Source organism: Notolabrus celidotus, chromosome 13 (genome assembly GCF_009762535.1).
Source record: "Notolabrus celidotus isolate fNotCel1 chromosome 13, fNotCel1.pri, whole genome shotgun sequence".
NCBI classification, from domain to species: Eukaryota; Metazoa; Chordata; class Actinopteri; order Labriformes; family Labridae; genus Notolabrus; species Notolabrus celidotus.
This window is the reverse complement of record NC_048284.1, coordinates 20,790,112-21,054,559: the sequence shown is the minus strand read 5'-3', so window position 1 is coordinate 21,054,559 and position 264,448 is coordinate 20,790,112. Positions and strand designations below refer to the sequence as shown.

The 264,448-nt window shown below is 40.8% G+C and overlaps 13 protein-coding genes across 19 annotated transcripts; 6 read left to right on the top strand and 7 right to left on the bottom strand.

Annotated features, from left to right (window-relative positions):
• Positions 1–46,009: 46,009 nt before the first annotated feature.
• On the top strand, positions 46,010–55,588 carry dll4 (delta-like 4 (Drosophila)). Its single transcript, XM_034699482.1, has 11 exons — positions 46,010–46,472; positions 46,592–46,852; positions 47,182–47,239; positions 47,893–48,162; positions 50,161–50,221; positions 51,556–51,686; positions 51,876–52,045; positions 52,133–52,352; positions 52,814–53,543; positions 53,917–54,025; positions 54,524–55,588. Exons 1-11 carry the CDS (start codon positions 46,419–46,421, stop codon positions 54,527–54,529), a joined length of 2,070 nt encoding a protein of 689 aa, XP_034555373.1. The 5' UTR covers positions 46,010–46,418; the 3' UTR covers positions 54,530–55,588.
• Positions 55,589–64,962: 9,374 nt separating this feature from the next.
• Positions 64,963–67,533, top strand: chac1 (ChaC, cation transport regulator homolog 1 (E. coli)). Its single transcript, XM_034699483.1, has 3 exons — positions 64,963–65,624; positions 65,747–65,782; positions 66,829–67,533. The coding sequence occupies exons 1-3, from the start codon at positions 65,454–65,456 to the stop codon at positions 67,210–67,212; spliced, it is 591 nt and encodes a 196-aa protein (XP_034555374.1). The 5' UTR covers positions 64,963–65,453; the 3' UTR covers positions 67,213–67,533.
• A 4,173-nt stretch (positions 67,534–71,706) lies between these two features.
• On the bottom strand, positions 71,707–120,700 carry ino80 (INO80 complex ATPase subunit). 4 transcript variants are annotated; one of them, XM_034699581.1, is made up of 37 exons: positions 120,554–120,700; positions 118,618–118,682; positions 118,095–118,286; positions 117,741–117,907; positions 117,544–117,611; positions 117,205–117,351; positions 116,970–117,090; positions 116,678–116,883; positions 116,518–116,571; positions 116,134–116,337; positions 115,799–116,003; positions 115,491–115,558; positions 115,180–115,398; positions 114,918–114,998; positions 113,462–113,557; positions 112,614–112,673; positions 112,285–112,427; positions 110,277–110,361; positions 110,075–110,192; positions 109,798–109,883; positions 107,009–107,176; positions 106,534–106,667; positions 106,197–106,264; positions 105,996–106,089; positions 105,538–105,757; positions 101,355–101,495; positions 100,439–100,664; positions 90,529–90,656; positions 83,432–83,526; positions 82,755–82,827; positions 80,112–80,270; positions 79,922–80,024; positions 79,736–79,824; positions 77,872–78,027; positions 77,255–77,426; positions 73,934–74,149; positions 71,707–72,421 (listed from the first exon to the last, which is right to left on the bottom strand). In XM_034699581.1, exons 3-37 carry the CDS (start codon positions 118,244–118,246, stop codon positions 72,213–72,215), a joined length of 4,731 nt encoding a protein of 1,576 aa, XP_034555472.1. In that variant the 5' UTR covers positions 118,247–118,286; positions 118,618–118,682; positions 120,554–120,700; the 3' UTR covers positions 71,707–72,212. The 4 variants fall into 4 exon arrangements, with proteins under 4 accessions (XP_034555472.1, XP_034555473.1, XP_034555475.1 ...); XM_034699582.1 differs by having other exon boundaries at positions 117,747–117,907; XM_034699584.1 differs by having other exon boundaries at positions 71,707–72,460; positions 117,747–117,907; positions 120,554–120,692.
• A 1,623-nt stretch (positions 120,701–122,323) lies between these two features.
• On the bottom strand, positions 122,324–128,953 carry vps18 (VPS18 core subunit of CORVET and HOPS complexes). The gene is made up of 9 exons (XM_034699585.1): positions 128,504–128,953; positions 128,211–128,352; positions 127,923–128,014; positions 126,477–126,727; positions 125,943–126,296; positions 124,576–125,838; positions 124,227–124,436; positions 123,311–123,547; positions 122,324–123,203 (listed from the first exon to the last, which is right to left on the bottom strand). Exons 1-9 carry the CDS (start codon positions 128,604–128,606, stop codon positions 122,907–122,909), a joined length of 2,949 nt encoding a protein of 982 aa, XP_034555476.1. The 5' UTR covers positions 128,607–128,953; the 3' UTR covers positions 122,324–122,906.
• A 1,448-nt stretch (positions 128,954–130,401) lies between these two features.
• On the top strand, positions 130,402–133,729 carry rhov (ras homolog family member V). The gene is made up of 3 exons (XM_034699720.1): positions 130,402–130,735; positions 131,358–131,416; positions 131,836–133,729. The coding sequence occupies exons 1-3, from the start codon at positions 130,531–130,533 to the stop codon at positions 132,280–132,282; spliced, it is 711 nt and encodes a 236-aa protein (XP_034555611.1). The 5' UTR covers positions 130,402–130,530; the 3' UTR covers positions 132,283–133,729.
• A 28,339-nt stretch (positions 133,730–162,068) lies between these two features.
• On the bottom strand, positions 162,069–164,889 carry pigh (phosphatidylinositol glycan anchor biosynthesis, class H). The gene is made up of 4 exons (XM_034699448.1): positions 164,371–164,889; positions 162,977–163,186; positions 162,763–162,846; positions 162,069–162,621 (listed from the first exon to the last, which is right to left on the bottom strand). Exons 1-4 carry the CDS (start codon positions 164,548–164,550, stop codon positions 162,550–162,552), a joined length of 546 nt encoding a protein of 181 aa, XP_034555339.1. The 5' UTR covers positions 164,551–164,889; the 3' UTR covers positions 162,069–162,549.
• A 2,521-nt stretch (positions 164,890–167,410) lies between these two features.
• On the top strand, positions 167,411–174,774 carry zfyve1 (zinc finger, FYVE domain containing 1). Of its 2 annotated transcripts, none has more exons than XM_034699028.1 (13): positions 167,411–167,681; positions 168,102–168,597; positions 169,521–169,764; positions 169,851–170,111; positions 170,222–170,436; positions 170,533–170,639; positions 171,059–171,167; positions 171,254–171,351; positions 171,640–171,757; positions 171,886–172,056; positions 172,180–172,360; positions 172,530–172,643; positions 173,294–174,774. In XM_034699028.1, exons 2-13 carry the CDS (start codon positions 168,109–168,111, stop codon positions 173,524–173,526), a joined length of 2,340 nt encoding a protein of 779 aa, XP_034554919.1. In that variant the 5' UTR covers positions 167,411–167,681; positions 168,102–168,108; the 3' UTR covers positions 173,527–174,774. The 2 variants fall into 2 exon arrangements, with proteins under 2 accessions (XP_034554919.1, XP_034554918.1); XM_034699027.1 differs by having other exon boundaries at positions 168,072–168,597.
• On the bottom strand, positions 174,380–180,780 carry wdr21 (WD repeat domain 21). The gene is made up of 13 exons (XM_034699029.1): positions 180,346–180,780; positions 180,083–180,231; positions 178,336–178,493; positions 178,070–178,152; positions 177,525–177,627; positions 177,246–177,389; positions 176,953–177,002; positions 176,767–176,846; positions 176,539–176,631; positions 176,344–176,441; positions 176,039–176,215; positions 175,670–175,784; positions 174,380–175,368 (listed from the first exon to the last, which is right to left on the bottom strand). The coding sequence occupies exons 1-13, from the start codon at positions 180,456–180,458 to the stop codon at positions 175,136–175,138; spliced, it is 1,596 nt and encodes a 531-aa protein (XP_034554920.1). The 5' UTR covers positions 180,459–180,780; the 3' UTR covers positions 174,380–175,135.
• Positions 180,781–181,290: 510 nt separating this feature from the next.
• Positions 181,291–210,637, top strand: dpf3 (D4, zinc and double PHD fingers, family 3). Of its 3 annotated transcripts, none has more exons than XM_034699030.1 (12): positions 181,291–181,382; positions 190,692–190,852; positions 193,810–193,917; positions 196,618–196,751; positions 197,308–197,403; positions 198,536–198,608; positions 199,054–199,095; positions 201,138–201,275; positions 201,445–201,573; positions 204,991–205,103; positions 206,676–206,757; positions 206,916–210,637. In XM_034699030.1, exons 1-12 carry the CDS (start codon positions 181,351–181,353, stop codon positions 206,981–206,983), a joined length of 1,176 nt encoding a protein of 391 aa, XP_034554921.1. In that variant the 5' UTR covers positions 181,291–181,350; the 3' UTR covers positions 206,984–210,637. The 3 variants fall into 3 exon arrangements, with proteins under 3 accessions (XP_034554921.1, XP_034554923.1, XP_034554922.1); XM_034699031.1 differs by lacking the exon at positions 181,291–181,382 and adding an exon at positions 181,658–181,760; XM_034699032.1 differs by lacking the exon at positions 199,054–199,095.
• A 1,651-nt stretch (positions 210,638–212,288) lies between these two features.
• Positions 212,289–219,556, bottom strand: LOC117824377 (protein LEG1 homolog). The gene is made up of 9 exons (XM_034699850.1): positions 219,489–219,556; positions 216,191–216,597; positions 215,875–215,961; positions 215,716–215,789; positions 215,393–215,497; positions 214,108–214,226; positions 213,239–213,380; positions 213,010–213,106; positions 212,289–212,894 (listed from the first exon to the last, which is right to left on the bottom strand). Exons 2-9 carry the CDS (start codon positions 216,483–216,485, stop codon positions 212,743–212,745), a joined length of 1,071 nt encoding a protein of 356 aa, XP_034555741.1. The 5' UTR covers positions 216,486–216,597; positions 219,489–219,556; the 3' UTR covers positions 212,289–212,742.
• A 4,107-nt stretch (positions 219,557–223,663) lies between these two features.
• LOC117824589 (protein LEG1 homolog) lies at positions 223,664–227,731 on the bottom strand. The gene is made up of 8 exons (XM_034700122.1): positions 227,389–227,731; positions 227,019–227,105; positions 226,801–226,874; positions 225,359–225,463; positions 225,117–225,235; positions 224,583–224,724; positions 224,382–224,478; positions 223,664–224,282 (listed from the first exon to the last, which is right to left on the bottom strand). Exons 1-8 carry the CDS (start codon positions 227,729–227,731, stop codon positions 224,131–224,133), a joined length of 1,119 nt encoding a protein of 372 aa, XP_034556013.1. The 3' UTR covers positions 223,664–224,130.
• Positions 227,732–237,796: 10,065 nt separating this feature from the next.
• LOC117824587 (protein LEG1 homolog) lies at positions 237,797–243,065 on the bottom strand. Its single transcript, XM_034700118.1, has 8 exons — positions 242,723–243,065; positions 242,353–242,439; positions 240,916–240,989; positions 239,867–239,971; positions 239,625–239,743; positions 238,452–238,593; positions 238,263–238,359; positions 237,797–238,163 (listed from the first exon to the last, which is right to left on the bottom strand). Exons 1-8 carry the CDS (start codon positions 243,063–243,065, stop codon positions 238,009–238,011), a joined length of 1,122 nt encoding a protein of 373 aa, XP_034556009.1. The 3' UTR covers positions 237,797–238,008.
• Positions 243,066–247,057: 3,992 nt separating this feature from the next.
• On the top strand, positions 247,058–264,076 carry stx7l (syntaxin 7-like). Its single transcript, XM_034700127.1, has 10 exons — positions 247,058–247,157; positions 250,624–250,717; positions 250,839–250,908; positions 251,247–251,337; positions 251,431–251,568; positions 259,060–259,106; positions 259,188–259,278; positions 259,377–259,449; positions 260,720–260,802; positions 261,674–264,076. Exons 2-10 carry the CDS (start codon positions 250,633–250,635, stop codon positions 261,767–261,769), a joined length of 774 nt encoding a protein of 257 aa, XP_034556018.1. The 5' UTR covers positions 247,058–247,157; positions 250,624–250,632; the 3' UTR covers positions 261,770–264,076.
• Positions 264,077–264,448: the final 372 nt, after the last annotated feature.

Below are 264,448 nucleotides of genomic sequence, written 5' to 3'. Positions count from 1 at the left end.
ACACAGTGTTGTCCATGCACTTAATTGAGTTTCTTCTTGGAGAATAACTTCACATAAAGTCCCTCAAGCTGTGTGCAGATTGCAGATCTCAGAGATAAGAATGCACCCAAACAAGATCGCACAAGCAGGACAAGAGATAAGGAGAGTGTCCGTACTGTGCTGCATGCATAGGTCTACACTAAAGCAGGGGAAAAGGAAAGTACCATGACACTGATCTATGAACCATCAGATAGAAATGTCATTGACGTGAGTCTCACGTGGAGACGCAGTGCAAGTCAGTGCAGGATGGCAGCCGTGATGTTGAAACTGTTTATGAAAGACGGAAAAGAAAAAGGAAAATGTTCTGGAGAAAAGAAAAGATGGATACAAATAAGTCTGTTCTTCACTGGGTCAAAAGTGGTGGTCACAGGTCTAATTAGTTCATGTCCTCAAATGTGTTAGAACTTTTGTGACATAAAATTATTTGCTTCTTTATCTGTATAAGCAAATTAAAATTTGCCACTTTAAGCTGATATTTGTGAGTTTTTGTACAGCTCCCCATTTACTTGAAAATAAAATCTATAGCCCCTTTGTACATTTACACTCCTGGGCAGCCTACCTCTTACACCTTCCAAAGTGCCCTTTCACAAATATCCCTCACAGCAAGAGGTTTTCCCCGTCGGACTGGGGGCCAGTCAGGGACATTAAAAGCCTGTCACACTGTAATGATTAAAAGTTATTCAAGATAGCAAAAAAAAAAACAAAAAAAAAAACAGATTAGACCACATTTTATATCAATGAGGCAAGTTGTTGGAATTTAGTTAATTTTCTTGAATGTAAGCTGCTGTGTTTACACACCAGTTCACCCCAACTAAATTTCGCTAGGGGCTTAGCAGGAAAATGTCCAGATAAAACTGGAGTTAAAATTTAGCCATTTTTTGCATTTGCATCTGGAAATTTTCCGAAGTGTAGTCGATGTGTGAAAAGGGCTCACTTTATGTTTTGAATAAAAAGGAAATTCAGAACACGAGCCGAGAACACCATCTTAATCAAAGTGGTGAACATTTTAAGCATCATTAAATCTATGAATTAAACCTCCACGAATAGCTAAATAACTACAGTAAGTTCATCTTACATCAAGAATAGCTGCCACAAAAACTATATGCTACTCAGGTCATGAATATATTTCCACTCTCCCTTAGTATTGAATGTAAAAACACATTAAGTGGTGCCCTGGTGGTCTGCGGCTTAAGGCGCTGAACATTAACCACCACATCCCTGATTCATGTCCGGCCAGGGACCTCAGTTCATGTCATTCTCATTCTCTCTTTCCTCTCATTTCCTGTCCTCTGTCTAATTATGGCTCACAATGCCCTTAAACTTCACGTGAAAAAGACACAGTGCAACAATGAACAGATAGTGTATCTATTAATATGAGTCTACATTTCCTGTAGTTGAAAAATGAAACCTTTTTTTTCTGCCTAATCAAAAAGGATTGAATCTTGGACTTTATGTAGGATATGATCTATTAAGGAAAGGATAGTGTAGACACACAACTTAAACACAGATTAAAACTTTCATTTGTTTTTCAATGATTTATATCCAGATCAGAAATAGGCCTTCTACAGATCTGCAGAGTCAAGTCTGTGGAGTTTAGATGACATCACTTCCTTGTTTGAAACCCCGCGGGCCATTTACACAGAAACTGCTCCTCTGTGGCATTCATTCATCACACAGGCCCCCACAGCACAAGTTTGTTTGTGCTCTGACACAAGTCAAATTAATCTATACTGCTAAATTACCCATGAACAACCACTTCTCAACCTGTAGTTCCTCTACATGTACATTCTCCAGAACACTGGAGGAAACAAGCGATTAGCTCTGCAAACATAATTCTTACATATGAAATATTTGTTTCTCACAGATGGATCGTTATGAGTAAACTGAGCAAGTATTGCATTATATATATGTTTTTTTATAGACTACAGCCAAAAACTGACACATCATTTATCTAAGTGGAACTACTATCATCACATATTTCTGTTAGTGTTACAGGAGGTGTGTTTAATTTTTGGCAGGTAAGCTGAAAATAAATCTATTGCTCATTTGTCAAATTGAAATAATACTTTGTTACAGAGTACACCCTTTTTTTAATAACGCTCCACTATGACTTCAATTCCTGAGTGACATTAGGTGAATTGGACATAATTGACGTTTGCCTTGCCCAGATGGCTGTGTGCGTGTGTGTGTGTGTGTGTGTGTGTGTGTGTGTGTGTGTGTGTGTGTGTGTGTGTGTGTGTGTGTGTGTGTGTGTGTGTGTGTGTGTGTGTGTGTGTGTGTGTGTGTGTGTGTAAATGTTTGTGTGTGTGTTGCAGAGGCCCTGTGTTGCACTGTATGATGTAGAGGCTGTATTTCTCCCACCAAATCACACTCTGGCCAGTGTCACTCTTCTGCCTGGGGGAGTAAATATCCCTGGGAACCAAAACCCCCTTGATGAGGAAAAAAACTCCAAAACTGAACTCACATATGCCAAACCCCAAAACCACCTAATGCTTTATAGACAAAAACATATGTGGATAAACACATTTGATTTGAAAATGTCAAACTTGACTAAGAGATTTATCAGAGGCGGTTCAAACCTCACTTCATCTACAATTAGAGCTCACAGGGACAACACAAAGCATCAGATGCTGAGGTGACCGTGTTGACTCCCAATCAGCCTGCATTGAAATCTGATACGAAGCCAACTCTGTGCACGCAATTAGCAGCCAATGCAACATTTGTTGTTCTCCCAATTGGGTACACAGCCCTGCTTGAAATTAGGCTTCTTTTTTTTTACTTAAGCCCTCTCAGGATCTGAAGATCACTTGGGACCTGAGAAGAAAAAAGAGGGAGGGAGTGATTCACTGAGAGACCATTAAGGGCACATGCCATTTACCAAACAAATGGCATCAAACCATTGCCCATTAAAAGGAAATTACTAGAAAATTACCCCCAAGTCAATTAGGCTCATTATTTTTCCTTCAGCATCAGAGGGGGGTGGGGTACCAAAAGGGAACTAGCCACCTTTAACAGTTGCTTGTTTGAGGCACTGAGTCACAAGAGGTCAGAATGGGAGGATTTAGGATGGGGAGATAGGGGGGTGAAAACACCTGCTGGAACACAATGTGCACACAAGCCTGAGTGCTGTGTAAAGTACCAGAAAATAGTGCCAAGGGTGCAACCTGCCTGAAGCATTCATGTTGTTGATTGAAAACAGAAAGCAAAATGTTGTCGGGGTTGTTGTGATTGTAGTGGAAGATTTCATGAGTCTTAGTTTGTTACAATCCAGACTGCAGTGACAACATCACAGTCTATCTTGATGTGATAAGGCTTCTCTCAGGCTATGCTCCAAACATGTCATCTCTGTTATCTTCTATGAAAGGCTGTCTGGGAGCTGTACTTTCTTTATCCTGTACTGCTTGTAGCATTGTAGAAAAATGAAAAAAACTCAGGTTGTAGGAAATCTTAAGACCATGTGTTTTCATGTGTTTACAAGACCATATAAAGTGAAACAAAGCTATAGCCAAAACTTTGTTTGGTTTCGTTTTTGTCAGTTTACATCATGAGTACTGCGGGTGAATATTAAATCTATCCCAATTTTTTCAGCTGTAGGTGTTATTCACCAGCAGACGGCAGTACGTGTTGTACAGCGTCATGGCTGTCACGTATGGAGAAAAGTAGGGAGAAGAGGACCCAAAGATGAAGATTTAAAAAAAATAAAGAGTTTAATAACAAAACTTACTTTAGAACAAAAACACGGGAGCAACAGAAACAGCTCGAACACAGAAACACAGTGACACAGGCACATGTGGCTGGGTAGACATACAATGATCTGACAAGGGACAGGGGAACCAGAGGAACTAAATACACAGTGTAATTAACACAGGTGTGGAGCACAGGACACAGGTGAAACTAATGAGGTTAATCAACAAGGAGGGAAACACGAGGGCAGAAAGTAACTAGCCTGGAAACACAGGGGATTCAGAACTACAAAACAGAGAACACAAGACAAGACCAAGAAACACCAGAAAGCACAAAAAGAGACATGGACCACAAAACACACAAGGGACACAAAGGACAACCAACACTGAACAAACACATGAGAAACCAAGGCATGAAACACATGGTAAAACTGAACTAACATCAACTCATGACAATAGCGGGTTTCAAATTCTAGAGGGAAATTTTTTTTAAAACTCAACCAAAATTAAGCTTTTTCAAATAGTAAAAGATAAACTAATTGAGAGATTGGAGAGAAAAAATAAAAACAAAGTAAAAATAACCTTGTTGGATACAGTTAGCTTAAGCTAGCATGAAGAACAGACGCAGGGTAAACAGATAACTTAGCTCTCTTAGGAAGTCACTGCTTCCAGCCCATCAATTGACCCCCTGTAAACTCAAATGTTGTTGATTCTTTTTTGTCATTACTAAAAAAAATTAACAAATAAGTTATGAAATGTTTGTTTGAGAGATTCAAGTGCTGGGGCTGGGGATTCAAGGGCACTTTTTTTATTTACTTTGTTGCAAAGCTAGCTGTTTCTGACTTGTGTCAGCCAATGTTTGGCTGAGCTAACTAATGGTTCTAGCTTTAGATGTACTCTTTCAACTGCTACAAGTCTTTTCTCTCACTCTCAGTTAGAGAGTGAGCAAGCATATTTAATGTTTCTTTTTTTTTTTTTATAACCCAGAGTTAAACCTGGTGTTGGTAGTCAGATTTAGCCAGAGTAAACCCGGGAAAACACCAACCAATCCCTGCCATCAGGAGCCAAAATATGAAACCAATCAAATCCTGTCCTGCCGTTCTGCCCGCCTCCGGCATTTCATGTTTGTTTGTGTTTTTAACTTTCACTATGATAATGTTTTGACTTTTTCTTACTGCTGAGTGAGACATGAGTTGACGTAGTGAAAAACAAAAACGATGTGCTGAGGACCGGTTTTGGATCAGTCACAATCATATGGTTGCGATGCACCGGCCCTCGTGCATGTGAGTGGGCTGTCGTTTTGGAGGAGCTCCGAGGGGAGAGGGGGGAGGGGTTAGACGGAGTCCTGAGGAAATGCTACATTCAAATTCATGCTAGTTTTCCGACCAACCCTAGATTTAACATCTAACCCTGTCAGGTTAGCTGTTGGCTAAGGTACTATTCTAAATCTGCAACATGTTAATGTGTTCCATCAGTAATTGTTGTTCTTGTCAACACAGCATTGATTAAAAAAACTGTGAGTCTTCACTCAAAGAGTTCTAGTTAGGGTAGTATAGTATTAACACCAACAATGTGCCGATATGTTGTGATCAATATACATGGGGAGTCAGTATTTACTCATCCTTAAAAGGAGACACATGATTGGAGGCACTTTAGACTATTGAGAAGCACTCTCTGGTTCCCAAATATAGATTCCAGCATTCTCCTTAAGTGCAAAGACAGAGCTATTCTCACTGCTTTCTTTACAGGCACCATACCATTACATTAAGAGAAAAAGGAGAGAGAGAGGGGGCACACTGTGTCACACACAAAAGTAATTGAATCACTTCCTTTCAGCCATATTCGATTACTGCCACTCATAAATGCACTCAGGTTAGCTGTCCTATGGGTCCATTTATCAGGTCAGAAATGCAGTCAGGATGCTCTTAAAGAATACCAGTAGGTATAATTTAGCAACAAGGGATGTCAGTGAACAGTTATTGTCCAAATACTCTGTCATACAAAGGCTTTATATATTGTTACTAGGAGAAGGGGAGGGTTTGTCCTTGTCCAGGCAAGGACAGTGAAGAAAAAGTGCTTTTTTAACCTCAGTATTATTACCTTGTCACATCATGCTCCTGTCTCTGACTCTGACCTTGAAGCACCATATTGGGAACCAAGCATTTCAAACAATCTGAAGGCCATTGTATAGATACAGTATATATCTATATTCTGTAAAGTACAAAAGATTTTTCTTCAAAATATAACTTTAATATACCTGCCTTATTTTCTTTAGTTAGATGGGTTTAGATAGCAGTCAATTGCATTAAGCAGTTTTCAAACTAATAGAAATTTTAACACTTAAGTTCACAAAACCAGATTCTGACAATTTAAATGAAAAATATAATCAAGTCAGAGACACTTTTTTCACCAAAGGTTTGCAATGACAAAGGCCTAAACTGAAGTTTATATTATATCCAGATACTGCAGATGTCAACTGTCATGGATTGAAATTTCAGGCTCTAGCACAAAGAAAATGGCATCATCTGGATCACGAGTCACATTATGAACAGTTACACCAAGACTCACCAGTTCACCTTACAGCCCCTAAGAATAAAAAGAGGGGAAAGAGAGACAATCTTATCTTGGGTTCATCCAAAATGAAAGGCTCAAAGGTGCGTCCATTGAGTAGGTTGACCAACTTTATACAGCTGTAAACTGAGGCCCTTGTCTAAATGTCTGATGAACCTTAAAGGTGACATATTATGCTCTTTTTCATCAAAATATATTGGTCTAAGAGGTCCCCAAACCTCTTTTCACCCCTGCTCAGAACAGGCTGTTTTCTGTGTCTGTGCCTTTAAATGAGAGTGAGCTCTCTGACCACACACCCCCAGGAAGTTGATGTGACCTCGGCTCTCCAGCATGTTGATCTAATGTTTACATGTTGGCTGAATATACACGGCTGCTCACAGACCCGCGTTACTTCAACCCTCTTACTTTGATCCAGAATCTGATCCTGACGGAGAGGCGCCTGCAGCAGGACCTTTCTGAACGATTGTTCACAGATTTAGTGTTTCTTGTTGTTTTATTTATCAGTATGTCGACGTGTGTCTTGGTACACAGATACGAACATGTAGCTATGTGGCTATGCTAACTAGCGCTAGCACTTTTCCATGACAAATAAAAATCGTCCACTAGATCTTCAAATCTGCAGACGTGGGGAGTAAAACCGACCTCTGTGTTTATTAAGACAGCCTACAACTAGCATGCCTCCCTCCTAAGCTCCTTGTTAGCACACGTGTGCAGGTAATGAGAAACAGAGGAGGAGTTGAGTTGTATTTTATACAGTATATGGACTGAACAAGCTCCGAGCTCTGACTTCCGTTAAAGACCGGATATTGTTGTGACGTAACAAAAACACGGAAATCTGAAACGGCTCGTTTCAGCACACATTTACAGAAAGGTGGAGAAATCAAAACAGGGGCAGAATGGATTTTTTTCATTTTCAGGGGGTTTGTAGACATGTCAGGGAAACATATTTCAGGTAGAAAACCATTAAAAAGTCGATTTTGCATGTTATGTCACCTTTAAGGACAAATTTGAATTGCTACTTGTTAAGAGCTTCACACTGGTTCCTCTCTTAGGGAGGACTGTGAGTATTGTAACATGTTTAGGAGGCAAATAACACTACAGGAAACTACGTCCATATTTTATACAGTCTATGGTGAAAACCTGTTTCTGGTGGATTTTGATCAGGTTTGCTCAGAGCAGGAAAATAAAATATTTTTTAGGTTAGCATCTTTGGTTCGCCCTGGATGTATGGTACTTAATTATTCAAGTAAGTCAATGGAGAGAGAATTTAATTGTAACGCATCACATTATTAGGCAGACTGTCTGCCTTTTTCTAGAAGAAAAAGAGAGGAAAGAAGGGGAGATTTGAGTAGGGAGCAGAGGAGTGTCTGCTGTGTCTGTTTGCTGTTTCTGTTCTCCCACCATCATTTAATTCCCCAAATGATGTGTGCAGTAACCCAGCTGCTTTGGTCCTGGGCTTGGATCTGAGAATACAGTAGGCCGCCTTTGAAAGGATCAAGGAAAAGCCTCCTGCTGGTAAATAAACAGAGTTCAAAACCTCCCTGGCTGGAGATTAAAAAACAGGGTAGTTTTCTTGTAAGCCCGACTAATTTATAAAAAAAAACTCAGCTGGCTTTCATTAATGTATATGCATGGAACCAATCTAGAGATATGACAGACAAAGACAAATACAAAGGGAGAGAAAGAGGAGGAAAAGAGACAGAGAATGCATATGCTGAATAACAATCGAAAGAGAAAAGTGTGAAGAAAAAACAGAACTGAAGTTGCAGGGAGCCAAGTTTAGATGCATACAATATCTGTCTTCTTCTTGGGAAGCAGTGAGCAACCTCAATGGCATAACAAGTCATCAAGCCAGCAGGAATTAAAAAAAAAATCTGATGGCTGTCTGTCATTTTGACGGATTCACACATATAAGATTGAGTAAGACCTGGTTATAAAAGAAATAAGAAGTGTGTGTCAGGTGAGGTCAAGAAGCCACAATGCTTATACAAAGGGAGCTCACCTTTCTTGAATCACAACTATAATAAAAACATGTGGTAATTACACAATGTGTGGTTTTCCACCTCCATGATGAACGTTTAATCCATATTGCCTGCACTGGCCTCTGAAAACCTCTGACCTGTTGACTCCGGGCATGACTCCACTCATTATGACTGCTTGTCGATATATAGTTAAGTCAACAGGACCTTGCGTTAACCAGATTTTCTAATATTGTTTTGGTGTCTGATTTCCTGTCTTGCTCGTTCTGATCTGTGCTGGATTGATGCAGCGTGCTACAGCACTGGGCATCAAAAGAAGTCTTGCATACCTGCTGCGGATTGCCGGAGCTGACATGAAGCAGACACGCAATGCACACACATTGACTCAAGTTGAAACCTATCTGCTCAGTTGCTTTGGCAGAGTGGATTCAGATCGAACAAGGATCTGATGGAAGTTGGCCATCAGCTGCAAGTTTTGAGGCCACTGCCTCTGTTTTGCCTTTGCCATGTCTGCCAGCACTGTGCTCAAACTTTTATCCCCACCAACTCCCCAGCATCCACCTCCAGCCTGGGATTTAAGGGGTTCAAGATATGATCTCATCACTCCTGATTTCCATATGTATGATGTAATTTTACTTGAGGAATATTTTTTTTCTATAAATTTGGATTTTTCTAACTGTTTAATCATCAGACACTTGTCTTATCAACATTCATTACATCAAACCACATTTCATCTGTCGTCACAGACTTCCATTCATCTTTCCCAGTTCAAATGAAAATGAAAGGATGAATGGGAAAAAGGTCTCTAAATAGTGTCTAATGCCAGGAAATGAAAGAAGTGTGAGACAACAACCCTCTTAAGATCAATGAACAGCAGCAGAGGAACAGGAGGAGCTTATGTCAGCCAATCCCAGCAGGCCTTGGGGAACACCATCTGAGGCAAAACCAGGAAGCCACCTGATGTGAGAGGGGTCAGATAAACGTAACAGAACTGACGGTCACACGGGACAGGTGCTTCCTTAATGATACACATCACACTCACACACACACACACACACACACACACTTGCAAACTATATTAGGCCTGTTGCTCATCTCCTCCCTCAGCTGTGTCAGAGGCTTTCCCAGACATCCAGCCCACACACACACACACAAAGAAACACATACGCATCCTCAGACGTGAGTGGGAGGGGTGGGGAGGACAAGCAGGCCAAGGAGGACGGAGGACAGGGCACGCACGCAGACAAGCCCGACAACAGGCAGGAAACTCTAGAGAGCAGCCGTGGCTATTTTCTCCTGCATGCTCTCGGTTTCCATTTTGGACAAAACAGGTAGGAAAAAAACACACAGTCATGAATAAAAAAAACTCCCAACGGTAAACAGGAGAGCCACAAAAAAGTCAAATAAACCTTGAAGAAGGTACTAAAAGGAAACTGAACACCGAAATAGGAATGTCTGGTGGGTTTTTTACGTATGAGAGGGATTTGGAGAGCTCATCCTTCCTATCATGTTTCCTTTTTGTGGTTTACAGGAAAGCATACATCGAATACCTGCCAGGCCGCACTGAAACCGGCGCTATACCAAGATTGAAGTATGACAAGGAGAGAGGAATGCAGCTTGTGAAGTGACCATACGTGCAGATTATATAGAAGGATAAAACAATGGGACCGTCACTGCTCTCGAGGGGGTCGTGAGACTGGACGTATGGGGTTAGAGGGACGAGAAAAGTGAGGAAAGGGATAGTCTGAGGTGCACGTATGCAAGGCTGGGTCCACTATATAATACACAACCGATACATACAGGGGCGGATACAGATTTTTTGGCTGGGGTGGCCAACTGGAATACTAACTCATGTAGGGTTTTCACAGGCAGACGGATTGGCAACATATAATCTGCTAAACTTAATTTTTTAAGAACTCAGAGATCAGATGTTTGTCCATAGTTTCAATTGAAATACTTAAAGCTGGGGTTGGTAGTCAGATTTAGATACACTTTTTGTTATACTGGTTAAAATGATCTTTATATCCCGATGGCAATTAATGCATAATGTGTTCTTAAAAAAGAGCAAATCTACAGCCGGAGTAAACCTGGGAAAGCACCAACTAATCCCTGCCATCAGGAGCCAAATTATGAAACCAATCAAATCCCGTCCTGCTGTTCTGCCCGTCTCCTGCGCGTACATTTCATGTTGGCTTGTGTTTTTTAACTTTCAGCGGTTTTTAATCAGTCATGATCATATGGTCGCAAATCAGCGGCAATCGTGCATGTGAGTGGGGGGGGGGGGGGGGGGGGCGTCGTTTTGGAGGAGCTCCAAGGGGAGGGGGGGAGGGGTTAAACGGAGTCCTGAGGAAATGCTAAAACAACCCTAGCTTTAAGACACTTTAGGCAAAGTCCTGCACATGGACAAACTGTCAATAAAAACACATATAACAATTTTTCAGTATCGAAAAATTTCCCAAAAATGTATTTTTGACAGTTTGAAAGTTAATCTGCATTCTATCATTGGTTTTAATGATAAAAAAAAGAGGAGTTTACTTGCAGTTTCTGATTGACTGATTCCTCTCCAACACTCCTATTTTGTAAAATATTTTTTTTCTACAATTTAAAACAGTACTAAAGAAAACAAGCCGCATATACATGAAAAGAATGCTACTAGTAGCCCGTTGCAAACCAGTCCGAACAGTCGATTTTCACATAAGTCCTGCCTCTAACAAGGCAAAAGCCGATTATTGTAGGGTTTATAGGTGGCACCTGGGGTGGCCTGTTAGATTTCAAGGCCCCCCTGGTCATCCCACTGCACAAACCCCTGCATATATACACACAGAGATGAACATTTGGAACTTATTAAACTCCTGGCTGTAGGAGGGCTGCAGCCAAAGACAAGCAACGGCTCATTCTGACCTAAATGCAAGACGTCTCCCAGGATTTACAAGGAAATAAAAAACCATGCAACAATTTAGCAAATCATAGGAAGAAACTAATTATACATGAAAACAGAAGTGCATCCTTTTGTCAGCATGTCATCCCACAATCTAAATGCTAGCTTTGCTTCTGACAGAAATAGGGTTTGGTCACTGAGTTTCTGGTTATGGTGACGACTCTAAGATATGATTACAGCAGTTAGTTCAGTCAGCTCTCCAGGGGGAATATTTGTGGTGAAATGGGGCAAAATGGGTTTGGCAGTAAGTCAAAAAGCTGAAGAAGCCAAAGAAAGCGTCATCGAAATATTTCTCCTGACCACTTTCACCCATGCTCAAACTCTCCAGTTCCGGTTAGATTTCATCAAAGCAAACCCAGAACCTTTGGATAATTTCTTACAACAATGTGGGAGACAGGATAAGACAAAAAAAACTCACAGCCAAGGGTGCTGCACCAAATTTTAAATCATGAATGTTTCATTGTTTTTACAACAAAACAGATTATGCTAAAAACTTTAATGACAAAAAACGAAACAGATTATGCTGGGACCCAGGCGAGCTGGCGATCAGCTGGCTGTTCAAAGTGATATGATGCAAGGCTGCCATTTATTAGTGAGTGTAAGTCAGGCACAGCGGAATGTTTTTCCACTTGTTTTGTTTTCAATGGTCCCTAAACAAGCCAAATAAACCTTTCTTCTCCTTTTTAAATTATATTCTCCTCTCCTGCTCCCTCTGCTAAAGCTTGTTCTCTGGCCTGCCTGCTGTCGCTGAGACTTGTACCCTTGCAAACACTCTGGGATTGTTTTGAGCTGTCTGGCGGAGGAAGGAAAGCGGTGTGAGAAAGTGGCTGTTTTTTTGGAGCGGACAGGAATTGGCCTCACGGCGCACGGTTCCTCTCCGCGCAGCAGGAACAATGCCGTGGCGTCACACCCCTGCGCTGACCCTCGCTGTTTCACATGGAAAAATGTTCCCAGAATTCCGCTCCCATGGCTTGGAGGTATATGGCCGAGAGTGGGGAGAGAGAGAGAGAGAGAGAGGGGGATGTCAGGGAAGGTAAGAGGGGAGAGGAAACCTATGTTGCAAGAGCATTTGTAGCCATAGCGACCTAAGGAACTGCTCTTGAAGTTGATTAGTTGGGTGGAGGGAGAGGGGGTGTGGCCTTAAATCAGGCTCATCATCTGCATGGAAGTTCAGACCTGGGAACTGTAGTATACTACAGCTTCAACTTCTTGCATTGTCACAGTGCCGCCCACTTCACTCCCTTGCTCATTACTACATTGTTGCCCCTTCCCGCTCTTTGTATAAAAACTAATCAGACTAATCAGCTGATACAATAAAAGATGTGATATTGGCACGCAAAGCTTTGCCTCCCTAAAGTGGTCTAAAGAGCCACAGAGAAGTACTGAGCTGCTCCACTGGTGTAGATGTTAGGCTGTGCAAGCTGCTAATGAGGTTGCGGTTTGTACAAACATCACAAAAACCAGCTATTAGCGCTTCGTAAAGTGAGATTATGTTCATTCATAAAGTAAGGTTATGGGAAATTAGTGTGGAAGAAAAAGTTCAGCCACTGATGCTGTGTTTATCATAGTTATTTAGGAAGAGTTAAACCAAAGACATTAGCCGAACTGTCTGCTTGAATCAAAGCCAAAAGACAGCCTTGTGCAATCACTCTAAATGTTTTGTTTATCTGGCTAAACTATCAACTGTTGATGATTTTCTAACCCTTTGAGGTTTAATCACTGTCAGACTCTCTTGTATAATCTAATTACAACCAGTAAAAGTGATGGTCAAACGATAAAAATAAGGCTCAAGTTATAATAAACTAAAATCTGGTGTCTAGACTTTTTAATGGACAATACATTGTACCAAAATTCAATATACAAGGGTGATTAGATCTTTTTTTACAGACCAATGTATACAGACCAAGCAGCAACCTCCGGTCTACAAATATGATAACAATGTGGAAGTGCTAAAAACTGCAGTTCATCAAGGATCTGCTTGAGGCTGGCTCCGGAAGTACCGGAAACCACATACACACCAATTCAAAAAAGACGATCTTTACAGCAGAAATAAACATGTTTACAGCCTGGTACAAAAGACGAGTGTAGTCTGGATAGCTCACTTCTCGATCTGCTCTCACTGATAGGTGGGTGAATTTTTTTCTAACGCGGCAATTCCGAAGCTATTGAGATTACGAGTCTTCCAATGAGAGGCACAGCTGACTGCGGGAACACTAGCTGTTGGCTCGGAGGCTCAAACTAAAATAATAATAATAATAATAATAATAATAATAATAATACATTTTATTTGGAGGCGCCTTTCAAGTCACCCAAGGTCACCTTAAAGAGAATAAAAGCAGTCATCATTAAAACATCATTAAAACAGAAGATCAACATAAAAACAAGTGAAGTACACAGTGTCCAGTTAGAGGGAATATGCCAATTTGAACAGGTAAGTTTATAGTTGGGATTTGAATGATGTGATGGAGCCTGACTGTCTTATATGTGGGGGGAGGGGTTTCCAGAGTCTGGGTGCTGAGCAGCTGAAGGCTCAGGCACCCATGGTACTGAGGCGTGACATAGGGATGGTTTGCAGTCCAGCAGAGTTTGAGCGAAGAGCGGGTGGGAGTGTATCCATGAAGGAGGTTGAAGAGGCAAGCTGGGGCCAGGTCTTAGACCAACTTTTTCCAACTCCAAAATTCACAACACCTTAGGGTCCCTCTATATTTTACTGGAGAGCAGCTGTATCTCGATACATTGGTCCCTTATCTTCTGCTGAGCAACTTCATTTTAAAAATCTTTCTCATATCTGTCCCAAACTGTAGCAGCAGCTGACTCATTTAACACTGCAGAGAGGGAGGGTAATAATTCATTTACAGCAGCCACAAAACTATTCTATTGTGCTGCTTTAATAGCCTTGCCAGTAACATTATATCCCAAGTGCAGCATGTGCTGCCTGCTTCACACAATAAGCAGTTTATATGGCCCTGTGAACCCGGAGTGTTTGCATAAAACTGCAGTAAAATCTGTGCAGGTCTTGTAGAAAGATCATAAAGATGTAGAGGAAACATGGCACAGCTTTTTCATTGGGTTTCTTAATGAGGTTCAGCATCCCAATATGAACTGTGGACAAAGATTTAAAAAATAGGATATTGAAAGTGGCGTACAAACAAAGAGGTTTTGTTTCCATGCAATGTGGTGCAGGGCTGTTCGAAAGAACATTTTGTTGATTTAGACCCATTTTTTTATTGTTGTTAAAATTTAACTTACACTGCATTAGAATCAGAATGCTTAGACTCTGTGAAAGTGACCTGAACACAGCAGTAGAACAGGTTGTATGAGTTTGGCACCCATCACTTAAAAGCCACGCTTCAGAGGCAGACATCGAAACATGCTGAATGGGACAAAAATAAGGGTAATAATGGCAGCAACACAGGGTGGCTTGGTATTTTGATTTGTTGAACATTGACTCTTTAAAGTCAAGGATGACTGATATTGTAAGGGCAATTCTGTGGATCTGATATATATCTGGATAAAGACAGACTGACATCTTCATTCTTATCACAATGAGCCATAACAGATTACTTCAACAGCTGAGGAAAGATGTTTGCTGCTCTTCAGGATGAACAGAGATCAGGACGAGGCATGAGATGAAAGAGGAAGCTGGCTGCGATCTTAGAGGAAATGGGACACTGAATGAGGGAAGAGGAGGGAGAAATGGGAGGCTGCTTCTATCCACCTTCTCTATTTTGTTTCAGGGGGAGTTGGCAGCAAAGCACCCGGTCTGGTGAAGTTAAAGAGTCCCCACCCTTTTTAATGACTCAGGATAATCACTGTGCTGCCAAACTTTCTCTCATTACCTCTGTCTGTTTTCAAACTGCATCCCACTCCCTTCTTTTACAACTGCACAGCTGTATTGTTTTTCCTCTCTGTTTTCTTTAAAATATATTTTCTGGCTCATCCTCCTGAGGAAACCAAGTAGTGCAAGTTTATGAAACATATGTGAAAAATAGGAAGCCAATGCCAGCAGCCAGTTAGCTTAGCACAAACCCCTGAAATGAATGGTAAGAGCTAACGAAGCTCTGTCTGGAGAAAACAAAAACATAGCATGCTCTGAAGCTCATTAATTATCAAATATATCTTGTTTATTGAATCAAAATGTAGAAATGACAAGTTGTGTTTTTGAGGAAGTTTGCCACTTGCTGTTATTAGGCAACCAGCGGAAACTCCAGGAAGTTACTGCACTTGGACCGGATGTAGACCTGCACACAAACCCCTGTGAAACATAACATGTAGTCAAACAAGATGAAGAGTTCCCATGGAATCAAAATGGACTTTTAAGTACCCTTGATCAGATATGTCCTGAATTCGTCATTATATGCCAGTTTGTGGCTATGCAGTCGAATAAAAACTGTATTGGTAGTCTTAAAAAAATGTCAGTTTGTAGTTTGCCTGAAAACATAAAAAATATGGATGACTAATTAGGGAGTATACTAATTAAAGTGCACTGCTTACTAAAGTGCAATTAAATTTGCAAAGTAATATCAGCAGCAGCCAAAAAACAGCCCCAGTGATTCCACGGCAATGGATTCTTCCCTGTTGGTCGTTTTAACATTAAACTGTTCTCTTTCAGCTGTCAGCTTTCACTTCTGAGCTCTGCAATTGACACAACTTTAAAATAAGCAAGGCAAATGTCACAACTATTAACTCTGCTGCTGTCATCACTACCGCTAAGTTTCTTTGTAGCAACCCGTAACTTAAAGTTGCAATCTCAGGCTCCACTGCCGTTGCTAATATTGCTGGACAGGATCCAATATGAAAATGTCTTAAACGGTTTTACCTCACCTTACGGTCTATGGTATCAACAATCATAAGCAAAATAGGCCAGAACTCTTTTCCGCGAGTTGATATCACATGATGTGTGATCAGTTTGCCTCTGGTGTTGCTCATGTTAGTAAAAGTTAGTAAGTTAATAACCGTCATCAAGGGGTTTTGACCAATCAGAATCAAGCATCTTACACAGCCGGAAGATTAGTAAAAGAGCCGGATAATGATATGCTATAAGTCATTTACTAGTTGCCTTTGTGACTTATCAGCATAACAAGGCTTCTGTTTTACCCTTTTCCCAATGTTTAGGCGCAATGAAGCTGACCAACTGCTGCTTATGTATTTAGCATACAGAACACTGACTGTACAGAACATGGAAGTAGTATTAGTGATGTCCCCATTGGCTATATTGGAAGGGCTGGCTCTGACTGACTTCTAAATTTTACTGAATTTCCGCCCCCTGGGATAAATAAAGTATTTCTGATTCTGATTCTGATTGTGAAACACTTTTAAAAGACAATACGAATTTAAAATGATTCAACCCCCTTATAGCTGTCAAGAACTAAGAATTGAGTCACTCAAAGTGGGGCACCGGAGGAACTGCAGTTTTTTGCATTGGCTTCAGTTTTCAACACCTGAGATTGTCACTTGGTTCAGACATGAAGAGGCTGCAGTCTTCTTACAGTGCACAAGTGAATCAGCACATTCCCATACAGTCTAGTGTGTAGTATAACTCAGAAAATGGCACTACACATTCCTTGTAGGTCAGAGAGGGTTCAAAGTGATGCATCATATGTTTCTCTTGAAGTTGGCAGCATGCTTGTGTTCTGACACACTTCCACAATAAATCTGCGTCTGTCTCTCTCTCAACATTTTTGGAAAGGCAGAGACAGTTACTAAACTGTGAGGTGATAACCTCTGTCAAAATAAAATTTGGAGTCAAGCTTTTACAATAGCTGATGGGCTTCTTATGTGAAGTATTAGTTTTTATCCTTTAAAATTCAAACACATACACCAGAGAATATGCTATTAATGTATTATCTCATCACCAAAAGAGAGTCTGGCCTATAAACGACAGTAAAGTGAGCAAAGTCGACAAACTTTTTGTTTATAAGTTCGTCTGCAGTTTATGAGGGATTGCAGACTCCAGACAGAGACAGTGCCTGAACACGACTCAGACATGTAAAATATGTTGCTTTAGGACATTCTCATAAAATCTACTCTGTTCTGAAAAGATTTAACATCCTGGCATGCGGTCAGTTGGCTAGAACTTGAAGAAATAATGAATAAAGGTGAATGCACAAACACCATTTCAGTAAATGTTTCTGTTCGAAAAGTTAAAGAGGCGGCTTAGTCCAAGTACGCTCTGCAGAAGAACAAGAGATGCACATCTAAAAGACACATGCAAACAGCATTTACTGACCATATGCTTTTTCTGTCCTCCACAGCTCTGCTTATATATAAGATTATAAGACTTACTACAGCCAACTTTTACAAGGTCAAAGGTTAAGAGACGGATTCACACTCCTGATAAATATAGCTTACCTTGGTTCCCACACCGTAAACAACCTTGTGATGTCAGGGATGATCCCGGGGCCAGGATGAGGACAATAAACAGGAAGTGGTTCAGCAGCAAGCTGCATCCCATAATATTCACGACAAAAACACAGACAAACAATCCCAAATCACAGCAAGACACAAAGTGACAGATAACACGGACAAGCAACCCCCAGCCTTTGCACAAACTTACAACCAACCTCAAAACAACACGCTGGAGAAAGACAAACAACCCATGTTCACACAGAGGGCCTCACTGCTAGCAAACCAGACAAACGTCAAACATCAAATGCAGCAATTTACAAAATGAAAGACTTGTTAACCTAAACAGACCAGTAAACGTAGAATCAGACATGTAGAAACACAGATGTGTGCTGAGAGGGATACAAGCAAGCATAAACAAAGAGTATTGTAAACACTGCAAAACAAACCGTTAGCTAACATCACAGCTCCTATGTTTGACTTTAAGGAGTGATACTACCATTAATCAAACCTACTTTAAATATATGTAAATTCATGTAAGTGAAACTTGTTTCTGAACTATGAGAAGCTAACTCCAGAAGAAGTTCAATAGGCCTCATCTTCCCAGCAAAATTCCTTCTTCTGTCACCCAATCCATGTCAAGACCTCATAGATCCACTCTGACCCTCTCACTCCGCCTGTAAACAGCTGCAGACGGTGTTTTAAAACACTACGAACACACATTACAGGCTGACATACTATAGGGATCTCTGACTTGCTAGGCCCCATGGATAACCGCAATCTGAGATGAACCATCTGCACACAGTTTCTTTCAGCAGTTGTTATGATTGATCCGTCTTTTTGTTTCCTCTTCATTTCAGAAATACAGAACTGCTTTACAAGTTGTCAACAGCTTATTGAATTGCTTTGTATGATGTTGGAGTATCACCAAAACAAACTCATTGTTGGCCTTCAGGGTGCCAAGTCAGGCAAAACAATCTTTTTTTATTCTGAATGCTTTTTATACTGTATTTTTTCTGCTTTGCAATTACTGTCCAGCCATGCACTGCTCGAGCTTAATAAGCAAATGTCTGAGTACTTCAAAGGAAAAGACAGTATTCTTTGTGCAGAAGTGAATTTCTCCATATGTTTGCAATCAAACGGGTCATGTCCTGGTTCATTTCAGTGCCTGGTAATCTGTGTCTGGTAAGTCTCAGTTTCACTGTAAACAGTAGGCTACACAGAGGCTTCACTCTGGTTTACTTCAGTAGTATGACCTTGGAATAGAGACAGGTATTCAAAAAGTGTTGTAAGTGTCTTGCAGTTTAAGGAGTCATAAGTTTGTTAGAGAAAAATCTCGATGCAGATTTGTTGAAAGTTAAAATGCAAGCTTTGTTGGATCTGTCCTCAAAATGAGAAGAGAACAACTTTGTCGAATGGAGGTCTGATTGATCATTTCTGATAAGAACTCTGGAGAATCTATAGTTAGCTGCACTTACATGCACAAACAGAGATGCACAAATCCTTGTCAGATTACCACCAATTGGAGACATGATGTCATTAGGATGGTTTGAGTTCCACCTGCATGTGATCTATGTACAGATTTTTTTTTTCCATTCACCAAAACTGTCAGATATGTGACACAAAGAAACCAGAGAACTTCCCAAAACAAAATCAGACCCCTCCTACCAGGGGTGTGTGCATAGGGGGGGCAGGGTGACATGGACCAGCCCTTGAAATCTGACTGTCCACCCTAAAATCTTATAATGCTGTTCATTTGTGTGTGTGTTTACATACATATTTCATGCCACCCCCTACATTTGTCAGTGTCCTGGTGGAAACACCCCTATCGCCCATACAGTTTTATTCAGAATCTGTAAATAGAGATGTATCTGAGGCAAGCATTGGCTAGGTCTTAATTTTATTGGCAAATGGTGTGACTGCATTGCTTTAAAGGTCAAGTGCAAAGTCAGTGAGTGACAGCATAAAATATATTTTCTTATCAATGTGTTTCAGTCTTTGCGGTGTGTTTATTGCCCATGTCCATTTTGCACTGAGAAGTAAAGTGATTTATTACGGAGACCCTAATATTGACCCTTCGAACTCCATTCGATCTGCAGAGTCCCTCTCTACTTTCAAAAGACAGCTAAAGACCTAGCTCTTTAGGAAGCACTATGCACTTGGCTAGACTGTTCTCCACTGTTGTCCCCAGTGGCAGATCATGTCTTCCAGCTACAGTTTACTCGCACTGTCCTGCTCTACTCTGGGAATCTGTGTTCAGCTCTTGAGTGACCCAGCACTTGGTACTTTGGTCATTATTGTGGTGATGACAAGTTAATTGTTGATGATGATAATGGAAGGTCTTACATTTTTTTGGTTGCTTCATTGTAGATTTTACTATAATAATAATAAAAAAAAAAAAAATCTTATTTACCTTTGTGCATTGCCTTTACACTGCTTGGCAGTACCTGCATCCAAATAGACTTGAAGCACTTTGTTACTCTTACTGATCTTGTTTCCTCTTGTCTAAATCTTTGCTTGTGTTGTTCTTGTATGTATGTCGCTTTGGATAAAAGCGTCTGCTAAATTACATTGTAACATTTTCAAAACAATACCCAGCGACAAACAGAAAAAGTCCAAGAAGCATGTCTGTCATGATGGTTACCATGAAAAAGTTATCTGTTTTACACTGTATTGATGTTTTTTTGGTCCATTCTTTTATTGTCCTCAACTGATGTAATATAAGGTTCTTCTGCCAGCAGAATAAGTCCCAGGGTGAACTTTGGTTGTAACTCTACTCACTGATGCAGACCTACTTCCATTCAAAGTCAAACAGACTCTGAGTATGTGCAGCTGTAAATCCTGCTCCCTCCCAGCTCCAAGTACTGACCACATCCACTGAGGGAAGGAGAACTTGAAAGGCAACCTCGATGACTGTACTTCACACCTATTTCTCTGCCTTCACACACAACCACACTCTCACACATGGATGTACACACACACACACACACACACACACACTTTGTCTGTCTCCTCTCATTCACACACACAAACACATACACACACAGACAAACATGCAGCTGCCTGGACGCTGGAGATAAGGAGCTGGAGCTGTGAGAGAGACGGAGGGGGGGGGGGGGGGGGGGGGGGGGGTCGGATGAAGTATGTGTGTGCATGTTTGTGTCTGTTTGTGTGTGTTTCTCTGTTTTGATGGAGGGAGGGGGAGGGGGGAGTTCTCTACAGGACGTCCTGAAAATGGCAAGCTTCTGAAACTGGGGGGGACGAGCTGAACACCATGTCAAGCGATACACATGGAAAAGAAATGATCACAAAGCCCCTGAAGGCTGACATAACAGCGTGACAGCAGATGAGAAAATTAAAGGAGAGAAGACCATCCATCACAACTGACATTAAATATGAATAAATTAAAGCAAGGGTATTGTGACAGTCAAATCTTCATCTGGCACACAATCAAAAAGCAGATGTTTATGTAAATGACAGAAAAATATGGAGCTTTAACTGTGGCCAGTGGTTGGAAAAACAGCATCAGCAGCTAAACAGTGTTGTAGGGCCTAAAGATGTCGTTAGCAAAAATCGTGCACAGATGGAAGTGCCTCTTCATTTCCCTAACGACTGCACCATAGGAAGAAAAGCAAGGTCTTCTCAGCATTGATTTTCCTCCTGGGTCCACGCTCTGTGTGTGTGTGTGTGTGTGTGTGTGTGTGTGTGTGTGTGTGTGTGTGTGTGTGTGTGTGTGTGTGTGTGTGTGTGAAGGAGGTCTCAACAGCAGCCTTCCTAATGGGATGTGTTGTGTACAGGGGGGGCCTGGGAAACAACAGTGTAACCGAAGGGAAGAGCAGAAGGAAACAAGGACCCCTCCCTGTCCGACTATGGGACAAACATGTTTGACACACACACATTCACACACACACCTCCTCACCCCCCTTTCAGGCCAATCTGGAGGGGTGCCAAGTTCCTTTTGGACACCTTTCTACGTGTCGTATTTGAAGAAAATCATTGATGTAAGATCAGACGCAGCGCACTGAGGCTCAGCTCGTGCATCCAAAGCTTTAAGTTTTAGATTAAGAGGAAGATGAGGGCCCTGTCTCTTTGTGTATACACTCGTGTTTCATCTTGTTTATTGGCCAACATGCCCTGTGGACGTGAGAGCAAATACAGCCAATGACAGGCCTTAGATGGGAGCTGGCATGGTGCCCCGCTGAAGCAGGTGCAGCCAGAAGACAAGATAAGGAGAACATGCTGACGGATCTGCCAATCAACTTAAAAACACTGATTGAGACGGTTGATGCGAGGCTAGTTTTTGACTGATGTGTTACACAGCACCCATGTGGGTGTGGGTGGCCCTGTTCGCATGGGATTAGAGGTGGGGGAAGGGGGGGTGAAATAAAGCCTGTGTGTGGTTGTGTATGTGAGTCGGCTCTTGTGCCAGGGCTCCTGTGCGACATCGTGGAAAATCCTCCTCAGCGGTTTCCTGTGGGTCTCCATTATCAGGCCTCGTTGATAGACCAGCTTTTCCCCCCTACTTCCTGCCTCTCTTCCTCTCCTTCCACCCCACTTCCCCTCCCACACTCCTCTCAATCACATGAATCACCGCTGCCACGGGGAGGGCGAGGGGCTAGAGGCAGCCATAAACTAGCTCCCAGCTCACGTACAGTCAAAAAACTAAAGATTTCACCATACAATGAGCTCATGACTTTGCTTTGTTAGTCATATGCACCATGCAATAATTCAGCAGCATGATATCTTTGTTCACTTACTGAAGACAAGGGTTGAGTCATCTGTACATGAGGTAATTCCTTGCCTTCCTTGTTGGATCTGAAACCAAGATGCCTGTCAGGATGGAGCTTGCCTTGTTGGTACATCTTTAGCAAGCCTTAACAAAGTGTGTCTCAGCGTAAACAGAACATTTGCCAAGGTTTCAATATAAGAGCTTAAGTGATGACTACAATCATCTCAGACCTGGATATGTTTCAAGAATCCCAAGAAGAGCACTTCTTCAGTGTTCTTATGTTTTGGGCTTCTGAGACGAGCATCTTTGACTCAACAGATTGTCCAGTAAAGCGGAGACGTTGTGGGGCCCAGATTTCTGAAAGCATTTGAATTGCATGCAGCTAGTTAAATGATTGATTTTCACTGCCTGATGCAAATGTGTACAGCACTGTTAAATGTTGTCCTGTTGTGTCTGCATGTGTCTTCTTTAACATTTCCTCATTGCTGTTTCCTGATTTTCTTGCTCCATGTATTTTATGTCCATTGACACTTTCTCAAAGACTGTCATATGATGTCCTTATGTAGCTTTTAGTCATTTATAATCGTATAGTGCTATTTGTACTTTTCTTTTCTTCTCTTTTTTGTTTGTGTTTTGGTTTCTCCTCTACCTTTTTATTTTGATCTTATTTTACCCTATTTTATCTTTTGTTTAATCTTGATCTTTTAAGGGAGTCTTTTCAACATCTGGCAAGGGACTATGGATGTAAACTAGCCTTTTGGCTAACTCTGGCATATTTACTGAAGTGTTAATTAATATGCATGGACCTTTTAAATAATACATTTTTAAAAAAGTCAGCAAAGTCACAAATTTTGAATAGTTTTGAAGACTATCTTGCCAGAGTTTCATCTGTTGTGAAGTATTTTTAAAGTGATCTGATCTGATCCGCTCAGGAGAAGATTGTGGCTGCACTGATATAAAGTTGTAAATATTGAACACATTCAATATTTATTGAACACATTCAATATTTACAATCAGATACCTTGTTGTGTGGGAAGAGCCCCGAGGACAGCCGAGCAGTGTATTGTCATGTGGAACAGAACGATAGCCAACAGGCAAGCGAGCTGACTGAAGAAGGAAACACAACAAACAATGTGCTGACAACACAAAGCATGAAATAGATATTAGAAATGGAGTGAACATATTTTTATTGGATATATCCTGCAAAGCATACCACAATCAAACTGAGAAACACAAGAGATTGAAAGAAAACGCCACCTCAAAGGAACAGGTAGCAAAGCAGCTGGCAGCATTTAGCATGACGACCGCTGTCTGTCGCCTGACATGTTTGTGTACTCTAAAGTCACGTTCGACAGCCAGAGATTTCCAGTTTTTGAACACTATAAAGAATGAAACTGTTGAACTTATCATTATTTGTCATCATGTTACCTACTTTCAACATCTGTTATGATTTTAAAAATCTTGATGTGCGGGTCAGACTTAAGGGTTTTCAAAAACACAAAGGTTTGGGGTTCTTTTCAGGAGTGGTCAGACAACTCTTGGCAGCCCATGATGTTGCCAAGACAACGTCAACAAACACAGTCATACCTGATGATGATTGGGGCTGAAAGATGGCTGATGGTCAAAAAACATACAAAAAAGCGAGCCTTGACTGGCTTGAATTATTGTATTAATTTAGGGAGTTATTCTTTGGAGAAGGTAACCCAAGAATAAACAGAAACTGTGTCTTTATGTGTGAATAAGGATTTATTAAAAGAGGTAGGAGGGATAACATGAGTAATTCAGCTGTCTTCCACAGTTAATCCTTCCCCACGGCCTCCATCAATCGTCCACATTCAGCCAATCGATCTACAGCATGGATCATCACGTTATCCAGGGAAGGTAGAGCTGTTGTCTGGCTACAGGACGTGACACAGAGCATGTGTGGGGGGCCTGATAGAGAGTCAGCAGCCGATGAGAAAAGGAAAGAAAATAAAGACAGGGAGGAAAGGGAAGCACTTAGGTGTGCTTGATATCCTATCAGCGCCCAATACCCATCGCATGCATGGAAAAACACCATGAACGGGATTCAGAGAAAATAAAAAGCTGATGCAGGCTGAGCACATTTCGGGCTGTGGATGGGAGCAGAGATCAAATGGTGGATGGATGAAAGCTTGGAAACAATACCTAGTTCCCCGTGTGTCCTAGAGCCAAATATGCAGAGGCAATATGAGTTCCTTTTTGTTCTTGAAAATGCTCCTCAGATGTTTGACGCAAGACCGCGAGTGGGAGGGGGGTGGAGGGAGACAAAACAAACAGCAATTAAGGTAGTTTGTGAATCCGCTTGAAAGGCCTCACAATCCATCCTTTAGGAAACATCTGCCATATTGATGTATGAGTGCAGGAAAAGACAAATTCCTTCTATCCCAGTAAAACAAACCTTAGCAGTGGCAAGTCGCCTATCTGTCCGACTCTAACCACTCTGTGTAACTGAAGCTTTCATGCAAGCTAACGATCAAAAACACACCAACAAACACACTCACACACAAGGTCTGTTTTTTGCTACACTCAAAAATATCTCCCCCATAAACATTTACAGTCTAAACACAGATAACACCACCCCTATCACTTTGCTTTCAGCTGGAAAATCCAGACAACCATCCAACGGGGAAAAAGGATAAGAACATATCTTTTGAAGCAGAGAGCTTTTCTTGTCTCACAAAGAGACATTTTTCATAATCCAGAGGAAATGCTACAGAATGTATCTCTTGTCTAGATAAAACTTGGATAAAAATAAGAACAAGTATCTCAGCTGTTGGCCAACAAAGTCCTAAAAGTCCCAGAGAGGAACAGAAAAGAAGACAAAAAAAGAAATCTGCTGTGTGAAATAAATTGGAAAGATGCAAATAAGACTTTCTAGGAATTGAGTGTAGACTTTCCTGAGCATGAATGCCAAATGGTAGTAAAATCAGCACTGGAGAAACATCCCCCTTAGGAAGCTCTGCAGGGTTTCGCCAAACTATAAATCTGATAAATCAGGCTCCATGAAACACTCCAATGCAGTTCAGAAATAATGGATGATGAATGGGAGTCCTCCACTCGCAAACAAGTCTGGAATTGCTTTCATGTGCAGGTCACTGTGTTTATACTCTACATTAAACAACACAGCTCGGTTGTGAAGCTTCAAAAAAACTGCAGACAGAGGAAAAATCCAATATGGCGGTGGCTTGGGTGGCTTGTTGTGCAATAAACAGAGGAGCAGGCTGCAGTGTGACTTTGTTTTTATGTCAACACTGAGCTGTTCATCCAAAGGACCAGAGGACTTATCCACGTGTTTTTGTCTTTCCCCTTTGACCCACTACAAGATCTCACCTGCTCTGTAAGTTAGTGACTCAAGTCGTAGCAATTTTGGTAATAGTTTCACATTTTGTAACAGAGGCTCACTCACTCTCTAGCTTACAACTGGCTGAGTTGATAAATACAACTCCCATCATGCAATACATTTGTATCTACAGCTCAACGATTTTAGAAGGGGAGTAAAAGTAAGCCTGGCTGTGTTAGCCGTAACATTATGACCATAAGACTAATATCCCGAGGCCCCTCTCGTGACAGGTCAAGTCCAAAACAGACATAAGGCATAAGACCTCTGAAGGTGGGCTGTGGTTTCTGGCACTAAGATTTATTAGCAGGTCTTTTAAGTCATGGAAGTACTGAGGTGGGGCCTCCATGAATCAAACTTGATTGTCTAAGGAATTTGGAGACCAAATCAAAACCTTTAACTTGTTGTTGTGTTCCCCTAGGTTACCTTATTCAGTTGTTCTGTGGTCCAGTTTTGATGCTCCCCTGTCCACTGTAGGCTTTATCAGTAATGGTCGGTCTGTGTTATGCAGCAACAACAAACTGAACTGCACTGTGTTCTTTCAGAACTAGCATTAGCTTACATTGATCCTGTCAACAGTTTAATATAGGCTGAAGTTTTCTTACCCTGACCACTGATGACAGGCAACACCTAGAGAGAGCTGAAGTTTTTGAGATGCCCTAACCATCACAATTTGTCTCTTGTCAAAGTAGCTCACACCCTTACACCTCCCCATTTTTGTTGCTTGCAACACATCTACTTTGAGGACAAAATGTTCACTTGCTGCCTAACTTGTCCCACCCACTGACAGGTGCCATTGTGACAAAATTACTGATGCAATTCACATTAGTGATGTGTCATAATCAAAAGCTGCGGCTCTGGGAGCCGATGCTTAATAGTGAATCAGAAGAGCCGGCTCGCATCGAGAGAGCCGGCGCCCCGATTTTTCCTTTCGCTGCTTAGCTCTCAATGTGCACTGCATGCCAGGTGGTGGGCGTGACCAAACCAGGATTGGATGCAGCAGCATTGCTGATACTTTTTTGCTTTTGGCAGACAGATTACTTGCACAATAAACAGAAATGTCATGCATTTTGAACGTCTAACAGACCACTCACTAACATTTTTGTCCAGTCTCATCTCGTCAACGAAAAACTCACGCACGTCTCGTCATGTTTTAGTCATCAAAGAGCTATGTTTAGCTTGTCACCGTCTCGTCGTCGTCATGAAAAAAAGGGGCGTCATTTAAATAATTTCGTCATCGTCATTGTTGACGAAAACAACACTGACACAAACCATTAGTTTTTGCAAAGTTAAGGTAAAATATACGGCTACAAAAGATCCTAAATTAAGAGCCGTTCGGGAGTCGAAAGAGCCGTCTCTTCTTTGGGAGCCGAGTCAAAAGAGCCGGCTCTCTGAAAAGAGCCGAACTTCCCATCACTTTTCACATCTTCTGTCAGCGGCCATAATGTTAAGGCTGATTGGTGTACAGAATGTTTAAGTTTTGCAGGTGCAAGTAGAAGGTTTTTGTTTTCTTTAAACAAAAGATCAAGGCTAACTGTAGCCTTTATGCTAAGTTAAGCTAACCAACTGTAGTGTCATGTTTAGACTGTACACATGAGTGTGGTATCAATCTTCTTGTCTAACTCTTGGCGACAAAGTGAATTAGCTTATTCCCCAAACTGACACCTTTGCTGCAAGTGTATTATTTAAGCATTTTTAACCAGAGTAAATGACCATGACATAATGGGATTGAGAAATGATTGTCCCTACATATGTATGCACTGCCCTGTTTAGTGTCACTTCAGGTTTATATCCCTGAAGCTCAAATACACATTTTTATTGTTATATGTTAGCACAACATGAGTCTTACTCTCGCTGGTCCAGGCAATACTAGGAATAAATCATCCATTCCTTTCTGAGTGATAAAAATAAACCCAGAGGACAAACAGAGAGCCTCAAAAATCCCAACAAGTTTGCAGTGTGGGGATAGAAATGTGTTGATGTGTAAAAGGCTTAAAAGTGTTTACAGAGACATCTGGGATACAAGACCAAAGGTCTAAATGTCTGGATGAAATAGATGAAATATGATATTAAAATGTGTAAACATTTCCAGTCAGAAGAGAATGACAAAAACACAAGAAAAAACTAAATATAGTCATTCCTGGGGTTTTTACAAATTCTAGGAAAGTTTATAAAAATACAGAAGTGAAGAAATGAGCACCTCAGACACCAATCTAACAATCTTGATACCAAGGGTCAAATCAGGGCCGGCCCGTGGCATAGGCAGTATAGGCAAATGCTAGGGGCGCCGGCCATCCATATGGGGCGCCTCTAAATGAGTGAGGAAGAAAATTTGAAGATAAAAGTAAAAACAATATTGTTTTATCTAATTTTGGATTAAATTGCGGAATGATGCCAGTAAACATTTAAAAGCTTGTGATTCACTTTATGCAAAGCAGTTTTTGAAGTCTATAAGTGTTCATGATTTATGATTGTTTTTGTTTTGTTGTTGTTTCCTTTACACTTTGGAAGCTGATATCTTAATTACATAGAAAATGTAGGCTAGGCTTAAATTAGCATTTTGCTTCTGCCTTTTCAGTCATCACTTAATACATTACTGTTGCTTTGTTTAAAGTGTTTGCACTGTGAAAATTATTGTGTTATATAATGACTGAATAAATACTACTACTGTTACATTATGCATTTTGAAATTGTATTATTATTTTCCTGCTAAATACCAGTGTTATAACCATTTTATTAATGTGCTCTTAGAGGTTATTTTTATTTTGAAACAAAGGAAACCTGTAGAACATAAAGCTGGATGTCCGTTGTCTTTCAGTGTATATGTGATGTGATTGTTGGAGATGGTTATAATACAAGGGGCACCAGTTAAAATCTTGCCTTGGGCTCAAGAGAAATGTATTCGTATCAACGCTGATGACTGCAGCAAGTCAACAACATGAATGCAGCATCTACCCGTGCAGTTTGTTGTTTGACATTGTAACTGCATGGTGCAACTTAAATATCTTGACACTAATAACTTCAGAATTTGCATTGATCGTATAAAACTGTGCTATATAGCCATAAACATTGTATTTATGTGAGGGGTATTTGCTCTGGGCCGTCCAAGCTCTTGCTTAATCGAAAAAGACACAGAGTAATTTAGCCTGCAGCCCGTCAGTCAGATCAGCCAGACTCAGACAACACTGGCCAAAGCAAAGATCCATCTGTCTGTTCCTCGCCAAGGGGAGCATGTAGGGCATAAAGTGCACACACATATACACACACACACACACACACACACACACACACACACACACACACGCACACACACCTCTCATCACCAGCTGGATCGGAGAAAACAGCACTTGGGGAACCGTTGACACGCTGATCTCTTTAATGGTTACATCCTCCACACCCAACAGCCGAGACACCCGGACACACATACGTACACACATGCTTTCATTAGTTTAAAACACACTCAGAGAGAAAAATGACATATTGACACATTCCCTCCCCCAGATTCACAACACACACATACACACATATACACAGCTCCCGCCCACACAACTACACACTATCCTGTTAACTACCCCCACCTCAATGCAATCAGAGGCTCAGAATAGGAAGGAGGGAGAGGAAGCGGCCCTGCATTCACAGGCTGGGAACAAGGAGAAGGAAAAACAGCCGGAACCTGGAATTTACGGAGGAAAAAACAACGGGCATCCAAAAATACCTCGGGACCATCTCCGCAGATAAACAGAAATATCATTACTCTCATCCTCAAGCTCAGGACAGTTTTCCTTTCTCACTTCCTTCACCTCGTCCTCCTCTCATGAACTCTTCTAACGAAAAGTCAACATTGAGGGAACTGTCGCCAAAGAAGCAGAGCTTTTTGATGTTAGCCCTGGTGTGATTTCCCCTCAGATCTTTCTTTTAAGAATTGCTTTTTCTCACAGAGGTCAGGAAGCCACGCAGAAGGGGCTAACTTTGAATCTCACTGGAGGCTGAGCAAATCAGTGTCAGTAGTACATTCACTTATGCATCAGATACTCCAAAACGTAAGATTTCTGTTGTAAAGTTCATACAAATCTTGCTCAAATCAGTGGATGTGATACGCCACATTCACAGAGTCTGTACATTCTCAGGGGACCCACTGCACCTCAAACAGGCCTTTGGTAGATCATGAAGTGTGATGTTCTGTGGATTATCAATGAAATATAAAAACTATCATGCAGATGTGTGTGTGTTTTTACCATGAAAAACAGACATGTTCAAAACATTTGTTTTGAAGGTATGAAGGTAAGGATTTTTGCATAATTAGGCATAATTAGGCATAATTAGGTGCATGGCTGGCTTTACTGATAGGTGGGCTGCTGTTGGCCTGGTTGGTATTGGCCCACCTCAGCTCCACCTGTTTACCTCTTGCTAAACTGATAAGGTCAGGTTGACTCAGCATTTTCAATATGGTGACTGTCATCATTAGCAAGAAAACTTCAGGTAATCCATGCTTTTCCAATAATACCATGTACAATATTTGAATTGGGGACCCCACAACTACTATCCAGGTATTACTGTCAACATTAGAAGGGACAAAATGGTATCAGAACCTCTGTAATCCTTGTGTTTCCTCACTTAGCATATGCTTGTAAGTGCTAAATACGTTTTTGCATTGCAACAAAGGTACACTTAAAATCTTATGATCTTCTGCTGATATAGAGTGAAAAAATCTATACCTTTATGATGTAAAACTTTATGAGAGGAGCTTCACCGTAAATTAAAACTTGTCACGCTGATCTGCTCCTTGTAGTATCTATAAGTGAACAAGGTTGTCACATCCAAATGTCAGCCAGCGGCTCAGAGGTGGGGTTCACTGACCCTGAGGTCATTTCCTCTGACCTTTTCTTCCTGATTGATTCAATTTCCCAACCATTGGCCTCCTATTAGGATGTTCTAATAGACCCCTACCTCTTTTCCAATATTCCCTTACTTTGTCACAAAAGAATGACTCATTTCTATGCTGTCCGCCCTTTATGTTTCTAACCCTGTTTCATTTCCACATGTGATGTCAGTTAAATGCACAATTACATCATGTCATGTTAACTGCTCTAAAAATGCCAATAACCTTTGTATGACATAATTAACCTTTCAGTGACACTGTGACGTGGTCTGTTGAACTCTGTGCATGTGGGACTGCAAACAGAGGGGAAGAGGGAAGAACATGGTGCAGTTTAGTCATCAGCTTACCCGAGCTTTGAGACAACATAGCTGTACAGCTCTACTGTCTGCTACACTGAGGGGCAACTTATATTTACTGTTAAATTGGTAAGTTATTAAATTAAAATGACGGTTTATATCAATTTGATGTCTTATTTATTTAGTAATCCATAAAGGAGATACATTTTATCCATTCCTCTACATGTGGTAAAATCAAAGTTTACTTGCATCTGATAATTTGTCCATCAAACCCTGTGTCACGATCCACTGGACACACAATGTGACCACTATTTTGCCTTCACACGTTGCCTTTTCATGGCTCCAGGCTGACTGCCGCACAAGATAAGACTACGCAAGAAGGTGGGTTATTGTTTCCTCACATAACATGTACATGTGGTTACAACTCAACACAGTTACACACCATTAATTACGCTCATTTATTTTCTGATTGGGGAAAAAGTTCTCTTCATAACTCGCACAGACTTGCAGTTTTTCATATCATTCAAAGGGTAAACTACATGGGCATGTAGAAAGTGTCAGATGGGTGTTATCATCCATAAACAACTCAACCCAGGTCAGACCTGCCTCTGTGTGTGCATGTAAACATACATGACATCAGAGTGGCTTGAATTTTTCCTTGAGTCTGTTGTGTTCATGCTGCAATATTAGCACTCGCCATCACAAGGCTGTCTTTACATCATTACGTCACAGTCACTGTATAGGGAAACAAATGCCGTACTTATCGGTCGCACTTTGCAATACGGGAAGCCAGGACAGCACCTTACCAGTTAGCCTACCACACAATGAGTCATGGTTTGACTTGGAGCAGAGTGGAGGTCATATGCCTCATTGACATTTGGACAAATGAGCATCTTTGTCAATGAGGCATATGACCTCATATGTTGAGTTCTGGGATGATGCCATGCCTAGCAGCCGCTCTTCTGATGATGCTGAACTGGATGGAGAAATGAGCAACATTAGCCTATTGCTATGTTCATGTTAAATTGGAGTTATAATCAAAATTGCTTAGTAGATGTAGAACTGCATCCACTACAACTAGTGTGATAAGTCAAGTAGCTCTGTATTTCAGTTGCTGCAATTGGAAGGACCACCTCTTCAAGTCAATCTTGTCTTGCTCTACTTCAGAGTGCAATTGTTGTCTTCTTTCAGAGCAACTTCCCCAAACGATGCAGGTGTGAAAGTGCCATCACTGGCTGTTTTCGAAACCACCTACTATACTAGCAGTACATACTGATTTGGCCAAAATTCAATATGTAATATGCAGTATGTGAACAAGAGATCTTACTCGGAGTCAGAAAGCATGATCACATCACCCCAGTACTCCGCACACTTCACTGGCTTCCCGTCACTGCAAGAATACACTACAAAGTTGCACTCATCACCCATCAATGCATCTATAGAAATGCCGCACCATACCTCAAAGAACTCCTCTCCCAGCAAACCCTAACCCGGTATTCACGCTCTCCACATCAGAACCTCCTCCACCCTCCCAGAACCAAGTTCTGGACCATGGGAGATCGGGCCTTTTGTACTGCTGCACCACATCTGTGGAACTCCCTACCACCTAAGGACCCCACAGACTGTTTTAAAGAGGCTTTTAACTTATTTCAAGTACTCCTTTTAAGAAATGTTCAAGTTTGTTTTTACTGTTTGCCTTTAGCACTTTGAGATTTCTTGAAATGAAAAGTGTGTTATAAATAAAATGTGTTATTATTATTAAGAGAAAAATCTGCAGTAAGTCCTACTGATACGGGAAAATTTCTCAGTATGAATCAAACCAGTGTCCCTCACGTACTGTTTCCCACAATGTACAGCGCTCGTTCCGCTTTTTCTTTTATCATCTTTTTTGACAGGGGGCACTATTTTTAGGTGCTGTGAAAATTATTAAATTAAATATAAACCAATTCTCAAATTTTTTATTCATAATCGGATGCTAAAGAAGCAGTTTCGCTATTGGCTTGGCCGTTGTTTACTTCCACTTTCCAAAACCGGAAATCCAGCAACGTCTGGCCCAGCATGCTGCATGACAGATTGAACAGAACAGTCATACTACATACTAAATTCAAACGCAGTATGTAGTAGGCAATACCTACTGCCTACTACATTAGCAAGTAGTATGAAGCAAGCCATTTCGAAAACAGCCAATGTCTTTTCTGCCTCATCCTGGTCCGAGCTACAGAGTCAACTAAAACTGGATTATTGTATTAGATTGGTAGATTTTAAAACTGGGGTTATAGATTGTCTGACTACTGAAGGCACATATTTTGCGGCTACATGCTGATAATACATTGACTAATTTAATATTTACTTGTTATTCTCATGTTTGCTTTGTTCTTTGACAAAAAAAAAGAAAAGCTGCTGTCTCGGCTAACACCCCCTTGTGATGTTGTGTCTCAATATATTCCTGGTGAGATAAAGGTTAGATAAATAAAAACACTGCGCTTATGAGCGCCATCAATTTGAAGTGTTTTGTTTTTTATTTGAATTTGAAAGCCTGAGAACAATAAACCTTTCTTTGTTCTCACGTTGAAGCACAATGGTCTTTTGTCTCACCTCATCAGTAACACTGAAGCATTCTTTATCTATCAAACCGTGGTATTAATGAAGGTACACCAATGAAGATAATCCTGCATGAATGAACTGTTGTTTGACAAAAGCTGCAAACCCCACCATGAGTAAACATCACTTTTGATTTGCTTGTTCATTCTTTCTCCTACACTCTTGGCGCTCAGCCTGAAGCGGGCGGAGGAATATCTTGGTTTTGAGAATTACAGGGATGCTTTTAGGTTTGTTTAGATACACTAGAGCTAACAAACATTCCAGGCTTACTGAATTTAACTTTGGAGGTCTAAAAACAAAAAAGAGATCAGTGATTTCAAGTGAGCCGTGACCGTTTGCTGATGCAGCGATTCCCCTGATTGTGCTCCTGCTTTCACTAAGTGGTGTCTTCATCTGCAGGGGTTTCTGTTTATTAGTTTTAGTGTTTGACATTTTCCCTGCACAACGTCTTATTCAAACAAGCCTGCTCCCAGCACGCTGCTTTAATCACAAACTCCTCTTTTAAGGTAAATACAACTGGAGCGCCTGTCAGATAGGCTTTTCACTAAACTAAGTCGTTAGGTTTGGCATTTCAGACGTGTGCGCAGTCACACATGTGCACATGGAAATAAATGTGTGTGTGTGTGTGTGTGTGTGTGTGTGTGTGTGTGTGTGTGTGTGTGTGTGTGTGTGTGTGTGTGTTGGGCCCACTGAGAGCGTTATTACAAAGAGCCAATAGGAGTGAAGGACCACACTAGCACATCCTGTTTGACTTGACCTCAGAGGATATTCTCCTTTCCCAAGCAAACAAACCGCCGGGCTTTTGGATCGTACCAACGTCGGAGGGGAAGGGAGGGGACGGGAGCAGGGGATGTCTCTGGTGAGGAATCAGAGGGTAGAGAAGAGGTTTTGCAGCAGAGAGAGGCTTAATAATGACTGTTTTTCCAACAGAGCAAAGCGCTTTAAATCTCTGAAAACACACATAGGTAAGTTTCTAAACTGAAGTCACCTACCACACAATTATTGGCATGCAGCTGTACAAGGATCTCTGTCATCCAGGATATGGTGATTCAAAGACTAATCAAAAATGCAACTGGACTAAGTAGAAGTTCTTGCAGATGTTTTGCCTCTCATTGGAACGGCTGCTTCAGAGCATTAGCATATTAACAAAGAAAACAAAGCAAAAGGAGGGAAATAGAGCAGAAACTAGCGAGGGATGTTAAAACATGAGGAGATGAGTGAAAGAGACGACAAACCAAACTGGAGAAAACAGACATGAAGCGGATACAGACCACAACGCAGTGTGGGACTTGTTGCGAGAGGAAAATTTACATTGTGCAATGAGCACCCTGTCAGGTGAACAAAATTTCAAACATGAAAGAAGTTCATCTGACTGGTGGGTGGAGCTGATGGCCGTGATTGGCCATTGTGCCCCCCTTGGACACTGCACAGCAAATGATGCTCGATCAAACTGGATACAGCCCCATTTTGAAATCAGTTGGTGATTCAAATCAGCTTTAACTCACACAGTGTATGTTCAGCCTTAGCAAGCAACCACCATTTTTCAATAATGAACACGGTGCGACCCCCACCCAAAAAAATTAGATGTTGCATTTGTTATATTTTTGGCCCTTTTGCCTTTATTTTATAGGACAGCTGAAGAGAGACAGTAAATGTGGGGAGTAGAGAGCGGGGGAAGACGAGCAAGAAATGGTCGACCTGCTGGGAATCGAACCGGCGACCCCTGTAGCCTTTGTATGTGGGGCGCTTAGACCACCAGGCGACCAGCGCCCCACTGTTGTTGTTTTTTAATCTAGAAAAAGGCATACCGTTTTAAAAAATGACAGTTGCATTTCCCTCAGCTCATGAAGATATATTAAAGTGCCTTATTTAAAATGAAGACCATTTCAAAACCACAAAGACATCCAGTTTACTAACACAGAAAGGACGCAAGCTTTAATTTGAGAATTCATTTTGGGGAGAACTTTGCTTTGAAATCATTCAAACGAGAATTATATTTAAATATTTGTCTCCAGTTATTTTTCCGCAGATTATAAAATGGATACCCAGCTAATTATTGCATGGTGCTGAATAAAAACATGATACCTACTAAAAGAACTGCGAACACACAAACATTTAATCTGTCATTTCAGAGCATGTAACTTATTCTTATCAATGGGGTTTGTTAAGCCTATTTTAGGGTCACACCCTTCAAAACCAGACCCTAATTAAAACACACCAACATTTTAATAAATCGTCCTCCATAATGTCGCTCAGACTGCCCCATCTGACACTATTATATCACTGACATCCTGCGATTTGTTTATTCTAACATGTCGTACAAAGAGACGTCTCCTCCTCTGGCTGTGTCTGATTAATCCATTATTTGGTTAAGTCCCTTCAGTCGCCCCGCCGTGTTTTCCTTCGGCTCACTGTGGGCCAGCCTGGTGCTGTTGCTGCTGCTGGGAGACTACTGGGATTAATGCTGCCGACTGACACTAATCTCATTGTGGTAAAGGCTTTGGAGGGACTGTGTACATCCACTTCACTCTCACTACTAAACATTCACATTTGTGGCAGCAATCCGCTGGGACCTTTATGTGCGGGGAGGGACTTGGGTGTAGGTCCTTGCAATCACTTCTCATACAATATGTGATATGATGCGATTTTTAAATCACTGAAATATAAACTCTTCAGAAAATACCACTTTGTTTAAAAATGATACAAATAAACACATAACTTGGCTTTAATTTAAAAAAGAATTCAATAATTTCTTCCCTTTGAGGCACAAGACTCATTAAGTTTGGTATTATGTGTTATTTTTTATTTCCTATATATTAAACTGTGGTCTTTATTGTAGACCACATAGACTGCAGAATTGATATCAGAGAGCGGTGTGGTTCCTCCACTTATCTGAATAAAGCTTCTCCGCTCATGGTGAATGATATCTGGTGCTTTTATCAACCTCAGGAGCTGCTGCCACTAAATTTAGCCTGTATATGTAGCCTGTGTTTCCATGGCTACAACAGTTGAAGTGCAGTGCAGGCAGCAAATTTATACAAACCATACACTCTGAGATCACGTCAGTAATCACAGCGTGTGTGTCTGACTTTCTAAATCATTGCCACCTGGGTCCCATAATATGATCCTATACATAAATGTCGTTAACTTACCCACACACTGCATCCAATTTAAAGGGGGTTTCCAAAGTGCTCTCAGTTGAAGAAATCCATCTTTGTGTCTTTCCTGAGTAGATTTTAACTGAAATATGAAGTTTCATTTAAATGTAAAACCTGTATATTGCGTTTGGAATACTTCTCAATCATGAGGGCTTTCTGCTTGTTTGATTTTTGCTTAAAGTAGGCAGAGTGACTTCCAAAAAGCACACGGAAATACATCAATTACACCTTGACAGCTTACATTCCTTACCAGCTTCAAATTGTGCTCTTCGCCATAAAGAAACTACGTGTGAACCTCTTGTAAATTTACCAAAGTTGACCTTAACCCTCCTCCTGCTCCAGATCACTGTGTTCTCAGAAAAGGTGACTTTTATTGATGATGACGACACCCTTGCGGCACAGCCCTGTTTGTTCATGTTGAAAGTGTACTCGTTAAAAGGCCAGGTCAGTGCTGGTGCATTTCTGTTTGTAGTAAACATCAAAAAGTCAAAGAAAGGAAAAGAAAGTTCCAAAACAGAGCATACGTGGGGGAACGTTATAAAGGCAGACAGGTCAGATTTAAGGGGCATCATGCTCCTGTGAAGCCAACATGTCAGAGGGAAACGTGAGAAATGTCCCTGGAGTGTAAAAGGTCGCACTACCTTCTGTTTTTGTGTTTATAATATACATTTTAATTGCTGTCATTTTATCAACAAGCGTGCTGCCAGAGAAACCTCCTGACTGTGCCCTCTGCACACTTCAAAACCCGTTTGAGTGTTTGCCGTTACGGCTTCTCTGCTGTGGAAAGACGTGCCTGAGAAACCCCCTACCTGATACATCATCACTTATTTACCCTAATAAAGACTTATTTATATTGAAAGCTTTTGATGTAACTCTATCTTATCCAAGGTGCTGCATTTTTTTCTGCTAATCAACAATTGTCTTCAAGCTTTGATTTAGTTCTGTATGTCGATCCAATTTGAGTCCTTATTTTGAGGACTTGTTACTTGACTAAGACTCGAGCATTGACAGAGGAGGGACTCAGAAAATAGAGGACTCAAACTTATTTACTGATACATATTGTTTTATTGTTTTGTGTGAGTTTCGAGGCCCCAAAAATCTTTCAATTTTGAGCAGGGGCTGGCACGAGGGTCCATCCGCATGCCACCATTATCTTGTCAGAATGTCTAACGATTGTCGCGTATTAAGAGTTTTGCTTTCAAAGATTTTTAAAGCAAATGTACAGATGTACAATCTTACAGCAAGAGATGTGCAACCTGTTTGATATGTAAAACAACCATTGAGGAGACGATTAGGACAAGCTCAAACTTTAACAAAAAGCTGTTAGTTAGCCTACTTGGACTGTTGATAACTTAGCCTCTAAAGTGAGCTGTTTGGTTGGTTAAAACTCTGATTAATAACGGTTGGGTTATGAGACACCTGCAGCGATCTGACCACAGCAGAGATAATGAGTGTGTCTCCCCATTTAGAGATAGGCAGTGCATGTTAAGGCTAGATGCACAATGCTGTAACTTTGTTGACAATTTAAATCTCCAAACACACTAACAGGATCAGTCAAAATCTAATTTTGATAAATTAAATGTTTTCTACACATCCAAAAGGTCAAAAACAGTCAGTCCAGGTTACAATGTTACAATGTTACAATGTTACAATGTTACAATATCATTTGGCAGACACTTTTATCCAAAGCAATGTACATACGAGAACAAGAACAACACAAGCAAAGATCTACACAAGAGGAAACAAGATCAGTAAGAGTAACAAAGTGCTGCAAGTAAATTTGGATGCAGGTACTGCCAAGCAGTGTAAAGGCAATGCACAAAAGTAAATAAGAATTATTTATTTTTTTTGTAAAATAAGGAACATCCACAATGAAGCAACCAAACAATTTAAACCTTCCATTATCATCATCAACAATGAACTTGTCATCACCACTATAATTACCAAAGTACCAAGTGCTGGTCCATACATTGAATATTTTGGGGTGGAACAGCAGTCCTACTTATAATGAATTAAATCAATAATAATAACTCAACTTGAACTGGGGTGATGATGACTTGACTGAGATTTAACTGCATTCTTATCTTGTGACTTGGACTTGACTTTGACATGAACACTGAGGACTCAAGACTCGACTTTGGCTCAAGATTAGGTGACTCAACTACAGCACTGTGGTTTTTTAAAACACTTTGTAATGCTGCTTTTGACAAATATGATACAAATCAACTTAACATTTTTTAAATACTAATGCATCAATTTATCAACCACATAACTAACAAACAACAACCATGTTCTATCCAATGAAATACAACATAAAGGTCTTCAGGATTTTGACTTTTTCACTTGACTCTCATCAAAGACTCCAACACATCTTAACAACCCAACTTTCTGCAGGTCATTTCCCTCACCTGCGACTAGAACAAATGAGAAATCCAGAAGAGTCGGTCGAGATGGCTGATTTTCTCTGACTTTCTTTTTATGTGGGTCAGCGGTGACTTCCTAAAGGAGCTCTTTCAGGTGTGACTCTGAGGGATCCAGCATAGAGCCGGGAACTGAACCTGTGGCTCTGCAGAGCAGATCATAAATCTGCCTCCCTCCTCCGGTCTTACTACTACCCACGTCACTGTCAATCTGCTGCAACATATTGGCCTCCCTTCACTTAAATCAAGATTTATATCGCTTTTACGATGAAGCCCAGCTGGACATCAAACATAAGCTGCAGTGAGGAGAGTAAATATGGCCGAGGGCTGCTAATCAATAGAACAGGTGGCCCATCAAATGGGATCAGATAAATATGACCCACCTTCCAGACCTATACAGAGTATACAGAGACTTTTTAATCTACTGTCATATTCACATAACATAAAGTTTAAATTGATCTCACCTGCTGTGCTGCTGTTACTTTTATTAGTTGTATCAGCAGAAAAGGCACAGAAAACTGGCTAGACCTTTAAATGAATCCACGTGTTACCTGAGGAGGCAGAATCTTTCTTTTTCTCTAACATAGAAAGACACAATTTAAATTATTTGTGTTAAAAAAAAAGAGTTTAAATATGTCAAAAGCAATGGTTACATAAGTTATAAATTCTGAAACTTTTCATATTTGTGTTGTAGCCTCTACTGTCAAGCTAATTACAACCCCTATACATGAAGACCTTGAATCAAGTCTGGTGCTGATTTTCTTGTGCATGATGTTTTAATTTATTTTCTGAGGCAAGTAACGGGTGATATTTAGTGATAGTAAATCCATCGCAATCAATTTGCCCAAATGTGCATTATAATCATAGTTATATCCTTGCTGTGTTAAATGCTTGATTCTGAATGGTCAAAACCCTATAACAACAGAGATTAATTATTCATAGCCTGATCACTCATGTCATCCCAAAACAATCCAAGGAAAAAAGTCTGGCACATTTCATCTCTGCCTGTTGACACTGTGGCAAAAAAACTTAACTCAATGAAGGTCTCTTTCATTTATGGACTTACATTGCTGAATATTTATCACCTTCCATGTGCACGTTTTCTGTTAGTTTTTGGGCTGGTGTGGTTAAACTTTACCCAAAGTTAAGCCAAATCCTGTTACACCACTTGGCCCAAGCCTTCCATTTTGCATGCTGCTATGTAATCATTTCCTATTAATCTTGAGGTTGAGGGGAAATACAATCTTCCAAATTGTTCTACGGATGCAGACTCCAAAGGAAGAGCTGTATTATTGATGTCTTCCCATAAACAGAAGGGTTGAATCTGTTTCTCCTTTTTTTTGTAAAAGTAGGTGATAAAATTTGAGCCTATTGTCATGGTGGCATTCTTGTTTCATATTTAATACCGCAGCATTCTCCACATTCCATCCACAACAATAGATATTCTCGTGTCCACTCTCTCACACATCAACCTGTTTATGTGTCCTTGTCAGAAGATCACAGTTTATTCATGAGAACTGACCAGAATGGTGAGAACAGGAACCGTGGCTTTCTCAACAACATCCCTCAAATCTACAAACAATCAGAAAAGCATCTGTGCAGCAGACTTGAACAATTTAAATCGGACCTACAGACCCCAAAAGTTTTCTCTCTGAGGAACACTAGGCGAGAGAAAGCAGACAGGACACAAGATGCTTTCTTCATGTTCCGCAGCACCCACATCAAGCCTGTCCACACATGCATGCAAACATCAAAGCGTTTAAAAAGAAAGCTTGATTCTGAACTGAATTCTGGTCAGTGGCACCCTGCTGTGTAGCTGAGAAGCAAACAGCTTTGATGCAGTATCTTAATATATGCAGCGTCCCAGCTTGTGGTTTAGTGAATGGGTCCAAACAGTCTCGGTATGAGGCGCATCACAGCAGTCGGTTCGTTGCAGGCTCCGGTTGCTGCCTGGCATTGCATAAGAGTGTACTAATACAATGCTTTTTGAGTGAGGCGTGTTATAAATAAAACCACAGAAAGCAGCTGTTGACAGCAGCTCAGCTCTGCCACAGCTCCTCCATTGAAAGTGTTTGTGACTGCAGACATGCAATAAACTTTAACTGGGCTTCTCTTGTGTTTATTTTTACCACTAAAATATCCTTATTCTTTTATACAATGTTAACTTGACACATCTTTATTTAATTTCTGCTTTAGAGCATTGTTGAGACACTAATTTTTAACATGAGGCGACTTGATTCAGTGTATGTGTTGTTCTTTATTATCGGGTCAGGTTGTTTTGGAGAGTAGGAGACCTTTTCATTGAATATGAGTCCTCTTAAAAACCGCAGGAACAACAAACAATAAAGAGAGACAGTAAACTTACAACCTACAAACTAGTAAAGCTTACATTACGATAGCTAGGCTTGCAGCTCCTTAAAGTTTACCACGTGTACTCTAGTGTCAGAGAAACATTGGCATTTAATTTGAAACAATGTTTTACTGTTCTTTATTAATGAAGTGTCATGCTTTGTTATAAGTAAGAAGAGGGAATGATTTGTGATTTGGTGAGTCAGTTTTTTTACGAGCTAATATCATGTTTGCGTCACAAAGGCAGAACAGCGTTGTGTGTGAAGCTACCTCTGTAAGTTCACATCGTGCCTCTCACACTTCCACAATGCCATAACGCAAAGTAAATCACATACTAGGACACCATTATCACAATACCTAGGCTTACGTGACCACTTTTTGCAATTCCAATTCACACTTTTCTGACTGAAACTCTTTATCATCTGTTTACATGGGTTATGATCTATTCAAATCTGTTGTTTATATGCTCAAGACACTGACCATACCCACTGTACAACGCGACATCACAGCAGTGCAACTCAGGGTGTAGCCCGCCCACATGACATTATAGCAGCTAGACACAATAAAGTAGATGGAGGTCAAGTGTCTTTTGTGTGGATTAGTAGCTTTCACCGTTGTCTTGTTTTTGTTTGTTTTTTTAAGTTATACTTTTGGGCATTTTCGCCTTTAATGGACAGGACAGCTGAAGAGAGACAGGAAATGTGGGGAGTAGAGAGTGGGGGAGGACATGCAGGAAATGGTCGAGGCTGGAATCAAACCTGCAACCTCTGCGACGAGGGCTATAGCCTCTGTGTATGGGACGCATGCTTAGACCGCTAGGCCAACGGCGCCCCCGTTGTCTTATGGACCTTTTCTACCAGCCCGTCTTAGCCCTACTCTACTTGACTTGACTCGACTCTACTTGGTTTGTGTTGCGTTTCCACGGGCACGGTACCTCGTGTCAGATACCAGTTTTTCGTACCTGCTCTGCTCTGGTTCCAAGCGAGCTGAGCCGATACTAAAAGGTGACGTTGACGGACTGCCGGCCACTAATTGGTCAGAGAATGTCGTCACCGAAGAGTCATGAGCGCGACGCCCAACACAGGAATCAAACCCGCCATTTTAAAAAAACAACACAATGTCTGCACGCAAAGCTTTTCCGTGGTCCGTTGACGAGGTTAGGGTTAGCAAGTTCACCGTTGCCTCCATGTGCTCCATTGTTTGTGATTGTTGTGTTTGTGTAGCGTTCAAAATGATGTGAACCAGTTTCGGGCAGCTGTGTTATGACGACCCGCCCACCGTGAGTCAGTACTCGGGCTGGTGGAAAGGGCACCCAAACCGAGTAGTGTCGAGTCGAGTAGAGTAGGTCTGGAACTGTGTAGTGGAAAAGGGCCATTATTTTTAAGAAGCAACATGAAAGAAGCGTGTTGTTACTATTGTGGGCGATGCAGAGGAGAAGGCAAGAAGCTGACTTTTTTGTTGGAGAGATCATTGTTTCTTTATTTTCACCCATGAAGCCGATAAACAATGTGTAGTTCTTTTAAAGTGTCTAAAGTGTTGTTGCATCAAAGCATGTAAACCAATGTACTGCTGACGGGTAAAAGTATCAAGAAGTAGTGACAGTTCCTGCCTTACACCACTCAACGTAAAAGGGTTACATGTCATATCTGCTGTATTTCTGGTGCCGGTATTGGTATCAAAATGATTTTAAAAAAGAAGGTTTTTGTTCTACTTGAACATTTGAATCTATTTTTGACAAAGTTCTTTCAAACTGAACAGGTTGTTATCATAAATCAACATGCGACATGTGTGTCTGGTGTAAGCAGTACAATAAAAGCCAGGGCCATCTGACAACATTATTATGAAGTATAGCTGCTGTAGCCTTGTGGAAAAAAACACACAGCTCAGATGTAAATTTACTTTTACCCAAAGAGGAGAGAGTTTTGTTTTATCAGCTGTGCTCACCTGTGAAACCTACTATAAACTACAAGTATCACCTTTTTTACAGCACTTTCATGGTAGCTAGACTGGAGACTTACAGCCATAAAAGGAGATAAGAGAGGTAATATTCAGCATTAGAGGCTATTACTGGCAGGACAGCAGGGCAATAATAAGGGCAAACCTGGAATCTCAGCACCATTTACCATCCAGGGGGGGGGGACAAACAGATTAGGAGCAGATGAATAGTGGTGCTGTTGCTATGAAAGGCAGAAAACACCCAAAGACTGTTTTTAGGCTGAGATTTAGTTTGAATCTCAAAAGCACCATCATCACTGTGAAGTCAACAAGTGACAGAATTAGTAGCTGAGCAGCAATTTAGACACAGAGAGGAGCTGTGTGGTATTCAGGATCACAAAGCCAATGCCATTGTGTCTATGGGCCCATCAGAGACACAACAGGTGTGTCAATATGACAAGCATTCAAACGATCCACTATGCCTGCCTCGTATAAACACTGAATAAATATAGATGCTTTCCATTTTCACTCTCAACAGTGCACAGCTACTGTAGGAAAACAACAGATGAAAGGCAAACATGCAGAGATCATGTGGAGTTCAAGGCAGAATCAACAATGGAAGAGCATGAAAACTATTTTCTCTTAAGAGACATTCATTTATACATCCATTTTCTGCCCCTATATCTCAGATTAAGTCACAAGCTATTACGTTTTGGAAGTAATATGGAACTTTTAATCTCTTTTCAGAGGCAATACCTAAAAAGATGGTATTGATTTACAAATTTTATAAAGCCTATAGTGTCAAGGGGAGCTTGATAAATTGTTGCCCTACTACTTTACATCTTTGTGTGTTACATATTTGATATTATCCAAACAACTAACACAATTACACAAACAGATAAATAACAACAAAATGTAGCATTTTGGTACCTAATAATGTCTTAAGTTACTTCAAATCAGATTTTACAAAAGCACACTGTATCTCCTCCATGTGCCATGATTGTATCCTGTTGCATTAGGGTCTCTGTGATATTTCCAGCCTCTACAACATGGGAAATAACACATCCTTCAGAGTGTTATTACTGTAGTTCTTCCCGCACAAACGGCGCTACTGATGCCAAACAGCATGTAGATGAACAGGTTGGAGAAAATTGGCTCGCCCCCTCCGTGAACAGACGATACAAAACGGTGCGTCGGGCTGCCAGTCTCCCACCAGATGGTAAATGAGAGAGACACGGGCGATCGAATAACAAATACAACCAATTAGATTACAAAAAAACAACCCATGTGTACGAGAAAAAACACTGAGGTAGAGCTACTTTTCTTGCACAATCAAACCCATAACCACTGCTTGCACTGGACGTCTTTTCTTTTGCGTATTTCTTTGATTTCTTTGGGAACTATCTTTCTCGGGCTGCTCCGCCTAGGAATTTTGGGTAGGATCAAATTCATTAAGATAAGTAATAGTTTAGTTTGAAATAGTAATTATTTAGTGGCCTAAATAATGTTTTTTTATCATTTGAGACTGTGTAAAGTAATTTTGGCTCGTGGCATACTGATCCAAGGATGTTTATTTTCGCGCGCATCACAACTGTCAATTTCAGGCCATCAAATTAAATCTTCTATCTCAATCCGCTGTGCACGTGGGCCCTGTGTCATTCCTATTAGGCTACAGGGATGGATAAACCAATTTTACGGCATGCATGTGATTGTGTGTGTGAGTTTGTGTGTGTGTGAGAGAGAGAGAGAGAGAGAGAGAGAGAGAGAGAGAGAGAGAGAGAGAGAGAGAGAGAGAGAGCTCATTTGCATACAGCTGAATAGTTATGTCTCCCGTCCCGCACATTACACCCGCATGAGGGCGAGAGAGGGGCACGCGCCGCAACAATGGGAGGCACGCTTCCACTAAACCGTAAAACGCATGGGTGGGCATGAAGGGGCACACGCCACCACGGAGATGAAACACACCCTAAATAACATATTAGGATAGCAATGTGGACAGAACGTGGGCCTGTGCACCCGTGCGTAATAGGAAACGTGTTGTATTTCTAACAGTATGATGATTATTTAATATGAGCATTTCAAAATATACATTTTGTAGATAAATGTTGTGACATTAATTTGCGCTATGTACAGAGATATGGGTCTGTTTTGCTTTAAAATACCGGAAAAGCCATAAAGACAGTGGACATATAACGTTCAGTTGGCCTACACCTAATGCTGGGAAGATTTCCCTTTTTTCTAATCGCATTTCTTGTCTCATTGTTTGTGATACAGCCCAAGGGAGAGGCACATTTGACCCCATAGGGGCAATAGTGCGCACGGTTCCAGTGTTGTAGTGGGCACTAATTAAGCGTGCAATTGAGTGGAACAAGGGGCTAAAAGGTGCGAGGAGGATCAAGACAATAATTATAATCCTGCTTTTTATTTTCGAACTTTCAGCTCTCCTTCATTGTCCTCGCTCACTGTCCACAGTGAGTAAACGCGCGTCCGGCGTATTGTGCGCTAAAAATAAGTCAACAGATGTTCGGGCTTGTTAATAATCGCCCAGTATCCATGGTGGTCAGTGAGCGCAGTGCCAGTGGGTATTAAATCTGGATAATTGTTGTTGGGTTGGAAGGGAAGGGGGTTGAATATGTAAAGTGGGCGGTGTCAGTTGGGGTGATTGACAGTTTATGCAATGAGCAGTGCAGTGCAAGTCTATATATCTGGGAGGAGACACACCACGGTTCATTCAGGAGTAATAAGACGAGTGGTGAACATCCGTGGCGCATTTACGCACCAAGTCCAGCACCAAAACAAGCTCTGAGCCGCGCGCACACAGCGGAGGGGACTATTTGTGGAGTACAGTACCATGCGAGGAAGGGACGCCTTCTGACTGACAGACGCACGGCTGGGGATATTTCTCTTTCACTCACCTTTGGATAACTTGGAGATTGGGAACGCTTCCTCTGTACGCTTTTGACGCACGGCAACGAGGAGCTGAGGGAGAACTCCCTGGGAGTGAAGAAGGATTTATACGTGTTTTTAAAAGCTTTCTTCATATTTTCAATTTGTTTACCTTGGTGTAAATACTTTGGAATTGGAAGGTTTTGCTGCTTCATTGGCTGGTGACGCGGCTGCCTTGGAGAAGCGAGAAGGATGGCAGCCTGGTTCACCTTTACAATCGCATTCAGCACCACGTTGATAACACAGGTATACGAGAGGATGAGAATAATGCAGATGGAGAGCCACTTTTTCTTTTTATTTCCAAGATTAAGCAATATAAAACCGCACCGATATTTTCCTTAAATCTCTATCTCTTTCTCTTTTAGGTATTTGGCTCCGGTGTTTTTGAGCTCGATCTGCACGAATTTAAAAACCACAAAGGTTTGCTGGCGAACGGGAACGCTTGCAAACCCAACTGCAGGACTTATTTTAGAATATGCTTGAAAAACTATCAGGCAGTGGTATCGCCAGGTCACTGCATCTTTGGAAGTATGATGACAGGGGTGCTGGGGACGAACTCTTTCAGCGCCAAGGACAGTGGCACTTTACCCAGACCGATTCAGATACCTTTCAACTTTGGCTGGCCGGTAAGCGCATGGAGCATAACATCTACTTTATTTGTTATACTGCAGCAACCGTTGTTATTTTTGGAGCTGCAGTGCATTTGTATTGGTCAGCTCATCTAATCCATCACTTTAGTTAATACTCCCTCTGTAAACAAATTGGAATTCTATAAGACGTTTATTGTAAAATCCACAAGGCCAACATTGTAATTACTTCATGCTTTTTCACCATCATCAGTCTATAAAATACAATGAATGGGTCAAAATGTCAACTTAACTTTCTAAATTATATATAAATATCTTTCAAAATGAGTCTATTAGATTCTAATCGACTGTATGTATTTCCTCCTTAGGGGTCATTTTCATTAATAATTGAAGCCTGGCATTCACCTTATGGAAACCTACCTGTGGGTAAGTGCACCATTTTCAACCACAAGAGGGAGCTCTTCTTGTTCATTTCACACATGAGCCTCTTCAACTACTTGCCAGTTTTGCAAAAAAAACATACACCTGAAAAGAGCAGAAGTGTGGACAATTAAATCCAAATCAAAACCCCAACCTATTCCACTTCACCTCTTTATTGATGGTCATCATTTTCACACATTTTCACACCTATTCTCTCCTTTGTTATGAACTTCAGAACACCTTTTTCATTCTTATACCCAATACAATTGAACTTCCTCTGATTTATTTTTGGCGTGGGAACGAGCAGTGAGCACTGGTGAGAATACACAGTGCCTGCCAAAAAGCCCTGACTGCATCTTCCTGTATTTTACACCTTACTCTGTTCCGCCCTTTGGAAGAAGGGACTGGGCCTGGGAATGTTTTTGCTGACGGAAAAGAAAGAGGAAATTTCAACCTGAGTTTATCTTTCATCTAAGCTGTATGGGGTTTGATAAGGGATGCAGCTTGATAATGGGCAGGTTATTAAATCAAAGGTAGATTACTTTTGAACCTGCAGGCCATTTATGATGCATTTGTTAACATAAAACCTTAATAGTGCTAGAACATAAACAACATATCAGACATTAACTTCTGCTTCTTTTCTCCTTTTCCTTCTTTAGATACCAACAACCCAGACTTCCTGATTAGCTTTTTTGCAGTCCAAAAACAGCTGGGTGTAGGGACTGACTGGTCTCAAGACATGCAGACTGGAAAACAGACAGAGACAGAGCTGAGATACTCGTACCGATTCATCTGCAATGAAAGTTACTATGGAGAAAGTTGTTCCAAAAAATGCTCGCCCAGGGACGACAGATTTGGACACTACACCTGCAACAGGGACGGGCAGCTGTCCTGCCTGGCGGGCTGGAAGGGAAAATACTGTGAAGAACGTAAGAAATATAATAAATGTCTTCTATTAGACCTGCTCCTGGCTGATTTTACTGTACACCAGAAGTCTGGTCTTGTTTTTGTTAATTTGACACTGGAGATTTTGTTATTCAGCTTTGCTTTGAGATTTTTTAACATGTGGGAGTCAGCCAGACTTTTGCAAATGACTTTTATGGTGCCCTAGCAGTTGATATATGCAATGATGGTTACTCTTCTTAGTGTAGAAAGCCTTAAACCAGGTTCTGAAGGGGCTTCTCTTGAACTATGACCTTTGACCGTTCTTTATTTTTGTTCTGGCCCTTGAGAGGAAAAACGATATGTGAGCAATTTCAGATATTGGCTGCTATTGAGCTGTAAAGTCACTCAGGGGTCATTATCATTAAGGCCACAGGATGATGACTGCTCTAACAAGACATGACGTTTTGATATCTGGCAGTTCTGATGGGCAATTTGGGTGTAGAGTGCATTTTTCATAGATATGCGCCTCATATAATTTGTGCAATGTGTAATTCGTTGTGGGTTTGTGAATGCTCATGAATATGGGTTGAGGCAGAGACAGCTTAGCATGACAACAGGCACATTATACATGTACAAACCCACTTGGCGAAAATCACAGAGCAACACTCCCATGTTTTTGGGAGGCTCTGAATGGGGCCTATGTGGAGGCCCGATGCCATTTGGCTCCATGATACCAAGGACCCTTTTCACCAAAACAAATTAATCAAAGAGTAGATTGGAAAGAGGCACCGTGAGAGTAATAGTTACCATGTGCTGGATGTATGCGACCACATGGGTGACATCGGATCTGTCATCCATGTCACCCGGTGGTGAAAGAGAAATTGGCATGTGCTATTTTGACAGTGGCGCCAAATACTAACCAGATGGGCTCACGTGTTGCAATTACAGACACATCAATCGTGAGTGACTACAGAAAATATACACGTGAAAGATAGATGGGGCATCTTTCAGACACTATAATTTTGCCTCTCTTGCACTCCCATACATCAATTTTAAACAAGCCTGCTCATTTTGGCCTACATGCTTGAGGAGGAGGGTGAAGAAACTGAGCATTTAAGCACCATTGAGCAGTAACTTACTCTGTAAGTTTTAGATAAAAATAAACTAGCCTAAGTATGGCAAACATGGTTGCTAATGAGCTCAGATGTAAATGATAATTAGCTTGTCAGTATAGATATGACAGATATGACATTCCATGTTTCAAATCGTAGTGAAATCCAAATTACAGATGACAATTCGTGTTGATATCCTTGAAAAGCATCTTTCATGCATCTCATTTACTACTGTACCGCGCGTGCCCGGGTACATAATCCGCGGGCGAGTGGAAGGAGTGCGCGCGAGCATTGACATAGGAGGAGCTCGGGCGACAGCACGCGCCGAGGTTAATCGCGGCATTATTATCCGCCACGCGCCATCGATGGTTAGTCCCCCCCATTGTTGGGCGCGCGGTAGTAGCAGCTGCAAATATGGTTCTGGCAGACCACAAACAACAATAGTGACAGCTGTCTGCTATTGAGAGCGAGCATCTGTTCTGGACTAAACCGGCCGCTTACCGTCAGCAGCCTGATATGTAGTCCCGAGAATCAGTGTCATGCATGCAAAGACCGGCACGGTATACTTAAAACGGGATAAACAAACCCTCAACAGAGTTCCGTCTGTGACAGCTGGGGGTGTGGCGGACAGGTTTAGATCACATGAAAACTTTTAAAGTTGAGACCGAGTCCTCTTGAACTTCAAAATAAAGGTTCATAGTTTGCTATTTCAGGAGAGAGGGGGTAGCCTTGGTATGAGGGTTAGTTACATTGTTGTAATACTTTTAGATTTGCTTCTAACAGTGCATCTTGTTAGAAGGCCAATGTTTTGCATCAAGTTTTATCAGTATGAAAGTTCTGTCTTTAATATGAAATGTCTGACAGATGATACTAATTTTAAAGAAGCAACAGTCTGACAGTATGTTTATGTGTTTTTCCTCTTTGCTTCAGCGATCTGTCTGGAGGGCTGCAGTGAGAGGAATGGAAACTGCTCCAAACCTGGCGAGTGTGTGTAAGTATTAATAATAATATAGTGTTGAAATAGGTGTTTGCTTGTGAAGCGTTGAACGAAACACATAAGGGAACAGTGGAGTTAAATCCACACAGAGAAGTTTTAGTTTTGTTTATCTACAATCCATTTTCACTTCCAAGATGATTTAACATGATCAAATATTGAATTTAAGAAATTATACAACTAATTGGAGCGGGATGTTTCATCCTTTATCGATGAACATAGACTTGTCTGCAATTTGCACTGTGAAGCCCGTCAGTGAGGCTGAAGTTCAACTAAATTTAATGCTATCCCCTCTCATGTTTCCCTGCATCAGTAACTGACTTCTCTGATTCCTGTGTTCCTTTCTTGTTACTTCCCTGTCTCACTCACTCACAAGCAAGAATATTTCACACACACACACACACACAAACACACACACACACACACACAACACAACACAACACACGCTCACATGCTCACTCACAGACAGACACACTCCCCATGCTGTGAGAAACTCCTCTTGAATCCTATTTTGCCCTCTTTTTTAGACACAAATCCATGATTCCCACCGCTAAAACTGACCCAAATTGGGGTTAAACCCCTTTCGATACCCTACACTGTCACGCTGCGCCCATGCCTTTACTCACTCAGCAGAATATGTTGCAACCTTAAAAGTACATCTTAAGTCCCACAATCTCACAGTCTCACAAGGTTTCTGCACATTGCTGTGAGAAATAGATATTCATGGGAAAAGAGGAAAAAAATGGTTCCACTGTTGGCCGGCTGCCAGACATTTTTAAAGCAGTACTTCACCTTACATTATCACGTTTATCATTACTTATTCCTAATGTGTGGTACATACTTTGATGATATTTTAAAAATGTGTTGGCTGTTTACTTATCCTGTCATTTCTGAATTCATATTGATTGTGTGCGCATTACAAATATCATTATTCACTATGGTAACACAAAAAGATGCGTGTATGCAGTAAGTGCTGTGTGATGATGTTATACGGCTGAGAGAAAAGATGTGCTAGCAATGCCGTGGTGTGATACAGTTTCATGCACTTATTCTAAAATCAAAATTAAAGTGATTAATTAGTATTATTTATCGCTTTTTGGTACTTTTTATGTCTACTTACATGATTAATGGCCCCTTACGTATTGTACTTGCCCTAATCCACGGCAGGGCTAAACATCACAAATGTCTACTCTGCACTATTTTAATCAAAGTCAATGAATATATTTTTATTAAACAGTGGCAGTTTTCAGGTGTGTTATTCATGACAACTCTAAGATGTTTATGTTGAAGAGTCAGTGATTAATCAAGGAACTTGTTTTGCGTTTTTGCAGATGCAGAGAGGGCTGGCAGGGCACTTTCTGCGACGAGTGTAAGAAGTACCCGGCCTGTAAGCACGGCACCTGCCAGCTGCCATGGCAGTGTAACTGTCAGGAGGGCTGGGGAGGCCTATTATGTGACCAAGGTACACCCACAGCTCAGACCACTGCTGCTGGTCCTTTTTAACAGATCCTCTCATGTTACCTACACACTGTTTTCATTTGAATTAACTTGAAAGCATTAGCAAATTAGGTTTCCTCTGAAGCTAGCTACATAGCATTGGTTTTCCTCCTGCAGGCTAGCTGTTAAACAAACACTCTTTTCTCTCTTTCAGACCTGAACTTCTGCACCCATCATCGGCCCTGTGTGAACGGCGCCACCTGTATGAACACAGGACAGGGCAGTTATACGTGTACCTGCCTGCCTGGTTTCACAGGGGTCAACTGTGAGCTAGAGATGCAGGAGTGTGACAGCAACCCCTGCAGGAACGATGGAATATGCACAGTAAGCTAAAAAACAAACATCAGACTTTCTTGTATCTGATTCTCCATGTTTTGATTATCCTCCTAACTTCTCCTTTCTTTTCCACAGAATTTGGAGCCTGGTTACACATGCTCGTGTCCCCAAGGTTTCGAGGGCTCCCACTGCGAGCACAGCTCGCTGACGTGCACTGACTCCCCGTGCTTCCACAGTGGCAAATGCTGGGAGAAGGACAATGGCCGCAGCTATATGTGCGAGTGTCCCCGTGGTTACACCGGACTAAACTGCGAGAAGAGAGTGGACAAGTGCACGTCGCTTCCCTGTGCTAATGGTACGGTCTTCCTCCCCTCTTTGCCCCCCTTTCCCTCCTCACTGAACTTCCCCTCATTTTTCTTCCCCCCTCCTGCAAATTCCTGCAACTGGAAGCAGTGCGGAACAACAGGAATCGGTGGGAACTTGGTGTCTATTGTCCTCCATGTAAACACTCAGCAGCTCCGAGCAGCAGCTTGTAAATGTCGCCACAGCTCGCTGCAGTTGTTGATGAAAGGGGACAAATATCCAGCGCAGCTCGATTTCTGTCTTCTTGTAAACATGGAAGGCTCTGGGGTTGGAAAACAATACTGTGTGCTGTGGTCACTTTGTGGGTTTGATGGAGATGTGTGAACTCAAGAGGCCTCATGGGAAGGTTGATGGAGATAATGCTGTGTCTGATGTTGAAATGCCTGTTATCCTTGTCCCTAATGCTAGCTCTGTTTGTTGATGGTAACTCTTCTCTCCTCCTCTGCTCTGTAGGTGGTCTCTGTCTGATCGATGGTGGCATGCGTGTATGTAGCTGCCGTGCTGGATTCACTGGCCAGCGCTGCGAAATCAACATCAATGAGTGTGCAGGGAACCCCTGCCTAAATGGAGGAACCTGCCAAGATCGGATCAGCGACTACACCTGCGCCTGTCCAACAGGTTTCGATGGGCGCAACTGTGACCGAGTCCTGGATGAATGCTCTCTCCTTCCCTGCCTCAACGGGGGTGTCTGCACAGGAGGAGGCGGACCAGGCAAACCTCCAGCAACCTGCACCTGCGCACCTGGTTTCACCGGGCCTCGCTGCGAGTTCTTTGCTGCGGTCACCTCTCCTGTAGAGATCCAAGATGGCTTCCAGTGGGCAGCAGTTTCTCTGGCTGTGGGGCTGGTGGCTCTCCTGGTGCTGCTGTGCATGGTGGGCTTGGCTTTGAGGCACATCCACAGGCAGGCCCAGAGAGAGCAGAGGGACACAGAGACTATGAACAATATGTCTAATGTGCAAAAAGACAACCTGATCCCAGAGGCACAGCTGAAAAACAACAACCAGAAAGTTGGCCTGGAGGTGGACTGCGATACAGAGAAATCGAACTTTATTCACAAAAACTATCACTTGGACTCGTATAACTCTAAGTCAAAGGAGTTCAAGGATGAAAAATCACAAGAGGATAAAAGTCTTATTTATGACAAATGTTTAGAAGAAAAAATGCCCCTAAGTAGAATGTACAGGTAAGAGAAACCACTTTATCCATATCTGTGCAAAAAAAACATGTTTATAGCATGTGATGTGTGTTAAACTCTGACATTTCCCCCGGCTTCCTCTATCTATGATGTGTACATTTGAACCCTGCTGAGGGGTAATAACTGTTAATGGCTGCTCTCACTCACACACAGTTGTTTGAAACCAAGAATGAGCTCCAATTATGTTGTTTTCAAGCTAGCAAACCACACAGTCGTGATTTGTAATTGTAACACTCCGTTTATATACATCTGACATTTATATATCAAGCCCTATCCTCACTGTATACATGCACGCCTAATGCTAAGCTCTGCCATGTGCTTCTAGTTTGTGTTAACACTCAGTGTGATTTGTGTTTCGCAGTGAAAAGCCAGAGTGTAGGATATCAACGATATGTTCCTCAAGAGACTCCATGTACCAGTCGGTATTTGTTATAGCGGAAGAGAGGAGGGAGTGCGTCATAGCAACAGAGGTAAGAGAACAAAAACTCACATCTTCATCAGCATTTCCGCAGATCCCGCTCCACAGCCTCCCAAATGCACAATCCCTCTTTAATGCACTGAACTATTCTGACCCATGGGGATGATGCTATGTGTAGAAAGGGTGTATTCTAGTATGAGGAGTGAACCTTAGGGAATCCAAATCTTCTGCATTATAGGTTTGTCTAAATTACAGTGGCTATTCTTTATCTTGGCCATATCATGACCTGAAGTCCAAACTTATACTGATTCCTCACACATGTTTGGCTCTGCTTGGTCTCAGAGGTACTATGTTTTACTGCTGTGGCATTTAGTGGAATTTTTTAGGTGTTCACTTCCAAGGAAAATATATTGTTGATATTGGAGCGTGTGACCTCTCGCAGTTCAACAAACGCTGTGAAAACACAAGAGATTTTTCAGCTTTGGGGTTATTTGGGGGATTTTATTTTGAAGGACTCCTGCTTGAATATTCCTCTGCTTTTTTCCCACAGGTATAAACTGTGAGGGGTCTGAAATCAAGGGAAGGAGGAAAACAAGACACAATCGAGGCAGAATTCAATATTCTGGATTGTTTACAAATGCTGAGAAGAGACTGGAGATTGTTTGAGATGTCCACTGCTGCTCTGTAACACTTGAGAACTGGAGGGGAAAAAAACTCAACAAAAAACCAGGACTGAGAAACTTTATGTTGACTGAGTGTTTGTATGCAAAACATGTACAGTAAAGGACCTCTCTCAGTTGAGAAACAGACTGGCGGATAGACTGACTACAGAAATAAGACATTAATTTATAATCTCAGACGATAGGAGGAGGTGAAGGTGGATCGTTGCCCCTTGAGTCTAACCCAGCCTCGTGTGATAATCATGGAGACTTTAACAGCCAACCAATCAGTAAAAAGGTGCCTAAGATTTGACCCCGCCCCCTCCACACTCACTCCTGCCATCTTCGCCTGCTATGCAAGACTCAGGGTCGAGACGAGTGAACTCACCCACTGTCACAATCCAAACACTGAGATTTTTGAATGTCTGAAACTAATCTTCAACTGTCAATCACATAAAAATGACTGGTTGGACTTTTTTTTCCACGCAACGCTGAAGATTGTATGCAGCCCAAATTCACTAGAAGCCTTAAAGAAGAGGAGGTCTGAATGCTTAACTTGTGCCCTTGTCTGTTCCTTGGATCATTTGCACTACAAAATAAATCGAGGACAATACTTTCAATCAACAGGGATTCGAAGAGAAAACCACAGGAGCGCAATAGTCAGTGCTGTGCCAGCAAGATCCAAGAGAAAGCTTGCATAGAAGTGTTTTTTTATGCAAACTGACTGAGGACAAAAAAAGAGACTGAAACACAAGGAGAAGAGACTGTCACACCACTGCCTGCCTATAATAAATTTCAAAAATACAGAACCAATAATGTAATTTTTTAAATGATTATTTCCAGAGTTTAATTTAAATATGACACACTGCTCTTTATATGTTTTATAATATTATTTTGTATATAATGCATATTTATAAGGACCAAACTTCTGAAGAATAAAACTTCCTTGAAAACTGTTTTTAATTTGATGTCAGTGAAAGGAAAAGGAAACTATTTTTGAGGTGTTTTTAAATAATGAAATCAACAACAAATGACAATGAAATGTGTCTTTCATTTATTTATTCCCCCAGGTTTAGCTTAAAAATGTCATCCTGTCCTCTTATACACTCCGAGTAGCTCTTGTAGACCTCATAAAATGTGGGCATATTTATGAATATGAAATCCAGCTGCTCTGCTGCATTCACACATCATATTTTATGTTCCGTACTTAAAGAGGATATATAAAGCTGCCCCTGACTGTGGCATCGCTACCTCCAGTAATTCCTGGAAACGCCTCTGGCTCCCACCAAAACTCACCCACCCCTCGTTCTCTCTCCAGCCCCTAAATTGGCTTGAAATTCAAATCCGTTTCCACGGATACCACCCCCTCAAGCTGGAAATGGCAAAACAAAGCCAGGCGCAGGGCAAAGGGGAACGCCCCCCACCCCTCATAATGCTCACACACACACACATACACACACACACACATACACACACCAACCAAACAGATGCCGTTGGGGGAGCGCAGAGTGAGTCTGCAGTGCCATAAAAACAGCAGCATATGCCAGGCCTCTCGCCCCGTGTGCATGACACACACAGTGCACAGACCTCCCATAAAAAAAAAACACTCAAGCACTTACAGGCTCCCCAACTGCCTGCCTGCCTCCCCTTCAGGGTTAGAGGAGCAATTTTTCAATGCTCGGTTCTGTGCTACCCGCTCCTGCAAACAAAGCTGGGGAGACAACATGGCACCAGAGGGGAGGGGAAACCAGATGGGAGCTATGAATCCACATAAATAAAAAAGATCACAATTTTAGAGAAACTGACTCATCGGCCTGATCTGAACAGCCTTTTGATGTAGGGCCCATGTCTCGGTCTTTAAATCTTCTATTGTGTGTCTGAACAACATCATCAAACACATTGATTTAACTGAAACCCTGAAATAGTCAACAACAAACCCCTAATCAGAAACAATCAACAGCCAGAGCAGAGAATATGAATGCTACTCGCTTACACAATACATGTCAGCATGTTGACCCAGCATCCTAATCTAAGCTCATCTCCATCAATAGATTCTACAGAAAAAGTCAGGTAAAGCTTGAGACTTGTAAACATCACAAGACGATTTGTATCTTTTTGGGGTTCATACAGCTAAAGTAAACCCGAGTGCAACCTCTATGTAACTTAATATATACTGTGAAACTGAGACTCACCAGAAACAGATGAAGAAGCCCTACTCTGAGGCTGTTTTCGAAATGGCCTGCTACATATTAACTACTAATGTAGTGGGCAGTAGGTACTGCCTACTACATACTGTGTTTGAATTTAGTATGTAGTATGACTGTTCTGGATTTCCGGTTTCGGAAAGCTGAAGTAAACAACGGCCAAGCTGATAGAGAAACTGTTTCTTTAGCATGCACTAAGGATTTTAAAAGTTAGGAAGTGGTTTATATGGAATTTAATCATTTTCACAGCACCTAAAAACTGAGTTCCCCCCCCATCAAAATAAGAAGAGAAAAGAAAAAGTGGAACGAGTGCTGTGCATTATGGGAAACAGTACACGAGGAAGACTGGTCAGATGCATACTGTGAAATTTTCCCGAATCAGTAAACATCCAGGGAGTTTTGGCATACTGCAGATTTTGCTCTTGTTCACATACTACTTACTACTAATTGAGTTTTGGCCAAATCAGTGCATACTGCTAGTATAGTAGGCGGTTTCGAAAACAGCCTGAGGGTATAAAGAAGCTAGAAATGATGACGTTGGCTATCAAAACCTGAGCAAATATGGCTTTTAATCTGAACACGGTTGCTTCTTAAATTTAGCTCAGCGAAAAGAAAGACTCTTGAGGATGCTGTTTAACTTCAAAATGCTTGAAAAGTTGGCTATCATGCAAAGAGGCATGTGCAATCATGACACTTTATGGGTTCTGAGAGTGGTCAGTAAAAGATTTTTAAAAAACTGGAAAAGTGCTCTAAGCTAAAGAGAAACAGATGTAATGCAGTGGTCCATGTCCTTTGCAATGTCACCTGACCAACCTTCATCATACTCACACCTCAGGCAAACACACCCTCTTTCACACTTGCTCACAGTAGCAAATACACGCTAGATCTTTGCTCTTTGGCCTCTGGGCCTCCATAGCACAGCCAAGCATTTTCATTGTGTTATAATCCCAGCATCCTGTTTGTGACTCAGTGACATCACTTCCTGACCCCGCACACCCCCATCTTTGATTAAAAAAACTGTAAAACATGCCGGACAGGGCCAAATGGGTTTCTCAAGCATGGCCTCTTATTTAACCTGCAGTCTGTCGCACTGTTGACTCAGGTTTTCAGGAAACAACCTTAAAACAACTGACACAAACATGCTAATCAGCGCAATTTATTCTGACAGCAGAAGAGGGGGAAATGTGAGACACTGATGTCATGAGTGGAGAGGTAGGAAGCTGTTTCCAAAGTATTTATTACTATCTTGTTATGAGGAATGCTGAACTGCTTTCACATAACACTTAGGTTCAAAACTTCTGCTTTGCTAGTCTCCTCTTTAAAGCTGTTTTTTTTTTCACTATAAGCCTCATTTAGCCACGGAATAGCATGTTATTGTGCATCTAAGTGTAGACAGATTTTCGGAACACATAACGATACTGTTTTCTCAACCTTGCCCTTCACTGCTCTTTTGTGGTCTCATTAATTAACACTAGGTGTCAGTAAGAAACCCACACACAGGAAATGACTGTCAGAGCATGCCAAAATAAAAACCCAAACCGGTACAGTACACTCACATTCAGTTTCCCAACTAGTTTGGTGTTTTTCTCGTAACACTGTTTAATCTCTTACTGAAAAATGTACATTCTCCTAAATGCCAATACACTGCAAAAGAAGAGTATGACTCAGTTTTCAATTTGTGTGTCAATATTTAGTTATTGTGTCATGGACTGATTCACTGCTACCAAAATGACACAGTCCTTGAACATTGTACAAAACAAAAGTGGTCAAAGCGGTTTAGTGGTTTTCTCAGAATGACAGAAGACTCTACAACTCAAGCTGCAATCGCAAACATCCTACAAGCTGACACTGACTGACTACTGTGCAAGACTACTATTTGTGAAGTCACTGTTGGAATTGTGTGTGTCAAAGTTAAGACTGTTAAAATAATAACTTCAGATTTCTATGTTTCATAATATACTTTGAAAGTAATGTAGCACTTAGATTTGCTTTGTAATAAAACAAAGGATTGTTGTACTCTGTGACTGCAGTTGTCAACACAACCTACAATAAACTTAACTTAAAAAGCAAAACTGCACACAGCACTGCACGGAACAAACACAGGTATGCTAAAACAACTAGAACCCCAATTCCATAAGAGTTGAGGAGTTCGTGTGAAATGTTGATAAAACAGAATTTGACGATTTGCAAATCATGTAAAGCCTTGATTGAAAATAGTGCAAAGACAGTACATCAGATGTTGAAACTGATTATTTATTTTTGTTAAAGAAAATTATAGGTTAGTCTCAAATTTGATGCCAGCAACGCATTCCAAAAAAGTCAGGACAGGGGCATGTTTACCATTGTGTTGCATCATCTCTTCTTTGAACAACACTGTAAACATTTGAGAACTAAGGACACCAGCTTTAGTGGGAGTTTAGAAAGTGAAGTAAATTTCAGCTCAACAGTTCAGGGTCTCTTTTGTCGTGTTTATTGTGTTATGATGTGTCATATAGTCAAGGTCGGGGGTTCCCAAAGTTTTTAGCCTGCGACCCCCAAAGGTGCCAAAGACTCGTGACCCCCACTGTCCCTCAAAGTGGTTTAATGAGGCTTCATTTAGCTGGTCTGCAGAATGTTAGCCTACCTATATGAGCATGTGGCTGTGTTTCCTGTGCAAGGTTAGCTTCTTTTATGTCGATATTTTTTACTATAATGGATAAAATTAATTTTTTTTAGATAACTTGAAAAAAAAAACATTCTGTAAGACATCTCACAAACCCCCATTTGTGTCTTGCGACCCCCCAGGGGGTCCCGACCCACACTTTGGGAACCCCTGGTTTAGGTGACAAATCGCGACTGTAGGCAAGCCAGTTCAGCACATGGATTACTCTACTACAATGCCATACTGGTGTCTTACAGTCAAAATATAGTTTGGCAGTTTGGCTGTATGCAAGGTCTACCTGAAAAGGTTTTGTCTGGATGGTCACAAATGCTGCTCTTAAACCTGCATATAATGTTCAGCAACTGGTTTTGAACTGCGCACTGAAAACAAGAAGGTCGGTCACTCCCCTGTTTAGGATGGAGGATGCATTTCTGGATCATGTTTATATTTAGTTTCCTCTTTGCATGGTTCAATTTTAACCTGAATTTGTGAATGCAGCAACAAACTGTGTCCACACTCCACAGATGATTTGGATGTGATTCTTAGACCACTCAGTGATTTCCATTGCAGAGTTGTGTCTGTTTATAAGCAGTGCCACTGAGGGCCTGAAGATCACAGCCATCCAGTATCATGTTTTGGCCTTGTCAGTTTTCTCCCGATTCTCTGCATCTTGAAATGATATCAATGGACTGTGTTTTCATATAGTGCTTTATCTAGTCTTCTGACCACTCAAAGCACAATGTGACATTTCTTATTTCATTCACCCATTCATAGCACATTCATATACTGATTGCAAAACCTGCAATGTAAAGCCCTCTTCAGTTTTAGCTAACCCTATTCACACAGTGATGGCACAGCAACAAGGGCAGTTTTGGGATTAAGTGTCTTGCCCAACAGATGTTTTTTGTTTTTTTAGATATACACAACTTTTGTTTGTCAACATTTTACACGGTGTCGCAGCCAAGCGGCAACCTCCGGTCTCAAACGATGAAGCCAATGCAGAAATGCTATAAACTGCAATACATCGAAAATCCGCTTGAGGCTGGCTGCAGAAACACCGGAAACCACATAGACATGAATGGGAAAAAGATGATCTTTGCAGCATTAATAAACATGTTTACAGCCTGGTTCAAAAAAGGGCTTGGACCTATGAAGCTAATCTCTCTGTTGGCACACACTGTACAGGGGTGAATTTTTTCTAACGTGACGGTTCAGAAGATATTAAGATTACCAGTCTTGCCCAAATAAGGACATGACTGACGTGACTCCTGGTCAGGAACACATAGCTATTAGCTAGGAGGCTCACACTATGTCACACTCTGCCTGGTTGAGTTCCGCATTTCCAATATGGCTGTTGCCGTCGATTTGCTTCAAAACAGCTCTCAGGAACAGATGGGTGACGTAACAGATACTACGTCCATATTTTATACAGTCTCTGGTCCCAACTCTTATGGGATTTGGGATGTATCTATTACACAAAAATAAGTCTACTATATGCACTAGTGTTCTACAGTAAAAATAATAATAAAGTTACTGTAGTAACCATCATTGTAATACCCCTCTGTCTGTTTGCAAACCTGACAAGGTTTTTTATCAATCTAACAGACAATATCAGAATCAATATAAAAGCCTCTAATAGAAATAGCAATTTTTCCAGTAGTTGTTCAATTACAGACATCTGTGCTTGGTCTTTGCTTTGATGTGCTAAAATAATTGCAAATAACCACAAAGAATGAGAAACATTGCTTGTGCTGTGCACAAGCATTTAAGAGACAATTTTCACATTCTGTTTAACTACTTCAACTGTCAATCAAGAATAACGACAAAGCAAGTAAAACTGCTAAAAAGAGCACATACACCTTAAAAAATATTGGGTCAAACTAGGAACAACTACACTAGGTTATTTTTTCCCGGCATAACATTTAAATAACCCAAATGCTGTTTTATTTCAACTGAATACTGGGTCAATTGTGCCTTATTTATAGGTTATCGTTATTCATGTTTTCATACTATTACTTACTGTCAAATGCCAATCCAGTCTGTGCCTTATAGGAGCTCAGTGTCAGGATGGAGGGTACAGCCACATCTGAGCCCACAGGAAATACAACGCCATGTTTGATCCAACCTGAGAAAAGGGAAACAAAAGAGGGTTAACATTATGAAAAACGATAAAGAAAATGAAGGATTTAAGCATAATAAAGTGGGATGGTACAATATAAAGGTTGAGTAACATTGAATGGATGATGGTTGCTGATACATTTTGAGCTAGTGTGGTGTTATTGGATAACTCCAGTGTCCCTATGTTCACTCTCAACTCTCCTGATCAGTCTGTATTCTGTCTGCCTCTGTTATTGTTGCCTCTAATTAAAGGACTACTTTTAAACTAAGTGAACTTTAGCTTTAAGCTTAAACAACAAATTGATATCAGCTAACATTACACAGAATTGCTGAAAAGTGTGCAAAAGTAAATTCTTTGTTTTTATCACCCTGCTTTTAAGTGTTCAGCTGGGAATGTGCTGCTTCTTCAGTTATATAGAAGCCAAAAGTTGACAGTTGACAGAAGGCAGACCCAGCGACTGATGTGTATTTATTCTGTTGGCTCACTCATGCTGACCCAGCAGTTAACCCAGCAGCCACACTAAACAGTCTCTCTTAAACTAACCCAGAAAATGACCCAACAAGCACAACCTCATATAGGTTTATAAAATGAACAGATTTGTAACAGTGTGTAACATCCAACCAAAATATGCTTGCTATGTTCAATTCCACCAGATACCCCAAATACTTGGTGCATTCTTTCCTAATGGAATAATTTGAGACTGGTCAAGAAGCGTAAACATGTGCTATGGGCGTTTTCTTATAAGTATGGTCATGTCCTGTAGGATCTACTTTTAGGTGCCACCATCCTGTCCCAGTAATTCTACCACAAGCTCTTGACATACAAAAGAATGTTAACATCATGCTTAAAAAACAACCTTGCCTCTCTTTACATCTGCAGGAGAGACAACTATGCAGTCTATCGTGTTTGTCTGCATGCAATACATATCTTGTGACGTGGAAAACAAGCTAAGTTTACCCAAACTAGACAGACAGTTACTTGCAAAGTCTTCAATGACTACTACTTTAAATTGTTTGAGGTGTGTCCTTGTGATACTAAAACTAGAATCCAGTGGCATGAATGGACATGCAAGGCCATGGTATGTTGGGATGGATCCTTATGCATGACACAGAGTTGATCAAAGACCTAGACTGTCCTGTGCTTTAGATGTATTAAGAGCTGATACACTTGTCTGGCATCTTATCAAGGCGGATAATGCCCCCTATTTATAGATAATCTATCTGTTGATCACACATGAGCCTCCATTATGTATCAGATCCAGCATGGGCGGTGGGCATTTTTGTACGCCCTGTGAAGTATCTGGTCAATTGAGTGGTCCTCAAGCTCAGGAATCACAAAAGTCTGTGATTAAAAGGTACTATTCAAGTAAATTTCAAGACAGACGACTTGTGTGTAGGGTTGCAAAATTCCGTGAATTTTCAAAGTTGGAAACTTTCCAGGGTAATTAAGGGGAATAAACGGGAATACATGGGAATAAACCAGGAATTCACTAAATTGAAGGATGGCTCTTAATAGGAACTTAAATATAGTTTGGGGAAATATATTTTAGCATAATCCTGACTAAAACAACCAGATTTCATGCAAGTACAGTTGAATATCTATGCTGTTCCTCAATCACGTGCACATAGCACACTCCTTACTGCAGGGCTATTAAGACCACGCCCCCTACATGCACTGTGCATTCCTCCATCACATGCACAGATGATTCCTAGAATCCTGCAGAGGCTAGGCTTGAGAAGCTTGAGGGAAGATGCTTTTTTATTTGCATGTTGAATGGGACTTTGTTGGAGGGAGAGGGGCTCTTTTCATTTCACATTTTGAATGAGACTTTGTTGGGATTGAATGGGTTGGGTCGGGGGGGATGAGTAATAAACTCAACATTCATCTTTTTGTTCTTCAATAAAATATTTAACACTTGATAAAGTTCTACTTACAAATAAATCTGTTTTAATTGTATTATTTTGGATGGATGTCTGCTTATAACAAAACAAATATTTATGCTTGGATATGATACCATTCCATTAATTTCCCAGTTAATTCCCATAAATCCCCATTAATTTCAAATTTGGAATATTTCCAAAATTCCCCAGCTTAACCTCCCATGGAAATTTACTGGAAATTTCCACCCCTTTGCAGCCCTACTTGCAACTGTTTGATTCCTGTTGGTGATAAGATGAACCATTTGTGAGCTATAGTCTCATGTGCCAGGTCAAAATGACCATTCTAGCTCGAAATGTCAACAACAGACAAAGCTGTGATTACACAACAAAGAACATTTCTAAAAGAAAGCACCCAGCCTTCTTCACTACAATATTTTTTCTCTCTGACATTTGTACTCCTGATGCATGTTGTGGTTGTGAGGTCGTCTGTCAGTGGCCTGTATCTTGACATTAGATCTTTGACCCGAGGGCCAACATTATATCCATCACTTGTCCTGGCTCATGTAGATATCCATGCTCATTTAATATTTACGTCTAGATTCATGTCTTAGCAAATGCTATTGTCCAGGCATGTTTTTCTGTGTGTGTTATTATTGCTTAAAGTTAAATTAATGCAAATTAATTAAACTCATTGTATGTTTTGGTTTTATTCCATGAAGTATTTCTTGTTTAATAAAATATACCACCACCTGGATCTTTAATTTACCCTTGGACTTTTAGACAGTGGAGTGTCATCCATTATTTACTTTCTTTATTTTGGTCTGACACAAATTTAATATCCCACCTTACTGTTAAATGGCAGTGTGGGCATATATGTATTTTTCGTTTTTTTTTCTCCTGTTTGTTCTTTTATTTTTTTGTCTTTTGATAGCTTTCCATTCCAATGATAAGCGGGCCTATTTCTTTCTTTCCTGTTTATTACGTTTTTTTTGTCTGTTTTCTTGTCCTGTTATACAACAAAAAACTAAAAATAAAGTCCTTAAAATGTATATATATATATATATATATATATATATATATACATATATATATATATACATATATACCACCCTATATGGTCTACTCTGCCAGATAAAATCTGATGCAACGTCTTGGTATGTTGCCTATGGGACTGCTAGTGCGGCCCTGAAATGCCGTTGAAAGTTGCATCAGCCAAATCGAGTCTGAACAGATTGACAACACTGATGACCAATCACAGAGAAAGCCGGTTTGACTGACAGTTTATTGGCCAATCAAGTTGAAAGCTTTAAGCCCACCTCCAGTAACATCTGAGCCAATCACATAACTGTTTAGGTAAGAGGCCCCGCCCTATTTGGCGCACCGAGATATGATTGGCTGAATTCTGGTGGCGCACAACTCCACCTTAAATATGATTGGTCGAAAACGCTGTTGAGGACTCGCCCGTCTAACCTGGACTGTATAAATTCGTGAGAGCCACTTCGCCATGTTATCAAGCCAAAGCTGAGAACCTCTGTCACATCTAGGACGAGAGAATAATCATTGCACGGTGATTAGAAGCACCATCCGCCAACTGAATCTAACCTCGTTGTTTTCTTTGTAAGAATCCGGTTAGTAGTTTTACCGGCCGGCACGCAGCTGGCCGAGACGTTTCCTGACTTTTCCCTCATCGACTAACAGGCCGCAGCAGCTGCCATGGATTTTTAAGGCATAATGCGGCGACTCTAGCAATGGCAATGCATCAGGCAAAGCAAACAGAACTGCGAGATTCCATCCTCGCAACTGCCAAGCAGTTGGGCTCCAGCACCGTCCGCGGTATCCCTGTGAGCCAACCGGTCCCCCTTCTCCTGGACCGGAGGAAGCTAACGCTACCTAGCTAGCCATTTATAGCTTATAGCATCGAGCTAAGAATTATCCATCGATTCATCTAAACGTTGTCAACACTTTCGATCTAAAAAAATGAAGCCTCAAGACCTCATCACCGGGAAGACCAGCCTGTGGATCTTCGGGTACGGGTCGCTGGTGTGGAAACCTGACTTCAGGTACAAGAGGAGCAAGGTCGGGTACATTCAAGGCTACAAGAGACGTTTCTGGCACGGAGACAACTTCCATCGCGGCAACGACGAGTTGGTAAGAAGCTTAGTGTTCGTGCTTACTTTGACACATGCTGGGTTTGGGACTGTTCTCATGTTCAAACTGCACTAGGCGTTGTCAGTGACGTGACCCTTCTCTCTTCCTCTCTCTCTCTGCAGCCCGGAAGAGTGGTGACGCTGATTGAAGACGATGACGTAAGTGGAATGCTCGACTTCCTCTGTCCTTTATATTCTGTACATGGCGGCCATTTTCCTTTGACGTCACACTCAGGATAGTTTAAATGCTGATATGGTTCACTTATGTGCTCCATTATCTCACACAACTTTGATTTGACTGCTTTTTATTGGGCTTTGACCAAGCGGCAACCCTCTGGTCTAAGAATATGAGTCCAATGCAGAAGTGCTAAAAACTGCAGTTCATCAAGGATCCGCTTGAGGCTGGCTCAAACCTGAAACCACATACACACCAATTCAAAAAAACTGATATTTACAGCAGAAATAAACATGTTCACAGCCTGGCGGAAAAACGAGTGTAGTCTGGATAGCTAATTTCTCAATCGGCACATACTGTACGGGGGTGAATTTTTTTCTAAAGCGGTAATTTCGAAGATCTAAAGATTACGAGTCTTACAATGAGAGGCACAGCTGACTTGATAGACAGATGGGAACACTAGCTGCTGGCGAGGAGGCTCAAATCCCGCCTCTTTACGTCAGCAATATGGCTGCCACTGACGATTGGCCTCAAAGCAGCTCTTCAGAAACAGATGGATGATGTCACGGATCCTACATCCATATTGAATACAGACTATGCTTTTGACATGTATGTCAAGATGAACCCATTCGCAACCATTTAATTGAGTCAGCTTTCCTCCACTCAATAGCTTCCACCAACAGTAGTTAGCTTCATATTTCCTATCGCATTGCATTGCTTCATTAAACTATAATGTTAGCATTCAGCCACTTGAAGCTGCCTTACATTGAAGCTGCCCTCGTGTTAATATTAATTGTTGTTCGAAGATAACAAGAGTTCGTATATAATATAATGCTTCACAATAACAATTTGGAAGTGTTGAAATGACAACTTTTGTTCAAACTAAACCTGAATCACAGCAGATTAATTGAATATTAGCCGAATATCCTGAGGATAGCGTCAGAGGAAAATCGTCATTGCCACACAAACATGGTCCAATATTCCGACTGTAACAGTAAACTAAACATGCCTCTCTCCTCCTCTCTTACAGGCGAGCACATGGGGCGTGGCGTTCGAGGTGACAGGCTCCCAGGTAGAGGAGGCCCTAAAGTACCTCAATGTGCGTGAGGCAGTCTGCGGCGGCTACAACACCAAGATGGTGGATTTCTTCCCCGAGGGGGAGGATGAGCATCCAGTTCAGGCAATGCTGTACATTGCCACCCCAGACAACCCCCTCTACCTTGGGCCAGCCAGCCCGGAGAAGATTGGTATGCAGATCGCTGTAAGCAGAGGGAAGACGGGCCACAACCTGGAGTATCTGCTCCGGCTGGCTGAGTTCATGAGGAGCAGCTGCCCACATGTCGAGGACCACCACCTGTACTCCATCGAGGCGGCCGCGCTGACCGTGGTGTCCTGTCTGTTAGCAGCCCAGTAGCTCGTACCCGGTGTCTCACTAGCTTAGATAGTGGATGAATACATGTACAAACAAACATACACAACACTGAGGCTTTCCACCTTTCATGCCAATCCCATGTGTTTATGTTGTGAAACCTACTTCACACTAACATCCGGTGTACTTGAATCGATTAAACACTACTAAAACGTTCAGAGGGAAGCATTATTGTGTGTGGGTTTTTTTCCTGAAGCATGACCTCATGTTATCTACATGGTTGTACATCAGTTAAAATGTGTACGATTACTGGTTTCCTCTATGACTGTAAACCTGTGCTGTTCAGTTTCTTTGTTCTTTTTACAAACAGTTTTATTTGCACAGTAAATTCCGTCCCAGTCTTCAAGACGGTAAATGTGTTCATCCTGGTTGTCAAGTAAAGGAATGGCTGCTGTGGAGTCGAGTTTATCTGTTTTCATGTTAAATCCTGTTTTTAAAAGTTGCCTAAGGCAACTGTCCTCATCCACTGTTGTGACAAAGTCTAATAAAAAAAAAAATTAAAAAAAAAGGAAAACAAAGCTTTGTTGTTGGTGTCTTTCCTGACAATCTAACATGAGCCAGCAGGTTCTTTGCTCTGGAGCATGGACTTCATGAATGCTCTTGTAAAACATGTATTTGTTTCCTCTGTTACTTTTGTGGTGACAGAAAGAGCTGGCAATATGAAAGGGTTTAGTGCATCTGGAAAAAATGTCCCTTTGTTATGCTTAATGCTCATCATTTCAATCAATTGAAAAGCATGGGGTTGATGGTGAATAAGGCCAGTGGTCAAGTTTTACTAAATAGACCTTTTGATTTATCTGGGAGGCAAAAAATAATTACGAGGATAAAAAGAGCAAGGCTTTGCTGCTTTTGACAAAATTATTTTGACCTGCTTCAAGCTTTCACAAAAGAGAGATGTCTAAGAGGAAGGAATTGGACATTTTATTAAGGGCATGCTCCAATAAGAGATTGGAAACCATAGATGAAAAATGTAAATACAGCCTCATAGACGGGTAAACTGCAATATATGCACGTGCCATATTCGACCATACAAGGCCTGAAGCTACATAACTTTCTGGATGTAGTTTTCCCTCTGATAGCTTTCCTAGAACCTGTTTCTTCAGAGGCGGCCCCTGTAAAACACAAGCAGTATACAAACATGCATCTGACACTCCCAAACGTTGGCCGGAGCAGCTTGTACCCTGGATGTGGTTCAAGTCAAAGAGTCTATCACTGAGCTGGGGCTTATATAAGCGCTGGCAGGGAACAAGCTCCGACCTGGAAGTCCTGTGTTTACAATCTGCTCTGCGGTCATGTCAGAGTGCACCAGGAAGAACACGCTGAAGAGGGGGCTCATCCAGATGATATCAAGCTGACCCCACACCAAACCATGTGAAAACATACAAAGTAATGCAGGTGCACTCTGTAGTCCAGTAGCATCAGTTAGTCCTATTATTCAGGATATATCAGTGCCTCATTTAGTACAATGTACTCGTTCTTGTCCAAAAGTCTAGTTCAATCACAAAACCCAAAACAATTTACTTTTGAACAAGGTGGTTTTCATTTTGTGTGCCTGGGTTCTGAAAACCTGGCTCGGAGATACTGTACGTTTTTGAGAAAGAGGAGATCAATGGGATTAGCGTGTGCTGATCAAAACACTGTAATTAAGAATACACTAAACAGCACCATCCTTCCAAAACAATGCTTTTATTACTGAGGTTACACCATGAACCTTTTTTATGAGGGGCTTTATCTTCTAAAAAAAGGGAGTTCCAATGAAAACAGCATAGACTGCTGTTTGTTTTAAGTATGCCATGTAGAGACAGAAGAATGCATACCACTGGGGCAGTATTTTGCAAGATGAAAATATGGTTGTGTTTAAGAGATTAGGAGTAATCTTAAAATATCCATGTCTGTTCCAAGTTAAAAACATATCAAAATGCATGTATAAAGGAAGTCAGGGGGGAAATGATTCAAACATAGTCGAGGGAACAGAACAAGGAAAGGTTTGAAGGCTGGAGGAAAGTTCCCAAAGACTGTTATAATGGTTTTAGATGTGCTTTTGAAGATGCATTAAAAACATCCTCTTCCTGTGTTGAACACAGTAGGCTAAACCCTAGAACACTATTGCCAGGTGATTTTCACCAGAGCAAACACATTTACATGATTTTCATTATGTTGCATTTGTCTGAGTGTCATGGGTCCCTGGGCAGCTTCAGCAATAGTGCTTTTTTGTTTCTCTCTCCTGCAGCCGTTTATGTGTCAGGGAGACTGTGCCTTCACCAGGTACATTTCAAATGTCCCAGGAATGGGTGGACCGAACACCAAGCGTCCACTTTCATCATTTGTTGTTTTAGAATTTTTTGGTCCTGAATTCCAAATTTTTCAGTAATTTTGGAACATTTTTATAGAGTCCCCCATGATACATTTTTTTCATTTTGTTAGACATGGCACAGTTGCCATATGTAGTGTTTTTTGTTTGTTTTGTTTTATTCTACTTCTTAAATTGTTTTTGGTACTTTCATTCCTTTTATTATTATTTGTTTGTTTATTTATTCGGGCTTTATTTGTTTTATTATAGTATTATTTCCATGTGTGCATGTGCATGCATGTATATGTATGTATGTAAGTGTATCCGGATATATATGGACATATATTTGTATTTTTATACTTATTGCTCTTTTACCTTTTTCAATTATTTATTTTTTGATATTCACTTACTCATTGTATTATAGTTTCACTATTCTTTATTTTCCTGCTTGAGTACTTATCAATCTTTTATTTTAAGTTATTATCACATATTATTGGCTTGTTTCTTTATTCATTTACTTGTTTCTTATGCAAAAAGATCACTTCCTTGAATTGTTTGCATTGATCTTTTTTTTGTAATGTGTCAAAATCTAAATATAAAGATCTTTGAAAAAAAAAAAAAAGACATGGCACAGTTTAAAATAAAAGAACACTACTTTAATTTGTCATGTATCATCATATTTTGATATAATTTGATGAAAAGTACTTTTTATTGGGTATATTATATCGGGTAAAAAACACCCGGTGTTAGTGATGGTGTTACTAATTTTAGCGATAGTGTTCTAGGAATAAAAGTTTGTAGATTGACTTGTTTGTGCAAAACTCAGCAAGAGTAACATGACAACAAAAGGATTAAAGTGAAGTCAGAAGAGAAACTAATTTAGCACTCTTTTATTCTCAGTTGGCTCCTTCTGTTAGTAAAATGGCAGATGCTTCTCTTCATATGTACACAACCTATAAAAATAGACAGGCAAACGAGGGGACAACCAGAGGAAAATGTTGCTCTCATCATTATGTACATCAATATAGAACATCATTTTTTATAATCACACTATTAACAAAATAACAAACAAACCTCTAACATATGTAGTGCTCAACTAAGGACACTGATGCAAACCTTTTTTTTTAATCTAAAACATCAATGACATTAAAGAGAACCACAGACTCCTCATCACGAAAAAACAACTCCTGAAAAGTAAAAATGGCTTCAGTACAATTTTTTACATCGCTTTACAAGTGAAAATCCCATTCACAATTATCATGAACTGCCCATTTTTAACTTAACTCAAATAAATTAACTATCAAACAACCAAACAAATTGAGTGAATTCATAAATTTAAGGTTAGCAGCGTTGCTTTGTCATTTTGGAATATAATTTTGACATCACCCATTCATTCATTTTGGACAAAAAAATATATAATCCATTTTGTTTTTCCATCTGTGCGGCAAGAAATGTTCAAAATGCTAAGGCCTACCACGCTGGTTTGGGTGCTAACATCTGTCTTAGAAAAATAAGGGCTTTAGTAGAAAAGCTGTGGACATGTTGTTTGGTAAAGTTTGGGTCTGTAATGTTCACATTATGCACTCTTATTATGCAGATTCATCCACCAGTTTTCACTGTGCATATCTACAGAACAATCAAATAACCTCATGTAATGCACATATCAATAACACCAAATAACGGAAGACTTGGCTCAGTGCACCTGACAGAAACTTCTTTGCCTCTCGACCTCAGCTAGGATTTCACAGCCCTTAAAGCTACATGTATCGCTTCACGTCATAACAAATTAAGAGAGTTTCCTGTCATGGATAAAAAGGTTTGTCCTCTGGAGAAGCATTTGTAAATTACAGAGCCCCTTAGGGTACGTGGAGGGGGGGAAGAAGTTTAACCAGAGAAACATTTGTGAGATCTTGCTGCAGCATTTTCATTCACTCGACCATTGCTTATGTTCTGCTGTGCCTGTGATCAAAAGTAGGAAACAACCTGAATGAAATGCTTCTGTTGGATCTCACGAAGGTTTCTCACAGAAAGTTATCACAGGGGGATTCTCGGGACTCTCATTATAATGCAATAAAAAAAAAGATACTCATGGCTGATTTTGTCCACTAATTAAAATATTAATAAACCAAGAAAGTGTGCAGGCTGGTAGGGGAACTGTGGGTTGTAAAGATCTAACAGGGAACTTCTTAAACTATGTTCCCACCGCAGGAACTCTCCCACAGGACAAGGGATCTAAGAAGGTTTTCACTGAATTTCTACTGGACCAGGGTCTACCCCCAAAAGGTTCCTGCTAGAGTTAGAGCTTTAAGAAAGAACAGGAGGTTTTGGTGTAGGGCTTGCAGCAAGGAACAACTTTGATTGGTTGAGTACTTGCAGCATTCAGAAGACTCTTTCACACATCAGTAGACTAATTTGCCTAAGCTTTACATTGTTAGACCTCGGTGGAAATGCAGACACCATGGGTTGGAGGAACCTTTAATTCATAGAGGCAGCTCCTGTGACTAAAAGTCCCAGCTACTTTCAGTGGAAACGCAGCGTTAGTCACTGAGCCAGCAGACAGCATGGTCCTCCAGTGTCATTTACTGTATTCTCCATCAGTTATTTCAGACGTAGTGCGTCTGTGGAGATCACAGTGAGAATAGGTTAGTTATCTGTTGCAGTTGTGCGTACGTGCACTTATGTATATATGAGTGCATTATCGAGCCCCAGGACCGGCAGGGCCCTTTCCCTTCCTGACTGCGCCGTGGCTGCTGTGGTGGTGATGGTGGTGGCCATGGGCCAGCTGCTTGTGGGGGCTCGGAGTGGAGGCGCCTCCTTTGGCCTGGGGGGAGGAGCTCCTGCTGGGGTTGAAGGCAGGGCTGGTACCGGACCGGCCCACAGAAGGCTGAGAGGCAGAGAGGCCCCCTGGAAGGAAGGACCGATATGGACATGGTCAATGTGTCCCTAAACAAAAATAAATTTGATGTACAGTTTAAAATGTTGCATATTTTCAAACAGTGACCACAACTTACATCAACAGCAGACTTAACCAAGACTTTATTCTCATTTTTCCAGTAACCCAATTAAGGTTAACTCAAAACCTGCTCAGTGTTTCTCTGTTATCTTAATAAATAGAACATTTCCATCTTACTGTCATCAGCATCCTATAAACTGTCCACTATACCCTGATCTTCTGTACTCTAACAATTTGGTAGTTCTGGTGCTTATCATGTTCCCAAACATAAGACTAAAACACTGAGGAGGAGATTCACTGATGAAGGGTAATACATGAATATGGCACAACCTTTACATACAGGGGGTCTGGCTACAGACAGTCCCAGACTGATTACCCCTAATTAAAATAGTAATAACAATGTCAAAGTAATATTAATGGACTAAATGTACATGTACCATTTTTTAGTTATCAAAAAGTTAGCACCACCAACCCTCAGCAGACAGTACAATTTCACTCTTAACTGCATGAGGCTGTTAGCAGCAATGTCTGTGAAATTGACACTTTTTACAGTGAGGCTCATTTTGTGCACCAAATGCAAGTTCATTTAAAAGTACAGTGTGTAGTATTTAGAAATGGAATATAATTATAATTCAGATATAATTTAACATCTTATTTTACCCCCAGTGTTTCTTCATTAATATATCATGAAAGCGTTTCCTCAGTTCATTCAGCAACTCCTTTTTTATTCTTCATTTATTTATTAATTTAAATTGTATTACTATTAATGTTGCATATATTGTGTTCTTAACCTTAGGATTGTGGGGTGGGTTTGGGGTCTGGGCTGGGGTTGGGATTAGGATGGGGGGGTCTTTTTATTTTTATTTTTATATATATTACCATACTAACCATTTTAGAGAAGCAGGAAAGAAACAATAGAATAAGTGCACCAACACATGTAAACCTTTTTTGGGAAACATCACATCAAACAGCCGTTCAAATGTTTTTCCTTTTTCTCACTCACTATTGGTCGTCTTTGTTTGGGTGTTCACAGAAGGATTTTAACAGCTTCTCTAACTTAGTGAAAAATCAATCCCAGATGTGGACAATAAGCCTCTCTTTGCCATGCATCATGTGAAAGTGGTCTGTCAATTATACAATAAAAAAAAAAGTTTTCAGGGAGGTGTCTGAATCTATTGAGTAAACTTCACTCTGTTGTGTTTCCTGATGTGAACTCATTGCAATCTTGAAACCTGCTTTGAATCAGTGTGGAGTCAGGGGCTTGGACACAGCACACATCTGAGCTAATGCTCACCTTCAACTTATACTGACAGCAGATTGTATCCCTGCCAGTGTGATGTGTTTATAGTGAAGCAACCTGTTGTACATAACAGTTACAGTTGAACCTTTCCTAGATACATGAGGCATTCAGAAAAAATCATGCAACCCTCAATTTAAAATCAGATCCAATGTCTTTCACTCACCTTTAGAAACACTGTAACCGTATGCAGCATAAGCTGCTGCAGATGCAGCTGCTGCTCCAGCCATGGCCCCTGCCATGGCTGCTGCACTGCCCGCTGTTGACTTGCGCCCTCGTCCCTTCCCTCCAGACTTCGCTCCACTTCCTGAGCCTTTAGGCCTCCCTCGACTTCGCCCAGACCTGCCCCTGCCAGGACTGGTTGTATCAGAGGCTGAAACACCTGAAGATAAAAGATAAACACATACAAGAAAAAAACAAAAATCAGAATCATGTTTGTCTCGAGATGGATTGGGGCCCGTGTTTTGGCAGAGGTAGAACAGGAATAGTATGTCCTAACCTCAACCAAGTCTTTTAATAGATGTCATGTTACTGTAATATATTTAATAAAAACTACAGTCTCATGCAAAACTAGAAGACATTGCTCTGATTTTCCACACTGTCTGCCAATTAAAAGCCAGTCTGCCTCACTGGTAATGTGCCTAATCCTCCCAGTACCCTCTTCCTTTCCTTTTGACTCCACACTCTCTTCACTCGTCCACATCTTCTTTAAATGTTTCCTTCCAAACCCTGAGGTTTACAGCCCTTCTCAGGGAAAGATGAGCCTGTCCCATCACTAAACACCAACGCACAGACGAAAAAAAACCCCTCCACAAATCCCTCACTCGTCCCCTCCCCTTATCCCCTAATCTCACTCTTCCTCCCCTTTTCACCACTTGTCCAAGTTTGCGGATTGCTTCCTTATTCTAACGTTCATTCCATCTTCCAACCCTTCATTACGATATAATTCACATATCTGAAAGCTCCAACTTGCTCTGAGCCCTCTAGGTCTGTTTATTAGGGGTCATTAATAATCTCTCTGGCAGGAGCCTCTTAGCATAGCGGCAAAAATCCCAGAGGGGTTTCGATAGAGCTGCGTGCATTTAGGAGGGATTACCTCCTAAAGCATCAGAGCACAAATATACAGTTCAGGCAATATCAACTATGGGCTCCCTATTAATCTGGATCCAAGAGAACAGAACATGCTGGAACATTGTGGCTAGGGCAAAATAAACCCTCATAAATCTAAAATAACACATATGAGGGACCAGGCTACTTGTTCTAATGGATGCAAGCCTATTAAAACACAAGTCCTGATAGTGAAGGGAACAGAATGGACCGGAGTTAGAACTGCACGCAGGAGTCTGGTTGGCTTCTCCTACATGATAATACTGCCTCTTAATCACTGAGGTGAGGTTTGATTTGGCACTTATGGAGCTTTTAGACTTTGAACAGCTGCACAGATATCATGTTTGGAAATGATCTGGAATGAAGAAAACATCAAATATGAACATCTTGATGGCATGCCTCGTGCTCCTTGTGATAGAGCTTCAAAGGAATGTTCTTTTTGTGATCTATGTAGTTTTAATATTGGGGGATTTTATCTGCTAATTCAACTCTTTATGTAAACAGTTTGTTTGAATCACAGCAGCAGAGAATCTGAGAAACAGCAGTACATCTTATCTCTTTGCTGATCCTTTCCTCTACATGCGTGTGTAGGAAACGCTCCAACTGCTTCCTTTCAACTTGCCAACATACTTCTGACTGTGAAACTTTGCCTGGGAAAATGTAAACAAAGGCTTGTCTGGACTACGTATTGTACATTGAATCTGACTTGCGGCAGACCTTAGAACAATAACTTGTGGTTTGAAGAAATGGTCTGTCTTCCAGCTGATAGTCTGGTTTGCTATTATATGTCCCATGAAGACATCAGTAGTACATAGAAATTGTTTAAAAACATCTTATGGTAGAAGATCTGCTCAGATTATCCCCATGGGTTAAGCTACAATACAAAGCATGCACAGTTACAGTCTTACATGATGAAATGTTGGTGTTTCAGCAAAAATGTACTCAGACTTAGATTTTAGACTCTTATATAGTACATAGTACATACAAGTTTGTAAAATGTCAGCCATCATATTTCATAAACGATCTTGCTTCATGTTAAAGTTGTATTTAGAAGTGAAGTAGAGGTATAAAGGTGCATAAAAGGTAAGATAATGGTGCCTGTTCGTCCCCATCTCTACTTAAAACTACAGATGTAACGATATATCGCAAGATGGTAAAAAATCGATACAAATAAGGGTGGATTAAAATTGATTCAACATCATTTGTATTGGGATATTATTTTTAAACAGTAAAAGGCGCTACCTGCATTTCACTCAGCTTTTTCAACATAATGAAGTCTCTTACGCTGCTCTCTCGTCACTTGCTGAGTGGAGGTGTTTTAAGTTTAAAGCATGTTTCGATGGGAATCAGCTGACTGCACACAGCGGAGACGCTCAGCTGAGGGCTGCAGCTGACTGACAGGTCTCCACAAGCGCTTTTTTTCTCCGCCGCCAGACTGATTCTGACCCAGTTGCGCTCCTGGCTGACACCGGCTGAGTCCGAAATATGATTCTGTTCAGTTGTCCTGTTGCAGTAAATCCACATGTTGTAGTCTGAGTCTTCACTCTGTGACCATGCATCCACTGAGATCATGAGTCTGCTCCTCACGTTGATATTCAGTTATTAACATTTTGAAAACGTCAATACGATCTGTAGCTGTTTAATACCGTCAGTAATATAAACTGTGTCAAGAAGGAAAATTTGATTTGAAACGCATTTGGCATTATTTTTTAAATGGAAAACGTCAAAGTTTTTTAATGATTAAATGTTAATTGATCGTAACATTTCCAAAGATTGATCACGGAAAAAATTGAAATTTACATCTCTAATTTAAAGATATTTATCTTATTTGTTTTAATATTTAATACTTCCATTTGGGAATTGTTCACTTTCCATTTCTTCATAATTGTTCTGAAATTTTCCAGCAAGGTATTTTTATATGGTGATTTTAGTGTGCAGTGGTTTTATTTGAGTTACAACACGCCTTAAAAATGAAAAAGGATTACTTTGTTTACAAAAAAATATAAGAGAAAAAATACATATTGTAACTGTCCATATCTGAGAATTTAAATAAAATAAGTTATTTAAATTTTGAGTTTGATCCAGTTTTCTTGAAAATCGTTAGAGAATCGTGAGTGAATCATATCGTGAACCAAAAATCGGGATTCGAATCGAGTCGTGGGTTGAGTGTATCGTTGCATCCCTACTTCAAACCTACTTTATCCCAATGAATAAAATGTCTTGCTTAAAACTGAACAAATTCATGATAGAAATAAAAAAAAGGATGTTTCTATTTAAGTTTATCACCTTACCTTACTGCTGTGTGCACCTAAACAGGCACTGGGATAAATATTAGTTCTATTCAGCATTTAAAAACCTGGTTCTTAACTTGCACTCTCACCATTCATGTTGTCAGATACTGATCCAGACACAGAGGAGGGGGAGTTGGTGGCACGAGACTGCGGGGCGGAGGACACTGGATCGTCGACGATGACCAGCATGTCGCTGCTACTCTCGTCTGCGTCGGCATCCGGTGGTAACGAGCCAGGCTGCAGCTCGCTGCTCAGGGAGATCTGACCATGCATGGGAGCACACACAGACATACACACAGGCTGGGGGTCAGCACAGCGGGGGAACATGGGAACCGGGCCGGTACAGCAAAGGGAAACGGTAGAGGAAAAATGCAAGGAGAGGAGAAGGAATAAAAAAAAAACAGAGGAAGGATAGAAGCATAGGAACATGGGAAGAGAGGAAAGGATGGAAAAATAAAGGAATAGGAGAGTTAAAGGTGGGAGGAAGGAAAGTAGAAATAGTAGGAAGATAGAATGAAAAGTGACAGTTTTACACAGAAAGAGGACTCAATCCAAGAAAAGAGTGAACATGAAGAGCAGACAGTTTGTTGATTGATGCTAAAGTAAGTTAATGGAGCCGCGTTTCCCATCTGTAACAAAAGTAACAGTCATAAAATATTTGCCTCTGTCTCCACTTTAGTCAACAATGTCTCCTTGTTTTCCTTACCTCACTGAAAGGACTGGGCATGGCCGAGTCCATCTCCACACTGATGAAGGAGTCATCTCCATCTGCAGACAGGTTTGAGTTGTCAGCTGATGGTGCATGAGAGATGACCAGATTCACCTCCTTTTTCCTCTTGTTCTCAGACTCCTCGTTCTTCTTCTGCAGAAACATTTTGGAACAGGAAAGGGTGATGGGACAGTTTAGGTTGCGTTCTTTAAGCTTTTGATACATTATAAAGCGTTGAGTGTACAGGCCTGTCCGAGTCTGTCACACACTGGAGTTCAGAGCAAGATAACTCAACTAGTATGGGACAGATTGCCATGAAATCTGGTACGTGCTCGGTCCCCAGAGGATGATATCGAATGATTGAGGAGACCCTTTGACCTCACATCTAGCACTTCTTCAATCCACAACACGGTATCTCAAACTAATGCTTGAATGTGCTCTCGATTTTCATGTTCATGGTCCCAAGAGGATGATCCAAATGTTTTCTGTGACTCTCTGGCCTTGTCTTAAATTTACCATTGAGACAAAATCTAAAAGCATTGACCAAAACCAACAAATACTAAAGCTTTGTAGAGTAGATTCATGCTCCTCAGGGGATGAACCTTTTCGCTTTAAGACACTCAATGAGTTTCCCACTTATCCTATCATCTGAAGACGAATATCCACTTTGCACAATGGCCTTAAAACAATCTGTATCACTGTAAACAATCCGAAGCCACTTTAATTCACATGTTTTGGGAATGTCCTGGGTTATCCGATTTTTGGCTGATAATATTTGATGTATTTTACAAAACGACAGGTAGAGTTTTAGAACTGTCTGCTTTTTTAGCGCTATTTGGTGTGATGACACAAAATCTAATTTTGAACACGGACATAAAGTTTTCTTTCTTTTGCCACACTTGTAGCCGGAAGACAAATTTTGATTAGATGTAAAGACTGTAACCCTCCAAAATTTAAACAGTGGATCAGAGACATGTTACCTTTTGTAAAGCTGGAGAAGATAAGGTACACTGTCAGTGGATCGGCTAACAAGTTTATATTGATATGGCAGCCATTTCTGATTCATGTTGATGTTTTAAGCTCTGATAATTTTGGAGATGAGTAACCTTTCATGTCAATGCAAGTAATAAGAGGCATGTGAATCAAACTGGAAGAACCAGATGCCCCTTTGGCTCATGCTGCTGCTCCCCTCCCCTAAGTGCTTGTTTATGCCCTAGATAATGGTGTACTGTTTTAACAAATAACATTTTACTTTGTTTAGTTTTATGTATTTATTTCAATTTATTTATTATATTTCAATTTATTATTATTATTATTATTATTATTATTATTATTATTATTATTATTATTATTATTATTATTATTATTATTATTAATAATTTGTTTTTATTTAATCATATTGTAATGTTTGGATGTTGAGTTATATTCCCTCTAAATGTTACCATGGGTGGGGGTGGTGGGGGATTCTATTAATCAGTATATGTCATACTGTGAATTATTACTGTTGTATTGAAAAATTCATAAATAAACTTTGTTTAAAAAAAACAAAACAATCTGTTACAGAGACTCATGATATTTGATGAGCAATCATTCTCACGGAGGATGAACCAATTTTGAGCTTTCTTTTCTAAGACAGCATTCAGGACAACATTTCTACAATTAAAGTGCTGACAAGGCCTTAATGCCACATTTTAAGCAGCTCCTTGTCTTCCTCCAATACCTCCTTCCGTTTCCTCACTTCATAACTTCTCTGTTTAACGTCTCACATCAATATCTTTCCTGCTGTTTTCAAATGTTCTCCCCCTTTTCATCACTGCAGCTGCTAAGATTTGATGTTCTTATTGATAGTGTTGTACTGTACCTTCTCAGCGTACTTCTCCCGCTTTCTCTTGCGCTCCTTAACCTTGCTGCACTCCTCCTGCTGCCTCTTCTCTTCCTGTCTCTGACGCACTGCAGGGAGAGCAAACACAATGTGTTATGTTATTTCCTGTCTTCTTTGTGGTTATGAAATCAAGAAGATATGTAATTGTAAGTCCCAAACACTCACATTTCTTCTCCAGCTCATCATCGTCCAACAGCAGGCTGACCACCTCTTTGGGTTTGAGTGTGTCTGGTTTGAAGTTGCCTCCAGAGATAACCACTCTTTGGATCTTATTGCACAAAGAGCACAAAGCATGAGTCAGTTGGAGGAACACAGTTGTTGATTTTGTTTGTCGATGAGTGCCTGTATTTCATACCTCGCTCTTCTCCTTGGCCCTCTGCAGGATCCTTTCCTCGATGGTTCCCTGACAGATGAGGCGATACACTGTGACCTGCTTGGTCTGACCGAGCCTGTGAGCTCTGTCCATGGCCTGCTGGTCCACTGTGGGGTTCCAGTCACTGTCGTAGAAGATAACCTAGAAGAAAACATACAAAATGATCTGTCAAGTTTTTTAATCCTGCTGTGATATCATGTTTTATAACACGGTTCAATTTATGTGATGCAAACACACTTTTGTGAAATTTCCTAAATAAATTAGGACATGTTTTCTCGAGTGTGCTGCCCTTTAGCATGACACATGTTCTTCATTAACAGTCACTTGAAAGTAGTTTTCTGAAAAGCTGATCCAATTCGAACGAGGCCACAGGGACACAAAGGGAGATTATGTTAAGATTTGAGAAACAAAAACATGAACCCTAAATTTGACCCCAGTCACCACACGCACACTAACAGCAGTAAATAAAAACATGTTATTAAAGCTTAATCACTGATCACTAGAAACTATCCAGAGTCCAGACCCTAAAAAAACTCAGCTTTTGATCTATTTGGGATGCAAAGCCAGAAAGCTTTCATTTTGTGTCTGTGGAGTGTTTTCCTATAATTTGTTGTTCATCCTAGAGAGCCAGCAGAAGACGGGAAAGACCTGGGGCCTCATGTACAAAGGGTGCGTACAGACAAAAACGTGGCTTACGCTCTTTTACACAGCAAAGATCAAATGTATCAAGAGTGAAATGACTGTGGAAATGTGTAGTGTTTGCGCCACCTTCATGGCTGGCGTACGCACGTTTCTACAGCTGTTGATCCTTGCGCACAAATTAATACATCTGGATATTTTTGTGCGTACGACGCTTGCTGGATTGGAGTGTACACCATGTTTCAGTATGAAATCCACGCAAGTCTTTGTACATGAGGCCCCTGGAATCTACAGGTGGAAGTCAGCCACAGCCATTCCCAGGGAAATCACTCTGGGGAGCTCTTGGATTGCTTGGAATTGATGGCCTGGCAAGGAAGCGGCTCAGAGCCAACATTACAAAGCAGGCAGAGGCAGCATCCTGGTAGATTTGGCTAAAAAAAAGGACGAGTGGTGGCAGAATAAGCCTGGCATTGGGCTAAAAAAACAGCATTGGGTTGAGTGGTTGACAGTGGGGGTAGTTCCAGGACGCTGATGGAGATTTCATGGGTTCAATTTGATGAAAGACTGACAAAAGGGGGGTGCCCATTTGATAATCTGTAGAACTCGATGTTGGGTCAAGAGAGGTGCCTTATGGGGTTGAAGAATGATTCAATGCTGCTGGTGTTGGGGAGAGTACCTCTGAGCTGCCGGACGTGCTGGACTCCAGCGGCAACAGCTTCTACTACTCGTCTCATCACTATCACCTCTCTCTCTTACTCCCCTCTATCCCTCTTTCAAGACCCAACTCAACATGAGTCTGGTTCTGCTCGAGGTTTCTGCCTGTTGAAGGAAGTTTTTCCTCGCCACTGTAACTAGCTAAACATTGCGATGTGCAATGCTCATGATAGATTAAAGTGACATATTATGCTCTTTTTCATCAAAATATATTGGTCTAAGAGGTCCCCAAAACATGTCTTTAAAGTTTATTGCTCAAAAAAACACTTTGAAATCAGATTTTGGTATGCCTGTTAACCCCTCTTTTTCAGCCCTGCTCAGAACAGGCTGTTTTCTGTGTCTGTGCCTTTAAATGAGAATGAGCTCTCTGACCACGCCCCCTCAGGAAGTGGATGTGGCCTCGGCTCTCCAGCACGTTGATCTAATGTTTACATGTTGGCTGAATATACATGGCTGCTCACAGACCCACGTTACTTAAACCCTCTGAATTTGATCCAGAATCTGATCCTGATGGAGAGGCGCCTGCAGCAGGACCTTTCTGAACGATGGGTCACAGATTTAGTGTTTCTTGTTGTTTTATTTGTCAGTATGTCGACGTGTTTCTTGGTACATAGCTACTAACATGTAGCTATGTGGCTATGCTAACTAGCGCTAGCACTTTTCCATGAAAAATAAAAATCATGCACTAGATCTTCAAATCTGCAGACGTGGGGAGTAAAACCGACCTTTGTGTTTATTAAGACAGCCTACAACTAGCATGCCTCCCTCCTAAGCTCCTTGTTAGCACACATGTGTGCAGGTGATGAAAAACGGAGGAGGGGTTGAGTTGTGTTTTATACAGTCTATGGGCTGAACAAGCTCCGAGCTCTGACTTCCGTAACAGACCGGATGGCGTTGTGACGTATGAACACATGGAAAACTGAAACAACTCGTTTCAGCACACATTTACAGAAAGGTGGAGAAATCAGAACAGGGGCAGAATGGATTTTATTTCATTTTCGGGGGGGTTGTAGACATGCCAGGGAAACATATTTCAGGTAGATAACCATTAAAACGTCGATTTTGCATAATATGTCACCTTTAAGGTGGGGTCAGACTGAGTCTTACCCTGTTTTGAAGTTGGGTCTCTGTTCATAATTTCACATAGAGTGGTCTAGACCTCCTATGTTTGTAAGGGCGTCTTGAGATAACGATTAATAAAGATTGGTTGATTGATTGAGTAAAGTTGAGTCAGATGTGATAACTGGATCGTTCTTTTGCATATTCACTCACCGTGTCGGCAGCAGTCAGGTTGATGCCGAGCCCTCCAGCCCTCGTACTCAGCAGAAAAACAAAGATATCAGTCCTACAGGGGGAGGCGAAGAAGAAGAAGAAGAAGGGAGAAACACACTAAATTGAAAAGTATCATTTACAACTGTACAGCATTAATACACACACTGTATCACAGTACAAATTAAGTTAAAGGGTAATTTAAGAAGCAAGCCTGGCAGCAGAACTGGGCTGTGATTTGCAATGGCATAGTTTCTACAGTCTATTAAACTTTAAGAGAAAAGAGCCGTATAAAATGAAACAAGCACCTGACACCAATGGAAGGGCGCTTTAAATAAAGCTCTTTCAATAAAACAGACTCTTATTACCAGTACCAGACTTAAACCAGAGCCTCACAGCTACACAGTAATGTAAACCACAGCGTGTGGTCTTACTAGGAAATGCACACACACACATTTTTGGACCTACAGTAGGTATGTAAGACTAAACCACTCACTTATTGAAGGAATACAGAGAAAGGCTGATTTACAGAAAGTTATGGGACAAGATGGTATTTTGGTTTCCTGTTCATGCTCACACACACACACACACCACACACACACACCCACACCCACACCCACACCCACACACACACCCACACACACACACACACACTGTAGATTGTATCTATGTGTACCCACCGGCTTTGGAAGTCAGCCACCATGTCTCTGCGCTCAGATATCTTGGAGGATCCGTCCAGGCGCATGTAGGTGTGCTTACGATAAACCATGTACTCCTGGAGAGGTGGGATAGAGGAACATTCAGACATTATTTGGTGGTGTTTAGTTAAGAAATAGAGCTAGAAAACATTTGCTTTATCAGAGCTGTCAGGAGCAAACACCTCTGACTTCTTAACATCTTAAAATAAAAGAAGTGGATTCAGTCCTACAAGGAGGTCAAGACTAATGTTTTTGAAAAATCACGGATTTTATGCAGCCAAACCTTTGCTACTGATTTTTAAACCATCAAACCCACACCCTTGTCATCCAGACTTAAGAAACTGAAACCTCAAGTTGTTTTTTCTGGATTTAACACATTGTAAAATATGCTGTGCTGTGTGAGTCTTCCTCCAAGGAGAAGATTAGCCCTTCAGCTCTTCTTGTTCAGCTCCAAGGGTCGAGAAATACGAACTTTAGTCGTCAGATTTTCCTTCCGATCGCAACTTTGTGTCCAAAATATCAAAATCCCACATTTCTTAAGCACATTCACTGGAGTTAAAACCTCAATCTCTGCCCAGAGAGACATTGAGAAATGCAGAATGTGATATTCTATCCTCCCAAATGTCTGCTAAGCTGTTCTGCAAAAAGTGTGTGTGTGTGTGTGTGTGTGTGTGTGTGTGTGTGTGTGTGTGTGTGTGTGTGTGTGTGTGTGTGTGTGTGTGTGTGTGTGTGTGTGCGCGTTAGGTCTGCTGGGAGGGGGGCACTGATGAGGTGACATGTTGATCTCATGAACCCCCGACCTCCTCACTCCAACATGTCAGTGCCCCCGACATGAAACCAACCAACCAGTCACAATTACTGCCACACATCACAACTCACCTCTCACAATCGTTAGCTCTAATAGCAATGATTCCACACTATGTGTTCTGTGACCCCCCCTCCCTCCTCCCCGGACCCCTGTCATGACTCTGGAGGCCCTCCTGCCCTCCTCTCTCTGTGTCTGGCTGTGTTCCCAGCAGCCCCATCTGCTCTGAGTGAACACTACATTAGGGAGCATTAGTCCGCTGCTCGCCAAACTGCTGCTGACCCTGTTGAGTCAAGCTTTGATGGCGTGCCAGCAGGATGTTGCAGATATTGTTGCTCTTACAGAAAGTCTTACTCAGCCTTCCTTATCTTAAAAGCGCATCTCTGCTTAAACTTTCTCTCCTCATTACAAAGAAAGTTTCTGAAGATTGTCTGAAATGCCTCAGCCTTGGGGCTCCATCTGTTGTAATTTCTGCCATGTTTAAATCTCTACTGGGGACTGAAATCTATACCTCAACAGCTGGCAGTTTTCTATCATGTTCTGCTGTGTTAGTGTTAATCAGAAATGACACAGCTATATTTCTGTAGTTTTTGCTGATGCTGTAATTTGCTCTTTGCTAATATTATAAATTCATGTATAGGTTTAGCTTGGATGAATATCTGACAGACAAGGAATGATGTATGGGGGGAAAAGGAAAAGAAATATGCTTAAAAGCCTGATAACATTCTTTTTTTCACTGAGTCAGTACTCTAAATAAAAATCAGTTCTTAGAACAAGCAAGGAGTGGCAGCCAGGCTGTTTTCAACTTCCTGAACAATAATGAGTCCCACCAGTAGAAAAAAAAACTGTCTGAGGAACATGGTGACAGTTTGCATTCATTGCCTATCTTAAGCTGGGAACACTGTGTGCAGGGTCACAGTGTGAACAACCATGGGAATGAAAAGGAACACTGCTTACAGGCACTATAAATATGTGAAGAGGATGAAAGTCTTCTGTATTGTGACAGAAGTCTTCATACTACCATGATGGAACACGATATTACCCAGCTGTGTTAAATACTTAGCTGTGTTACATACTTGATTCTGATTGGTCAAAACCCCATCACTACAGTGATTATTTTTCATCAGCATAAAGGATAACCTGATGTCACACGCAAGCGGCAACCTCCGTCCGGTCTCAAACTATGAAGCCCATGCGGAAGTGTTATAAACTGCAATTCATTGAGAATCCGCTTGAGGCTGGCTGCAGAAACACTGGAAACCACATAGACACCAATTCAAAAAAGACAATCTTTGCAGCAGAAATAAACATGTTTACAGCCTGGTTCAAAAAATGGCTTGGCTCTACGTAGCTAATCTCTCTATCGGCACACACTGTACGGGGGGTTCCAACACAATGGTTCAGAAGATATTAAGATTACGAGTTTTTGCCCAAATAAGGACATGACTGACTTGACTCCCGGACGGGAACACATAGCTGTTGGCTAGGAGGCTCAAACTCTGCATCCTTATGTCACACTATGCCTGGTTGAGGTCCACATTTCCAATATGGCTTCCGCCGTCGATTGGCTTCAAAACAGCGTTGAGGAACAGATGGTCATAGGTCTGACATATTTCACGTCTGCCTGTTGACACTGTGGCAAATAATATTAGTGAAGTTGATGAAGATGATGCTTTTTGTCTACTTTTTCCCCAAAACTTTATTCAAAAAACTTTCCTATATTACATTTTTTTGGAATTTAGCTGAACAATCATGTCCTTAACATCTCTAAATTTGCAGTGAAATTAAAGATGAACCACAATCCAATAGTTTTTGAGTGTAGAGACTGATATGGGCTAATGAGCTATCTGCAGTCCAGCTGGTTTGAGGTAACGCTTACATTTTGACCACAGGATGCGTCGCGTTGCGCACTAAGCAGCTGATACGTTCCCATTCTAGTCAATGCTCTAGGGCAGGGGCGTCAAACTAATTTCACTTCAGGGGCCACATACAGCCCAAGTTGATCTGAAGTGGGCCGGACCAGTAAAATCAAAACATAATAACCTATAAATAACGACAGTTACATTCTGAAAATGTTCACATTTAATGAACTATCTTTCTACAAAAACAGCTGTTGTATTTTTGCCATGATGAGTCTCATAGTGGGCCGAATATTTTACTCTTTAAGCCCTGAAACCTGCTGCGAACACACCAAACACACAGGTTTCCCATTCACCTGACACAGAGTGTAATGTTTACTGCAAAAGAACAGAGAGATTATAATAATGAAGAAGGTAAAGTTGATTATTTTGGACCCCTCAGCTCCAGCATGAAGTTTGCTTGCTGGACAGTGTTGTATGCAGGGGTGTAGTGCTAGTTAGTGGATCATCTTATAGTGCTCTAAAAAGTCTTTATGAATCGACCCCCAGAGGAAAAATTTTAAAATAGTAGTTACTTTTATTTAAAAATTGCAGTTAATGTCTTCTCTGTAATTTTTTCACTTTGCATAGTCGCTCCGCGGGCCGGATTGGAACCTCTGGCGGGCCGGTTTTGGCCCGCGGGCCGCACGTTTGACACCCCTGCTCTAGGGTCCACAGGGCGTGGCATACTCAGTGATGATTAAAGCACAAAAGTAATGGAATATTATTCAAATGAGCAGAAATTCAACCACATAAAGGCTCTGCAACCTGTTGTTTGTATGTGGTTCTCTCTATGCTGGACCCAGCTGATCCTGCCTGCTCTGTGCTGGCGCTGTCCTCCTGTGGACCAGGGCGCGAGCCCTCGGATGGAGCAAAGCCGTGTCACAGCCATAACGTGGCGCAAACACATCCTGTGGACTTTCGGGGTAAGGTTATTGGAGCTTAAATGTAAGCTAGTAAAGTGCTTTTTTTTTTATATATTGTTCAGCGTTTTTGCCTTTTATTTGATAGGACAGCTGAAGAGAGATCGCAAATGTGGGGAGCAGAGCGTGGGGAAGACATGCAGCAAATAGTCAAGGTCGGGAGTCGAACCAGCGACCGCCACAACGAAGACTAAAGCCTCTGTACATGGGGCACATGCCTAAACCTCTAGGCCAACGGCGCCCCATGTAAGGTGCTCTTTTGAAGAATTTCTACATCAGTCAAAGGAAAGCAGACTCATTTTTTCTGGTTTGTTCACAGATAAAAAAACATCATGAGTCCATGATAGAGGCTGGCAACACTCTCCATTCAGCCATAATAGTTGAAAGTTTACAACCACAGTTAGAAAAAACTCCACTTCCCATGAACCTTGTGTAACATTTGAGAGTCTTTATCCTACTTTTATGATGGTTAATAATGAAAAATGGGATCTGACAGGCAAATTCTGCGTGAGCTTTATTTCTGTAATCTGTATTCTTTGATAAAACTCAGCTGTGGTCACTCCAGCAAGCACTGTAATCTAAGTGTCAGACTTACAGTACAGTTAAGTGCTGTCTAAGCAGCCACAGACACACAACTCAAGCAGGAGGGCAGTGGCTTGGCAGACTCTGCTCCGCTATCAAGAACACCGATCCATGTTATTTTTCTACAGGCCACCCGGATCTTTGCAATCCATCACCCAGCAAAGTGATGTCACCAGAGGAACGGGCAGCCGACCGGCGACGAAAACAATGACGCTAATGACAGAGATTAGCATCAGCCTCTCTTTCAATCTCTCTCTCAGTCATAGTCTCATGTTCAGGAAATCAATTCCATCTGCAGAAATTTGTATCCCCGACCAATAAGAAAGATAATACCGTCCATAAAACTGAAGCCAGATTTGGCGAATATATGATTTCATTCTTGGATCTCTTAAACCCATTATAGGAGGCGGTGGTGTCACAGACTCCAATCACTGGATGAGGTCACTTATACAGTAAAAAAGGCTGTAATATTGCCTCAGTAGGTATGGGAATCATAGCTTTGAAAGTGCGCCTACAGGTGGGGACAGTTCGTTAGAAGAACTTTAACACAAACTGACTTGCCTGCATTATCTAAGCCATCTTGAGCATTCCCACCGTTGCTGTTTTTCCTCCTGCCAAGGCATTTCCACTACTTTCCAGACACACAGGAAGACAGTCCTTAACCACCTGGGCTGGGTCCATCTGCCATCAAAAGATCTGGCTGTGGAAACAGCGCTGCACCGTGTGAATGGGGAAGGAATTCCCAATGACATCATGTCAAAGGCGTTCGGCTCCCATAGTGATGTTTGCAACAAATATGGAGGCAACAATAGAGCGCTGCACCGAGGCTGGAGAGAACCGATCGCCTGCAGAGTTGCGTTGCGCCATTGTTTCCCAACGGACAGTTTGGATTAAAAGACTGTTCAAATGATTTAAGCTGTGGTCTCCACACTGGTTGAAGTGGAGCACAGTTACAGACCCTGTCGAAGAGTTTTATGTTCTGGTTTTCTTAAGTATGAAGATAAAAAGCTTTGTTCATAAATTACCTAAACAATACAAAGACAAATCTATGCTGAAACAGTGCCCATCAAAGCAGTTTAGAGCACTTATGCTGTGCAGATGAAATAAATCTATCTGCTGTTTCTCTTTTCTGGCTCTGTGTTATCTCCCCTGATTAAATCCCATCTTATTCCCCCCTCTGTCTGCTACTAGCTTTGTCTCCAATTTTCTGCAGAATTTCTTTCCCTTTTAGCCCAAATTATCTTGCCACTCCCATCTCCCCCTCTCCCCTCACTTCTTACAGTCCTCCCTCCCATCTGGCTGCCTCCCCTGCAGATGAGACCCCTCTAATTAGGCCTGACCTGTTAATTAGCCGTCTAATGATTGCACTAACGAGGGACAGGCAGGCTGATTAGAGGCACAGAAGCTCACTACCTTACTATATATGACGACTAGTTAAACAACCAGTGTAGAACAACGTGAATACATATGCAAATCCTGCATTTACAAGGTAACAAGAGACATCTAGGTGTCTTTGGTTATAAGTGCATCCTCGTATGATACACACTCTTTTCACATGGTCCTGAAGTCTTAAACAAATCTTTGAATTAAATTTTTTACTACCATGCAGGATTTTTACAACCCTAAAATCCTGAGTATAAGCTGCATGTGAATATATGAGAAACAGTCTTCTTCTAGTTTCTCCTAGAAGGGAAAAGGGTATTACCTGTCTTGCAGTGTGCCCATTTCCATGGCGTTTTGCAATGTCAACAATGTCCAGTTCCTGTGCAGCTGTGTAGCTCTCTCTGGCTCCATCTGTTTTCACCATGTGGCGTTTGCAATCCAGCTAGCTACCTGCACACCTAGAGTCCTGCCACCCACCTCTGATGATCGCTAGTTGTTTTAAACTGAGGAGTCTTTTCAATTAAACCAGCACTCCACAAAGTTTATTTACTTAATAATATACGATCACTTTCTTTAAATACATTATTATGACCAAATGAGGCAGAACAGCTGTTAAAAACATTAGACAGGTCCCCTTTCTGATGTATTCCAGCCATAGACTGTATAAATAATGGACGTAGTATCCGTGACATCACCCATCTGTTCCTGAACGCTGCTTTGAAGCCAATCTTCGGCGGCAGCCATATTGGAAATGCGGACCTCAACCATGCATGGTGTGACATAAGGATGCAGAGTTTGAGCCTCCTAGCCAACAGCTATGTGTTCCCGTCCGGGAGTCAAGTCAGTCATGTCCTTATTTGGGCAAAAACTCGTAATCTTAATATCTTCTGAACCGTTGCGTTAGAAAAAAATTCACCCCCTGTACAGTGTGTGCCAATAGAGAAATTAGCTACGTAGAGCCAAGCCGTTTTTTGAACCAGACTGTAAACATGTTTATTAATGCTGCAAAGATCGTCTTTTTTGAATTGGTGTCTATGTGGTTTCCGGTGTTTCTGCAGCCAGTCTCAAGTGGATTCTCGATGAATTGCAGTTTATAACACTTCCGCATGGGCTTCATAATTTGAGACCGGAGGTTGCCGCTTCACTCCAGCATGTTTAAGCAGTTGCTTGCTTCTTGGAGTGCAATCTTTATGGTAAAATCTGAATCACAGTATTTCTCTCTCATACTGGTGTATTGGCTGCACTAGTATTGGACGGAGGAGGACAGTGGACAGAGTAGGGAAGTGGAGGAAGAGAGCAGGTGATGTCATGCCGGGAAGGGCTGCAGGCCGGATATCAAACCTCGACCCCCTGCCTCGAGGACTACAAGCTCTATACATGGGGCGCATGATTTCACCTCTGACTGAAGCCAGCACCCATACACAACAAATTTAACTGTAGTTCAGAAAAAAAATGACTGATTCTGTGTGAATGTGTGTGTGTTTATACCTCCAGCAGGTCTATCATACGCGTCATCTGGGAGTAGATGAGGACTCTGTGTCCCTGGGCCTTCAACTGACTCAACAGGATATCCAAGGTGTGGAGCTTGCCACTTTCTGTGATAAGGCTCTCCTTATCTGAAAGAGAGAGAGAGAGAGAGAGAGAGAGAGAGAGAGAGAGAGAGAGAGAGAGAGAGAGAGAGAGAGAGAGAGAGAGAGAGAGAGAGAGAGAGAGAGAGAGAGAGAGAGAGAGAGAGGGACCAAGAGGTTAAAATCCAAAACTACCTGGATGATGTTTTACATGGTTAGAAAGTCAAGAACTCATTTTAAAGACACAGTGAGGAGCTTTAATTGTGTGAGCATAGCCGTGTGTTGTTTGATGATCTTGTCTTGTATATCTTAAGTGGTGTTTAAAAACATTAAGTCTCATCCTTCTACCTTTAAAAGTGCATTTCGACCAAGAGTTCCGGGGTCTTTTAGCCCCCAGAACGACTTTCCCTGGAACTAAAAGGTTCCTGTGCCCCCATTGTTGTCTGCATTTCAACCACGGGCTGAAGTCCTGGGTGGATTTTACAAATCAGGCCAGTGACGTATGGAGAAAAAAAGAATTATATTAAATAATATTTTGAAATCTCAATAAAAAACGTAAGTAGGATGCATTCCCAGGAACTCTCTCTGTGTTTCAACAACTGTGTAAACTCCACAAACACTGTTACGTTCAGCCGAAAGTCCCAAGACCTTTGAAAAGGACTAACCCCCCAAGCAGGGGCTTTTCAGGGGGGAGATTATCTACCCCTGAACTAAAATTTAGACCCTGGTTCCTCCAGTCGAAACATATGTAATTCAGGGGTAAAGTCCCTAGTTCCAGGGTAAAGTTCCTGCAGTCGAAAAACGCCTTAACTGTCAGACAAATGAACCAGTCTAACTCCTAACTTGAAAAATGGTCTAATTTCTTGCTGATGGTCTTGCTTGCTTTTGTTTCTCATACCAGCTAATAACAAGCTTAAAATTCCTCCCAAGAGCTTTATAATGCCTTTTTTGGAAGCTGAGTCTAAACATGCGAGTGTTCTGCAACCACAGCTCATCATTTCTGTGTGTTTTCACTTCTTGCAAATATTCAGTGTGCTCGCGTATAATCTGCCACATCTGCTCTGCGACAGAATAAAGGAAGCAGTCCGATCCATTCAGTTATTCACTCTCCCATAATCAATACAAGTCCCCAATAAGGCTGGATTTTCTGGGATAAAGATCCTTTCACCACAGCGGATTGGCCTGAGGATCAATCCTCCTAAATCTGTCCCTGATCTGGTGATTGTTTTAATAAAGCTTGTGGCCTTATTGACTCGCCTGCTAATGGAAGCAAAAAGAGCGAGAAAGAGACGAGGGAGGACAAGAATGGAAGGGCGATTTATTAAACAGTTCAGGCAGCACCAAAAAAGAGGGACAAATCGGCCCAGCAGTTGGTCTTCCCGCACAGCATTGGGTGTTCTTTAAACCTTGTATGATTGACCACAAAGAGCGAGCGAGGGGCGAGGTCTGCTGCTCAAGGGGTTCCCTCAGCGTCCAGCTGATGAGGAATTAACGTCATCTGGCACAATGGCCGCCATCGACCCAGTGACAGGCACACTATGGTGTTTGAGCAAGGGGTCACGACCCTGAGCGTGGAGAACCTAAGGCCAGGTCCAGGGTCAGGGGACAGGGTCAGGCCAGGGTTACAAGAGAGTCCCTATGGGAGAGTCAGGCTCGGTCGGTCTTGTGCAAGACTTGGACACTTGTTCCCAAGCCCTTTTGTGCAGTGAAAACACAGGCTTATAAATATTTCCATGTCTTATTTCCTTGCTTTGTCAATGAAATGTAACCAACCGCGCTTAAATCACGTTCCATTTATCCCAAACATGAGGTCAGAAAATTTAAACTGAAGCTGAGAAAACAAATGGAAATGACAAAGTCTGCCACATCACACTTCTGCAAAACCTCGGCATTAAGCCATCTAAACAATGAGAGGAGCTACTATATGCTTGACTATCCAACAAGACTCTTAAAACTGGATCTTTACCCCATTTTGAACCAGAAGCACTATGCTAATGTGTACTCACGCTGAACCCTGATCACTGACCGCTGACCCGACCCGAAATAAAGGTCAGGCCCAGCAGAGGTGTTAAAGAGGAACTAATAGAACAAATGAACAGGGGAAACACTCTCGGGAGGATTTGGAGGGCTCACCTTTAGGTCACTGTGGAGTGGGGTCAGTTTGTCAAACACATAGTCCTGATCACACAGTCACGGAGCTGCTGGTCAAGTGTTGACAGCATGAGGTCTCGGATTTAAGTTTCATTAAGGTCTCAGATTTTGCGTGTTTGGTAGATGGTGGATTAGAGGCAAATTTGCTTTTCACCTGTGTTTCATCTCTCATTGGTTCCTCAAGTGGGAAAAAAACAACTGAGATTGGGCCTTAATTGTGAAGCTCCACATTGGAAGGCAAAATGGAAGAGAAGAAACAAAGAAAAAGGAGATAGAGGGACAAGGAGGGTAAAAAAAAATAAAGCAATAAACCTCAAGCAAATCTAACACTTCAAGTTGTACAAAATAGAGCTGCAAGATTGGCTCTTAACTGTTCTTTTCATACTAATGTGCTTGAGATGTGCAAAAGATTATATTGGCTAACTGTGGAGGCTAAATTAAAATCACTTCTCCTGTCATTTATGCAAACTGTTATATGGAATAACACACCACAGTTCATTTGTGATAGACTCAAATATTCTGGTTTTAATCATAGGTATACGACAGGTCATCTGCTAACACCAAGTCCTAGAACTAACTGTATGATGAGATCTGTTCTTTTTAGTGGTTCCTCTGCCTGGAATCAACTCCCCACCAACATGGTAATGATCAAAAACAGATTTTCTTTTAAAAAGTCGCTTAAACAAATGCTGATGAATTCCTCATAGACGTTGTTATGTAATCACTGTTTTGAAAGTCTTTGTTTAATAAATTTTTTGGTGACAAGTTTGTTTTTGTTTCCATTATTTTGTAGTTTAATGTTACTCATCGTTTATTTGCTCAGATACTTAGTTTATTTTTCATTTTCATTCTGGATTTTTATAATTTGCTGCTATTGCATCTTTGTTTTATGGATAAAGTGTGATTTTAAATAATAATTTTTCTTGTTCTTGTTTTGTTGTGTGGACCCCAGGAAGACTAGCAACCACAATGTGGAAGCTAATGGGGATCCTAATAAATAAAGAAACTATCTATGGATTTGTTGAATGGGAGCAGCTGCTGTACATTTATGTGGCTCACTTTATGTACAAAAGAGACTCGCACACAACAGTCCTTGAGCCACACAAGCACTGGTCCAATAGTGGACTCGTAACAGGCCCTGGCATCAAGAAAGTCAAACCAAAAACTGAACAAAATTGAAAGTAAATAGGAAGCCAGAGGGAGCAGACGATTAGTCATGTGAGGTTTAAGGAAACATTTCCAGACAGAGAGTGAAGGGGGTCCGTGGTGGCTCCGGTCAAATTGAAGCTGTATTAGCACTGTGGCGGCAGTGGCGATGTTGTGGTCCGGATCAGACGGGGCCTCTTTACCACAGGTGCCAGTCTAACCAGGGTCGCTGCTCAGTCAAGGGCGCGCATCACCATCAGGGCGCACAGGCCCTGCTGCCAACTACCGAGATGCAAAACCGCAACTCGGCAATGCATGCATAAAAAAGGCAATATTGCTCAATCTCAGCCGCCAATCTGTTTCAGTTTAGCAGATTAAATATAAGCCTCCAGACTCTGATGTCACCTTTGAAGATGGGCTAAAGCCTCCATCTAAGCGTTTTTGTGGCCAAACAGATCTAAATATTGTATGTATTTAAACTAATTCTTGAAGGCGCATATACCGTAAATCTGAAAATCCCATATTAAGCAGTTGGATGCCATTATTTCTGTATGAAGAGACATGCCAGCCGAGATAATCCTCTTGTTTATGGCGGGATTATTAAGGAGACAGTTGTTAGCTGAGCAGCTCTGCTTCTTAAGAAAGCAACCTTGTGATATTTGACTACGCTGATGATATCTCCTGCATTTAATCTTTATGTCCAGCTGAGTGCACCATCTGATCACTATCAGAGCTAATATTCAGTGCCATTCAGCCTGCAAAGAAATGATTGGGACTGAAAAAAGGTGCTAAATAATCAAAGCAAAGCAAGGACACAGATGTCCAAAAGAAATATTGAGAGTAGCAGAAAAACGGATTTTGCCATTGTAATGACCCCGACTCCCTAAAGCCTGGCTGTGCGGCTTACAGAGAGTGAGAGAGAGAGAGAGAGAGAGAGAGAGAGAGAGAGAGAGAGAGAGAGAGAGAGAGAGAGAGAGAGAGAGAGAGAGAGAGAGAGAGAGAGAGAGAGACAGAGAGAGAGAGGTGGCAGAGTCCAAAACATTAAGTGCAGCATGCTAAAAATCCCTGTTTCTAAATACCGCTGCCATATCCCATAAAGCCAAGCCAAGAGAATGAATAATTACGATTTGGGGCGGCTTTGGTGGTCTGTCTCATTCCAACATTACACTTCAGGCTTACAGTATAAGCTACGTGTGGCTGCAGTGAAACGCCGAACCGAGGGTCATAAATGTGAGCAAAGTGGAGTGGTAATCATGTAGCATGGACTATGGAGCGCTCAGAGGGCTTTAAATGAGTTTGTCTATGCATCTAACGTTTGTGGTGCTGGAAATAAATTGGCCTTTACGGTTTGTTTACATAGCAACGACACATTATATGAGTATAACTGATGGTGACTCAGATATTGAACAGCAGAGCGTTTAGGAGGAGGAATTTCTCCTCAAAATTAAAATCTTCAAGATGCAGAAAAACAACTTTCTAATTCTGGACGAGGAAGCGAAAAGACTGCGTGCAGACCCCACCCCAAAAACACGAGCAAATCCCACTTGGTGTCACACCACTCTGCCGTTGCCATGGATACACATATCAAGCTTCGCCACCTGCCCTGCCCCCCCTTTCATAGCAGGCCCCCCCACCCACCTAAATCCAATCCAGTCTAACAGCGGTATTCAGCCAGCCAGCCCTCCCCACCTCCTCCTCCTCCTCTCCGTACCTCCTGCTGGCAGATTAGACTACACTCCCCTGTCCCCTCCTCTCTCCCCTCCTCTTCTACCACATCCACTGCACCCTCTCCATCCCCTCCCTTTACTGTCTGTCCCCCGACAGTGTAATCCAATCCCTGTAGGGCCAGAGCCAGGGGCCTGACACGGTCCTGACCCAATTAGAGGCCTGCTGCCAGCTAATTAACCCCGGCCCAGCCCTGGTGCCTGGCGCCTGATACTCCCAAACCAACTACGGCGCTAATTTCATTAATACGCCGCTACGATCTTCTGTCCTGTCCTGTCCCCTTTTCCCCTCTGCTACTGATATTGACAAAGCCAAAAGCAGTAGCCTCTCTCACCAGGATGAGAAGCGAGAGAGATTTGATGGAAGAGGAGGAGATGAACTGCAGCAAGATTGCAGATTTAAAAAAAAAAGAAGTGCAGAGCTGATAAAAGAAGACGGATGGATGGTTATGTGAGAAAGAGAGACAGATGGGGGGATCGAAGCAAGCGTCAGCCCCTCACTGTATAATGATACATTACACTGCGGAATCAATAAGTCAATGGGCAACACTTGTTCAGCACTGCTTATGATGGAAATATTACCCTGACACTACTTTGCTGCTGCTGCATGTATCGACTGAAGTTAGACTTAAACTTAATTTTCTCACAGACGCAGCATCAGCGCAGCTAAGAGCCAGATGCCAGCAGGAGGATTGGAAAGCTGGGAGTGAAGTGACTGACGAAGAACTTTTTCACGGCTTCACTTTGGGGTTTTGTGAACTTTCACAGATGCTACCCAGAAATCTGTTTGCGAGTCAAACACTTTGTGTGCACTGTGGGGTTCAGAGAGAGAGAGAGCCAAACACCAAGCATGTATTCCCGTAAGGCCCAGAAATGTGTCTGCGTGACTTCTTGTGACAGGGAGTGAGTGATGGGCCGTGATTATGTGTGTGTGTGTATATATACAGAACATGTTTGCGAATGCATCACTGTCTCCTCTCAAAACATGCGAGGAGAGCGCTTCTCTCGTTCCTCAAGGAATGGTTAAGCGGGAGAAGAGACAGACAGTCTGATGAGGACTCTGAGTTTCGTGAAGGGGGGGAATCTCACCTCACCACAGCACAGCACAGCAGCCCAGGGTGAACTCTGTCATTAAGATAGATTACTGCTAGTTACCCTTGGCCGGCACTGACTCGACACACACCACAGATGAAAGCTAACTGGCCAACGGACAGAGAAAGCTACACATTACTTGGCTTGCCTGCTCAATGATCTCACCATAAGAGGTGAAATGTGGCTAATGTCTCCCCCTTCAGTTTGCTTTAAGACCTCCAAGTATCAGAGAACACTAACGGTGCATTAGCAGCCTTAAATTAGGAGTAGGAAATCAAAACTTCTTTTACACGCTTGACTGGGTCTTTTATTTAGGTTTTTTTCTGCTGGTAAAAATCCCCGCAGACGGGCACCGGTGCCAGCTTTAACGCAGACTAAGAGGGGGCAGACGGTGGTGTGGTTGAGGCAGGGTTGTTTCGTGCCGGTCTATCAGAGAGCCGAGGGAAACTTCCTGCCATTTTGCTGGAGAGCAGAGTTTCTTTGAAGGGGCCGGAAGGCAGGACTGCATTTCCCACAGACTGGTGCTGCAGGCTGCTGGGCCAAACCTGCCTGGTCTGGCCCAAGCAGAGAGACACAAATGCACAAGCCCCGTTTTTTCTGTCTCCTTCACACAGACACAGCAGTGACGGTTGATTCCCAGAGTCGGGGCTATAGTGAGAAGGCCGTCATTTTGTGGAGCGGCTCCTTCTAATTACAGCAAACGACACAAGGGGCCACACAAACAGCCAGGAAGCTTATTTCTGTGTCACACAGGAATGTTCTGCAAATACTGCTAGGGATAAGAACTGTGTACTAACCATGAAATGTGCCTCCGATTGAATATAAAGTGACGGACTGCTGCTACATTTGAAGTATCTAACAAACCATTCTTTGTTGTTGTTGTCATGTACTGGTTGATGAGGAGTTGACTGTTCTGGTGCAGCCACTGCCGAGATTACCCAGCATGCATCTTTCTTCTGTGGGACCAGTCCTCATGAAGGTGCAAATCAAAGTCAGTATCATCAAAGAGTAGATCCCATGATCACATCTTTTTGATATTCTGCTGTCACAGTAACATCATACACTAACAAACAAAATTGGAAAACCTAAGACATTCCAGCCTCGATTGTTTTTTCCTCCTCTGTGGCCTGATTCTTAATAAGTCCTCTGATTAGATTCCTCTGTCGATATCAGCGGGCAGCCATACTCACGCCATGGCGCTCAAAACAAACAGTTATTCAGCTGTGCCATTTGTTCTGGGAGGTGTGGGGCTGTGAGCGCAGAGGAGAGGGAGGCTGGGAAACTTCAGCCGGACTACTGTACATATCTGGGCCTTGATGTGGCAACAATGTGTTCAGCGGAGGAACGGGTGCCGGACTGTTGGGTCACTTCCTTCCTACAGAGGCTGAGAAAGAGGTGGGAGCCCAGACCAGGGCTGAGAGGCCGCGGCCTGGATACTGATTTGAGATCAGCGTGCGGCCCCCTATCTGTCGCTGGAGGCGAAGCTTGTCCTTGGGGTTGTGTGTGTGAAGAAAAAGAGCAACGCTGGCGAGCGTGGGACAGTGCGTGTAGAGGTGAGAGACACCTCAGGCCCCTGTGTGAGTGCTGAATGGACCCGATGGTATATTCTCACACACTCCTACTCTCTCACACACACACACACACAAACACAAATACACACCCACACAGACGGACCATCTATTAGTGTTACCTAACTGAGCACTTGAACAATGACCAGCAGCTAAACTTCCTCGCTTTGTCTGCCTCCGAAGAACTTCACAAGAGCTTTCAGACTGTTCTCACACTGACACACAAATACTTGTTTGGTTCTCACTTCTACACACAAACACTCTGACGAGCGCTTGTATACACTGAGGAGAGAAATCAAACATTTAGGATACTGCAATCTGTGAAGGAGTGTGTAAAGGTTTTAAATGAGGAATGCTTCTGGTTTAAAAAAGGAGGTGAGAACAAGATTTCATGTAAGAGTAAACCAAGTCTTATAAAACAAGCAGAAAACGACAAACATGTCCATTTCTGTGCAAGGATTCTCAGTAACAACACGAAACAAAAGAAGGAGCCGTCATCATCATCCGCAGCAGAGTCCGTTTATCAGAATCTGAGGGTCTGTGCAGGTCAGTGAGAAGGGAAGTGTCGTCTGTAAAACTGCAATGGCCTCCCTCACCCTGGACATCCATCAGCTCTCCGAACCCTGGCAGCTAATCAGCTCCCACTCTGCTCCAGCTGACCCTCACCTCAACGAGCCCAGCTCTTCCGATAACGCGCACACGTACACCCACAATCCTGCGTTCACACCTCAGTGAGAGAAAAAAAAACACTGGGATGTGTTTATGTGAGGGAACTTTTTTGTAGCAGCATTTTATCTCAGTGTGAGATTGTGAGGGATCGGCTGCCTGGCAGACAGACAGGCAGTGACAGAGGAGGGTGATGTGCCCGGCTCTGCCCTGCTGACCCTGGGCTGGCCTTTGTGGATTCTCCCACGGGCCCGTATATCACACTTCTGTCAGAAACTGGAAATCCACCGTTTGATAAAACTGTCAGTTAAAACCACTGAATTTTCAAGCCTGCGATACAGTATCTTCGCTAGCATGACTGTCTTTTCCAATGCATGCCACGTAACCACTCTCACACATGAACTCCAGGACTTTTAAACCCTGATATTTTCAGGAACCTGTCTTTTACACATGCACCTTACAGTGGGGGATTCATCTGAGTTGCATGAGCTCTCAAAACTCAAAATGTGTTCCGTTTAGGTGAGGGGTAGTGGCTGGCTAGTGGCTGGCTAGTATCTGCAGGAGGAGTCTTATAAAGGTGACTGTAATGTGTTAGCATCACTACGGCATGTATGAGGACATTACAGCCAAACAAACTAAGAGTGGGATACAATAAAAAGGGGGGGTGGCAAAAAAAGCATTGAGGTGAAAAACCTGCATTCTTGCGTTCACACCATAGACTGCATATGCAATGGACAGCGTTGCTCGGCCATTTTACAGTTTTGAAGACCGTTCCAGAACGCAGGCATCTTGTATATTTTCTGCAGCCAGAGTGTGCGCAGTAGGGAATTTGTATGTTTCCATGGTAACGAGCTCCGCCCTACACCGTACCATCACAAGATCCTACAGAGTTTCACTCTACAGCAGCTGTCAATCAAAGTAAATCCGGAAGTAAAACCCTGTTTTTTAACCTCTGATAACTAACGAAAAATAAACTTTTCAGAAAAAAGAGGCCTTGAACACAATACAGTCAAATAATAACTACACATCACCACAGCATACAGATGTGAGGAACATTCATACATAGGGGAGACAGAGTTTTTGACCTATACTGCAGTCAGCCACCAGGGGGAGCAGCTCTTTGCAGTGGCCTCACTTCAAGCCGAGCAAGATGACGTCCATTCTTTTTACAGTCTATGGTTCACACATGCAGCCTACCTGGAAATTTGAAGGAGTGTAGTGCATGTGTGAAAGGGCCTCATGAATGTTCTTTACAAATCAACTTGCTCATTTTTACAACTTAGCATTAAAGCAGATGCAGTTGCCTTCAAGCTTCAGATTACCATGACCTGGAAGACTGAGAACCTTCACAGACATTGAAGCAGAAGGTTAACCAGTGCGTACTAAAGCACAACACCAACACATCTGTCAACTTAAGACGCTGCAAGAGACACTCAAGTGTCACAACACTCCAAAGAGGCGAACTTAAACACTCATTTCCTACCAGGTATCCGAATGTAGGACCATCCATGCCGCGGGTAGATGGCCATCACACCCCCAGGGCATTGAGGGTGGAAGGAGTTAGACTTAGTTCGCCAGCCTGAGGCCAGTTCAGGGGTGCCGTAAAGGAAGCACTGTTTGAAGATGGTGCCCCCTCCGGCGCGTGTCACCCGCCACTCGTATTCTGCACTGCGGTCGTCACAATAACGCTCCATGGGAACTGCTGTCACCTAGAGAAACACATCGGGAGGATAAGGGGTTTCTATATTTGAAACAACAGATAATGTGAGGTTCATTTTGTGGCTCAAAATGTGAGTTATTGTTGGCAAGTGGCTATTTAATAGGGTCAATTAACATTTAACTATTACTTGAAAAAACATAACCTGAAAAAACACAGATCTGAACAAAAAATAATGCAAAGCATGTTTTCCTGAATCAGCAGGTTCTATATGTGTGTGTGTGTGTGTGTGTGTGTGTGTGTGTGTGTGTGTGTGTGTGTGTGTGTGTGTGTGTATGTGTGTGTGTGTAGGAGGAGGGCAAGAGGAAGCTTAAGAACTGGTGGCCCTGAGTTAGAAACCCTTTTTTTAGAGCCACTGTTTGTTTTAAATGCAGCTGGAAACCACAGCGGTCACCCCACACCCCAACCACACACATTTACACAAGAACACACACACACACACACACACACACACTTTGTAGACAGGACTTTCTCATTGTTGAAGGTCTATAAAGGCAATGTGCACAGCGCTTGCCTCTTCCCTTTCCACGACCACCCAAATGCTTGTATGTCTTGCACTGGCCAGCAATCACACACACACACAAATTGCCCACACAAACACACAGAGGACTTGCAATAGTGCCTTTATTTGGTCCACTTGCTGCTCTTACACACACATACACAGGCAGACAGACGCACATACCCTGGGTGTGGCAGTCAGCAGGAACTTGGGTGGCTGTGTGGGGTGACAGGGACGCAGCGAGGAGGCGGCAGAGCTTCGACTGTGGATCGTCGCGTCTGCGTGTCCAACAGTGCCGGGCTTGTAGGCTGTGAATATCAGCTCCTGAAACACACACACACACGCACACACATTGACATTACCATCCAGTTTTAATAGAACCAAAACCTCTCCAATATCATGATTATATCTGAGTGGCAGAATGTGCTAAATTGCTAGTTATTTCACAGGCCTCTTATTGACGTTTCTCCTCCAGTTGAAATGATTGTGATTGCTGCTTTTTGAACGTGTCAGAGTTAAAATTACAGTAATTATTAAAATAAAAATAAGCTCCAAAATGTCATAGGTAGAGCATAACAGCATCGACCTAACTGAAGCTTGCAGAGGTGACTGAGTGCATGCCTCATGACTGTATATTTATGTTTCACTGGCTCCATTTCGACACATCATATCAAATTCCAGCCAAATGCTTACATTGTTACATAACACATGTGATTATGCAGCTTGTTTGATTTTCAGTGCATACTTTCCACCTGATGATGAGATCTTTCCCTCTTTAGCCATACATATATTATACATACATCATGCATGTGAAGAAAGGGTGGTTAATGATTCAGAGATAATGCAGGGGGATGTTAAAAGTGTTCTCCTCATCTGAGAGAGTTATGTGATAGTGTGACGGCATAAAATGATGGAGACACAGTGCCATCTAATGGCAGAGTGTATAAAATGAATCCTGGTTGAAATCATCTTCACTTATCTACATTACTGGCTAACACATGTTTCTTTATCGTATCAGCAGCACAGATACTTGTTTATGAAGGTGCCGGATTCGTTTTCAAGTTTTTTCTGCGGTAGACAAATAGTAGAATCTGAGGAGTGAGAGAGTGACAGATTTAGGAGTAAATTGTTCAAAAATAATCACCTCTTTATTATGTTTCTATTTCACTGAGACATAAAGGCTCCTACATACTGCCATTTAGAGGTGGGATACTTGGGCCCTGTTACCCCTCGTCTGCAATGTGTAACACACTGAGGCGTGATGGTAGGGCAATGTCATTCCACCTCTGATCCTCCCTCTGGACCTCTGGAGACTGGCTCCCTTACCGCTGGATGTCTACAAACTATATCTCTTGCACTTCTGTCACGCTGTACTGTGATGAAAAATCCCACTCTGGAACGCCGATATCACAACATTTTGGGGTTAAATGTGTACGTGTATAGGCAAAGTATAGTGGGACTTTGGACCAGAGGTTTTGTGAAAGAGGTTTATATTGCAGGTGAAATATTATATTACTATTAGGGATGTACACAATTAATCGATTCATTGATTGTTAAGAATTTACTTGAAAACATGCATTTTTGTTTTCAATTTTCCGTCACGTGGAACGGACAATATGTGGTCTCATATTACACTCAGCTATCAGGGAGGTGTTTTAAGTTTAAAGCATGTTTCGATGTGAATCAGCTGTTAAAGGTGTTGCACACAGCGGAGACCATCAGCTGGCGGCTGAGGCTGAGTGACAGGTCTCCACATGCGCTTTTTAAAGAGGATCAATACGCAACTGCTGCCAACAACGACACGAAGGTTGACAACTTTAAACAGGACATTTCCACCTTTAGATACAAAGCCAACAGACTGGTGGGAATTACTAGTGCGCTATGTTTGCAGACCAGCAACATCAGAGCCGTCTGGGCTTTTCTGCCGCTGGACTGATTATGACCTGGTTGTGTTCCCGGCTGACACCTGAAAACTGGACACTGTGTTCTGTTAGTATTATGAGCCTTCACATTATAAGACTTTGTCCGCGGAGAATATTTTAATGAGCCTGATCGTTGATATTCATGTTGTACCCGTATTCAATACCGTTAGTTATATGCATTTTTTTGGTGTAGAAAATATCATTTTTGGGGAAAAACGTATTTGGCCTTGTTTTTCAGATAAGAATAATAATGTTTTTTCTTTTTGATCAATCGATAATTGATCATTAACATTTCCAAAAATCGATAACGAAAAATACTTAAAATGTACATCCCTAATTACTATATAATAAAACCGGTACGGTACAATCTAAGGAATTTGAGAGATGTTTAAAAAATCTCTAGATTGTGATTCATAAAGGTATGGACAGAGAAAGAAAAGGATGCAGTCGGACAGACCGCCCATTTGAAGCTTTACCCTAAAGCTATAAGAGTAAAAAAATTGCACAGGAGGTCTTCTTCAGAGCTGCCTTGTTCTCTCAATTCCTCAACAGGAGCAGCAGGATAGCTGAAAGCAACACTGAGCATACTGTTACATACACAGCCAGGGAGAGGGAGAGAGACAGAGAGATATGCGCCAAGCAGGGAGAAGCGGCACTGTTTGCCAGCTTCACACAGCTTCAAAAGAAAAACTAGCAGTTGAAAGAAGTTGCTCTAAACTGTGGGGGTGAGCAAATTCGAGAAGCTGCAGTGGGAGTCCGGGGTCAGCGTGGTCATGCGGTGTACACATGCAGTATAAGATCCCTGGTTGTCTGAAAGTTCCTCTCCGTCTCTCATTTTTGAACTTGCTTCTTGATTTTTTTTTTTGCTCTTTCGTTCTTGAAGACACTCCAGGGGGGGGGCTAAGACGTCAGGCAGCTGCCTGACTAAGAGATGAGGCCAAGGGAGGAAGAGGAGGATGGAATTACCCCCAGAGCATTTTCTCTTGAGGATCTTCCACCAAAGAAGTTGAGTTACATTGGGGAGAGGATGGCAATTTTATACGTATCTGCAAGTTGGTAGCTGTTTGCTGAGAAGAAGACTGTTATTATTTATTTATTTTTCCTGACTTTGCAGAATGACTAAAACCCTCTCGCTGCAGTGACCTCAAGGTGTATCTGCAGGCTGCAGCTGTTCACAAACTGTTTATTTGAACTGGCACCACAGCTTCTTCCCTACGAACAATTGTGACTCCATATTGCCAAATAATAATAAAAACAGAGGAAATTTGTGCCGTCTCAAGGTAACCCTGCTGTTTTGTTCTCTGCAGAATCCAACACATATGAATTCATTTGGATGCAGCAAAAAATGGCTGAGGTGTTCTACATTTATTCTCCGCCAGAATAGGAACGACAAACCAGATCCTGCTGCGTCTCCCATCCAGCTCCTGTTACGAACAGTTCTCAGAAACACATTTCCTGTTGAGTATCTTAGCTTATGAGGTGCTGAAAGAAGAGTGGACAGCCAAACTGGTTTCATATCCCCAAATATCCTGATTCATGCACAATAATCCAGTGACACTGCACCAGTAAATTTTATATTTCTAAGTTAGTATCTGTTCGCAGTCCTTAAATGCTCCCTGTTGGCTGTATATAAGTATCCCAAATGCATCGACCGCAAGCCTATCCATTTCCCTCCTGGACATGTGAACAACCTGTTAAACAGCTGCATTATATTCATGCCATCATCTATTGCCCATTGGTCCGTTTTTGTCGTGCATAGAGAGCAATGTAAACCGACATCAAATTTTATTAAAGCTGAAAAACATGCTGTTTAAATGCCTCTTCATAATGCATCAATGCAAAGCCTACCAGAAAAGGCCAAAGTAGTAGAAAACAGAGGGGATTTCATATTATGCATACGCAAAATATGGAGTACCTGCTCTGCAAGACTGACCAAATATGCTTAAGAAACTGGCTTAAATCAGCCTTTAAATTTCAGATTCCTGTTAACAGTAATGAAAACGTGACTTTCCTCTACATGTCAGGAAAGAGAAGTACGTAAAGCTGGTCTGTGCAGACACAGAGGGTAAGAGGACGGTATTAAAGAGTTGCTGGCCTTCAGCAGGATTGGGTTCCACCCTGCATCCCAGAGGAGGGAGAGGAAGCCCGGGGCAGAGAGCAAGCTGTGTGGCCAAACACCGACTGATACTCAGGGGAAAATTTCAGCATCATCAGCAGAACTTGGCTCACTACCAGAGGTCTGTCACACACCCAATTTCCCTGCAGATGGCCACTAAAAGGATTAATGAACATAGATTCTAGCCTCTGTGTGTGTGTGCGCGTGTGCTTGTGCGTGTGCGTGCGCGCGCGTGTGTGTGGTGTGTGTGTGTGTGTGTGTGTGTGTGTGTGTGTGTGTGTGTGTGTGTGTGTGTGTGTGTGTGTGTGTGTGTGTGTGTGTGTCTTACCTGTAGGACTGAGCTCGTGTGCGTGTTTGGGAAACTGGTGGGTCTGTTTGGCCACAGAATAAGGTCCTTGCGAGACAGACACTTACTCCTGGGCTGTGACCTTCCTCTGTCCTCCTCCAAGTCCGTGTTTGGCTCCTGATTTTCTTCTTCTTCGAGGCTGAAAAGGCGTTGGTTGTGGAGCCGGTACGCCGCTTTTAGAGAGAGAAAAAGGGCTAACCATCTGTGAGAGAAAGAGTGGAAGCAGGCGAGGAAGATGAAGAAGTTCAATATGATAAGTAATCAGACTGTCATAGAGCAAAGTTGACAGCACCTCCTAACTAATGCAAATGTGGTGATAGAGACATTTGGACTTCCTGCTGAAGCGTTCTCTCTTACAAACTATCCCACTCACATATCTGACTTCATAGAAGAAGAAACAAAGAGAGTAACAGATCTGAAAACTTTGGCGCAAGTCTAACCTCGCTAAAGTGCCTTGTAACATGAGGTTGGACATCTCAGCTGGTGACACATCGATGAAGCGCAGGAAGGAGAAACAGCTTCCTTTGTCATCACCTGGAAGAATAATAAACAGAAGAATGAATGGAAGAAATCAGACAAAGAGGGAACAAGTAAAAAAACAGGAAGAACGGACAAATCAGCTCTGTGCGTTGTGTCCTCACCTTTTCTGTGAAAAAGAGACTGCTGGATGTGATGTGGAGAGAAGGGAGACAACAGCACTTGAAGTAACCTGAGGAGGATGCAGAAGAAGAAGCATTCAGGATTTTCCTCCACGGCCAGTCAGACCCATGTTTCTGCTGCTAACAGCTCTAATTGAGATAATAGCCCTGTGTAGCTCCAAAATCCTTAAACATCCACAAGAACTAATATACCAGTGTTTTACAAAGCAATTCATAATGAGAACCAAACCCTAATCAAAACAATGATGGTAGAGATTGTGATGGACCTGTTTTCATTGGATGTCAGGCGCAGTATGTCTGTGAGTGCAGAGGAACTTACTTGTTTTTGGCCTGGTTGTGTGCATGGATGAGGCCGTGCCGGTAGAGGAACTTAGACATGATGTAGGGTTTGAGGTGCATGTGGAAAGGAGAGCGAGTTTCCTGGCGCTCAAACAAGTCGGGGTGGTTACACACCTACACACAAACACAACACAGACGGTGTGTTTAGAAAAATAGGAAAAAGAAAAACCACAAGGTATGCCTTCCTTTGAGTCTGCCAATTCATTGTTTGATTGATTGATTTTAAATCTCAAGCCTTGCTCCCACCAATAAAAATGTAGAGCTATTATTAGTACTGGAACATTAAAATTCCCTTGAAAGCTCAGTGTAAGAGAAAATAATCAGAGTTCTGATAATATGATCCTTACAACGAGCCTCAAATCATTAGCAGAAATAACTGTCATTAATCATACTCAGGGCTGTGTCTGACTAAATAATCAAAGCTCCTCCAGTTGCACTTCATTGTGTTTGCGTACCTTCCTGAACTGCATGACCAGGTTCATGAGGGAGGAGGTGGTGCTGTGGGCCTGCTGGGCTGTGCCCATGGAGGACTGCAGCAGGTCCTCGATGGAGATCTTGTTCCTCAGAGCCTGGTAGAGCAACCGCTGCCGGGAGGTCAGCTGGCAGTAGGTCAGGATCTCGATCTGATGAGAAGAAGAGGAGAAAAGGTGTCAACAAGGTAACGTGCAAGATACAAAAAGTCCCCTTTCAGAAGAAAAAAAATGTTTTAAAAAAAGTATTATCATTACTCTTGTCATGCTTTTTTTTATGTGGATTCAATTATATTAACACTCCTGTTATGTTCGTTTCTCTGGAACAGCAATAATGTTCCTGGGACAATTTGACCCGGGGCATATTCAATTATCCAAAAGTGTCAGAACCCCAAAAAATCCCTATAAACATTTTTTTAATCTCATTATTAACTCCATCACTAACCATTTAAATTAATATTCAGTGCAATAGTGTTCTTTAATCCTCACAGATCATGGATTGATGGGGATAACCGACTCGTTTTTCATGAAAATTCATGTTAAATCAGAATCAGAAAGACTTTATTTATCCTGGGTGGAAATTCAGTAAAATAAAAGTGTGTGTGTGTGTGTGTGTGTGTGTGTGTGTGTGTGTGTGTGTGTGTGTGTGTGTGTGTGTGTGTGTGTGTGTGTGTGTGTGTGTCTGTGTGTGTGTGTGTGTGTGTGTGTGTGTGTGTGTGTGTGTGTGTGCGTGTGTGTAGGATTGGTGTGAAATATGTCACACAGTTGCAAAGAAACAATTAGTATTTGACACTTCTGACTCCTTTTAGCCTCAACCTTGACTGCCGGGTCAAATTGACCCACGAACAGTATCTATATCTATAAATATTAAAGTGGGTTGCAAATATGTGAAATCAACCGTTTTCATTGTATATGTTCATTTCACCTATTTAGCCAAGCAGAGGAAGTTTCATACCGAAAAAATACTTTTAACCATTTTTTAAAAAACTTTAAAAAGGGTCAATTTGACCCGCAACATAACAGGAGGGTTAAACTATCGTGTAACTGTAGTGGGATTTCAGATCCCTGCTGATTTGAAAAAAATCCTTAATTAAATTATCAGGAAAAAAAACACAGGTGTATCGGCATCAGCGAGAAAATGTTCAAGAGTTTTCATATAAAAGATTAGTTTGGATGACAGCTCAGATAAGGGGAATCAACAACAATGACAACAATCCAGAAAAACACAGCAGTATTGAAGTCTGCTGTCAGCTACAGCGAGGGTATTAGCCCTGATTCTCTCAATCGGCTTATCCCTACTATGAATATTATTGGGTAAATTGAACTGTAAAGAGTCTCAATGTCTGTGTTTTAAAATGAAACCAATCAAAAATGGAGGATGTGTGTGAGCATGTTTTAAGCTACATCACTGGAATGTCCTTGTTTATAAGGCGATTCTTAACCTGCTTCCCTCGTATTTATGTGATTTTATTCATTTTAAAAAATACTGGAAGCTAAAGTCTCCGCTCTGTGACCCAGTCACAAAACGAGCGTTTGCTTTCAGTCCCCAGAGTGTGTCTTGAAATTGGTAAAAGAGTTTTAGATACGCTGTTCCTGCAGCCTGGAACCTGTTGCAGGAGAGCCTGGGTTTGAGTGAGCTTGTCTCTTTAAATGTGTTTAAAGGCAGACTCAAGCCTCTTGAGGAAGATGCTTCAGTTTGTAGATGCTTTGACTGATGATGGTTGTTCTGAAAGCCATGTTGGAAACGATATGTGGTAATGTTTTAGAGTTATGTGTTGTTTGTAACTTTTCTGGAATGTGCTGCTGCTGGTCTTGGCCAGGACACACTTGCAAAAGAGATTTTAAATCTCAATGTGGTTTTCTACTGGTTAAATAAAATAAAAAAATAAAAAAGTTGAACCTTGCTGGTAAAGAGGTTTGATTCACAGGGTAACAGTTGGCTGCATTTATAATAAATATGTCGACGGTGAAGACAAATGATTCAGCATTACTGGCATGTTGTTCCTTAACTTAAAATTTTCACATGGGCTCAACAGAAACGGGTGCAGAATTTATGCCCCACATTCTTCAAAACACACATCAAAACCTCCGCCTTTAACTCTTGTGTTGTCTGATGAAAGCAGTGAAACCAAACAGCAACAAACCACAAGCACCAAACCATGAACCACCGGTGAACTCCCCTGGTTACTGTTGGCTTCGGCGTGCAGACAAAACAAGAGAAACCAACATGAGTGGAGGAGGAGAAGGAGGAGAGGAGAGGAAGTGGGCTGGCAGGGCAGTGTGTTGGTGTGAGGGGGGGGGGGGAGTGAAAAAGACAGATGTGTGGGAGCCGTGAACTCTGTCTCCGTGTGTGGAGACTCCCACAGTGTGTGAGTGAGAACGTGTGACAGCGAGAGACCCTGAAGTCCAACATCTGTCAAGAGGATCTGCCAGCACAAGCATCACTCACGAGCTTATTACGCCGCTTTCTGTGTTAATGGGGTGTGCAGGCCAAGCGAGCGGAGGAAGAGTGCAGGTTTTAACAGGAGAGGACAGAATCAGGGCTTCATGGTGCTGACTAAAAAGAGTGTCCCATTTTTTGGTGCTGAATATTGCTCAATAAAATTGTGAGATTTTGCAACTTTGTGCAACAATTTACCAGAAACTACAGTACCGTAGAGGGTTTTTTTTTTCCCCCCGATTCATATTGCTTGAATTTTAATGTGAGATTAAAAGCAGAGCAGGAACACAAACCTAAAATCAGCAAACACAGAGAAGAACTTCTGTTCCCTCACCTTGTCTGATAGCTCATTTTCCACATCCTTCTTTATTCTGCGCAACATAAAAGGCTTCAGGATCATGTGCAATCTGGAAAGCTGGTCTGAAACACAAACATCAAACGATTATTTCACTACAGAGCACATCACATGCATCAGTGAGCGGCGATAACATTTCAATGCTGGCACGCAAAAGATAGAATTTCCGTGCAGATAATCTGACAAATATTCTGTGTCGTTGCCTGGAAAAAATGAACAAAAACTTGAACAAGCATTCGAGAAGGGTTGGACTCACTCTCGTCGATGGCAGACTTGTTTTCGGCGTGGCTTTCGATGTCCTTGGAGAACCACTCGTTAAACTCGTCGTGAGAATCGAAGAGTGTGGGCATGATGAAGTGCAGCAGGGCCCACAGCTGAAGGACAGTTATGACATACACAGTCAGAAAGAGATCTGTCAAGCTCACTTCAACACACACATACATATGCATGTTGCTCACCTCAGCCATGGTGTTCTGGATGGGTGTCCCGGTGAGCAGCAGTCTGTTTCGACACTGGAACTGCAGCAGAATTTTCCACCGAACACTGAAAACACAGAGAGGAAATAAGATGAGATTTATCACCATTCATTCTCCAACACTATACAGCAATGTTGACACATCAACAACTGAGCCTGTGAAGGTGTTAAGATCTCAATCTCAGAACACAGAGGCAGTTTTCTAACGGCATTTGCCTCTGGGCATGGCATCTAACCTCTCTGTATTTCTGGTGTAGCAAGTGGTTAGCCATGACCAACTTCAAGCCTAGTTTGAATTCCAAAGTGGCAACTTGTGCTCTGATAAAAAAAATGCTACAAAATTCGCCATGGATCCGCAAATATATAATAAACACTGTCATTTCATGGTTGATTACATCCCCTAAAGTAATCCCTCTTCCTCTGTTTCTGTAAGTCTCAAAATAAATAGTAAGTTACACTCGGCTTCACTCTGACTTCCTTTCTCAGGATAACACTGCAGACAATATTTGAATTTCTCGTGTTACACTTGCAATCAACCAGTCTTAACTCTGCAGAAATATTAGCATACTACATGCAGTCTCCATTGTGTTTAACCTTTTTATTTGTCTATATTTGTGTACTCACTGGAATTGTCTTAATGATGCGTGGGGTGAACAGAGACACAACAGCAATCTTTTCCCCAGGAGATCCTAAGACTGGAGACGTACTTGCTTTTTACAATGTGTTTTTGAATGTTTTTTCATATATCTATATATTTTCTAGATGGTTTAGCTTTTATTTATTTTATTTTTTTACTTTAAAATGTATGCACTGACTTCAAGCTGACAAGAGCTGGTGAGAACAGTATCTCGTTGCACTCTGGTTGTAGGGAAAATGACAAAAAAATGAAATCTTGAAATCTTGAAATCTTGAATCATGATGCTGATTTGCAGGGTCAGGTCAGTCTTGCTTGCTTGTTGCTTGTTTGTTGGATAAAGAGTAATTTCTGATCCACTCCATGAAGTCAGGAAGTGACGCTGATTAGTTTTCATACCATTATTGCACAGATTTGTCACCCAAGTTGCAATTATTGGTTTAATATGGTTTGTTAACTGCCCTATCTTTAAAGAGATAACTCATATTTAAATGTTGATGTTTCAAACTAAAAAAATATATATTAGAGATTTATTTTGTGGACCTTGGATCGTCCATCCATCTATTACCACTTATCCCATCCAAGGTCACTAGGGGCTGGAGCAGATCCCAGCAAACAATAGGGGAGAGGTAGGATACATTCTGAACAGGCAACAAGTCTATCACAGGTCCGACATACAGACAGACAACCAGACACACTCACCCTTACACCTACAGAGTGACAAATTGACCTATGCATGGCTTTGGTGCCCAGAAAAAACCCACACATGCAAGGGGAAGCATGCAGGAAGGTCCCAGTCAGGATTTAATATCAGGGGCCTTCTTGCTGCGAGGCAACAGTGCTAACTGCTGCAATAATTTGAATCCCCAAATCTTAAGATTGTGTCTGATAAAAACATGCAGGTATGCAAATAGACAAACAGCTAATTCATTTACTGTGTATCTCTCTGGTACTTTTTGTTGATTTAGAAATGTTTAAATAACACAATTGTTATTCTGGATGTAAAAGATAAACGTGATTAAAATAACTTGGGTTGTGTAACTGTGTGCACTGAAGAGGAATCACCTTACAGAGACTTGGACCTCATTGTTTCATTCTAATCATCATGTGTTCTCATATTTTTGTAGTCAAGATGTAAAAATCCCAATCAATTCAATCTGCTGATTTTAGTGTAGAAATGTAATCAATCAGTGTGCAATACTATGAGAAAGATAGGAAAATGCATTGAATTGCATTGTACATAAGACCTCACTGTAACGAATGAGTAAGAACAATTTTATTAATATGCACTATGTTGGTGATATGTTTGAGAATCCAGTAGCACCTGACTACACAACAGCCAATGTTAATGACGTACCTGCTGCTGCTCTTCAGTGCCTGAGCCTCATCCAGGACCATGTACTGCCACTTGACCCTCTGAAAGTACTTGACGTCCTGAACAACCAGCTGGTAGCTCGTGATGACCACATGGAAAGGTGCGTTTTGTGTGTAGAGGGTTTTCTGTTCAAACAAAGAGACAAGGTTATTGCAGAAGATAGAAGCTGTATATGTTTTTTATTTGGAAGCTTATCTTTCATTGGATACATATAGAACTATCTAAAGCATCTAATGCCCAAACAAGAATCTCATAGCCATTTCCACGACTCTCTCTCGGTTCTCTATCCTCATCCAGCATCTGCTCTTTACCTGGCTCCAGAATTTCCGGATCACTTTGCGATCGTGAGGATTCCCCCAGTATGGCAACACCTAAAAAAACAAACAAAGGGAAAGAGTCAATCAGCAAGATCAATCACACCAAAATGATCACTTGTTTGTGTGAATCCATTTGACAAACTTCTCCATAATACTTCACATTTAAACTGCGCCATGAAACATAAACAGAGCAGGGTGATGTTCCCAGAGGAGGCATTCAGGCATAGCATCATGTATGAATCACTGCCTCTGTAGCCGAGTTGTTGATGTACAATGTGATGTGAAAAGATTTACACATCATTACATCAGTCATCACAAACTGGTTTTCCATTGTTTTCAGTCAGTCTTGCTTTGAGTGCTCAGGAAGCTTATCTCCAAATTGTGTAATAGACTCTTTTCACAGCTCATTAGCAACACAGACTGGATTTGATTTATTATAAACTTGTGGAGAAAGCGGGCATAGCTGAGAGTTGAGCATGTCAAAGAGTGATGTACAGTATATCACAATGTGTGAGCGAGTGTGTGCGTGAGTGTGTGTGCACCTAACCATAGTGGACGTATTGATGTGTTTGATAAATGGCTTTACAGCAACTGGGTATGAGATTTTTTTAAGTGAAGACCCTACAATAAAAGCATGAACAGCTTGGATGTGCTCACACGGGCTATGCTAGTGCAACACTGCCCCCTAGTGAACAGCTCTGCTTGAAGCCATTTAATCTTGATAGTTCGAGGATGGATTTCCTAACATAGAGACACAGCTGGGTTTAATACAGGAGTTAAAATTGTTTTGCAGGTGTGTCAGCCAAGTGTGCTCACTCATCTGCAGCGTCATGGAGTCTCACCTTGAATTTGGGCACAAAGCGGGTGAACTCCTGGTGCCAGTTGTTGAGAGTTGATGCAGGAGAGATGATCAGAAATGGACCCCAGATGTTGTCTCTCTGAGCAGGGAGAGAGAAGCAAAGGAAGAGAGTTTAAGCAACAGCAGCCTGTTGCACCAGCTGTGCATAAGTTGTGTGCTAAGATAGGGTGCAAAGTCCACCCTAAACCAAATGTTGAAACTAGTTAGTTTGTAACTTAAGTTGCGTTGTGTTTGGTTTCACCACAGAGACGTAAGATTCATCTTAACTAGTGGACTGTAACGTCCAAACTAACCAAAACATTGTCTAAGATATGGCGTTTACACTTCCAGCAGCCAATCAGAGGAAAGCACCAATTTTGATGCAGAGGTTGCTATACCTGTTATCTTTCGTGCCTCATCGTCTCTGCACTGACCAACAGTTGAAACAAACTAACTAAACAAACAAACTGTGACTGTCGCAGAACAACAACAGGAGGTATGTAAATCTTGATAAAGTGTCATAGAAAGGTAATAACTACAGTCTAAATCCTTAATCTACAGTGTGTATAATAACAGTGACATCGAGTGGTAAAATTATTAACTACAACATTAATACCCAGGGGTGCAAATCTTGGTCATCATATTTTTCCAAAGGATGTAATCTCTTGCAGATAACTAGTTGACGAAATAATATATCTGGGAGAACGCTCTGTATCTCCTCATCCTCCAAATCATCCCACCTTTCTAAACGATGCACCATGGCAACCGGTACTCTACGGAGGACTTTACACCAACTAGGAGCCAAGTGTAAGAAATAAGTTGTAACTTGGGCTGACGTTGGAACTATCTCAGCTGGTGCAACGCCCAAAATGTTAGTAGAGTGTAAACTCCATCCTAAATGAGAAATTACGTTCAAACTAGGCTACATTTGAACTTACACACAGCTGGTGCAATAGGTTGCAGGTGTTTTGTGTGTGTGTGTGTGTGTGTGTGTGCGTGTGTGCGTGTGTGCGTGTGTGCGTGTGTGTGTGTGTGTGTGTGTGTGTGTGTGTGTGTGTGTGTGTGTGTGTTTGAGCATCAAATGATAGGAAGCTGCAGAGGAATAGAGAATGGATCCACACTGAAAAGAACAGGTTTCCCCTTTATTCGACTCTTTTGTTGTTGCTTTGAAAAATCGAGCCACTGAGTCAGCTACCCACAACAATGAAATCAACCATGAGTAGGGATGGGTACCGAATTCGGTACTTTTTTTTCCCCAGGTACCGGGTATCGGTACCGTATCGGTTCAAATGTGAAAGATACCCATCCCTAACCATGAGTCACATAATAACAAAAAAAGACTTCTAAGGATACAGGTGCACATAAAAGCTGCCTTTTCCATTTTTTTCAATAGTTAGTAGCACAAAGTTTTGTGAGAAGTGTGATGGACAAATTAATTTTGTTCTGGTGCTCTCTCTAACCTCTGCCAGGTGTGCCAACAAGGCGATACTCTGCACCGTCTTCCCCAGGCCCATCTCGTCTGCCAGGATTCCATTGATTCCCTGAAGAGAGAGAAGAAAAGAAAGAAGGAAAAAAATCATTCAGTGTGTCTGGAAGAAGCACATAATAATACAGAAGAAACACAAAAGGCGATAGAAAAGGAAGTATTGCAATTCATTGAAGGTACTGAATCATCCCTGCAAATTCAAGCAAGTCTTCAATTTGGCAGGCTGTCCTGGGTACCTGTTCATAGAGGTTGGCCAGCCAGTTCATCCCCTTGAGTTGGTAACCCTTCAGTTTGCCATTGAAGATGGTGGGCTGAGGAATTTCTTCACCAGCATGGATGGAAGGGTTTGACAGGCTGTAGCTCTCCCCAAACCCGGAGCCAGCACCTGAGGAGGAGCCAGCTGTGTGCAGCGACGCACTGCGACTGTCCTTGGCTTCCTCATCAAACATGCGTGTCTACACGAAGAGATAGGAGACATTAGCGGAGCACGCAGGGGGGTTTCTGTGCATATCAGAGGAGGTTCAAAAATGTGATCACATTGACATACTCGCTCTTGATGAATCTGGTAGGCTTCTTTGGCATTCCTCAAGGCCTTGGATTTGTAGTGTTCACTGTCTGAAATCACATGGACATAAACTTTTGAATGAAAGAAAAGTTTGCAGTTTAATACCACATTTATTTCTCTTACATGAAGGCTAAAGCACGAAACTTTATATGTGGATAGAAAAGAAGCTTAAACCCATAAAATAGAAACATAACTGATCTATTTAGCTGTCAGTTAGCCCCTCAAAAGTGACTTTAGACTTACAAGTGTCAAGTTTAAGTTACTCAGCTCCAGGAACGGAATATACATACCATAGTCCTCCTGTCCCATGTTGACCATTACACCTCCTCCGATGTCGATCTGTCTCTGTGCTGCAGTGTCTTCCAGCTTACTTAGAATGTCCTCCTGAGCCTTTTCTCCCTCTGCACCCCCCATACTAGCTTTACCGCCCATGAAATGAGCATACAGCTCAGTCTGCGTGATGAGGAAATTCAGTTTACGCTGCTGACGCTTAGCCTGGGAGAGAAAAAAAATAGGAGAAAGGCACAACAGGCTTTTATGAATTGACTTAAAAGGTATAGATAGATGGATGGATGGATGGATGGATAGAACATCCTTTAAAGACAACAATTTCCATTCCATTTACTTCTCTCATTTCCTCGTCCAGTTTACGCTGCTCAAGCGCCTCCTTCTCCGCCCTCTTCCTGTGCTCCTTCTCCACTTTGTCATACTTCTTCCAGTAGAGCATCATCTCCTTGGTGAGGCGGCGAGCCCGGGGTAACGTCTCCTTGCAGTTCTTCTGGGCCTGGATGGCTGCTCGTCGAACCTCTCTCATACAATGATGAGCCAGCTGACACAGACAAAACAGAGCGTCAATCTTGTGCTTTATCTACAGTGTATTATCAAGCAACCAGGTAATGAAGAATTTGTGTCTGTTGCTTTCCAGAAATAGAAGAATATGGAGAAAAACATGTTAACTAAATGATTTGCAGCATTTTAAATAGCATATCAGTGTACACACTTAACTTACCTTTTTAGCATTAGTCAATACTAAGTTCTTCGCAGAGGTCTTCTGCTTGAAAGTCTGCAATAAAAGCATAAATGGGAAATCAGAGAAATTATAAATGTTGACATTTATAAGTCTTTTCTTTCGTTTCTGATCTCCTTCTGTCTGTGTTGTGAGGACTTACCTTGGGGATTTCCTTTTTAGCGATGGTTAGCCAGACCTTACGTCGACGTGCATTCAGCTGCTCAATGGTGAGATGTTTCTTTTTAACCATGGGCAACGGAGCATCATGGGAAAACTTTGCAAAGATCTTTGTGACATACGGACGCCCCTCCTCCAGAAAGTCTCCCTCTCCACGCTTCTTCTTTTTCTTTATCTTTTTCAGTTTGGCTAAGAAGATGAAAAGCATAATGTTTTAATCATTGCAAAACTTGTTAGTTAATTGAAATGAATCACATATTTTTTCTTGTTGGTACCCTTAAATTTCTTCTCATCTTTGATTTTCTTCTTCTTTGGGCCCAGTAGGTGGCGCTGTTGCTCATAGAAGGGGTCATGAGAGGAGAGGAGGCCGGTGCTGTAATACTGATATTGGTGAAGCTGCAAGAAAAAGCACACAACAACAAAAATAAATCATTATGGTGACATGACTCAAATATCAGGTCAGGTGTATTTTAGTTATTACTCGGCACTGTGTTGTGTTTGAGTAAGTACCTCTCGCTCAGAGTGGAACTTGCTCTGATGCTGCCTGGTGAAGCGATGTAGCCTTAGCATGTCATGCAGCTCCTCCCGAGATAAACAGAAGTCGGAGTCATCTGAGTCTGTGTCCGAGTCTGTGGTGTCATCAGTCAGCAGGATACTCTGCAGAGATAGAGGAATAGGCATGTTTTGAAAGGAAGCTAAGGGATATGTTCATTTATACATGATGCATGAGAAAGGAGGTAGACATAGAACAGCTGTGAAATATTCTAAACCGGTTGTTGTAGTTGTGTAACCTAACCATCTAAATATTCTAACACAAAGTATAAAGGAGAAAAGTGATTATTGACATACCTTCAGCCATTTCCTGTTCTTCTTCAGCTTGGAGAAATTGTAAAAACTAGCTTTATCTGCCTTTTGGTCTGTGGAGAGAGAAAACTCACAAGATAAATGCAGAGGCAAAATATCTTAAATAAACAACTAAATGACACAAGTTAGTGTATGTGTCGTAATAAATAAATAACTCATTAGCGTGTCTTTGTGTGTCTTACCTTTACCTTGCAGCAGAACTCCATTGAGGGGCTTCCCCTCCGTCAGCCCATCCCCTTGCTCACATGGTTCAGTCTTCACTGTCAATGCTGTATGCTGGGCGGAGGGGTCCAGGGAAAGCCCTGATCCCAATGCACTGTCACTATCATCACTGTCATCACTGTCATCACTGGAACATGAGAAACATGATGTGAACAAACCTGTCACATAACAACCGCATTTACAGCACTTCAATCTACATCAGAGTTAGAGCAGTCTTCAAACTGTAATATCTCATGTAACTAATTTAAAACAGGAATAACCTTGAGTCTAAAGGCAAAACAACAAAGCTCTTTCCACCTCCACACTGCCGGTACCTGGTAATGTCTCTGTTGAAGACAGTGGCGGTCTGGCGCAAGAAACTGTCCAACCTCAGAGATCTTTCCAAGCGCTGCAAGTAGAGAGGTTTGGCCAGGCCGGAGCTCCCTAATGATCCAACTTCCAGCCGACCACCCTGCCCTGACGCCATGCAGCACAGACAGCTCTGCCCAGCGGGGCAGCAACTTTTACTGAAGAGAGAGAAGTGGAAAGGAGAAAAAGAGGCAGGCAGATGTCTCAAGGTCAGAATGAGCAGCACAGGACACTGCTTACGTTGGAATGAGTAAGGCTCTGCTGTTATTAAGCATATCACCTAAATCATCATAGCACAAACTGAGGGTATAAAGGTTGATACCACTTAAAGACGTTAGCTGAGAGATGTGGGAGTAACTCTGGTCCTATACCTTTCAATCACTGTCTACATCTCAAGTTTTTACGACAAAACAGCCACTTATACAAAGATTAGACGATTCTGATATATAGCACAATAGCAGCATAATAGAATATGAACAGCAGACCTACCTTCTCAGTAAGGAATGCCATAATCTTTCATTTCAGGAGTAATAATCAGACTAAGGTGACAACCCCTAAAAAAGAAAAAACAACAATCAAATATTGCTATTTAAATGCCAATATGTAAATGTTGGGCCGGTGTTTTAATTAGAGGGGAGTTTATATCATAGTGCAATATTATGAATGTCATAACTACACAATTGCTCTTGTTTGTTACATTCAAATATCCTATACGATTGCCAAAAATATATCAAATTAAAGGGAATTACAGTGCTTGCATCACAACTTTGTATAAATTGTCATAGTTTATTTTTATAATTCAAAGGGGCACAAAGTGGATTGCAAATCTCGTTTTAAGTCTGTTCTGTAAACTAGGGTTGCCAACTGCCCTGTATTAGCCGGGCAATCCCGTATATTGGCCTAAATTAGTTTGATACATATGGAACCTCAATTGTCCCGCATATTGACTATTAGCCATATCCTGCAAAAAAGTGTGGAGAGGATTTTCTCTTTGATGGCCATTAAATGGTCAGACTCAAGAAACAGATGCAGCACAGAGCTGATCAAAAATGAACTTCAAATATCTGTAAACTGTGACTTATCATGTAAGGACTTCTCTCTGGCTGTGCAAAAGGACAAAAAACTGCTTGAGTCAGTCAAGAGCAGCAAAAAGGATCCATGAAAAAAGTAAATTTGGTGAGTCATACTCCTCTTTTTCATTTAATTTTTATTTTGCCTGTTTTTTTTTATGTATAGAGCCAAATTGTGGTTTCTTTAAGGTTTATTCATATGAGGTTACACAATGATTCAGAAAGGATTAAAGGGAATACACACACTTTCTGCATTTCCAGTTTAATCTGAATCTGAATATACACTGAATTCACACATCATGCTCACACCCCCATGGCACTATGCACCTGTCCCTTATTTAGTAGTGAGAAAGTTGGCAACCCTAGTATAATATAAACCCACAAGCAATATTACACCAGTATTACACATTAGTCTCATGTATTGAAAAGTCAGACTGGGTGAGTTTAAACAATTTTATTTAACAAACTAAAAGTGACTTATGCGAGTATAATTATACTGTTTAAGGTTGATAATCCTTGAGTGCTGAGTTGGTTGTGTTCTGTATTGTAAACTTCTTTTAGCTGAATTCTGTAATTACCACTATCTACATATTCACTGTGGTGTAACTTCAGTGCCCAGACTGTGGAGGGTTGGCACATATTTAAACAAATATAAAGTTCATCCTTCCCTAAGCAAAATAAGCTCAATAACTGGGGTCTCTTTTTTAAAAATTTTAAATAGTATTTAGCTCCCTCGGCTATCTCGTCTGTAGCTTGCTAGCATATCCAAGCTAGCGTTAGCTGGTGTGCAAGCTAACCTTGGATTGTGAAGTGAGCCTGACAGCTAACAAGCATTAGCTGCTTTGCTGTAAAAGCTCAGACTGCATTGCCTCCGATCAATGATAGTACAGGGTCAAGGTGCTGCTTTACGCACACTGACAGCTAACAGTAAACCCAACTATGTAGATTTCTGTTATAGTTTGTAACTGAATATTTAGCCTTTGTTTCAGGGCTGCTCTCCCCCCTCTACCTCTTGTCTAATGTAGCTTTTCTTCATAGAGGTTAGCTTATAATATATTAAGGCGTTTTGACTCTCGTACCATTAATATGAAATATTCAAATCGGCCCTGTCTCTTTAAGGCCACCACCTCCCCGCCTAAACAATGTATTTAGATATGATATTGGTAAATGGGAATAGTTAAGGCAGGCTAGTCGTGATGCAGCGACAGCAAGGCCCCTCCGCCCGCGCCTCTCGTACCCTGCGCTGCGGACACGATTGCCTGGTGAACGAATGATCCCCATGTTTTAATTCTCTCCCTCCCGGCCATCTTCCCCCATTGCTCCTTCGCCATAACTACCACCATGGAGTCTCTCACCTCGGCCCCGTGTCCCCCTTTACGCCTCTCTCTTCGTTGCTGCCGACTCTCGGTTCTCTGACTCCAAAATGGCGGTTTCGGGCGCCGAGCGAGTCTGTGAGCTTTGAGTCGGCAGCAACAGCAGAGAGGCGGCCACTTTCTGTTACTGAGAGAGCAGAGACACGACGCCATGGCGAGGGTACAGCAAGGAGCAGGCGTTATAATCGAACTCCGAGAGAGGGACACTCGCGTACGGATGTCTTGGAGGGCGTTAAATGTGATATGGCATCCAAATAGGGTTCTCACTAACGAGGTGATGTGCATTTACACACTTTGTGCCGTTTTGGACCTTGTACACAAACTTATAAAGATTAATCGATGCATTTCCGAAGTCGATTAGTAGCGCCTGCCCATCGCGAAGATTACCGAGCAACGTCTTACGTCATCAGAAGGGAACTCCGTTTTAGGTATGGTGGGGCTGTTGGGAACCAATAATGTGTTTAATTATGTTATTTTGATTTTAAGTGTCATTTTTATATGAATAAATACTAATTACTCACCTGTTCAAACTGGAAAATTCACTCTTACTGGACTCTGTGCACTTCACTAGATTTTTTTTATTTTTTATTTCTTATTTCTTGTTTGTTTTAATGATGTTTTAAAAATGATGAATGTTTTTATTCTCTGTAAGGTGACCTTGGGCGACTTGAAAGGCGCCCCAAATAAAATGTATTATAATTATTATTATTATTATTATTATTATTATTATTATTATTATTACTATGTGATAATAAAATGAAATGTATAGTTACTGGGATGAACACTTTTTATTATAGGGCTAGCAGGATCCCAAACATAAGATAACATAGATAAGATAAGATAAGATAAGATATTACTTCATTGATCCCCCCAGGTGGGATTCAGTTGTTCCAGACATAAGTACAATCAAGAAGAAGTTCCAATTAGTAAAATAAAATAAGTAAAAATAAAAATAGATAAATAAAGATAGAATACAATTTAGATACAGTTGTGCTCATAAGTTTATATACCCTGGCAGAATTTATGATTTCTTGGATAGTTTCTGTTGTCATTATGATATAAAAAGAGTAAACACAGTAGTTTGACAATAAATGGCTTTACCCAACCACTAACCATGGGTAGAAAAAAAAGGGTTTTCTCTTGTCATTCATATTCTCTGAAAAATGGCCAAAAAAAATCACAAATTCTGCCAGGGTATGTAACCTTATGAGCACAACTGTATAGATAATGTTACAAATGGAATTTAGATAAATCCAGATGTTATAAATGGATTAAATAGCAGTGATTACAGGCAGTATTACAAATGTTTCAGTAGTGACAGGTTGACATGGTGTGATTATGGTTGGTAATGACAGATTAAGCAATATAATAAATAAATATGGGTAATATGACCGTAAGTTGTACCAAACAATAATAATGTAATATAACATAATATAATATAGCAAAGGTAATTATATAATATAATGTAATATGCATTTTAAGTCATGATGCCTACTGGCACTGTGGCCATAACTAATTTCTCTTATATACACCACAATTTACCACCACAACATGAAGTACATATTATTGTATGCTACTTATGAGTGATTATGTCCATTTAATGCTCAAGTTCTATGATATCCTTTTCTACCCATGAGCTACATTTTCAGTGTTTGGTGACTGTGATTAAGATTGTCGATTTCCCTCAGTTCAGCAAACAATTACAATCATTTCATAAATATGACACTTTAAACAAACACAACAAACAGACCATCATAATGACAAGCTTTTATTGGCCACAGTTGAATCGCAAAACAGTTAGTAGATGCAGTTCTTTTGCCCCTTCACTCAAGGTAAATGTAGACCCGTAGAGCAGAATGATTAAAACTTAGCAAAGGAATCACAGTCTAAGTGCAGGTTATGTTTTCAAAAGACAAAAAAGTGCATGACCCAGTGAGTTAACAGTTGTTTAGTGCAGTTATATCAGATTTCAGCTTTCTAATCCTTATCTTATTACAGTCAGCGGATCAAGTACATTGTATGCACTGTACTGCCCTGGTAATTCTTCACATCCCAATATGATCTTGTATCATTGCGAGCAGTTTCTATAATTTACAACACATTCCTGTACAAAGTTCACAAGCCTTTAAATGAGCTCCAAATACTGCCAGGACAAACAAGTGTAATCTGTAGAGAACTGAAGCTGATGCTATTTTCTGCATGAGGCACTTCCAACAGGCATTCAGGTGAAGTTAATATCCACAGAACGGTTCAGCACTAACATTGGTGAAGTTGCATTGACATATAAATGAAGGGCTATCATGTCTTTTCATATTTAAAGAAGAAGGAGACGACTTCATAGCCAGCTGGATTTCTCCTCCTCAAATTTCTGCGGGTCAATGAAAGGCTTGTCAATGGATTTGATCATCAGATCGCCGCAGTACACGCATTCTGATGCAATGATGTCATCAATGTCCGATTTTATCTGCTCACGGCTTGACCCCGCACTGCCCTTCCCCAGGCTGGACGAGTCTCCTTCGTCTTTTGTCAGTGTGCGGTGGCGTGACTTGGAAGATTGTGTTGTGGAAGCCAGCTTTTTCTGCAGCTCCTCCAGACGAGTCTGCTTATAGACAGACAGGTGAGGGGTCACTTCCTGTAAGGCAGGGGAAAACCAGGGGCACAGATTAGACCAAAAATCTTTATTCATGTAGTGCATATGTATTTTTATATTGTATAGTACAATATAAAAAGACTTGTTACCTGGAAGAGACAGTCATAGTGGAACATGTGGCCGCACAGGTACAGATAGAAAGGCCTGTTGAGTAATGGAAAGTCACAAGACGCACACTTTTCTTGGGAATCCACAACCCCATATTTGTTCCTCATTTCCTGGATGTCTTCTCTGATGCGTTTGGCGCTTTCTGTGGCCTCCTCCATTTCCTGCTTTAGCTCCTCGATGTGCTGATTGTACTCCTCAAGAGAGCTGCAGATGGCTTCCTGAACACCAACATGAACCAAAGATTAAAAGCAAGTATTTTAACCAATATGCTGGGGGGGTTGTGTTAATACTGAGTATGGCATTACAAAGGGATTGTAGAAAGCATCCAGGTGAGTTTATCTGATTTGTGACAGAGAAACAATGTTGTTGGGTTATGAGTCCAGCACTATCATGATTGCGCACGCCAATCTGTGTTGGGGGGCTAAGAGGAAATCTGGTTTGGGAGGGATAGTGTTGACATTCGAAGTCCCTCTCTCTGAACAGATGTTTACTCTGTGACTACCAACAGCAGCTTTAAGGCCCAGTTCAAAGCAGGACTTTTAAGCCCACCAACTTTTTGCCCTTAGTGTAAAAGTCATAGAGGTGTAATGATGGGACGAAGTTGAGGTGTCACAGGAGTGAGTTGGGACCACTGTAAAACAGAGATGGCAGGGCAACAGCGTTGTATGCATGTGCATGTCTGAGTGTGTGTATGTGAAGCTCCTGCTGCTTGTTTACAAGTTGTGCCTCTTGTGTTTCCACAAAGCTGTAATGCAGTGTGAAATCACACACTGTGACACCGCTATTACGCCTTTGTGGTATTCAATGGAACAGGATAAATGCATAGTGATGGCAGAGCTTTGTCACAGCCCTGTTGAGGACTCGTACTGTACAAAGGGCTTTAGTTTAGACACGCACCTTAAAATGATCGATGGTGACAAAGTCTGGGAAGAAGGGCAGGATGTCCTCAATCTTGAGCAGGTTGCAGCTGGACAGACAGTTCATGGCTTTCTTCACATCTTTCTCCTCCTGCACAACGTGGCGGGCAATCTTCAGCCAGAGCTTTTTCCTCAGCTCCTCATCATCCTCAGGGAGGTCTGCACATGACTTGGCCAAGTCAACATCTACCTATGGACAGTGGGGATTAGATGACTTTTCAATTTCTGTTTAATGTTTGAGATTTTTTTTTCCTTTAGCCATGATCTGGATAATTAAATAATCATTATCTGAAAAAAAAGAGATGATATTTTTAAATGCATTTTCTTACTTGTAAAGAAAGATCCACTGCCTCCTCATACAGCTCCATAATCCTATAAACCAGCACACAGGCCCGTAGGTATCCATGTTCTGCACACAGCCTCAGTGCGTACTTCAGATCATAATGGATCTCTGAGGCGTGTGTTCCTGCCTGCTCCAGATACCACAGCAGAGAGTCCTGCTTATACTTAGCGTAAAGTGACAGCAGGTAGTTGTGGATGGCCTCCTCCGTCACAGTCAGCTCATACACACAGAACTCCATGTAGCGGATGGTTTCGTTGATCTGCTGGGTGCTTCCCATCTGGCTGTAGTTCATCAGAGCTGGGATGAGCTTCTTCGGGTCCAGCCGCTTGCCCATCTGAATCCATGCGTCGACTACTTTTTTAGGAATGTGTTGCATTAGGACTGGGGAGAACTTGTAAAAGAGCTTTTGATCACAGTGCTTGGAGAGGACCTCCAGAGCGGCGCTGAAGTCATCATGCTGGCAGTAGTGGGATATCACTCTCTCGTAGTCCTGCATGACGACTGAGAAGTAAACCATGTCGTCCACGTTCCCGTGGCTGGCCAACAGGTCGTAGATGGTGGTGCGGTTGTTGAACAAACACTCCTTGTGCTTGGAGTTGCTGAGGAAGTGGCGAAACTCCTCACGGGTCTCCTGGAAGATGATGCAGTTCCCGTCGCTCTCCAGCTGGCCAAGCCGGTTCAGGTAGAGCTCAGCTAGCCAGGTGACCAACAAGGTGATCTGTGTTCTCTCGCTTGGTTTCAAATTATTCAGCTTCTTTAGCAAAAACTCCTTCAGGGCTTCTTCTTGTTTGGCTTCTATGAACTTGAGCGCTATCTCTTCAAAATAGTTCTGCGTCAGCGCGTAGCATTTGGCGCTCTCAATGTAGCGCTTGTTCTGGAAGCAGTGCTCCGCCTCCTTAGCAAGCACCATGTCCATACACTCAGGCCGGTCTCGGCAGTACTCCTTGGCCAGATCAAATTTAGTCATGCTCATGTACATCTGCCACACATCTCTGGACTCACGCTGGACATGGTACCGGAAAACAGCTCGCTCAGTGTAGATCCACACCAAGCCACCTATTGGGTCCTTTATCATCTTCTTAAGGGCGCCAAATTTATCAGGGAACACATCCTCATAGACCACCTGTCCATTTAGGGTGCAGATGGCCTTAACCCGGTCATGAAGCAGCAGCAGGAAGTGGAACTGAGTCAACACAATGGAGATGGGCTTGTTGACACTTAAATCAATATCCGGGGTGTACTCCCATACCTGTTTTAATGTGAAGGAGGAAATATGTTTAAAAAACAAGGAACATACAAAGATGAAAGTGGAGATGGTAAAAGAAAACGTAATGAGAGAACAATCAGTGTTACCTGCACATCACTCAGCAGGGAATCTGGCCTGACATAGTCAAGCTGACCATACAGAACTCCATTTCCCATCATCCAAGCAAACGCCTTCGGTGAAGTACGAAGCTTTGAGGTGTAGAAGGTGATCTCGCTGTAGCCCATGTTAGCTGGAAACTCCTGGAAACTGGGCAGAAGGTCCTGATTCTGGCTGAAGATGGAGCTGAAGCCCTGCTGCTCCGACCCTTCGGCCACTTTCCCTACAAACTGGAACAGACGCTTGCGGGTGGTGGCGATGATGAAGTACTTATTTTCAAGGCCGCGCTCCACCTCCAGGCAGCATACGGGTGCAGGTTTCCCATCCTCCTCCAGGGAGTGGACCTATCACAGGCAGGAGTATATGTTGATGTTACTGATCAGCTGCATGCCAAGAAGATGCAGTGTTTCCCACACATAGACGATATTCCTATAGCTCAGCATTTAACTGTCAACATGACCCACCGTGAACTGGACCTGTATATAATATAACAGATACTAAAAATACACCACTTATATTCTGACCTGTCTGAAGTATTGATCTGGATTGGTGTTGAACAGGCTGCCCTCAGTTGCAGAGATCTCTGCCTCAAAGATGATGCCTTGACTGGTACCGACCAGGATCGGCCCTGTGTTGGTCTCGTTGCCCAGCAGCTTGTTCCAGCCTACGCTCTCGATGAGGTGGCCTCTCCAGCGGGACAGACTGCGCACCTTCTGTGTGTTCCTGTTGAGGTAAAGACACTCGCTGGTGCTCAGGCTGATCAGCAGATGGGAGCCTGCAGTGGGATGATAAGGAGTCATCATGAACCTAATCTTCATGACAGTGCTAAAGTAATCATATAACTGATGAAGTGCAAGTTTGAAATGGTCTTGCCCCTGTGTTTTGTTAGTCTTGATATTGCCTGCCTGTGTTTTGTTAGTCTTGATATTGTCTGCCTGTGTTTTGTTAGTCTTGATATTGTCTGCCTGTGTTTTGTTAGTCTTGATATTGTCTGCCTGTGTTTTGTTAGTCTTGATATTGTCTGCCTGTATTTTGTTAGTCTTGATAGTCTTGATATTGTCTGCCTTTGTTTTGTTAGTCTTGATATTGTCTGCCTATGTTTTGTTAGTCTTGATATTGTCTGCCTGTGTTTTGTTAGTCTTGATTTATTCTGCCTGTGTTTTGTTTGTCTTGATATTGTCTGCCTGTGTTTTGTTAGTCTTGATATTGTCTGCCTGTATTTTGTTAGTCTTGATATTGTCTGCCTGTGTTTTGTTAGTCTTGATATTGTCTGCCTGTTTTGTTAGTCTTAATATTGTCTGCCTGTGTTTTGTTAGTCTTGAGTTTGTCTGCCTGAGTTCTGTTAGTCTTGATATTGTCTGCCTGTATTTTGTTAGTCTTGATAGTCTTGATATTGTCTGCCTTTGTTTTGTTAGTCTTGATGTTGTCTGCCTGAGTTTTGTTAGTCTTGATGTTGTCTGCCTGAGTTTTGTTAGTCTTGATATTGTCTGCCTGTGTTTTGTTAGTCTTGAGTTTGTCTGCCTGTGTTTTATTAGTTTTGATATTGTCTGCCTCTGTATTGTTAGTCTTGATATTGTCTGCCTGTGTTTTACTAGTCTTGATATTGTCTGCCTGTGTTCTCCTAGTCTTGATGTTGTCTGCCTGTGTTTTGTTTTGTAATTGTCTATTGTATGATTTGTAGCTGTGAGGTTTTAAAGTCTTACTGTGTCTGTGTTGTGTAAGTACCTGCCTTGGGACTATGGATGAAACGTAGCATCTGTGCTAAGTCCGGAGCATTTACATTGATGCTCAATGCATTAATGTTGATTAATGTGCATTGTCCCAACTCAATAAACAAATAAATGAAGTAAAATAACCATTAGTGCAGTCTGTAATTTATTTCATCCAATGTGATATAAAAAGGCTCAAAGTTTAAATAAGCTATTGTCCATGGTAAGCCTTTCTTGGCATTCATTTTGTGGGGGCCTCACCTGTGGGGTCCAGGAACAGCTTGTGCACTTTGCTCTCATCTTTCCTTCCTAATTCTGTCTGATTAGGCTGATCAGGCTTGGCCAAGTCAATCCTGTAAAGTATAACAGAGCATTACACATTAGTATCAGATTGTTGTATCAGCAGCTCCAGTAAACAAGCTAACAAACAGCTAACCACAGATGAGTACTACCAATCACAGTGAAGTACAAGAGAATAACTAATCAAATCAAACCCATAGAAACAATAGTGAGTATTTATCATCACAGGGTTCTGATAGTGTTATTTGCCTCAGAAGAGTGTCCTTTCCCAGACTCATGCAGAGCTGATTGTTGCACACTGAGAGATGGTTGATCTTCTCTGGTGGAGTAAAATCGATCCTTTGCTTGTTGAATATCGGTTTCTCTTCCTCGAGCCTCACGTTCACAAAGCCTGGTGTAAAGGAACAAGTACAACATCATTTCAGGGAAAGCCTCACGCCAAATGACAGCATGATTGAATGGTGTGCTTGTAGACGCCTAAGAACTTAAAACATTATAGCATGTTTGCAGACGGAGCATCTCCAGAAAAGAAGGCAGCCTACCTGAGTGTGTCAACCCGATGTTGGCAGATGACAGGCGGCTGTGCTGCTGCGCACTTTGCCTGGTGTTTTGCGAGTCCTCGTACTCGTCAAGAATTGAAGCCATTTTAGAGTGTAACCGTTACCTTATTTCTTCACCTGTGCAAAGAGTCTTCTCGGATAAAAAATACCGGATGAATAATCCTAAGACGACATAGCTTTACAACAGCTAGCTAGCTCTCACAACTCCAAGCTGTTTGGCGCACACTAGCGCATTCCCTCCCTACGCATGCGCTGATATTGGGAGCTGGATACAGAATATGATGCTTTCCGTGGAAGTAAACATATGAGTTTATGAAATATATAACATCTAGGACATCATGATAACAGCTAGCCTAGCTTCAGACTCCACAACACTGTCAGGGTGGACCCGGAGAATCAGGTGACACACTGAATCATGTGATCACATTTGGTGTAGCGCTTATTTCTGTCACTAGATGGCGCAGTTCGTCCTAAATTAGTATGACTTTTTTAGTGCAGCTCTCTTTAAGTTATTTATGCTTTAATGATCAATCAATCAATCAAGCTTTATCTATATAGCACCTTTCATACAAATCAAATTCAACCTAAAGTGCTTTACAGCGATTGAAAAACAAGAAAGAAGCAGAAATAAAACAATGGCAAGACATTAGGGGAAAATAATGATAATAAAATATAATACTGATAATAATACAAATTAAAATAACATAAAATAAAATAAAATAGAGACTAATGTACACCAACAATAAAATATGTGCAATCAAAATAAGTTAAAGCATCAAAATTAAGAATACAAATAGTTAAAATAAATAGATTTAAAAAGGGTAAGAAAAAGAGTTGAAAATAAAACTTAGGCTAAAAACATCAATAAAACTGAGTAGATAAATAAAATGAATGAATAAATCAATAAAAATAGAATAATATAACAGTTAAAATTACTTAAATAATAAAGTAACATTTAAATCTATACTAAAGTAAAAGGTAAGTAATACAATTGTTAAACCCTACATAAAATGGATTTGAAAAAAGACAGTAAGCTATAACTACTTTTCAACCTACTTGCATGTGTCAGAGTTGCAATAATGAACTCACTAACAAGCAAGCAAACAAACAAACCAAAACAAACAATACAATTAGCACAAAAAGGACCTTCAAGACTAAAGAAATCATGATCATTTAACTTGACTTTTCTATCTATCTATCTATCTATCTATCTATCTATCTATCTATCTATCTATGCCACAGGGTCAACAGGCATATTTTAAATGTACCAGAAGTCCTCTCTGTGTGATCAGTTTGGCACTAGGATTTCTTCTGTTATTGTGAATTAATCAATGTTGCTATGAGGCTGTGACAAATCAGAACCAAGTATTTAGCACAGCCTGGTAATAAGTAAGACAGCCAGGTAATGAATGTTCTGAAATTGAAATGAGTTGCTATTGATATTTCTTAGACATAAATAATCCTGAACACTTAAACTCATTGATTCAATATGAACTTACACAGCAGAAAGTATAACATCATCATATAAACTAACTTCATCTTAGCATCCAAAGCTTTGACTGCCAGCATCAGTACTTACCATCACTGCATACTGTAATTGTCTAAAAGTTTTTAGCTAAATGGTTAATCAATGTATCATGGGATAAGATCCCAGTGGAACCAACATTGATTTCATGTGTTGGTTTGTTTCTAATTTTAAAAAGACCCTTTTTTTTTTTTTTTTTTTCAATTGACACATCATACTCTGAAACTCACATAAAAAGGTATACAGTGAATGTAGTCATTATTACTGTATCCATCCATCCATGCATCCATCAGGCTTCTCTTCCTTGTGTCGGTGGGAGTGTCTATGCAAATCACAACCTGTCTGGTCACAAAGTTACCCTAAAGACTTCCCTCCCCTCTCATGTCGCCCGTCAGTTCGAGCAGCATCGCCAGCACTTAGTGATCAAGTATCACAGAGATCAGAAAGGAGAGTCTGCGTTCAGAGGTTTAATGCTCGGCTCGACATGCCACCTAACATGGATTATTTCTACCACGAGTCCCGAGTCCCCTCAGCTTGCGGGCTGACCCGGGAGGACGAGCTGGATCCCGAGGTCATCAGCTGTATGCTGGTCGGAGACGGAGCTGTGGGGAAAACCAGCATGATTGTGAGCTACACCTCCAATGGATATCCGGCAGAGTACCAACAGACTGGCTTTGATGTCTTTTCTGGTGAGTTTACATTTTTGTATTAATGTGTTTATCAATCTCCCCAATTGCATTCAGTAATATTATACAGTATACAAACATGTAGCAGTTATTTATAGGTGATTTGTTCTATGTAGGTGCCTATGTCTATGGTAGGATGTTTGGTGACTTGGAGGTGCTCCAAAAAAATTGCCCAAAGTTTAATTCATAAAGTTTTTTTATTTGAATGGAATTAATCATGCCAATTGTGCATGTACTTATTTTTTATTGCCTGTAGTTGCTAGTTGTATAATCCAAAGTTGTTGAAGCAGTGGCATACATTTGCATGTGTGCTGGTGTTTCTGCTTTGGCTCACTCTAAGCTATTACATCAAAAACTAATGGGCTTAAAATCTATAAAGTGTCACTGTTTACTGAGTAATATGACATATAATGTTAAGTTTTTGAAGTGTGATTGTGTTATTGTGAAGAAAAAAATCGATTGTGCTTACTCAATAGTATACAAGAGAAATATGTAAAGGGTCTCAATTGCTTATATGATTGTTGGGTTCTGTTTGTGCTTTGTTTGGACATTTGCAATGCATTTTTTCTTTCATATATCTCTGAAATACAGTGATTTAAATTAAAATGATCTTCTTTATTTACAGGTCAGGTCCAAGTAGAAGGATCTCCAGTCAAAGTTCAGCTTCTGGACACTGCTGGACAGGTAAGAATGCTCCTTAGATTTCTGTTATTTATTTATTTATTTATTTATTTATTTATTTATTTATTTATTGACTGACTTTTCAATTAGAACTCATACAGTCATGTGCCACCACACAGACCACTTTTTGTATTTATTCTGTACTTACAAACTCACATCAGTTTTCTATAGTTGAGAGTTGTCAGATGATATTTCCATCTGTTACACAAACCCTCAAACATTAAGTCCTTTGATTAACTCTGAAGGTACAAACTGTGCGACATCATTGCTTCAATTCAATGACTCAGTAATAAGATTTCCTCATGTACAGTATATGATTGTGTGACTGATCATTTCCTCACACTTCAGTGACTCAGTCCCTTTCACTCTACCATGTCTGAACACAGTTTGACACATCCTTTCTTTGTTTATGTTCCTTTCAGGAAGAGTTTGATGAATTCAGAGCTCTGTCCTACGCCCACACAGATGTCTTCCTCCTGTGCTTCAGCATGGTCAACCCCACCTCATTTCACAACATCACCAAGAAGTGGGTTTCAGCAATACGGGCTCAAAACCCGTCCTCGCCTATCGTTCTTGTTGGGACTCAATCCGACCTCTTGCTAGATGTGAACGTCCTCATCAACCTGGACCAATCCAACGTCAAGCCTGTTCTGAGCTCCAGAGCCCGGAGCATGGCGGAGAAGATCAGGGCTACGGACTACATTGAGTGTTCCTCACTCACGCAAAAGAACTTGAAGGAGGCGTTTGATGCAGCCATCTTTGCAGCCATTAAGAACAAAACTCGCAAGAACAAGAAGAGGAGATTTTCTGACAGGCGCACTAAAGCTTTCTCCAGGTGCAGCTGGAAGAAGTTCTTCTGCTTTGTCTAAACCTACTAACAGACTCTGAACCCTGTGGGTTATGGACTAAACTCTTATTTATTTATATTAGCTTTGAGGTCACAGCTTTGATCTGTGGCATCCACCCCTCCTACATATTTGGCATCTTTTACTCCGGGATGCCAAATGGTGCAGAGAAGTAAAACATGAGCAGAGTTAGCATACAGAGAGGATTATGGGTCATTCTCAGAAAGGGTGAGGTTTCACTCAGGACAGCTGTGTTTTTTACATTATATCCAAATATGTTATTGTTCCAGGGTTATATAAAAACATAACTAACATGTTGTATAGTTCAGGTTTGTGCTACCTTTTGAATTCACTATTTGTGAGCCTTTATGAGAAAAGCACAGTGACGTGAGTCAAAGGAGGCCAACATATAACCAACATACAGCCACAGAGAGAGAGAGTGCAGGTCGTCATGTAAATGTTGTTGATTTGCATGCTGTGCTTTGCAGCTTTCAATGCAAGTGAGAGAGAAACAGACAGTGTCCGGGCTCTGTTTGAGCACATGGGCGTTAGCTACTTCTCTGTTGTATTCGTGCTGTCTGGCTGCACCAGCCTATTTATATGCAACAGCTGCAAGTTCATGTTGCAGTGCAAGATGCCACATTCTTACCTGTGTGTGAAAGCTCCCCTGACTGGTATTTTCTAGTCTGCAAGTTAGTTATCCGGCAATCGTACCACCACGTATACCTGTGTTTACTGACAATTCATTAGCTAATTTTTGGAAAATAGTCTTAGAATTATATTTTTTTCTGACAAACCTGAAATAGATATATTTTTTACATCTTAATTCTCAGATTGACATAGGAACTTGCTTGGAAATCCTCTTCTCTGGGCTGAAAGGTTTCATGGGAACAGTAATCATTGGCTTTTCGTGCCTTCCTCCCATCAATCTGCATCTGTGAAAAGTGGCACTGCAGGAGTCTTGACTTCCACCCTGCAGTCCCTCCCACCTGGCTTTTTATTCTGGCCTCTTTGTTAGTAAGCTGAATACACTCCTTATCTCCTCAATGGGCCTGTATGCATAGACTTATAGCCCGCAAAACTGCCTCTGTTTGAATGTAAGTGTAAGCCAATACACTGTATGAGAAGCCTTGATATGGATGTGCAAAAGAGATTCATATTTTGCATCCCAGTTTAAAAATATCTGGAGGTTTTACAAGTGACCAGAGTTCGGGCTTTACTGTATTATGCTTCTTGTGGAAGTGGATTGAATATAAATGTTATTCTGTTTGTGAAAACAGGTTATTTTTCATGTTTTATGTATATGATATATAAATTACGACATGGATTTTAAACGCAATACTACTCACAAACTGGTTTTGTTACCATTTGTATCCCTGTCATTAATCTGACTCAACCATCTCCCTCTCTGATATGTGTCTTTTTTACATGTTGGAGCGATGTGATGCAAATAAATGAAGTGCAAATTATAGCCCCTGTGTCACGTGTATTTTCAGAACAGCTTCCAAGAAATGAAATGACGACCATGTTTCAAATCTGATAAAAGCATCAGAGAAGAGTTTTTAAAGGAGTCATGAAAGCACTAAGAAGCTGCGTGTATTGTTCTCTGCAAGGAGTCTGAACAACCCTGCTCACCACTCCAGGTACTTTTCCTGAACCATTACTTCATCCATGGATATGATAAGTGACCCTTTAGCTCCAGCTGAGCCCCGGGTTGACCAATTCTAATGCAATCCACATGACTGCTGATGGGCTTTGGCAGTGCCATGCTGTGACTGATTGCTGCATCTGATTGTGCTGTTTTTCAAAAGGGCACAGAAGGGTGGTATTCAAAACAGTGATTGAGTCAAATACTATGACTGAGAATAAACAGTAACAGTGTGATTGCTATTCATTTGATTAGATTTTGTATCCTTGTCGGTTTGCTGAAATGTGGAACAATAGAAAAACTCAAACTATGCTTGATAATAGCAAGAGTTTAGTTTAAACAAATACATAATTGAGGTTGTCTTTGGGCTTTGTGTGAAGTGATTGTGAATAGGATCAATATAAAGACAGATTAGAGAGGGTTTAAGAAACCATTGTTGACCTGAACGCACCACAGTGCGTTTGTTCAAAGCAGGTTGTGTGAGTCACAGATGAACGAAAGAGACACTCATCGTAATTCATCAGAGGTCTGTTTGCCATTAGTCAGAGCGCCGTCCATCACACAGTCATGTCTCAAGGTTCTGCTCAAACAGACGCCATCGGCAGGTTAAAGCAGGACATCCTTCGCCTCGGCCTGATGACCTCACATGGAGAGGTCACAGAAAGGAGCTGGTGTTTTGTCACCTGACACTGCAGGCATAGCTGGACCCATGATGAAATTTGGTTTGACCCTCAGGAAACCTGCTGATGTGAGGTTTGGAACCCTCTCGTGTGCAGATGGTTCCTATAAGTGTGGCTATATAAGGGTTAGAAGCTACTGAAATACACTTTTACATATTACAAAATACTCAATGTGAAGGTGTTAGCTTGTACTAATCAACACTTAGTTATCACCAACTCCACATTCTCTATTAGCTCTCTGGAGCTGTTAGCATCTTTCAAAAAGGTTTTGCTTTTATAGCCTGTAACTTTTCTGTTCTGGTTCACTCTAATTCTTTAATTGACATAATTAGAATATTTTTCAGATGTGACAGGCTGTGGTTTTCATTATAAAAAAGCTAGCTGAAAGCCCACAGTTCAATAACCTGCCTGGCAACAACTGGCACACAGCTAGCAGCTAGCTGGTGAACATAATGGAGATATTTAGCTGCTAAAGAAATGGATATAACCCCTTACACCTTGGCTGATATAAGAAAAGAGTTGAACAAGTAATTAATTTTAGACTTAAATTATTGTTAGAGAGAAGAGACTTCAACACTGATGCCCCATATCTGCTTAATTGATAAATTAGCAACAGTAAGGTAACTTATTTTCCATATGACATATTTTACTGTCATCATAAGATCAGCCCAAACAAATCAGCTTAGGTTCTGAGGAATCATTTTACTGTTATGTTGAAGTGTGTTGTTGCCTAGTTGATTTGGATTCTCTATACATTAACCTGAACTTGTAACTCAAACTAGAACTGCAGTCATTTTCCATGACGCTTAAGATTGATCTATTTGGTGCTTAACTACAACCTAGCAAAAAAAAGAAGCCTGCCCCCAACCAGTAACAACAGTGCTTCGCTCTATTTATCAGGTTGGCAAAATGTGTTTATTGAGAAATAACAAACAAATATTACAAGTATTAACCAAATATCCACCATATTTTATGGTTTATTGTCAAGTTCCTGGTTCAGCCTTACTAGTTGCACTAGTTGAGATTAATACCAACTTAATTCACTATCTAACCCTCAGTATAGGTGGTGTAAATAAATCTTTGGCTTGTTCCCTTTTTGTTTTGTTTTCTAACTGCATTGCAGTAATGTTGACAAGCTCCTAAATCCCTAACACATTGGCTGAGAGTAACGTAATCATGCCTGTGTTAGATGTTATGAAAGTAAGACTGAATTTAATATTAATCCACGCTAATTCTTAGGTATAGACACGGATCTATATTACCGATACGCAACTCGACGAGTCAGAATAACACCTAACTTGAAAAGTTGAATCCTTTTTGCAGTGATTTACACCACGTCTGTCTTTGTGCAGAAAGCCACAGGATGTTCTGCTTTTCGTGAAGGCAGGTCCAGGTCAGGAGCACCATGGTTATAAACATCTTGAAAGGTGACAGCCCAGGTCAAGGCAGGCCGCTTTTTAATTTCAAAAGTGCCATGTCTTATTTATGACTCTTTCCCACCTACACTGTTTCCCTTTCTTTCCATGAATTCTGATTCTTTTAAATGTTCTTGAGACAATAAAGCTAATGTTCCCTTTTAAACAAATGTGGTTATACACTCATACATGATGCAAACACAGACACACGTAGAGGTTGTGCACACTCACAGTACACTCATTGAGCAATAGTGTAGGCCAAGTCTGACAGGTTTTAGGTTCCCAGGAGTTCAGTGAACTTTTCTGTCTTCTCCTCCTCCTCCTCTCTCTCTCTTCTCATGGTTAGTCATCTTTATTCTCTCTCATCCTCACACAGGGCTGGTCATGCTCTTCCCAGGATCCCCTGCTTTTTAGTGATTGTGTCAGGAGTAGTCAACCAGGTCTTCCTCTGGCTCAGGGCCAGTTTCACTGTCGTTGGGTTTCACTGTAGTCAAAGATTTGGCAACGAGGCCTGGGAATCAGCAGGTGCACAGACAGGTCTGCCTGGCCGAGGATAAAGCCCATTGGCTCACTGCTGCTGCTGCTCCCTGGCCATTGAAATTGGCAGTTTGGACACTTTTGCTTTGGAGAAAAGTTGGCATGGTTCAAAGCTTGTTTCTCACACAGAAAAAAAAAGCTGTCGTGATATGTTTTTGTTATTGTTTCTCTGCTTTACTGCAAAAACTATTACTAACAGTGTCACACTTAACAACACGTGCACATGAAAGAGGAAATAAATAAATCATATATCGATCAGTAACATCATAATTAACCAATTGAGTTAAAACACTAAAAAAATAGTATAAAATACTACTTAAGAAATAGACTATGCACAAACATTATATACATTGTCTCCCTATTTCTAATGTAATACGCTCATATTTGCATAACAAAAGCAGACATGTCAATCAAATTAACTGTACAGGTCTGTTGATTACAAAAAACTGTCAAAACATAAACTGTCAGTTTCGGTGTCGAGCAAAGCCAGTGAGAATCGGCCCAGTTTCCTGGCTGTGACTGTGCCTGCAGGCAACAACGATTATTTCTGTCCCACAGTCAACAGCTTCAGTACGCCTCTGAATCTGCTGTGCTCGTCATTCATGATGTTGAGTAATGCACAGGGAGGGTTGAAATACAAACAGCTTCAGACACTGGCAAAGTCAACAGCAGTGTGTAATCAGAAACCTTTGCTCATCTATGCAGGATACTTTAAAGTCAATTCCAAGGGGGTCATTATCAGAGACACTTCTTCCATCTGTTATCTGTTTATGTTGTCTGTTTTAATTAATCTGCAGTCTTCATGCACATGATGGCTTCAGATTGACCACACATGATCAAAGTCGAGACCAACCAAAGTACACTCATCTTCAGAGATGAGACCACTGTAGTGCTCACTTACCACTCAGGGAGCGATGAGGTGATTAACACATCACACAAGCCGTCGTTCTCAAGGCTTGTTGTGACTGACGACCCAAGAACATACAAGATGTTAGCAGCTCCACAGCTCACTTGTGAAACTGTGTCTGTAACATTTGTAGCTTTGATTTATTTACACCTTTTTCACTTGTTAATTTCCGACCTTACTATTACAAGCATTGAAGTTAATCATCCCAAATTGACTGGAAGTGGATCCATACAGCAGGTTATACACATTAAGGAACTCATACAAAGTACAGATGTCACAGAGAGTTAGTGTTGGTAAAACAGAACACTGCAGTATGCAAACAAAACACTTATTGTGAATAATAATATGGGCACAGGTGTCAATGAAGAATACAGCCACAGGTACATGATGGAGTAAAAGTAACTGCACTGCAAAGTCTCTAATATGGGTATATATGTTAAAAAATGACACATTTTATACAGTTATTTGCAGAACTGACCAAAGAAAGGCATTTATTTTCATAAGAAAACTAAAAACTACAAAATGATTCAATAAGATACTGTGTTAAAAAGGATGTTACATTACATTTTCTTTATTTTGTGCTCATCACTAGTGGAATTATCAGGTCCTGTATCTTGGGGTATTAGTGCAAGCTTTCTTCTGTGATGAAAAGACGTAGTCTGACTAAACTCTGAGTGAGGGTTTACTCACTTGAGGTGTCACAATCTTATCAACACACTGTCCTCCCTGCAGAAAGCGTCTTCAAACCCCATCCCCTGAAGATCACCACTGAACGACTGTTTTATCTCCAGAATACAGAGAGGGAGTGATCTCTCTCAGATCGACACCTTCTTGCTGATTTGAATTCAAAGTGTCAGCTGTTATCTGAAGACAAGAATATCCTCAGGAGTAACACAAATACATCCTTTAGCAAGTGTGAGATACACATCAACTGTGAACTCTCAAAACCATGTTAACTTTTGTGAGCTTTGTCTAAATGTGAATCCCCCGCTATGAAGGTGCGCATAAACACAACAGAACCAGGATTTTTTTTCAGGGATATGAGTATGAAATCAATCAATCAACTTATATAAAACACATTCAAGTTTATGTGTAACCTGTTGGCAACAAGAATCATACTACTTCAAGCCTCTGATGATAATAATGTTTCCACAATTCCATGTTTTATTTAAGATCTCAAAGTACTCCATGACTCTTACACTGTTAAGCTGGCCCTTTCTTATCCTATGCTACTTCTACTCTGCTGTTTTTGAAGAGGATCTGTAAATAAACCAAACAAGGTCTGCAAATAAACTCCATCCAGCTTTCTCTCGGACAACATTTTCTCAATTTTCCATCACATACATAGGCCCTCACTTTTGGAACAGTTTACAAATTCAACTCATTCAAGAAACAAACCATAAAATTTCTATTAGGTGAGTTAAGTAATACAACATGATACAATTTTTAATGCATATTTACAAACACATAACCTCCCCACTTCTCCTAACTTATAAATACATATTCTGTTCTTTTTTGTTTTGTTTGTTTTTCATCATTTTTTAAAATATTAATCCCTCTAATTAATCTTTTTTTGTTTTGTATGTAGATATTCTGTTTCTACATTGATACTCTGTCTTTGTGTTGATTATTTTCTATGGAGGGTCACTCGACAAAGCCTGTTAGTTTTTTTTTGGCTCCTCCTGCACATAACATGTTAGTGGTTCATTTTATTATTGAATTTTATCTGTTATATCTTGGCTCGTGTTACTGAACATGCAATGTTTTGTTTTGTTCTTTTATATGTGCAATAAATGAATAAATAAATAAAAAGAAATGAGTAACTTTGTGACTGGAGTTAAATTTAATCACAAACAGTATCAAAAAACTCAAAGGAAAACAGTCTTTGTAGAGAAATCAATTGCTATATTATTATTATTATATCAATTGTAATATTGCTTTGGGGCTTGTTCAAATATTATATAACACATAGTATATAATAGATACATCTACAATTCTTAATGAAATGCTTTAGGTACCTGTCCAGCTAAGGAAATATACTCACATTTATTTTCATTAAAGAAATTTAAAATACATAAACTGTATTACAGTCATATAATGACCTGAAATAAATGAATCACAAATAAGCTCACTGATTAATGATCCCTGCTAACCTTGCTCCACCCCACAACACACCTCTCCTCTCTTCATACACACACCAGCCTGCCCCTCCTCTTTATGTCCCTTTCTCAGTGTGTGTACCTGTTGATTGCCTTTATCCGTTGCATATATTATTCATCAATCAGTTAGTCACATGAGGAGGCGGCTTGATGTTAATTGCATGACGTATCAACTTGGTAAGATTACCTAATCACATCAGGTACACACAGCAGCACTTGATAAACAACTGTTTAAGTTGACCTTAAATTGGATAGGTCTAAAATAATTACAATGAAATGCTAAAATGGTCCACTAAATATACTCAGGCATTAGTTTACACACCCAGGTAAAGTCTTGGAGTAGTAAACTTTGCTTAGTAATGAACAACATACCAACATGAGGTTCCTTATGGAAGATGAGGCCTTATGCACTATATGTGTTCCACATATGGGGAAGGGCGACACTGGAAATATGAAATGCGAAAATAGAGGAGGAAAGTGTATATTTTAGATCATAATTTAGTAGTTCTGGTAAAGTCTGTGGGTGTTGGGGGGGACAACATTTGCGCATTTAGTCTACATTCGACATACTGTTTGCGCTCTTAATTCTTTTCCCTCATTAACATTTATAACAGAAAATAAATGAAAAAACATAAATGCATTATTTGCGCAATAACTTTGAAAGGGTGTATACACAGTGTACGGTTTGTATATCCATTGCGTAAAGATGAAGGGATAAAAATGTGGTCTTTGTCAGTGTTTTTGAGTCACAGATTTGAAAGGTGACAGTTATCCATGTTTATGAGAGAAAACGGAGTGTCATTTGCATAAGGTAAGTGTGTGATGTGATTGGTTCTCTGTCTGTCACACTGGGTGTGTCCATGTCTGGGAATCAAGGGGGAGTCATGTTCTCACAGCGGCGTTGGCAGGGGGTAAGAAGGGGAAAGGAGGGGTGGGGAGCAGGGGGTTGTTGTGACATCCACAGTTACACACATGGTGGCAGTGGAGCAAGTGAGGGCATGATGCAAGTCAACACAACTCTTATAGTCCTGCATACACACTCCGGCACACACACACAGCTAAACTATACATCACAATAAGATTAAAAAAGGTAATAATGTGCTTGTGTACACCGGTCACAAAAACAAAGACATTTCAGGTGATTTGCCAACACATGCTGTAATCCAATGGGTTGATGACAATAGATATTGTTGGTTTCAGTTAAGTCTCTGACAGAGTGATAAGGTGTGTCTGGACTTGTTCAGCAGAGAGTGGCGGGTTGCTGTCCGGTTACTCACAGCGCTGTAAATCGGCTTACTCAGCCTGTTTGTGTCACCACTAAACAAGTGTGTGCTTTTGTGTGTGTGTGTGTGTGTGTGTGTGTGTGTGTGTGTGTGTGTGTGTGTGTGTGTGTGTGTGTGTGTGTGTGTGTGTGTGTGTGTCTGTGTGTTATTGTCACCTTTATCAAGTCTAAAAACAGAGCTTTAATTAGTGGAGGTGTCTTTGAACAGTGTCAGGTATTAATGTGTTAAACATCAGTGTAAAACAAGGGCAAGGAGTACACCAGGTTGAGTAGTTTTTAAAACTAAGACAAGACAATTGATATCCCTGGACTCTCTTTCATATTCAAACAGTAAAGTAAAAATATGAGCCTATCTAGGGCACATTGCCCTGGCTAGTTCTGTCTAAAGGCACATAATTCAAATATTCAAAATGCAATTATCTGGGCGCTGCTTTGGCCTAGCAGTTTAAGCATGTGCCCCATGTACAGAGTCAACGTCCTCAAGCCAGCACACAGGCACGACCCTTTGCTGCATGTCTTACCCCTCTCTGTACTCCTCACTTTTCCTCTTTAGAGGTCCTATCGAACAGACAAAAGAGTAATCATCAGACATCTGTCACTTTCTGCCCTTATCTGTCAATGCTCTTTCTGGGTCTGTGTCATGCACACAAAGGGGACTTCACATTAACGTTCCATACTGTTTTACTTATTGATGACAGCACAAGAGTCACACTTTCATGTAACATGTTCGGCACACATTTGAAGAGAGGAGCTGAGAAACAGAACAGCGATGAGTTATAATTTAACATTTCTGTGTCACTTTCATCATTGAAGCATAAAAAGTGAGATTCCTGCTGCCGGCTTTAATTTCCACAAGCACAAACAATGAATGACATCATGTTACGACTCGGCCTCTGTCCCTTTGCTGAAGGTTGCACAACTCTCATATTGATCGCACACTGTGTATATAATTGATGTCCGAGTGTGTGATTTCACATTGCATTAACACACACTAGTAGCACACACTCCGCCGGCTCAATGTGATCCCTTCTCATCCGTGTACCGCCGTGTACCATTAAGGGCACAGTAGTGATGCAACTTGGTCCCCCGCTTCTGTGACATTTATACTGAAGGGGAGACTGATGAGTAAACATCATACCCTAGACAAGCAATATGAAAAGGAATTGTTTGTTGGTATCCATCCAGCTTCTATCAATGAAACTGAATAGAATATCACCGATGTTACTTTTCCGGAGCAATTTAATTTCCCTTTCAGTTTAAAGTGCACTCTTTCACTGTGTTTCATAATCCCTTTGTATATTGACATTCAAGGCGCGATACTTACGCCCCTGCAACAGCTCACCTTCAATAAGGATGTCACAGAGGTGTGATGGAGGGACCAAGTCACCACACCGCTGTGCAGGGCTAGGCTAGTATCCATATTGTAACTCTTTCTGCTAGGTGTCATGTGGGGTAGGCTAATTAGGAGAGTGTTTGTCAGGCTTACTTTAAAAAAATCCACGGAGGCTTAATCCAAAGAAGTCCAACTGACCATCTCTTTGTTTTGGTATTGGTGTTTTACGTAATATATGTGATAGTGCTTTGTTCCTGAGCCATGGAAAGACTTTTTTGTTTGTTTGTTTGTTTTACATGTAGCCGTGCTGCCCACTAGCCTACCTGCTAATGACTAACCCAACCTCTTTTGAGCCTAAGCTCTTTGTTAGGTGACACCTGTAGACCAGGGTTGTTGGCACCCTGCACTGTAGTTAATGCTTCTAATGTTTGTATGTTATGTAATGTGATTGATTTATGGTATTTATGGGTTGACAGTTTTAATAGATTGGTTATCTTTTTGTATTCATTGTTAGTTTATTTGTTAGTTTATCTATTTAGGAATCAGTCAGTCCTCCCTCGCACGTCTCCAGTTGGTCCAGAATGCAGCCGCTCGCCTTTTAATTGGAGCACGTAAAAGGGAGCACATAACGCCCATTTTAGCCTCCCTCCACTGGTTGCCTGTGCATTTTAGAGTCCATTTTAAGATTATTTTATTTGTTTTTAAATCTTTAAATGGTCTCGCCCCGCCCTACCTCTCTGAGCTGATCCATCTCTACACCCCTGCTCGGTGCCTCAGGTCAGCTGATCAGCTGCTCCTGGAGGTACCGAGGTCCAAGCGGAAGCTCAGGGGGGATAGGGCTTTTTCTGTCGCTGCTCCCAAACTGTGGAACGATCTTCCTTTAGCCGTCAGACATGCCCCCTCACTGTCCACTTTTAAAACTCGTCTTAAAACCCATTTTTATTCCCTGGCTTTCGACTCAGCATGAGACTCTGCTCTTGTTTCAGTGCCTTTTTATTTTTATTTTTCAACTTTATTTTATCTTACTGTTCTTATTGATTTTATGATTTCATTGTTTGTTTTTATCCATTATGTTTCTGTACAGCACTTTGTGTCCAACTGCTGTTGTTCTTAAAGTGCTTTATAAATAAAGTTGAGTTGAGTTGAGTTGAGTTTCATCAGTAAAATGGTTTCATAGGTTTTTATAGTTATTAAACTTGATTAATAGTTCACTGTAGTTATTACTTTTTAATTTGTCTTGTGTTTGTATTTTAATTATTGTTGTTTGCTTTTGGTGTACTGGTAAAAGGTTACACTTTATGTTCTAGTCTTGTACAGCTGTTGCAGTGCTTGTGAATATACAGCACTACAACAGAGAAGTAAAGAATTCATAAAATACGTCTGTTCATGAGTTCAACCATTAGTCTAGGACTAAATATTGACATGCATGTTTATCATCTTACACTTGCTGGTAATTCCCAAAAATCCCCAAATATTTTCAGCGAATATAGAAAAAATATGATTTAGAATAGTCCAATACAAGAAGAAGCTCTGTGAATTTTTACCTTAATGTATTTTAAGTAAATAAAGTAATTATAGTGCAGGATGGCTGTTTTAAAACTGCCACAAACATTAACAGTGATGCATTTATATATTTACAATGTGAGGATTTATTTTGCTACATTTTAGTTTTTTATGTATTATTATTATTATTATTATTATTATTATTATTATTATTATTATTATTATTATTATTATTATTATTATTTATTTATTTATTTTTTTATGTCATTTTATTTATTGTAGGGTTTTGTCTAGAATTTTCTGAAAATGTACTCTGACAATCTAAGCGTTATTCTTATTTTTATCTTTATTTTTTATTTTTTACGTTTTTTGTATGTGTTTCATGTGTGTAATATTCTGCCAATATTTTTTGGGGGGGGTTATGTGTTTTCTGTATGTTTTGATACATTCTGTGAATACCCTGTAAAATGTGAAAATAAATAAAACACATGTTTAAAAAAACAGTGATGCATTAATATGCGGACAGTTTGGTTGTAGTTAATTTACATGGAGCTTATTTAACCATATTTGTGTGTTTGGCCCTTTTAGCCTCAATAACTTAATATAATCTACTTTTTTGTGGGTCCTAATTGAAGTCCTGTGACACAAGTTTTCCAGTCCCTTTAAAGTACCTGAATGTTTTGGGACAGTGCAGATGTGTTATGTTTATGACGAAACAGAAACTTGCTCCGGGGGCTTCCTAAGAGCCTGGGTAATGACACTGCCTGCAGGGTCAATCTGTTGACTTATTTTCCACAAAATGTGACCCCTCACCGTTCACTCTAAGTTCATCTGAGATAACATTTTAATCAGATTATACAAAGTCATTGTCAGGGTAAACCTTTTATCTTCAGAAATCTGGGTGTTTTCCAGGAGCTGAAAGAAAGGATTAGAAAAGACTGAAGGTTTCCTCTATGGAAACATTTGACTCAGGAGAGATTTGTTCTGTAGATGAGAGGTAAAGGAACAGATTTACTCTCAAAAAAGATGAGGATTTGCATGTTGTATTTACCATCAGAAGAGCTTTTTTTGTAACCTTAACACTGCTAAAATTATTGAGAAACTCATATCTTAACAAGAACAGGTTACAGTAAAATAATCATATCTTTCATCTAAGTCTTGGTTGTGTTTAATCCTTGCTTACTCATCCCTACCATTGTCTGCTTCACGTGATGTCATTTTGCGTGCGGAGCGCGTGGCATTGCTATGTGGTTACAATGGGGGCATTTGCAGCTAAGTGACATATAGAATGCTTAACATTCACACCTCTACAAGACCTCATTACTGAGCAGCTGACTTGTACTTATCTTTGACGCACATATTTGTGTGTCTATCTATTATCTGATGTGAAGGAAACTGGTCTGTCATTACATACGTTGCTGTTTAAGGGGAGTTCTTGGTAAGGGGATGATTCACAATTCATCATATTAAAATAGGGGACATTTTACACTAACATCACACGGGATGGGAAGTTAAAATGCTGCTAAAATGTCATACTGCCGCTGTGTTTCCTTATAGACATTAAAAGATGACAAAATCTAAAAATTATAATTATTCTAATCTTATTCTTTGAATCAGCTATTAAAAAGGCAATTAATGTGGAAATCAACATCAACACTGGATGTATTTCAAGATAAAAAAAATATATAAGAAAGTGCTAGCTAAAAGCTTAAACTAGGATTCAGTTACTCTCAAATGGAGCGCTGCCTGCAAGCTAGTTCAGGCAGACAACTCGAGCCGCGCTCATCATACTGACACGTCACCACCTCTCCATCAGCTGATCTCAACATCCTCATTCGGCGGTCTATTTAAACGGCAAGCCTCCTGTCTCTGCCTCTGCTTGCAGTGCTCCTGCTGTTCTGCTCAGTGCTGTGTGAAGTTTGTCCCCACCTCCTCCCCGGCTTCCACCTGCGGGCTCCAGGGGGGTTAGTCCTCTCTCATTGCTCCTAATGTCTGCATTTAAATAATCTACGAGGAGTAATGAAATTCGGAGCCCACACGCCAAACACAATACTGTATGCTGCAATAAACTTATTAAGTAAACGTGAGTTGTCTGACTGAACTACGTTTATGTTGCAATTAAAAAACTTTAGTCTCTATTTTAAAATCAATTTTTGTTTTTTAATATGTCTTGCCATGATTGTTGTTTTCAATTGCTGTAAAGCACTTTGGGTAAAAAAGCTTGACTGATTGATTGAAATCCCTGTAAATAGCCAATAAACTATTGAGATGATGGAGTCAAGGTCTACTAACCAGGTTTCAGGACAAACCTGTACAGCAGCAGGACGTTAAATCCACTAATTGTGTTTCTATTTTGGTTGTTTTGACTACTAGAAGTGAAATATTATATTGTGCGCTGTAAATTAGCTCCTGCTGACGAGACAGCTAGCCCCAACCCCTACACTTGGACCTGATGTCATGAAACTGTTATGACAAATTGAAGTATTCAGTTGAATTCTGACATTTCCAACATCTGTTTTTACTTTCTATCAGGCACCATGTTAAAAAAATAAGTACTTTTTGTGTTGTTTGTTGAGCAACGATGACTAACTGGGAGGAAAGAAGCATGAAAGAACATTATGTTAATCAGGTAGGATGTAGAAAAAATATTCAATTGGACTAAAAAGAAGTCATCTTTGGTTTGCGTACAAAATAAATGTTCTATTTAAGGGAATTTTATTCAGTGCATGTTTTCCTCGGGGGAGTTGGAATGTTGTGATTCAGCAAATTCAACCAATTGCTGCATCTATTACCTCCAAACCATTCACTGGGCAACTTCCTGATGCTTTGTGACATTAAAGCTAGGAACATTATCTAGGAGTACACTCATTTCTAGTGTATCCTTAAACACTACAAATGTGTCCCAATACAGGGGCTGCATCCTTCAGAGGGAACAGTTGAGACTGAATGTGTCACAGGTACGATGAAGACTCCCATTTCAAAAGCTCCTTCAATGCAGCTGTCGAATGTGTCCCACTTTTCTCATGCTGTGACAGATGAATTGATTGTATCCTTCCTTTGAAACTTGAAACTAACTTTAAAATATTACTGATTGTGATTAAGTTATATAATGCTACCTGTGTACCAGCTAGCTACCTGTTGATAGATAGCAGGGGCAAAGCTACAAGATTCAAATGTTGGCAGGAATAGCTGATTATACAAACAGGAAATCCTCCGTAGACCAAACCTTCTCATTTCAGTTCAGCCTGAGAGGTCTACACAGGCTTATTATGATGCAATCCTTCGAAGGGTCCTACCCATAGACTGTATAAAATATGGATGTAGTATCCGTGACTTCACACATCTGTTTCTGAAGAGCTGTTTTGAGGCCAATCGTCAGCGGCAGCCATATTGCTGCTGTCGAGCGATTGTGACGTAAAGAGGCGGGCTTTGAGCCTCCTAGCCAACAGCTACAGTGTTCCCGCCTGTCAGTCAAGTCAGCTGTGCCTCTCATTTGAAGACTCGTAATCCCAATATCTTCGAAATTGCTGCGTTAGAAAAAAATTCACCCCTGTACAGTGTGAGCTATCCAGACTACACGTCATTTGTACCAGGATGTAAACATGTTTATTTCTGCTGTAAAGATCGTCTTTTTTGAATTGGTGTGTATGTGGTTTCAGGTACTTCCGGAGCCAGCCTCAAGCGGATCCTCAATGAACTGCAGTTTTTAGCACTTCAGCATTGGACTCATATTTTTAGACTGGAGGTTGCCGCTTGGTCCTACCCCTAAACTGTGACAGAGCTTAAGAAAGAGTAATGTTAGCTTTTACCAGCTACTGAGTGAAGAAGTGCTAGGAAGTAGCTGAAGGCTAACATTAGCAGTTGCCTGATGATGGCTAATAAGTTAGCACGTGTTGTTTTAGCTTGCAATATGGCTTGATGTCCTTTCGGTTCCTCACTGTCCATTGTCTTTTCAGTTGCTAATCACACTGCAAGTGGTGACATGACAATGAGTCGTCATATTCATAAAAGCGCTAATGCATTATAGCCTCTCTGCTTCCCAGCCTGAGGATGATGTCAGTAGAAAGTAGCAGCTTAGTAATTATGCTCAGTGTTTTTAGAAATAACATTTAAGATTAGAAACACTTATTGGTTGTAGAAAAAAGAACATTATGGCATAAATGACATCAAACTTGTACAAGCTGATTTGAGATATGAACGGGCTTTTTGAATGTATTCCTTCAAAGTTTTATTCACACCACTATAATTTGTGAATGAGTCACTTGTAATAGACACAGTGGAACCACTTTGCGTAGGGCTGTCTCACATAGCAGCGGTACATGACTTATAAAAGAGTGGGAATAGAGCGATGTTATAAGAAAACGTTCAGACAAGCACACCATGCAGTAATAATCAAATCACTTATTTCCAGACAAATAAAAGCAGCAGTATGGCGTTTGGTTTTGAATATGGCAGTTTAAACCTGCCTTCATTCATACACACAAACCACCTGTCCATTCACACATTTGTTTCAATGGCCCATCTCTTTCCTCTGGAGACAAACAGAGTCAAACGGATGTGTGTTTGCAGCTATAGCTCACTGCTGTCAGTGCCCCGGACAGACCTGTAGAGCAGGCTTCCCGCTCTCTTATCTGCTGCCAGCTGGTCTGACGAGAAGTCTGTCTCACTTACCTCACATCTAGCAGGTGACGCTGCAAAGGCGTGGTCCTAGATGAGTTGCTTTCATTTGTTTCATTGTACTTTTTGAAATACAATTTGCATTTCAACTGACAGGTGGATTAAAAAAAACAGCAGCAGTGAAAGCGTTTTGGCAGCAACGACTTTGAGGTTCAACATTGTGCCCTATGGGAGGACAAAAAAGAGGACAACACTGGACTTTCCTGTCCAGGGCAGAAACTGCTCCATAAGCAAATAGAAGTGCAAGTCTTCCCCTGAAGCAAAAGACAATAAATCACACTGTTTGCACACATACAAAGGAATACAAACTCAGTGTCTTTGCTTACAGCATAGAGAGGTTACATAAATGTCTACGGGTTTTTTTCAACATGTCTGAAAACATGACGGTCAAATATCCTTGCAGTGGTTGTTCCAATATTAATTTAAGCAAATATTCCACATATATATGTGGCAATTTATTCACAATATCCATTTAGGATTGAAAGAAAAAAAACAGCACTGATGGCAACTTGACTGAACCGCAGCTTGGAAGTACAAACGGCAGCAGATGTATCATTTGAATACGACACAAAGGGATATTTTGTGGGGAGTGGTAGATCACTCACAGACAATATAAAAGTACAGTATGTGAGGCACAGTATTTATCCGACTATGGTCAGAGAAGAGAAATGGATTAGACATCATAAATGTTTAAGTTATTGTCTTTTTCTTGATCAGCTGTGTCAGCTAGGCAACTTTTAGTCACTGAACTGTATTACCATAAAGGTGCCAGAGAGTTTGATTAGTGCTCCTTTGTGCTAAGACCGGTTCTACAATGCCACCCAGCAGGCCAGGCTCATCCTCCAGCCTGCAGCTTGCTTTTATCTGCACTTCTGTTGACATTAATGTGAATACAATCTAGTTCAGTGCGTAGGGGGCTGAGCACTGTTGAACATGACTGTTACTGTAAATTTGCACATCTGTCAGTGGGTTCTGTTATGTGTCAGTGAAAGCTGTGATCCAATATTTCATACTTGAATGATAAACGGTCTTAATAGCACCCTTTCCATGCGTGTTATCTCTCCATGATTGGCTGCATGAACCTGCCCCTGAAAGACGCACACTGAGCCACCAGTGTTTGGTTAAAAAGGTGATCAGGTGCAGTTTGAGTGTCGTAAGGGGGAGTAATACAATACCCAAGGGTAAGATCTGATAACAAACAGTCAGGGTAAACTGATATGGTACCCCTTTTATCGCTTGCCAAAAGTGCAAAAAGAGTTTTTTCATTTTTTTTAATACCTGCAGAAAAATAACATTATTTTTTATTTGTTTGTTTTACAAAAGTCAGACAAAACAACACGGAAGTGTGTATGAAAAATCCTTCTCCACAGGAAGAGACACTTCCATGTGACATGACACTGTACGTGTTTAGCAGAGGCAGAGTGAAGTGACCGGTAAAACTCCCTCTGACGTTACCTGTGAGTCAGGGCGTTTTTTTTTTTTTCAAGATTCAAATCCAAACAGACATCATGTTACACCTGCTTGTATGGACCAGTAGGTGGAGAGGATAAACTGCCATATTTCAAACAATGCCCTAACCTTTTCTTCCTTTTGCATCTGTCAGTCAGGATCTCACAACACAATAATAACAACACAAAGACACAGCACTACAATAATCAACACGTCATGTGGGAGCAGCCTCTGCTGCGGTAGATGACGCAACTTTGGAAGCATTTAATTACCACAGATAGATATACTTTATTTCAGACCCATAGGTTCATATCAGCACACGAGTAATATAAAAGATAATTAAAATACATTTCCAGCAAGAAATAAAATGATCATATGACTACAGTTTACACATTCATTGTGATTAGAGCATAAAAAGGCATTTGTGCCAGTGTTTCCAAAAGCAAGAAAAATACCTTGTGTCACTTAGTGTGGGCTGAGTGAGCTCCCTTAAAATGACATTTTCTGAATCAGCTAAGCGACACATACCTTTATACACCAAATGTCTCAGTACAGCATGAAATGTAGGGACATGTTTGATACAAACATAAAACTTGCACTGGTCCATCTTGGTAGTTTAAGGAAAATTCAATATTCATCATTATATGCTGCCTGAAGCTTTTTCATTTCAGCTCTACTGTAACTGCACCACAGATGGGCATAGACCATAAACTCTGTAGTTATTTGTAATGTATTCATTTCATTTCATTGGACTTTTGCAGGCCAGAGTAAAAGTTGTTTATAGCAAATGTTTTACTTAATTTCACACCATGAGAGACATACTTATTCACTCTCTAGCTGCAATTGTGATCAGTAACTTTACCTTTATGCATTCATGGCTATGTAGGCCAATTAGCATGCAGCTTAGCATAGACAATGGAAAAGAGAGAAACAGCTAGCCTGGACAAAGTCAACATAGCCTCACTTAATAACCTGTCAACCAGTCACACTTGGTGTAATCATTAAAGCTCCTGTGACAGACAGTCAATTTTGGTGCCCCTTGTGGACAACGTGTCCAACATCCCTGTAATGGCTATCAGTTGTCTTCTTTAACTTCTGAATGTTTCTACACTTACTGATTTATATAACCATCTTTGAGTGACGACATGACAATGTTTTACGCATTGAGTCGGCTCAGTGACCTCCTGCACACGGTAAAACAACCGTGACGCCCCGCCGCACTCATTTATTGAGAACAACAGAAAACGTATTTTTACAAACACTTCACTTCCTGTCTCCTAGTCGCATGACTACCAGAGCCGCGTAGGACAGCAAACTTACAGGTACAAAACACAGGAAATAAGCCTGCGAATATAACAATATACTCACCAAAACTAAACAAAATGTTTCTCTCTCTGTATTCTAACATGATATATTATTCAAATAATATAAACAACTTATAACTGTGACATGGCGTTTACAACCCCCATCTGGTAATGACTTTGCCCTGTACATTAGGAAGCAGTGATTTCAACAGAAAACTCATCCTGCTACTCCACTACTCAATAATCTCCTCCATGGTAAATATACATTACAAATACTTTTGAGGTGTCTGTTAGGCCTTGTGTTTAAGATACCTGCCCCATTGAAAAGCAACATCTCACTGGTGCAATCCCCAGATAATAATGATAAGCAACAATCCTTTGCTGCATGACTTTCACTACACTCTACTCCCCCAATTTCTTGTCCCTCATCAGCTGTTCAAAAATAAAAGCAGAAGCGTTCTCCAAACAATGGCTGTTTCTGCAGGTCCGAAACCTACCTCATGGGTAGTAGCTGCAGGCATTAAAAATTACATATCAGACATTCTGAATCTTTGTTGCTGGTGGTCCTGTTTGCTTGTTAGGTCATAGAGATGCATCAATATTAATTTCAGGCTGTATCATAAGCCATCAAAAATGTCTCACAGGAGCTTTAACAAACAATTACAATGTACACTTTAATAATTATGAGTGGGAATGGATTTTAGTCATTATGCTAAGTTAAGCGAACTAGCTGCCAATATTTTTGGGCCCCATGATATCACATTGAGGCCCACCACTTCACTACCACAAAATACCTTCATATTGAATAATAATAATATTTTAGGGCCCCCTTCTGCTGGGTCCTTAGAATAATCCTACTTTTTCCTCTTCATACAGCGCCTCAGGCTAGAATTTGCTTTGTATACTGCAAGCACAAAAGTTTTAACAAGCTTCTTATATAACTCTCTTCACGAAACTAGGTAAGCTAACTATCAAACCAAATGAGTGTACATATGTGTGCAAGTGTGTGTGCCTTCTGCAGGTGGTTAAGGGGCAACTCCCTAACTCAACAGGGCTCCAACCCCTCCACTCCCATCAGACCTCCAGGTTCCTACAGTCAAAACATCTTCGGTGATTTCACACACAGTTTAGCCCACTACCATTCAAATAATAGAGACAACCAAAAATGGCATAAATAACCAATTCTATTAAAACCAGGTTTAATGATAAAACAGGTAACAAGAGTTCAGTGTTGGTCATTTTTAAAGTTTGACTCAGTCACAAAATAAGCAGTGAGAAATCCCAACAGTTAATGTGCAATTACAGGCTGATTATAAACAGAGGTAATCAACAGCCCATGCCTCTGGCTGGAGAAAGCCTCACTGTGTTTTTGGCCTGCCAACCCTCCACACTACCTGTGATTTACACTCAGGGGGGGTTGGTTTGTGAGGCCTATTTAGAAGCCCTGAGGTGTCACTCCCGGTCACTCCCAGGTTTTTTTTGCCTCTCTCGGTCCCTGACTGTTTCACACCTCCAGGAGGGACTATTATCCTGTCAGAGGGCCACTCTTCACAGCAGCGTAACGCTTTGCCTCGAGAAAATCACACCCTACTGCTTGTTTTGTTGCTCTGTGGAGCATAGGGTTCACACACAGGTCTGGTGGGGAGCTGCAGCTGGTCATGGAGATCTTAAATGGATGGAAATGATTGGGCCTGGAGGGGACTCACAGGCCAAGTGGCAACGGAAGAAGGGCTGTGAGCGTTAAGCTGTGGGAAATTGAGACCCATTAAACTTTAAACTCAATTGTTATATATGACTAACAGCCAGGAGGCATTTCAAGGAGGAAAACGTTTTCCTCCTGACAGAAACTAATGAATGCTCTTTAGGTTTATGTCCTCCTCACTTAAATATAATCACACTGAAACTAATTGAAAGTGCTTTCAATTAAGCACTGGCATCCTTGATTGTAACGTATTGTCTTTACTTTTAGATATACTCAAATATCAAAGGAGATCTCAAATCAATTTAAAAGTTATCTTCTCTTTATACAGCTTTAGTGCTGATCTGACACGTTTTTTATACCTGTATGTAGCATACCTCATAAAGCAACTGGAGTCATAGATGATCATTACTCTTATCAAATTTTTACGAGACAGTTGAATAAAAAAACACAGCATCTTGTCATCTTATGTTCAATCTTTCACTGTAAGATCCAATCAACTTGTCATTACTGCAGCGTTATTGGTGGGAGAGGCAACCCTGAGTGACACATGTGAAAACCGGTCTGGTGTATCAACAGACTCAAGTAGGATTACAGAGAGAAAAGGTAAACGTGACCAAGTGGTGCTAAGAGATGAACGTACACTTATGAGGAAGTGAAAATATATTTAAGGAAGAAGGCGGAGGTGTTTGTTTATACATGTGCTATATATATAGCACTAAACACTACAAAGTGTTCTCATACATTCTTAGCTCTTTACTAAAGTATTCTGTTCACATAAAACATTCAAATTCAAAGTCCTCACTCCTGCTCCAGAGACATCACCCTAGTCCTCCAGAACCTCCATTGGCTTACCATCACCTCCCAAATACAGTACAAGATCCTCCTCATCACCTGCAAAGCCCTCCATAATCTAGCTCCCTCCTACCTCACCGACCTTCTGCAGCCATACAATCCCTCCCGCAACCTCCGTTCCACCAATGCCAACCTCCTTACCCATTTTACCAAACCCAAGCACCAAACCTGGGCGGACAGGGCCTTCTCTGTCGCTGCCCCCACCCTCTGGAACTCTCTCCTCCAACACCTCAGATTCTCTCCCTCACTCACCACATTCAAATCCGGACTCAAAACCCACCTATTTACAAAGGCTTCTAACCTATAACTGATTAATTTTTGTTTTTTTTGTTTTGCTGCTTTGCTTTCCTTTGCTTGTCTGCACTGTTTTCCTTTGCATAATTTATTTTCTTGTAAAGTGTCTTAGAGAAACTTTTAAAGCACTTTTATAAATACAACGTATTTTCATTCAGGGTTCCCACTCTTTTCCAGAGATCATTTTCCAGGACATTTCCAGGACATTTTCAGTGATGATCAAGTTGGTATGACCGTCTAAATTTAGTTCCTAATTTAGTTCCTAAATAGTCTAATATGTTCCTCTCAGTGTAAGTCTACAGTGAAAGACATGTAGTCTATGGCTATCAATGAAATCATCTCTTACATACTTAAAAATTATGGCAAATTGATAATAGAATAATGCAACCACAGATGTACAGCACTTCACTTTATTAGTGTAACCAAGTAACAATGATGGGCAACATCTCAGCTTTCTCTTTTCTCAAAAAATATAAAATGAGCTAAGAAAAAAACAAAAGAGCCAGCAAAGGAATCTGGAAGCTGCCTTATTGAAATAATTAAATAATAATAATGATCAGAGGATCAGTGCATTAATGACCTAAATAGATCTGAATGACAAAAATGATCACAAATGTTTCTCAACTCAAACTCAAACTCAAAATATACCTGCTTAATCATGATATTCATCCTGCTAAGTGGTCGATATAAAACAAAGCAAATGTCACGTTTTTTTATTTGAGTTACCGTAAACTCTCGCACCGGTGTAAAGACACACTCTGTATTTGAAGGTCTCTCAGAGATTTAAAAAAATGTGAACTGTCTTCCTGCATGGCGATGTCTATTATGATCAGCGATGTCTACAATGTGGAGTTTCTGTGCAGCTGTGTCGCTCTTTTTGTTCCGTTTGTTTTCACTATTGGGAGTTTGCACTCCTACTAGCTAGAGCAGGGGTTCTCAAACTTTTTGGAGCCAGGGACCCCTTACAGGTGAGAAAATTGTCCAAGGACCCCCTCATAATTGTAACACAGATTAAGCACATTAGTGATGTGTCATGATCAAAAGCTGCGGCTCTGAGAGTCTATGCTTTATAGTGAATCAGAAGAGCCGGCTCCCAGTTTTTTCCTTTTGCTGCTAAGCTCTCACAGTGCTCAGCCCCAGCTCTGCTCACAGCAGAACTTTGTTTTGATTGGTCAGCATGGCAGCCATGCGGCCAATCATATGTGAGGATATAGGATACAGGTGATGGAGGGGAGGCTGTGTATCCTGGCTTCATCTGTTCATTCAGAGAGTCTTCTTAAAGACCGGGCAAATACTCACTGAGAGGAGAAATCGGACCAGCCCATCCAAGCTGAGGCATCGGATTTTTCTCAATGCCAACCTGAGGACATTAATAATGTTTGCTTGAGTTTGGTTCTGGTTCTGTTTGCTCAAGTTTGGTTCTGGTTATGTTTGCTTGAGTTTGGTTCTGGTTCTGTTTACCTGAGTTGGTTCTGGTTCTGTTTTGGTCTGGTTCTATTCTGGTTCTAGTCTGGTTCGGGTCTGGTATGGATCTGGTTCGGTTCGGGTACGGTTCTGGTTCGGTTTTGGTTCGGTTCTGGTTTGGTTCTGGTTCGGTTCTGGTTCGGGTCTGATTCGGTTCGGTTCTGGTTCGGTTCTGGTTCAGATCTGGTACGGTTCTGGTTCGGGTCTGGTTCGGTTCTGGTTTGGTTCTGGTTTGGTTCTGGTTCGGTTCTGATTCGGGTCAGATTCGGTTCGGTTCTGGTTCGGTTCTGGTTCAGATCTGGTACGGTTCTGGTTCGGGTCTGGTTCGGTTCTGGTATGGTTCTGTTTCGGTTCGTTTCCGGTTCGGTTCTGGTTCAGTTCTGGTACGGGTCTGGTTCGGGTCTGGTTCGGTTCGGTTCTGGTTTGGTTTTGGTTCGAGTCTGGTTCGGTTCTGGTACGATTCTGGTAAGGTTCGGTTCTTGTTTGGTTCTGGTTCGGTTCCGGTTCGGTTCCGGTTCAGTTCTGGTTCGGGTCTGGTTCGGTTCTGGTTCGGTTCTGGTTTGGTTTTGTTCTGGTTCGGTTCTGGTTTGATTATGGTAGGGTTCAGGTTCGGTTGTGGTTGAGTTTGATTCTGGTTCTGTTTCCGTGAGTTTGGTTCTGGTTCTATATGCTTAAATTAAGTGCTGGTTCTAAACCTAACCCTAATCCTAATCCTAACCCTAATCCTAACCCTAACCCTAATCACAACCCTAACCCTAATCACAACCCTAACCCTAATCACAACCCTAACCCTAATCACAACCCTAACCCTAACCCTAATCACAACCCTAACCCTAATCACAACCCTAACCCTAACCCTAACCCTAATCACAACCCTAACCCTAACCCTAATCACAACCCTAACCCTAATCACAACCCTAACCTTAATCAGAACCCTAACCCTAATCACAACCCTAACCCTAATCACAACCCTAACCCTAACCCTAATCACAACCCTAACCCTAACCCCAACCCTAATCACAACCCTAACCCTAACCCTAATCACAACCCTAACCCTAACCCTAATCACAACCCTAACCCTAACCCTAACCCTAACCCTAATCACAACCCTAACCCTAACCCTAATCACAACCCTAACCCTAATCACAACCCTAACCCTAATCACAACCCTAACCCTAATCACAACCCTAACCCTAACCCTAATCACAACCCTAACCCTAATCACAACCCTAACCCTAACCCTAACCCTAATCACAACCCTAACCCTAACCCTAATCACAACCCTAACCCTAATCACAACACTAACCTTAATCAGAACCCTAACCCTAATCACAACCCTAACCCTAATCACAACCCTAACCCTAACCCTAATCACAACCCTAACCCTAACCCCAACCCTAATCACAACCCTAACCCTAACCCTAATCACAACCCTAACCCTAACCCTAATCACAACCCTAATCCTAACCCTAACCCTAATCACAACCCTAACCCTAATCACAACCCTAACCCTAATCACAACCCTAACCCTAACCCTAATCACAACCCTAACCCTAACCCTAACCCTGATCACAACCCTAACCCTAACCCTAATCACAACCCTAACCCTAATCACAACCCTAACCTTAATCAGAACCCTAACCCTAATCACAACCCTAACCCTAATCACAACCATAACCCTAACCCTAATCACAACCCTAACCCTAACCCCAACCCTAATCACAACCCTAACCCTAACCCTAATCACAACCCTAACCCTAACCCTAATCACAACCCTAACCCTAACCCTAACCCTAACCCTAATCACAACCCTAACCCTAACCCTAATCACAACCCTAACCCTAACCCTAATCACAACCCTAACCCTAACCCCAACCCTAATCACAACCCTAACCCTAACCCTAATCACAAGAATAACCCTAATCACAACCCTAACCCTAATCACAACCCTAACCCTAACTCTAACCCTAACCCCAACCCTAACCCTAACCCTGATCACAACCCTAACCTTAACCCTAATCACAACCCTAACCCTAATCACAACCCTTACCCTAACCCTAATCATAATCATAACCCTAACCCTAATCATAATCATAACCCTGACCCTAACCCTAATCATAACCATAACCCTAACCCTATTCACAACCCTAACCCTAATCACAACCCTAACCCTAACCCTAATCACAACCCTAACCTTAACCCTAATCACAACCCTAAGCATAACCCTAACCCTAATCACAACCCTAACCCTGACCCTAATCACAACCCTAACCTTAACCCTAACCCTAATCACAACCCTAACCATAACCCTAACCCTAATCACAACCCTAACCCTAATCACAACCCTAACCATAACCCTAACCCTAATCACAACCCTAACCCTAATCACAACCCTAACCATAACCCTAACCCTAATCACAACCCTAACCCTAACCCTAATCACAACCCTAACCTTAACCCTAATCACAACCCTAACCCTAATTACAACCCTAACCCTAATCACAACCCTAACCCTAATCATAACCCTAACCCTAATCACAACCCTAACCCTAATCACAACCCTAACCCTAATCACAAGCCTAACCCTAACCCTAACCCTAACCCTAACCCTAATCACAACCCTAACCCTAATCACAACCCTAACCCTAACCCTAACCCTAACCCTAACCCTAATCACAACCCTAACCCTAATCACAACCCTAACCCTAACTCTAACCCTAAACCCAACCCTAATCACAACCCTAACCCGAACCCTAATCACAACCCTAACCCTAATCACAACCCTAACCCTAATCACAACCCTAACCCTAATCACAACCCTAACCCTAACCCTAATCATAATCATAACCCTGACCCTAACCCTAATCATAACCATAACCCTAACCCTAATCACAACCCTTACCCTAATCACAACCCTAACCCTAACTCTAACCCTAACCCCAAACCTAATCACAACCCTAACCCTAACCCTAATCACAACCCTAACCCTAATCACAACCCTAACCCTAATCACAACCCTAACCCTAACCCTAATCATAATCATAACCCTAACCCTAATCATAATCATAACCCTGACCCTAACCCTAATCACAACCCTAACCCTAACCCTAATCACAACCCTAACCCTAATCACAACCCTAACCCTAACCCTAATCATAATCATAACCCTAACCCTAATCATAATCATAACCCTGACCCTAACCCTAATCATAACCATAACCCTAACCCTAATCACAACCCTAACCCTAATCACAACCCTAACCCTAACCCTAATCATAATCATAACCCTAACCCTAACCCTAATCACAACCCTAACCCTAACCCTAATCACAACCCTAACCCTAACCCTAATCACAACCCTAACCCTAACCCCAACCCTAATCACAACCCTAACCCTAACCCTAATCACAAGCCTAACCCTAATCACAACCCTAACCCTAATCACAACCCTAACCCTAACTCTAACCCTAACCCCAACCCTAACCCTAACCCTGATCACAACCCTAACCTTAACCCTAATCACAACCCTAACCCTAATCACAACCATTACCCTAACCCTAATCATAATCATAACCCTAACCCTAATCATAATCATAACCCTGACCCTAACCCTAATCATAACCATAACCCTAACCCTAATCACAACCCTAACCCTAATCACAACCCTAACCCTAACCCTAATCACAACCCTAACCTTAACCCTAATCACAACCCTAACTCTAACCCTAACCCTAATCACAACCCTAACCCTAACCCTAATCACAACCCTAACCTTAACCCTAACCCTAATCACAACCCTAACCATAACCCTAACCCTAATCACAACCCTAACCCTAATCACAACCCTAACCTTAACCCTAACCCTAATCACAACCCTAACCATAACCCTAACCCTAATCACAACCCTAACCCTAATCACAACCCTAACCATAACCCTAACCCTAATCACAACCCTAACCCTAATCACAACCCTAACCCTAACCCTAATCACAACCCTAACCTTAACCCTAATCACAACCCTAACCCTAATTACAACCCTAACCCTAATCACAACCCTAACCCTAATCATAACCCTAACCCTAATCACAACCCTAACCCTAATCACAACCCTAACCCTAATCACAAGCCTAACCCTAACCCTAACCCTAACCCTAATCACAACCCTAACCCTAATCACAACCCTAACCCTAATCACAACCCTAACCCTAACCCTAACCCTAATCACAACCCTAACCCTAATCACAACCCTAACCCTAACTCTAACCCTAAACCCAACCCTAATCACAACCCTAACCCGAACCCTAATCACAACCCTAACCCTAATCACAACCCTAACCCTAACCCTAATCATAATCATAACCCTAACCCTAATCATAATCATAACCCTAACCCTAACCCTAATCATAACCATAACCCTAACCCTAATCACAACCCTTACCCTAATCACAACCCTAACCCCAAACCTAATCACAACCCTAACGCTAACCCTAATCACAACCCTAACCCTAATCACAACCCTAACCCTAACCCTAATCATAACCCTAACCCTAATCATAATCATAACCCTGACCCTAACCCTAATCATAACCATAACCCTAACCCTAATCACAACCCTAACCCTAATCACAACCCTAACCCTAACCCTAATCATAATCATAACCCTAACCCTAATCATAATCATAACCCTGACCCTAACCCTAATCATAACCATAACCCTAACCCTAATCACAACCCTTACCCTAATCACAACCCTAACCCTAATCATAACCCTAACCCTAATCACAACCCTAACCCTAATCACAACCCTAACCCTAATCACAAGCCTAACCCTAACCCTAACCCTAACCCTAATCACAACCCTAACCCTAATCACAACCCTTACCCTAATCACAACCCTAACCCTAACCCTAACCCTAATCACAACCCTAACCCTAATCACAACCCTAACCCTAACTCTAACCCTAACCCCAACCCTAATCACAACCCTAACCCTAATCACAACCCTAACCCTAACCCTAATCATAATCATAACCCTGACCCTAACCCTAATCATAACCATAACCCTAACCCTAATCACAACCCTTACCCTAATCACAACCCTAACCCTAACCCTAATCATAATCATAACCCTAACCCTAATCATAATCATAACCCTGACCTAACCCTAATCATAACCATAACCCTAACCCTAATCACAACCCTAACCCTAATCACAACCCTAATCCTAATCACAACCCTGATCCTAACCCTAATCACAACCCTAACTCTAATCACAACCCTAACCCTAATCACAACCCTAACCCTAATCACAACCCTAACCCTAATCACAACCCCTAACCTTAACCCTAATCACAACCCTAACCCTAATCACAACCCTAACCCTAATCACAACCCTAATCATAATCATAACCATAACCCTAAACACAACCCTAACCCTAATCACAACCCTAATCATAATCATAACCATAACCCTAACCCTAACCCCAACCCTGATCACAACCCTAACCCTAACCCTAATCACAACCCTAACCCTAATCATAATCATAACCCTGACCCTAACCCTAATCACAACCCCTAACCTTAACCCTGCATGAGTTTGCATGAGTTTGCTTCTGGTTCTATATGCTTAAGTTTAGTGCTGGTTCTAAACCTAACCTTAATCCTAACCCTAATCCTGTACCATAGTGATAAACAGATAACACTTAAATTTGAATCAAGTAAATACCACTTGTATACTTTAAAACAGAGGGTCATTTCATTCCTTGTGGACTCAACATGACAGCATTTATACTTTTCAAGTAATTGATCTTAAACACTTTCAGAAAATTAACAGTAACAAGACTCACATATCCCTTCGAGCCACCAAATGGTATCATAACAATGGTGTATGCTGTTTTGTAATGACACAGCACAATTTTATGATTTACTAGAAATGTATTCAAATTATTTCACGGACCCCCACGCTATGGTTCGCGGACCCCCAGGGGTCCCAGGACCACACTTTGAGAACAACTGAGCTAGAGTACGGTAATTGAGCCAAATGTACCATAAAACATAAACAATATACCCCCGTTTTCTGTGAATGCATGATTATGAAGTGAAGGAGAAAAGATGTGAAAAAAGATGTGCAGTGTCGCTGTCTTTTCCAGCACAGCATGCACTCAACTTTCAATGAATGGGGATGTGTTTTGTTAATAGGATCAGGTCGCACGCAGCCATGTTGGAATCATTTTCCAGGACTATATGTGATTTTCCAGGACATTTTACTTTTTCTCCCATTTTCCAGGTGTTTTCCAGTACTGGAAAACTGGTCAACTGTTTTCCAGGTTTTCCAGGACGCGTGGAAACCCTGTTTATTATTATTCCTAAAGCAGCAGGTTTATGGGGTCCTATCTATGTAAATCACTAGATATACTGTCTGTACATCTGAAGTGATTTGTCTGAAGTGTCATAAATGCTTCTATCAGAGTTGGGTAATAGTAATTAAGCATGAGTAAGAGCAAGGCTGCCCCCTACTGGAGATATACAATATCACTCCCCATTTTAAAAGGTATCCCAGGAAAAAACACTACCACTAGTGATGGTAAATAAATTAGAAACAATGTTGATTCTATGTTTTATTAAAATTATTTCTAGTACAAAAATACAGTTTAGGAATCCTTCTAAAATACAGACATTGAATTAATAAGTCAACTTCTATCTAAATGAATAAATAAGGAAAGAGGAAAGGTGATCAAAGGGCATTTCTAACTGTTAATTCAATGTCAGGTACAAATGTGGCTCAGTAGGTTCAAACAAGAAGTCTAGACTGGTGCATATTATTATTCAGGTGGCTACAAAACACGGTATAACATAAAGTCATTAATACACTTATATTGGTCATCAGATCAGATTGATTGGATGTACAGTGTGTTGATGAAGGCATGAAAAGGAGAAATATACAAAAAATGAATGACTAATAACTGAATCAAGATGCACCACAATTAATAAAAACGGTCTCTGCATTCATCCTTTGAAAAGAACACAACTTATTAAACTATAGGCTCCCAGAAACATCTCTGATGGATGACCACCACTTCATACCATCAGCACTTAGAAAGAATCTCCTGACAGCTCTTGTAAACCTTCACCAGGCAGTTCAACCTCGGCTTTGAACTCTGAAAAATGAAGACAGGAGGTTCATCAGATACAGTGCACTAAAAGCCTCATGTGGGAGGTAAACAAGGAGGAACTTAAGTTACTTGTCATAAGAAATTTACTCTACTTGAGAGATGTGTGCACCTAACATTCAAGCTTACCTGGAACAACGGCACAACACTTGACACTGCATTAGGCTCTGAAGAGTCCTTCAACAGCACACAGAGGTAATAAATGATTTGATGCTGAAAGAGAAGGTTACACTTCATTTTAATTATCTTAAACAGAAATACAGCTTTTTATAAATAACAGATTAATCACAGAAAAATGCAAATGTAATCGGGTGAAAGACATTTACATAGTTTTCTTATTCACCATATATATAGCTTCATTGATGACTATATCCTTAATCTTGCTCATCTCAATGAATGTGGTGGTCTCTCGGCCTGAGGCGTAGCTGGAAGACACCTGGATGCCCAAAGAGCCAATGACGAGCAGGGACTCGTGGTCAACCTTCACAAAGTGGATGTGAACCATCATGCCAACCAGGGTGATGAGTATAGCACAGGACAGCACAGCAGTGTTCTGCAAGACAAAGATGGAAATCTCATTCAGTGTTAGGATGTGCCAATTTGAATCATTAGATCCAATCCCCAAAATATAAAATCAAATCAGCTTTATTTATATAGCACTTTACACACAACACAGTTGATGCAAAGTGCTTTACAACTGAAAATGAGGAAAACAAAGAGAACATGAAATAAAGAAAAACACAAACAGAGGAAGAGAGAGGGAAAAAAAGAGTGGTATGAGAGCAATATAATCAAAAATTAAATTAACAGTAATAATAACAACAGTAATGACAAGAAATACAATTAACAGGGCAGTGAGTATCTGAGCCAGTGTGGTTAAGGTCACTTAAAAGCTAATGAATAAAAGTGCATTTTGAGACGACTTTTAAAAGTCTCTACGAGGGGGGAATTCCACAGTTTTGGGGCACAGATGAAGAAGGCTCTGTCCCCATATCTCTTTGTCCTTGATGTTCGGACAGACAGGAAGTTTTGGTGTGATGATCTGAGTGCTCTGACAGAGTGATACGGAGACAGGAGTTCTGAGATGTAAGTGGGGGCCAAACCATGAAGTACTTTATATATCAAGTAACAAGGTAATTTCGTAGCTGACCGGAAGCCAGTGTAGGGAGGCAAGAATTGGTGTTATGTGGTCTCTCTTTTTTGACCTTGTCAGGATCCTGGCTGCTGCATTTTAAACTATTTGAAGGCGAATAATGAGGATTGAGTGATGCCAAAGTACAAGGAGTTACAGTAATCGATGCGTGATGATATGAAGGCGTGGACGACTTTTTCCAGGTCTGAGGTGCTTAAGATTAATTTGAGTTTGGAGATGGTGCGGAGCTGAATCGTATGTGCTTTGGCAACAACATGTCTTCGTTCATGCCAATAAAGCAAATTGAATTGATATATAAAACATACAGTAAGTTCTGCTTCTACAATTGTATGTATCACAAGGAGCATGACCATAGACTGCATGACAAGTAATTGGGAATTAGAAGTATTCTAGTTTGGTAATAAATTAAACTACAGTGAAAGTGTGTGTATTTTTTCACACACACACACACACACACACACACACACACACACACACACACACACACACACACACAAACACACACACACACACACACACACACACACACACACACACATACAACTGTTACTCCACATACATGTAGTTTTACTCATGATGCTCACCTCTGTGATGAAGAAAACAGCGTAAGCTACAAGCCAAACAGAGCAGGTGAACACCATCACCTTACCGATGGACACTTTGGCAGAGCTGACAATGAACTCTCTGCAGAAACCAGAGTGACTCTGGCAGTCCAGAGATATGGCTTTGCCATTAATGTCTGTGAAGGCTTCATCTTCCATCATAAAGGCAACAAAACCAGGACGTGGAGAGGACCAGCGAACATGAATTCGCACTAATACGAACAGTTAGCTGAGCTAGCTAACACTGACTGGCTGGTTCACTGTTTTGTCTGCAGACGGGCAAGGTCAGTCGCATATGAAGAGCTGCGGTGTTACATTGATGTATGAAACAAGGGAACTTATACATGCATACATGCGACGCTTGGTTTGTCCGGTGAAAAATAGAAAAGGAAACGTATGTGACAGCAAAAACACTACAATATTCAGAGAAAACCATAGGGAGATACCAGGGAGATACCAACGCGGAAACAGGTGATTTTATTCCAAAATCAATAGTGACATTAGGTGCGCTTGTGACTTACTCCGGGCTGTCCAGGTTGGGTGGTTGTAAGCGGAGTTAACACAAGAGTACGTTTAAAAAGGGAACTGACACGTTTTGTTTGACACTGTTTCGTTTACTCCAATTACAAGGAAATATATGCAATGCAGCAACCGGTATTTGCACAGTTTACACCAGGTTTACACATACATTACTTGCTGTCTCCGCTCAACTGGGTACTCATCGGTGTACGCCGGCTCCAACTAAAACACACCTTAAAGCAGCTGGAAGGCACAAGGCATTATGGGTAATCGGTTATCATCCTGTTGATAGCAGTCTATGGTTGATAGCTATGGTTAGTATGGAGGTTAGTAGCCCTTCATTGTCCATTCAAGGATTGTCAGTCCTAGATAAAAAAATGTAATAATAGATTGATAAGAAATAATTTTAATGTAAAACTATTCCCAGGTAGACAGAGCAGAGCACAAAAAATCAACAGAAAAATTAAGAACAATGTATCTCACATTCCCTATACCACCAAAAGCAAAAGATACATTCTTTAAAATTAAGAACAATATTTATCCTTCTAAAGAATTACTCTGTGCACGCTTTAAATTTGAAGATAATTTATGCCCCTTTTGTGAAAATGAACCATGTTTTCTTCTCATGCCAAACTGTGAAAACCTTCTGGACTGATATCCATGAATGGTTAAAAGTAAAAACTAAATCCATTCCAATTTCCTTTTCAATAAATGACATAACTTTCAGTTTGATATTAAATAATAAAAAAGATGAAAGCTGCTGTAACATAATCCTGTGCCTCTTAAAATTCTTTATTCATAAAAACAGGATTGTGAAACCTCCCCCCAAATTTGTTGTTTTTCTAAATGAATTCTAAATATACCTAAAACCATTGAAAATAATGAAAGGACTAAGAGCACTTAAAATATACAATTCCCTCACTGAACTTTTGAAATGACTCCCTCTCCTTACTCAACTTATTTTATTATTTATTTTCTATGTATGTTTAATTCTCTCATTTACCTTAAATTAGCAACTGAAGCTGTATTGTTTCTGTGTCCTTAATGATTGTTTATATATATTTATATGATGCTACTTCTGAATGTACCCATTAGTCATGGGCATATCAATTCTGTGGTATATCCATATTTACTACTCATTTGAGTATTGATTACTCTAATAGAATATTGATACTAATTAATAAATGTGAAATAAAAGCGCATGTGTCACTTCTGATTCTTTTAGGGTAACTTACTCCAAAGTTTTGTACTGACAAATTCAGAGACATCATGATCATAGTGTCATTTTAACAGTGGGCATAGTGAAGAGGCTGTTTTAAGCTTTCCACTCAGAGAATTTAAATAGAGGATGTTGATTATTTATTATTTATGTGTTTTTCTAAATTTATTTCATTTTTTTAAAAAAAGGCCAGCAAAGGATTTGCATATTAAAGTTTTTGAATTAACAGTATTTGTCATGGGACTTGTCTTACAAGCGTTGCATTTTATTAAAAATAATAAATCACTGAAAGTATCGGTATCGGGTATCGGATATCAGGTATGCGAATAAATTGCCAAAAAAGTAAGTAGTAGTATCGTATCGAATCATAAAAGTGTGGTATCGCCCAGCACTAGTACCCATTGTTTACATATCAGGACATCCTCAGGTCTCAGAGTGAGGTGTCAGGCCTCAGATGAAAAAGCATCATGTCTCAAACCTGATAAAAACCTGATATAAACCGAGGATGTCCTGATATGTACACCATGTCGCTCCCTTTGGATTCTCTCTATCAAATCAAACTAAATGACCCCTCACTCGATCACTTGCGGATCCCTTCCGGTATTTGGTACATTCCCTTTCCGTAAAAATGAAATGTTAATTTGTTTCAGAAATGGTAAAAGTGTACTGTTGATTGTAAAATTGTCTCCAGCTTTGTAAAAGTGTTTGATCTTTTGTAAATTCGTTTCCTTAAATGTAAATTTGTTTTGGCCTTGGTAAAACTGTATGTATTTAGATGTAATTTTGTTTTATAAAATGTAAAAATGTTTTCCAAAATATAAATTTGTCTCCAACTTTGTAAAGGTGTTTCAACCTTTCTAAACTAGTTTTGTCCTTCAGGGCCACCGTACTAAACGCTAAAATGTATTTATTTATTTATTTTTAATCTAAACAATCAGACATGACCAGGAACAATGACAGACTCAGACCACACACACTTAACTTGGATTATCAAGAGATTACACCTCCTTTGAAACTGAAAAACATATTACTGTGGTGTATATCACATTTTCGCAGCAGCCATATAACAGATATACATATGAAAGAAAGAATGACAGGAGCATAAAATAAATTAATAAAACAATAAAAAGTAGGGTCATAAGGACAATGTAAAGCATACTGATTAAATACAGAGGGTTTAGAGTGGGTTCAATTCTGCAATAAAGCAAGAATATGTTATGGTTTATGCCCCGTGCTTCTACACAACTTCCAAATCCTTCATCTCCCAGAATGCACCGCGCGTGTATGACTTTTGAACTCTGGATAAAAACAAGCCGATCAGCTGATGTAAAAGCAACAACATCAACAGGGGTTTGACACCAAATAGCTCAGCAGGCTAACTTTCTCACCGACGTTAGCCGTATGAGGCGGACGGCGGCACGGTGATAGACTGTGTACGTGTCCACTTTTAGACCGTGATGAGGCAGCGTTTTAGTCCGGGAACTGCTCCTCTTTGGTCGGACTGGTAGACCCTGCTAGGTCAGTCTATTGAAGCGAAGGTTGTTTGTTTCTCCAGGTGTGTATCTTTGTGTTGTTCATGCTATGTAACGGGTTTATGTCTAAGTTTCACGTCGTATTGTTTACCATCGTAGCAGCAACATTTCTGAACCAAGATACGAGATGCAGGGCAGCTTATGTTAGCTCGCAAATGTTGTGCCAAACATAGTTATTACTAGTCTTGACAAGTGTGTTTAAAATTAGCTGCCTCGAGTTGCTTTAGTAGAGACTGAATGTCCTCGTTAGTAGTAAACAGTAAAGGGGTTAAGGTTGAACATGTCATTGCAACACTTGACTGCAATCCAGATGAGTTAATATATTTTCCAGGGAATTTAAACATATCATTGCTGGTTATAAAGATCTGTTAAAAAGGGGTCATTGTTGTGACTCTTCCACTGTTTCACATTAGTCTTAGTAACCCATCGTCCTGCACTGTCAGGTTTGAAATGAGTGGTCAAAGTCCAGCTGTAGACAAAGGGATGAACACTGTCCTGGGCTGTCAGGAGAGCTACGCCTGCGGGGGGTCAGATGAGGCTGCGTTTGAATGTGATGAATGCGGCAGCTTGCAATGTGTCCGCTGTGAACTGGAGCTCCATCGCCAGGAGCGGATGAGGAATCACGACCGGGTTCGGATTGCACCGGGCCATGTTCCTTTCTGCGACTCGTGCAAAGGTGACAGCAGCTGCCCTGTCAACGGTGGACGACTCAGGGCGGTGGTACGCTGCCAGGGCTGTAAGATCAACCTGTGTTTGGACTGCCAGAAACGCACCCACAGTGGAGTCAACAAGAGGAAGCACCCTCTGACACCTTACCCCCCAGCCAAAGCACCCCAGGATAACAATGTGGGTGGAGGGGAGTCAGAGATGGAGATCCTGAAGGCCGAGCTGGACAAGGTGTGCAGCTTTCTGTTGGTGGACGAGCGGGAGGAGATGCAGGTAAATCCTTGAAAGCAACTATTTATTCTTTTACAGCATCATTCATGTTTTGTCATGACAACAGGGTTGATCTTGTGATGATCATCTCAGAACTCCTGTCTCCGTATCACTCTGTCAGAGCACTCAGATCATCACACCAAAACTTCCTGTCTGACTGAAATTTGACAAACAGGTAAATCAGGTAGTGAAAATAAGTTTCATGCAGCTCCGCAAACTCAAATTAATCTTAAGCACCTCAGACCTGGAAAAAGTCATCCACGCTTTCATATCATCACGCATCGATTACTGCAACTCCTTGTACTTTGGCATCACTCAATCCTCATTATCTTGCCTTCAAATAGTTTAAAATGCAGCAGCCAGGATCCTGACAAGGTCAAAAAAGAGAGACCACATAACACCAATTCTTGCCTTCCTACACTGTCTTCCGGTCAGCTCCAGAATTCATTTCAAAATCCTTCTGTTCGTATATAAAGCACTTCATGCTTTGGCCCCCACTTACATCTCTGTCTCCGTATCACTCTGTCAGAGCACTCAGATCATCACACCAAAACTTCCTGTCTGTCCAAACATCAAGGACAAAGATATATGGGGACAGGGCCTTCTCCATCTGTGCCCCAAAACTGTGGAATTCTCTTCCCCTCCCCCTCTGTCGAGACTTTTAAACTAACACTGTCTCAGATACTCACTGCACTGTTAACTGTATTTCTTGTCATTACAGTTGTTAGTATTACTGTTAATTTCATTTTTTAATTATACTGCTCTCTTACCGCTCTTCTTTCCCTTTCTCCTCCTCTGTTTGTGTTTTTTTTTTTTTAATTTCATGTTATTTTTGTTTTCCTCATTTTCTGTTGTAAAGCACTTTGGATCAACTGTGTTGTGTGTAAAGTGCTATATAAATAAGTTTTTGTTTTTTTAACTCTTAGGTTAAGAATGTAGAAGACTTTGTGAACAGACTGGGCTGCCAGCCGGAAGAGCTCCTGAAGGTGGTGTCCATCTTTGGAAACACTGGTGAGGGCAAGTCCCACACCCTGAACCACACATTTTTCCTTGGACGAGAGGTGTTCAAGACCTCACCCACCCAAGAGTCCTGCACTGTGGGTGTATGGGCAGCTATGGACCCTGTGCATCGAGTGGTAGTCATCGATACAGAGGGACTACTTGGAGCTGGTATGGAACAAACAATACATTTGCTCATATAATTCAATTGATAGTTGCTGTTGTGAACATTTATTACTATTTTCCCCTACCATTAGGAGCCAATCAGGGTCAGCGGACACGTCTGCTCCTCAAAGTCTTAGCCATATCTGATGTAGTCATCTACCGAACCCATGCCGACCGTCTTCACGATGATCTCTTCAAGTTCCTTGGTGATGCATCAGATGCCTACTTGAAGCATTTCACTAAGGAGCTGAAAGCAACCACCACTCGCTGTGGTCTGGATGTCCCGTTGTCCACTCTGGGTCCTGCAGTTATCATCTTCCATGAGACCGTACACACTAAGCTACTGGGTTCAGGTACAAACATGAATCATTTTATTCTTGAAGTGTACTTTCAGGGGATTCATTGAGCAGAAGGAACTAAGATGAGTCAAAGATGCTATTTTTTCTCTCTCCTGAATGTCCAGACAAACCGTCTGAATCAGCTGAGCGACTTCTTCAAGAGCGCTTCAGGAAGCTGGGTCTGTTTCCGGAAGCATTTAGCTCCATTCAGTATCGGGGAACTCGAACCTACAACCCTCCCACGGACTTCAGTGGTTTGCTGCGGACCCTAGAGCAACAGCTGGATAACAACACCACCCGCTCGCCACGCTCAGCCAGTGTCATCTACAAGGCTCTGCAGGTAGTAATCCCTTACTGATGTATCCCTGATTCCTTGTTAAAATCATCTAGAATTACTGACAGTAAAGCTTTGCCTTTGTGTTGCCTCTTCCATCAGGCCCTGAGCGAAAGCTTCAGTGGGGACATTCCAGAGGAGCAAATGACTAGTAACTCATTCTTCCCAGATGAGTACTTTACCTGCTCTAGCCTCTGCCTCAGCTGTGGGTAGGTTGCCTTTACTTTGATTGATTCATTCATAAAAAAGCAGCAATTAGAATCAGGGAGAGCGCCACAAACTTTGTAACTTGAATTAAGTCTCAGATGCCAGAGCAGAATTCTGAGATGCAACGGAGTGTCGATCTGCCATACAGGACTGCTTAATTGTTGTCAGTTTCACCCTTTTGATGACAATTATTCACAGAAATTTTGATAGAAGAATACATTTTACAGTTCTTTCTTTGCATTTTAGATTTCCTGTAATAGATCTATAAATACAAACATATGAAATGATGTAGTTATTGAAAGAACTACGTTATGAAAGGTCATTTTTGAAGGATGATAAATACCACAACAACAACAGATGACAAAATGTCACAACCAAAGAATCATCTTTTAAATATTCCTGAAAAACTGTGGTCTTTCAGTTCAGGCTGTAAGAGAAGCATGAATCACCTGAAGGAAGGACTCGACCATGAGGCCAAACATCGCTGCCGCTACTCCGCCCAGTACGACAACCGCATCTACACCTGCAAGGCGAGCACAAACCCCAAAAAAACACACATTCATGTTGATGTATGCCCGCTTTGAGATGTTTTAAGTGTCTGTGTTGATCTTCTCAGGCCTGCTATGAGGGAGGGAAGGAGGTAATAGTTGTTCCGAAAACGACGGCCTCATCTGACTCACCGTGGTTTGGTTTGGCCATTTATGCTTGGTCTGGGTGAGTCCAGCTGCCAGTTTGTAAAATGATTCGAAATGTGTTTCCTGCTAGCAGAAACAATTTAATACATCTGTGCTTATTATGGAAAAAGAGAAAATCTCACTGTTATAATGCAGCCAGGAACAGTTCTGCTAGTCATTATCCAGGGCAATTATAACCAAAGAAAAATCTTGAAAGAATATTTCACAGTAGGTACAACACATTAGCACATTGGATTTTTGTGATTTAAGATAGACTGAGAGGCAATATAATCACTCCCTATGACTGAAAACCTTTGTCTTTGTACAGGTATGTTATTGAGTGTCCCAACTGTGCAGTGATCTACAGAAGCAGGCAGTACTGGTATGGAAACCAGGACCCAGTGGAGACAGTGGTACGAACGGAGATCCAGCACATCTGGCCCGGAGTAAGAGCAGTGTAGAGCAGCCTGAAAGTGATCCGTCTGAATAAAATATTAACATACAAGTCAAACAAATGACGTACAAGAAAGGGTCTCAGTGCACTCAGTTGTGTCTATGCTTTCTTTTTTTTCAGTCTGATGGTTTTTTGAAAGACAACAACAATGCTGCTCAGAGGTTGCTGGATGGAGTCAAATACATTTCTCAGTCGGTGTCTGAACTCAGCGTCAAACCTGCCAAAGCTGTCACCTCCTGGCTTACAGACCAGATTGCTCCCACATACTGGAAACCAAACTCCCTTATCCTGGTACGTACATAGAAATGTCCTCAAAGTGGGTGTAGTTAAAAATATATCTCCTCCTGAGTCTTGTGCTTGATGGAGTTGCAACAAAAGTGTGATGTTGTGTGCGTGTGCGTGTGTTTGTCGCAGAAATGCCATAAATGTGCAGAAGAGTTTCAGCCCAACGACACAAAGCACCACTGCCGTGCCTGTGGGGAGGGATTCTGTGATTCCTGCTCCTCAAAAACAAGGCCAGTCCCTGAGAGGGGCTGGGGGCTTGCGCCTGTCCGTGTGTGCGATGCCTGTTTCCACAACAGAGGGATCTCAACTGGTAAGAGAAATCACCCTCTCCTTTTTACATCCACTATAGGATGTACTGAGACGCTTGTACACAATTCTGTCTCTAATGTTCAATGTGTATCAGCTTACTGTTTTTCTGGATGTGGCTCTACGCTGTGTGCGAGTGCCTGATCTGATGCGTGCATGTGTCTGTGCTGCAGAGCTGCTGGATGCTGCCTTGGAGGAGGAGGGAGGCACACTGATAGCTAGGAAGGTTGGGGAGGCGGTGCAGAACACGTTAGGAGCTGTTGTTGGTGCCATCGACATACCTCTGGGTGAGCATAAGATGAGGTTACATGATCAAGAAGAAAAGGTGGACTCCTTGCTGAAACAATCGCTCTGTACAGCTGGTCTTCAACACAGAAAATAGACTTATTGGGAAAAAGTATATTGTTTACATGGAAAAAACTATAAACAGTGATGCTAGATTTCCCTTCTTTTGGCTTCGGTGGGTGCCTTTGGAAAGCCTTCTTGTTAAATGAGGTTGGGAATAAGAATTATTTGATGCATTCTCTTAAAAGAATCCAGATGAAGTAATTATTTGTTACTACAGTTGCAACTTACCCTAATTTTCTTAGGAAATTGATCAATCATTTGGTCAATAAAATGGCAGAAACAATGAAAAATTATTCAAAAAATGCCCTCTTGTATTGGATCTACAGTCCAACACCCAAAGATAGTTAATTTAGTATAATAAGTTGTGTTTTCAGTGATGGACCTAGAATTTTTGGGCCTTTTTTAAACAAACAAGAACAGTTTTACTGATTGAAATGCTCTAAATAATATGACTTTCTGCTTTGCACAGATGCTATTAAACATCTGTTCTAATTATATTGTTTGATTACTGATATCTTTGTGAAGTCAGATCAAATAAGTAGTCAAACAAATCCTATTAATAACCGTGTCACATCTCTTCTGCATTCAGGCCTGGTGAAAGATGCAGCTCGCCCAGCCTACTGGGTCCCAGATCAGGACATTCACTCCTGCAACGAGTGCCAGAGGGAGTTCTCCCCTCGCCTCTCCATCCATCACTGTCGCGCCTGTGGGCAGGGCGTGTGTGATGACTGCTCTCAGGAGCGCCGTGCCGTGCCCTCCCGTGGCTGGGACCACCCGGTGAGGGTCTGCAACGGGTGCAACCAGAAAGCCGGGGATCTCTAGCAGGACGAGGAGGAAGACACCGTTAAAAGACATCTGCCTCTTAAACTGGAATTGACGTTTTGACTGAAAGGTTTCTTTTCTCATGCCACTGGACTCTCTGTGGCAGGTCGGACTCTTGCTTGTTTTTAAAGCTGTCCCCACGTCACTTAAGTCCCTATTCATTTTAATACACCTATATGTTACACTGTGAACATAAGCAGTCAGACTGAAACTTGAATATCAAGACGCTAAGAAGTTACAACATATTTACAATGTTTAATGAAAGGCAGGTTCAATTCTATGTAACCATTTGATCCTCAAAAACTGGTACCCATGCACATGAAGCCCTGACCCCCTTTGACAATCTCTCCCAGTGTGACTCACTAGTCCTATTAGCACCTTTTATTTGGTGCTACATGTGTATATCATTTATTATCAGAAATACTGACTGAGCATCTTAAACTGACTCCAGGTTTGCACTTAGAAACTCAGAGCTCTGAACGCTGCGTTCAGGGCCGGCATTGGAAGAAAAAGGAAGGAAACTTGAAATTGCGTTTGAACAGACGTCTGGCGGTTTCTTCACTGCTTTTCTTTGGCTTCAGGAGGATTGACACAATCAAAAGCTAACAATGTACTGTAGCACCGAGATGCATTCCTACTTAAATAATTATCTACTTACATAATCCTTTGTGCTTGTTTGGGCAGATGGTATTGGAGCATCCTTGATAAAAAAGCTGTGTGGATGACTGCTTAAATTTTAGATTATAAATATAAGGGAAAAAAAGGTTTACTGGGGTTGTAGGGATATTTTTAAATGGCCTCATTTTATTTTTAAAATGTCAAAACTACTATCAGGAGAAACATGACTGCAGTGTAATGAAACAAAGCTTTTATAGAGTGGCTGGCTCCCAGTAGCAAACGTGGTTCAGGAAAGACTTCAATGTCACTTTGAGGCTGGCCCCTCAAAACAGGAGCTAATAACTCAGGCTGTTTAGGGATGTTAGCAATGTTTGATGTTACCTTTACTGCAACAATACTTTATCTGACAAATACAACATATGATGGAGCCGTGGCATTATGATATCTGGCTGTGACCTGGAGGAGTTACTTTGGTTCTGATGTCATAACAAATAAGCCTAAATACCATCAGTCAAGGAGCTCAAGGCCATCTCAGACTGAGATGTTCAATAAATATCACAAGGAACAAATCAATCAATACCTTTATGATCTTGTATGCTCATACAGTATGTAATAAACTACAGAAAATCATTCCGTGTGTGCTGATTCTTCCAGAAACAACAAGACGTTTTTAAAAAAGGTGATTTGCAGAATTCTTCAAAATCAGATCACAGACATCCTCCATTATAATAGGAGTTACATATTAAGAGCACTTTATGTAAAGGTTACACAAAGCACTGTTACCTCTAGTTCATCTCAGCACTCACATCTGTATTTTCTTTTGTCATTAAAAAGTCACTTGAAAGTAAAATTCCCCTGAGACTTCAAACAGACTTCCAAACCAAAAGTTCATTCCAGCAATGTGGAAATATACCAATCACAATCCAGGAGATGAAGTACATCATTAAGATCTCATTCACAAATTTGGCAAAAGAAAAAAAAGAGTCTTTTCTTAAATGGCCGCCTGGTGCTCTCCTTCTTCCTGGTAGTCGGTGTTGTAGGGGAAGTAGTACAGGTCGTGTTTGACGGCCATGAGCAGACCGGGGAGCCCCCTGCAGCCGCCCAGCTTGGAGGAGAAAACCACGCTCGGGATCAGGTCGTTTGCAGCTGGGTGAGGCGATGGTATAGTCCTCAGTAGGTGTCCATCTTTAAGGCTCCATAATCGTGTGTAGCAATCCTGACCAACTGAGGACAGAGGGAGGAAGGAGGAGGAGGAGGAGGAGGAGGAGGAGGAGGAGGAGGAGGAGGAGGAGAGCAGATGAGTATTTATTTTTCTTCTTTCAAAAAAAGAATTTGATCACACCTTCGGAAGGATGTGAAATCTTTGGCAGACACAGTTCTCATAATTTACTTCGCCTGGCTTTAGTGTATTTATATCTGCAGCTTGATGGCTCTAACTTCAAGCTCATGTTAGATGTGTCTCTTTAACAAAGTCAGTTTTAAGAGTGATGATTATAAATATGGTATCAGTTTTATCTTCTCTTACCTGCCAACAAAAGCCCTTCAGGCTCATTGACATGGATGGGAAGGTAGGCGTGCTCGTTGTAGTGTCCCTTGTACTCCTGTACCGGCTTTGTCACTCGAACATCCCACAGCTTAATCTGCAAAAGTATAGAAAATAGAACAAAGTAAGAGCACTGTGTGATCAAACTGATTTCTTTCTTTGTGGGGGCTGATGTCTTATAAGTAAAACAGCTTTTTAACACATCCATGAAACAAACAAACAAAATGTGTTCTTCATTTCTTCATCATCTCACATGTAAAACACAGTCAACATGCCAGCAATTTCTAAACAAAATTTAGTAAAGGGAGCCAAACTGTTTCAAAAATGCAATGTTCGCGCCAATAATCTCACCTGGCCTTGCATATCAGCAGCCAGCAGGTAGTTCTCATCCTCCAGGACGCGCACAGACGTAATGGCCGACTCTTGATGGAAGCGGCTGGTCTTGGAGCTTTGGTCCCTGCGCACACGCTGCCGCAGGTCAATGCTGAAGATCTCTCCTGATCTGCAGCCGTTGAACAGCACAGGAACCTGGAACAAAAAAATAATCCATCATTTTCTTTTCTTTTCTGTCCTGCCAAAGAAACAAAGATAACTCATTCAAATGTTGTGTGACCAGTGGAATCAAACAGGAATAAATGTAACAACAGATGACTCACTCTGAGGGCAAACTGCTGGGCCAAGACGTCACTGCCAGTGCCGTACGTCTGAGTCCGGCCGGTCTCTGCGTCTTTCACTATCACCCTGCGAGAAAGTCCTGCAAACACAAGCCAGGAAGTTGTAAGACATTTTCATTTATCTATAAGGAGGAAGTGTATGCACAGTCAATTTAAACACTGATGGCTTGAACAGACCTGTGCTGAAGGTCTTGTCAAATTGGGGGTTGAGACACCAGGCACACGACCAGGCGGAGGATATCTTGAAGCTACACAGCATCCCCGGCTGGTCTGAGGAGAGAGTAGAGATTGTAAAATCACAGGTATAACAAAAAACAATACTTAGCTTGGTAACCACAATCTAACTTTGTGAGAAATAAAATAGAAAGTGCACAAAATGTGAAACACCAGAGGAGATTCTACAACCTGGGTTGGAGTTGCTGAAGAGGGAAGCAGGGAGTAAACTGACGCAGCCGGGAGTGTCCGCCGCTCCGACCAGACACAGCCTGACAGTCAGCGTGGTCAAGGAAAGGAAAGAAGGAAAGCAGAACTCAAACTGCAATTTGATGATTTAAAGACATGTAACATTATTAAGAATCTAAAGAAGGATACAAGACATGGGAGTCTGGGTAGTTGACCGAGGCCCAGCAAATGGAATTCACCTGAAACACATTTTAAAAAGCTTTAACACACAACTCCAACATTTAGATTGTTACTGACGAAACCAAGCTTTGTTTACAAAACTTTGAAGGACAAATCAGTATTGACACCTGTAGCACAACAGAGGTACAACAAACTAGTCCAACAGGTTTCCTTTCCTATGTAGGGCAAGACATATGTAAACCGTGTATCATCAGAGTGTACATATTCATTGTTACTGCTCAAGCTTCAGTGAGAACACCCACCTTTCTGTTGGTAAAGTAGAGGTTGTCACACATTTCCACCGACAGAGACCCTCGGCTGCCGCTGCTGAAGTTCATGATGCCATATTTGCAGCCTCCGTGCGACACATCATTGACTGTGAACACTCGCTCACAAGCTGAGTCGCCCTAAAATAAACAGGAGAGGAGGTGTCATAATTTAACAACACATTCAGACCCCTCACTGACCCTGAATCATAGATAATAACTGCCACTGTAATATTAGAGATACAGATGATGTACTGCCTGTGTGTTTATTCTCACCACTATGAGTCTGAAGTTATCTGTGTTTGGGTTGCTGTTGTCTGAACTCTGGATCTCCAGTTTGTGCCGTCTCATAGCGCTGACCTTCACCTCATGGACCAGCCTGTGGACACACAGTAACCTTGGTAACAAAGAGTTCCTACAAAGACGAGAACCATTTGCAGCAGGTCTGTTTGACTGCAGCGATCCAGCTGTGTCTGTCTCCTTGTTAAAATATGTATATAATACAACTTTAGTGAATACATATGTAAATCTATCATGTGAGTTTAATTTAAATAATTCAATCCAAACATTTCAGGCATGTTTTCATTTATTTTCATCTTTTCTGAAAACCTCTGTCTAAAAGGATTAGCATCGTTATTAGTGGTCGGCTATGCTCCAACTAAAACCCACACTTCACATCCAAAGCTGATTATTGTTAAAGCCAGACTCACTTTTGCATAGTTGGCCGCCTGTAATGCGCCACAGCTGTGGGTGTTGTAATATGTAAAGGGTACAAGAAAATCAGCTCTAAGGCCATATATGTGTGTACACACATTCAGTACCTGCAGTAGGAGTTCTCAGGTAACAAGCCGAGATGTCTTTTCTGCAGCAGCAAAGAAGTGTTAAGTCCTTTTCTTGGTGCTTTCTGTGAAGAAGAAAAGATTCAGCATTTAAAAAAATGTGTTTGGAAGTTAGACACAGAGTGAGGACAGAAGTCTCACACTCCCTGCCTTAAGCATTTAAAGACTATTACAGCAGTAAACGACACTACATGACCTCTATGGGCCTCTTACAGTATGTTTGTATTTGGACAACACAACAGGCTTACTTTTCTAGGTTTCTCATCTTCCGCCAGCATCTTGTTCCTCTGTTTTTCCCTTTCTTTCTCCTGCAGCTGCTCTCTGGTTAGTGGGTTACAGTTATTGTGTCCAGGCAGCAGGCGGAAGTAACGATTTTTCTCTGGGTCAAAGTAGTAACCGGGCAGCTCTGGAAACCAAACCAAACAAAGCGTGAAGATTTGTATTTCTGGTACCAGTAATCTCTGTAAAACATTGTATTCACAGACCTGCCAACACTCAGGATTTAGGCGTGAGGTACCGCTTTTGAACTTATTCTCCCGCTGTATTCCCGAGTTGTTATTTCTCCCGACAATCTCCCTATTTCACGTTGATGTCAATCAAATGAGTGTCCCTCAACTTCTTTTTCAAGAGGTCCTCTACTTGAGCCTTGTATTCAAACCCCCAGAAACATTCACCCCTCCTTTACCTGTAGCTGCATGAGATCGTTTCTGACAGCAGGTAAACACAGACACACAGGTACTTAAGACAGGTAGCTGTGTGACACCGGTAGCTGAAGTGTTCATTAGACAAATTGTTATAAGTTCAACAAATTTCTGCACTGTTTAAAGATTGTATCCATCCCTAATTAAAGTGGGTTAGCCCTGTTCTTGCTAGCTAATTTAAGTTGTGACGTGCAATAACGCAGCATCCTCTTTAAAGTTCATCAGGAGAGTTTAGAGCTGTGTGAATCTGATGACAGAGTGCTGACAGTGTAACTATCACAATATCACAGCTGAAGTTATTAAATCACTAAACTCTACCTGATGACCTCAGGTGGAGATGCAAAGGACATCTCTTCCTTCTTTAAATAAGGAGCAGAAATCCGCAGAGGCTGAGGATGCAGAGGTTACTGTAGGTCAGATAACATGTAGCTGTAGGTAATAATATGATTTAAAGGACCCAGATAAATGACTTTAAAAAGCACATAGAGATGTAGATTCATGTTACAGAGACTCCTGCATTCAAAACTGTATTGAAATAATACTGTAATGGTATTAATATTAAAATATGGTGTCAACACAAACTACTCTACCTGGAATATGTGTGTGTGTTCCTCCTCACTGCAGTGGCTCACTCTACTCTCACTCTTCAACATGTTTATGGATTGTCACATTTGTAAGACATGGATTTTTTAAAATGTTGTATGTTTTCAATGTTATATTTTACTGCAAACCTTGAAATTAAGAGACATTTAAAGTACTTGACGTACATATCCGTTTATTAAATGTATTAATCTGCAGTTCAGGGTCACATTATATATTACATGTGCAATACGTCTTTCTACCCATCTTCCCAGTTCTGTTCTGTACATTGTTTATACCTAGGATACAAGTCTGTGCACATTTTCACCAAGTCATTGGTTTTGGAAATATTTGTGAATTTAATTATTTAGTTGTGTATATACGTTGTGTATATATGTTGTAAGATATGCTTATTTTTACTTCTTTAATTCTAATTGCTAATAACTTTTTAATAATTGCTATTTTATAGGCTTTGGTTGCTTTATACTGTTTTGCACTGTCTCCTTTGCTGCTGTAACACTTACATTTCCCCGTTGTGGGACGAATAAAGGATATCTTATCTTATCTTATATTACTATATATGGACGGGGTTGCTGGGTATAGGCTGATTTTATCATACTCCAGAAAATCTCCCTATTTTTCACAATCCTATGTTGGCAGGTATGTATTCATCTTTATCATACAGGCACGCAAAGAGGTGGCGTCTGGTACTGACCTGGTGCAGAATTGCTTGTACTAGAGGAAGCAGATGAAGATGAAGGTGATGATGAGGCGGACGGGATTGAGGATGAGGATGACTGGTCTTCATATCTTCTGGGATGCTGTGTTTCTCTGTGGTATGGCCCTGAATCATTATGTCCAGACCTGTGAACACAAAATCGAGTCCTGGTCAGCTGAATTTGAAACACATTTTCACACAGCAGAGGCCAGATTGGCAGTATTGATCACGAAGCAAGAACATAATCCTGTTTGTATTACCACTGTTCGTCTTGCGTCGACCTCTGCCGGTTGCCTCTGTACCAGCCGTGGCGATGACCACCTCCGTGTCGCCTGTGTGGTCGCTGCCCTTCTCTCCAGTTCCACTTCTTCATCTCTGCTGTGCAGTAAAACTCAAAGCCCTGTATTTCATATACTTCCGTGTGTACGAGACTATAGCATGCTCACTAAAAATGACTGAGCAAGTTGACACGATAGCTATCTTGAGCTCACGTTCGCCACACGTCTTTCTCTTTATATTTATGTTGGACTAAAAGACAATCATTGGTAGAAAAGGCTTTAAATCAATCAACCAACGCGTATAGAATGTTTGTGAGATGAACAAAACGTGGCAGATTGATACTTCATTAGCTAACCACGCTCACTACTGTACATTGAGTTCCTGCCATCTTGTCCCGCCTCCACATATCAGTGATTGGCTGATGGCTAACAATACTGCATGACGTATCGCGCATTCATTGGCTGTTCTCTTAGTGAGTGTATCGGCCACACATCAAAAACAATATAGTAACAACGTATCCAGGTTTAATCTGTATCATACAGTCTGTGATTGTGACGCATAGACAGACCATTAACATTAGAAAACGTGGACAAAAGTCGTTGAATTATATCCATCCCTTCAATCATTCCTGATGAATTAAAGGAAAAGATCAAGAGGTTGTTTTGTTCATTCTCCAAACAGCTACTATCACTGTTAACACGACAAAATCCTTATATCAGCACTCCAGACTCACACAAATCAGCTTTCTTTAATCTGAAGCCACCAAAATAAAGAGAAGCAGTTTTAATCCTGATACATTATCTCTCCTCTGAAAACAGGGACATTGATTTTGACAGATTTCTCTGAAGCCACTCCCCCTGCTCTGATGCTTGTGTTGTATTGGTAGAGATCACAGTGCCCACGACCGCATTGGCTGTTGTGTTTTTTTCATAAAGGTCCCAAACTACACCGAGATTTGGAATATTACGTTACAGTCCAGCAGGAAAATGGCGACTGTCATTCATAATCCTCTAAAATCGTAAGTAAACTGCAGAAAAAAAAATATTTCAATTTGCACAGTTTGATTGCATGTGGTGACTGCGTCCAGGATGTACACAGGGTTGACCGCGTGTTTCTGTTGAAATCTTCATATTAACTCTTTTGTCATTTACTTGGTCAGTCTCCGTGTGTGTTTTCTGCAGGTACCGTTGCTTTATGTGTTGTATAATATGAAAGCATGCACTCATGCACAATCTGCAGATGAATCAGCTCCAACCCGCGCGTGAATACCCGCATCCAAACCTACGATGTATACGCTCGTGCACTTGGTTTTACTTTAGTAGAAGTTGCCACTGTCCACGTTATCTGCTTTATAAACAGGTTTGACAGAAGTTTGCATGCCTGGCTCTTTTGTCGGGTGAGTTTGCATAGATCATTTCATGCAATTTATGTCACAAAGCGTACATTGAGAGGGCGACTCGCACCCTGTGCGCGACTTGTGCTTCTGCTGCGACTGCTAACTGCATCAATCCAATACATAGAACATTAGTATATGCCATTTTAACAACATAAAGCATCTTTCATGCATATAGTATAATGTAACCTGCATTGTAACATTGCTACTACCCGATCTTGATTATCAGAAGGAAAGAGCGCATTTTGATTTGCGGAGACAACCGTCGAGGACAAAACATTACCTTTTACTATGGGAAAAAGAGGCAAACATCACGCCAGTAAACAAAACAAAAAATGGTCACGGACTAAGTTATCCCTTGGATCATAATGAATACTTATATAGTAAAAGGTGCACGTGTTTGCAAATTTTAACCGTGTAAACACTCCCCTCATGTTTGCACTGCATTTAGTGCATTTTTACTTTCTGCTCATATAGCTGTAAATGCATGGCTGTCTCACTACTGGCTGACAGCAGATCTTAACCTGGTGATGCGGTATTTGTAGATAGAAAGTGCTGACAGTATCTGTTGTGCAAGAGGCATTATCATTGTTTAATTCAAAGCATGTTTTAATAGGAGTAGTAAGATATGTTTGATCCAGCACTTTGGACTGGAGGCTTATTTAATGTATTTCTTTCTTAGTGTATCCATCTTTTATTTTTTACAGAGCTGTCAAATATTGTCAGTCATTACCTAAACATCCTCTTTACACTTTTCACACAGCCAAAATTGTGAATAAAACATCAGCACAGTTATTTAGAGGAAGGAAAAGGAGAGAATGTGTGATGCTAGTGAGCTCTTTGTTTACAACCAAAAATATCTAGCTGTATGCCTGTCACTTTCTTCAAAAAGCTGCTTTAAGCTGCTGTATTGTACTGAAACAGATTAGGGTGTGGGGAATGTAGGTATACAGTATGTGTGTGTTTTGTGTGTCTGCAGTTCTGCATGTAGAGCAGCAGATTAGGAGCGACCCAGTACTCTCCTGGGTCCATCTGTTGAGAGAGGGAGAGGTATGTAAAGAGAAGATGCTGGGGCAGAAGAGGGAGAACCCCATCTGCCATTCATATATGGTGGGTTTTAATCAGACTGACTGCCCTAAACCAACCCCCACTCCATTTAATATCAGGAAAAAGGAAAACAAAGTGTGTATGTGTGGGCGTTCAGCTAGACTGTCCAAAATGGACATAAGCTAGAGTCTATATGAAACATTGAGTTTGTCCCTCAGGATGTGGCGGATAAATCATATGCAGTCAATACAGGCTGGGTTATAATCTTACTGGCTCCCCTGCTAGTTCTCAGCCCTGAAAGATGAATTACAAGCAGCCAGCAGTAAATATGTCTGGCCCTCTGGACTCACTCACTCATGTTTAGCCATGCATATTTACATGATTTATTCAAACGCTTATTTCTAAAAAGCCTTCTTTGTGATTTTAGGCTGAGAGGCCTTCAGCTCTGGAAGCTGACAGGAGAGGTATTCAAATGAACAAATAATAATTCATATGCAGAGGTGTGTTTATCTGCACAAGTCTGTTTTACCTGGTTTCTTATTAGGTTGGTGCACAAAAGAGCTCTAGTGGATAGTGGCTGGTCTGTTCTTGCACCAGGTCTTAAAGGCTGTAATGTGGGGAAATGTAATGGAGAAGGCGTTGTTTTGTATGTGCAGAGGGGGTCAATGCATGTGTGTATACTGCATGTGTAGGAGGTCGTGTGTATAGCTGCTTGCCCTTCCCCCCAATTTGCGTGAGAGGCGGCGTGAGTGAGTGATGGAGGTTTTTTGGGTCTGAGGGGTGGTGGGGGGGTTGTCTGTCTGGCTGCATTTACTGCATACATTTATACTACACTCTCAGCACAGGGGTGAACTCCGGCCTTTGTCTACGCCAGGAATGGGACTGTCCGGGAATGGTTTCCAGGCATGTGGAATTAAATGGCCAGGGACTTTTTTCAAGAAAGAAAGCTCAGTGTAGTGATCAATTCTGTGATTTCCCCCCCTTTCTCTCCGGTTCTGTTCATAGAGCTGGCACATGTTTCCCTTTTTTTGTGTATGAGTTTGAGATTTCTAAGAGGAGAGAGGGTCGATGGGATACAGCTGCATGTTATTCCTCATACATAAAATAGCATCTTTTCCCAAGGAGACACATTTTCTATGCTTGCCTCCACAATCCCATGCTGAGTGGATGTGAGTTATCGTTCTGCCCACGTCTCCTGCTTCCTCCCCTTTACCTCACCATCCTCCTCCTCCTCCTTCTGAGTAGAACAACGGCAGCATCTGAATCAGGGTTTCCCCCTACTTCTCCCCTTTCTCCCCCCCTTCTGCCTGCTCTCTGCACCTTTCCCTTTCATTCCCTTTGTGTGTCTGTTTGTGCGAGTGTGTGTGTGTGAGTGCGCTCGTGCGTATGTACATCCGCACGTTTGAGAGAAAATGAGTGTGACAGGGTTTGAAAGGGAACACGTGTGCCCCGGGACATATCGGACCCCTCCTCTTCCCTCCCATTCTGCCTCCTTGGCTCCTCCTCTTTGTCTATTTCCTCTCTCTGGCTCATCCTCCTGCTACAAAGTGCCACAAAAAACGCCTGTCAGTGCCCGTATGCTGCTGCTGCTCTGCCCTGCAATACCTATACCTTCAACTCTGTTTCTTACAGAGTGGAATTAGTGTTTAACTCCCATCATTCCCAAACACTATTCAATGTTTCTAGATTCCCTTTGGAATTGAAATTCAAAGTTTTATGAAAGGATGTCACCATGGAAACTAATGCATCTCAAGCTGATTGAGATCTTGTTGAGAAAAAGGTCCACTTTCCCATTACCTCTGGCTTAATGAGCTGAACAGGGTCATGCAAACAACATTGAAACAGGTCTACATACTCAGTGGTGCAATGCCTAGAGTCTTTAATGCTCTATGATTAGTTAATAAGTAGTAATGGTAAGATGACGCTCAACCAGTATATGTTGTACAATGTCATGTCAAAATAACTGAAGACAGTACCCCAGTGTTCCAAAAGCCATTACCAAGAGCTTGCACTGCACAATGATAGCATTTCACTACATTGGGTACTGCACAGGAGCAGCACAGCACAGAAAATAGCAGTGCGTGATATAATAGAGTTGCCCCAAAGCTATGCATATGGGTGGATATTTTCCCTTTTGACAGACATCTGCCTATCAGCAAATATTTTACCATACGCTGATGTCATTAGCAAATGTGTTTCTGTATCTTATCAGGTCTTATCTGTATCTTCTTAACTGCATCAATCTAATGCTGGCAAGCTAGTATATCGGCTGATTCAGATAAGAGGTCTGTTTACTGGACAGAAGAAGTCGCCTGTTGGATGAATTCTGATTTGTTTTATTATCAAACATTAAAGAAGATGTCAGCCATGTATGGTAGTATGATGCTGTCTCTGAGGTAAAAGAAGTTCATCAGTATTGTTCATCAGAGTTGATTCTCAAAAACTCTGAATCTTTGCTGCAAATACAGCATACATTATGTCGTTCTACTCAAATACCAGCTACAAAAATCTATCTTTGGAAGAACTGTTGTCAATCAGGCACAAAAAATCTTGAAGGACTCTCCTCATGTCCTTTATTCAGAATATGAATTATTACCCTCTGGAAGACGGTTCAGAACGAGCAGATATAAAAGTAATCACTTCAAGCTCTCCTTCCTCCCAACTTCCATCACTCTACTCAACAAACAATCTGCACCAACATAATGCTCTTGTATGAGTATGAGGGGTGCACTCTTGTTAACATGACACAGCTTTTTACTACCACATTGGTATTTATTGTGTTTATTGTTTAATTGGTATTTGCTGTGTCATTGGTATGCCACATGTTTTATTTATCTTGACATTGGGCATGTTATTGTATATTGGTATGATGAATGAATGTATTGATTGAGAGCAGCACTGCACTTAAGTCCATGACAAATTTCCCCCTGGGGACAATAAAGTTTATCTTATCTTATCTTATCTTATCTTATCTTATCTTAGAATATCCTTAGAACAACCAACAAACAACCACCAGAGCATCCCTTTACAGACTTTCCCCACATCTTATGGTCTTCTGACAGAGATTTCCCGCTTTCTATATTTAGGCATTAAGGCCTGTGTCCACTTGCAGCATTTTTTTTGTTATTCCTACATTATTCATGTAGGGCTGGGCGATATGGCCTAGGAATAAAATCACCGACTTTTTTACAAAAAATAAAATTTAAGATTTAATCGGTTTTGTGTTTTTCTCCTGAAAATAGTAATAAAAGCAGTATAACTTTCAGCTATATGTCTAGCTTGAAACAAAGCTACAGTACAACTGAAAGAGACTAAATTTTCCATCTCGTGAAAATAATCATTTCTTTGACTGTGACATTAAGCACCGTGAACCAAAACTACTTCAAAAAAGTAAAAATATAAGTACCTCCTCTGGAAAAAAAAAAGTGTATTTTGTAGAATAAACTTCCTTGAAAACTAAATTATTTATGCTATTGCTGAAAAAAGATCAAGCGGGGAGGAGGTAATGGAGAAAATCTAGATTTTCTTTTTTTTTAAATCGCCTGACACCAAAAATGCGAATGAATCGATTTATAGAACAGCCCCACATTCATGCTTAAACTGTAAATGTAAATGCTAAAACGATATTAAAAGTTAAATCAGTTACATGCTCTATCTGCAGACTCTTTTCAGCTCTGCAAGTTTAAGTTTATTTCCTTTCTTGGTACGTAGATGAGATGTCGAGTGTTTTACTGCTTCACAGGTTGTTTGAACGTGAAGGAAACAGTGTATATGAGAGTTTAGAGGAATGAATATGAATGTGGAGTAAAGTTTGACTGTGATTTGTTCCCTGATTGATTGATTATTCTCTGAAGCATGGCGGATATGAAGCTACCACGAGTAAAAAAAGAACAGACAGAAATACATTGCTGGTCAGGAGATTGAGAGAAGCAACAGATCCAATGAGAAAGTCTGATTAATCAAGCATCTCTTTCCACTCTGCTAAAGATTAAGTGAACTTTTGAAGCTCTGTCTCTGGGAGCATTTACCTGGAAACATCAACCCTATCATGGCTGTTCAGACCCACCATCATTGGTTCTGTTCTTTGATAAGGCTAACCATCAAGCACAAAGATCGTTTGTGCTGGTACTGAAGTAATTGCGACAACAACACACAAGCACGCACACAACAATGCAGATTCCATCAGTATCCAGGAAGCTGTTGACCAAGAGGAATGTTTTCCCCGACATGCAAAATACTCCACTTACATAAGCACCATCACAAGGATCGGTCATACAGGCGACTAACGGGTATAAAAAGGAGCACAGTACAATCTCTGATGGGTGAGGCGGATGAATCTGAGGGGGGATCTTTCAGGACACACAACAAACAGACAGATGGTCTTGTAAGGATACAAACACACGCACACACACACACATTCTTTACTTTCACTTAACCAAACACGCCTCGCAAATGAATGCACAACAGCCACATTTGCTTATGTAAGAGGTTATGTAGCCGCAGACACTTTGTTGCTGGAAAAGTGAACCAAAAAAAATGCAGGAATTATGGGACGACAGAGGGAGGAAGAGACGGAAGAAAAGTGGGGAAGACAGATGCAGAGAAAGGCCTGTAGGTTCACACACACACGCACGCACGCACGCACGCACGCACACACGCACACACGCACACACGCACACACGCACACGCACACACACACAGTTCATAGTGAGAAGTGAGAGCTGATACACATGTTCATTTCTGGAAATGTGAGTTATGTGACAGGAAGTCTCCTTTTGGAGATCTGGATTTTTACCCGATCACTGTGACTGCTGGTTTGTCACACTATAAAAAAAAAAAAAACACCATCTGTGTTCCTCATCTGTACAGGTCTTCTGACAAAAACCTGAGCCAGCATCTGCCACATGTGTTTAAGTCCAGACAGTGTACTGTAAATACACTGTGGCACTGAAGCTGCACACAGAGCTGGGACCCTGTGCTGGTTTACTGAGCCACTGATTTTACCTTTTTTCGCTAGCTAAGAAAATACTGAAATTAATACCAATGCTTCTTTATAACCTTCAAAAGGAAACAAGCCAAACAGCATACAGACTTAGTTATTTCTGAATGCTTATTTTTGATAACTAGATAAGTTCCACACAAAGTGATTTACAGCATGCAGCAGAAACAGCCTTCATTTATATTTTTCACTGCAAAGTTTCACATTGAGTGATACATTTGACTGTAAAAACAAAGCAATGAGATTTTTGTTCTTGCTTACACATTAGACAAATACAGCAAAGAGATAATAAGGTATATACTTAACTGCTTTAAAAGATCTTCTTTTACATCAGAGCGTGTTTAATTGCTCATTGTCAAGAATAAATCGTCGACTGATGCTGCAACATAAAGCCAGTACCAGGAGACCGTTAGCCTAGCCTAGCCTAAATACTATAAGCAGAGGGAAACAGCTAGTCTGGTTCTGTCCAGAGGTAAATACCTACAACAATTGAAACAATAACTCAACATGTATCCCTTGTTTTATTTTAATACAAAAGTCAAACGGTGAAATTTATGTTATCACAAGGTATTAGCCGCTGGGCTTTGTGTTAGCCGCTACTTGTGACCAAGCGGCAACCTCCGGCCGCGAGAATTGAAGCCAATGTGGAAGTGTTAAAAACTGCAGTTTCTTAAGTGTCTGCTTGAGGCTGGCTCCGGAAGTACCGGAACCAACATACACAGAAATTCAAAAAAGCCGATCTTTACAGCAGAAATAAACATGTTTACAGCCTGGTACAAAAGATGAGTGTAGTCTGGATAGCTCATTTCTCAACCGGCACACACACATTACAGGGGGTGAATTTTTTCACAGCGCATCAATTTCGGAGAAGTTAAGATTAAGAGTTTTCCATTATGAGAGGCACAGCTGACTTGATTGACAGGTGGGAACACTGTAGTCTTTGGCTCAGAGGCTCAAAGCCCGCCTCTTTACCCCACACTAGCTGGACAGCAGTTATGTTGAGTTCAGCATTTCCAATATGGGTTACATTGACGATTGGCTTCAAAACAGCGCTTCAGAAACAGTTTAAATTCAGCATACTATTGAGTCATAATTGTCATTTCAATAATTTATAGAATAATTTCTTCAGGTTAAAAAAATAAGTCAGCTCCCTAAAATAAAGAAGAGAAACCAGTTTTATTTCTTCTGTATGGCAATGTTTTATCCATATGTGTCAAGTCAGGGATATTGTTCAAAAGTGAAAAGCACTCATCTTCAGCCTAGAATATATATTTAAAGTGTATTTTGTCTATTTTTCATTAATTTTGAGTCGTTTACTTTATCCTTCCAGATGTTAAAAGCAACAAACATACAGTTCACCTCTGATCTCTGTCCAGATGCTGCTCTATTTTTAGTCAGATTTTCATTTCCGCAATCAAATACCCCTGTCATACCCCCCTCCACTTCTTCTACATGCATTACCTGTCAAGTCTCCTTTGCTACTCACACCAACAACTCTCCCTTTTTCCACCCACCACCTTTCACACTCATCCACCCTCTGCTCCCTTCACCTTCAAACACTGCACATCTTTGTGAGCTTCGGTGTGACCAGTGTGTAGGTCTTTGTCCAGCTTTGGCATTCTTTACATATCTGTGAGGAAGAGCACCCAACTCTGCTTGGACAGTCCAAGAGACAGAGTGAAATACCCAAGAACAAGAGATCCTCTTTGTAGTTTTCTTTTTGAAAGCATTTCTAACCTCCATGTCACCCTATATGTTGGCTTTAAAGAAGAGATCTGGAAATCGTTCATAGGAGATTATGCCACAAGCTTATTCCCCTTTAAGGTTGTCTTATTTCATTAAAGTAACTTGACAGTAATTTTTGCTTAAAGACAATTTACTAGTCCAATCTTCTTTCTCTGAAACTCATGTGTGTTCCTGCTGGCAAAAGATCAGACCCATGAAGAAATATCTTTTCCACATCTTCCCGTCTGGACTGAGTCGTGATTAAGAAAGAACAAGAACAAATTTCATTTTTGTCAAAAGGAGTCCATCTTGGTTCATCCTGTCTGTCTCTAATGCTATTACCTGCAAAAACCTTACCTTTACACTGAGACTGTGGAGATAATTGAAGGCTCATATCTTGATTTATATCCTCTCCTCAACTGATAGTGTGTGTGTGTGTGTGTGTGTGTGTGTGTGTGTGTGTGTGTGTGTGTGTGTGTGTGTGTGTGTCTGTGTGTGCATCTGTGTGTAGCTCTTTGGTTTTTTTGGACTTGATCCAGCAGTAACTCATCTATCAATCTGACAGAGTGAAAAATGTCTTCTTTTCTCATGGTTTATCATTCTTTCCTGTATGTGTGTGTGTGTCCTTAACAAGCCATACTGTAGTCCATCTGTATAGATGTTCTTTTTAAGCTCAGCTGTGCTTATGCTGCATCTTTAAGCCTCAAACTCAGATCCTGAAGTCAAACAGAGTCAAACTGAAGGGAGCGGTCTGCTGTATGACATTAGGCTAACGTTAACCAGGACTGAACAGGCCCGCTCATACTTGATTTGCAGACCATACCAAATCATCAGCCGCCATGCACATGTTATGCCACTAACAATCTGAAAAAATGTTAACAGCAGGAATGATTCAGCACACAGAAAGCAGAAATCGAAGCAGCATGCTGCAAATAGCTCAGATCAATGGCAGAAACCGGCTATAATGTTACTCGTGTGTAACTTGAGTTCTTCTAAGAGGTCTTTTCCATTTCACTTGAGACACTAAATGATCCAGAAGTTGTACTAGTACATTGCAATCATGAGCTTTATGCATAATATCAGATAAATCACATCTGATTGCAGTTGATGATTTTATATCCATCCTATTATATTTACCTGACATGTTCTCTGTCTGTGCTTAGGCTGGGTGACCAGTTCTACAGGGAGGCGATCGAACACTGTCGCAGCTACAATGCCCGTCTCTGTGCAGAGCGCAGTGTGCGTATGCCCTTCCTGGACTCACAGACTGGTGTGGCACAAAACAACTGCTACATCTGGATGGAAAAACGGCACCGCCAACCAGGTGGGAAAAAACATCTGATCTGCTGAATAACTTCTTGATACTAATTTAACTTTCAATATCCTCCCCTTCCTTCCTCATCATTTAGATTGATTTCCCCCCGTGTTTAAGCCATCCTTCCCATAGTTATTGAAAATTAGCTGATCACTTTGTTGCTAGGATTTGGATGAGAAGATTTATAAGACTGTCATGTCATGTTTATGCTAAATCTGCACATTGTGTCAGCTTAGCTTGACTCAAGGACTAGAAACAGGGAACAACAGCTGTCTGAAGTATGTCCACAAATTGTAACGTTGAAATATCTGTTTTATTTATCTCATACTTAAACAAAATTGTGAAATTGTGAGTTTTGGGGGAACTAAGTGCCAGACACGTTTGTATTATATTCATAAGTCTTGGAAACTGTGGTTGCTAAGTAACTTACAGGCTGTAGACATTAAATCATTATGTCTGTTTGTAAGTGAGATGAAGAGGTTCTTGCAGGCTGATTATTTTACCTTATAGGACTGAGTCAAAATGGTTGTTTCCCCAGTTCTTTAGTTGTTATCAAGCGGCAACCTCCAGTCTAAAAATACAAGTCCAATGCGGAAGTGCTAAAACCTGCAGTTCATTGAGGATCCGCTTGAGGCTGGCTCCGGAAGTACCAGAAACCACATACACACCAATTCAAAAAAGGCGATCTTTACAGCAGAAATAAACATGTTTACAGCCTGGTACAAAAGACGAGTGTAGTCTGGATAGCTCATGTCTCGATCGACACACACTGTAGGGGGGGGTGAATTTTTTTCTAACGCGGCATTTTCAAAGATATTGAGATTACGATTCTTCCAATGAGAGGCACAGCTGACTTGATTGACAGGCAGGAACACTGTAGCTGTTGGCTAGGAGGCTCAAAGCCGCCTCTTTACGCCACAATCGCTCAACAGCAGCAATATGGCTGCCGCCGCCGATTGGCCTCAAAACAGCGCTTCAGAAACAGATGGGTGACGTCATGGATACTACGTCCATATTTTATACAGTCTATGTTCTTTAGTTGTTATGCTACGCTAAGCTCAGTAGCTTAGCATATTGAGTGAAAACAGTGAGAAATGCTAACCTGGCGTCATGTAATGATTTCACTTTCAACATTCTGTGTTAAACCCATGCACTGCAAGACAATTACATCTTACTGAATGTACACTGTGAAAACTCCAATCTCAGGAAGTGCATATGACTTATTTCTTGTTATCAGAGTAATGTTTTACTTCAAGAAACCTAATAAGAACATTTTACCTGCTGCATTGGCAGCCATGTTTGCTCTTTACAATCAAATCAGTCCCTATTTTTGGTCTCTTGATCTGTATCTGGACTTGTCGTGACAATGGGGCTTATGTTAACTGTTGTGAGACATTTCAGTAGCTGATGAGGCTGCAAAATCTAGGCGGTGATCGGGGGGTAGAGGGTCACATGCAATAAATGAATAAACTGAAGGAAGAGGGAACCATATTTAAAATAAACAGCAGCAAATCAAAGGCTAACAATGAGGGCGTGTTGCAGTGCTACTGGATAGATGTGACCAAGTGTTGATGACTACGGGAGCGTGCATGGAGGAGTACAATGAATGAAGTGAAATGAACAAAGAAATAGCATGCAGGGTATAGACTTCCTGACTGAACTTTTGAAAGGGCTTCGTTGAGATTCATATTTATAAATGTTGAACTTCAGCTTAACGGTGTGGCTATTTATGTGTACACGTATTAATTTAGTATTTTCGTTGGATAAAAACTTTCAAAACCATTTTCCTCTACATTGAGTCACTCAGGTCTCCAACCTGCACTTTAAGTCTTAACCAACAAGCTGTGGTTTTACAGGAAGTTATATACTGGTCTATATTTCACCCGGCTAAAGTGACTTCCTGGAGTTCTACTCTAGATGTACATTTTTCGAACTGATAAAAAAAAAAAGTATTTTTAGCGCATACATTTGTCAGTTTCAGAGGTAGAGTATTTCATCCTTTGAACCAAGCAAGGCAAGCTGTGTTCAATGCCTCAAACCTCTATGCTAATCTAAACTATGTAGCATTATTAGGACAAAGAAGGTGGTAATTCACTTCTCGTGCAGCAATGGGAAAATGCAGAAATGGCTGGATAGGAAGGATGACTTTGTAGATCCCCTCACACCATAAAAAAGAGACATCAGTAAACTTGCTGGATTTCTCTGAGACGAGCAGTGAGGATGCTTTATGCACATCTGGGTCGCCTGTACAGCCAAAGGGAACAATCTGCTCTTAACCAAGAGACGGACACAAATAGCCTGCGCTCCTTCTTGTATGCAAAGCCCTTCAGGCCACACCCTATACTTTGTGGCAATCCTTACTCACATTATATGCATTTATTCTAGGTTTACCCCCACTCTCCTCCTCCTGCTGATTTTTCTCTCTGCTTATGCTGACAGAAAACAAAAGTGTCTTGTCAGCCATCATTATCTACAAAGCTATTTGAGGGAATATAATAAGACACAAGCAGGTGGCCAACATATTCAATTGAAGCTCAAGCAAATATCTTTAGAAACAGTGATGGCGAAATATGTGTATTTAACACAAGTTGATACAACCGACCAAACATGAGGTAACACAGAGCCCAAAACATGGTCGACATTTCAGCTTGTTTTAACACACCGTTTTTTGAATTTTAGTATGAAAGCAGAAGTTCTGTGAATACATGAACAGTTGGCCTGAGCGCTGAAATTGGAACCTATTAAGTATCTAGAAAACAAGACCAGTCATCTGTGTGTATGTGCATGTGTGAGTGTGTGAGTCTGTGTGTACGTGTGTGGGGTCGAGGTCTCAATGCAAGTTTTGTTCAAATTGTAAGCCTGCCAATGGTTGTTAAAATTCTTCCTGTGTGCCTCTTTCTCGGCTTGTGTGTACTTCTATATATACGAATATGTGTGTGTGTTTGTGTCTGTGTGTGTGTGTCCAGGCCAGGCAGCGGGACAGATGTATACATACCCTGCTCGCTGCTGGAGAAAGAAGAGGCGACTCCACCCTCCCCTGGATCCACAACTCCGCCTGTGTGAGCTTCGACTAGGTAATGCAAACACACTTATACGCAGCCATATTGCACATTGATATTCATGCAGAGGGGAAACCATAAACGCAGCAGTATTGACCCATGAATATACAATAAAACATGCTTTTACTGGTGCACCCGATCAATTTCTGCTCACACATCCTCGATCTACATGCACATACATGTTGGTGCCTTGTACGTCTGCACAGAGCTTAGGGCGTGCTCAGTGGCCTTAATGTTCCCTATCTGACCATCTGGCTCTGGTTAGCCCGTCTCTCTCGCCAGGTCTCCAGGTTCATTCTCTCCCCCGAATCAATGCCTCCTCTCACTGTTCTCTGGCAGTACACACACACACACACACACACACACACACACACACATGCACACATGAAAAATGCACAAACACCCCCACACATGACTCTGTTGCAGCACAGAAGCACCCTTACTGGGCCTCTGTAATCATTTGTCCATGAGGCATTAGAATGTAAGTGAGTCTTATGATGTGGGAGAGTGTGCTTTTTTATACATGTGTGTGTGAGTGTATGTGCATCCATGCATGCATGTATGTGTGTGTTTTAGGGGATTTCAGCAAAAGGAATGCCCCAGGAACCTGATAAGGGGGAGAAATAAAGGCAGGTCTTTGTTTCGGCCTTGCCACACTATTGTTTTCCTCTCACTGTCCTCTAGACGTAATCTAATACTCCAGAGATTTCTACCAGGAACAGTTCAGCTTTAAGGAGAGGACAGAGTCATTTTAAGGAGGAAAAACGAGAGGAAACTCCCCAGAGCAGCAAAAACCCAACCAACCTAAGTGCTCATATGGGAGGAAAAATAGCAATATACTAACAGAAGTAGGAGAGGCTTTGTATAGCTGAGGGTGAAAGAGAAGAAGTTTGTTTTTCAGGGCTTTAGCTCTGCAGTTTGGCCCAGATATCTACCATAACACGGCAGAGGAATGTGAGTGCTCCCATTTCAGTGCTCTTGGAAATGCTTTATGTTTATTTAATACTTCCTGAGCAGTGAGGTTTGTCTCTGTGAGTAAAGATACACAGAGACTCTGTCACAGGGTTGCTTTGAAATAGTTTCAACCCAGAATTGAATTCCCTGTTTTGTAGATCTTCTGCTTTTTTCCAAGTTGCAGCTCAAACTGTAAGTTGAACAAGTCTCAGCTGCCTGTTTGAGTCACTTTTTATAAACTACTTGTTTAATATATCATGGGCTACATAAAAGATAGAAGTCAAGCGTAATGTTCAGGGCCTGTGTCCACTAGCAGAGGCTTTGTTCTGTGCAAAATCAATGCAGTATGGCTCTTCAGGGCTCAGCGCTCAACAAATACAACAATGCGTGCAGCAGAAGCTCTCACAGCACCTTAAGTTGAAAAGGTTTAACTTTTGGGACTATGCTTTGCTCATCAATGTGACTTCTTATCACTGGCCAATCAGAATCAGGGAGAGGCAGGACTTCTGATATCAACTCTGTCAGCAAAGTTGATTTCAGAACAGATATAATCCAGGCATTTAGGTCTGTTTTAATACTTGACTTTGGGGTGAACAAAAAGCAGTGAGCAGCATGCAGTTCAATGTAACCCTTTTACAGAATTTTTTTTTTAAAATTCATTTCCTTTTAGCCTCATTTTAAATTCATGGGTGCTATAGCATTTCAACTTTGCGTCAGAGGGATTTATAGTCCAAAGTAAGGGTAAAGGCCTTAATATTGTGGATCCTAAATTTCCCACAATGCAACTCAATAGCATTAGTTTTTAGACCCCTCTGTCTCTGAGAGGCCCACTACTTCAAACCCTTAACCTCCAGTGTAGATAACTAGAGACGACATCACCATGACATCATCAGGACTAAGGAGTAGCCCCCCCCCGTTAATTGAAGTGAAACTCAATTGTAAGCATGGAGGAACAAGTCCCCGAGAATATGGTGGTCATCCAGTGTGTTTGATTGTTAGTATGTTTGAGGTATGAGCTGGAGGATGGTTTTGTTGCTTTTCGCTGGCCGAGCAGTAAATTCAGCACCACATCCTCCTTGTTCATCACCCTGGAGAGTTAAGAGAGAGAGGCGAATAGGTCATGAAGGGGAATGAGAACGGTGAGGGCAAAGAAAAATGGGGAAGAGAGATTTAGTGTAGGAGAGGAAAGGCGGGTCCGGCAGGGAGACAGAGAACATAATATATTGTTTATTGGGGGTGGGGTGGTGGTAATGGCAGGTTTAGGGATTGGCTCGAGAGATACAGAGAAAAAGGAGACATGAAGGTAATAACAATACCTCTACTCCTTCCCTGCCTTTCTTATCACATCCCCGCTTTCATCCTGTCTTCATCCTGGTGTTAGAGTTCAAAGATGTGGGAAGGGTCAAAGCTGCTGCAACTTCATCTCCACGGAAATGAAAAGGGGGAGAGAGGAGCGATGAAGTGGAAGCCAGAGAGAAAGGTTGTTTTTATTTGAGGCTCATCATTTTGTTTTCTCTTGGAGGTGGCTGCTTTGTTGATGTTGGATGATATGCCACTAGACCTAAAACTCCCAGTACAGAGGAATCACTTACACCATGTCCACATTGATACTGAGGCATTTGATCTGCCGCTGAAGTTGACCACCATTCATCCAAAACTAAAACACTAAAACTCCAAATTAATTTGCCATATGTTTACACTCACCTGTCATCTCAAATGGTTGTTCCCTTTTCTTATTTCTTTCTTCCTCCACCTCTTTAGAAGCTGAGCTAGCCCCTAAACGTGAGGTCCCGCCAGGCGAGGCCACAGCCTTGGAGGCCCTCCTGAGGGGGGACAACGTACTGGAGAAAAAAAACAACATCTGTAAGGAAGAGGAGACGTTGCTGGAAATTCAGGTGATATATTCTTAGTGCAAAATGTACAGTACCATTCATTGCTGAGGTATGCAGATAGTTGTGCTTTGATAGATGCAAGAAAAGTCTGGCATGTCACACGAACATAAAACAGCAAGGATTTAGATGAAAGCTTGCAACTGAGCGGGGAGAAACGATCAAAGTATTAACCAATGTCTTTTTCATGCATGCAGTCATGAAAATTCCAATGGAGGGGGGTCTTGAGGGGCAGGATGTGACTTTAAAAGCACACTATGAAAAGCCACAGTTTAATATTTACAACATTACAACATTTTCACTGCTCTTGACTTGAAAATGATTCTCCTTCTTCAACCACCGATGCTTTCATTTATCATTTACACAATTTTCGGTTTTGCACTTTGAGAATAACCATGAGAATTTTTGCGTCTTGCGTTCACACATTCAGCCCACCAAGAACATTTTGGGGAAGTTTTGAGGAGTTTTGTGCATGTGTGAATACAGCTGATGTATCCCTCTCTTACTCCTCACCACCCTTTCTCACCCTCTCTCTTTCTGTACTTGTGTTTGTGCGCTGTAGAGAGTTCTGGAAGCGGAGGAAAATGGAGACAGTTTCCACGATGACGATGACTTTGATATGGACACTCCGAAGAGAAAGAGCAGAAACAGAGGCAAAGTGAGTGTAAAGGTTTTTCCATTTCTGATGTGAAGGAATTGTAACATACTGTAGACAATGAAAAATTAAATCAGTGCAGAAGTGATGTAACTTTTTGTAGCATCTCTCTACAATTCAAGCAGTGTAATACTGACTCATGAGCCACACCTTTGGGTGTGTTCTTGTTAATAAATGCTCACAATAAACCCAGTTTTGATATACAGTATCTCACAAAAGTGAGTACACCCCTCGCATTTCTGCAAATATTTAATGATATCTTTTCATGGGACAACACTGAAGAAATTACACTTTGATACAATGTAAAGTAGTCAGTGTACAGCTTGTTTAACAGTGTAAATTTACTGTCCCCTCAAAGTAACTCAACACACAGCCATTAATGTCTAAACCACTGACAACGAAAGTGAGCACACCCCTTAGTGAAAATGTCCATATTGAGCCACTCCTCCATGAAGACATCACGGAGCTGATGGATGTCAGAGACCTTGCTCTCCTCCACCTTCCGTTTGAGGATGCCCCACAGATGCTCAATAGGGTTTAGGTCTGGAGACATGTTTGGCCACTCCCATCACCTTTACCCTCAGCTTCTTTAGCAAGGCAGGGGCCGTCTTGGAGGTGTGTTTGGGGTCGTTATCATGTTGGAATACTGCCCTGCAGCCCAGTTTTTGAAGGGAGGGGATCATGCTCTGCTTCAGTATGTCACAGTACATGTTGGCATTCATGGTTCCCTTGATGAACTGTAGCTCCCCAGTGCCGGCAGCACTCATGCAGACCCAGACCATGACACTCCCACCACCAGGCTTGACAGTAGACAAGACACACTTGTCTTTGTACTCCTCACCTGGTTGCCCCCACACACCCTTGACACCATTTGAACCAAATAAGTTTATCTTGGTCTCATCAGACCACAAGACATGGTTCCAGTAATCCATGTCCTTTGTTGTTGGATTGTTTGCAGACTTTCTTGTGCATCATCTTTCGAAGAAATGTGAGGGGTGTACTCACTTTTGTGAGATACTGTACATGAATCACTGATCCTCAACATATATTCTTATAAACTAGTCACTACTTTTGAGCTGAAGTATTCAAACAAAAAAGGTTTAAACTATCGGATTTGTATTGGTTTCCCTTTCAGAACAGAGGATCCAGTCGCAGAAGGACAGAACCTGTAAACACAGATGACCAGGACAAACCCTACGTCTGTGATAGTAAGAGGAAAAAAAGAGTATAATTCTTTGTAAACCATGTGATCAGTGTCTCAAGCTTTTTTTTTTTTACATGGTAGTAAACCTAAAGAAGTACATTTGAGCTGAGGTAATCCCTCCATGACGTTATTTTAGGACATTCTTCTCCAAAGTTTTAGCTTCCATGGTTAAAAATCAGAGAAATATCCAGCAGACTAGTTATATTCTCTGATCTCTCCATGATGGTCCCCTCTCCTCCTGTTTCTAAGAGCATTCCTCCACAGCATGAAGAAAGGGTTTGCTGTTAATCCAGACCTGACTAGCATGCCACTTGCGTACTTGGGCAGAGTCCCTCAGGCATGGGGATGTGGACGGAGATAGCCTCGCTCATACCAATAAATTTCATCCTCATTTTGTGTCTTTTTCTGTCTTTCCTTTATTATGTGCTTTTGTGTCTTCTCTGTTCCAGATAGATACAAACAAAAGCATAACTCAAAAAAGGCTGAAGAAGGTATCTGAAACTGTCGCCATCTTGTCTTCCTTGCGGCTCCGTTAACTGTCTTTTACAATCGGCCTTTTTGCTCATGGGCATCTGGTGTGGGAATGGCTGACTGATCGCTATATTTCCAGAAATTTCTGCTGATTAAATGCTTCCTGCTAGTCCAGGCATCTGTTCTCGAGTTCACTGCAAGCATTGCATGACACTAACGCTACGCCATGTGCCCTCATGCTTGCTCTTTGCAAGGCATGCATCAAGTAATGCTGGAATGGCAGCTGTTGTCGCACTGGATGATGCATGTTTCTTAAGGCCTAACTAGCAGTGCTGTGATCCACAGATGTAGCCATTGTAGAAGTGTTTACAGTGGATGGAATTCCTTGAAATTTTCACATGGATCCATTTTTAACCATGTGGTTGGATTGGCAGCAAATTTCTAAGCACATAGAGAAGCTTTGTGGTAAAATATGCTAATCTGGTTACAGTGGAATGGCTGCAGATTTGGTTGAGCAGAAAGAAAGCAGCAGAAAGAGACTTCTATGATGGCTACAGCTCTAGTGTGATAGTAAAAAAACCCACCAAGAACTTCTACAATAGTAGACTGTAGAGCCTAGTTTCCCTTTAATTAGTGTTCAACATGTATCCAAACCAATCCTCTCTTTATATTTTATTGTTTTGACTTCATTGCTTCACAGAGCAGCAAAGGCAGGAGAAAAAGGCACCTGTCGAGCTGTTACTAAAAACAGTTGTAGGCAGCTGCTTAAACGTGTGTCCTCCCTATATGTACACTAGATTTCCTTTTGTGTTAATATCAGTGTCTTCTTTTGATTTAGATGTCTGTCCTGCTTGATGTTCTACCATTTCTGGAAACACTTTTACGCATATAACTTCTACAAATAGTTTCTTAAGCATATGTATTCAGCAAAAACCTCTTTCTCACAGCAGCCACAATTAACTCTATAATAGAAGAGAGTCCTCTAGTGCAGTGTTTCTCAACTGGTGGGTCGCGGACTCGTTTTGAGTGGGTCGTGGGCCTTCAGCTGGGAAAAAAAATGTAAATAAAAATTGTGATATCATGCTTTTTACATTGTAGAAGAAGACAATCAAAGTAATTTTTTTTCTTATGGGAAATAAGCATGGCTAAATGCAAATAATGCAGCGACAACATTAAATATGGACTTTATTATATTGATTAAAAAGGACAACAAAAACCTCAGTGTGTTGTGTGCACCGAGGTGTTGGCAAGTGAAGGAAGAAGGCGTCAAAATTAAAGTGGCATTTGGAAACAAAACACTCTTCTCTCTTTTAATAGCATAATGTTGGATATAACATGTTATGTTATGCCAAAACTACATATTTTTGAATCTCTTTGTAACTAGTGCTCACTAGTTAGACTTATTTGTTTCATGTTTGTGCATAATATTCTTGAAACCTTGTGTCCCTAATATGCACTTTTCAATTTACATTCAAATGCAGCTAAAAGAGTGTGGAAGGGCATATTTCTTCTTCTAGCATCACCACTTTGCTGGTCGTTTTGGGTTTACCAGTACACTTGTTTATTTTGTGTGTTGGCATAATCTGATATTCTGCATCTCAGGTTCAAACTGCAGCATCTTTATATTAATTCAATTTGATAAATTGAAAAATGTTCCTTGATTTGGGTCGTGACTTATCGCTAAGGGGTGATGGTGGATCCCGAAGCCAGACCAGTTGAGAACCACTGCTCTAGTGTTTGCAGTACATCACATGGGTGACATTTTATGCTTAGGTGTATCGTTACAATGTATTTCTAGAAATATTTCACAACTTAGTGTGGGTAATTTAGACAGTTTCTACTGGAACTTCTACCGTTTTATACTCACTGAGGGTTGTTAGGCAGAAAATACACCACCAAACATGAATTAGAAGTTTTCTCAAAAGATCTTTTCCTCTAAAATCGGCTAATTCTAGCTTACGCAGGGACAAAAGTTGATTTTAGAAGACTTCCTTCCTCATAATAGCTCATCTATCTTAAGGTTTCGCGCTCCTCTAATTAACCTGTGATGTTTTATCTTTAGTCTGCGGAAAGCGCTACAAGAACCGGCCAGGCCTGAGCTACCACTACACCCACACCCACCTGGCAGAGGAAGAGGGTGAGGAAGAGAAGGAGACAGACATGGCTCCATCTCCTCCACGCTACTCAGATAACCACAAGCGTAAGATACTGGATATCATTTATTTACATGATGCTTCGCAAAGGGCATTTTATGAATATTATGTCCATTTTTCAAATCCTAGTTTATGACAACCCAATAAACTACATCTAAAAAAGAAATGGCAATGAATGATAACTCATATTTTGTATGTATCTCTTAATGTCGACAGCTCAGAAGGCTGCAGACGGCTCCATCATCCCCAACGACTACTGTGACTTCTGCCTGGGTGACCAGGACTCAAACAGAAAGACGGGCCAGGCCGAGGAGCTGGTGTCCTGCTCAGACTGTGGACGCTCCGGTGAGTTTAAACCAAGCTCCATTGCCTTGGTCTCTCAGCATTAAGGTGGACCACAAGCACTCTTGTTATCCCTTCAATTTAAATGAGTGCAGTAAAAAGGAGTGGTGTGAGCGTGATTAAAAAACTATGCAAGGTAAATAGTCTTAATAATCCCACCCTTGTAAAGCAACCAGACGGGTAGCTTCACTTAACACACAACTGGAAACAGGGGATAGTAGCTAGCCTGCATTTGTTGAATACTCACTCAATGATATCTTATATCTTTTTTTTTACCTGCAAAGTTCATGATTTAAAGCAAAGAGTTAGGTTTTGTTGGATGTTACATGCATTAATATTTTTTCTGCTTTAATGGCGAAAACACAGAATCACAGTTTGTGGGTGAACAATGTCAAATTGGTTTGCTGTGTGTGGCTAAAGTTAGCAGAGCTAGCACCACAAACCTTCAGTCCTCTGCAAGTTAACATCCACATGCCTGTACTGGTTACATGTCGCTCCATTTGAGTGGAGCAAATGGTTATCCATCCATCCATCCATTCATCCATCCATCCATTGTCTGTACCGCTTTTTCCCACTCTGGGTCGCAGGGGGGAGTGGACCCTATCCAACCTGTCATTGGTGAAGTAGTTATAAGGCGTTTTCCCACCACAGGAACTATACCCCGGAACTAGGGACTTTCCTTGAACTACGAGCGTTTCGACTGGAGGAACCAGGGTCTAAATTTAGTTTAGGGATAGATAATCTCCCCCCCTGTAAAGCCCGTGCTTGGGGGGTAGTACTTTTCAAAGGTCCTGGGACTTTCGGTTGAACGTAACAGTGTTTGTGGAGTTTACACAGTTGTTGAAACACAGAGAGAGTTCCTGGGAATGCATACTAGTTCAGTATTTTATTAAGATTTCAGAATATTTTTTAATATATATATTTTTTTCTCCATACGTCACTGGCCTGATTTGCACAATCTACCCGGGACTTCAGCCTGCGGTCTAAACACAGACAACAATGGGGTACAGGAACCTTTTGGTTCCGGGAAAGTAGTTCTGGGGGCTAAAAGACCCCGGAACTCTTGGTCGAAATGCACCTTATGTGCCAGTTTAACCTGACACAGCCTACAAACAGCTTCATCTCCATGTTCTAGATCAAAACACTGCCAGACCACGCTAGTAGAGTGTTATGGAATAATGGCAGTAGTCATTAACTGCAGCTACAGCCCAGCTGTTGGGTGGTTGTGTTACAGACACAGCATATGACCAGCATTTCAGGCCAACACTAAATTAGATATATTCATCATTCTGATGCTGACTAGTGATGGTAATTTTGCTTATGTGTTTGCATATTAAAAAAGACAAGATGCTCTTCTCCCAACCTACAGCAGTGCAACAGAAAGACAGCATAATATATGACTGTAAACATCTAGACCAGGTGTTCCCAAACTTTTCAGCCTGTGACCCCCAAAATACAGGTGCCAAAGACTAGTGACCCCACTGTTCCTCAAAGTGGTTAAATGTTGCTTCATACTTCATTTACTTCATACTTCAAAGTAACATGCACATGTATTAACCTGCTGCTACTGATCCTATTGTTAATTAACTGTTAGCTAACCCTAACTTTAGGACTTTATCTGGCAACAAATAAAGGCAGAAAACTAATAAAATGTACTTATTTGCAGGGTTTTAATTCAAATGTAACTTCTATTTTTGTCTATATTTTACAATAATGTGTAAAAGAAACAAATTTAGATTACTTAACACAAAAATAAAAGTATGGAAGACATCTCTCGACCCCCCATTGGTGTCTAGCGACCCTCCAGGGGGTCCCGACCCACACTTTGGGAACTGCTGATCTAGACCAACCTTCCTTAAAACACCCCCACTAAAACCACTTAACCCTGTTAAAACACTTAAATACTCCAAATTAATACTCAAAACATGGGTTTAAAATCAAGTTACAAAAACTGAAGGAGCAGCAGACATTAAGCAGCACAGTCATTGAAGTAGTTCTCTGTCATAGGTTCAGTCTTTAACTGTGTTAGTGCTTAGAGCAGTCAATGTCCATGCTGTTATTCAGTTCAGAGGGATGTGGGAGGGGGGCCTGATTGCCTGTTGGTAGAAACTGTTTCACATTCTGTTGGATTTCTCAGAAATGCGCCAATACCTTTTGCCTGATGGCTAAAGGAAAAACAGTTTGCGGGATGGGTGGTAGGCGTCCTTAATGATGTTGGAGACCATCAGCATAGCACTGATGGTCTGTCTCCAGCAGAGAGGGGACAGGGGCATATATTCTGATAGGGCTCTTAAAGTTAAAAACCAGTACTCATTTCAGCAAGTCAGATGAGATACAAGAATTATTGCGGTCATGTCCGTGTTTCTCTGATGCTGATGCTTCTGTGGGATCTGTTAGACGAGTAGTGAAAAAGGAGGATGGGAAGAAGTAGTGTTCTTGAAGACTTATTTTGCAACACATCAAATAACAAGGCTGCCACGTTTCATGGCTTTGCAGATTCAGAGCTTGAAGACTTTTTTTGGGATGATTATGATGATGACGCTTTGGCTGACCTGTGATGTACCTGACAGCTAATGTGGCAGGTGGGAGGGACTCTTAAGTCACCCTATTGGCTAAAGAGTTCAGGTTTCAAAGAGGTTAGAGCTACCTGGTACTCCATTTCCCCTCTCAATTTAAAAAAAACTGGGTCCTTCTTTGATCAGTAAGCATTGATGAGAAATTCTTGTATCCCACGTGCTGCTTAGTAGTACTTTTTAAACTGCCATTGCTCATTTCTTCCTGCCTGCAGTTTAATTTGGCGTGTCACCTCAAATATTTCTGCTCTAAATTCTTCTCATGTTTAAAGCTTTGTTCACTCGTCACAGGCTGATAGATATTGAAGGTTTGAAGGTAGCAGCTTTCTTTTTAGATATAAATCAGTTCTTCCTTGTAAACGGCTCATTCATGGCTCATTGATATCAAGGTGATAAAGATAAATGTGTGAATGAGATACTGAGGGCACTATGCCGCTACGAGGAGGCTATAAAAGACATTGGAAGCAGCTGTAAGACTTTTATTATGAGACAGGGGACCAAAGGATGATTTAAAAGATAGAAAGTTACATTATTCATTGGCATGAAAGCTGGAAGAAGAAAAAATACTGATGCTGAGTTTGGGATTTGTTCAAACTGATATACACTGAAATCAACAATGAATGATGGCTCTTACAGGACAGAGCAATGTGAAGATTCTCTGAATTGATTTATCTCGAAGACTGTGATACATTAAACTACGAAAAAAGTTAAATAAACTATTTTTATTCTACAGCCTGAAGAAATCACTACAAATGAATAAGCAGATTAAAAATGTATTTCATAATTTTTCTTCTCTGTCACCCTGTCCTTCCCACTTTTCTCATGTCTCCTTACTGTCACCCCACAGGTCACCCCACGTGTCTGCAGTTCACTGACAACATGATGCAGGCGGTGAGGACGTACCAGTGGCAGTGCATAGAGTGCAAATCCTGCAGCCTGTGTGGCACCTCAGAGAACGACGTAAGTAAACATACAACATTACATGTTAGTATATGATGCATATACTAATAATTTCCTTTATTAGATTCCCTTCTTCCAGTTTGTCTTTTTTTACTTTTTCATTTTCTGACCTTTCAACACTCAGCATTCATCCTGCCACAGCCTATACGTGACAGTGAATTTAGTTTGTACTCTTACAAATAGAAACAAATCTCTTACTTTATACTCAATAGATCCACTCTGATGTCTTTTTTTTTTACCTGAGACAAATATTTTGCAAATTTGGATGCAAAATTCATTAAGACGTTCAACATAACAGAAGCCTATAGTGTAAAAACATGGACAAAATTCATAATTGTAATTTGTACTTTGTTGCTTGTTACTTTAAGGGCCACAAAAGCTGATTGGGAATTCCTTTGTTTGTAACTCAATCTTTAAAGAAGAAAATATTCTGGCCCAAACTTTAAGTACAAATGTTACACATACAGATGTTTTTACAGCTACAAAATATTTCTCCACCAGCAAAATCAATCAATCAAGCTTTATTTATATAGCACCTTTCATACGAATCAAATGCAACCCAAAGTGCTTTACAGTGATTGAAAACAAGAAAGAAGCAGAAATGAAACAGTGGCAAGACATATTAGGGGAAGATAATAATAATGATAATAATAATAAAAATAATAAGAATACAAAATAAAATAGAGACTAATGCACACCAAAATAAAATATGTGTAATTAAAATAAGTTAAAGCATCAAAATTAAGAATAAAAATAGTTAAAATAAATACGTTTAAAAGGTAAGGATAAGAGTTGAAAAATAAAACTAAGGCTTAATATATCAATACAACTGAGTAGATAAATAAAATTAAATAAATGAATGAATAAATACATAAAAGTAGAATAAGATAACAGTTAAAATTACTAAAATAATAAAGCAACATTTAAATCAATATTATAGTAAAAGGTAGCTAATAAAATCGTTAAACCCTACATAAAAGCCAGACTGAATAAATACGTTTTTAGTTTAAGTTTAAAAGTCTCAATAACTCTATCAGTGCCTCTCAGATCCTGAGAGGCACGCAAACGGCGCAATAAAAAGGGGAAAGTGGAGCATCTTGGGAAGTTGTACTGTAATGTAGGATTAATAAATAGATCATCAGAGAACATTGTCATAAGTATCAGGACTCTGAAATGACTAAAACAACTGTATCCAATCTGAGGACGGGGAGTCTCACAGGCCGTCTAAACCACTTCAGCAATCTGAGTCTGTCCTCAGCTTTTTAGTACAACGTCACAAGAAGATCCACGCTTCCTCTTTTTAATGCAGGTGGCTGGCTGCTGATATGAATTCTTCCTATATGTTATTTTACATAAAGATTAATCATAGCCTGTATGTGGACTTCTTTCTCATAAAACTACAACTTTATTCTTGTAAGATTATGAGTTCATTCTTGTAAATGTACAACTCTGTTCACATACATATACAACTTTTCCTCTTTTTGACTTCATGCATGTATCTTACAACTTAATTTTCAGAATATTACCACTCTTCTCTCAACTTTATTTGTGTTGTTTCTTCTTCTGATGCAGGACCAGCTGTTGTTCTGTGATGACTGCGACAGGGGATACCACATGTACTGCCTTAAGCCTCCAATGACTCAACCTCCAGAAGGTATTGCTCTCATAGTTTTTATTGTACACCAGGGGGTTGATGCTGTGCATGTCATCACATACCGTATGTTTGAGAGCCCATAAGCAAAGGCTATATATGGAAAAAAAAGGCAAGGAGAACAAAGATTTTACCCTCTGTGTCCTTGTTTTTCTCCACAGGGAGCTGGAGCTGTCACTTGTGTCTGGACATGTTAAAAGACAAAGCCTCAGCATACGGAGAAGCATAATCCTCACACATTCCACACACACATACAAACAATATATCACAAGTTTCTACCTACACACTAACTGTTTGACATGCCCACACATTGGCAGGAAGTTTGTCTCAGATGGTAGCAAACACACACACAGATACAGACACTCATTCATACACACTCCAGTGCATTAGCTGGCTCAGGGCAGTGTCCTGTGTGAGGCACAGAGATGCTCGACCTCTCGTACAGCTGAGCATAACTCCAGATGGAAACAGCTCCAACATGCGATCTGTGCCATAAGTCATCGAACACCAGGCCTGCCATTCAGTCATTTCTCTACCTCACCACTCAGCTGACGGCAAAACGCCAAAGCAACATTTGTAACGGCCAACACTGTGTAGTACATATGTTTGTGAAGTACATACCAACTTAAACCAAACATGGGTTTTTTTCACGACTGAAATTAATTTGAGTTTGAGTTGGAGGAGATTTTTCTGAAGCTGTGCAAGCTCCACAGAGAGGGAACCTAAATGGTTTTGACTGATGTTTGTTTAAATTCCCCCTCCCAGCTCTCCTCCTCTCCTGTGTTTACACTCTACAGTGACATTCCTGTTTTATCTCCGCACAGACTCTATGCTAGTTATGCTATAATTCACAGGTTTTGTCAAGCTTGGTGAAAGTTATATTCCAGTGCTAAGGGGATGCGAAGCAGCTGGAATATCATTTCTGTAAGAGCCTGATGACATTTTTAATACACATCTGTGTTTTGTATCTTTGCAGGTTACTATGGTGCTAAATTTGACACTTTGCTAAATATTAACATGTTTTTCATGGAAAAAATTATTTATTTTTTGTTTAGATTGCTCAAATTTTACTGTCATTGAGATCATTGTTAATGTAAATCAGTGGTTCCCAAACATATTATGGGATAATTCCCAAAAGCCGAAAAAATGGCTCTGCGCCTTTCTGATCTCATCAGAACACTTAATGAAATATTTTTCTATTAACTCGTAAAAAAGAAAATGGGGACGCAAGTAATAAAGAAATATGAAAGATATCAAAATATGATACTTTAATAACAATAAGAACATACAAAGCTTCTTGAATTTCAGTCAAAGTTCATATTTTCAGCTGCCTGTTATTCACACATTTACAGTATTTTGAATCTGATGGCATTGAAGAAATACTCTTCTCCAACCTTTTCATATGTAGGTACATTGTTCACTGACTTTTTTTACTGCAAATACTCTTTCATATCAGGGAAAGCACAGTTGGAACAATTAAATTCAGTAGTTACTATCAAACAAGTCAATATTTTACTCAGCTAAAGCTGCTAGCCTGAAAAGCTTTCTCACACAATAGTGTTTACAAGGATATCAGTACCAGACTAATGTATCATTTTAGCTATTTTTAACCCTCCTGTTATGTTTGTTTCTCAGTAACAGCAATAATGTTCCTGGTTCAATTTGGCCCGAAGCATATTTAATTATCCAGAAGTGTCAGAACCCCCAAAAAATCCCAATACACATTTTTTAAATCTAATTTTTAACTCTATTACTACCCATTTAAATCAATATTTAGTGCAATGGTGTTCTTTAACTGTCACAGATCATGGTTCAATGAAGATAACTCACTTGTTTTTCATGAAAATTCATGTTCAAACTTTTTTAAATGTACATTGGAAGGCCTAAATATAAATACAATAGTTTTACATGACATACATTTTTGTTTATTTAATACTACATTTAATTTTTTTTCTTTTTATTAAGTGATATTGATAAATTGAAACGACTCCTCTTCAGTCACATGCCGCACAGATTTTTATGCTGCATTTAGCTACTTTGGAAGGCACATATTGCCAAAAATGGACTTTAAAAAGGGTCAATTTGACCCGTAACATACCAGGAGGGTTAAAACAGTAATCATTACATAAGCTCCATATTACCAAGACATTAGCTTCTGGTTTTGTTGGCCAACGTTAGCTGCTTTCATTAACCTAAGTTAGCTGCCTAGCTAATAAACGCTAGCTAAGTAAACTGGTAAAGTCCAAAAAAGGATTCTCCAACTGACTTTTTAATGTCTCTACTGTACACATTTTAAACAAAATCTCTGTGTAAGGATCTTTAAGAGCAACACATCCTGGCTGTTGAGGTGATACAGCTCAATTTAAAGCTAAAAATCAGTTCTTCATGTCTCATCTAAGGCTAAAATTGCCCCATATCCCCAGCTAAAGGTCTACTGTCTGGCCAATTGATACAGACACAATTGAATAGCAATCTTATTACAAAAGGTACTACTGCCAGCCCTGTTTTCATAGTATAGATGTTTCTGTGATAACATTGTATTGCCTTCTTGTAAAACATCCCAAATAACAACATGGTTTGGAGGTAGGATTAGTTTGATTCTAGTTAAAAGCTGTAGGTGGCAAACTAGCTAGCCACACATTGTCATTTGCTTTGAACCCTTGTACATTTGGATTCATGAAGATTTTACTGTTTTTTAATTTTTTCCCCCAACACTTAGAACCTTTTTGGTACAAAGTAAAGCTTGGGGAGGGCTTTAGTGAAGGATGAATTGTCAAAGTTATGATTTGAACTTTTGATGAACAATACTTCATGATGAGCAGCAAAATATAATTTGTAGTTCAATTCTAAATCTCACCATGTGTGTAACCCCCTGAGATACCTTTTTCACAACTCCTGTAATTAAACACTTGCTTTGTGTTTATCATCAACCCTTAATTCACACACTTGTGGACCAGCCGTACAGGGAATAATAACGTGTCCTGAGTAAACAGTATTTAATGGTGAGTCCTGTCTGGAAGTTGTCACAGGTTTGTCATGCAGTTAAAACCAGTTTATATTTTGGATATTTACCATTTTTGTAAACTGTTAAATTTGTTTCAGAGTATGTTAATTATTTAAACCCCTTCAGTGAAATGTATTTTACTGACCTAAATTTTAGTTTGATAACTCAATGCTCTTTAAAGACACTGATCGTGAAGAGGACAATGTGAAGATTTCAAACTCTAGATGTCCCTCAATCTACACATTGTATAAAAGCCTTGACAGGATATCACAAATTGCATTTGTATGTTTTGGGTTTTTTTTAAATTGTGAGTTTGTGTTTGATATTGCTTTTCCACTGACAATCATGAGCTAGCATAGATACAGTACATGTTGTTAATAATATGCAGAGTTTTTTTTATTGTGCTATTTCATGCCGAGTTTAATGACCCTTTGTGTCTTCCTTATAAAAATGTTTTGCATTTAATTCTCATTTGATGCCATTGTCCATGGTAATTCAAAGTGTGTGTTGTGTTTTGTAAATGTTATGTTTTGTGATAAAATAAAGACTTTACATACACCTTTTTGCCAGCATGTCTGGTTTCCCACTCTTAGATTGTTTGGGTTATTTTCTTGTAATTCAGTTCAGGACATCTTCATTCAAATACTGATAGGAGAAGAAGTTTGATAAGGATCAATTATAATCTGATGGGCAAACAAGCCATCATTTTCCTCATACCTTCTATCTGCTGGTGTATTGATGATCTGCACAGAATTACAATAAAGACAGCAAATCATCTCAGATTTCATTTTCAGTTTTTACAGTTGTGTAACTGTTAAGTGAATGTATTTTGTCAAACCTGTCATGGATACTTAATAAAACCTTTTACATTTCAGCGACTCTTATTACACTTGAGATTATTGATTTGAAGTCAATATGCTTGAAGGCCTTGTCAGGGTAAATTACTTGGAATTACCACTGGGGTGCGCTATTGGAGTGAAGTGGAGCTGTTCTGCATGGTGCAGAGTAAACTGAAATGTACCTGTTAGTGATGAAAGGAGTACTCTGATCACTCACTGAAAGAAAGAAGCAGTACTGATGTTTACAGTGTGCACTCTTAAGTCTACAGCTAAAACTACAACGTGTACACTTGAAAGTGTGCATTAAAAAAGGGTGCAGTAATGCACTTGAAATTGTGCATTTACTCACTTTAAAGTTTGTGTAGTGGCTTGCTTTTGCCAAACGAAACTTAACACCTATAAGCCACTGAGGGGCTGCTTTACCGGGACTCAGTTGACGCGTCCTCCTCGTGCAGGATGAATGAATGAAGTCCAATCTTCGTGCATTGACACCAGTAAGGGGTTATCGACATACAATAAACGCTCAGCCGATCAATCCACACTTGCATTTACTACGAACTTGTAGAATAAAGGCATAAAGCTATTGTATACGAGACGATGACAAAGATAACGAAGACGGCGACGGTCAAAAACTGTATGCTACCCGGTAGGCAGCTTACCTGCCACTAATTAGGTCTTCTTCCCTATATGCTTTTTACACCTGGCTTGACACACCCGCCACCTAGTGTGCACACAACCTGTGCATCAAACCAATAAACATTTCTTGTACTTTCCAACCCACACAAAAATCTGTTCTGCTGTGGACTGTACCCACCTGAACGATCTTTGATCTCACAGTGGGAGGAGCCTGGAAGTGCAATGTCTTCACAGTCAGTGGTCATGACTCCAATAGTGGTGAATAGAAACTGTCAGGGTGGTGTGCTGTGTCAGTCATATTGTTGCACTCAACACACTTCTATTACTGTCTATCAAGGTTGTAGTATAGGCCAGGCTTAAATCATATGCTGTCAGTGTATCACTTTAACACCAAAAAATGTTTTCATGCAATAACCTTTGACCTATAGCCAGTGGCGACGTATAGGGGGGAAAAGTTAGGATGATTCTAAGGGCCCATGACTGGGCCCGAAAATAATTTAGAAAATAAATAAATCATAATAATTACTATTTTATTCAGAATAAGGTAATATAAAAAATGGTCCCGTTGACTTCATAATATGTATATCAGAGATCTCTACTTTCTTTGGGCAGACTCATATCCCCACAACTGCCCCCAACCCAATGAACAAGACGGTGTGCAACGTAGCATGTCAATTAGCATTATTGAAGGGGTCTGTGGGTATCTCTTTTTTCTCTCTATCTGTGCTATTACAAAAACCTTTAAAAACAAAGCTACATAAGCTAAGCTCCAGCCTATAGTCTGTATGGATGCTGGGCAGGTTGAAGCATTGAGTGATTTAGTCTGTTTTAATAATCACAGAGATTACTCAAATAATACCTTCAAATCAGAGATTGTGATGCTGACTGACAGCAGTTGCACAGGGTTCTTGTGGCCTTTGGTGATGGGGCCCAATGTGATATTTTTTCCTTGGGCAAAAAATCCCCGGCGGCGCACCTGCCTATAGCTAGTTAGTCGAGGGAGCCAAAGAATACAAACAAGCACATTATTGAAAAAGAAATCCAAAGGCAGGATATTCTGTTGTCAGCTTTATTTTCAAGAAGGAATATGAAAAATTAAACCACAAGAATAATCAGAAACATGGATGCACAGCCAAACAGGACTGCATCTCAGGGCTGGTCGAGATAATCATGAGAGAGTGACAAACTATTTCATATTAAATGGCCTAGCTAAGGAAAGACACTGTGTCAGTAACAGATAACTGTAAGACTTAGCCTCTGATCAAGGTAGTAGTTGTACAGAGTCCTATTACAAAATTCTATTAGTACAACAAAGACAGATTCAACAGTGAGTCACATTATGGAACTACAACTTGTCAATATTAAAAGTAGTTCAGTTTTATCCACTACAAACATCAAATCACATGACTTTTGCATTCGTCTGTAGCTTTCTGTTAACAGAGAACTACCTGAAAAACAACATTGCTGTCTTTTTCTTTCTCAACATTTTTGTTTGGTGGTGTGTTCCTCTCAGCAGCTCAAAGCCATTCCAGAGACGACGGACAGAAAAGTGCTGGTTGGGAATTGTGGATTCAGTAAAAGCTGTGTGATCATGTCTCTGCCTTTCGCTCTGAGCTCTGCTGAACAAACGGATCGTTTCCACGCGCTCACCAAACTCCCACCTGGGGAAGATATAATCATAGCAATGAAAAATCTATGTAGTGATATCTGCGTGTGTGTTTGTGTGTGTTTGTGTGTGTGTGTGTGTGTGTGTGTGTGTGTGTGTGTGTGTCTCACCCAATAAATTATTGATGCTATTCATCCAGGAGAAGATGTACAGTGAGTGGTTCTCGTCTTCACTCAAATCAGGAATTTTAGGTGCGTTATCGTCCTCCTTAAAGAAATGACCGGCAGAACAAAACTTTGATGAGTCAAGAGGTTTAAAAATCTGAAATACTTTAAAAAACAATTTATAGTTAAAACATTTTTTTTTTGGCACATAAAATGAAATGGATTTGGTACATACCAACAAAATACGGGGTGGCAGAGGGGATATGAACTTTGTGGCGTCTGCCAAATTGGATTGAAAATATACAGCCGAAAGGTAGTCAAATAAGAACAGCCAGCTGGTTGCAAAAGACACTTCCTTACTGGAGTAGTGGGTCTTCCTGAAGGGGAGGGACATAAGTAAAAAACAAAAGTGATAAGGATTTGTTTGGTTGCAGAGTTAGAGGAATAAAATGATGCCTAAGCTAGTACCAGCGGGTCAAAAGGAAACAAAAGTTTTTAAAAAAAGTGTCAGAAAAAAAACCTATGTAGCCTTTCTTATCTTTCAGACAGAGGACAGAGTAAGAGTTAGACTTTTGTTAAAAGTAACCCTTTAAACAGTAATGATTACTACATTCACTGTATACCTATGTATTTGAGTTTCTGTGTTTAACTTGTCAATTAAAAAAAATAGTGTCTTTATAAATATAGAAACAAAACAACACATGAAATCAGTGTTGGTGCCATCTTATCCCATGTAACATTGATTTACCATTTCGCTAATAACTTATAGACAATCAACAATAAGCAGTGATGATAAGTACTGAATTATTAATATCAACTCATTTCAATTTCATAACATTCATTACCTGGCTGTCTTACTTATTACCAGGTTGTGCTAAATACTTGGTTCTGATTTGTCAAAGCCTCATAGCACTATTGATTAATTCACAATAACAGAAACAATCCTGGTGACAAAATGATCACACAGAGAGGGGTTCAGGTACATTTAAAATATGGCTTTTGACCCTGTGACAAAAACAACACTGTCAGCTGTAAAATTTTGAGAAGAAGAGCTGATAGATAGATAGACGGACGGACGGACGGACAGACAGACAGACAGACTACCTTCCGTTGCATATGGAGGATGATTGAATTGAAGCCATTTGGGCACCCCAGAAGAGACCAAGGATAGCATCTTTTTTCTCATCGTCAGGGAGAGCAGAAGCAGGAATTGAGATGAGGCCCTTCAGTCACACAGTGAGAGAGAACATCACAGATATGACACAATCTACAGCAATTTTGCTCTGAACCCTCCCACCCCAAGCGCAAACCCCCGGTCTTAAATATAAATCAAATGTGGAAAAACTTCAGTTCATTGAGTGTACCCTTATGGCTGGCTGCAGAAGCACTAGAAATCAGATACGCACCCATTCAAAATAAAGCTTTTTACAGTTAAATTAAACATGTTTGCATTCTGGTTAAAAAAATGGTTCTCTGCCCAAAGTCCCCCGGGATCCCAAACGGATAAGCAGTCAGGATAATAAATGGATTGATGGATAAAAAGAATGATTTTGGTCTCAATAGCTATCCACACATTTTACTGGGATGATCTTGTTCCCCAAGAGTTTTAAGGTCTGCCTTACCTCTACCTCTTTGCCTCTTGCTAGGTTGACTGAAAGTTAGATTGAGTCAGCATTTCTAAAATGGCAACTGCCAACAATCGGCATCAAAAATCTACTTCAGAAACAATTGGGTGACGTAAAAGAGAATATGTCCGTTTATTCAGTCTATGCCCCACACCCAAACTAATATTGACTAGGCCTGAGTTTTTCAATTTGAAACTCCTTGTTTGACACAGATCTTTTTAAAATGAGGATTAAGTAAAGCAGGCAAGAGTGAACTGTTGCTGATGTGAGATTTCAGTGGATTTAACTTTGTGTGAACTCAACTGACTGTAGAATGCCCAATGTGCCTTCATTTCTGCCCACTATGAGCTTTTAAGCCATCACCCCCTCCATGGATACAGCGCTGCAAGAGAGCCGTCAATCAAATTTTTACAATCATATAATTAACCAAGACTAAAATTCTAAAAAAAACAAAAAACCTAGGCATAAATCAGCATGACACCCAAATTTAATGCCAAAAACATGTTTGTGACCAAATTTTGATGTGTATTAATTAGTTATTAACATGGGGGTGGCAGGGTTTATGACCTGTAATGCAGCCAGTCAGCAGGGGGAGCTCTAAATCTTTTGGCTCCACAGTAGGTGAACACTTATTGCATCCATTTTGACACAGTCCATGATTGTGTGTGTGTGTGTGTGTGTGTGTGTGTGTGTGTGTGTGTGTGTGTGTGTGTGTGTGTGTGTGTGTGTCAACTTAGAGGAAGCAGTTTTGTTTTTTTTTTTACCTGAAAATAGGCGTCCCACTTAGACATAGCATCAGGGAATTGAGCAGAACACTCAGCATGTGTGGAGCAGTAGTCTGTTACATCATCAGGTACCATAAACTTGACCTGTTGATTTTAAAATGAATCATCATCACAATCATCTTTTATATTGACAGCAAATGCATTAGGAACACTTATCCATCATTACATTTAGCCCAAATGTCAACATTAGCACTGGTTAGCATTTAGCCTAAAGTCTTTAAACAACTACACAGCCTCATTGAGCTGGTAGCATGATGGCAGCAAATAGTTTCACTCTCGTTTTAAGAGTGCTGCTCATATACCTGAGCTCCCTCTCCCATGAAGCCCTGCTGCGCAGCAGACAAGAAGGGCAGCGCTGAGACAAAGTAGTTCACACCTAGGAGAGAAGAAAGAAAAATTATGTGTGTGTGTGTGTGTGTTTGTGTGTTATATGTGTTCGTCTTTGTATTAGTCCTACTTACAGCCCCACCAACTCTCAGGAGCAACACAATTACTATCTCCAGATGCCGTGCCGCATGAGGTAACACCTGTTGGGTCAGCAAGACGCCCTGCAAATTCAAGGTATTTCATATTAAGACATCAGTTTGCATGATGGCATTCAAGTACATGTTCACTCAGTTAAGGACAACAGGAGATAAGCATGCCTCTGACATTGATTTGTGTCCTCTGGTAAAATCTTCAGCTTGTAACCATTCATTCAAAATTCACTTTGTATGTTTACACCGGCTATTAATATTTTCTGATGTCAGAGAGAGAAAATAAAAATGATCATCTTACCTGAAGTGTGCATCCAAACAAGCTGCAGTGACAGAGCCCACATAGGACTGTCTGTGGCATCAGGCCCCATAGTTAACATGAACGGGTTTGTAGCTTCAATCATCAGTCGGCTAAAACTCAAGCGATGAAGATAGTTGAAGGGACTGGGAGTCGATATGTCACCTTGACTGGGCAGCTCAGCCATTGATCCCACAGTTTGGGCCCACAGGAGGGGCATGCCATTTTCTATAATTACAGTAGAGCTACTGAGAGACACTGCAAATGCAAGAAGGCCGAGGACCGTCAGGCGCAGCATGGCTGAGGATTTAGGACTGCAGAGAGAGAGGCTTAGTAAAGAGTGTCTTCTCTGGCCTGAGAGATGTCACATACAGGGCTTATATACGGTCACATCACATGTTCTGGAAAACCTGGGAAACACACATGTTCAGAGTGGCACATGTTAATGTTGCTACATGTGAAACCTTGTTCAGTGAACCCTCATGACAGAGATAAGATACTGTGTGTACACACAACTCTCTAAATATTTAGAAAAGCCCTCTTATCAAACATAGCAGATTGATTCAGACCCATGATTTATTTTCTTAACAAATGGGGCCAAAAAATCCTTGCAAGATGCATGTGACAATCCTTTTAATGCCAAACGGATTGCTTTTGCAGCATTTTGGACTTCACAGTTATAAACCAGAACTCCCAAAGAGTGAATCTAGGACTTTTCAGAGTACAAACCTACTCTCCACATTAAAGCCCTCTACACATTAATTATACTACTACTACTACTAATAATAATAATAATAATAATAATAATATAATAATAATAATAATAATAATAATCCATTTTATTTATATAGCACCTTTTAAAAACATGTTCACAAAGTGCTTTACAGAGTGCAAGACAGCAAGTGAAAACACTAAAGCACATGACAAGCTAAAATGAGTTAAGTAAAAGACAATTATAAAAACCAAGCAGAAATTAATAAGTCAATGATGAGTTAAGAATTAAAAGCACATTTTAAAAAGTGTGTTTTTAAAAGAGGACAAGGATGTGGCTTGCCTGATCTCCTCTGGGAGGTCATTCCAGAGTGACGGGGCCCTGACTGCAAATGCCCGTTCACCTCTGTTTTTAACTTTGCCCTTGGGAGTTCCAAGAGGGACCTGCCGGAAGATCTCACGCAGCAGTTGGGGACATACATTTTAAGGCATTCACTTAGGTACTCAGGGGTCAGTCCATTCATTTCTCTAAAATTTAGAGTTAAAATCTTAAAATCAATTCTAAAACCCACAGGCCACCAATGGATGTGATTTGTTCCCTTTTCTTGGTGTATGTGAGGAGTATGGCAGCAGCGTTTTAGACTAACTGGAGTTTTGGGAGGTTGTGTTTGCTTAGGCAGGTATAGAGTAAGTTACAATAATCTAATCGGGAAGTAATGAATGCATGGATGACAGTTTCTAGGTTATGCTGTGAAAGGAAGGGCCTGATCTGAGAGATTTTGCGTATGTTGACAACTCTGCAGAATGCCCTCTTTGATGCTCCTTTGTTGCTTAATAGATATGAAAGCTGGCCCAGTGTAAGGAAGTAACAGATCATAGGCAGAAAATTCTACAATGATAAATAATAATAATTATATAAATGCAATGAAGCGAAAACACACAGACAAAAAGATTAATAACAATAATGATTCTAACAATAAAAATGCATAATCACAACATGGTCAAAATACAGTTTAAAAAAAAAAAGGTTTGAGTAGTTTCTTAAAGCTCCAGTAGAAACAACTGACTATAATTGCAATGGAAGAGTGTTCTAAAGAGTTATAGGCACAATCAACTTCTGGTTTCAATCGGACACGGGGTATAACAAGGAGACTCTGGTCAGAAGACCTGAGGGACCTACTGGTGATGGTTGGATGGAGCAGGTCAGAGTTATGCACAGGTGTTTGATCATAGATGGCTTTAAAGTTAATACAATATAGAAGGACCTTAAAGCTCATGTAAGAAGTTTTTAGCTAGTTATGAATCAAACTTAAATTTAGACTGATGCCTCTTTGTGACCAACAAAGCGTTTAAGACCATCAGCATTAAGATTGACTGTGTTAGATTATTTTAATGTTTAAACCAAGCTGCAACCTCCGGTCTCAAACGCTGTAGCCCAGGCTGGCTGCAGAAACACTGGAAACCACATAGACACCAATTCAAAAAAGACAATCTTTGCAGCATTAATAAACATGTTTACAGCCTGGTTCAAAAAATGGCTTGGCTCTATGTAGCTAATCTCTCTATCAACACACACTGTACGGGGGGCGACAGTTCCGAAGATATTAAGATTACAAGTTTTTTTGCAAATAAGGACATGACTGACTTGACTCCCAGACGGGAACACATAGCTGTTGGCTAGGATGCTCAAACCCCACCCCTTTACATCACACTCTGCCTGATTGAGTTCCGCATTTCCAATACGGCTGCTGCAGACGATTGGCTTCAAAACAGTGCTCAGGAACAGATGGGTGATGTCACTGATACTACGTCAATATTTTATACAGTCTATGGTTTAAACTGCCGCTGGGAGTAGGTGTCAGGGGAAGTGACTGACTGCATGCTGCCAAAACAGTGACCATGATTCATAAATTTAGAGCGTTAGATTGTTACTTTATCTGAAGTGGGGTTGTATCAGGTACTTAACAACAGTAAGCATATTACACAAAGAAAATGCCAGGCGACTTTGTTGAGAAACCAGCCAGAGAACTGACAATCAAGCTAGGCTATCACCGGGAGATCACCTGAAGACGGGACGGGATGAAGCCCATGCGGAAGTGTTATAAAGTGCAAAACATCGAGAATCCGCTTGAGGCTGGCTGCAGAAACACTGGAAAGAATTGTCTCGTTGAGTTCCGCATTTCCAATATGGCTGCTGCCGTCGATTGGCTTCAAAACAGCTCTCAGGAACAAATGGGCGACATCACGGACACTACGTCCATATTTTATACAGTCTATGGACAGTACCTCCTACTAGCACATTTAAAGAAGCTTCCACCTAAGCACTTAGGTACGTATACACTATATTTAGAACATTTTTAGTGTTTTACTTTAATAGTCCGAAAGCCACATTGTTTATTTTGGTTAGTTAGTTTGTTTTGGACCTAAACAAACGTGTTGTCATAAATAGAGACATGAGCTATAGAAGCCAAAACAACTTTTGAACCTGATTAGCTTTCCATGCTAACTGGCAAGGAAGAGTCTTGCAACAGAGGAAGAGGTTTATCACGAAAAGTTGAATAATTAATGAGATTCCTGTGTCGTGACCAACCTTGAAGAAATGCACAAACACACGAGAGGATCTGCACGTTATACACTCTAAAGTTGTGATGCAATCATAGACTGTATAATTAATGGATGTAGTATCTGAGTTGTCACCGATCTGTTTCTGAAGCGCTGTTTTGAGGCCAATCGTCGTCTGGAACCATATTGGATATGCTGAAGTCAACCTAATTGCTGTCAAGCTAATGTGCGGTAAAGAGGCGGACTTCGAGCCTCCTAGCCAACAGCTACAATTATCAATCAAGTCAGCTGTGCCCCTCATAATGGAGTAACCTGAATATCTTCGAAATTTCCATATGAAAAAAATTCAACCCCGTACAGTGTGTGCCAATCAAGAAATGAGCTATCCAGACTACACTCATTTCTTGTACCAGGCTGTAAACACGTTTATTTCTGCTGTAAAAATTGTCTTTTTTAATTTTTTTATTTGTGTGTATGTGGTTTCAGGTACGTCTGGAGTCCACCTCAAGTGGACATTCAAGGAACTGCAGTTTTTAGCATTTAGAGGAACTGTGGTATGGTGGACAGCTTATCGTCATGTCAGTGTGTGACTATTTTGAATCAAACTCAGAGTGTATAAGAAATGGACGTAGTATCTGTGACGTCACCTATCTGTTTCTGAAGGGCTGTTTTGAAGCCAATAGTCAGCAGGTGCCATATTGTTAAATGGACTTGTACTTAAATAGCACATTTCTAGTCTTTCTGACCACTCAAAGTGCTTTTACGCTACTCGTAACATTCACCAATACAAACACTGATGGCAGAGGCTGCTTTGTAGTAAGGACCACAAATATTAGCTAATCTCATTCCTACACATTCACAGACTGTTGAGCAACAGCTCGGGCCAATTTGGGGTTCAGTCAGTGTCTTGCCAAAGGACACTTCAGCATGTGACTGCTAGAGCTGGGATCTAATCACCAACCAGCCATCATCTTCATGGTAAATCCTGTAACCAGCTGTCTAAAACATCCAATCTCACACGTTAAAAGTTTAATTCTGTTTACTCTAGGGCTGTTTGGGTTTGCTTAAAATTTTCTACAGAGTTTGTACTGTGCACATCAGTATTGATAATTACTGAAAGCAGCCTCTCTACTTATTCAAGTAAAGAAATCAGCTTTTTTTTTAACCAAGAAATCAGCTGACAGCATGAATTCAAAAGCATGCATTTAACAGGGATTGATAGAAGTAGAGTGAAATTTACAATTCTTTTTTGGTGTCACATCTAATTTAACTATCTAAATATTAATATGTTAACCTCTGTTTGTCTGTCTGAAAATGCGCTGCACTAATATGATGTAATTCCCCGCCACAGACAGATTTACTTTGCTGCACAGCGCTCCACGCTGACATGAAAACTTGTGTACAAGAGCTGAGACCTGGTGTGGGATTTGAGCGTGACTTTTGGACTTGTCCAGATTGATAAATGCAGACCTGTGTGTGGAAATGATTGTACACCCTGTTTTCGTTCATACGCAAGTTTGACAAATTAGGACCAATGTCTGCATTTATTTTGAAAGTATCAGCTGGAGGTTATTTGTGACAATAATCAGAGGCTTAACTTTAGTAATGTTATCCCACAGGCTGCTGTAGTCTAGCTGTAAACTTAATAATATTTCACAAACTCTGCACAAAGCTTAGTTTGATCCAAAAGTTGTGTTGGTCCTTTGACACATGCTCTCTTTTCTAACTCAAATAGCATGTGCTGCAGCACAGTTACACATATTAACAAAATAAACAGTGTGCTAATGTCATGTACTGTCAACGCTCATACAAAAACAGATTGTAGATTACAGCTGATTTATTACCCTCAGAGGGATTTCTGATTTGTGTTTGTTGTAAGGTTGGTGAACTTCGTATTTGGGTAACAAACACATCAACTAAAATGATTTCAATATTTTTTAAACACTTAGAACTAAAAGGTCAGCTTAGGTTTATCAGACTGCATGTATTATTTATTAGAGATGGAAATTAGGATAGGATACATTATTGAGATGCATGGCTAAGAGAGGACAAAACATGTTTTATAAATATCTCTTTTTTTGGAGGGCAAAAAAACACCCAACTCATTTTGTCCCTTGACCCTTTTTAAAACACTCTCTGCTATGCAGCCTTGTGATATCCATGTCATGATGGTCAACAGTGGTGAGCCTGTCTATAGGAAAGCAGTTATTTAGTAACTTTGTAGTGTTTGCTCACTTTCTGTGAATAAAGGGTCGTGAAGTCCAAAAACCCAGGGTTGGTGAGTACTGCTGACAGTGCATGTGATGCTTTATTTCATGTGACTCTCATCATCACCGGCTCTTATAATTACATAAAATATCAGCTTATTTGAAACAAAGTTCAGAAACAGTGTATGGTTTCATTCAGTGGTCTGTTTGCTCTCTACATGCTTTCTAACATTGATTTCACAGAATTGATCTGTTGCTCTTTTAAGACAATATTTACAGGTCGAACGACCACGACCTGAAGTCTATTGCAACGGCCTTGGCTAGCCTATCTGCTCTTGTTGAGGAAACTCTGTGCCTTGTTAGACAAACACATGAAAGCAGATATAACGTTACCTCAGATATAATCTAATCTGTTATTCATTTTGTCTTAGTGATCTTGACGCCACACTCTGAGTTTGGCGTAACTTCTTCAAAGAGCACGTGGATTTGTTTAAGTCGTTACTTTAACACATTTTCAGGTTTGTTATACATGGCTATGGGCAAATTTTATGAAGCCTTTTTCAAAGAGTGAGGTCTTAGATTGAAGGTTCAACTTCTCTTTACTGATCTTATTCTTATCTTATTTTATTTTACTGTAAATTGTTAAATCCATATCCTTTTATTTTTAATAACTGTGAAATAAACATTTTCAAATGTATTAAAACCAAGATACTGGTACTCCAGCTGTATTCATTATTCATTTTGTTTCATTTATTTATTAATTCAACCACCCTGCACTGATATCTTGTCTTGCCCTTTTTGTCTTGTCTTTGTTTTCTTGTGCAACAACATTTACCTCTTGTGTTGTTAAATGATATTGTGTGTGCACTTTAAAGGAGCTGCTCTCCCAAATATCATTCGTACTATGTACACTGACTGAATAAAGGCATTCAATTCAATTCAATTCTATTCTATTCAATTCAATCACTAATATACATTAGATATACACAGATTGATCTGTCATCCGATAAATCAGACTGGATACGCAACTTGACTGTAATGTCTGAATGCAGCTCTCACTCTATTAGCTTGCTAGTAAAGGAACCTTACATAAATGATCAATCTGGAAATAAAGGAGGAAATATCATACAATGCACTATGAGAAAGTTAAAATTACATTTAATTATACCAAAGGCGATCCTCTTCTTGGGAATATCCTAGTCCTTTATGCAGCCAGATAATGTGTGTAAAGTGTCCTCTCATGTAGGGATTTACAGGGATTACACCAAGAACAGTTTGTGTTCTATGCATAGTTCACATTTCATTTTCATCACAGTAAGAAATTAAAGCTAGGAACTCCCCTGGTTCTTCCTGATGTCCTTTACATTGTTTTCAAAAGTTACATAGAATGAAATAGTAAAAGTAGAAAGATATACACTTTCTACAACAGCTTGCATTATAACACGCAGATAATATAGGGGGATGCCACTGCAGTAATGGAGGTTTGTTAATTTCCAGTTATTGATCTGATTCATCTGTAAAGTCTATGGTTAATATCTACCCTGTGGACACAAAGACAGGGAGAAACCCAGATGTGCTTGTTGTAGTCACTGTACAGTAAGCGTTGGAGGCTTCCCTCAGATACTCTGGCTTTTCATTGTTTTTAAATGTCTTTAATATAATTCTTATTTGATGCCATTGTTTACATTAATAAAAACTATAGGCTGTGTTTGGTAAAGTAACTGTCGTGTTTTGTGTTTAAGCTAAACTTTCATGTATGCTCATGTCAAGTTTGTGACTCTGATAAGTGTATTGGCCCCTTGCTCTAACCCCTTGGTATGAAATTGATTTCATAGAAACTACAGTGTTTTCAATGCACTTGCAAAAAGTCTGCCATCTGGCCATATGAGACCATATGACTGGCTTATCAACCACAATTTGTCAAAAAGCATCTTTTAATATTGATGCTCTTTCCAAAGAGTCCAGCAGTGATACCATGCAAACTTATGAGCTCAAAAATAATTTATTTTCAAGTTTATACACATTCATGGGCAACTGTTGATTAATGTTTTCAATCAAAACCCCCACAGTTCATTTTCATCACTCTCCGAAGAATACATTTCATCCATTTATAACACTGAAGATGTTCCATGGCCTTCGTCTTTTTATCTGTCACTGCATTATTAGATCAAATGACCAATGGGAGGCGCTGTGGGACTGGAGTAGAGCTGTTGTTGGCTGACACTAAATCATAATCAGATCTTACAATCTGGAAATACTACCTGTTACAAGTTAAATGCATGCATTTAAAATAACAACTTGCATCTTTCAAATGTCCCTAAAGTAACATGAAGTGTAAGGTATTTGATAACCTATGTACTGTTTGCAATTCTCCTACAGTTTAAAAATAAAATACAGCACTATAGTTGGAGTTGCCGTTTGTATCTGTTAGATTGTTTGTCTCTGTTAGAGTGTTTGTCTCACTCAGCACTCTGTAGCCATTGAAGTGACAATGCCCATGAAGGAGATGGAGCTGTAGGCAGGAGTCAGCATGACCTGCTCCAACAGGTCTCTGCCTTTCTCTCTTGTTGTCACGGAGCACATGCCTTTTCGCCACACAGACACCAATGTCCCACCTGGTGGATTTCATACAGTTATCATGATAAACCTTTAGAGGCTCAAATATTAACTTTTAAAATCTTGAATATTAGTATGTCAGTATGTGGCTGTCTTACCCATTACTCTGTTGATGGAATCCAACCAAGAGAAGGTATTCAGCATGCTGTTCTCCTCTTGACTCAGTCCTTCAATGTTTGGGGCAACGTCACCCTCCTTATTGTCATAGTATGACACACAGAACAAAGTTGACAGATAACACAGATTTTAAAAAATGACAGCTAAAAATATATATGGATAAAGAAATTGTACGTATGTACCTTTAAAACTCGACCTGGCAGAGGCACAATGAACTTTGCAGCCAGTTCCAGACTGGATTGGAAATGTGCCGCAGAAACATACTCAGCTGAGTTCAGCCAGGCATTAGCAAATGAGACCTCTGGAGCGGAGTAGTGGCCTTTCCTGGTGGAGAGGACAGGAGAGGGAGACAGAGATCACAGAGGTAAGAGGCTTCACTTTTTCCACTACAAGGATTTAGAGTGAGTAAAAGCCATCAGGAAGATATTTTTCATCAGCAAAAAGGACTTAAATGTGTACAGGACAACATCAACAAAGACGATGTACTGCTCCAGGGGGGCGCCAAATCAAAACACAGCTCACAGGAGCTTTAAGGCTTCAAAAAGTCAGGCTCACTCTAATTGATGATATCAGCTACAATTATTAACTGGCTTTCTGTTTAAAAACACAAGTGAGGGGTATAAATCTATAAGACATTAAAAAGAGTTTATTTAAAAAAAACTACTTCTTTGACAGACGGACGGACGGACAGACAGAGTGATAGAGTGATTGATTACTTGGCATCACATGCAGAAGAAGTAGTGGTTGAAGTCATCTGGGCATCCCAGTAGAGGCCGAGGATGTTGTCTTTCTTCACATTGTCAGGATCAGCAGACTCAGAAATGCCCCTAAGACTCTACATCAAACACAAAGAAAAAAACAGACATTTTACAACGACTGCAGTGATGAAATCTTGAATTATTGTCTCAAAATCAGAGATTTGGATGTGGATTCATTTGGGTGAGTGTAAGTCATCGACCTGAAAAAAGGTGTCCCACTTGGACATGGCAACAGGGAAGCGAGTTGAACAGTCAGCATATGTGGTGCAGTATTCTGTAACACCATCTGGCACCTGCATCTGGACCTAATAATATCAAAATCAAAAAGCATTACAATCAGTTTATTCCTAACCCTAGACATTTGAAGGCATCCTGGCTACTTGGCTCTAGAATCCTAATAATAACAATGGTGATCATCTTCTGAGGAATATCTTACACCTCTGCCTTTGTCGCAGCTGTCAAAATTAAAATAAAGCTGGAATTGTTTGGTCTGTGAACTTTTGTAAAAAAGGAAAGTTAAAGTTCAGATAGATTAGTAAAGATTACCAAATAATACATTTTGACCCCAAGCTATTGACTAAAAAAGCATGTTTACTTTGTACCAGACCCAAACTCAAAATAGCTCTCACTGGCGACGCTAAAAAAAATTATCTTTTGAATTGTTTGAACTAAAAGGCTGCTCAGGTTTCTTTGTTAGGGCCCAGAAAAGAGATTAGAGATTTCAAGAATGAAGTCGCACATAGGTGAATAAGGCCGTACACATTTACAAGAATAAAGTAATATATTTAGGAGAATAAACTTATGAGGAAAAGAGTCATCATTCTACTCTATGGTTAGCCTGTATGTTGATTTGAAGGGGAAGATTAGAGGAGTAGCTGCCTGTGCTAACATGAGCACTGTGGAGGGATATGTGAAGTTAAACATTAGTAAAACTTTCATACTTTTAGCACATCAGCTAAAAGTTTTTTCATACTTTTAGCACATCAGCTAAAAGTATCAAAGTTCAGCACTTGAGTAGAACTTTTCCAGATGATCCACGATCCTCATTATAGAGAAGGCAGCTGAATACTCACTGATATCCTCTTATATGTTATTTTACAACTTAAATGTCTTAAGTCTGATATCTGATTTTATTCTTGTAAATCTCCAACTTTAATATAATTATCTTAAGACCTAAATTTGTAAATGTATGACTTTTCCTCTCACTAATTTCTACTTCTAAATGTACAACTCTGATATCGATTAATCAACAACTTTATCCTTGAGTATTTTAATTTTTCTCTGCATTTTAATTTCACATTTAGCCAAAAGAGTGTCAAACTCCTGAAAATGTCTGAAGAATCAGTACTGGACATTTAGGGCAGCAGTGGTAAAGTTCATCGTCTCTCAATGGACACAGACTTCATTTCAGCTGAGTGTGAATGAATGAGTGGGATTAGATAGTGTAAGCTATTACTGATGGGCACATAACACATGTTACCGTCAACTTGTGAACAAGTGAAAGTGATGAGCAGTATAAAGGAGCTTTGAGTGGTCTGGACTACAAGGAATTCTTAGTTTGGCGGTTTCTAGGCTACCTGTTGACTCTTTGATTTGCTTTTAATTCTCACTTTCATTTTCAGATAAACAACTGCTTATGTACCTGAACTCCATCTCCCATGAATCCATTCTGCGCAGCAGAGAGGAAGGGCAGCACTGAGACAAAGTAGTTCTCACCTGGAAGAGATGATGGGGTTCTTGTGTGTTTTAAGTCGAGTAAATCTGATATATATAGCATCAAATAACTGTCCCAGTTCTGTTTTTATATAGAGCAGACATAGACTTTATTCCTTAACATATTACTGTGTGTATGTTACTTACAGGCCCACCAGCTCTCAGTGGAAATACACATAGTATCTCCTGTTTCCATGCCACAAGTAGTTGTACCAGTTGGGTCAACAAGACGCCCTGCAGAATCAAGACATTGACAATGCCATTAGCTTGTTTCTAGACTTGTTGGCACCCTTTGTAGTTTATATTTAATCAATTCAGGACAAAAAAAGTTAAACCTGTTTTCATGCTGATTAGGAGTCTAATAGTAGAAGTTGCAAAATCATTTATTTTACAGGTAGGGAATTTATACCTGAGAGGTTGATTTTGATTTATAGAGTGTCGTGTTCTGAAGTAATTCATTTATTAATTAATTAATTTATTGACTTTTACATTGATTTTAGAATCATTTTCATCTTACCTGAAGTCAGCATCCATGCAAGCTGCAGAGGCAGTCCCCAAAAAGGACTCTCAGCGACACCTGTTCCCATGGATCCCATTAACGGGTCTGTTGCAGCAATCAGCAGCCTGTAAAGGCTCATACGGTTGAGGAAGTGCCAGGGGTTTGGCATCAGGACATCATTTTGTATAGGCAGCTCACTCGGTTGGCTGGCTGTTTGTGACCACAACATGGGCAAGCCATTATCTAGAACAACAGCAGAGCTGCTGAGAGACACTGCACATGCCAGCAGAAGGCCGAGAACTGTTTGATGCAGCATGGCTGAGGAGCAAAGACGACAGAGACGGATTGGCGTCAAGTGCATCTTCCCTGGATTGGGAGTTGCTTTATATACCCTGGCAGATTGAAATATTTCGACCCACACAAAAAAAAAGCAAACCTACACAGAGACAGAAGTTAGGCCATATGACACTGTGTTCATTGGACTCGCATTGACAGACCGATTAGATAAAGTCTGTAAACAAAACTCCAAACCCGGTATCCTCAGGAAAATAAACCCATGATTAAACACACAAGAGTTACACCATAGAGTAACTAGTTACGTCCCAAGCAGACCATTAACATCATCTGCTGACTGATATTGGGGCCAAATAACAAAAAAGTGAAAAGCAATTTCAGAGCAGATTTGGAGTAAATCCAAAAGTGGTTATGACATTCAAATGAGTTCACAGTTCATTATAAGGCTTAATTGGCCTTATTCACTAACAGTGTGTACGCACAAACATGTGCTTAAACTGTGCGTACGCACGTTTGAAGCAAAAATCTGGGATTCATCAATAAATTCTTATTTGAATTTGTTCTTACACTACGAACAAATTTAGAACTTCCTCAGACCATGCGTACGCACAAATGATGACGACCAACTTTCTCAGAAAATGTAAACACATACTCTTTTAACTAAATGCATGACATATTTAAACTACTTTCAATAAAAGAAAAAAGCCAGATGACTGTCATATAGCCATCTGGCAAAAGGAATGGCAAAAAATCATCACATTTTCTATTTTCAAGGTTTTATTTAAAGGTTAGCTACTATTTTTTTGATAGTTTTTACTATAATGGGTAAAATGTACTATTTTAGAGAACTTAAAAAAAAAATTCTGGAAGACATCTCACGACCCCCAATTTGTGTCTTGCGACCCCCCCATGGGGTCCCGACCCCCACTTTGGGAACCCCTGCTCTAAGAAATGGATAGCTAGTTGGTGAGCATATTTTTTGGTTTTATTTAGATTAAGTCTCTAGTTTCTATAGAGATATCTCCAATAATCGTAGCTGTTCATTAATCCTGAGCTGTCAGATGAGGTGGTCCTTATCATCCTCCAGTTTCCTTCCTTCTTTTCTGTTCTGCAAGTCTTTTATTTTATGTTTTTTGCGTCCACTTAAATATCAACCTTTTTTTCTTAACCTGAGCCACGGTGTGAACCTCAGCAGACACAGCATTAACAGCCTCAGTAAGAAACCCAGGCTTCATTTATTTCTGTCATGGTGACTCCTGCTGATACTCCGGAAAAGTGTTGGTTTTCTTTTCCTCAACCTCCGCAACAATCAACTCTATTTCTGCCAAGGTGAAATTCAGCGTCTTGATGCACTGAACAGATGTCCTTATATGGATGAATTGGGGCGTGGTAGTATGCTGATTGCAGGTTGTGGGCACGCGCCTGTCAATAAAGAATGATTCTGATTCACTAATATACGCAAAGGTGGTGAGAACAAAATTGGCTGGTATGCATGTGTCATGAATTGGACGGTGATTTTGCATAAGCACTTATTTTATGCGCAGAGTAAGAACATTTCTACGCATTTATTAGAGAATGAGGCCCAATGTCTCCTTTCAACAGGCCTACAACAACAAGATTTCAGATATGTCTAAGTCCACGAGATACTGACCCTTGAAATAATAGTGACAAACATACCATACTATACCATATGTTTTGTTTTTTATTATTTTCACATCACATTATAAAGAAATACATCATTTTGGCAGACAAAGGTCTTAAAGCTCTTATAATAAACTTTCAATTTGTATTGATTCTGGTGCCCCCTGTGGAAAAAGTCTATACACACATATATATTTTCTTCTTTCCATTTTGGCATTGTGACTAGTATAACATGTCAGTCAACTAATTCAATCATATATTTGTAGCCTTTTTGCTTCAATAGCTCTCTCTCTAGCCTCAAGACTGTTCTTGACTGATGTGATCTTTGTCCTGCAAACGAACTGGACTGAACTCAATTTGCAGGACATCCTGCTGTTGAGTGACACGTTTGTTTGTGTGCCAACTTCCTCTGAAACCCAGCATTCAATTCAGAAAATTCAGGGCATATAAGTCCAGCTGCCTCACAGTTTGTCTTTGTGCCATGTGACTTTAATTGTCAGAAGCTTCAGTTACAGAGCAAGATGTCAATCAAGTTGAGGTAATATTTGAATATGCTGATGCTTCAAGCCATCTTTATGATCTCATTTTTGCATACAGTTGAAAATGAACTTTAGCCCCAATGCAAACATGAAGAAGGCAGGATCCTTACTGGCTTTTCTTCAAATCAAAACTGAACAAAGTATACAAAAGGCTTGATTATTAAGCACTGCAGTCTTTCAGCTTTGATAACCCAGTTTGAACCTTGATGTTCAAACACTGTGTGCAGACATCTGTTACCTAAACTACTCTTTTTGCACTTATTTGAACAATCAAGTTCAACAAATGTTCCTCTTAAGGACAACTCACGGTTGTGCTACCTTTTCAAAAACCAGACAGAGTTTAAGTCTATATGCACTTTGATGAACAACGGTTTAAGTTATTGAGTTTGACACTGAATCAAAAATATTTTTTAGGGGCGCTGGTGGCCTAGCGGTCTAAGCGCCCCATTTATAGAGGCTGTAGTCCTCGTCGCAGAGGTCGCCGGTTTGATTCCCGGCCGGTCGACCATTTACATGTCTTCCCCCACTCTCTACTCCCCACATTTCCTGTCTCTCTTCAGCTGTCCTATCCATTAAAGGCAAAAAAAAAGTCAAAAAATATAACTTTAAAAAAAAAAATATATATATATATATATATATATATATATATATTAGAAATTTTGAACCACATCACAAGAGCTCCAAGCATCAGTTATACTTTTCTCATAATTTTTACCCAGTAAACATGTTTTATTTTGTTTTGCTTCATCTCCACAAAATAGCAAGACTGTAAGAGTACAGTATTTTTGTTTTTGCCATGCTTAAATGGAATAAGAATTCAGTTGAGAAACTTTGAACCATTGAAAAAATTAAAATGATTCAGTTCAATTTATAAAAGGTCTTTGAATGCAAGAATGAACTTTTATAATATCCTTTAAACCTCCTGTGATTATGCATAATAGATTAACTCCCCCAAAGATTCCTCAACAAATGTACACAACATTAACCACATTGTCCTCAGTGGTAGTCACTGCCTTGTTGATTCGTCGATATTTTACACAAATGTGTGTAATCACAGATAACTGCTCAAAACTTCAAACTACGGTGGAAAATGTATTCAGATCATTGAGTTAAGTCAAAGCAACAATACCTTAATGTAAAATACTGTTATGATTACAACTCAGAATAAACTAACAAAAGTCCTTGATGTTCATTTTGGTTTCTCACATTACTTTAAAAACATCTTAAAAACATTTTTGTATAGTATTTGGTAAAGGTGGTGTTCATTTTACAACCATAATTCCCAAAAAGTTGGGAGGCAGTGTGAAATGTTATTAAAAAATAAATGGATCATTTGAAAATAATTTAAACCTTATATTTAATTTAATATACTGCAAAGACAACATATCGTCTTTGAGTATCCAGAAAAAAACTATATAAGTTCTGTCAATTAAAGGTGACATATCATGCAAAATCAACTTTTTAATGGTTCTCTACCTGAAATATGTTTCCCTGGCATGTCTACAAACCCCCCGAGAATGAAAAAAATCCATTCTGCCCCTGTTCTGATTTCTCCACCTTTCTGTAAATGTGTGTGAAACGAGACGTTTCAGACTTCCGTATTTTTATTACGTAACAACAATATCCGGTCTGTCACGGAGTAAGAGCTCGGAGCTTGTTCAGCCCATAGACTGTATAAAATAATACTGAATCCCCTCCTCCGTTTTTCATTACCTGCACAAATGTGTGCTAACAAGGAGCTTAGGAGGGAGGCATTCTAGTTGTAGGCAGTCTTAATAAACACAAAGGTCGGTTTTACTCCCCACGTCTGCAGATTTGAAGATCTAGTGGATGATTTTTATATGTCATGGATAAGTGCTAGCGCTAGTTAGCATAGCTACATAGCTACATGTCGTAGCTGTGTACCAAGACACACATCTACATACTGACAAATAAAACAAAAAGAAACACAGAATCTGTGACCAATCCTTCATAAAAGGTCCTGCTGCCTTTCTGGCAGAGGTCGGTTTTACTCTCCACGTCTGCAGATTTGAAGATCTAGTGGATGATTTTTATTTGTCATGGATAAGTGCTAGAGCTAATTAGCATAGCCACATTGCTACATCTTCATAGCTGTAGCTGTAGCTGTGTACCAAGACACACGTCGACATACTGTCAAATAAAACAACAAGAAACACAAAATCTGTGACCAATCCTTCATAAAAGGTCCTGCTGCCTTTCTGGCAAAGGTCGGTTTTATTCCCCACGTCTGCAGATTTGAAGATCTAGTGGATGATTTTTATTTATCATGGATACGTGCTAGCACTAGTTAGCATAGCCACATAGCTACATGTTCGTAGCTGTGTACCAAGACACACGTCAACATACTGATAAATAAAACAACAAGAAACACTAAATCTGTGACCAATCGTTCAGAAAGGTCCTGCTACAGGCGCCTCTCCGTCAGGATCAGATTCTGGATCAGATTCAGAGGGTTGAAGTAACGTGATCTCTGAGCAGCCGTGTATATTCAGCCAACATGTAAACATTAGATCAACGTGCTGGAGAGCCGAGACCACATCCACTTCCTGAGGGGGCGTGGTCAGAGGGAAAACAGACTGTTCTGAGGAGGACTGAAGAAGAGGGCTTTTCAGGCATGCCAAAATCTGATTTCAAAGCGTTTTTTTGAGCATAAACTTTAAAGACATGTTTTGGGGACCTCTTAGACCAATATATATTGATGAAAAAAGCGTGATATGTCACCTTTAATATTATTATTATATCAAATGATGGAACAAAGACACTTCATTCTTTTAAAAAAATATAGATGTGTATATGCTCATTATAAACTTGACGCCTGCAACACGTTCAAAAAAATGGGACAGAAACACATTTACCATTGTGATATTTTATTGTGAAAGGTGGATGAAGGCAAACAATACATACACTATCAGATTCATTAATTTCAATTCAGTTTCCATTCATGCAAAGCAAATTGATATAAGACTCAAGAAAGGATTATCTTAATGTTTATGATTTTTTTAAAGTTGTTCCTTACAACCCTTCCCCTGTCACAAATTCAACCTCACCATGTTTCATGACTTCACCGCCGCAGACATGAAACATGAAACTGTTCTCATTCATCTCTCCTTCTTCTCTGAGCTGTGTGGTTCACACACCTTCAAAAATAAACAAGGCAAATGTCACAACTTTTAACCCTGCTGCTATCATCACCACTGCTATCGTAGTCCTTTATGCAGCCAGATAATGTGTGTAAAGTGTCCTCTCATGTAGGGATTTACAGGGATTACACCAGGAACAGTTTGTGTTCTATGCATAGTTCACATTTCATTTTCATCACAGTAACAAATTAAAGCTAGGAATTTGCCTGGTTCTTCCTGATGTCCTTTACATTGTTTTCAAAAGTTACATAGAATGAAATAGTAAAAGTAGAAAAATATACACTTTCTACGACAGCTTGCATTATAACATGAATATAATATAGGGGGATGCCACTGCAGTAATGGAGGCTTGTTAATTTCCAGTTATTGATCTGATTCATCTGTAAAGTCTATGGTTAATATCTACCCTGTGGACACAAAGACAGGGAGAAACCCAGATGTGCTTGTTGTAGTCACTGTACAGTAAGCACAATGCTGCCACCTTGTCACCAAATGCTGTACTAGCCAGTGAGAATATGACAATAAACTTATCTTATATTTTTTCACTTTTATCCAAAGGCCTGTGGTGGAGGCTTCCCTCACAGATACTCTGGCTTTTAATTGTTTTTAAATTTCTTAAATGTAATTCTTATTTGATGCCAACCTGTAACCTGTGAACCTGTAATCACGTGACTTCACCCTCGGATCAGGAGCATTATACCAATATCGTGCTTGGCTGCCTTGTATAGGTACCCCTTTGGCGTGCCGTGAGGTGTCTGATTGGATCCAATAGTGTGTTTATCCATGGTAAGTTGGTACAATAATGTTGATAGTTTTTTCTCTGGTGGACCACTCCAGCTGGATCGGAGTTTGTTTGCCTTAGCTTGCTATCAGCTAACCTGTCTTCTTTGATGTGATAGGTGCTGGGTGTTCCGAGTCCTGACTCGCCATGCCAGCACCATCAATGCTTTGGGGGTGTTATTGCATCCAGTAGCCAAGGGTATTCATAGATTTTTCGACCCTTTTTTCCTAATTTGTGAACAGCACATATATGTATATAAACATGTATATGACTATGTAAAAAAATATTGATTACTTGTCTGGTTACAATACATTATTCTAATATTCAATGCCTTTTATTGCCTGGCTCCTCAGATCGTTTCCTGAGGGACGTTCATGGCTTCACCGGACGGTGAAAAACAGGTCAGCGAACCAGAGGAGGGGATGCCATCCGGTCAAGATCTGGGTTCCCTCAGGCCAGATGTCCCAGTAAAAGGGATGAAGGCTAGTAGGAAGCGAAAACACGTTGAACGTGACATGCTCTGCGATCCACGGGTCGACCTGATGCAGCAGCAATTGGTGGACATGCGTAAGACCATAGACAATATGGCTGCAGGCCAGCAGCAGCACTTTTCTGTTCTGCCACAACAGGCACTACATATACAGCCGCATCCTGATGTTGTTTCACTTGTTGCATCGGTCAATTTTGGTAAGACCAACAGCTGTGGCTATGGCTCCTCTGAGGAGGTGGAGCAGTATAGCAGTATGATGATGAGATGGATGAGTCTGACTTCCATGTTGGCTGCCCGCCACCCGAATAAGATATGCCGCACAGCTGATGGCTTGGTTGTTAAGGCATATCAGTCTGCAGCTAATGCTTCTAGGCTGACCAACACCAATGCTCTCCTGCTGGTGTACCTGGAGAGGCTAATTCGGGACCTGGGCTCCAAGAGTCTGGCTGATCTTCTCCCGGAGATGGTTCGAGTGGACGACACAGCTACTCAGGGAGCTCTTAGCCAAGGTTCTTGGCAGTTCTTTGTCACATATGACCCTGGCCCGGCGGCACATTTGGTTGAGTCAGTCTGGGTTGGTGGATACAGACCAAGCTGCTGTATTGGAGGCCAAAATAACACCTGGTGAGGTATTTGAGACAGCAGCAGAGGCTGCACTGAATGATGCCCAGAAAATCAGGATGCGCACACACAGGCCATATGTCAGCAAGGACCACCAAGGTCTGTTGTGCGGAGCTCTTTTGAGCGGCGTAGCCTTTTCCGCCGTCCTCATTTTTCTTATCAGGGTCCTACTCAGGGACCTCGGCATGCTAACCGAGGGCCCCCCCTGGAGCAGGGGAGAGGCTGTGATGGCTCCTGGGGTCGCTCCAGTCACTTTTCTGGCAAGCTCCACTAGTGTTCCTGACAATACCAGTTCCCTGGCACTAGCTTTTTCCAATGCCCACCTCAGCGCTTGCCGTCAGTTGCCCATGGGTACTTGGTACCCTCCAGTTTAGGTTCCGCTTGCAGTTCAAGGTCGATCCCCCTCGTTTCAGGGGGATTCTGGAGACAAAGGTAAGGGACAATCTCGCTCTGCCGTGCTGGCCCACGAGATTTTACTCCTGCTCGAGAAGGGAGCAGTATGGCCTCTGGCTCAGGGGGAGGCGAGGCTGGGGTTCTAATCCAGCTACTTCGTTTTCCCCAAGCGAACCGGGGGATTCAGGCCATAATTAGACCTGAGAAGGCTGAAGGGGTTCCACGAGGTGCTTCCCTTTCGGATGCTCAGGTTAAGTACCCTGTTTCATGCATTAAGGGCAGGCGCCTGGTTCACGTCAGTGGATCTTCGCAACGCCTATTTTCACATTTCTGTAAGTCCGGATCACCGAAGGTGCCTCAGGTTTGCCTATCAGGGGCAGGCCTACAAATAAAACGCCCTCCCTATCGAGTTGTCCCTGTCACCCAGAACGTTTACAAAGTGCATGGATGCTGCTCTTGTTCCGCTGCGTTGTTGGGGCATTCATGTGTTCAATTATGTGGACGATTGGCTTCTGTGCCCTCCAACCGAGGCACTGGCAAAAAGTCACACGGACGCAGTGTTGGCACACTTGAATTCTCTTGGGCTGCATCTCAACGAGGAGAAGGGCTGCCTAGTCCCGGCCCAGTCTGTGGAGTATCTGGGTCTTGTTTTAGACTCAGCCACTGTGAGGGCCTGTTTGACACAGAAGAGGCAGAGGACAATCAGGGAGTGCCTGCTGTTGCTCCTGTGGGCGAAATCCAAGGATGTTTCTCTGAGGGCATTCCATGTTCCTGGGCTCCAGAATGCAGCTGCAGATTTTCTCTCGAGGGGGTCCTCCGCCAGGCGAATGGAGGTTGCCTTCCTCCACTTCCCCTGCTGTTGGATTTCTCGGAAGAGTGAGGCTCCTTGGTGCCCAGGGGCTCCTGGTTGCACCGGTTTGGCCACAGACACCCTGGATGGAAAATGTTGGATGGCCATCCCTGGCATCTGCCAGTCAGGTTGAAGATGTTGTCTCAGGTGCAGGGCAAGGTTTGGCACCCGGCACCTCAGAAGCTGAGTCTTCATGTGTGGCCCTTGAACAGCAGCATCAAGGCCCCCTTGCTTGGATAAAGAGGTGGTAGACACTTTCTCACATCGCAAGCAGGATTGGTTTCATGCTAAGGGTGAGGGTCCTTTGGCTTGCCATATTACGGTTATCCTGTCCTGCCTCCAGCATCTCTTTGTCCTTCGTAGAGCTGAGTCTACCATCAGAGGCTACCTTGCGGCCATTTCAACTGTACATGGGCGTTGTGATGGGTATACCCTTGGGGGACATCCTCTGGTGAAACAGTTTCTGAGGGAGGTTAGGTGTAGGCGTCCTTCTCAGAGGCCCCTACCGCCTACATGGGACCCTCGGTTGGTTCTCCGGGCTCTTTGCCTGCCTCCTTTTGAGCTGTTGCATGGCTGCCTCGTGGGCCCTTTTTCGGGGTGGGTGTTCTTTCTCCTGCACAGCCCCTTCCCCTTTTGGGTGTTATATTGAGCAGCTTATAGTTCTGTCTCATGATTTTTGTTTGGTCGGGTGTCCGTTATCCTGCCCTTGTTTTTTGTTGCCAATAAAAGGTGGAACTTAATCCATTGCTTGTGTTCCTTTTTTTCCTTGCCTTTCGTGCCACCTTCCACTCTCCTCGTGACTGATTTGGTATACGGTTGTCACGTAGTTACAGGTTCACTGAATGAAATAAAACGTGTGTTTACGTATGTAAACACGGTTTTATGAATGAAAGTGAACCTGTAATCCTATCATCCTTTCATTGTCATTCGGCTGGTGAGGTCGATAGAAAGAGGATGAGTGTGTGGGTGCCCAACCACAGGTGTGGTTAATTTGGTATAATGCTGCTGATCCGAGGGTGAAGTCACATGGTTACAGGTTCACTTTCATTCATAAAACCGTGTTTACATACGTAAACATACACTTTCAATGCACTTGCAAAAAGTCTGCCATCTGATATGAATATGATGTGACTGTCACATCAACCACAGTTTCAAGTTTCAATTTGTCAAAAAGCATCTCTGAATATTGATGCTCTTTCCAAAGAGTCCAACAGTGATACCATGCAAACTTATGAGCTCAAAAATAATTTATTTTCAAGTTTATACACATTCATGGGCAACTGTTGATTAATGTTTTCAATCAAAACCCCCACAGTTCATTTTCATCACTCTCCGAAGAATACATTTCATCCATTTATAACACTGAAGATGTTCCATGGCCTTTGTCTTTTTATCTGTCACTGCATTATTAGATCAAATGACCAATGGGAGGCGCTGTAGGACTGGAGTAGAGCTGTTATTGGCTGACACTACATCATAATTTATAAAAAATCAATGTGGTGTTTTATTGTGTTTTACCATGATGACCCATGATAAATCTGTAAACTCATCTGGCAGTGATACATTTCAAATCCTTTATTGAAATGATCTTCCAATCTGAAAATACTACCTGTTAAAGGTTAAATGCATGCATTTAAAATAGTAACTTGCATCTTTCAAATGTCCCTAAAGTAACATGAAGTGTAAGGTATTAAGCAAAATATTATAAGATGGATCAAATAATTGTTAGATTGTGATGACCTATGTACCGTTTGCAATTCTCCTACAGTTTAAAAATAAAATACAGCACTATAGTTGGAGTTGCCGTTTGTCTCTGTTACATTGTTTGTCTCTGTTACATTGTTTGTCTCTGTTACATTGTTTGTCACCTAACCGCACTCTGTAGCCATCGAAGTGACAGTGCTAAACATGTCAGCAAAGTTGAAGTCAGGAGTCAGCATGAGCTTCTCAAGCAGGTTTCTGCCTTTCTCTCTTGTTGTCACGGAGCACATGCCTGATCGCCACACAAACACCAATGTCCCACCTGGTGGATTTCATACAAGAATCATAATACACCTTTAAAGGCTCAAAGATTCACTTTTAAAATCTTGAATATTAGCATGTCAGTGTGTGGCTGTCTTACCCGTTATTCCGTTGATGGAATCCAACATAGCGAAGGTAGTCATCATTCTGTTCTCCTCTTGACTCAGTCCTTCAATGTTTGGGGCAACGTCACCCTCCTTGTTGTCCAAGTATGACACACGGAACAAACACAGATTTTTAAAAATGACACCTAAAAATATATATGGATAAAGAAATTGTAAGTACGTACCTTTAAGACTCGACCTGGCAGAGGCACAATGAACTTTGCGGCCCGTTCCAGACTGGATTGGAAAAGAGCAGCAGAAACATACTCGGTTGAGTTCAGCCAGGTGTTAGCAAATGTGATCTCTGGAGCGGAGTAGTAGCTCTTCCTAGTGGAGAGGGCAGGAGAGGGAGACAGAGATCATAGAGGTAAGAAGCTCTGCTCCACAATCTAAGGAACGATGATTGTTCTGTTGCAGAGTTCAAAAACATCTCTGAATATTGATGCTCTTTCCCAAGAGTCCAACAGTGATACCATGCAAACTTATGAGGTCAAAAATAATTTATTTTCAAATTTTCACACATTCATATGCATGACACCACTCTTTTACTCTTCGTAAAAAAAAAAAGGTAGCTTACAAGATTAGCTTAGCATCAAAAGGGAAACGAAGGACAACTGTCTGCAGCTGTCCAATTCTGAATGAGTATAAGAATGTGAAGTACATTTTGCCATAACAAACATCATCATGGACTGAAAAAATACTTAAAGTATGTACATCATCAATCCTTTGTGCTAAAAAATGAAGACAACACAAAAATTCAAAAGACTGCAGTTCCTCATGATGCCACTTGAGGCAGGCTGTAAAAGTGAATCAATCCTCATTGGGTCCCAGCAGAAAGAAAACGCACAGCCTGATACATTAAAAAACAATTGTTTTAGTCTTTAACAAGAGTTTTTATCGATGAAAACTATATTTGAAAAACTGTCCCTATTACATGGCACAGAGCAAAACTTTTTTTCTTAATTCCCATTTTCCACTACAAGGATTTAGAGTGAGTAAAATACATCAGGAAGATATTTTTCAGCAGCAAAAGGGACTTAAATGTGTACAGGACAACATCAACAAAGACGATGTACTGCTCCAGGGGACGCCAAATCAAAACACAGCTCACAGGAGCTTTAAGGCTTCAAAAAGTCAGGCTCACTCTAATTGGTGATATCACTGCTACAATTCTTAACTGGCTTTCTGTTTAAAAACACAAATGAGAGGTATAAATCTATACGACATTAAACAGAGTTTATTTTTAAATAAACTACTTATTTAACAGACAGACAGACAGACAGACAGACAGACAGACAGACAGACAGTGATAGAGTGAGAGTGTGATAGAGTGATAGTGTGATAGAGTGATTGATTACTTGGCATCACATGCAGAAGAAGTAGCGGTTGAAGTCCTCTGGGCATCCCAGTAGAGGCCGAGGATGTTGTCTTTCTTCACATTGTCAGGATCAGCAGACTCAGAAATGCCCCTAAGACTCTACATCAAACACAAAGAAAGACACAGATATTTTACAACGTCTGCAGTGATGAAGTACTGAATTATTGTCCCAAAATCAGAGATTTGGATGTAGATTTATTTGGGTGAGTGTAGGTTATCTACCTGAAAAAAGGTGTCCCACTTGGACATGGCAACAGGGAAGCGAGTTGAACAGTCAGCATATGTGGTGCAGTATTCTGTAACACCATCTGGCACCTGCATCTGGACCTAATAATATAAAAATCGAAAAGCATTACAATCAGTTTATTCCTAACCCTAGGCATTTGAAGGCATCCTGGCTACTTGGCTCTGGAATCCTAAAAATGATAACAATATCACTGAATATAACTGTAATAACTGAATACTCAATCTTTTAGCACATCAGCATTACATTGTCATAAATATCAGGACTTTAAGTTGTTTGTGAAAGAAACTGAGTAGATTCTGAAGAAGGGTGAGCTAACAGGCACCCAATGCTGTGGCACTCAGCTGTTGAGTAGAACTTTTCCAGATGATCCACGATCCTCATTTTAGGGCAGGCAACTGACTGCTCACTGATATCCTCTTACATGTTATTTTATATACGGATTCATTATAGCCTGTGATTACAACTTCTTTCTCATAGAAATACAACTTATATGTCTTAATATGCTCATTTTATTCTAACAAATTTCCAACTTTAATATAATTATCTTAAGACCTCAACATTTTCCGTGTATGACTTTTTCTCACACTAATTTCTACTTTGAAATGTACAAGTCTAATATTAATGACAAACAACTTTATCCTTGAGTATTTTCATTTTTCTCTGCATTTTAATTTCATATTTAGCCAAAAGAGTGTCCAGCTCCTGACAATGTCTGAAGAATCAGTACTGGACATTTAGGGCAGCAGTGGTAAAGTTCATCGTCTCTCAATGGACACAGACTTCATTTCAGCTGAGTGTGAATGAATGAGTGGGATTAGATAGTGTAAGCAATTACTGATGGGCACATAACAACACGTGTTACCATCAGCTTGTGAACAAGTGAAAATGATGAGCAGTATAAAGGAGCTTTGAGTGGTCCGGACCACAATGAATTCATAGTTTGGCACTTTCTAGGCTAGCTGTTGACTCTATGATTTGCTTTTAATTTTCCCTTTCATTTTAAGACAAAAAACTGCTTATGTACCTGAACTCCATCTCCCATGAATCCGTTCTGTGCAGCAGAGAGGAAGGGCAGCACTGAGACAAAGTAGTTCTCACCTGGAAGAGATGATTGGGGTTCTTAATGTGTGTTTTAAGTCGAGTAAATCTGATAAATCTTTACCCTGCTGACCCACGACTGTGTGCCCTCCTACAGCACCAACCACATCATCAAATTCGCAGATGACACTGGCGGTGGGCCTCATCACCAACAACGATGAGGCCAACTACAGAAAAGAGGCGAGCCAACTGGTCCAGTGGTGCAGCGACAACAACCTCTTCCTCAACGTGGGGAAAACCAAAGAGTTTATCGTGGACTTCAGGAGAGGCCGACAGCAGCACCTCCCACTGACCATCAACGGCGCTGCTGTGGAGAAGGTGAGCAGTACCAAGTTCCTGGGACTGCACATCTCTGATGACCTCTCCTGGACTAACAACACTGCATCGCTGGCAAAGAAGGCTCAAAACGGCTCCACTTCCTCCGCAAACTGAAGAAAGCACAAGTCCCACCCCCCATCATGCTCTCCTTTTACAGAGGTACTATCGAGAGCGTCCTCAATGGCTGTGTTGCTGTGTGGTTTGATGGCTGCACTGTATCCAGCCAAAAGACTCTGCAGTGCATAGTGAACACAGCCAGCAGGGTCATCGGTGCTCCTCTGCCCCCCCTCACAGACATTTTCCACACCCGCCTCACCAGCAGAGCCATCAGCATCGCTGGTGACACCTCCCACCCCTACCACTCCCTCTTCAGTCTCCTGCCTTCAGGGAAAAGGTACCGGAGCCTCCAAGCCAGCTCCACCAGACTGTTGAACAGCTTTTTCCACCAGGCTGTCAGGATGCTGAACTCCACTCACTACACCACTACACCCCCCCCCCCCCCCCCCCCCCCCCCCCCCCACCCCACCCCCCCCCCCCCCCCCCACACACACCCACACACACACACACACACACACACACACACACACACACACACACACACACACAAACACAAACACACACACACACACACTACATGCAAGGACTCTACCTCAGCTGCTTTTGCACACCGTTTACTTAATCAATTACTTGTCTGGAATACTGTCTGCACCTTAATATCATTTGCACTGCTATCTATTTTCATTGTCCATTTTTAAACTGTCACTGCACTACCTGCACTGTGTACATAGGATGATTTTATAGAACTGTATTTTATTATATTTTATTGTATTTTATATTTAAATTTTAGATATTTAAAAGCTGGAAGAGATAGACAGCATCTCGTTTTTCCTGTATGTCTCGTATATACAGTGAAAATTGACAATAAAACCTTTGAATCTTGAAATCTTGAATAAATATAGCATCAAATCACTGTCCCAGTCCTGTTTTTATATAGAGCAGACATAGACTTTATTCCTTAACATATTACTGTGTGTATGTTACTTACAGGCCCACCAGCTCTCAGTGGAAATACACATAGTATCTCCTGTTTCCATGCCACAAGTAGTTGTACCAGTTGGGTCAACAAGACGCCCTGCAGAATCAAGACATTGACAATGCCATTAGCTTGTTTCTAGACTTGTTGGCACCCTTTGTAGTTTATATTTGATCAATTCAGGACAAAAAAAGTTAAACCTGTTTTCATGCTGATTAGGAGTCTAATAGTAGAAGTTGCAAAATCATTTATTTTACAGGTAGGGAATTTATACCTGAGAGGTTGATTTTGATTTATAGAGTGTCGTGTTCTGAAGTAATTCATTTATTAATTAATTAATTTATTGACTTTTACATTGATTTTAGAATCATTTTCATCTTACCTGAAGTCAGCATCCATGCAAGCTGCAGAGGCAGTCCCCAAAAAGGACTCTCAGCGACACCTGTTCCCATGGATCCCATTAACGGGTCTGTTGCAGCAATCAGCAGCCTGTAAAGGCTCATACGGTTGAGGAAGTGCCAGGGGTTTGGCATCAGGACATCATTTTGTATAGGCAGCTCACTCGGTTGGCTGGCTGTTTGTGACCACAACATGGGCAAGCCATTATCTAGAACAACAGCAGAGCTGCTGAGAGACACTGCACATGCCAGCAGAAGGCCGAGAACTGTTTGATGCAGCATGGCTGAGGAGCAAAGACGACAGAGACGGATTGGCGTCAAGTGCATCTTCCCTGGACTGGGAGTTGCTTTATATACCCTGGCAGATTGAAATATTTCGACCCACACAAACAAAAGCAAACCTACACAGAGACAGAAGTTAGGCCATATGACACTGTGTTCATTGGACTCGCATTGACAGACCAATTAGATAATGTCTGTAAACAAAACTCCAAACCCGGTATCCTCAGGAAAATAAACCCATGATTAAACACACAAGAGTTACACCATAGAGTTACGTCCCAAGCAGACCTTTAACATCATCTGCTGACTGATATTGGGGCCAAATAACAAGCAAAGTGAAAAGCTATTTCAGAGCAGATTTGGATTAAATCCAAAAGGGGTTATGACATTCAAATGAGTTCACAGTTCATTAAAAGGCTCAATGTCCCCTTTTAACAGTCCTACAACAAGAAGACTTCAGATATGTCTAAGTCCACGAGATACTGATCCTTGAAATGTTAGTAACAAACATACCATACTATACCATATGTTTCGTTGTTTATTATTTTCACATCATATTATAAAGAAATACATCATTTTGGCAGACAACGGTCTTAAAGCTCTTATAAGAAACTTTCAATTTGTATTGATTCAGGCGCCCCCCTGTGGACAAAGTCTATATATATATATATATATATATATATTTTTTTTTTTCTTTCCATTTTGACATTGTGACTAATATGTGAAGCCAGGCATAACACATATCTTATCTAGAGTGCGCTTATTATACTATCCAGATGAAGCATTTTTTCAATACAGAAAATGACAGTCAACAAATTCAATCAAACATTTGTAGCCTTTTTGCTTCAATACCTCTCTCTCTAGCCTCAAGAACTGTTCTTGACTGACCTTTGTCTTGACTGACCTTTGTCCTGTAAACAAATCAGGCTGAACTCGATCTGCAGGACATCCAACTGTTGAGTGACACGTTTGTTTGTGTGCCAACTTCCTCTGAAACCCAGCATTCAATTCAGAAAATTCCGGCCATATAAGTCCAGCTGCCTCACAGTTTGTCTTTGTGCCATGTGACTTTAATTGTCAGAAGCTTCAGTTACAGAGCAAGATGTCAATTAAGTTGCAGTAATGTGTGAATATGCTGATGCTTCAAGCCATCTTTATGATCTCATTTTTGCATACAGTTAAAAATGAACTTTACCTCCAATGCAAACATGAAGAAGGCAGGATCCTTACTGGCTGTTCTTCAAATCAAAACTGAACAAAGTATACAAAAGGCTTGATTATTAAGCACTGCAGTCTTTCAGCTTTGATAACCCAGTTTGAACCTTGATGTTCAAACACTGTGTGCCGACATCTGTTACCTAAACTACTCTTTTTGCACTTATTTGAACAATCAAGTTCAACAAATGTTCCTCTTAAGGACAACTCACGGTTGTGCTACCTTTTCAAAAACCAGACAGAGTTTATATGCACTTTGATAAACAACAGTTTAAGTTATTGAGTTTGACACTGAATCAAAAATATTTTTTAGAAAGTTTGAACCACACCACAAGAGCTCCACGCATCAGTTATACCTTTTTCATAATTTTTACCCAGTAAACATGTTTTATTTTGTTTTGCTTCATTTCCAGAAAATAGCAAGACTGTAAGAGTACAGTATTTTTGTTTTTGCCATGCTTAAGTGGAATAAGAATTCAGTTGAGAAACATTGAACCATTGAAAAAATTAAAATGATTCAGTTCAATTTATAAAAGGTCTTTGAATGCAAGAATGAACTTTTATAATATCCTTTAAACCTCCTGTGATTATGCATAATAGATTATTAACTCCCCCAAAGATTCCTCAACAAATGTACACATTAACCACAGTGTCCTCAGTCGTAGGCACTGCCTTGTTGATTCGTCGATATTTTACACAAATGTGTGTAATCACAGATAACTGCTCAAAACTTAACATCCAAACTATGGTGGGAAAAGTATTCAGATCATTAACTTAAGTCAAAGCAACAATACCTTAATGTAAAATACTGTTACGAATACAACTCAGAATAAACTAACAAAAGTCCTTGATGTTCATTTTGGTTTCTCACATTATTTTAAAAACATCTCAACAGCATTCTTGTATTGCATTTGGTAAAGGTGGTGTTAATTTTACAACCATAATTCCTAAAAATTTGGGAGGCAGTGTGAAATTGTATTAAAAAAATTGATAATTTGAAAATAATTTAAACCTTATATTTAATTTAATATACTGCAAAGACAACATATCGTATTTGAGTATCCAGAAAAAAACTATATAAGTCGTGTCAATTATTAATATTATTATATAAAATGATGAAACTGAGACATTTCATTCTTTTATAAAAATATATACACTACCGGTCAAAAGTTTATGAAACACCTTCTCATTCAAGGGTTTGTATTTATTTTAATCATTTGAAACACTGTAGATTAATACCAGAGACATCAAAACTATGACAGAACATATATGGAATTATTTAATTAACAAAAAGTGTTAAACAAACCAGAATATGTTTTGTATTTTAGATTCTGTAAAGTAGCCCCCTTTTTCCTTCATTACAGCTTTGTACACTCTTGGTATTCTCTCAGTCTGCTTCATGAAGTGGTCTCCTGGAATGGTTTCTAATTAACATGAGCCTTGTTAAGAGTTCATTTGTAGAATGACTTGCCTTCTTAATTTGTTTGAGACCATCAGTTGTGTTGTTCAGAGGTATGGTTAGTACACAATGGATAGCCCTATTTGACTACTGTTGTAATCAAGATTATGTCAAAACCAGATTATTTCATAGTTTTGATGTCTTCAGTATTAAACTGCGATGTCGAAAATAATTAAAATAAATAAAAAACATTGCATGAGAAGTAGTGTCCAAACTTTTGACTGGTAGCATATATATGTATATATAAATGCTCATTATAAACGTGGGGCCTGCAACAAAATCCCTCATGGCATGGCTCCCCCACCACTTAGCAATTTTGTTAGCATCCAAACTAATCCGCATCACACTACGAGAGGAGTCACAAGAGGGGACTGTGTTATTCCACTTAGAAAAAGTGCTTTTAGTCAATCAGCCTTCCCCATCAGAGCATCACGAGAATGGAACAACCTACCAACCTCTATCAGAGAGCTCAACACATACCGGTCATTTAGTTTTCATTTGAAGCAGCGGCTCATAAGCAACCAAATCTGTCAGCACAAAACACATCTCCCCCTACTGCTGCCACCTTGTGTCGGCCATCTGTGAATTTATCCTGTGTTTTTTCTTAACATACTGTTGCTTGCTTGTGTTGTCTATTCGTTGTGCTCACCTGTCGCTCAGTCTCTATGTTGCCTCATTTGAATTGCATGCAGCTAGTTTAACGATTGGCAGTCACTGCCACAATATGTACAGCACTGTTAAATGTTGTCCTGTTGTGTCTGCATGTGTCTTCTTTAACATTTCCTCATTGCTGCTTCCTGATTGTCTTTCTCCATGCACTTTATGTCCATGGACACTTTCTCAAAAACTGTCATATTATGTCCTTATGTTGCTTTTAGTCATTTTTAATCGTATGGTGCTATTTGTACTTTTCTTTTCTTATCTTCTTTGTTTTGTTTGTTTGTTTGTTTGTTTGTTTGTGTTTTGGTTTCTCCTCTACCTTCTTACTTTGATTTTATTTTACTCAATTTTATCTTTGTTTAATCTTGATCTTTTTGGGGAGCCTTTTTAACATCTGGCAAGGGACTACAGATGTAAACTAGCCTTTTGGCTAACTCTGGCATATTTACAGAAATGTTAATTAATATGCATGGTCCTTTTAGATAATAAATAAAATAATAAATAAACACAAAAAAAATGGGACAGAGACACATTTACCATTGTGGTATTTTATTGTGATGAAGGCAAACAACACAAACACTATTATTAGATTAATTAATTTCAATTCAGTTTCCATTCATGCGAAGCAAATTAATATAAGACTCAATAAAGGATTATCTAAATGTTTATGATGTTTTTAAAGTCATTCGGTTGCTCCTCACAACTCTTCCCCTGTCAGAAACTCACCCACCGCCGCACACATCATGTGACGGGGGCGTGGCCGAGAGTCCGGAAGTATAACGCTGCTACAAGTCACAAGGAAGGTAAAGTTTAAACTTTTACACAACTGTTGTCAACATTTAGGAAGGATTTACACTGACATATTAGCACGATAAACACTAGGTCGTGATACCGTTTCATATTCAGGGTCAAAATAATAATTTGTTCTCCGTGAAACAGGAGAGGAAAATCTTCCAGCTGTAATGCGACTCTGATTTAGGCTTAATGACTTTTCCACTGGCCTTATACTGGGGTCAGTGGTGAAGTAAAGTGTAAATAAACAACTTAAATCCTTATAAAGGCTCACAAGAAAGTGTTCATGTCTGTGCAGAACTCCATTGGACCGTGATTTCCGCATAGTTCTGTTCAGTTTCTGAAGTCTGTTAAAGGGACAAATACTCGCTCACAGACAGACAGACAACACTGACACCACTGAAGATATAATATGATATCAATGACTTATTCATGACACAGCAAACAGTAGTGCCGGATGGTCTCTGTTTGAAAGTTCCTTAGCAGATGGTTATTTGCATGTTCGTTGTGCCTGTAGTCCTCTTGAGCAAGAAGTGCAGGAAGTCTGCATGACTAACCTACAACAACAGTCATGTCTGACCCATCCTGCTTCACACTATGCTTCATGAACAGTATTAAATGAGAGCTAAATCTCAGTTCTTTATGGAAGTCATTAGTAGACATGCATCCAAATATTTCATTGACTTTGTTTTCTCATAATAACAAGTGATCTCCAACTTTTTTACAGGAGGTCTCAAGCTATATCTTGAGATAAGATAAGATATTCCTTTATTTCTCCCACAATGGGGACATTTACAGTGTTACAGCAGCACATTAGATATACTTTTAAAAGCAAACTCAAGACCTACCTTTTCAGTCTCGCTTTTAACTTAGCTTTATTTTTATTCTCAACAGTTTTATTTATTTATTTATTATTTAGTTCAAATATTAGTCACTTTTATTCTACTTGATTTATTTATGTACTTATTTATTTATTTTAAGTATAGAATCTTGTGTTCTTTTAATGGTTTAATATTTTAGTGTTCATTTCCTGTGTTGAGTTTTAACATCTTATTTTACCTCCAATGTTTCCTTATTGAGAAATCATGAGAGGGTTTCCTCAGTTCGTTCAGCAACTTCTTTTTTCTTTCTTTCTTTATTTTATTTTTATTGTTTTTATTACCATTATTGCATATATTGCACATATAAAGTGCTGTTTTTATGTTCAGCACTTTATGTTACAATGCCATTGTAGGAAAAGCGCTTTATAAATAAAGTCTGATAAGATAGTGCAGACAATAAAGAGCATATAAAATAGTAATTATTAAAGAATTGTAAGTAATTCAAAAGTAAATTAGCATGTTCTAAGAAAAGTATGGACAAAGCTAAATAAGTACATTTACAGTATATTTAGAAAACCAGTGATACAGTAAGAAATGTGCACAGAAGTAACATAGGTGAATAAAAACAATATACAGAACTTAGAATTACAATGCTAGTTCTCCCATGAAAAGCTAATTACAGTCTTCTTGAATTATTGACTTATTTTATGCAATCCCAGGACACCAAAGCTGGGTTCCCAAAATAAAAATGTACTGTATAAAACATGGACTCATGCTCAGTAACGTCACCCATAGGTTTCTGGAAAGGCATTTTGAAGCCCAACTATGGCAGATGCCCTGTCAACTGTGCCTCTAATTATACAAATGTATGCGTATCTCTTAGCCTTTATATTATGTTGAGGGTTGCATTATGGCTAACCCCCTCAGGCAGGGAGTCAACAGTTTTAAGATGTTGTTGAAGGTAATGAAGCAATGTCTTTAGTCAGGTTTTGCAGTGCTTTATCAAACTTGTTGAGCCCCAAATTCAAACTCAGTTTACACCTTTGGGTTAAAAAAAAAAGCACAAACTTTAAACTAGGCCTTATTATATAATTATCATACCAGCAAATGACTTCTCTGTTGTTTTGCAAAGCTGCTTTTGGGCAGTTTTATCTGCAGATTAACTCCAAGCTTTTTTGAATAAGATGTTTATCCAACATGTGAGGGGAAAATGTTTGGTTGTAAGCTCTGACCATTTCATGTTGATCACAAATGTGTGCATTGTAGAAACAAAACCGTACGACTTAAAACTATTATGAGTTAATGAGTCTTTATGGGGACAACAGTCTTGTGATAAGGCCAAGAAATGAAGGAAATCCTGCATACTTTTTTGATGTGAAGTAGAGAAGACTGTAGCAAGCAGAATAAAACTTGCTTCTTCTAAATGTGTCAGCCAGGAACACTCTTTATATTAGTTAATGTAGTATTAACCTCAAGAAGGGACAGTAACCTTCTTTCTCTGAAGAGAGCTGTATTATATTTTTACTCTTCAGACACTAACACCTTAAGGCGTGCACCGAGAGTATAAGAGCATAAGAACTAACCAGCTAAGAAAGGGACAAGGCTGAAAAACAATACTAGATGGCTGTGTGTGTTGGTTCCTTAGTTGCCACAGCTGTCGAACAGACATGACTCTGTAGTGGAAATCACTGCATGGGCTCAAAATCACTACCAAAAACTATTGCCTTTAAACACAGTTCATGGTTACATCTTCCAATGCAGGTCAAAACTGTACCATCATGTCATCAATGAATCAACTATCTATTAACTGATTGTTAAGAACACAAGTCTTTTTAAATTGAACTGAGGCAAAATGGAAAACTGTCCTGTGGTCTGACAAGTCAAGATTTGACCTTCTTTTTGGACATCATGGATGCAGCGTCCTCTGCTTTAAATAGGAGAGGGACCATCCGGCTTGTTATAAGCACAGTTTGAAAGCCAATAATCCGTGATGGTATAAGGATGCATAAGTGCTGATAGATTGGGTAGCTTGTACATCTGGGAAGGCAACGTTAGTAATGAACAGTACAGAGTTTGGAGCAACATATACTGCCACCCAGACAATGTATTTTTCTGGAAGACCCTGCATATTTCAGCAAAACAATACCAACTCACATTCTGTATAGCACCAAGGCTCGCCTGACAACAGCTGAAATGTTATATCAGGCTAGAATGGGACAACCTTTATATTTTCAGTACTCCAGAAACTGTCCTCCTCTGTTGCCCAATGTTGACAGTGTTTTTCTAAGAAGAGGTTGTGCAACACAAAGGTAAACATGTTTTTAAAATTGAATAGAGGGTTCAAATTATTTGCAGATAATCAAATTCTGTTTTTAATCCACATTATACACCGTGTCCAAACTATTTTGGAAGACTGGATTTTAAAGACAAGGGGTTTTCCACAGAATGATGAATGAATAAGAACTGTCCTTGAAATCGAAATGTCCTTCTCCAGATCCCCAAACTTTCACATTTGTAAATGATGTGCTGGAAGTTTATTCAGGCATTGCGTGGCATGGAGCTTGTCACCTTTACCCTGCAGTGTTTATGGTAGTGCCATCTCTATCTGACTCATTCTAAATAAAGCAACATGTTGTGTTGTTGTTTCCCCTCGCAGCTCTCCATCATGGCGTACCAGGCTGGGACCCCTCAGGAGCCCGGCGCTTTGGTTCACAGCATCAGCTCAAACATCCAGAAGATCACACTACTGAGTAATAAACACACACACTGTACTCACACAAACATCCAAATTACGCCCACTTCAGTGACTCAAGACTGAAGACACGTGGAGACTTCATAGTAATAATCTCTGATCTCTTCCTTCTTCTCCAGCCTCTGAACTGCAGAGAGCAGTGTCTCTGCTAGGGACCGAGCAGGACAGCAGCCAGCTACGACAGACTCTGTGAGTTGTTGGTACTTGCTAGAGTTTGCAAGATTCAAAAACAAGATGAAGACAAGTGTTAAAAAAAAGTAACAAAAGGCTTTAAACTATGTGTGTAAGGAGCCTGTCAAACAATCAATGATTCAAAGTCTTGTTTGGTTGATTCTGTTCTTACATTTCAAAGCAAATACAGCCCAGAGCCAGCATTGTCAACAGAACAAATCTATCGCTTATCACCTGAAAACAGGCTTTCATGATATCTGTGTCCATCACATCTCCTTTCAGCATTTTGTCTTCTCAATGTCTGACTAGAGTTTTTACTTCCACTGAATGAAACAAATACTGCTCATGATTCTCAGGCAACAGAAACAGCAGCAAGGCAACCAGCTAGCGAAGGAGACCGACAGATTGATCAAGGCATTCAGCGCACTTCCTGTTGGGGCCGATCAGGTACTAAACACAGGACCTGTTTTTACTCTAATTTGGTTCCACAGTGTTTCAATTTTTGGTTCCTTTTTTTTCTGTCGTGTGTGTGTGTTTTAGCGGCAGAGGAAGATACAGAAAGAGCGTCTACTGAACGACTTCTCCGCCGCCTTGAACAGCTTCCAGAAGATCCAGCGGCAGGCAGCTGACAAAGAGAGAGAGTTTGTGGCCAGAGTGAGAGCCAGCTCCAGGGTGTCGGTGAGTAATTGTGGATTACATGAGGTCAGTTTTTTAGACTACGTATTACATTGTACGTTAGTAAGGACAAATAATCCATATATATAGGTAAGTATACCTCAGCAACAGCTAAAGTCATTACCTAAAGTGTTGTGCTTTTGGTCTGTCTGTCTGTCTGTCCGTCTGTCCGTCTGTTGCAGACTTGTGAATGTGATTTCTCAGAAAAAGAAACTGGCAGGCATAGCTTCAAATTCAGCACAAATGTCCATTTCTACCCAAGGATGAGCTGGTATCACTTTGAATTCTCAAAATAATTTCTGACTAAAAGAAATTCAAAGAAAGATTTAGTGAAGACATTTTTTACCCAGACGGTCAGGGTCGCTGCGTCGTCCCTAGAGTCCCAAGTGAACTCTCATGAACACCAGGAGGATATCAATAACATTTGAATACCTTAGTTTGTTCTGTGGATAATTAGAATATCATACAGAGGGAGTAGGAGAGACATTTACTAGACTACAGTCTGGCCTTTAAAGTGGACCACTTTTTCACTCGAAACTACTCACTGAATGAACATCCACTGACTGTGTTGGACCTTTTGGATGTGTAGGAAACACTTTAATTTCTTTACATTAGATTCTGACTGATCATGTCAGCATGTCTAGAGATCTTAATGATCAAGGATGTTGCAGTGCTGTGTGTTAATAATGCACAGTGGCTCTCTAAACAGGAAGATACACAATGTTTAAGTGCCAAATAAGGGTTCCCACACATCCTGGGAAACCTGGAAAACCTGGAAAACACCTGGAAAATGGGAGACAAAGTAAAATGTCCTGGAAAATCCCATATAGTTCTGGAAAATTATTCCAACATGGCTGCGTGCGCCCTGATCCGATTAACAAAACACATCCCCATTCATTGAAAGTTGAGTGCACGCTGTGCTGGAAAAGACAGCGACACTGTGCAACTATTTTCACATTAGGATTAGGGTTAGGGTTGGGGTTATGATTAGGGTTAGGATTAGGGTTAGGGTTAGGGTTATGATTAGGGTTAGGGTTGGGGTTAGGATTAGGGTTCGGGTTAGGGTTGTGATTAGGGTTAGGATTAGGGTTAGGGTTAGGGTTAGGGTTATGATTAGGGTTAGGGTTGGGGTTAGGGTTAGGATTAGGGTTCGGGTAAGGGGTAGGATTAGGGTTAGGGTTAGGGTTAGGGTTAGGATTAGGGTTTGGGTTAGGATTAGGGTTAGGATTAGGGTTGGGGTTAGGATTAGGGTTAGGGTTATGATTAGGGTTAGGGTTAGGGTTAGGGTTGGGGTTAGGGTTAGGATTAGGGTTAGGATTAGGGTTGGGGTTAGGGTTATGATTAGGGTTAGGGTTAGGGTTGGGGTTAGGATTAGGGTTAGGGTTAGGATTAGGGTTATGGTTAGGATTAGGGTTAGGATTAGGGTTAGGGTTATGATTAGGGTTAGGATTAGGGTTAGGGTTAGGATTAGGGTTAGGATTAGGGTTAGGGTTAGGATTAGGGTTAGGGTTAGGGTTGGGGTTAGGGTTAGGATTAGGTTTGGGGTTAGGGTTAGGGGTAGGATTAGGGTTAGGGTTAGGGTTAGGATTAGGGTTAGGATTAGGGTTAGGGTTAGGGTTGTGATTAGGGTTAGGGTTAGGATTAGGGTCAGGGTTAGGATTAGGGTTAGGGTTAGGATTAGGGTTAGGGTTAGGATTGGGATTAGGGTTAGGGTTAGGGTTAGGATTAGGGTTAGGGTTAGGATTAGGGTTAGGATTAGGATTAGGGTTAGGGTTAGGATTGGGATTAGGGTTAGGGTTAGGTTTAGGATTAGGATTAGGATTAGGGTTAGGGTTAGGGTTAGGATTAGGGTTAGAGCCAGAACCAAACTCATGCAAACAGAACCACAACCAAACTCAAACAAACAGAATCAGAACCAAACTCAAGCAAACCGAACCAGAACCGAACCAGAACCGAACCAGAACCGAACCAGAACCGAACCAGACCCGAATCAGAACCGAACCAGAACCGTACCAGAACCGAACCAGAACTGAACCAGAACCGAACCAGAACTGAACCAGAACCGTACCGAACCAGAACCGTACCAGAACCAAACCAGAACCGAACTAGAACCGAACCAGAACCGAACCAAAACCGAACCAGAACCGAACCAGACCGAACCAGAACCGAACCAGAACCGAACAGAACCAAACCAGAACCGAACAGAACTGAACCAGAACCGAACCAGAACCGAACCAGAACCGAACCAGAACCGAACAGAACCGAACAGAACTGAACCAGAACCGAACCAAACCAGAACCAAACTCATGCAAACAGAACCAAACTGGATCAAACAAAAATCAGATGCCTCAGCTTGGATGGGTTGATCCGATTTCTCCTCTCAGTGAGTATTTGTCCGGTCTTCAAGAAGACTCTCTGAAGGTACAGATGTAGCCAGGATACACAGCCTCCCCTTCATCACCTGTAGGGTTAGGGTTAGGGTTGTGATTAGGGTTAGGATTAGGGTTAGGATTAAGGTTAGGGTTAGGATTAGGGTTAGGGTTGTGATTAGGGTTAGGATTAGGGTTAGGATTAAGGTTAGGGTTAGGATTAGGGTTAGGGTTAGGATTAGGGTTAGGATTAGGGTTAGGGTTAGGATTCGGGTTAGGGTTATAATTAGGGTTAGGATTAGGGTTAGGGTTAGGGTTGGGGTTAGGATTAGGGTTAGGATTAGGGTTAGGATTAGGGTTAGGATTAGGGTTGGGGTTAGAGTTAGGATCAGGGTTAGGGTTAGGATTAGGGTTGGGGTTGTGATAAGGATGAGGATTAGGGTTAGGATTAGGGTTAGGTTTAGGATTAGGGTTAGGATTAGGGTTAGGATTAGGTTTGGGGTTAGGATTAGGGTTAGGGTTAGGGTTAGGATTAGGGTTAGGATTAGGGTTGGGGTTAGGATTAGGGATAGGGTTGGGGTTAGGATTAGGATTAGGGTTAGGATTAGGGTTAGGATTAGGGTTAGGATTAGGGTTAGGGTTAGGATTAGGGTTAGGATTAGGGTTAGGGTTAGGGTTGGGGTTAGGGTTAGGATTAGGGTTGGGGTTAGGGTTAGGATCAGGGTTAGGGTTAGGATTAGGGTTGGGGTTGTGATTAGGATGAGGATAAGGGTTAGGATTAGGGTTAGGGTTGTGATTAGGGTTAGGATTAGGGTTAGGATTAGGGTTAGGGTTAGGATTAGGGTTAGGGTTAGGATTAGGGTTAGGCTTAGGGTTAGGGTTAGGATTAGGGTTAGGATTAGGGTTAGGGTTAGGGTTAGGATTAGGGTTAGGATTAGGGTTGGGGTTAGGATTAGGGTTAGGATTAGGGTTAGGATTAGGGTTAGGGTTAGGGTTGGGGTTAGGGTTAGGATCAGGGTTAGGGTAAGGATTAGGGTTGGGGTTGTGATTAGGATGAGGATTAGGGTTAGGGTTAGGACTATGGTTAGGGTTAGGATTAGGGTTAGGATTAGGGTTAGGGTTAGGATTAGGGTTAGGGTTGGGGTTAGGATTAGGGTTAGGATTAGGGTTAGGGTTAGGATTCGGGTTAGGGTTATAATTAGGGTTAGGGTTAGGGTTGGGGTTAGGGTTAGGATCAGGGTTAGGGTTAGGATTAGGGTTGGGGTTAGGATTAGGGTTAGGGGTAGGGTTAGGGTTAGGGTTAGGGTTAGGGTTAGGATTAGGGTTAGGGTTTGGGTTAGGATTAGGGTTAGGGTTAGGGTTAGGGTTAGGATTAGGGTTAGGGTTAGGGTTAGGATTAGGGTTAGGGTTGGGGTTAGGGTTAGGGTTAGGGTTAGGATTAGGTTTGGGGTTAGGGTTAGGATTAGGGTTTTGATTAGGGTTAGGGTTGTGATTAGGGTTAGGGCTAGGATAAGGGTTAGGGTTGGGGTTAGGGTTAGGATTAGGGTAAGGGTTAGGATTAGGTTTGGGGTTAGGGTTAGGATTAGGGGTAGGGTTAGGATTAGAGTTAGGGTTAGGATTAGGGTTAGGCTTAGGGTTGTGATTAGGGTTAGGGTTGTGATTAGGATGAGGATAAGGGTTAGGGTTAGGATTAGGGTTAGGGTTAGGATTAGGGTTATGATTAGGGTTAGGATTAGGGTTGGGGTTAGGATTAGGGTTAGGATTAGGGTTAGGGTTACGGTTAGGATTAGGGTAAGGGTTAGGAACCAGAACCAAACTCATGCAAACAGAACCAGAACCAAACTCAAACAAACAGAACCAGAACCAAACTCAAGCAAACCAAACCAGAACCGAACCAGAACCGAACCAGAACCGAACCAGAACCGAACCAGAACTGTACCAGAACTTAACCAGAACTGAACCAGAACCATACCAGAACCGTACCGAACCAGAACCGTACCGAACCAGAACCGTACCGAACCAGAACCGTACCAGACCCGTACCAGACCCGAACCAGAACCGAACTAGAACCGAACCAGACCGAACCAGAACCGAACCAGAACGGAACCAGAACCGAACAGAACCGAACCAGAACCGAACCAGAACCGAACGGAACCGAACCAGAACCGAACCAGAACCAAACCAGAACCGAACAGAACCGAACCAGAACCTAACCAGAATCGAACCAAACCAGAACCAAACTCAAGCAAACAGAACCAAACTGGATCAAACAAAAAACAGATGCCTCAGCTTGGATGGGCTGATCCGATTTCTCCTCTCAGTGAGTATTTGTCCGGTCTTCAAGAAGGCTCTCTGAAGGTACAGATGTAGCCAGGATACACAGCCTCCCCTTCATCACCTATAGGGTTAGGGTTAGGATTAGGGTTAGAACTAGAACTAAACTTAAGCAAAAAGAGCCAGAACCAAACTCATGCAAACAGAACCAAACTCAAACAAACATAACCAGAACCAAACTCAAGCAAACCCAACCAGAATCGAACCAGAACCGAACCAGAACCGAACCAGAACCGAACCAGAACCGAACCAGAACCGAACCAGACCCGAATCAGAACCGAACCAGAACTGTACCAGAACCGAACCCGAACTTGAACCGAACAGAACCGAACCAGAATCGAACCAAACCAGAACCAAACTCAAGCAAACAAAACCAGAACCAAACTCAAGCAAAGCATCGGCTCTCAGAGCTGCAGCTTTTGATCATGACACGTGCTTAATCCGTGTTACAATTATGAGGGGACCTTGGACAGTTTTCTCACCTGTAAGGGGTCCCTGGCTCCAAAAAGTTTGAGAACCCCTGCTCTAGCTAGTAGGAGTCCAAATCCTGATAGTGAAAAAAAATGGAACAAAAAGAGCGACACAGCTGCACAGAAACTCCACGTTGTAGACATTGCTGATCATAATAGACATCGCCATGCAGGAAGACAGTTTACATTTTTTTAAACCTCTGAGAGATCTTGAAATACAGAGTCTTTACACCGGTGCGATTTTTTCAGAGTTTACGGTAACTCAAATAAAAAAATGTGACATTTGCTTTGTTTTATATCGACCACTTAGCAGGATGAATATCAGGATTAAGCAGGTATATTTTGAGTCTGAGTTGAGTTGAGAAACATTTGCGGCTATTTTTGTCATTCAGTTCTATTTAGTTCATTAATGCACTGATCATCTGATCATTATTATTATTTAATTATTTCAGTAAGGCAGCTTCCTGATTCCTTTGCTGGTGCATTTGTTTTTTTCTTAGCTCATTTTATATTTTTTGAGAAAAGAGAAAGCTGAGATGTTGCCCATCATTGTTACTTGGTTGCACTAATAAAGTGAAGTGCTGTACAGCTGTGGTTGCATTATTCCATTACCAATTTGCCATAATTTTTAAGTATGTAAGAGATGATTTCATTGATAGCCATAGACTACATGTCTTTCAATGTAGACTTCCACTGAGAGGAACATATTAGACTATTTAGGAACTAAATTAGGAACTAAATTAGGAACTAAATTTAGACGGTCATACCAGCTTGATCATCACTGAAAATGTCCTGGAAAATGATCTCTGGAAAAGAGTGGGAACCCTGTAAATGAACTCAGAAATACCTGCAACCAACCCGTTAATAATCAGAGTTTTATCTAACCATATATCACGGACCCAGTGGTTGAGTCACTTTGGTTGCTAATATCACCATTAGCTTGCTAACCGTAATGTCATCAACCGTCCAAGTAACTTTAGCATATCACTATTTTTTCTGAGAGCATACTGGATGGATGTCTATTAGAGTTTGATATTTTTTTTGCCTTCTCCTCAATGCCTCTTATACATATCCAACATGTTGCACTGCTCTTCCAATCTATGAGAGCAAACACATGATTAGTGTCACCTCTTTAAGCATCTTGGTAAGAACTGTTGCTGAACAAGACAGCACATAAACACCCATTCAGGTGAACACACATGCCAGCACTTGCTTAAAAGCACTTGGACCTGAATAAATGATTAGGGCCTTATATTTATTATTTAATTATTTTTTCAGTTTTTTTTTTAATAGTCTGTATAAATAAATAAGTCAGAGTGCTCCTGCTCGAGTCTAAGTCGAGTCACAAGTCCTGAATAATCCGAGTCCTGGACTTGAGTTCTGCAACGCTGATTAGTTGGATGTGAGGCCCCCAGCAGAGAGAGGGGATAGTTGGGTTCAAGTTCGTGAAAAGATAAGGGGGGCCATCTCCTCGACAAATATTGTAACATACACAACTCTGTAATGATGCACTAGTTTAACCTTTTGCCTGACTCAAACTGAGAGGACATCATGTAAAGCAAAACAGCATGAGTGCACAGACTCTGTGGCCCATTTATACTCTTACTTATATTTTTCAAAGTTCACTGAGCTGATGTTGTCTGAATCAAATTTGGGAGGTACCTCTATTTCAGTGTGAATCAATAACATAACACACAGAGGCTGCAAATTTTTAGCGCAAACAGAAAGTGCTACATAAGTTTCACTGTGTTTTTGTTTTTATGTGTGATGTTGAGGTTCTTTAAACAGCTTCTCATTTTCTTACTGATTAAAAATGTATGCATGGGAAGGCTCTAATGAGGCTTTGTTTTTGTTGTCGGTGCCTCTAATGAAGTGGGGTATTCATGTAAATTTAAGGTTGCACACACTGTAGCTCTCATATAACTGTGCTGACTGTTTCAGACACAGTTATCCTGGAGAGAGCCCGCTTTCTTGGCAACTCCATCCCCTCAACACTTATCTCACGGCACAAAAAATAATTATTTGTTCACTGATAAGCAGGAACTGTTTGTTTCTGCTGTGATTGGTTCCAAAAATCTTGGCTTGGGAATTAAGGTTACAGGTTTTATTTGTTCTTTGAACTCATGTATTTATCTTTCTGTTCTCTGCTGCAATCATTTTGTATTTTATATTGTATACAGTATTTAATGAGTTGTACGATTATGGGCTCGTTACATTTTAAACTACTATATATCTATACTGGCTGTAAAGATTGTCCTCTGGTGAGTATTTGCGAACACAAGCACGATGTGTTTATTTAAACCTCTTTATTTCTTTAACAGGGAGGACAGCCCGATGACAGCTTTGGAAATGTTTCTATTTTCCACAGGTAGTTTTTCTATTTACGATCATAATAACAATTCCTGTAATTGTCATGACTGTGGCTTATCCTCATTATTTCCTCCTGCAGTGACTCTCAGGTGCAGGCACAGGCGGAGGCCATCACCGAAGAAGACCTAAGGCTGATCCAGGAGAGAGAGTCGTCCATCAGGCAGTTGGAGGTAAAGTACATGATCACCAAAATGTACAGTTTGTCAGTGACTCATTGTTTTTGTAACTCACCACTAAGTCAGTGCTGTCTTTATTTTGTATGAATCAGTCTGATATCACAGATATCAATGACATCTTCAAAGACCTGGGGATGATGGTGCACGAGCAGGGGGACATGATCGGTGAGTTATTGTCACCTGTTAGTGGATAACTAGTCTGTTTCTGCAGTAATCTAACACCTCAAACATTTATGTTCCTGAATGGCACAATATATTTCTGTAATTCATGCCGCACGTACTATCTAATACACTTGCTTTGTTACCATTTACAGTGTAGGAAATGCCAACAAAAAAGCCTAGAAATGAAGAATCAATGCAAGGATTTTATTCCAAATTTGATTTACCCCCTAAAATGATCAACTTGCTTATTATTCTGAAACAGCAGGCTACATACAATGACTGTTATTAGCAGATTCTGTTAAAGATTTGAATAAAGGGGGCAGTGCTCCAAAATGTAACAATAGTTTAAGTGTTATTTAAACTAATGCTCATTGTTCTTGAATTAGTGCTTTTTTTTTTTTTTTTTTTTAAATCTCTGTATGGGTTTTTTTCTTTTTCCACATACAAATTGCAAGTCTGAGACATTATTATCCATGCCTCAAACTAACATACAAAAAAAAATGTATGAATCAAAACAAAAGGCTATACAAAACACAAGTAAAATAAAATAAAATACAAAAACAATAACATAAAAATTTGATTTAAATAGTAATAATACTACAACAATACAAAAATACAACTTGGAGGATGTCAAGTGTCCTAGATTTTGCTAAGTTATTATTTTTTCATGGGGTGATTTTTGTTATAGTGGTCTATAAACGGCTGCCATATTGAGTAAAACATATTTATTTTTCCTCTCAGGGTGAATATTTTTTTCTCTAATTGCAAATGCTTCATTACATCATTCATTAGAGCTAGATAAATTGGAGGTTTTTTTTGTTTCCAGTTCAGCAGAATTATTCTTCTTGCTAACAGCGTCACAAAGCATATCACATTCTTTTGGTTGTTTGATAAAGAGAGCTCCGTAGCATCTGTCCCAACCCCAAACATTGCAAGAACTGGGTCTGGTTTGATATGTTTATGAATTAGTGCTTTTGATGCTCTTCTTCAGGCATCACAGGACTTTTAAAAAGCCAGCTCCCCTTTTTCCAGGTTAGGATTCCTTCAGTGCACTGTGCAAGGTCTATTGGTCATTTTAATTATATTATATTAATTTAAATTTAGTATAGCAGCTCACAGCCTTAGATTTCATTAGTGTCAACTGTCAAACAGGTATCAGAGAGGTACTCATGTCAGCCAGTGCTCAAGTGTCGCTCTTGAAAACGTCTAGGAGGGAAAATATCCTCTGCTGTCTTTCATCTTGCTGAATGTAAATTTGTGTCTCCCTGTACAGACAGTATAGAAGCCAACGTGGAGACTGCAGACGTACATGTCCAGAGCGCCACACAGCAACTGGCTCGTGCTGCGGAGTATCAGGTAAAACTCAACAGGACAGACAGAATAAGTGACAGAAGTGAGGAATGACAGATACAAAAAAAAGGGACAAAGCAGTGATTCCCAAACTGTGGGGTACACCCTCCAGAGGGGGCCTGGAGTTATGACTCCAGGGGGGCGATGTCAAGTTCTGGATAATGGATGTTTTACTGTTACCACTGGATTAAAGCATGCTTTGGTTTTTCTAAATAACACCGATGCAGGCACAATGGCAGGAAAAAATAGTATCATAGTGGAGTAATTTCGGAACAACAACAACACGGATTGGACCCCCTCCCTCCTCTCTCCATTAGGTATTTACAGAGCAGAGCAACACTAATCAAAGAGCAGCAGCTCCTCCTCACACTGCAGGGATTTGCATCTCTGTTACAACGAGTCTACCTGCTTGAAAGTGTGTTTCAATCCAATCCAAGATGAATACGATCTACGACTGTAGTTAAAAACTTAACTCTGAAACAGCCATGTCAGGAAACAGCATATTGTCGTCTGCCCTGCAGTAAAAGTTTGGGAACCGCTGGATTGATGAGAGAGGAGGAATTTAAATGTTAGAGAGAAGTGAGCTGCTGGGCCAACAAAGTGTCAGAGTGTGTGTAAATGAGTGCTCCACCTCCTTTACAAGGACCCCCTTGTTTCACAAAGGTTCTTAGTCAGCTCGCTCTGGTAATTCAGGCAGAGAGAAGGAGGCGTAAAGAGAGAAATAAAAAAAAAAGCTGAGTCACAAGGTGAGCTGATTCATTCAGTGGCTGTGAGTCACTTCAAATGATCAGCTGTCCTGAGTAACACTATCAAATCACACGTCATACTTATTTATCACAAAGAAAAACCACCTTCTGCTTTGTTTCTCTTCTTCCAGCGGAGCTCCAGGAAGAAGATATGCATCCTCATGATAGTGTTGGCTGTAGCTGCGATTATTATTGGAATTATCACCTGGCAGGCTCTCAAAAATTGAGGGCTTCTTCTGCCTCCTCTTGTCCTCCACCTCTTCTCCTGTTAATTCATCAGCATGAGAACAAAGGGTGAGGCATCATCTTCTCTTCACCTCATCCTCCCTAGTTATAGAGATTGTAGATAGCAGAGATCCTCACTGACAGGACTGCACACTCCCGCACTGTAAAAATCATAACAAGCGCTGATATTTCCATCAATTTAATCAGCTATATTTCAATTATTTTAGTTATAGACAAAAGACAATGCAATACACAAATTGTATCAATGCTGCCTTTTGATTGCTGTTGACTTTTGACAGTCAGATCAGATTGAGAGACAGTTCACACAAACTTCCAGGTGTAATGAAGCAGCCCTCAGATCCTTCTCTTTAAAGCAGCAGCTTTTTATAGTTCATTTTATGGAAAGCCTCTGGAAAAAAGTCAATGATTACCTTCTTGACAACTGTGAGGTCAGCAGTCTTCTTCCTGATTATGGTTTATATGTGCTAGACGGAGAGATACTCAGAATCTTTTGAGTTTTTTTATTGTATTTTTTTCAGCTGTAGGCCATAATAATTATTAAAATTAAATAGGAAATGCTTCAAAATGTTTTAGTTTATGTGTAATGAGTGTAGAATATATTACATTGTCTTAGAAAAGTGATGGAATATATTGAACTTTTTTATGATATTCTAAATTGTTAAGACCTTATTTTCTAACTTGTAAAATCAGTTTTGTATGAATCAAGAGTTACTGTACATATATATTTTAAAACTTGCAGTAAGGATGAAACACTCCACCTTGAACCAATCATTTGAGCTAAACACAAGAATTTGTCATTACTGTAAGGAGATGGTGTGTTTCTTTGGGGCTGAACGAATCGCTTGGAAAGGACATTAAATCACCTGACTCTTTGTTGATGATTGCACACATTAAGAGCAATTTGTAGATAGTGCAGATGAAGGACAAGTTATAGTCTGATATCTATTTTATGTTTTCTTTTGATAATTTTGTTTCATTTTCTGGTTAGATTACATGTTAAAGGTACCATAGCCATGTCAGCTAGTTCAGCGTGGAAGTCAAATCACCTTTTGTGCTTTCTTCTCCGAGCCATTTTTACTGGAAAGATCATTACCTGTATATAAAGATAGACAATGCATCTTACAAAAATGTAGCCAAACTACCCTCCGGGACAGGCAATGTAAAGACAACATTTTCTTTTTCCTATTTCGCCAATCAAAACACACATTCAACTTTCAACAGCAAAGACACCTGAGGTCAGCACAGTCCAGGGCGTACCAGATTTTAGTGTCAAAAGCAGAAAATTAAGGTTATGGAAAGTTAAATGATTCCTTTGTTTCAGTATGTTCTGTTTAGTGAAGTGCACACTGACATTACTAACAATCAATTAAAAGCAAACTTCTTCTAAAAGTGAACAGTTTTGACTGACGGGGGGATGTCAATCTATCTAAAAAAAGGGTCTCAAGGAAAAAGGGTAACGCAAAAAATATAAATGTTTGCTTTTCATCTTTTCAATACAGTCACAAATCACACAGCTGTGGCAGCAAATCTCTTTAAAATTTACATTAACTGAGAGAAAAGAAAGGAGACCCACCCACCCAAACCCCACAGACTTGATTGTGTTCATTATTAAAGAGCGTATGCTGCGATTACAACGGATTCCCGACTAAACAAAAAGATGTCCAAGTTTTTTTTAAGTTATCCGAGTTATGAACAACAAGTGTAAGTGGGACATTTTTGAATCTTAATTCAGAGTTGCTACAGCATCCAAAGGTCACCTTGATGAATAATCACAGACAAGTGATCAAACATGAAGCACTCCTTTTTATTGAACTCCATTTCACAAGCAACACATAGCGAATACACTGCTCTGACCCTTATCGTGTTATTTCATGTGCATTGCAAGGTGCATCAGCTGTTGGCTGTGTTCCTCGCTCCAAGATCAGAATAATATCCCATGATTTTTGAATGTATACCTCTCAGGAAGTCCCCTAAATTGTAGGGTTCTAAATGTCTATTGAAGTGTTCTGATTCTTGTGAATATTTTACCAAATTCAAAGTTGTCCAAAGTACAGTGAGTCAATGCAGACACTAATGATCGTTTGCTTTAGCTCTTTGACTAAAATGTAAGTGATCATCACATTTATTTTTGAATACTGCAATTTAGCTGCCGACATTATGCATGTGATAACTAACCTGATTGTACTGAACCTAAAATTAGAAGAGTGATTTTATTTCTGAAGGCAAAAAATGTTTTAAAATGCTGTTGGATGTGTCAAATAAATTGTAATTCTTATCTTAATTTTGAATTCACAACTTTCAAATTGTTTTTGTCCACAGAGGTAAGTAGTCTGTAAATATTATTTTGGGGTAAAAATGTATTTTATGGGCTTATTTTTATCAAAATATCACACATACTGCTTCCTTGGTTCCAACCTATTTCATGTAGAAACAGATTATTGGTTCAAGTATCAGCAGCTTGTGTAGGAGTCAGTGGACAGAACACTCAACTTCACATTTTGCTCTTATTATTATTTATTTTTTTGTTATATTTTTGGGGCTTTTTGCCTTTATTCGATAGGACAGCTGAAGAAAGATAGGAAATGTGGGGAGTGGAGAGCGGGGGAAGACATGCAGGAAATGGTCACGGCCCAGAATCGTACTGGTGACCCCTGCAACGA

Bases quoted from the DNA above. Each gene is read 5' to 3' on its own strand.
- dll4 (XM_034699482.1), top strand. From the start codon at position 46,419: ATGGCAGCCTGGTTCACCTTTACAATCGCATTCAGCACCACGTTGATA. The intron at 48,163-50,160 runs GTAAGAAATATA...TCTTTGCTTCAG, and splicing joins GGGAAAATACTGTGAAGAAC to CGATCTGTCTGGAGGGCTGC. The intron at 52,046-52,132 runs GTAAGCTAAAAA...TCTTTTCCACAG, and splicing joins GGAACGATGGAATATGCACA to AATTTGGAGCCTGGTTACAC.
- chac1 (XM_034699483.1), top strand. From the start codon at position 65,454: ATGAAGCCTCAAGACCTCATCACCGGGAAGACCAGCCTGTGGATCTTC. The intron at 65,625-65,746 runs GTAAGAAGCTTA...CTCTCTCTGCAG, and splicing joins ATCGCGGCAACGACGAGTTG to CCCGGAAGAGTGGTGACGCT. The intron at 65,783-66,828 runs GTAAGTGGAATG...CCTCTCTTACAG, and splicing joins CGCTGATTGAAGACGATGAC to GCGAGCACATGGGGCGTGGC.
- ino80 (XM_034699581.1), bottom strand. From the start codon at position 118,246: ATGGCGTCAGGGCAGGGTGGTCGGCTGGAAGTTGGATCATTAGGGAGC. The intron at 117,612-117,740 runs GTAAGACACACA...CTCTCTCCACAG, and splicing joins AGTTCTGCTGCAAGGTAAAG to ACCAAAAGGCAGATAAAGCT. The intron at 110,362-112,284 runs GTACGTCATTAA...CTGTGTTTTCAG, and splicing joins GCACTGAAGAGCAGCAGCAG to TGTTCGGTGGAAAATTCTGC.
- vps18 (XM_034699585.1), bottom strand. From the start codon at position 128,606: ATGGCTTCAATTCTTGACGAGTACGAGGACTCGCAAAACACCAGGCAA. The intron at 126,297-126,476 runs GTCAGAATATAA...TGCCTGTGATAG, and splicing joins CAGATCAATACTTCAGACAG to GTCCACTCCCTGGAGGAGGA. The intron at 125,839-125,942 runs GTAACACTGATT...ACATTAAAACAG, and splicing joins CCCTGCTGAGTGATGTGCAG to GTATGGGAGTACACCCCGGA.
- rhov (XM_034699720.1), top strand. From the start codon at position 130,531: ATGCCACCTAACATGGATTATTTCTACCACGAGTCCCGAGTCCCCTCA. The intron at 130,736-131,357 runs GTGAGTTTACAT...CTTTATTTACAG, and splicing joins TGGCTTTGATGTCTTTTCTG to GTCAGGTCCAAGTAGAAGGA. The intron at 131,417-131,835 runs GTAAGAATGCTC...TGTTCCTTTCAG, and splicing joins TTCTGGACACTGCTGGACAG to GAAGAGTTTGATGAATTCAG.
- pigh (XM_034699448.1), bottom strand. From the start codon at position 164,550: ATGATGGAAGATGAAGCCTTCACAGACATTAATGGCAAAGCCATATCT. The intron at 163,187-164,370 runs GTGAGCATCATG...TTTGTCTTGCAG, and splicing joins CTGTTTTCTTCATCACAGAG to AACACTGCTGTGCTGTCCTG. The intron at 162,622-162,762 runs GTAAGCTTGAAT...TTCATTTTTCAG, and splicing joins GTGTTGTGCCGTTGTTCCAG to AGTTCAAAGCCGAGGTTGAA.
- zfyve1 (XM_034699028.1), top strand. From the start codon at position 168,109: ATGAGTGGTCAAAGTCCAGCTGTAGACAAAGGGATGAACACTGTCCTG. The intron at 171,352-171,639 runs GTGAGTCCAGCT...GTCTTTGTACAG, and splicing joins GCCATTTATGCTTGGTCTGG to GTATGTTATTGAGTGTCCCA. The intron at 172,057-172,179 runs GTACGTACATAG...TGTTTGTCGCAG, and splicing joins AACCAAACTCCCTTATCCTG to AAATGCCATAAATGTGCAGA.
- wdr21 (XM_034699029.1), bottom strand. From the start codon at position 180,458: ATGAAGAAGTGGAACTGGAGAGAAGGGCAGCGACCACACAGGCGACAC. The intron at 178,153-178,335 runs GTAAGCCTGTTG...TCTTCTTCACAG, and splicing joins AAGATGAGAAACCTAGAAAA to AAAGCACCAAGAAAAGGACT. The intron at 177,390-177,524 runs GTGAGAATAAAC...TGTTTATTTTAG, and splicing joins ATAACTTCAGACTCATAGTG to GGCGACTCAGCTTGTGAGCG.
- dpf3 (XM_034699030.1), top strand. From the start codon at position 181,351: ATGGCGACTGTCATTCATAATCCTCTAAAATC. The intron at 193,918-196,617 runs GTAATGCAAACA...CCACCTCTTTAG, and splicing joins CCTGTGTGAGCTTCGACTAG to AAGCTGAGCTAGCCCCTAAA. The intron at 198,609-199,053 runs GTAAGAGGAAAA...TCTCTGTTCCAG, and splicing joins CAAACCCTACGTCTGTGATA to ATAGATACAAACAAAAGCAT.
- LOC117824377 (XM_034699850.1), bottom strand. From the start codon at position 216,485: ATGCTGCGCCTGACGGTCCTCGGCCTTCTTGCATTTGCAGTGTCTCTC. The intron at 215,790-215,874 runs GTAAGTAGGACT...CTTCTCTCCTAG, and splicing joins TCCTGAGAGTTGGTGGGGCT to GTGTGAACTACTTTGTCTCA. The intron at 215,498-215,715 runs GTATATGAGCAG...TAAAATCAACAG, and splicing joins TCATGGGAGAGGGAGCTCAG to GTCAAGTTTATGGTACCTGA.
- LOC117824589 (XM_034700122.1), bottom strand. From the start codon at position 227,731: ATGCACTTGACGCCAATCCGTCTCTGTCGTCTTTGCTCCTCAGCCATG. The intron at 225,236-225,358 runs GTCGATGACTTA...TGTTTGATGTAG, and splicing joins AGTGGGACACCTTTTTTCAG to AGTCTTAGGGGCATTTCTGA. The intron at 224,479-224,582 runs GTACATACGTAC...TATGACAATAAG, and splicing joins TGCCAGGTCGAGTTTTAAAG to GAGGGTGACGTTGCCCCAAA.
- LOC117824587 (XM_034700118.1), bottom strand. From the start codon at position 243,065: ATGCACTTGACGCCAATCCGTCTCTGTCGTCTTTGCTCCTCAGCCATG. The intron at 242,440-242,722 runs GTAAGATGAAAA...TTGATTCTGCAG, and splicing joins TGCATGGATGCTGACTTCAG to GGCGTCTTGTTGACCCAACT. The intron at 239,744-239,866 runs GTAGATAACCTA...TGTTTGATGTAG, and splicing joins AGTGGGACACCTTTTTTCAG to AGTCTTAGGGGCATTTCTGA.
- stx7l (XM_034700127.1), top strand. From the start codon at position 250,633: ATGGCGTACCAGGCTGGGACCCCTCAGGAGCCCGGCGCTTTGGTTCAC. The intron at 251,569-259,059 runs GTGAGTAATTGT...TTTCTTTAACAG, and splicing joins GAGCCAGCTCCAGGGTGTCG to GGAGGACAGCCCGATGACAG. The intron at 259,279-259,376 runs GTAAAGTACATG...TGTATGAATCAG, and splicing joins CGTCCATCAGGCAGTTGGAG to TCTGATATCACAGATATCAA.